General features: G+C 34.5%; 14 protein-coding genes across 19 annotated transcripts in view; 6 read left to right on the forward strand and 8 right to left on the reverse strand.

Moving 5' to 3' along the window:
* Positions 1 to 7375: 7375 nt before the first annotated feature.
* On the forward strand, positions 7376 to 23155 carry LOC144437166 (xaa-Pro dipeptidase-like). 2 transcript variants are annotated; one of them, XM_078126045.1, is made up of 15 exons: positions 7376 to 7440; positions 9953 to 10136; positions 11028 to 11155; positions 11993 to 12056; positions 14131 to 14178; positions 14849 to 14910; positions 15697 to 15741; positions 17071 to 17193; positions 17921 to 17989; positions 18670 to 18747; positions 19179 to 19327; positions 19718 to 19902; positions 20834 to 20941; positions 21248 to 21331; positions 21555 to 23155. In XM_078126045.1, the coding sequence occupies exons 1-15, from the start codon at positions 7421 to 7423 to the stop codon at positions 21687 to 21689; spliced, it is 1482 nt and encodes a 493-aa protein (XP_077982171.1). In that variant the 5' UTR covers positions 7376 to 7420; the 3' UTR covers positions 21690 to 23155. The 2 variants fall into 2 exon arrangements, with proteins under 2 accessions (XP_077982171.1, XP_077982170.1); XM_078126044.1 differs by lacking the exon at positions 17921 to 17989 and adding an exon at positions 18038 to 18106.
* Positions 23156 to 24645: 1490 nt separating this feature from the next.
* Positions 24646 to 35350, reverse strand: LOC144437698 (nibrin-like). Its single transcript, XM_078126703.1, has 15 exons — positions 35199 to 35350; positions 34268 to 34318; positions 33599 to 33681; positions 33114 to 33265; positions 32081 to 32240; positions 31787 to 31890; positions 31072 to 31386; positions 30651 to 30742; positions 29702 to 30095; positions 28596 to 29010; positions 28090 to 28209; positions 27675 to 27842; positions 26385 to 26498; positions 25934 to 26021; positions 24646 to 25005 (listed from the first exon to the last, which is right to left on the reverse strand). Exons 1-14 carry the CDS (start codon positions 35227 to 35229, stop codon positions 25938 to 25940), a joined length of 2283 nt encoding a protein of 760 aa, XP_077982829.1. The 5' UTR covers positions 35230 to 35350; the 3' UTR covers positions 24646 to 25005; positions 25934 to 25937.
* A 3136-nt stretch (positions 35351 to 38486) lies between these two features.
* LOC144437391 (borealin-like) lies at positions 38487 to 42882 on the reverse strand. Its single transcript, XM_078126319.1, has 7 exons — positions 42747 to 42882; positions 42255 to 42383; positions 41610 to 41860; positions 41229 to 41359; positions 39858 to 39968; positions 39302 to 39440; positions 38487 to 38630 (listed from the first exon to the last, which is right to left on the reverse strand). Exons 1-7 carry the CDS (start codon positions 42880 to 42882, stop codon positions 38487 to 38489), a joined length of 1041 nt encoding a protein of 346 aa, XP_077982445.1.
* Positions 42883 to 43760: 878 nt separating this feature from the next.
* Positions 43761 to 46243, forward strand: LOC144437446 (AFG2-interacting ribosome maturation factor-like). The gene is made up of 4 exons (XM_078126388.1): positions 43761 to 44146; positions 44846 to 45025; positions 45515 to 45624; positions 46114 to 46243. The coding sequence occupies exons 1-4, from the start codon at positions 43878 to 43880 to the stop codon at positions 46164 to 46166; spliced, it is 612 nt and encodes a 203-aa protein (XP_077982514.1). The 5' UTR covers positions 43761 to 43877; the 3' UTR covers positions 46167 to 46243.
* LOC144437445 (putative ATP-dependent RNA helicase DHX35) lies at positions 46234 to 57186 on the reverse strand. Its single transcript, XM_078126387.1, has 16 exons — positions 57079 to 57186; positions 56397 to 56530; positions 55649 to 55819; positions 53926 to 54092; positions 53097 to 53270; positions 52633 to 52701; positions 52238 to 52366; positions 51890 to 52068; positions 51191 to 51392; positions 50566 to 50792; positions 50152 to 50246; positions 49395 to 49472; positions 48869 to 48917; positions 48303 to 48537; positions 47148 to 47259; positions 46234 to 46659 (listed from the first exon to the last, which is right to left on the reverse strand). Exons 1-16 carry the CDS (start codon positions 57110 to 57112, stop codon positions 46621 to 46623), a joined length of 2094 nt encoding a protein of 697 aa, XP_077982513.1. The 5' UTR covers positions 57113 to 57186; the 3' UTR covers positions 46234 to 46620.
* A 192-nt stretch (positions 57187 to 57378) lies between these two features.
* LOC144437228 (syntaxin-16-like) lies at positions 57379 to 75978 on the forward strand. 2 transcript variants are annotated; one of them, XM_078126127.1, is made up of 9 exons: positions 57379 to 57598; positions 61586 to 61680; positions 64956 to 65008; positions 66423 to 66529; positions 67106 to 67268; positions 68089 to 68198; positions 69031 to 69174; positions 69542 to 69622; positions 70129 to 75978. In XM_078126127.1, exons 1-9 carry the CDS (start codon positions 57476 to 57478, stop codon positions 70228 to 70230), a joined length of 978 nt encoding a protein of 325 aa, XP_077982253.1. In that variant the 5' UTR covers positions 57379 to 57475; the 3' UTR covers positions 70231 to 75978. The 2 variants fall into 2 exon arrangements, with proteins under 2 accessions (XP_077982253.1, XP_077982254.1); XM_078126128.1 differs by having other exon boundaries at positions 57379 to 57556.
* A 1390-nt stretch (positions 75979 to 77368) lies between these two features.
* LOC144438192 (protein spire homolog 1-like) lies at positions 77369 to 124911 on the forward strand. Of its 2 annotated transcripts, none has more exons than XM_078127235.1 (15): positions 77369 to 77743; positions 77834 to 77868; positions 82357 to 82713; positions 113698 to 113823; positions 114540 to 114629; positions 115617 to 115775; positions 116123 to 116209; positions 116677 to 116788; positions 117035 to 117150; positions 117537 to 117702; positions 118173 to 118378; positions 119337 to 119474; positions 119784 to 119851; positions 120317 to 120478; positions 120874 to 124911. In XM_078127235.1, exons 1-15 carry the CDS (start codon positions 77491 to 77493, stop codon positions 121049 to 121051), a joined length of 2253 nt encoding a protein of 750 aa, XP_077983361.1. In that variant the 5' UTR covers positions 77369 to 77490; the 3' UTR covers positions 121052 to 124911. The 2 variants fall into 2 exon arrangements, with proteins under 2 accessions (XP_077983361.1, XP_077983362.1); XM_078127236.1 differs by having other exon boundaries at positions 118173 to 118261.
* Positions 124912 to 134931: 10020 nt separating this feature from the next.
* On the forward strand, positions 134932 to 155321 carry LOC144437534 (vesicle-associated membrane protein-associated protein A-like). Of its 2 annotated transcripts, none has more exons than XM_078126481.1 (6): positions 134932 to 135101; positions 137035 to 137187; positions 140952 to 141055; positions 147687 to 147767; positions 152808 to 153005; positions 154529 to 155321. In XM_078126481.1, exons 1-6 carry the CDS (start codon positions 135044 to 135046, stop codon positions 154691 to 154693), a joined length of 759 nt encoding a protein of 252 aa, XP_077982607.1. In that variant the 5' UTR covers positions 134932 to 135043; the 3' UTR covers positions 154694 to 155321. The 2 variants fall into 2 exon arrangements, with proteins under 2 accessions (XP_077982607.1, XP_077982608.1); XM_078126482.1 differs by having other exon boundaries at positions 152835 to 153005.
* Positions 155322 to 160099: 4778 nt separating this feature from the next.
* On the reverse strand, positions 160100 to 162255 carry LOC144437392 (uncharacterized). Its single transcript, XM_078126320.1, has 2 exons — positions 161055 to 162255; positions 160100 to 160140 (listed from the first exon to the last, which is right to left on the reverse strand). Exons 1-2 carry the CDS (start codon positions 162253 to 162255, stop codon positions 160100 to 160102), a joined length of 1242 nt encoding a protein of 413 aa, XP_077982446.1.
* A 5447-nt stretch (positions 162256 to 167702) lies between these two features.
* LOC144437393 (neuronal acetylcholine receptor subunit beta-4-like) lies at positions 167703 to 177617 on the reverse strand. Its single transcript, XM_078126322.1, has 8 exons — positions 177608 to 177617; positions 176728 to 176864; positions 174286 to 174330; positions 172184 to 172293; positions 170678 to 171113; positions 170415 to 170511; positions 169652 to 169847; positions 167703 to 168770 (listed from the first exon to the last, which is right to left on the reverse strand). The coding sequence occupies exons 1-8, from the start codon at positions 177615 to 177617 to the stop codon at positions 168407 to 168409; spliced, it is 1395 nt and encodes a 464-aa protein (XP_077982448.1). The 3' UTR covers positions 167703 to 168406.
* Positions 177618 to 188131: 10514 nt separating this feature from the next.
* On the reverse strand, positions 188132 to 203558 carry LOC144438276 (neuronal acetylcholine receptor subunit alpha-9-like). Its single transcript, XM_078127329.1, has 8 exons — positions 203316 to 203558; positions 194010 to 194155; positions 192963 to 193007; positions 192287 to 192396; positions 191069 to 191513; positions 190408 to 190492; positions 189848 to 190043; positions 188132 to 188736 (listed from the first exon to the last, which is right to left on the reverse strand). The coding sequence occupies exons 1-8, from the start codon at positions 203383 to 203385 to the stop codon at positions 188304 to 188306; spliced, it is 1530 nt and encodes a 509-aa protein (XP_077983455.1). The 5' UTR covers positions 203386 to 203558; the 3' UTR covers positions 188132 to 188303.
* Positions 203559 to 216652: 13094 nt separating this feature from the next.
* Positions 216653 to 243453, reverse strand: LOC144438232 (neuronal acetylcholine receptor subunit beta-3-like). Of its 2 annotated transcripts, none has more exons than XM_078127277.1 (9): positions 243376 to 243453; positions 225701 to 225792; positions 224427 to 224569; positions 221863 to 221907; positions 221352 to 221461; positions 220282 to 220714; positions 219344 to 219440; positions 218310 to 218492; positions 216653 to 217547 (listed from the first exon to the last, which is right to left on the reverse strand). In XM_078127277.1, exons 2-9 carry the CDS (start codon positions 225759 to 225761, stop codon positions 217153 to 217155), a joined length of 1467 nt encoding a protein of 488 aa, XP_077983403.1. In that variant the 5' UTR covers positions 225762 to 225792; positions 243376 to 243453; the 3' UTR covers positions 216653 to 217152. The 2 variants fall into 2 exon arrangements, with proteins under 2 accessions (XP_077983403.1, XP_077983402.1); XM_078127276.1 differs by lacking the exon at positions 243376 to 243453 and adding an exon at positions 233127 to 233154.
* Positions 243454 to 276281: 32828 nt separating this feature from the next.
* LOC144437612 (putative RNA polymerase II nuclear localization protein SLC7A6OS) lies at positions 276282 to 281134 on the reverse strand. The gene is made up of 4 exons (XM_078126589.1): positions 280976 to 281134; positions 279679 to 280098; positions 278714 to 279059; positions 276282 to 278432 (listed from the first exon to the last, which is right to left on the reverse strand). Exons 1-4 carry the CDS (start codon positions 281132 to 281134, stop codon positions 278233 to 278235), a joined length of 1125 nt encoding a protein of 374 aa, XP_077982715.1. The 3' UTR covers positions 276282 to 278232.
* Positions 281135 to 281388: 254 nt separating this feature from the next.
* The window catches only part of LOC144437397 (mitochondrial inner membrane protein OXA1L-like), a 7294-nt gene continuing 324 nt past the window's right edge, over positions 281389 to 288358 (forward strand). Inside the window, exons 1-9 of the mRNA XM_078126327.1 lie at positions 281389 to 281460; positions 282627 to 282818; positions 283457 to 283646; positions 284111 to 284254; positions 284671 to 284756; positions 285342 to 285506; positions 285826 to 285927; positions 286396 to 286561; positions 288207 to 288358. The exon at positions 288207 to 288358 is cut by the window's right edge and continues 324 nt beyond it. Of these exons, the coding sequence (XP_077982453.1) occupies positions 281389 to 281460; positions 282627 to 282818; positions 283457 to 283646; positions 284111 to 284254; positions 284671 to 284756; positions 285342 to 285506; positions 285826 to 285927; positions 286396 to 286561; positions 288207 to 288307 (1218 nt within the window). The 3' untranslated portion in view covers positions 288308 to 288358. The remainder of the gene's footprint in view (positions 281461 to 282626; positions 282819 to 283456; positions 283647 to 284110; positions 284255 to 284670; positions 284757 to 285341; positions 285507 to 285825; positions 285928 to 286395; positions 286562 to 288206) is intronic.

Raw genomic sequence — 288358 nt, forward strand, 5'->3', positions numbered from 1 at the left:
CCTAATCAGACCGCAAACCTTGCCACAGACTGTGTGACAGAGAACAGTGATAAAGATCTACAGACAGAACCACGAGTTCACAAGAAGCAAAGTAAAAACAAAGGATTTGACTACAGTTTAGTGGCATTCCGTTGCTGTCATTGTGGATTTGAAAGCATAGACAAATCTATGTTGACAGACCATCTAAAGACACATGATGGACACCCAGAAGTGATCGAAACAATCACACATGGGACCTCTCTGCCAGGACTCCTTCAGTCATCTCTACTGCATGAACAACAAACCCACAGGACTTATGTAGCAATGCAACCAGAGTCAGAACCACGGCATGGTGCACATGAACCTTGTGAAAGTGTTGATGCATTAACTACTTTAGAAACATTAGCAGATGGTGTGGCTAAGTGTTTAGAACCAGATGCTATACAAGTTGGCCACCAAGAAGAAGTCTTCACAGATAATTAAAGAGGAGATCATAAATGAAACAACAGTAGATAAATAAAACGTAAGCATATGGATTCAGGAAATACACAGTTCTATATGAATTCCAAGTAGTACAATTTGAGTCCATGCACAGTGACTTACATTATGATAATGTTTATATTGCACTAAGACGTGATGGAAACAATATGGCTACAAAATGTTGAAGAAATCCACAATGTAGTGGAAAAAATACATTTTTCAAGTGTTTAACTTGCCAAAGTGTCCAAGTTTGTAAATATTGTTGTAGAGTTCCACTCGTTTCCAAAATTGACCACTTGTTGCATGAATTGATGTCAAATTGCTGCATTTCTAATATGTCAAATTCTTATATCTGTAATAACTACTTACATAAAATATATACAAAGGAAAAGAAGTTGTTGATAAGTCTTCATCATGTGAGTTTTTATAGGGTTTGAATTTCCTTACATGGTCCCAGAGTTCCAATATAGCACTTTAAATTGCTATCTTAATAATACTTGTTTGATACTTAGTTTTAATTTAATACAAGACACACAAATTGATTTTGTGAAACTCTCTATTTTCTGCTTGGATTTGCCTTTGAATTGACTATTTTCAGAAGTAATACATGTACGAAGTTATGGTTACACTTGCATGTACATTTTGTATTTTAAATTTGTATCAAGAAATGCACAAATTCTCCAAGCTATGTAACACAAAGATAACAGTATGTTTGTCAATGTGTTATGTTGCTTCCTCCTCTACCTGTACCTGTACAACACTGTTATTTGACATGTGTCATTGTGCAACCAGTGGCAACATGCAATCATTGATGTCAGCCTCACCATGAATCATTGAATTCCAATTTTAAAAAAATGGTAAATTAGAGTTCAGACCTTTGCAAATCAGAGTAGCGTTGGGGTACTTATTTGTATGTTGTGGGGAATTTGAGTGCTGGAACACACGCCAAAAAGGGGGAAAAATCCACAAAATTCAATGAAACTAAAGTCTACCTGTAGTCTTCTAGATCCATATAGTGCTGCACCATATTTATTCTTGATACTTAGGCTCAGACTGATATTACTTTAGTAGAAATTCTAGGCATGGCTTCTTTCATATGTTAAACATTCTTACCTTTACTCTGGGAAAAAGTAAAATGAGTAACAGAGACTAGTTTAGCGACTTTCTCAGTCACTCAAGTTTTGTAAATATTTCAGAATTGAAACACTTTTTATCGATAAATTTCTCAGCAGACATGTTCAATAATTGGTACAATTTTCACTGATATGGTGGACTGTATTTGAACCATTTGTATATACATCCTATCACATGTATTGTCTTTTGTAACATTATTTTCCCCAAAGGAGGAATGCTATGTAAACATTGTAGTGGTATATTTATTAATTTTTTTATTTTTATTTTATTTATTCGTCACATACAAACTAAGGAATACACTTACATCACTAGAATGAAAGAAATTCATACATCATAAAAAGAAAATGGGAGAACAGACGCAAGTGAAGTTTTGAAATCTGTGTGACTGGGGCTGGCAAATAGCAAAAAGCTAAAACAGAGCTAATCAGTGGCCAGTCCAGGTTACATGTTAAATAGTCAATTGGAATTCATATCTACTTGTGGTGATGATCTTGAATGAGATAAATCACCGACTGTCTATGGTGAGTTAGTAACATACCTTCTAAGAGCATTAATTTGTTTTTACTATTGATGTGTAAGTTTGGCAGCTAGTTAAAATATACCAATAGCTGTACTCATTAGTGTATAAATTCAGAAAAAAATAATTAAAAAAAAAGATATCAGAATGAATTTGCTAATATACAACTTATTTTGATTCAAAGTTTTCAGAGAAATATACTGTGATATAATCTAAAAAATTCTATAACTTTCATATCTTTTCAATTTTTCCATTAATATTTGATATTTATCATATGTATGTATTTTTTACTTATTTATCCATTATTTTGATAGATGTGTGTGTATAGACAGGTTACTGATAGAATTGTCAATATTACTTGTGTTTTTAATTCTTTTAGTCTACAAAAATGAAGCAATTCCCCATCAGTTTAGTAGATGTCAAAGTTCATGTGTTAATTCAATACAAAACACTGTAAAATAAAACTCTGTGTTTTAGCAGCTAAGTATTACTGGTACTGTCAAAACTGTGTCACACATCTTTGATTGATACAACAATATATAAGGATAAACACTAACACTTCTAAAATCTAACACTTCAGACATGCTGTCTCTTGCCAAATGAAACAAAATGCAAGTTATTGAATAGGGAACTTGCAAACCCGCCATGTTGAATGTTGCATCATGGGAAATGATGATAATAAATACTCATCAAATACAAATGTAGTATTGTAAACAATAATGTTAATTGTTTTTAACCACAAATAATCAATTCATAGTTACCATGACCATTGTGGGAGGTTTGTTTTATCGGTAGCTCCAGATTAGGTATTATGGATAACAATAATGCCATAGTCCTTTGCGTTTCGGAGCATGCTCAGTCTGGATTGCAAGTTCCCTATTGTAACATATTGTTACCACTAAAGTTAGTGAAGTCCGGTATCAATGTAAATTTGATGCATGTATTTATACCACTATTCAGTGATTTCGATGGTAACCATGGTAACAATATGTTACATTGCTCACTACTAAGGGCTTTCAATATCTACCCATATTGTCGAGAAAAATGTGTGACACAGTTATGGTGGCATGTGATGAACTTGACTATATTCTAATAAATGGTGCAACCTCTAAGTTTAATGTTAATGTATCAATTTTGGCGCATGAAAAATTTGGCGGAAGAGCAGTTTAGGACATGTCGGGCACAATGCGAGGTGAAAGTAGACACTACTAATAGATATCTCATCATTTAGCCTGTTGTACCTCTACGAAAACAAGAGTGGTTTAAAAAGGAAGATATATAATGAAATTAATTCCATTTGCAGCTATTTTAATGCAAAATATATTGAGCAATATGTTTGCAGCTGAAACTATTGTAAAAGACAGTCAGCTTGCTTAGAGACATGCTGGCACCATTTCCTGTAATCAAATGTATCACTCCATCATTGTGTAATTGTTATTTAAATGAAGTAATTTGCATATCCATCCACATGTGACATTTCAATCTACAAAGTACTAGTACCCATCAAATCTTAAGTTGTTCGAGTTAAGTTGTGGTTTTATGTTAAAACCACTCCCCCAGCAGGTGACATTATACTTATATGCTCATTTAATGTATTTATTTTTTATAATTTTTCACTTTTGTAGAGCACTATCTTTTTGTGTAGTTGTAGATAATGAAATATCTCAACTAGGCTTCTATAAATAAAATTAAGAGCAGTGTTGGACTAGTGTTAGGTGTTGACAGAGCTGTAGATTGAAAGGATGTATCGTTGTACATACTCTTCCAGATTGCTGTCGATGTAAACAACAAACAATAGATAGCAGTGACCCCAATGTGGAGGGAAAATAATATCGACTCTTTCAGTCTGATAACAGAGCTATAATAAGAATTGGTCCTATTAATCCCTATGGCTCCACCGATATGAAAGCTGTTATACAAGAGAGTGGGATTCAAACATTTGGGTTTTAGCATCCGAGAGACACCACCGATCACTGTGACATAACTAAACTTTTGTGGATAAGTATGTCAATGTATACACAACCTAGTAGGTATACTGTGAGCATTACCAAGATGTCAGTGCCACAAATAAGAGAGAGGCAAAATGACTAAAATAAAGGTAACAAGAGATTTGGTATAAAAAGCTATGGAATACAGGTAAATATTACCTGCTTGCCACTCACTACTCATAGCTAAACCACTTGTATTTCTTTCTTTGATAAGCTAGTCTACCAAGTTGATAAAATGATACTCCATATGTAGTTGTTTGGTCATAGTGTTGTTTGTTGGTTTATTTGTTTCTGTATGATATCCATTGTTTGAATAAACAATATGCATGGAAATTGCATTATCTTTTGTAATTTGTTTTTGTGATGATATAATGTAAGTTTTCATAGCTTTGCTCAAAGTACTTTACAATTATTACCCCTGGTAAGGATCTATAGCGAGCCTTTAAACTTCCTCAACTCCAGGGGAGCATACAATCCATCGCAGCCTCTATAAGTGCATCGGATTAAAGCATTCACATTGCAATCTCTATCCTACCAGGTCCCTAATTATTGACTGGGTTACATTCACAAGATTCATGTTTCAAATCTTGCCAACATTCTGTATGGTTAAAACACAACTGAACTTACATTCAGTCATACTATAGGCATGGTAAACCATCCATCAATCTGTGTCTGTGTGTGTGTGTGTGTGCACATGTGCAATGGAGTTAAAGTGAAATACCAATGGACTGATTACCTTGATATCTGGTGATGTTATAGATGTGTATAAGTGGGGAAATTTGGGCAAATCAAAAGGATAACACCATAAGTGTGTAATTTTAGTTTAAAAACTCTAAGAACTACCAGGTAGATGGGAAGGAATGATTTGTCCGTGTTTTCCACATACTGTGTATGCATGTACTATGTGCACTATTTCTGAAATACCAAACATGCATGCAAATATACCTAGCAACAAGACTACGCCCACGGCAACAACAAAATGACCATGTACCGTATATATAGCACAGATAACATCAAGTGAATGAACATTCAAAAAATGTATGCAAATATGTCTAGCAACATGACAATGACCATAGCAACAGCCAAATGATCATGTGTATTGCAAAGATAAGAACAGGGCTGGATAGGCAACTGGATAATCATTCAGCAAATGAACAACTACACCTAGCATGGGTCAGAATGTGGATAAACATTTTAAAAACTGTACAGTTGAGTGCTACAATGCCATTGATGCTATTTTTGTTTCTGAAGTGTTGAGATAGTAGCTGAAGAGCTGTTATAGACCATAGGGGCATGTAATATTTCATAGATTGTTGTCAGGTTTTCCAGGTCTATAGACTAAATATAACAACCTTTTGACTATATATTCCTACCTGTAAGGAGAAAAGTGAGAAATATTTCTACATAGTATAGAGATTTATACATTTGTAGCAGCAAGATTTGTATGATATTTTCCTAAGAAAACGACAATCTAAGGAATAATACATGCCCCTGTGTTATAGACAGGTTGACATGACCAACCCTATAATTGGTATGCAAACTATATCATCCATATTATTTTGGATCAACAATTATAAGGCAGATTGGTTTTGAATCTTTCTCATAGAGATCGTCAACAGAACTAGAGGAAATGTTCAAAACTAGATGCGCCCCCCCCCCCCACGGCACACACATTGTGCTAAAGTAGATGATGGATTGTTAGAGAAAAAGATGACATTTAGATATGATAATATCAAATTAAAGAAAAAAGTTTGAATTCGATGATCTGGGTAGTTTTCCTGTATTGCATTGGGTGAGACAAAGTTATTGGGGTGCTTGGCGCCCTCAGTGGTAAAAGATTGAACCATTGAATCCATATATCCATCCATACAACAGTTTATAGTATAGTAGGTCATCATTGTTTTATTTTTTACATTCGACAATTTAGGATAGTATTGTGAATTATTTGGTTGTTTTATGGTCAACTTCACATCTTCTCGGGACACAACCAAAGATAATTTGTAATGTACAAAAAGTATATGTCATGATTTAAACCAAGGGTATTTATTTAGTGTAGTAAAGCACGATCTAGCGTGAATCAAGTCACGCTGTGATTTTTTGTTCAGTTGTTGAATCGTTTCTTGAGACGGTTTCTATGGTTACGATATATGCAAGTATCGTTCGGTTTTCAAATGCTGTTGAGCGCACTATTTTACATAATTTTATTATTATGATTTATGAAACGTCAGGGCCCTAATTTGAATTATGCAAATATATGCATATACACAGTGCAAATCCACGATAAACTTATACATTAATATCCTATGAATCGTGTATTCTTTCTAAATTTTTTAAAATATAACAAAAAGGATTTGGAACACAATGGAATCAAACAATGCAGTTTAATGTCGACCAAAACGATTCAAAATACATTTCGTGGTGTACATGCGAACCGTAGTAGGAGTTTCTTTGTGTTTTCTATTTATTTCCGCGTACCCTTTAAATCGGCACACAGACAGACAGATTCATCGCTAATCTATATGTTTTTTAATAATTTAAACTGAATGCTTCCGTAAGGATAGTTTCTTACGAATTTTTGAAGGCTTCTTAGGAAGTCTAATACTAACAAAAAACAGAGGAGACTTCTTCTCTATCCATGCCGTGAAGTGTATTAGCCTATCAGATTTACGTAAAAACAAGACTCATATTGGCGACAATGACTAACCCGATCCAGAATAGATTGTGTATTTCCGAATTCCACTAAAAACAAACTCTGATTTATGTAAATAAAAATCACTTACATTTATTATAGCCATGCCACTTGAAATATTAACGGCGGCCATTGCCTCATTTTTGTCGGTAACGTCATCGCTAAATAGAAAACGTGTCAGTAGTTATGTGTTACTAGCTGCAATAATTGTAGCGTTTTGCTGTGGTTTTGAGGGTTTTTTCGTCTGTGTTGGTGACTTTTTAAGTTTTAGTGTTTTAACCCGCACCCAAGGTGCATGTATGCAACGACGCTAATATTACGCCATGTCGTGTTTCCTATTATAGTAAATGTTACGCTTTCTTTGGTATGATGATTTCAAGGATATGTCGTATATTTCTCTCTAGGTCGATATCATATACGCTTTTCCTCAAAATATACATTTTCGCAAACCAGAACAACAAAAATAAAAAAAACCAAGCAGCTGCAGGAATGCCACAAAACCTTGTGAAAACCTTAGGAATCGCCTGACATTTGCGCCCGCTATCGGACAGTGTTGATTCGGGGTCACAGGTCAAAAAGGACAATATAGCAGACGCCATCATCACGTGACGGTCATAATCATCTGAGATCGAGATGGCAGCTGGCTCCGCAAAGTAAGTTGGTTTGTCGCTGTTAAATTTGTTTTCATACTAATTGGTGTTTTATATGTTGGCTAATGTGCTTCACAGGACAATCCACCCATCTTGACTGACAATCGACAAGGTTGGCAAATAGAAAAGAACGCTGGGTCAGCTGGGTGCGACACAATTTAAGACTCTCCTAGTCATAAGAGTCGGGTCGTACCTCCGTTACGCCCTGCGGTTAACTTTAAGCCAAAGAATGTAACAAAATACAGAATGAAAGTGAAAATCCGGACCACGGTTTTTGTCTGGTTATAATTTATTATTAAACCACCTTCAGTGGTGTAACATGAAGTTTAACAGCTGACAGTGATAGAATGATTTTCATTCGTAACTAAACATCCAATAACTAACACTAGTAATAGCCTTGTAACCTAAATTTAGCATACATAATTTTATGGTAGATAATTCTAAATTTTGTATCTTTGGTCTTAAAAATACTTACAAGATATTAAAGGAGCTAGTATACCTTAAATCTATTACAGTTGCTAAATTTTGGTTACAAGACTGTTCAGTAATATAATCCCAGTACACAAGTGGCTGTGGATATGATATGAAGTTCTCATATAGCATACAAAAAGCCACATTTACTTGTGAGCTAATAATCTATTCAAGGATGGTGATGTTACAAAATAATGTCGTTTTTAGGTATTTATGAATATTTAAAAAAAAATACTGTAATCAGTGAATGCTCACAGAAACGTTTTTAGGAGCAAACACCAATAGTATTATTTGAATATTCATTCTTATTGCTGCCATTATTTTGTATACTATAGTTTTTAAAAAAAAATTAGCTCACAAGTGACTGTACACAGGCTTACCAGTCATAACGTCCCCGGGTCAAAACGTCCCCGGGTCAAAACGTCCCCGGGTATGACCAAAACGTCCCCGGGTCAAAAACGTCCCCGGGTCAAAACGTCCTCGGGTATGACCATATTTAACCAAGAGACTTGACTGTGTAACAGTTTCCGTTCCTTCCCTAAAACACGGTCAAGTATCGATGCCCATATTCCGAACCATTTTCTGTTCGTTTTAGTTTTCACCGACTTGCCAGTGCATACTACTTTCGTTCATCACGATTAACTATATTTGCATGATGTGCTAAATACATTGATCAATCGCAACATTCAAGTATTTGAAGCGTCGCCACGCGTGACTTCAAACCTTACCGCCCTCTTCATTTGTGTCGCTAATTAGCACTTGTGTTAGCCGATCCATGGGAGCCGCATAAACGTATTTTGGGCACCTGAGGTGGGTACGCAGTCACATTACTGTATTGTGATGTAAGAAATAGTAAGAAATAAGGATATAATGTAACACACACACTCACACACAAATAGTTTGGGTCGAGGAAAATGGAAAGACGGGGACGTTTTGACCTGGGGACGTTTTGTCCCGGGGACGTTTTGACCCGGGGACGTTTTGACTTATGGAAACCGGGGACGTTTTGACCCGGGGACGTTTTGACTGGATACCGTACACAGACCCCCCTCAAAACGTTAGGTTTATGCTAATGAGTTGATTCCTAAACGCTAACCCCTCCCTATGCTATGTCTAAGACTATCACATTTGACTATTTATAAATTAATTCTTTTCCAGTAACATGTGCCCCTTACCAATATTTGATGTGTCACTCTACTTTACTTGACATTCTAAGTGTCTGTAGCCTTTACAATGTACTTTCTCACAGTAATGCAATGTAATGAAGGCCACCAGTCTTTTACAGTGAACTTTATGACAAAATGGGTGTCATGGTCAAAGTAGTGATTTTATGCAAATGTGTTTACAAAATTATTATGCCAAGTCCAGCACAAGACAGTCTAGGAAAGGATATTAACAACTGAGAATGTGCACAATATCAAGTACTTCATTGTCAGATCATGTGACTTGAAATGTCCTCGGTATCTTGATAGTTGTTTTGCATACCAATCATGGAGTAGTTCAGTGTTCTTGCTTAGGTGGAAGAACCCCAGTAACAGAGGGGAATTTAGGTAGATTTTACCTGCATACCACCCTTAACAAAAATGCTATAGTCATGCCATGTGGACATACAAGTACATATATCTGGTGAAATGTATGGAGGTGATATCATCATAAACCTAGATTCCATATCATCTTAGCTATATCAGCTATAGCTATCTTATCTCTAGGAGTAGTCCCTGGATGTGGTGATGGGAACCAACAGTTGTTTTGATATATCATGGATATCGAAATAGAAATATTTAACAAATAATTACATCAATGTTCTACAGTGCATATTATCTGTGTAATAATTTGTATTGAATACTAAGGTATATATACAATGTGAAGTGTGCCAGGTCACTGACTTATTATTGAAAAATATAATTTCTCTTTTATCACCCTGTTGTAGTATGTCGTTGTTTCTTCTTTATCCATATAACTTTTACAATTTCAAGACAACTGTAGTTTTGAAGGGGTAAATCAAACTGCAAACTTGATTGTGATACTGTTTCTTCCTTTGTAGTATTGCATTTTGTCTTGGTGATCACACCCTGAGTGTGTCAACGGATCTGTTTGCCACTAACAGAAGACGACTATGTGAGAAACTACGTGCAAAGGAAGGTGTCCCAAAAGGTGCAATAGTGTTATTGCAGGGTGGAGAACAGAAACAAAGATACTGTTCAGATACAGATGATGTCTTTAGGCAGGTTAGTCTCTCCGTACATTTGTGATGATGATTTTTAAAGGCCCAGTTTGAATTAGGATTAAAAACAGTTGTCCGGTAGAGAGCTAGAAAAACAAGTTGGTGCTGAACAATATAATGATTCCATTTAATTCTTATAGAGCTACTGATAAGATAACAATATGCAAGTACCTTGGATTCAATAATCAACATGATAATGGGCCTTCACTGAAAGAGAAATTTTCTTTCCTAGTGAGGAAGTGTTTCAAAGTGAACAGTGAAAGTTTTATTGGTAAGACCTAAAATGTGCTTTCACCCCAGATAACTAAGGATAGATTGAGGAATGAATCAGAAACTGAATTGAATTTGATTAGTTTCCAGTGTTTATCCTTGAAAAAATACCAGAGTGAACAAATCATTTTGTAAACTAGTGGTCCCCGGATCAGTGCTTTAAAAAATCCAGTGTTCCTGCTGAAAGAATTAGTGGTCCCAGGTCCCGCTAACGTGAAACATTAAATCTTGCCTCTGAATCTGTATATTAGGACGATTTTCTAACGTAGTTATTAACAGTAAGGTACTGGTCCAACGGACCAGACAAGGTAAAATTTGTGTGGTCCGCCCCCAAAAAATGCTAGTCCTGGACCCAGGACCAGTGGATTTGTTCATCCCTGAATACTGACTTAAAATTTTACAAACTTATAAAACAAATATATACATTGTAAATGTAAAACACAACTTTGGAAGCCATGAAAAATATCTCAATGATCATTGCATTAGAGTTCTGAATTTTTATGAAGAGTAAAAATTCATACTGAAAGTACATTATCAAATGCAGTGTAAATTGCTAACTATATAAGTACATATTGTTTTACTGGTTGTCGACTTCTTCACTCTAAAATAAGTTCTGTCATTGCAGGAGTCGTACTTCCATTGGACATTTGGAGTGACAGAATCTGAATTCTATGGCGCTATAGATGTAGACAGTGGTAAAGCTGTAGTGTTCCCGCCTAAACTACCTGATTCCTATGCAGTATGGATGGGAAAGTAAGTAGACATAGTAATTATATCTTTCTTTAGGAGTCTTTGCCATCCTGCATAAACCCTATGTAACAAACCTATTTGACAGAGAAGGAAAGAAACCATGTCAGAGTTGAGTCTCAACTCTAAAACTCAGTTGGACTGGTATGATACTTGAAAGTTTTCATTATCATGTGTATTTGGTTGGGAGTCAGTTTGTACAGCACAACTGTGGCACCAGGAGAGGTCAAATGTCAAGTAAACTGTTTACTATTTCCAAAGTAGGTTAGTTTGTATGTTAGTCTAAGATTTAGGTCATTTTGTGAGTCACTGATAAGATAGGATGGATTGGTAGATGGACTCTTCCAAGCTTTTGTGATCTACTTGTTGGATTATGTAACATAGATGTCTATCATATTGTGTAGTTTTTATGTTTATTTATCAACAATAGCAAAAGAAGCACTCTGCTACAAAGTTTTGCATTGTGCAGATATAGCAATTTTTTTAATTTAACTGCTCCCAAGTATTTATATAATTTTTTGATGAAATTGTGTTCATGTGATCACTTTGAAATCAAAATTCTTACTCAAATGATTGAATTTTTTCAACTTCAGTCTAAAATCAAACTGAGATAACCCAAGATGTTTCAGAAAAACAAGAAATTTGCTCACCCTGTTTTGGCGGGGAAATTTGAATTGAGCTGACTACATCCAATTTTCTATTCCTACAAAAATTTGCAATGACTTAAACTCTCTGAACCAAGACATGGTAATTTAAACAGAATCTGTTAATATAGATACATGTTGTTTGAAGTGAATACTGGTAGAACTTGGTACTAAAGTATTGATTTGTTGTTATTTTCAGATTACATCCAGAAAATCATTTCAAGGAGAAGTATGGAGTTGATGAGTCTTATTGGTCTTGTGATGTGAGTACATGTAGTTTTACATAGTGTAAATGTAAATCTTTTGGCTCTAAAGGTAGTTTAGCTTATTTTGTTGAAACAATGTTTGTCCCACTATGAATCTTTGGAATCATTTTCATCTGTAAATTCTCAGTATTATGAGTTTAATCAGCATTTTTACTAAGGTCTGTCACCCTGGTAAGAAAGGAGGGAAATCTGGTAAAATTTGCAAAACTTTCCATACCATTTACCATAACTTTGGTGAGGGAACACCGGTAAATTGCCTGGGGAACTCAGGTAGATTTTACCTGCTTACCGCCCTTAAAAAAACCCTGTTAAGTGTATACCCTGGAATGAACTCACATACGGTAAGTCAAGTGTATTTTGTCAGGTTTGAAAGCAGTACATTAATTCTCAAAAGTGACGCAGCTATAAATACGAATTATGCACAAGTTGTTTGGATACATGACTTATATCAGATTCTGTCAATATTGATATAAATTGGCAGATATGTTGCTTTTCTGTCAAAGTTAAAAAAAAGGAGACTTACACTCACAATTTGACAGTTTTCTTTAAATATGAGGGATAGGGAAGGACATATTGTTTACTTTTACTGGTAACAACTACAATCAACCCCAATACTTTGTTGTGGTACTGTCAACAGGAATATAACTCATTCTGTATTTCTACCACATTGTTACTTTGGACTGTATTTACACTAGCTTGAAGTAGAGTTAATTTTGAACAGTTATAAATCACATAATATAACTATAACTATGCATTGTATGTAAATTTGCCTGTCAAGGTCGATCCTCATAATTATAGCCACTTTCCTTTGTGTGGAAAGAAATATGTTAGCAAAGGAAACCAACCAGTCTTGGGACAGGAAATAGTACTCCAAGCATAGACCCACCACCTCTGGAGAGTCTATGCTCCAAGAACCAAGAATAAGGAGATCTGTCCTAACCCCAGGGTTCAATGAACTTTAAACATAAGAAATCTGTCAGCCAGAAGTTTAGGTATTAAAGTCTCAAAGTTTCCATAGATCCCACACTGACTGTCTTAATGAATGTACTCACAAATTTGTGTCTCAACCCAGAAAGATCTGATTTTGAGAGTTTCTGTGATCTGCTGTATATTTGATGTTGTCTTTTTAATAAACTTATTTAAATTCATATCTTCCCTAATTGATAACGGTGACATTTTAAATCATGCTAGTGATACACAAAACTTTAGTACTATAGATTTAAGAGCAAACAAAGTTGAAGGAAAGGTTCTCATCATACCTGTACTCTTGTCTACCTATTCATCATGAGCAGTGTGCCCTCTAAGCTAATTTGAAGCACCACTAGCACACATAATTACTGGTGACACAACAAAATTTGGCGTTCCCCTATCTCTTACTATGTGGTGACTCACAAGAAATAGCAGTTTTTCTCATTTTGACTCACAACAACAAAATTTGGCTATCATTAGAGGGCACATTTGTCCGATCCTAAAGATGGGTCATCATACCTTAGTTGCATAGAATTGTACAACCTATGAGTCCCAGCAATACTGTGACATCAGTGACCAGTACAGTGTTATCTTTGCCACATGTACAGTTGTCACTTTATCTTAGTCCGTCACCTAAATTATGAGAATTTTGATGTCTGTTTATAGGTAGCTGTGATAACCTGCTAACTTTGTAGATCTAGGAAAGACTAACAATACTAATGTGTTACTGTTTTCTCCTTGTTATTTGGAGAGAATGTATGTCATACTGTAGATAATATCTAGTTTAAAATAAAGTATTCTTGAAGGATGATTAAATAAATCAATTTTTGCTGAAAATTAATTTTTTTTTTGAAAATTTTACCAAGCCAAGGTTTATGCAAAGATTAAGAAGTTTATTGTTTGTACTTTTGAAAGTATGTAGAAAATCACTAATTTATTGTACATATAAATATTCAAAAACTTACTCAGTCAATTAAAATTTCAAGTAGGTATCCTCACATTTTATGGGAACCTACTAATATTTCTCCTGTAGAGGTGCATTTTGAAAACAGATTTGTACAATAAGTTTTAAGTTTTTTATAATCATTTGATCTGTTTTCAGATAAAAGAAATATTGAAAGAAAAGAATCCATCTGTTCTGCTGTTGTTGGTAAGTATTGATGGTGATCAAGTTGTTGTACGATGGAAAGTGTGATAACTCAGAAAATAATCTCAGATTTCAGTGAATATTTCTTATTTGTATGAACACAATAATTTCTCAAAAACAGCCTTTTTTACATGTTATGGTTTCCTTCCCAATTTCTTTAGACTCAGTACAAACTTCCTGTCTTCTTGTTATATTTGCATTCTGTCTGTAAAATGCAAACTAGTCACAGGTGTTGTCATTCTCACATACATGCAATTACCTGTACAGAAATGGAACTCAATAGCCTTCTGGTTCCATCATTAGTATTATGACCTCACCTTTGAACTTTAACCCATGAACTTTTCCAGTGAGTGTTATGTCAGTGCAATTTTGCTAAATTTGTAGTGATACATATGAATAATTCAGTTTGTTTTTGTTGGAACATGCAAACTAAGTTGATTGTTATGATTATAAACTTTGCTGAAATTATGACAATAAAAACCAAACAAACAAGAAAAGAAACACATGACATGGTGCTGAACAACGATTTTATTACAAATTTCTTATATATATGGAGTAGTAGTTAGAAAACTTGTCAAAATAGATGAAAGTGTCAAGATCTGGCAACTTTGAGAAATGATATTGAGAATCCACAATTTTCATCACAGTTCTTTGATGTTGTTTTTCATACCAGAAAGGAGTAAATACTGACAGTGGTCACACCTCCAGAGCTGCAGCATTTGATGGCATCCATGAGTGAGTTATTTATAAATATTCTACTTCAACATATTATACTAGGTCACAGGTACAATATAATTCTGAATAAAATACAAGCACCAGACTTTAACAATTTATATATATATATATATATATATATATATATATATATATATATATATATATATATATATATATATATATATATATATATATATATATATATATATATATATATATATATATATATATATATATATATATATATATATATATATATATATATATATATATATATATATATATATATATATATATATATATATATAGATAGATAGATAGATAGATAGATAGATAGATAGATAGATAGATAGATAGATAGATAGATAGATAGATAGATAGATAGATAGATAGATAGATAGATAGATAGATAGATAGATAGATAGATAGATAGATAGATAGATAGAGAGTTTTTACTTAATAAGTACTCACACTTTTAATAATAGTGTGGGAAAGTATAATAAATAGATGCTAAGTTGAACTACTGGTGTCTAATAACTTTGTGATTTATATGGTCTACCATAGACAGTAGACTTCACTCTCTATGGATAAACCATAGACAGTGGACTTCACTCTCTATGGATCTACTACGCTGATTAATATGTTTTATCACATCATGCCATAATGTTTACAAAATTTGAAAGTCAACCCAGAAAGTGACAGAAAAATACAATGAAGCAAATGATTGATCAGAAGTATGTTTTATTGTAACCAAGTAGTTAAACTGAAGTAAGATTTCCAAACTTTTACTCTCTTTACTTTCAGATTCAAAACAGACTATGATTTGTTGCACCCTGAAATCATGGAATGGTAAGTTGATAATAGCGATTAGGTAGAGCTTATGAGAATGAGGAGACAACTAGAAATGGCTTCTTGTCGGCGTCTCATTCTGGTTATGGCAGAGGTGATTAAGCAACACTTTTGAGACACGATTTTGATAACTATTGTCAAGTGAGGAATCGGCAAATTTGGTATGGACTCAATTCACTATCATTAATTTCTTAATTTCCCTCTTCTAAACTATAACAAAGTAATCTAAACAGAGGGTAAAAGGCATGAATGATCAGCAGTCTCACTGCACACACTGTGTGACACTCGGGGGCAGAGCCTACTATAGGCTAGCCATCCCATAGTATGTATCTGCTGCTTGAATACGACAGCATCCTGTGTACATGTGTCCTACCTGATCTTGTTAGAATGTTAGAATGTTGTAATTTTGTGTTTACAAAAAATATATATTTTTAAATTGAAAGCAATCTGTGAAATCATGAAAAATGCGACTTCAACTTCAAGGTTGATTAGGAACACTGTCTGATGCGATGTGGAATGTTGACATGGTCAGAGACTATTGTAGCTTGATATTCTATCTGCTATACCACATGTTTTTCAAATGTAGAATTTTAGAAGGTCCTAGTGGAATCATCCCGGGGAATCATATAAATTAGCTAAAGTATATTTTAAATTAATTCTTGCTGAATTTGATGGCAAACAGAGATAATTGCATCAAAGTATTCACTTGCAAGAAATTTGTTGGTTTCTCATCAAAAAAAGGCTCACTGATGAGAATTGAATGTTTTACATATTTTTGATGACACGTGGCACAAAATTATGATGATACTGTTGTCGTCTCATAAGCACTGCTTAATCTCTATAATATAAAGTTTTATCTTTTTTTTTAATGTAATATCTCAATGACAATGAAATTTGGCTTTATCCTTTTCTGTATGCAAATTGTCCTGAAATGACATTAGTTTGAAAATTATACTGCCAAAATGCCAGGATGTTGTAAACCAAGGTCATACTGAGGTCATGGGGTCATGAGAATGGCCATTGTAGTACATGTACCTTGTAAATTATTATTATTATTATTTATTTGTAAACTGCAATGCCTTCATTATATGGGTTTTCATACAATTTCAATGTTATAATTGTTATACATTTCTTATATACATCATTTAGTTCTCTTAGTAATGCTTGCCTGCAACTGTCAGACTTAAACTCTGGACCGATGGATCAGGTGAATTTCAATACCCCCTCATGAATCCATACCTGTTTAGAAGTATGCACTTTTTACTAAAATGACTCACTGGCATGAGTTCAAACCATTTATCATTGTTTGCTATTATCTGTGTTGTACAGCCGTGTTATCAAGACACCACAGGAACTGGAAGTGATGAGATATGTTAACAAGATAAGCAGTGACGCTCACAAAGAAATCATGAGGAAAATTAAACCCGGAGTTAAGGAGTACCAAATGGAAAGGTAGGCATGCCAGCTAGGGAGTGGAAACTACAGACAAACAAAGTATTAGTCCATTGTTTTGTGTTCTTTGACTTCACTTCCCTACTATGAATGACAAGAAGTCCTTAATTCTTGAATGATCAAGGTCAGATCACTGCACATAACACGACTTTGTAAAACTTAAAAATCATACAAGAGGAACTGTATTTCATACGTTTGTGTATTATTTCGTAGTATACATGAGAAAGAGTACCACAAGTAGTGCTGTTTCAGTTATTCCAATAATTAAATGTCTACAGATGATTTTTTGTATCAGTAGGCTTTGTGTAATGTCTACATCACTGTCAACTGATTGTTGTGTCATTAAACCCCCCCCCCCCCCATCTAGTATTTGTTCATATTGCGGAACTGTGATCTCAAGCATCCATTTGTTTCAAATCCAGTCTCTGCCAGTACTACATGTGCACTATATAATCATTGTTTGATTACTCATTTATACCCACCCACTGTACCCCTACATCCCAGCAGTCTATTTGTACCCACCCACTGTACCCCTACATCCCAGCAGTCTATTTGTACCCACCCACTGTACCCCTACATCCCAGCAGTCTATTCATACCCACCCACTGTACTCCTACATCCCAACAGTCTATTCACATTCACCCACTGTACCCCTACATCCCAGCAGTCTATTCATACTGAAGTCACTGTAATATCTTAGTGTGTTTATCATTTGTTTTATATCCAGTCTATTCCAACACTATTCCTATGTACATGGTGGCTGTAGGCATACATCCTATACATGTGTTTGTGGCAGGTCAGTACATTCATCAATTATTTACTAGTATTTCTTTTTATTTCTTAGTCTGTTTCAGCACTATTGTTACTCCAATGGTGGCTGTAGACATGTTTCCTATACATGTATCTGTGGAAGGTCAGTATTTCCTAAAAATAAGAATGACACTAGCTGTGCTTACAAGTAGGTATGCTGTCTAGGGCACCCCTGATTTTACCTCGTGTTGAAAGGCATTGTCTTTATAGGAGTTGAGGAAGTATAAAGGGCTATTGTGCCACTATAGATCTGTACCACAGGTAATAATTGTAAAACACTTTGAGCACAGAGTGGGAAAATGTAAAAACATAAAACATAAAATCCAACATTATTAATATTATGATTATGCAAAGAATTGACAATAATGGCATAACACAAAAGTGGGGTTGGGTTATAACCTATCATCCCAAAATTTATTTGTGAAATGATAAGAAAGAAATTGATGTATTCAAGTTTTAAAACCAGTTTTCAAGCTATGTCTTTGACTTCTCAAGGTTGACTATTAGTTTATACACACATCACTTTACAACAAGCCAGTGAAAGTCATTTCGGAAATGAGGGAACTTCAAGGCTAATGCCAAGGCTATGTCAATTACTGTCAGAATCTAATTAGCTATTGTTGTTTTTCATTTATTTGTGATATGATAATTTTGTTTGTATTTTAGTGGTGAAAACAGTGCTATCCTTCACTATGGACATGCTGGTGCTCCTAATGATAAGACTATCAATGATGGAGATATGTGGTATGTAAGATAGAGCCATGTTTTAGTTATCATATACCCAGTATAGCTTCTGATGTAATTCAATGGAGAGAGTGTGCATTGAACCTGTGGAATAATTTTACGTATCATGCCATGGCACACTTTGCCTAAATGTGGCAAGTGGTGTGGTTGTTGATATCTCTCGCTTAGTGATCTAGCTTTATCTTCTATCTTTACATTTTTGTGCATAAAATAATGTTTCACTATCAATTTTATGTGTTGAAGTAATTCAAATGATATTTCTGTGCCAGTATGAAGCGTCAAAGTAAAGGGTGTATGATTAAATATTTACAGCCCTCCCCTGATATCATATAGATAAAATACTTGAGATGTCAATAACAATTGAATATCCCATAATATATCCTATATTTGTGTAACTCTGAGTCTATATTTCTGTGTTACCATGGTGACAGTTTATTTGACATGGGAGCTGAGTACTACTGCTACACTTCCGACATCACATGTTCATTTCCTGTGAATGGTAAATTTACACCAGAACAGAAAGTTATCTATGAAGCTGTGTTGAAGTCCAGTAGAGCTGTAATGGCAGCAGTCAAACCAGGTGAGCATCAGTAAACTGTAAAATGTTGACTTAATGACGCTGTTATTATGGTGAGGTGAACATCAATTATTGTAACATGCTGACTTGATGGTGACATCAATGAAAATGAATGAAGAAGTGTTGTTTCAAAATGAGGGAATGAGGATATTAAACCCCTTTACGAATTAACACCCTTCAAAATATGGAAATGATCTCATATGAGTACCCACATTATTCTTTTGATTGAACAAAACCGTGATATTTTTCTGTTGACCCGTAGAGGTAGTACTTAGCCTTGTAGATAATTATTCAGAATCAAATAATCCAATCAGAATGATTGTTATAAAAACACTGGACATCCATCCATATTGTCATATGACCATTTATGTTCCACTTGCTGATTGGTTATAGGGATTTCCTGGCCTGACATGCATAGGTTGTCAGAGAAAGTGTTGTTAGAGGAGCTAAAGAAACATGGACTGTTGAATGGTGATGTAGATGAAATGGTGGCAGCTCGTCTTGGTGCTGTGTTTATGCCACATGGTTTAGGTCACTTTATGGGATGTGATGTACATGATGTTGGTGGTTACCCAGAGGTAGGATTAACTTTGTATATTGTAGATGTCTGTAGAGATTGTCATGGAATATGACAGAAACAAGAATGCATGTTGCATGTGAGAATCAATAAACTGTAACGTACTGACTTGAAAATGTTGTTGTATGTTAGCATGATACAGATTCTCAGTCAATGGACATTTGATATGCATTACCAATTCTGGTACCTGAAATAGAACATTACTGCCAAGGCATGTCATAAAAATAATGAACATTCAATTTCTTGGTCAACATTATAACTTCCACTCCACTCTCTTCACATGCATTACTATAGGCATGCGTGAGAATAAGTTGACCTTCTTGTTCTATTTTGACCCTCTAGCATGATGTAAGAAGTTATTGCAGGTACCGAGAATTTGAAAGTCTCTTTGTTTTAAGGTGTATACATGTAATGGACATTTGGAATACATTTAACCAACCAACCAACCAACCAACCAACCAACCAACCAACCATCATGATCTCATTATCTCAAGTTTATTTCTGAAAAAAATTATTTCACTTAGCATAGTATAGATGTCCTTAGAGCTTGTTAGATTATAACAGAACAAGGATAGTAATTTTACCAAGTTCCTTCTATTTTGAGATATCTAATGACTATTAGCTATACAATTAACTCACAATCATTATCTCATATCTCAAATGTTATTTCTAAGGGAAATACTTCAGTGAGGCTCTTCATGACTTAACCATGAATGTTCAATAAACATTTCATACATTATCGGTATATGTAACCACACACAAATATTTTGATCATGAAAGGAAACATCATTGAATGTACATATGTACCAGAGGGCTGGTGTAAAAGTTCCAAAAAAGGGTTTTGGACCTGTGGTAGAATGTTAATAGTGATAGTGTCAAAAATTTCAAAACTTAAAATGTTGTTGTTGGTAATAGTTGTGGTGTACTTTCAGGGTGTTGAACGTAGCAGTGAACCTGGTCTACGCAGTCTGAGAACAGCAAGGTCATTACAAGAGGGAATGGTACTAACAATTGAACCTGGTTGTTATTTCATTGCTCCAGTAAGTTTATGTCATTACTAAATGCAAGGGGATTGTTTCAAAGGTTGTGACTGTTCACATGAGTTAAATTGACTTTGACAACAATGGGTCAAAAAGTGGCACAAAAAATTGATTATTTTGCCCAAAATAAATCTAGACACTTTTGATATGAGGCATGAAAAATTTTAATGAAGACAGGAAACAAATTTCAGCATAGTAATCTAAAATTGAAATAATTTATAACAATGTGAATATGTAAAATATATAATAGTGATATTCATTAGATTCTATGATTCTGAAAACTTTCCTTAATTTCTGTCTCTGTAGGTATTAGAGGCAGCGTATGAGAACCCAGAACTTTCTAGATTTTTGTGTAGAGAGGCTATCACAAGATACATGAATTCTGGAGGGGTAAGTATTCATACTTTGAGACTTACTTATTTTGTTTTTTTCATATCTGTAGTGACGAAAGTAGAAATAAAAAAATTCCAGTACTGTAGAGCCAAAATGTTGCAAGAGAAAATGGAAGACAAAAATGATGCCGTCATATTTGTGTAGTGCATTAATCGACACATTATAAACCCTTGCAAATGATATATTTTGACTGAAATGTTGAACCTCCTATTTATTGCAGGTACGTATAGAAGATGACATAGCTATCACATCAGATGGCATGGAGTTAATGACCTGTGTACCTCGTACTGTGGATGAAATTGAAGCTTTCATGGCCAAAGCCAGACAGCCTCAGTCAGAAACTACCAAACTGTAATTCCAAATTACACTGGAAGGAAGGATGTCGTTCTTAAACACGACAGGATTCCAGCATTCCACAACTTGAAGTTTTCAGAGATTTGCTTTGCTAAAATCAAATGCTGCATAATATTTTAGATTATACGCAAGAAAATAATTTTTGAAATCTAATGAAAGTCTAGTACTGGGAGTATAAATAGCTGTTTCTACAGAAGCTATTTCAAAATGGCTCCCTAAAAAATTTAAGCAAAAGAAACAAGATCTAAGACAGTACTTTTTGTTTAATATGTGATTTATAGCATTTAAACAATCATTTCAGAATGTCTCATATTGTTTGGTTATGTCATTTTATGTGTTATCCGATGTTGGAATATGTTTATTTTTTTTGTTTCTGAGAGATCAACTAAAATATGTTATGAACTATTACAAAGAATAATTGTACAGTGGTGATGGCAAAAAATATTTGGTCTTCCACTTTACACTGAAAGAGTTTGAAATTTGGCTGAATCTTTTGGGTTTTTTTTCCCAATGAGAAGAGTACCGTGGAAAACAGGGAATAAAGAAAACAAAGCATTATAGGTAGTCTCAGAATAATATAACCTTCAAATCTTTAACAGAAAAGAGAAGAATGCTCAAGGTAGTCTAAAACTAACATAGCCTGCAAATTTATCAAAACCTTTATTTTTCTGTAATATTACTTCTACATGCATGAAATGTATACCATGTAGTGGCCATATACATGCATGAAATGTACACCATGTAGTGGGGCCATATACATGCATGAAATGTACACCATGTAGTGGCCATATACATGCATGAAATGTACACCATGTAGTGGCCATATACATGCATGAAATGTACACCATGTAGTGGGGCCATATACATGCATGAAATGTACACCATGTAGTGGCCATATACATGCATGATATGTACACCATGTAGTGGCCATATACATGCATGATATGTACACCATGTTGTGGCCATATACATGCATGATATGTACACCATGTTGTGGCCATATACATGCATGAAATGTACACCATGTAGTGGGGCCATATACATGCATGAAATGTACACCATGTAGTGGCCATATACATGCATGATATGTACACCATGTAGTGGGGCCATATACATGCATGAAATGTACACCATGTAGTGGGGCCATATACATGCATGAAATGTACACCATGTAGTGGCCATATACATGCATGATATGTACACCATGTAGTGGCCATATTTCTTGTACTTGTAGATAAAGTATATAAGCATATCAATTCAAACATTTTGAAAATTTGGGATTTTTGAAAAATGACGTTTGGAAACTTAATCATTGCTTGTAGGCTGGTAGACACTGAATGTAAGTGGCAAGAAATGAAAACTACACAATTCAGAGTATAGGTGAGCTTCCTTTGCAGTCCACTAGTATATGGCCTCTATTCATCTACAACTCCTTTCTCTTTACATAAACAATAAATCTCAGTGAAAAATCTACAGTAGTGTCGTATGTTTTGTGTATGTGAATGAACTTTATGTACAAGATTATTTTATTGCTGTTTTACATTAGCTGAGGTGTGTATTCTTGATTGATATTGGACTTATTGCATTTTTTGGTGAATGAAAAAAAAATTGGTGGAATGGTATTTTAGATGTCAAGCCATATATGTTAGAGAGGTCTCCGTCTATGGTCAAGTGCACTTCATTTTGGCAGCAGACAGTGCAAGGGGAAATTAGACGCTTGACAGTAAAATGTTGATTATTCAAATTATTTGGTCATCCAAACTCATCTCTTGTCCACTGAAGTTTCCAGAATTCAGTCCATGTTAGTTATATTTTTGTATGATATGGCGATGCATGCAATAGATCTTGTACCCTGGCTAGTTGCTCCCTGCAGTGATGTCCTTCCCAGGGAGAACTTCATGCATGTCTTGCGATGTATGGTGACTCAAAGGTTTGAGTTTCAGTAAGAAACTGTCCATTGACAAAGCATGGAGTGACTCGTGTCTGATTTTGTGGGCCTTCAAAGGGAGTGGAAGGTGCACAATTAACAAGTCATTGAGAATGACATAGTCCCCCACTATGATTGGGTTTTAAGGAACTGGCAGTTTATGTTGTCATTTTCAAACCTGGTTAATGTTGTTTGGCCTCATATGGTTGTTTTTGATATCACTACACTGTTCAAGCATGTCTGAGTTTATGGCTTTGGACATGAAAACTGTGCCAACAAAATGGCTGCCAGGCAGCCATATCGGATTGTATCAAGACGAAAATGGATATGCACATGTATGTCATAGAACAATGTCCTAATACCAACTTTGAATGAGATCTGTTCAAGCATGTCGGCGGGGACTAATTACAAAGGACTTGGGTGTTTTCATGTTGAAATGGACTAGAGTACATTAGATAACAAAATAGATACCAAGACGGAATATTTATTTGGATCTCTGTAAATGTGATGTACTGCATGTAATCCATTTATGGAGGACGAGTAATAGTATCGGAAACAAAGTAAGCAAGACAGTCAATTTGTTTTTGAAAAGAAATTTATTATGAAAACTTGTGATTTCTAATTATAATATTTACAGATGGAAGAATTGAAAAACAATCTTTGTTCTGTAAAACACACAGCACAAGCCAAAGCAAGTCTTGGACATCGCATTGTTTATTTTACTTCAGCTGTGTATTCAACATCTGGATATATCTTTACATGAAAGTACTGTACTTAGTACATTTGTAATGTAGCCTTTAGACTGTCAACAGTCGCTCACGCCTTTTTTTCCTACGTTTTATCTAAACTTAAGTCGTCGCCGCGCTCCGATCCGGCACAACACTACTATAATTGCATACTGATATCGAGGGCCGAAGGCCTGAGCCCTTTGGCCCTCGATATCAGTATGCGATTATAGTAGTATTGCGCCAGATCGGAGCACTGCAACGACTTAAGTTCAGATAAAACATAGGGAAAAAAAGGCGCGAGGGACTGTCGACAGTCTATGTAGCCTTCAATGTTAGTCAATCTTGTATTGTCTACATTGGAATCGTCCTCAATAGCCATCAAGGATTCTCTACATTCGATTCAACTTGTATTTACAATATACATGTACACTTAGTTTTGAAAGACAGTTCTGTTCTTTTTTACACACATCCTTGCAATGTCAATATATTACGTCCCTCAGTCTAAACCCATGTGCATAGCTAATAAATCATACTACATGAATTCTTCTCTCCATTGTTTGGTTAATATCTGGCAGCCAAGAGTTTTGTTCATCTATCAACTCAATGACCAGGCAGCAGCAGTGTAAGCAGCACTATCTACATCAAACTTTCACATATTCGATCTGAGGGGGCAAGGACAAATAAAGAAGTTACCAGTCAAAACAGTTTAAATTACACCAAAATTAGAGTATGATAAAGCGTGTCATGTTGTATATTTTTCATTTTCATTTTCACAACAGGATCAACCATATCATATTTTTGAATGATTTTTAGTTCTTTTTTGACTGACCTAAGTGTGCTTACTCTTACTGACACACCATTCTTTTGATCTGTTGTCAAGTTGTCTCCAATATCACGGTTTACACTAAGAACATTTTCTCTAGAATACATGGAAAACTTCAACTGAAAAATGTCGTGCTTTATGAAATGTCTGTGTGACAACTAAACAGGAATGTAACAGTCATCTTTTCAAGGATGGATAGTTTACGACAATAGAGAGAGAAAGGTTTCAGCTTGAAAACTTGGGATCACCGTACTCGCCACGGCAACCATAGCTATCATTCACCCTAACATACACACACTCATTCACACTGTGTAGGTCAACACCCAAATGATACAACGTAACTCTACATTGTATCCATTCCCACATTGACCTCATACTAATTTATGCTCACTGTTACAGGAAAACAGGTTATCTCTTGCTGTTGCCCATAACAACAGTGTAGCGTTTTGGTATAACCATGGTTGCCATAACGATATTAGTACTCAGCCCTTTTACCTAGCTCATCATTAACCTTTCTCTCAAAAATTTCCCCTATGGATTGGTAACCATGGAGATAAAGTGACCATGTTCGTGCCAGTTATACAAATCTCCCCTATAGACTAGGCAAGACATGAATTTCAGTGAAACTGACCATGTTAGTGGCAGTTATAGAAATTTCCCCTATAGACTAGACGAGACATGACTTTCAGTGAAACTGACCATGTTAGTGGCAGTTATACAAATTTCCCCTATAGACTAGACGAGACATGAATTTCAGTGAAACTGACCATGTTAACGTCGCCTTCCTTTCTTCTTTGGTTCCCAATTGAAAAGATCATTAGCCATGGAGTTTTCTTCCTCTTCTTTGCCATCAACCTTAAAAATAAATATTAATAAAACACTGACATATTATTAAACTAAAAAGAAAGCCTTCTAAGATGTGAAACTAGATTGAAATTCAGGCTAGATTACTTTCAAATTATCAATAAAACCTTGATATTGTGCCAATTTTTAAATGTTTACAGTATAGATCTATCATTCCAATTGTTTTATTTATGTCAATTTGGATTTTATTTAACTATGTATGATTTCCATATATATAATGTGACACTTTTTACTTGTACTTGACTATGTGCGATTTCCATATTAGAAGACAGGGAACTTTTTACCTGTACTTGACCATGTGTGATTTCCATATACATATACAAATGTAGATGACATGGGGTCTACTATTTTTACCTGTACTTGTTCTTGAAACCACTCCTCAACCTCACGATGTGGTCGGTTATTGTGAACTTCTAAGTCATTACCTCCAATGATGCGAGGTAAACTGTTGATGCCAGGATAGGATGCCTATTAACAGTGTAAGAAACACAAAATTGACTAGTCATGGTAGTATTTTTAACAACAATGTCAGCTGTAGTTGAGAAACTAATGGCACTGTAGCAAACTAGTATTTCTTCATAATTTTCTTTATACAGTACTTTTGCTGTGGTTTTTGAACACTGTTCAGACAGAAATGTGACAAACTTCTACTTTTGTAGACATGTGGTTTCGTCTATTTGCATTACAGGAATTGTAGCATTTGATTCGGGTTAAACATCAGAACAAAAAAATGCACAAAAACAGGCGAAAAAGCCCTCAAAATCACAGTAAACGCTATAATCATTGCAGCTAGCATCAGGGTAGCGTTTACTTGTGAGAAGTCTTCTGAAAATCACACTCAAAGACAAAGAACTTCCCCAACTTCATGAAATTAAACCACAAAAAAAAAAAAAAAAAAAAAAAAAAAAAAAAAAAAAAAAAAATCAAGATGGCTGCCAGAACTTGGGATAAATGTGTACAGCAGAGTGAAACATTTGACTGCAGTTTAGGTACATTGTCATGAAACATTATTTTCATTGCCAAGGCTCCAGCAATATTTCTTGTTACTTACTTGACCACAAATAGCTCACAACATTTAGAGAGTTCAAACTCATCGAAAAAGAACAATATTGAACTTGAAGTAGATTGCATTTTCAGAGATGTTACTTCTCCAGAACCCATGAGACTAAATGACCCAGTATGAAAAAAGCATGCGGCAACTTGCAACATCCAGGTGTATCAGTTTATATGCAAATACTCAAGAGCCAAACTTTGCATACATTTCCATATAGTACAAAAGGTTGAGTAGACTAATAGTTTACCTTGCATTGGTATAATATAGTAGGATGAAAGAATTACTACCCATCAATAAGGAAATTTTACATAAATTTTCATATAATGAACAAGTTAACTTGGACCAATCTGAATTTGCATACATTTGCATACAAATAAAACAGATGGAACAAGGGTCTATGATGGAACAGACCAATAATTAAATCTCTGTCTACCAGAAGGTATTTGATTGTACACTAAAAACTACAGGTTGAGCAAAACAGGATTAACCCTCTTTGTAAGATATTGTCAGTGTATAGTATGAAATTCAATCAGACTAGGGATTTTTTCAAAACATTTTTTTTTTTTAAATTGAATGAATTGAAATCTCACCTTTTTGAATTTTTTGAAGTTCTTGACAGTGTCACCTGTAGCTATAGTACTTGTAATTCTGGGTTTTGGTCTTCGGACTACTAAACTTTTCTCTTTAGTCACAACAAGGCTACTGGGTAGATTTTCTTCTGCCTTGTACTCCATGTTGATATTGACATCTATTTGTTCCTGGTAGAGATAATATATGCAAAGAAAAGAACCTGTGAACACATTGGTTTTTGTACAGTAAGCCATTTGAAGATATCTTACAGCAGACAGTAACTGGTAGCCAGTATACTGTAGCCTTGCAATGACATGTGAGATTTCTTTACAGAATTACTTTTCCCGTTTATCTTGGGAGTGTAACTAACATTGTGCATCTGGTCAATTCACTACAAGAACACCTGAGTTTTGTATTGTCATGTATTAATCATACCTCTATAGGTCTTGTAGTGGTGATATAACCAGCTGGGATTTCTCCACTTCTAGGTTTAGATCTTGTCTCTGTGTACACTGGTATTTCTAGACTTTGACTTGCCTGGTTGCCGTCACCTGTCTGTAAAGCATAATGTTAATGGCACTAACAACTTAGGAAGATTCTACTATATAAATAAACATTCTTATGTCAAAATATGTAAATTGTACCAAAATATATCACTTTATATGCTAAGTTATGTTTCCTTGATTGTTTCACCTGGATGATATCAGCAGGAAATAGTAATGTGGGTAAAAAATAGACAAATTCTAGAGTTCTTAATGTCACATGTTTACATTTGGATGGAAGACAGTCACGGTACTTACGATTGAATGAAAACTTGATTGGGTTTGTGTAATATACAGCAAACATGTGAGAATACTAAATACTTTAATGACTCTAGCTACACATGACAAGTTTTTGATAAATGACAGATTTTAACATCTCTCAAATCACACTGTACCAACCTGTCTCACATTCTTCTTTTTACTCCACTGGCTTTCTTCTTCTTCTTCACTTTCCTCACAAACATCCTGTCGTTTTCTCTTCACTTTTACAGAGACTTTGTCCCTACTATCATTAGGTTGTTTAGTTATCTTTGCATCAACTGGCGAGGGCGCTCTATTCCTGATTTCAAGTTTCTCTTTCTTTGTGTCATTGGTCTTGTTCAATGGTTGAATGTTCGTTTCCCTATAGTCATCAGTTTCAGTTTGTAGTTCCTCTCTTGGTGACACCACTTCCTGTTTTATTTTCTTGGATTGCATTCTGGGACTTCTCTGTTCTTGTTGAGTGTTTTGTGATTGGAATTCATAAGTATCATGTCTCATCAGCTTTGTCTTGCTTTCTTTGGTAGAGGTATCTTCTTCATCTTCCTGTCTCACTCTGAATTATGATAGAGAACGTCATATGTCATTACAATTTGGTATTAGTGTATTTGGTACCTTCAGGGAGGTAGATTAGGACCAACAACCAGAAAAAAACAAATACCTACTTCTTCATTTTTCAACATTTTACCATTTACTTTATGTATGGCAATTCTGTATTGCCTTGTACCAGTCTATCACAATTCAACGTACTCTTCATAATCTCTACATACTCCACACATTTAGCCACACCCATATAGTGACATTAGTATGCAATAGGGGTTGTTGTTGGCTAAGCAGTTAGTTTGTATGCCTCTTACCACTGCCATTGGGTTTGAACCCACTCAGCGCCAGCTGGGTTTGGACCCACTCAGCGCCAGCTGGGTTTGGACCCACTCAGTACCAGCTGGGTTTGGACCCACTCAGTGCCAGCTGGCTTTGATTAAATACTGAAATCATCTGAAGAAAACAGAAATGTTGGGGGATAACCTCAAAATAATAGTTTGGGTAAAATATGGCAGCTAAGACGTCACATGGTTGGACATCGGTGGGATATGGGGAAGAGGATAATTCCAGGGTAAGTAAAAAACTCACTAAATGATATAAGAATTGATACATGTTGTGTGATGCATGATATATATTTTGATCAGCAATATTTGATATTTGAGAGCACCCAAACAAATCTTCCTCAGTTTTCTACATGAAGTTACCTTTTCTTTGATGCTGCACCAAAGTAACTTGTGATCATTCCTTTTCCTGGAGACGTTTTCACCTTCAAGCTGTCTGAGTTGTCTTTACTAGATAATACAGTTTCTGAGATTTTAGACACATTAGAAGTGGTACCAGCAATGCCAAAACTCTCACTGTATCTATCCTTAGATAGTCCCTGATTTCCTGAAACTCTTTCCTGTTTGATTTTAGCTCTCTTTTGAGATCTGTCCTGAAGTCTACCACTGGTGACGCTCTCACTAGTGGAAGGAATGGCAAAATCTTTCTGTCTGCTTTGTGTCTGGAAATGTGACTGTGAAGGCTCTGTCTCTGTTGCTAAGATTTGTTGTGATTCTAAGGTTTGTGATGGTAGAGGTTGAAGAAGATTCACTCCAGCTGGAATCAAAATAAACACAATAAACTATTCAGTTGTACGTGTTAACAACTGTACATCAAGATCAGTATATAGACATGAAAAAGTTCCTATAGACCAAGTTAATTTGTAACTGATACATATTTTATTATGATATCATCTACATGTACTTTAATTTATGTACATTCTGAGGACCATTAGCCAAACTGATTCCTAATGTGCAATTGTAGTGGAGTCATGATGATGGTTGGAGTGGCCTGCTTGGAATCTGCAGGTTGCAGGTTCGAGCCCCATCACTGTCGTTTGTTTCTGAGTGGTGGCAAGATTTTGAACCACGACTGTGCCTCAGTCAACCCAGCTGTATAATTGGGGACCTGGTAGGATAGAGGTTGCAATGTGAAGGCTCCAATCCTATGCGCTTATAAAGGCTGCAATATATATCCGAGCCAGGGGTAATAATTGTAAAGCACATTAAGCACAGAGTGGGAAAGCGCTATATAAAAAGTAACATTATTATTATCATTATTAATTGTATTGATTCAGTATGTCAGCAAAACAGGAGTAGAAGTAGTTCTTACCTTGTGAGATAGTTGGATTGCAGTGTAATTCACATGAACAGTGCAGGACAGCCAAACCTAGTTCAGAGTCTTGAATTGGTCTCAAATTATTACTGTAAGATCAATATTTTGTAGAATTTCATTTTAATGCTATTCTTAAAAGAATGTAACTTTAGTTATTTTTATCAACAATGCAATTTACATATTGGTCAGTAAAAAAGATAGCAAACTCATTTACATAAATCTGGGCATAACAGATGAATGTCTGAATGTTACTTTGTAGACCTGAAACATTATGGCATATTATAAGTGTTTTCAAGGCGACTGTTTCAAGCATTGTATTAATAAAAAGATAATGGACAACACATTTATCTATCAAGAAAAAAGTCTGGGAACCTAGGTGTGCCCAATAAACTCCCCCAGGTGTGCCCAGTAAACTCACCTCTTGAGGTGAGTCTTGACATGTGATATCCATTCCTTGCCATTCTGAGAGTAGTTCTGTGTATTATCCTGTGGATCAGCATACATGACACATGTCCCTGGTTGTACCAACACATCATCATTATCATCATCACTACCTTCTTCCATCAGTATTGCCTTACCATCACCAAAACTAACTGTTTGATTCAATCTCTTGAACTGTTTGGGTGATAGAAAGATGAATGTCATATCTTGGAAAATTGTCTTCCGTCTTTCATCCACTGTAAAGGAAACACTGTCCTTCTTGATGGCCATGTCAGTCAGTGGTGGTATATACCTATAGAGATGAACACAATTTGTATTCATACTTACAATCAGTGTCAGTGCTGAGGTTTCATTCACATTGGAATAGGCGGAAAGCAAGTGAACAGAGAGAAACACATTTTGAAATTGAAAATTCTCTCAAAGTTTTAAATCAGCTGTATCCTTGCTTATCTCTTCCTAATGTCAAAGGACAATAGTTACTATCAGAGCTTTTGTTTAAAAAGGTAAGTACCAAATATGTACAAGCTAACTGTGTTCTACCCAGGTTTTCTACAATGCTTTGTGGTAGTATCAATGATTTCAGGAAATGGTCAGCACAGCATTTCGATTTTCTAATAAAAACATTTCATTGGTGAGTCACTTCAAACATTCTAAATAATAAAAATCATTCTTAGATTTTTGAATGAACTCACTCTTTGACATCAGGCAGGTCAGAATTTTGTTCAGCAGCTTCTAAAACTTTATGAAAATATTCTGGTTTCACCATGGGATGACAGGTTATCAAAGCTGATATCACCTACAATGGGGTTGAAAAGTTGGTGACAGTTAGGATTGGGAACCAACACAATAAAACTGAACTATTTTACAATCTTAAATATTTCATACCTGGCATTTTAATTAAGCTACAACATGACCATATCTTCAATTTAACTTCGTTGTGAAGACTTACTGAGGTAAGGTGCACAAACTCTATGGTCACTACATACCTTGACTGTGACATTGAGTTTACTCATTGCTAGAAGTGTACAGTCTTTAGTCCATTCACCAAGTAGATGAGCACCCAACTTTACTAATACTGCTTTCAGAGATTTCTTATCCTGGCTGTCCAAGCAGGAACTACACACAACCATGGGTTCATAACAAACTCTGCAAGGAAGGATCCGTAATATAAACTTGACAGCTCTTTCTGTGTATTTCTAAATTGCCTTGAGTTTTAAACTAGTCAAAACATAGTCTAGTAACTCAACAGTCAATGTCATTGGAACATGACACTAAGTCTACACAAAAGTACTACAAAAGGTTAAGTAAAAAATTCCAAAACATGCTTGTCTTTCTTGTTTTATCGCTGTATGTGTTTTACCTGTACTATTCAGCACTAAGACCACCTAGTAGTAGTAAGAGATATCCTGAGAGTAATCATAACTTATTTTGTATATAAACTTTATTCGTCCAAATAAATTTGGAAATTTGTTGAATGGTCGCCACAAGAGCAGCGCCCTAGTGTTGAAGAAGCAGGAGGAAACCGGAGTGCCCGGGGAAAACCTGCGTTGTTTGGCAGGATCAAACTGAGCATCACCCGTCTTACATGCAGACCTGGTTAAATTTTTTTAATCAAACCCAGCCGACACCAGGCAGGTTCGAACCCAGACTGCAGAGGTAAGAGGCATACGAGCTAACCGCTCGGCCACCGACAACCCCATATACATGTGTGCGGCTCCCTGTCACATACAGTTCTACATATACATACAAACTTATTTTATTTGAGATAGGAAAATCTCATACCAAGAACTCTGAACTATTTGTTAATAAGTGTAGAGTTATTCCAGAGCTTCCAAAGAGATATGATTTCTTAAAGATAGTATGAGCCAATTTACATTATTAATAGCATATCATTTTATAATACAATACAATACATTTCATTACTCTCACAGGGAGAAACTGAAATGTCTGCTATTATGTAAATTTATCTTATGACTCCACTACCAGTTTCTGGGGAAAACATTAAAGACCTGTACTTACTTCCATTCATTTGTCTTGAGAGAACCAAAGACCACAGTATCACCGTCCTTCAATGATGTTGTAGATCCACTCTCTACTTTCTTACCATTGATAAATGTACCATACTTGGATGAATCCTTTAGTTCCAGTGTTGACAGTCTCTGTACACTAGACTGAATGTATGCAAACATAGGTGTCAAATATAAACTACTTTTTAAGTACACAGGCTACCTCTAGCTCTCCCCCCTCTCCCCAGTACACTTCAGAATTTTGAGTATTACGGAAATACTAGTATCTGATGATGTAATGGTGAAGTTGTATTTTAACAAAGATAAAGATCATTACTAATGAAAAATTAATACTGTTGTTTTTTGTCTCAATTTGTAGGACAAAACATTGAAATTTTATTTATGTCTGAGTGTTGATTGTACAGATTGAAGTTACAACGTAACATAATGTTACTAATTTTGATGATCTAGTACACTTTGTCTAGTTTGACAACTTACCACGTTGGCTTCTGAATGAGATACAGTAAGAACAGAGTGTTTTCTACTGATAGACTGGTCATTCAAAATCAGTATTCTTGTTTCTGAAATAAAAATTACAGTACATGTACATTTATAAAAAAATCACAGGATTGTGAATTGTTCTACAAGTCAATATCACTTCTATATATGTAAGCTGCAGAAGAATCAGATACATCATATGAAAGCAATACAAGAATTGTGACATCATAAAACACCAGCATACTTCTAGTACTTGTACTAATTATTACTATGACTAAACATATACCAGTACACAACAGTTAGAGACTGTAACATGCATAACTGGAACTCTCTCATAAATGATTTTATGTACTGTAAGTAATGTAATGTTTTAAACCAATGAAAATTGTAATTTTGTGTTTGTGGAATACACTTCTGAAATTAGTTTTTTTTTTTGGCAGACTACACATTCTGGGACTCAGGAGCTTAGCTGTCTTGATGTTTCATTTACATATATGGTGCTCATTTACATATCTAGTGTAATGGATTCATTTGCATATATAGTGTAATGGTGCTTCATTGCATAATAACTACTACATCCTTCTCTCCTTATGATTTTTGGTGCTTCATTAGCATATAATTTGTATATGACTCTTGTTAATGTGCTGTTGTAAACAAATTGAGGCTCACCTTTCCTTCCTACAATTGTATCTCTACCAACAACCAAGTAATACTTTTGTCCTGCAAAAATGAAGTGTTTGGAAGAAAGGGTGATATACAACCCACAACACCAAAGTTTTCTGTATGGACTGCATTTGTTTATACTATTATAGCATCCATATCAAGTGCAAAAGTATACTGTTTCATTTGCTAATTGACTACATTAGAAAGGCCACATGCTTGGCTTGCAAATAAACCAATTCAAACAGTATATTTCTACACTTGATATGAATGCTATAAAGGAGTGTAGCACATAGAGAAAGTGGTTTACTTCAGTGTACTCGTTGTACAAAGGTTACCTTAAATTACTTTATATACAGCAATGATTTGATTCAATTATTCCTCCGTGGATCTCTTTATGGAAGTTCTTGGGCAACTATCATGATGTAACAACAATATCCTCATTCAATCAATCAACCAATCAATCAATCTTTTACTCAAGCAGAGGGAGGGAGGGACAAGCACACATGGTAAATTTGATTTGGTATATGCTACAGGGGAATATATATTAATCATGCTTGTTTTCAAAATAAAAGTACATTTGAAGAACACAAAAACAGATAAGACATTCATGTAGAGCTAACCACAATAACTTTATATTATAACTTAAAATGTAGCGAGCAAGATCTTTTTGACACAGCCATTGCTGTACGTGATGAAAGCAAAGCTTGTGACCTTTAACCCCGTTAGCATTATCGTCCGCCTAGGAAAGATAAAAAACGGATACTTTTTCTTCTACTGCTAACTGATGGAATAATTCAAATCCGAACATTGCGATAAACAATACAAAGACAACAAAATGTGACGATAATTACACTGTTGAGGCAGTGTGGCCGCCATGTTTAAATTTGGCGCGATCGACTGGTGTCCAAACTCGAATTCCAGTATAATGCGTACTTACCGGGTTCCTTGATGCTTTTGAGTACCCACATTATATTTCTTTGGTGTGAGAAACTGTTGGTGAACAGAAGAAGGTGTCGCTTCTTATGTAACACAATGATTATAGCATTTTCAGGCCACACGACGCATCCACCTCATCCATTCTTGGTGTCCCCCTCATGGTCTTTAGTTTCTTAGGATCTGTCACTTGGGGGCGCACGACGTGATCGAGGTCATTTGGTCGACGTTGCTCATGTTTATGAACAAAATGAAAGATAACTTTTTGTCTCAAACTTTATACCGGTAATCTTATCAAAGAATGAGGAAGAGCTCACTTTTCATTTCCCCACTTATTTAGGCCTCCCAAAAAATAAAAATTCAATAAAAGAACATACTACATAAAGATGTGGGAAAGTGAAGGTTTCTTACAAACCATGGACATGGTAAAGGACAGGACAAGCACAAACTGCCAAGAACATATCAAACATTTTATTTTTTAAAATTGTTTATATATTTTAATTGTAATAAAACATTTAGGCTGAGTGATCATAATTTAGAAACTGAGTTGGAGAGAACAATAAAAAAATGTGCTACATTTAAATCTAAGATTTTGAAAGAGATGCACTCTAGGTTATAGAGCTGGTGACTATATGAGATTGGGGCATACTAAATGTTAGTATATCACGCACAAGAAATTGCTGTGTCATGGTGCCTCAAACTGACTTTAGAAGGCACACTTTTTCCACTTTATGTACACAGAAACACAGATTTTTACAAAGAATTTCTAGATCTAAATACTTGTGTGTAGAGTAGGGCTCCACTTCTTGGAACCAACTCAGCTAGTAGACAATGTTGCAAACAGGGGCTAATGAATGAATCATAATAACCACTCCTTATAATAGAGATTTGTATTTTAATCACATTTATCACCCAATAAACATCAAGAAAAACAATAGTACATAGTACATAATATAAACATCCTCTCTCATCAATTTTGGCTCACAAAAAGTATATTGATTAGTTTCAAGTGCAATGACTGAAGATATTGTAAAAGGAGGGATCTCCTGAATGTAGAGGATTTTGTTTTGTCAGTGAACGACCTATGCAAAGTAACTAAATTTGAAAATTGACCAAGACTGTACTGGAGACAATGGAGAGTTTGATCCTTGAAGTGATTGCAGATGGATGTGGATTTGCATCATGCTATACAGAAACCATAAAGTATCACTTGTTCACTTCATATTTTGATTAGGTACAAGCAGTGATTATTACTTTTAGAATTTCTGTCTTGTAAAGTGACTTATTATTGTTCTTCTACTCTGTACACAAGTTTACCACACATTGCATGGTCTATGGTTTGATATTCATAACTGCAACTTGCACAAATTGAACTTGTAAAGACCAAAATTGCTATATACAAAAAATAGAATGCAGGGAAAATCATAGTTAGAATTACTCACCATGGGCAATATGCCATGTAAACCGTATTAGGTTTTTGAACTGATGCAAATTTGAGAGTCTTAGGATACAAAATCATGGCATTAAATCATTGGCTTGAAATGGTGAGTGTATTGTATGTGAAAGTATTCTCCAAAAACTGTGAGAGATACATGAAAGTAGATTAACATAATTTACTAAGTAAGAGGACACTTTTATAAAAACTAACATACAAACAACAAAATATTTACAGGTATTGTCAGGACATAGTGACCTTTGACTTAAAAGACTAGAGACAATATAAATTCCAACATATGTACTTGGATATAATATCTACACAGGACTGAAATAAAACATATTTCATTTGGCAGTGACAAAGAAAATTATCCATGTACACAACAACACAGACTCATGTATTTTGTCTACACTAATGATGATGTCTTGTTAATTGCCATATTAAAGGCAAGTATTGAATAGCTACAGAAAAGACAAGAATTTAAAAACAAATACAATATTACATTACACTAATATTTGAAATGGGGACATACTAGTATCTCCTTGACTATGGGCATGATATTTCCAGAGTCTATGGCACACCCTTGTAGTTCTCCCATTCTGGTCATTTCTGAGAGTCTCTTGGACACCTTTGTAATACAGTACTCCCATTCTGGTCAGCTCCGAGAGTCAATGGGACACCCTTGTAATACAGTACTGACATTCTGGTCATCTCTGAGTCTATGGGTCACCCTTGTAATACAGTACTCCCATTCTGGTCATCTCTGAGAGTCTACGGGACACCCTTTTGATACTCCCATTCTGGTCATCTCTTCGGATAATATATTTATTTTGTACTAAAAAATGTTTACTAACAAAATGGACATTGGAAAATAAAAGGTACAACAAATGAACAGATATTAAAGTAAAATAAATGGGTAAAGTATGGATTAGTCTATAAGATACAACATGTCATGCAATGCTTACAATGTATCAGCTAGCACTCACTGAGAGGTGTTGGCTGATGCACAAGGGCACCCTGTCACTACATATCTTACAGAATAGGTTTGTGAGTGACAATATTTCAGGGTGAAAGTTGTCCAGAGTTCCTATGCTTGATGTCATGGTAGGAATCTAAAGTGGATCTTGATGTACAGACATATTCTGTGTAATTTTGACAAAAGAGTTTAGTAATAGGGTAGAATATATTTTCAGCATCGTACAGGACATTATTTCATTGTTTATAAAACTCATTGACTGAGAAACTCTAAGCTGTTTTGATGCCCCATATAAATATTTAGCTAACTAAAATAGACACACTCTATAACTATTGTTGCAATGTACTGATATTAGCTACTGAAAAAATGGATGTTGATTTAATTGTACTTGCAGTGTAATGGTGTTTCTAATGATTTCAATAAACTTGCCGTGTACAATTTTGGGGATTTCTAGTGTTTACACTATCTTGATTACAGCAGGGTGATTATAAAACACAACAAAAGCACTGCTATCACCCACTTGTATATCTAACCATATCAGACAATAGTTTTATTTTGTGTCTATCTTCAATACATAGCTGAAAGCTCAGTTTCCACAGCAGTGATTTGTCTACATAACGTGAAAGATGAAATATGCCCATCCCTTCTCAGACTGAGTTCTTTCACTGTAGAGGCACAAACAGTATCCAAGAGGAAATTTTCTTTCATTGATGCTATACACCTATTTAATTTTTTGTAACCCATACACCACTCTCTTTCATACAGGCTAAATGTGTGCATTCCATGGGATGTTGGAATCAAGGCAATGAAAACACATATAAGTAGAATATCTTTTCAAAAACAAAATATAGCTATATAGTTGGTCATCCTGTAAATCGTTATCATTGATTCTGTGATGTTGTCTGTTTCTGCTGTAAAATCTTGGCAATCTTTGCTTGTAAAAGGAGTAAGTTTTTCCGTGTTGTTTCATCAACTTGTGAAATATTTATATCATTCACATCTTGATTGGCTGACAGCTGAATGGCCTGAAATGAATGAACACAGAAATGGTTGAGTTATGAATTAGGACTACACATCTTTAAACAACCAGGCATATATTCTACAATACTGATCCTAATTAATTGAGAACAGTGTCGAATGAAGACAGGTGAAATGTAGTACCCATGCGCTATTCAAGTTGTATACCGAAATATTACTTTGACATGCAAATGGCATATAATTTTAATCTCACACCAGCATTTCCCATCTACAAACAGCTGAATTGTGGACAGGACATCACAAAAAATACAACGCATGTACAAGTGTACTACAGTGACTGCCATATATCTGTGTCTGTATACTTCTTGATGTAATAAGTTGCAATCATCCTAACTTGTTGCTATGCTATGTTTAATGCAATCAATCATATTCAGATTTACTCCATGCAAGATAAGTGAGTTCGTTCTGATGTGGGCCAGGGACAATGGATCATTTCTCAAGTTGTCAAATATGATGAGGTAAAAGTTGTATGATCTATATCTTGAGATCTAAATAACAATTCACCATTGTGACAGGTACACGGAGTACGATATCATATGGTACCAGTTATTTGATATATTTATATATCTCTGGTACAATTGACCTATACATTCTCAGTCTGTATAACTAGACTATAGTATTAACACATGTCATGTGACAGTGACACCAAATGACTTACCTGTCCATCTGACAATGGTATATATGCCTCTGGTACAGCTGCACCTTTGTGTGATGCATTACTGAGTGGACTGCCAGCTAGGGACATAATCCTCTCCCCAGCTTTGGGTTCTCGTAGTACTGCTGGTGTCACTGGTAGTCTAGGGAAATACAAAGGAGAAATACAGCAGTGTTATCTATAGGAATAAAACAATATGTGATAAGGATGGCAACACAGATTGGATACTTCCTGAGCAGTTCAGGAAGTATGAGAGTTGTGTTATTACAGGATTATGATAGGCATCAGCAGTTATAATTGTAAAGCACTTTAACTTATCAAAAAACATGTTGAAGGAGGTTGAAAATGACACTGAAAAACTATTGCTTACAGTATATGCTGATCACAGTATACATAATATTGTCAGTCTCTATAGTGAACACTGAGGTTTCTGAATTCATTATTTGGTGGTACATGACTAAATAGTCAAGACACACATAATGTTTTCATTCAAAAGCAAGACATTATTGTACGCTGAAATCCCATTCTATGTTGCTAAAGTGAGACATGACATCCTTACCTGGGGTCAAATTTTGGTGTTATGGCTGGTGTGTCCCAACCTGCTGTGATTGCATTATGTCGGCCAGTATGGACAGCTGGAGTGATAAATGAATGATTTAAAGCTGCTTTCCTGTAAACAAATCAAAGAAACATTACTAATGTTGTTAACTTAATGATAACAAGCATAGTTACAGTGACAGTCTTGGTAAGCAAAAAGACTTTATTGTATAACAATTTGATGAAATCTATAGCATGATGTGAAAAATTCTGAACAATAAAACATAGAAAAATATTCTGTACAGTACATCAGTATATAGGTAAACTTCCATCTTCCTTTATATTCAGTGTTCTTGTTAAGAATTTAGAACCTGGCTAATACAGAAAGGTAGTTGTAAGTGTTTTGCTGAAGTTTTAGTGCTTATGGCAGTGTAAATGAGGCAGAAATCTACTGTTGTTTCACACATATACTGTGCCAGTATAGTGGAGCAAACTTGAAGGGTAAAATTTCTGGACAACTTCAAGTAGTTTGTACCTTCTTGTTATCTATTAATGAAATCACTACTAAAGCTACGTTATATTTCCAAAGGGACTAGTAATGTGCAATTGTTGGCCATGGTCACCGTTATAATTACAACAGCATGGTTTGGCAACATATTACCAATAGTCCATTATCAAGTATAGCATGCGTTACAATGAAAGTAAATTAACAAACTTAGTCTAAGATGCAGTGAATATATAAAAAGAGAATTTTAGTTCCTATAGTGGTAACTGGCACTGAAATTTACTATTGATACACTTGTCCTCAGATTCAGAGTTATAATCAGCTGGCTGCCATTGAACAATGTTCTGTAAGTGTTCTAGGAACAGAGTAATTCAACAAATTAGCCAGTGATGACATGAGAAGAAATACTCCACCCAAACCAACTCTGTACTAACTGTTGCATACTCCTCACAGTGACAATGTCTTGACAAGTTCAGCCCAAATGCCTTGAAAATGCACATCATTGGACAGCGATAACTTTATGAGTAATTAAAGCGGAATGCCACTCCAGAAAAATAAAGGTATTTTCATTAACTGTGGGTCCTGGAGAATCATTTCATGATTTCACATCACATAAGTTTAGCTCAATTACGAAAAACACCAAATTGAAACTCTTTTCACCTCTTAGAGTGATGCATAATTGAAGCTGCCTAATACTAGGTCTTAGCAGATATGGATATTTATTAGATGCACACTGGTTATAAGAATTGTTTGTATTGAAATATAAATGAAAATTAAGGAAGGAGATCCCTGCTTTGAAGTCAAGTAAGAATTAGCTCAACACAACAGGTTCATTCCTGTATACTGACTAACTGTATCTTTCCCTTTTCTGGGAGCTAAAAATCCTACCTTGCTGATCTTCTGACTGTAGTTGGTGCCTGAGGAGGCGGCATACTCATACTATCTTGTTCATCCACTGTACTTGTATTTTGTGTTTTTCTACTTGTTCTACCTTTTCCTACTGTGGTCTTTTTAGTCCTCTGGAAAGAAAGAAACATAGATATCATAATGATTTGTAATAAAAGTTGAGATTGTTCTCAAGAATGTTACAGTTATACTTTACGTGTAACAAGTTGCATGTTATGAAGCCTTTGCCCACCCGGGCCAAAAATATAGCACAGAATAACCATAAAGTCAGCAATACATGTAGGTGTTATAACCATTGTCTTGATAATGACCAATAAAACAATTAATTATTATGATCACCAAGACACAGTGATTTTTCCATACCTTCCGTTTAGTGCCTGTCTGTGATGACTGTGTTGATAGCGTATCTGACAATTCATCTGTTGAAGGCAGGCGTTCTTCTTTGATCTTGATATCCATACTAGGGGGTTCAGTCGATTTGATATTGCCTACATTTCCTAGTGGTACTCTATTACTTGTAGATTTTGTGAGTGTACTCCCTAACTGCCCTGCCATGGAGTCTACAGTCTTGGAGGCTTCTTCCAATGCAACAGCACTGATACTGCCTCCTTTAGCTGGTGGTAACAAACAACATTTTAAAAGCTGGTTATTTAGTTACTATGCATTCAATCGTCCTGTGAATTGTACACTTTTACGTAAAGTACTGTTTGTTTCTCCTCTGGTAATGCATATTTCCTCCACACGCTATCACCATATCAAAGTATTTGATTACTATCTATGTATGGGAAATATTCTAAACCTACCTTGGATGACTCTATTTGCATGTATGTATAAAACTGAGTTACTGATTTATAAACACACAACTGTCTTGATATGAAAAAATTGAGGACCACACTATATGTTCTTGTGTAATAAAGAAAAAGACATACATTTTACAACTGTTATTTTAGAAACGATGCTATATTTATATCAGCATAACCTTCATCAGAGATGAAGACATTAACTCACCTACAAATTCAGATCTTGTCATATTTTTCATACTTTTAGGGAGTTTGAACACTTCCATTTTGTACGATGAACTGATTAGTGAACACATTTTTTCTGCTTCTTTTCTCATGCTTTCTATCCTGGTTTCAACTGTGAAGGAAAAAGAAAGAAATGGAAGTGAAAAAATTTCATCAACCTACATTATAGTTAGTTAATCTTTCTCCCAACTTGTACTTAGTTGTGTACAAACAAATACCAGGGTAATATGGAATTGACAAAAAGGTTCAGGTATCCATGATACATCATACAATCATGTCACATTTTTACTAGTACTGTTTATTATTTTATTATTAACTATTACTTACATAGTTCACTTAGGTATAAGTAAAGTAAGTACAAAGAACAACAAATTCAAATTGGTTATTTTTTTTCTGCTAGCACTGACTGATGTCATTTTCTGTGTGGCATCACAACTTCAGTAGAAAATAAAATACATTAAACATGTATACTTACCTTCTAAATCAAAATCTTGTAAAAATAATTCCAACTTTTCTCTACGTTCATTCTCTGATAAATCAGTTGAGTCATCGCCAGTTGGTAGTTTGGGTTTGGTTCTTTTGGTTAACTTTGTCTTCCTTTTCCTTGGCATCTTCTGTAATTAATTTGAGCATACAAGTTTTCAGTCTACTGTAATACATGTACAACTATCTGATAATAATATGCAGAAATGTCTATTTCATAATAACTTGGAGCATAGACACTCCACGTGGAGGGTCTATGCTTTGAGCCAACACCACTGACATAATAAAGGATACTATTACTATAGTATTTCATTTACAATTCGGATTCCAGAACATGATCAGCGTCAGGCTGGAATTGTAAAACGCCGAGTGTATCTCAAAAGTTGAGACTGGTGAAATGTGAAGTGGCTAGATAACCCACTCTAGCTCGTCCTAACTTTTCAGGCCAAACTCACAGTGAACTGCCTTCAAATTCAATGTGATTGTTTTGTGTAGTGTATTACTATTACCAGACTGGCACCAAAATACAAATTTGTCTTCCGACGTTCCGTTACAAAGTTTTATCCAAAAGTTCGATGACATGACTTAAATCTACACATTCTATACTCATTATGCATACAGGTAAAAGGGGTGCATATCGGAAACCATTTCGTGATCAGACAATTAAACCCCAAGATTGGTCATATGACCTATCCCAATGCAATGTTTGCAATCATTCAACTTCAAGACATTGTACATGTATCGCGCATCAGGCTCGGAAAAACATCCCGTTTCCGAGAAGTTGTATTAAAATATCATCATAGTATTTATCTTTACGATCGATTAAAGTTATACACGATACACTACTTGCCTTTGATCACGAAATAACAGCAAAATGGCTTCAATTTATACTGTGTGTAAAAACTAAAGTACAATCCGTGATGGTCCGCCACTATTTCAAACGTTTTCTGAATGGCCAATCAAATCGCGTAATGATATCACGTGCCCCATAAAGCGTGCGCCCCCTGGTGGTGACCTTTACAGCACAAAAACGAAAGGTTGTGCCAGGAATGTCTCTCGATCTCGTGGAAGTGTTCACTATTTTGCATTTTACATGTAAAACAGAATATTTAGAGACTTGTTCATGATTATGGAGATAGAGAACAAAGTTCGCAAAGAATTATTCAAAGCACTCCGAAGTATGGAGCAAGAAGATAGGAAATGGAAAGAAACAGTAGATTCTTCGACTGAACATTTGAGTTCTGTATGTAACCTCTGTGAACAGCTGAGGTGTTGTGGTAAGGTGAACCTGGAGATGACACCCCTTCGAAACTTTACTGACTTAAAGGAACGATTGCAATACAAAATCATTTATTCGTTGGAAGTCATTATGGCAAAATTGCGAGATAATTTGTAAGTTATGAATAACCTATTGGTGTGTTTATCATAAATTTCATTCATTTATTTTATTTATTCATTCATTCATTCATTCTGAACATAGGCACTTGATTGAATCAAGTGTGTGTATAAAATACTACTTGTACTACCATAATAAAATATTATTTTCTTTATACACAGATTGATTCAAGTGCATGTGATTATGAACATATACATTCAATAATTGTGCATTGTTTTCAAGAGCTTTTACCACATTCAGCAACAAGCATGTGATTGATATTTTTTCTGGTGGAATAAAACTGAATTTTCTGTTTCTCACTTTCTTTCCCTGTCTCATTGAATAAGTAAAAAGTAACTTCTTCTAGTTTTTTCTTTCGACTGAATATTAAATCTTTTTATCTTTGAAAGTTTGAGCAAGATTTGATAATATATACAATTATATAAATGTGTATGTGTGAGCATATATAATGTATCATGTTATGTTATAAGATAGAGGATGTACATAACAAGTATTTCATAATAGAATTTCATTGTAGTTGACATTTCAGCATTAATTCCTCTCCCCCTTGTCTAGTGTATGAGTGTTAATGCAGTCATAATTATTTTAGGTGGGGTGGGGGTGGGGGCAACACCATACAATGCACTACAATAAGTAAGTTGTATAAATTCATTATCATATTTTGTTTTTCACTTTCTTTCTTTTGCAAATTGTAGGAAGATATTGCAAGAAATACAGAAGAGAACCAACAGAAATTATGTGCAATGTATGGAAGTTTATCACAGTGTTGCTGATAAACTTGGTATAGATAAAACACTAGAGAGACCAGCTACAGAGCCTTCCATTGCTGACATATTGGAATGGTTGTATGATGTAGACAGAGTTGTCACTCAGGAGTATCCTTGATTATGTTGATATAACTGCCACTTTGCAGAATAAAAGGCACTGTTGAAAACTGATGTATTTACAGACAGTTAACAAATACCAAGACAAAATACAAGAACTAGTCTGTTTTTGATTCCCACATTTACAGTCGGCTAATACCTAACAAAAAGTAAAAGATAGAACAAAGCTAGTAGAATAATGGCTTCAACTCGTATTTTCTGAGAATTCAAATAACACACAGTGAGTCACATTCTCTAATACAAGACACTCACCCAAGTTTACTTGTACATCAATGATAGAAAAGAGACATGAAGCACAGCAATTCCATCCTCCGTCAGATTTTACTAAAGATGCTAATTATAAATCATGGTATGAAGCTACATGGAAAGTTGGAGATAATGAGTTTTGAGTATTCTCAATTCTTTGAACACGTTTGACTAATTCTGAATGTCTGGATAATTGAGCATATTTGGTTAGTTTTCCTTGACTAAAATTACTAGATATGCAAAGAGGAAACTGTTGCTAGATCTAGTACAGTATGATCAAGAGTATGTTGAGGACTTGTCAAGACAGTGGAAAGATTCTGGAAATATACATATATTAATTGGAAGTAAGTTATCACAGAGTTTCAGATTTTGATTTTAGTGGCAAAGGGGTTGCTTCTAGACATATTTGTAAAATTGTCTTACCAGCACTGCAAATTTCACTATACATCATCAACATGCTCTTGGTTATAACATGTGTGCAATGTCATTTTCTTGTTTGAATCTAATGCATTACAAAGTATAGACTCTGGGGGATGTTAGTATGATGGTGTATATTAGAGATGGGAGGAAAAAAATGACATAATTTGGAAACTCAAGCAGTGAGTGTGATGATTGTGTAATCTTGAGTGGAAGCTCAAGTTTGGTGTCAATATTCTACAGTCTAGTTTCCACATTGTGTTATATGTGTAAGGGTATGTGAAACTGTATATTATCAACTGTAATGCAGTAAAATGCTTTTCCATAAACAACATATACACACACATCCAATCCCTAAATTTTGGTATAGACATCAAATTTCAATCACTTTGTACTTCTCTCTCTCTACTTTCCAGATGTTTTGGCACACACCAGTTTTTTTATGGCAGAAGAAAATGAGAAAAGATAGCAGATGTATAATATATAAATATATATTTTATTTACTGTTGTATTTTCTTAAGAAATACAAGTCTTCAGAGAAAACACAGTCCCAGGGGACAAATAAACATAAATTGTAAAAATTGTATTGTGTTATGGCTGTTGTGAATGTAGTATCATAAACCCTACACATGTAGAGTCTATGGTAGTATACAGGGCTGTACAGTACTGTGGTTGTGTATTGGGATCCATGTGTTTGAATCACGGTATGTAGTATACAGGGCTGTACAGTACTGTGATTATGTATTGGGATCCATGCGTTTGGATCACGGTATGTAGTATTCAGGGCTGTACAGTACTATGGCCGTGTATGTGGATCCATGTATTCACATACCTGTAGCAGCCCTGTGACTGCTACCAAGGTATGAAGGTTTCAGCACATATAACATCTCTCATCACAAGTTGTCTTCCAGCTGATGTTAATTTCACTCCATTTTTGCCTTTTTAGCTGCAATTTCCCTTTCCTGTGGATGACAATGACCAGACAAATATTAACAAATGACTAGTGATGGTGCATTGGTGATAACCCCCCCCCCCCCCCATGCTAGATATTACCACGGTGTTTAATTTAAGTCACCGAGAAGTGATTGTGTGATTTGATGAAAAACTTGATGCTCTATGTTACAATATATCAAGTACGTATTTTCTGAGGTGGTGTCTGTAGTATTTTTCAGCAGTAGAATAAACTAGATGCCCTGTGTTACAAGATATCTTCGTCAACACATGATTGTCAGATAACTATATACCATTTCTTTAGTATTTTTTGAAGTAGTGTGTGTAATAACTTATCATCTATCATCTCATTTTAGTGCCCATTGGGCAACATTATACAAGTAAACATATCTAGCAAAGTGAAACACAACCACAACTCTGTATAATGCTTGTCAAGATGGTGTTAACAGTCATCACTCATATTGAGATATTACTCTCCCATGTCTTGTTGTATACTCACAGTGCCATACTGATAATAATGTGGGGCTAATTCATACAGCCAAGACGCATCAATCACTGTCACATCTCTCATGTAATCTTTATTAGTCTGCAGAATTTCATTAAATACCACCCTGAAAGAGATGAATCAGTCATGCGTATGTCAGAGATATGACTGTGATGTATAATGTTATGGCATAGAGTCTGGTTAGTACACAGTAATGTATCTATTGATATATGACAAGTATTGTAACAAGTGTCTTGTTGATTGGCAGAATAATTCACAGTAGCAACAAATAATGGAAACAGTACATTCAAATGTGTGAACTTAGTGTTGTGAAGAAGTAGGATAGTGTACATTGGAAATGGTGTAAAATTACCAGTTAGGTGTTTGTTCAGGATACAATACTGATGTAGGGTGGATATGCAGTGTATAGTGATTGGCATAACACTTACCATAGTGATTGGCATAACACTTACCATTTGGGTGGTTTTTCAGGATACAATACTGATGTAGGGTGGATATGCAGTGTATAGTGATTGGCATAACACTTACCATAGTGATTGGCATAATACTTACCATTTGGGTGGTTTTTCAGGATACAATACTGATATAGGGTGGATATGCAGTGTACAGTGATTGGCATAACACTTACCATAGTGATTGGCATAACACTTACCATTTGGGTGGTTTTTCAGGATACAATACTGATGTAGGGTGGATATGCAGTGTATAGTGATTGGCATAACACTTACCATAGTGATTGGCATAACACTTACCATTTGGGTGGTTTTTCAGGATACAATACTGATGTAGGGTGGATATGCAGTGTGTAGTGATTGGCATAACACTTACCATAGTGATTGGCATAACACTTACCATTTGGGTGGTTTTTCAGGATACAATACTGATGTAGGGTGGATATGCAGTGTATAGTGATTGGCATAACACTTACCATAGTGATTGGCATAACACCATTTGGGTGTTTGTTCAGGATACAATATTTGATGTAGGGTGGATATGCAGTGTACAATGATTGGCATAACACTTACCATAGTGATTGGCATAACACTTACCATTTGGGTGGTTTTTCAGGATACAATACTGATATAGGATGGATATGCAGTGTATAGTGATTGGCATAACACTTACCATAGTGATTGGCATAACACTTACCATTTGGGTGGTTTTTCAGGATACAATACTGATGTAGGGTGGATATGAAGTGTGTAGTCATCCCTAACAGTTCTATAGCTGCCACTAGGATGAAGTCTAGCTGCATTAGCAAAGAATCCACTAACAATGCATCTACATATTGGGTCTACATCTCCCTCACTTGATACCATCTTGATTTTAAATTTCTTGGCAATCTTCTTCAATTGTTCTCGTATTGATGTGGCTCTAGTTAGACCTACAGGGTATTAAAGTTTACAAGTTTCAATAGATCACTTCACATTTCTTGACATTTTCTTCAGTTGTTCTCATACTGATGTGGCTCTAGACAGGCCTATAACTGAGATATCAAATTATGTAACTCCATTCACAGATAACTTGGATTCTCTTTGCAGATATGTTGTCATTTTAGCCTAAACTATTTTGAATTATTTGTCAAAATACTGCTTGCCTCTATTATGTGATCCTCTGCCAATATTATGTTAGGGAAGCTGCCACTTTCTTTTATTTCAAGCTGTGTGTATTATGGGTTATCCACTCCAATCATTGAAGGAATTTATTTATCTTACCTCTATAGTTCAAATAATTTTCATGACACCACCTTGAGCTCTTGTTATGCTGTTACAGAGATGTGAAAAAAGAGTATGATTTATTACATGATCAGTTCAGTAAAACCAAATGAAACAAATTTACTTCATCAAAAAATAGTACTGTAATGTTATACTCTCATAATGTACTGTCAGATCTGTACTTTCTGCTTTTTACACAATGTACCTCGACAATGAGAGAGCAAAGATTTCATTGACACCTCACAGAGAAGTCCTTCATTTTACTCTTCATAACATCTTGGCAAATATTCAGGAATAACTACCAAACTCTAACACAAAATCATGCAAGTTCAATTGAAAATGACTCAATCTTTTAAACTGGTAAGAAATTGTAAATTGCTCTGGGTCTGGAACACTCATGTTTCCCCACTTTCTGACTAAGAACTTTGTACAGGTTTATTTTGTAATTTTTTTTGATACGTTAAGAATATTCATGTCTCCAAAAATCTGTCCTCAAGACAGTATAAATCACTACACATGTACTAACCTGAATAAATGCTTCATATACATTCAACAATGTTATGTGATCACCCTCTGCTACTGAAAAGTTCCTCTTGGCTTTCTCCTGAAAGTGGAAACAGAGTTGAATTACAACTTTGTAACTTCTGAACTTTGCAACTTCAGAAATCACCTAAATACTGCCACAAATGAGACTGTGTGATATAATTACATGTACTCAGTTTAAACATAATCAGAAATTTTGGATGAAATCTCAATCTTCTCAAATTTTGAGGTCACTACTACAAATGAGACTGAGTCAAATGATTAGTGTACATGGTATTGGTCTAAACAGAAATGTTGGATGGAGTCTCAAGTCTTTTAGAGTTCAGAGGTCAATATAAATAGTTGATGATCACTAACAGTATACGTCACATAGACATAATGTATAGAAAGTAAACATCAATGACGCACTTCTAAGTAGGTTTGTATATCATATCAACATTACAATGATAACAACAACATCAATATAAATAGATGATGCTCACTAACGGTATACATCACATCGACATAGTGTACAGGAAGTAAACATCAATGACTGCACTTCTGAGTAGGTTTGTATATCATATCAACATTACAATGATAACAACACTATCAATATGGTTTTTTATGAACTTTCAGTTTCCTCCAAAACTGATAACATTTTCTAGTCTATTTTAGTATACACATTGATGATAGAGTACATTATCCTGTGGTATGTCAGGCATGTAAGGAAGTGGATAAATAATCTAAAACTGACTACTTACAGCTGCCGCTTTCTGCTTGGAAGGTGACAGGAATATATTCTGTACTTGCAACATGGCAGTGATGGTAAGAATTTCATCAGAACAACCGAAGTCACCTAAAATGTCAAAAAATCATCATTTTGGGAAAAGAGAATGTTTAATTCTTACATAGTTGATATGAAAGCCTTTGAGTCATGAAACACACACTTTAAAAACAGATTTCAAGCAGCTGACAGGGATGGATTTAGCAGTGTATAAGAATTGCAGCACTGTATGAAAGACTCATAGAATGCACATATTTTGATAGCCTTATAGAACTGCCATTGTTTAGACTCCTTTACACGCTGTACAAAAGTAAAAGAGTGTGCACAAATTTTTTTTGTGTGTGCATATAATGAATAATGATATGACACCAGTTCAATGGTAGAAACTCACCTGACACTAGTACTATTTTAGCAAACATTGGATCTAATGGAAACTCTGCCATCCTGACACCCAAGGGTTCTGCTAGTTTAGCACTATCATTGATTGCACCCAAGGCATACAGTAATTCTAAACCACGTATCATAGCATTGGAGGATGGAGGGGATAGAAAGTTGAACCGAAGGACGTTATCTATCCCAAGACATTTCAGTTGTAATATGACTGTAGACAAGTTGGTCCTAAATAACAAAGATATAAAGAAACTTATGTAGTTATATTATTCAAACATTTGAAAACAATTTTTTGCATCTCTGATTTCTGTAATTGCACTACCTATCTCAATATCATGAATAAATATCACCAAAATCTAAAACCATTTACTATTCTTTTGAATATGACAAAAATAATGAATATTCAAATATTCTTTATATAATATCTATGAACTGTATTCATCAAAATAGATTTCGTAAGTTGAAGATCAGCATGGTTACTTTTGAAAAATCATGGGTCCTATCTTTCAAAGACATCTTTATAGAAATTACCTCTGTATTCTGGAACAGCATACTTTGGCAATTCATAGAAATCTTACCTCTGCATTTCTGGTACAGCAAACTTTGGTAATTTATAGAAATCTTACCTCTGCATTTCTGGTACAGCAGACTTTGGTAATTTATGAAAATCTTCTTCAGTGTAAAGTCTGTATGCTTTGCCTGACCTAACACGGCCACCTCTCCCTGATCTCTGTTCAGCTGAAGCTTGTGATACAGGTATAATGACCAAACCCTCTAAACCAGTCTGTGGGTTGTATGCCCTCAGTTTAACAAAACCACAGTCTATTACTAGCAGGATGAAAAAACACAAAATATATCAATATTAAGTTGACTGTTGTCAACAAGACAGAAAAACACTTGGCATGATGGAAAAACAAAAATAAAATCCCTGCATTTAGCAGGTTAAGTATCTTTTACTTCATTGCATCAAAATCTACGACAAAGAGTTTGGGGCAAGAGTAGAGCAGTTGACCACTGTTTAGTCAGTGGTACACATCAGTTCTAACCACATTAACCCTCACCCCAACCCCCTAGTTTGAATAAAACTGTTCATCCACTGTACATGCAGTCAACTTTCCTCCATTCTTGTCATAAGATGTATACATATATACATCCAAACAAAATAACAACAAGATGAATTATGTTGCACGGATAAAGACAGAATTTGGTACTTTTCAAACGACATTTCATGTAATTTTAATCGGTATACCAAACTTTTTTGATAAAAAATTGAAAAGACTGAGTAGAAGAAAAGATTTAATCTGACAAGTTTCATAGCAACTCACTGTACACAATCCCATTTATTGTGATGGATGCTTCGGCAATGTTTGTTGCTATGACAACTTTCCTAGTATTCTTCCCTGTCCTCTCAAAGACTCTCATTTGCTCTGATGAAGGTAAACCACCATACATGGGCAGAACTCTCATTTTCATGTGTTTGTCAGATAAATGCCTTGCTTGCTCTCTGAAATGAAGAAATGACAAAGAATATATCCAAAATATTTTTTCTACATACTTTCCATCTAGTACATATCAAAACGAAAATCTATATCTATCCATTCTCGCATGATTACTATTATAGTATAGAATGATATTTCTTACAAACTAGATGAAATTCAAATAAAAATGAGTACCTGACAGATGAAACAACATTCTCTACTTCTTCTTGGCCGGTCAGGAAAGCCAAAATATCCCCCGATGGTTCAGTTTTGTGTATCTTGAAGATGGTGTCAACGGTTTCTTTAATGTAGTCAGGTACTGGACTGAGAAAAAGGAAATCATAAATTACTTAAATAATTTTTAGTCAAATGCATTATGAAAACTATTTCCAATAGAAGTTATCATATTCATGTGTGTAACAGACCCTTTGTTGTGACTCATAAAGCTACTTTCCAAAGAACAGAATGCATAACTTTGTGATAATTCTCTATAATGTTGTTCATGCGAGACACACACAAAACTATTCAATATTCAAATATTGAGCTACAATGCTATATTAGAAACCAAGTGGTTGGTATGACATGCTTACCTTACTGCATAGAATATGTCCACTGGATAAGTTCTACCTTCTACTGTCAGAATTGTGGCAGTGTCTTTGCTATAATAGATACAAAAAAAACCAATGATGATCATACATGTACATGTAGTTCTATGGCAAATTCAAATATACTTCTTCCTGTTGCATCTGAGAAAAAACAATTAGGTGTTCACATGTAACAAATACATTTGAAAGACAAACTGCATCATGTAATTGTCTGTTTGATATGGTTGCTGAGAGTGTGACTGACAATTTGCTATCATATAAAATTATGGACACTGATATCTTGTGATTGTATGCAGAGGACATGGCAAGACTTTCATTAACAAATGTTGGCAATTATTTTGAATTTTTGCAGAAAGCATTCAATTGTTGTTATATACTATTTAGACTGAAGCAGGAAGTAAATGTCATTCCCAAATTGACAGATACACTAGTACCAAATATCTACTTACCTTGAATCATTGGTATCATTGTTGTTGAAGAAATCTCTGAAAGCCTCGGCATCCAGTGTAGCTGATGAGATAATTATTCTCAAGTCTTTCCTTTTCTTCTGTATCTTCTTCAACAACCCAACAATGATGTCTGTGTACAAGGTTCTCTCATGGGCTTCATCAATCATAATTACACTGTAAAGGGAATGTCACAGAAAGGTCAAAGTGCAAGGGTCAGTTTGCCCTCCAAGCCATGGCATTTGACATGTCATTGACACATAGCAATTTCTTGTGACCAACAATTTGAAGTTTCTCTATCTCTTGCTATGTGGTGACTCACAAAAAAACCTACTTGTTACCATTTAGACCCACTAAAAAATTGTCTTTCATCAGAAGTCACACTGGTAGGACTGATTTTAAGAACAGGGAGGTAAATCTAAAAGTTGAGGGACAAATGCAGATTTGGTAAAAATAGGGAGAGAATACAACTTCTAGAATGATAGTAAATTCAAATAATTGTGCAATGTTTCCCATTTAGCTTCCTGTTTCAATATATCACAAGAAAAAAAATAAAATCATATACTACTGAAATGAAGTAAATTGGTGTTGTATCAGCTATACAATGGTTTGAAACGAGATTTCAGAAAAATGGAAAGGTGTTTGAGTAAACTTTTTGGAATAAAGAATGAACTTGTAATACAAGCACTATTGCCCAAACAGTAATAATTCAACCTCTGCAGCATACAATATTGGTACTGTAGTGTCAACACTTTTTAAAGAAATGCAGTCACTAAGAATGCTATGACAACACCACTGTTACTTTCTGCACTGTTCCGTATTTCATAATTACCTGTACTTTCTTAGTAAAGGATCACTCATCATTTCCCTGACCAGTACACCATCAGTTAAAAACTTAATTCTTGTAGCACTAGGATCTGTACAGTCATCAAATCTGATTGCATAACCCACTTCATGTCCAAGTACTGCACCACGCTCTTCAGCTACTCTGTTGGCCACCTACAATAAATGCAATAATTTCTAGTGTGATGTGAGAACAGATCATTGGTATTCACTTTACTCTCCGGCAGTTTTCCCTCTAAACCTTGCACAAGTAGAGCGTAAATAAACCTTAGCGGGAACACTGCTCTCTGGGCCCATTTTCCAAACATTCAGTTTACATAGTCTCTTTTATGTCTCCTAAACTTTCAGCTTTATCGTTATATGTAATCTTAGACCATAAAACAAAATGTGATTAAATATTATGCTGTACAGCCAACATTAATAAGACAGAAGACTGACATATTTGTTAACCCAAGACTGTTTAGGAACTTTAATGAAATGAAGGAGAATCAGACTCTAGTATTATGGTAGGGCAAATTTTCTCCTGTGGATGGTATTTAAACTGGGCAAAATCTGTCTGGTTTCCTCAGGTTTTTTACTGAGGTCCAAACAAAAGTTTTGGTACACGATATGGAAGTTTATGAAAGTTTTACCATATTGACCCCTTTTATTTGTGGCTGTACAAAATCATAGAAGATAAGAGTGTTGTGTTACCACAATGTAGAATGCACTAACTAGTAGAATTGTAATACTGACAGTTATATCAATGCAGCCAGTAGACAATCTAAATATACAACATTGGGGTAGTTGCTGGTTCAGACTACTACAGTGCCAAAAGTTCAGTGGAGACCGGTGAATATTTACAGGTTGTGTCATATGAAAAAACACCTCCCGTTAATTCACTTGACTTTCACAAAAATTGACGAGAAATACACCACTCTGCTCTATACGAAGTACATAGTAAGTTGGGATAGCTTACTGTGTTTTTATTGTTTACAATTTAGAGTACACATTATTCTTTCCATACATTTATTATATTAATATCACTTTTGTGTAAATCAATTTTCCTCATTTTGACATATTATACTTTGTGTTTCTATTTCTGGAAATAATGCAATTTGAAGGCCTCTACACAGTGTGATCCTATGTGCTTATACTTATAGAGGCTGTAATGGGTTGTGCTCCCCATAGAGTCGAGGAAGTGTAAAGGCCATTGTGTTGCAATTGATCCATGCCAGGGGTAATAATTGTGAGCGCCTCAAACTCTCGGGAAGAAAGATGCATTATAAATACACATTATTATCATTATTATTAATTGAATTTGTCATGTGTGCAAGTGCTATCAGTATCTGCAATTTGTTCAACAAAAGTTGTTTTGAATGGGTCAAAAGAAATAGCTTTTTGGAACTGTAGCACAGGTGACATACAGTGGTTCACTAAATATGCGGTGGTTCATATTTTATCCCAGTGAAATCCATTAGTTCATTCAGTAATGACATGGATAGAATTTGTATATAATAGCTATGAGTATACATCATGGTCTGAGCAGATATCTACTATGTTTATCTACATTGCAAGCTCATAGGTAACTTCATCAACATAGACATTTAAAGTTTTGAGACACTACACACAATTGATAAGCTTCATCAACACCTGTGGACTTGTTCACCAGTCTGATGTTTTGATGAACACATTGAAAATGATAAAACTGAAAACATGTAACATATACATACTGTGACTGCAGCCACTCTTCTTGGCTGTGTAACTGCTACTACATATCCCTGTGCAGTCCATCCTGCTTCAGATAAGTATTGAGGCAGCTGAGTACTTTTACCACATCCAGTCTCACCTACTATCACCACTGTTTGATATTTTTCCACTAGGTATAGAATGTGATTGCGATGCTGTAGGAAAATATATACTAGAATTACAGAGTTGTCTGAAATTGTCAAATAAATCAAAAGTTTTGTTGCAGCTGTTACGTTATTTTAACATATAATCAAATTATCAATTCTATCTGCAATTTGTCCAAATATTGTTTCTGCCCTACAATTCTTCATCAGTAGATATTTTGTTCACTTGGTCAATGTTGTTACCATGCATGTAATTCAGAGAGAGAAAATATCTGTGTTTCATATTTGTGATATATCATATCACATTACATTTAATACTTATTGCCTGGGAATTAGGGCACTAGTAGATGTCAAGTATTACATCGAGGGCTGTTATACAGAAAGTAACAGAAAGTATTTCTAGTTAGTTGCTACATATACTCTTTCCTTAGTCAAAGCATATAAATCACTGATAGGTCACCCGTGCTACATGAATAGTGCCCTAGGGAAAATAGAAAACCAATAGTGCTTGCTGTATGCAAATTGAGGTCACAATGGGTCACTAGTGCATACCATGTGACGCGATCTAAGCCAATCAGTGAAGGCTGTATGAAAACAGTATGTTATTATTATTCGTATATTTGAATACCTTAAAGATGGGTAGTCTTTGTCTTTGTTGTTCAATAGATAATGAGACATGAGGATTGTAGATGACAGATTCACCACTGCCTTCACTTGTCTTCTCTCGTTCTTCATGAAGTCCAGAGCCAGGTGCATCAGTACCTTATAAATGTAAATAAATATGACTTACATTTTATACATTATGACTGAAAAATTCTTTAGACGAGAATATACTTGTATGTTTCTTTGTTATGCCCTCATTATTGTATTTTATGTTATCATGAAATTAATAGATAATTATATGTAATTCAATTCAATGTGGATTGTTTTATTAAGGAAATATTAGATAATTACATGTAATTCAATGTGCATTGTTTTATTAAGGAAATATAATACTTCGAATTCGTTGAGTGTTCTGTGAGTGACATTCTCTAAAATTTGACATGTAATCTACACTTTGTTTAGATTATTATTAACATTAAGATTAACACAGAAACGAACCATAACACTTCAGCCAAGATCAGAAATCCAATTATAATTTATATTAAATACATTTGCAGAAAAAAACTTTACAATCGACAATAATTTCATCTTCACTTAAAATCTTCCTAACAATATTTTCGCCTTCTGTTATTTCCGCTTCAGAATTAATTTGTACACAAATATGCAAGCACAGCACAAATTTATAATCGTTTGATTCTAAAACCTACCTGGTTTCCAGAATTTTGGAGTGAATGTTGACATCTTTGACCTGCGTCAGTCAATCAAGGATGATGAGCCCAGTCTGCGCATCATACAGAAGTTTGTTTAGTTCGTACAACTGGAAATAAAACTAATACACATACGTGTTGCATTCACTTTCTAATTTACGGTAAAGTAACAGATCACGGAAGTTTTTGTTCAAAGTTAGCGCTAGTGATGTACATCATGCACGTCAGGCACAAACTCTAGGGCTTCCTGTTGTTCGCACAGAATTCTGGGAGGTGACGTTCTCGTCGAAGATGGCGGTGTACGAAGAATGAAAGAGAGTGGACACGGAAAAATTGTCAATTTTGTGACCTTTGTCCAATCTTTTGTGTGAACGTCAATTCTTATCAAAACGACAAGATGGCCACCAGAAGTTTAACAGAAGTATTTATTCTTATGAGGAATAATGCCATGCAGAATCGGCATATATTCTCAGAGCAAGTGAGTACAGTATATAGGCCTACTACCACTACATTGGCTGCGGTGAGTACGGTTCTGAAATTTCGTCGGTTCCGTCTAATTATATCGACGTTCCTGCTCAGCATGGACGTTTTCACAAACATTAACGGCGCATGATTAACTTTGGTCGTACTCGTCATTTGGGGATTTCACTACATCGTAAATTTTGATGTCTAAAAAATCGTCTGCATGACTAGCATGCAACGCCCTCTATCACTCATTGCCATTGTCAATGTCAGAACTGTAACTTACAGCTGGGTAGGTAGCAGACACGTCTAGACTGTAGAGTACTCACCACCAATCTGTGGACTAACTTATGGCTGACATATCTCTATTACATTACTGCCTTTGTCTCTGAATTCTGATGCATCATATCAATTCATAGGAACTTCCTCTTGACTTGAGAAGTTGAGTCATACAAATCTCAGAGTCAGACCACTAAAAAAATTCTTTTAGTGGTGTGAGTACAAATAAAGAATTCAAGAAATCTTTCAGTGTGGGTCATCAATCCATCATTATTGTTGATCAACAAAACAAAGGTGTTAGTTTCTTAAATATAATCAATTATTGGTTGGATTATTAATTGATATATTACTTTCTGGCTAGCTCATTCACATTGGTTGTTCTACATCACTCTGTCCTCCAACTTACCAATTGTAGGATATGTTTTAGTTTACATTTAGGATGAAGAAAGTTTGAATGTTGCACACTTACACAAAGGACAAGTGAAGGATATTCATAGAGGGTTTGCACTTCTATTGAGGTGTCCCAAGTCCTGAAATATTTCAGACTGTGTACATTAACTTAACAACAACACTGGGTTTTTGCGATATAAAGATCAGACTAGAGGCATTATTGTAAGAGTATACCCTCAAACAGTTAACTTCTTAAAAAGGGGTCGAGGTGGTTACATCCATGTGCTACAGATATGTTGAGTAGCAAAGTTAAAACTCCTTAATTGAAAGGTAAAAACTGGCAATGATGCAATGAAATTTAAGATATAGAAATACCTCTTGGACTGTATAATATATCATCATCATAGTAGTTTAAGACCAAACTATTGTAGAGTTTCTAGTATTTTGAGGTCTGCTCTAAAGTCCAAGATTATGAGAAGCACAAAACCCATGCCATGGCTTTTACTTCAGTTGCTGTCAAGTCTTCCGAGTTCCAGAATGGTTACTGTTAATAGATACTACACAGATGTCTGATTACGTGGTAGTTAACTTTAGAAGTATGTTTAGTGTTCTGGAGCTATCAACATTTACAGTGATTTTATTAGAAGAGGCAAGTGGAGCAGGTAAAATAAGAAAATATTGTAGAATTATGGAAACAATGCCTTATCTCTATCATTACTATTTCTAGGATTCTAAACAATCATCAAAACATTGTTTTGTAAATGTAATGTTGCAGAAGTCTAACCTAAATCAGATCCATAGTTTGGACATATTATAAGGAAGGGTCAAGTATACAAGCTTAGTTATTGACTGTTTGATGCGATCAGATCATATCAATATGAACCCCTGGAATTTGTTGTGTGCTAGTGATAAGCAGTCAAACATGTTCAGAACTGTCATCTGTGATAGTATGCAGCTTTTGTAGGGGACTTCAGGTCAGGCAGCCACATGAAATGATAGGTTGTCTTTAGTATTAAATTTAACCTGGTGAATTGACTATCGACCCCCAAATTTAAAATTAAATGGCCCTGTATGTGTACTATACTACCCTGTAGGTTTTGTATATGACTTATCAATTTATAACTAGATATTCTAAAATAATATAATGGTCCATAGGTAATGCATGTTGTCCATGGTATTAACTTGTACCTTATTTTTCTCCCTTACTTGGATTATCTAGCAATAAATTTATTATACATTCCCTTTTATAATGCATGGCATGTAACACAAAAATAATATATTTAGAAAAAATATCAATATTTGCAGAATCAATGGATGGCAAATTGTATTCTGTAAAACAAGTTCTAAGATCAATAGTGAACTGGAAAACTATTGATATGTACTACTGTAACAGTATTTTTACAGTTAGAATTTTGGCACAGATCAACATAATATTATTGATGTCTAATACAACAGACATCATATTAATATGAGCATAATATCCGAATGTTACCATACTAATGTCATCTGCTATGACAAATTAGTTAATTGAAATTGAAATAGTATGTTTCAAGACCAATAAATTCGTGAAATAATTGTATATTCATTTTGAATGCTGAGATTTAAACACCCTACCACATAACACAAAGTGATACCCTTTGTTTTATATCTAGATGAAATTAACCCTTGTTGAACCTCTTCAAATGAGCTTGGGTATTGGCCATACCAGCAGATGTCAGAGTTTGAAAATGATATTCTTAATATGAGGCAAATTATTAATGAATGTTCTGTTAGACAACCAGTTCTTTCTAAGATGCTGGTATTCAGGGATATTAACGTTGATGTATTCAGAGTTCAGAGATTACAGACAGAGTTGATGAGTTAGCCAGATTTCTCTAACCAGTTTTACTACTAGTACTACCCAGCATGGTTTTTTGTTCATCTTCTTCACCTACATTTGCTGCATTCTATTTTTTTTTTATCTCTCTCTCTCTCCACTCTTCTGACTGCCTGTGGTGCTGGTGTGGATAAGGTATGACTAAAACTATTCATTTAATCTAATTTTCTAAAAAACCCACTGTTAGTCTCACTCTTTATTATATATTTATATACCACCGATTAAAAGTAACACTTTCCTGTTTTTTGCTTATGAATGATAATGTTTCTAAAATTAACGCTGAATTACATTATGTAATCATCTTTTGAATTGTATGTCTGGTTGTATTATTCATGGATGATGCAGTAGTCAGCTGTGATACAGTTATCTCTTGGTTACAGTAGCATTTGTGCTATCTTATCCCATCCTATTGGATCAGACACACCTCCAAGATAATTCTGATAGGAGAATGATAATCTCAACCAATTGACTAATGCGATAAATAAGGACTAAATAATGCCAATGTTTTATATAGTTGTTATATGCATGTAATATGTTTAGGGTATATGATACAACATTAGTATCTGCATGGTTCAACTGATTTCAGTATTCAAAATGCATATTTGAACTAAGGATAGTCATGTGTTAAATGTGTACAGGTAGCATATATGGTGATGTGCTCAAGGTGATTTAATGCATATATATGATATCCATGTATTCCTACTCGGCAGAGACTGAGTTTTGAATTATGCATGCAGCATGTTGTAAACATTTGACCTGTTTCTATTACTGTGTAGTGGATTAGTGATGATCAAGTCACATCATTTTGACCCATTTCTATTACTGTATGATGGATTGGAATTTAATATCAATTCACATCCTTTCCAAATAGAATGAATAAATGTACAAATATAAGATTGTAATGGAAATTATAGGTTTGATTGATTTGATAAAACATTGAAAAACATGCATGCTGTGCTTCATTTGTGCATGATTGGAAATTCTATGTTTGCATACCAGAATAGGTTATACAGTACATATAATGATTACAAATATTGAAATACACTGCTAACTTTGGATTTGTTGGCATTGGAGAGGATGGGTGTGGGGTTGGGGGGGGGGGGGGGTTGGAATGAAATATTTGCTGGTGAATAATCATACAAGGTAAAAGGGACTGTCAATAATTCATATGATCATAGAATTTAGCCGAAATGGTTTTGTTCCTCATATTCCATGGTAGATATTTTTTACCATTGTCGTTATAGTATCACAGTTGACTCTGCATCTGTTTGTAACTCTTTTTACTGCAACATGTCTACTGAAATAATTGTGAATCTTTGATTGATTTGATACATCTCATTTTTATGAATGTGATTATGAAATTATTGACATGTAATGGATATAATCCTCATATATGATTATTATCATGTTTGTACACTTTGACATGTTTAATTTTATATCATGTATTTTTTCTGATTTATTTATGGTAGTGTACTAAAATGATTTTTTTACACCATGTAGGTTGCTGATGATCGCATGGCATTAGTACAAAGTATCACTGCTGATCCTGAAGCAGGGATAGGTGTTACAAGAGGTTCAGGTCTCCCACCTGAATGGTAAGCAGTGTTCTCTTTATGTATTAATTAAAGCATAGACCCTACACATGTAGGTTCAATGATTAAAGATATCCTCTTTTCACCAGAGCAGTTTATATTTGCATTGGAGTCTATCTCATCAAGGGATTAGAAAGAACCCCTTTCCCCCTAGTCTAGTTCCTATATAATATCATTACTATTTATACCTTGTGGTTAGACCACAGTTAGCATCCAGACTACTCTCCCCACCTCCTAAAAGGCCCATGTTGATATAAAGAATTGTAAATGTGTCAGACTATTCAAGTTTTCTGTGAGAAATGCAGATTTAATTAAATTCTTTCTGTACTGAGGCAAATAAAGGAATTTCTGTCAAAATATCCCACTTTGATGTTTTCTACATGATTTGGGTTTAGTCTGCCACTTTTCATACATGCTTCTAATGCTGTGAACTATCAAAATGCGGTAGAAAGGAAATTAAAACATAATCAACCATAACGTACATAATATTTTCACCACAGTAATTTTCCCTTGATGCTCCAAGGCAAATAAAGTTATATAAGTGACAAGTAACATGAGTACATGTAATTCATAAATAACAATTTCTTTTGACATTTTCAGTTTAAAAATTGTTATATTTAATGTAACAACATATTAAGTTAAGCCTTTGATACTTATAAATATTTATAGTAAAGCTATATTCAAAAGCCCATTATGATAAAATAGGTTACTGTGTTATCACAGATGTGTTGATTCCACCATAGACTAAATAAATATGATTCTGTAATATTGTAGCCAGGAATTCATTCTGTCATGTTTCACAGTATATCGCATACTAGCTATTTGTTGGTTAATCTTTAGAATATGCACTGGCTTCACGGTGGCTTGTTTTGTAGCCTGGAAACCATGCAGGCTTGTATATATACAAGTGACATGGGGTTATATTTGTAACTTTGAATCCATTCTGCTATGATCTATAATAAAGTATAGCTGTTTGTAGCATGGAACCAGTTATGCATGCTGTCCTGTTTACAATAGTGTATGGTTATTTGTAGCTTCAGATCCATGCTGTCCTATTGTACAGTATAGTATGGCTATTTGTAGACTGGAATCCATGCCATCCTGTTTTACAATATAGCATAAGTGTTTGTAGCCTTGAATCCCTGCTGTCCTGTTCTTCAGTATGCCTATTATACATGCTGTCCTGTTCTACAGTGTAGCATGGCTGTTTGCATCTTGGAATCCATACTGTTAATTCATATAGCATAGGACACCATGGCTGTTAGGCTAGTAATCTTTTCATTTCATATGACTTTCCACCAAAGTACATCATGCACATTATGATTTAAGAGCTTCACATGATGGGTATTATAGCTAGGTACATAAGTGAACAATTCATCACATTCACTCTACTCTATATGCAGCAAGTGTTATACGCACTGTATTTATTTCTTGTCCATCTTATAACTGATAATGGTGTGTTGTATGTGGCACATAGACTGTCAAAGTGTGTTGTTTGTATTACAATATATTTACAATTAAATTCAGACTGTTTCTCTGTGTTGCGTAAGCCTTCAGAATAAGCTGTTTATAATATGACATTGACAAAATTAAAATTTGTTTTCTGTTGTGTATAAATTGTCAAAATTTATTGTTAATATTAAATTAGCAATGAATAATTTTGGGTCAGTTTGTGTGTGTTATATAAGCCTTTAGAATGGGATGTATGGTAATTTAAGGCCTGAAAAAAATAATCGTTTGGTTCCAGTTACCTGACCCCATCTACTTTTTTACTGCCGGCCCTCAACCTTTTTTTATGTATTCAAGAAAATGATAATAAAATTGCAAAAATTGTGAAATCTCATGAGAAATAGTGGATGTGGAAACTGACATCAACTTAAAAAGACAATATGAAACGGCTCTTCCAATCTGTAATGGCTGTATATCTGATAAGAAAAAATAAATAACACAGTCCATTTGGAAAACAATGGAAAACCTGAACTAGATACTCACACATGAAAAAAATATACAATAAAATAAAATAAAAAATCTACCTTCCCCCACCTACTCTAAAATTGAGCGTAATATAACATTGACAAAATATTTTTTTTTTACATGTTTTGTATGTCATATATAAACTGTCAAAAAATATTACCTTGATGAAATTAAAAATTTCAACTATAGCTATGTGTTGCATAAAATATTACATTGATGAAATTAAAAATTTCAACTATAGCTATGTGTTGCATAAAATATTACATTGATGAAATTAAAATTTTCAATTATGGCTATGTGTTGCATAAATTGTCAGAATGACTCTTAGTATAATATTGATAATACATGTATTAAAACATTCATTTTGTTCTCTGTGTTGCATAAGCCTTCCGAATGCTGTTCTTAAAATGAAGGGATTTCTGCATGTTGCATGAACTGTATTACAATGACAAAATTAAATTCAAGTATTGCTATATGTGTTGTAGACTGGCACCAGTCCCTTGGCTGATTTTTGTTTTTGTTTGTTATTCATTTCGAATTTTGTGAAGAGAAATGTGGTCAACTTTTTAAAATTAATTTTCCCAGTTACTATAGTAGGATGGCTATATGCGATCTCACCACTGTTTTGCAATCGCTTGCTCATTCGCTCGTTCACTCACTCACTCACTCACTCACTCACTCACTCACTCACTCACTCACTCACTCACTCACTCACATACATGACTTTCTTAGAACAGATTGCGTTTCATAATATTTCTTCAAATAAATATTGAATAAAGCAAAGCTGTCCGTGTTAATATTACATTTACAGTATTGTAAAATGTTTGTCTGGTTTAATAATAGTACATGTTGTTTTACTTTTAACCGTCACAATGTAATGTCTAAACAGTGACATTGGTATAAAAATGACATTTTCAAATTTTACCATTTGTCTGATAAACTGTCAGAATCACTCTGACAGGTGATAAAAATTCAATCAATCAATCAATCAATCAATCAATCAATCAATCAATCAATCAATCAAAAGAATTTGTATAGTGCCAAAATCCAATATGATGTAATGTTCTATGTCGCTGAACAGGAACAATAGTAGATTAATTAATTAATACCAACATTCAACTTCTATTTTGAACACCAATTTTTAGTTGTATTACTGCTGTTAATTTGATTTGATTTGATTTGATTAAAATGAATCATGTATAGCATAGAGATATATTAAATTAAGTTTTAGATGGCTGAGTTTTGTTGCATAATTATCTAATTTTTGTGGTTCAAATTCAAGTTCATGTAAACTTTAATTCCAGGACTGATATCCTAGAAGAAATACAATATGATTTGACCAGGATAAAACAGAAAAGTAAGTACACATCTTTTACTCTTTTCGGTTTGTAAAATGTGTTTGTTATGTTTTTTGTCTGGCGTGTAGCCATTTGTGCTGTTCTTTTTTTCTCGAAATGGATTTTAAAAAAAAAGAAGAAAAAAAAGTACACATATGGAAAAGTAGTTTCCAGATTGATAGTCTGTGTGCAATGATTTATATCATAAAACTGTATTTCTAGTGTTTTGAAAGGTTTTATGCAATCAGTCAACCACATCCAATATTAAAATCCCTTACTATTACCATATTCAATATACATTCAAGTAATGTTCTGTTGGTTTCATAGTCATCATATATGACAAGTTTATAATACCTGTCATGTATTTTGCATCTAGGAGTGCATGATTTGATTCATGTAATCTGCAGATTACAGCACTCCTTGTTACCAGACACACACTTGTGAATTCAAATAATGTCCATTGCTGGAGAAGGACTTATCACCTTTGCATGAATGCAGAATGATAAGATGTAGCATTGATATGCCAAGTAGGAAATAAAAGTAGTGATGTTATAAGACTGTCAAATTTAAACCTTCATGATTTGTTTTAGCAAACATCATCTACAATCAAATCAAAATTTCTACTCATAGAGTCAAACAATTTCTGAAAGTGAATCCCAAATTTTCCCCGACGTCTCATCAGTATTGTCACAAATGTTCAAATCTGACGAGACATCAGTTAAAATTTGTGGATTTGCTTGCAGAAAATTGTTTGACTGGGAGTAGAAATTTTCAGTTGATTCTATGAACGCAGAGTCTCAGAACATTCATTCTTGTGTCATAGGGAATCTGAATATTTGATGACAACTCAGAGAATTTCAAATTTGATTAAAACTGTAATATTTGATTACACCAAATTCTATGAAAAAACTGGGAAGAGCTAACAGCCATCATGATTATCTTTACAAACTATTTGGTTAATAGAAAATTAAATTATCATCTAAATATACGCCTCTCAGTACTATTTCATTAATGTTCCAAGGGGATAAACAACTTTACATCATTCACCTGGCTTTTTGACTATAATCAATGAATTGCTGTATGTGATGAGGAATGTTGGTCTCATGGGGATGGGTGGATGGGAGGGAAGGGAAGGGAAGGTTGATAGGTGTATGGACATTGACAGTGATGTTGGAAGTGGGATATTTGATATGTTGATGGAAGGGAAGGGAAGGGAATAGGATGGAACATTGACAGTGATGTTGGAAGTGGGATATTTGATATGTTGATGGAAGGGAAGGGAAGGGAAGGGAAGGGGATAGGTGTATGGACATTGACAGTGATGTTGGAAGTGGGATATTTGATATGTTGATGGAAGGTAAGGGAAGGGAAGGGAAGGGGATAGGTGTATGGACATTGACAGTGACTATAACATACAATGTTTTGTTTTAACAGTGAAGGAATTATCCAGTCTACATGATAAGCATCTGAATAGACCAACCCTAGATGATAATGTAGATGAAGAACATGCAATAGAAATCAGTACTCAGGAAATTACACAGGTACATTTAAAGTCTTTGCAGTGAATATCATGAATATCACCCTGTAGTCTAGTCTCCAGGAAAGCACACGGGTACATTTAAAGTCTTTGCAGTGAATATCATGTTTATCACCTAGTAGTCTAGTCCCCAGGAAAGCACACGGGTACATTTAAAGTCTTTGCAGTGAATTTGTTTCTAATCTCATAAAAGTTACATGCATCATCTTAATAGAGAGAAATCTTGTTTTAGAATGAATTAAAAACCGACATAGCTGAAACCACCAAGATACAACATTGTTAATTCATGACACTATTACTGTGATTGTGAGAAACCCCTTACATTGTAATTAATATATCAAACCGTGATAGCTTTGACATGGTCTTGAATTCTTGAATCATTGACAAACTAATTCAATTCTTGATGCATGTAACTTTTTTTTGCATGTTATAGTTTTCATCTTCCACTTGATTCATGGTATTAAAAATATTTGGTTTATTAATTTAAATACAGAATATGTTAGAGCTGGTCTTTCTGTCAGGAATACATGCAGCTTGGTGTCTAGAGATAATTGTTAAATTAATGTCTTTGCCTTTCTAGATGTTCCATCGATGTCAGAGGAATATACAACAGATAGGAAACAAGAGTCGATCAGCAAGCACACAAGAAAAAAGAGTTACTAAAAATATTATGTCATCTTTAGCTACTAGTTTACAAGACTTGTCAATTAATTTCAGGAGAGGACAGTCAGCTTATTTAAAAAGTAAGAAATCACTTTACGCTATAACTCTTTGTGAAGTGATCATGATAAACAGCGCCCTCTATCATACAGTGAACAAGACTGACAGTTTGCAGTTGAAGCCTATTAGCTTATTAAATTATGTTGTGTGTATTGGTTAAAATTTTAGTACTCAGTTTACTCTATGTTTCACTTAACAATGGATTTTTAAAATGATCTCGCTAGCTGTCACATATGGCAATTAGTTTGAGGTTTGATGTAATAGTGTTTCATTACATCACATTGTCAGCCAATTTGATTCTATTTACATTGATTGAATAGATGGTTTGCTGTCAAAATTGTTATGATGGAGTTTTAGACTGTCAAATTTGAAACAAATTGTGTTCAAAACCCATTTGAAAAATAGTAGTCAATGCTGTTGTAGTCAGTGCCCTTGTTTGAGAAATTGAGGAAAGAAAATTCTGCAGAATTTCAACCTGTAACACCATGAATAGGCATATGAAATTGTGATATGGCATTGCTGTAAGAAATATTCACTCTTTATAGACATTTATCATTATACATATTTTGAATAGAGAAAGTGAAACTATGTCCATGAATGTTAGTGAAGTATATAGCCACCAAGGCAGGTTTCATTACCAATGTACTGATCATGTGTGTTTGTTTGTTGACAGGTTTACTCACCAATGTTCATATTATGTATGTTTGTTTGTTGATATGTTTCCACACCAATGTACGTATCATGTATGATTGTTTGTTGACAGGTTTACTCACCAATGTACGTATCATGTATGATTGTTTGTTGACAGGCTTCATTACCAATATGTATGTTTGTTGATTACAGGGTTAAAAAGTAGGGAAGAAAGGGCAAAGCAGTTTTTCGATACAGGGATGTCTCCTGGAAGTTCACTTATGGCTGAAGAAAATATGCTTGATGATGATTTGTATGACAGGGTAAGATTCAAATGACAAAGTTACAAGATGTATAGTTAGTTAACTGCCCAATATTTGTCTTTGTTCAGCCAAGGAAAATATGTGTGTTGTAATGGGTCTTGTTACTATGAGTCACTAGACAAAATCCTAATGTCATGAGTATTTTGTGACTGAATTAAGTAAAATATATGGAAATAATGTAATTATAGCATATCATATGAAAAATTGGAAAATTACTGGTGATTTGGAACATTTTTGACTCGCATTTTGATTACTGGAGAACACATGACATAGACACAGGTTGTTGAGATGTAGTACAGTCAGAATATATAATCCATATTTTCTGTTCAAAGACAATAACTTGGCTTGTGCATGGTATAGTATATCTTATACATATGACATTTATCTTGTGTGATTTTACTAAATTTAAAAACGACATCAAATGCCGACACTCTCAAGACAATGTCAACACTCTCAAGATGTCATTATTTGTTTATTCAGTCATACTTAGTATGACAATAAAAAAAGGCAAATTTCAAAATTTCAATGCATAAAGTCTAATTGTCAGAACCTCAAAATGTTTGAATGCACACACGCACACGCGCACACACACACACACACACACACACACACACATATACATATACACACATATACATACACACACATGGATGCACAGGACACATGTGTGCATGCACACACACATGCAGGCACAGACACAGACACACACACACAGACACACACACACACACACACACACACACACACACACACACACACACACACACACACACACACAACCCAAGTCAACATTAACCATGATAGTACTCAAGACCACTTTGTCTTTTTACAGGGTTTTACAGATGCACAGATGCAAATGGTTGCTGAGAACACTGCCATTGTTGAAGAACGTGATAAGGAAATCCAACACATTGTACAGTCAATATCTGATCTCAATGAAATTTTTAGAGATTTAGCTACCATGGTTGTTGAACAGGTAAATAGACCATTTTTTCAGGTTTACCAAATCAACAGAAACCGGTTGTACATTCTAAGAAGTAGACACCGTTGATAAATAACTTGCTTTCAGTACAATTGTTTCCTCCTGGATATTAAATGAAGCAAGTTGTACTTCATTCTTATATGTAGTTGAACTTCAAATGTAAAACTTAATTTTTGCCATTATTTATTCTAAAACAATCGCTGTAACCAGTTCCTTTAATTGTTTTCAGTCAAAAGGTGCAACATGAAATTGTTTAAACTTTAAACTGAACAGAATGTTTTCTTACTTAAAGGCATATACTGTTGCTAGAAAATGTGAAATTCAAATCAGAAAATGAAATTGGTGATTATTTACTTTTCAGGGCTCAATTTTAGACAGAATAGATTATAACATAGAGAAGACTGCCACCACAGTTCAACAGGGTCTCAAGCAACTCCAAAAGGTGAGAGAATCGAATCCTCAAAGACCTCTATGAATAGTTCTGTACCTGTAATGTTCATGTCTGTGAATAGTTCTGTACCTGTAATGTTCATGTCTGTGGAATTAACATATCATTGTTAGCTGCTAAGAATACAGACAGTACAGTAGTAAGAATAATGGATAGTTGAGTTGCAAGATATTACTTTTATGCACAATTAGTCCAACTTTAGGAGAAACGTTGTAAAATGCCACACCATTTATCTGCCAATGTTAGTGGTCCTCCTTATATGGACTGCTTACTTGTTTGCTCGTATTCACCACAAGGGGGCAGTATAAGCACAACCAGTTTGAGATGTAAGGTAGTTCATGCCCCCCCATCCCTGTTGACTTTTGAATTTGCACACTTAAGTAATTAAAATAGCAGACAATTGTTATGTTTGGAATTTCTTATTTGATGCCATGTTCTGAGTCCAATAAACTTGACACTATTCCCACTGGTACTGACTATTCACTTGTTTTTGTTTTCAGGCTGAAAAATACCAAAAGAAGAACAGAAAGATGTTGATAATTATGGTCTTAGCTGTAGTATTAATAGTTCTTATTGTAATTCTTATAGCAGTCAAGAGTTAATAGCACACCTTATAGTTAATGTATATAGTAGTAGATATAGACCATGTGTACAGATATTTGTATATATATTATGGTACCGGAAATAACAAGTGTAATTTACTTTGAACAAACATTTGGAAACATAATGATGATGTATTATGAATGAAGCACCATAAATTGATTCCTTATACACCCATTTTCATTGAAAACTTGGTACAGCCCCCATTAATTCATGTAGAGGATTGGTCCACTTTGACAAGATTAAGGGGGATTTAGTTAGTTATTGGTCAAATCATTTCTATCAATGCAAAGGTTTTGCCATTGAGGGCAGGGTTTTTCTTCTCATGGAGCAGTGTAGAGCAAAGCTGTTCAGATTCCTTACTTTTCAAGAACATGTGAGAAGGAATGAAGTGTCAATATATTTATTTTCCATTCCATACTTTTTTTAGATTTATTATTTACAATAGTATTAGTACAACTTACAAGTCTATATATAACTGGTCATATGAATACTTCAAGAGGGTTCTGTGAACAGTTCTTCTTTGATACAATAATGCATGCACTCTATTGAAATTTGATTTCAACTTCCCAAAAACTGTCATTTTAAGTCAGAAACAGGACATTATTTATCTACTGATCTGTTCCACATGTCATACTCATACCCACAAATGCAACAGGGGGAACTGTGAACAGCGCCCTCTTTAGGTCAAAGTATCAACTACAACATGGCTCCTCGTATTCAGTTCTTTTTCATCTCCACATTAGTATTACATGTGCCACATAACTTGTCTGTATCAACCAGTGAAAGATTTTGAATAATGTATGAAGGACAGGCCTAATTCAATCCAAAGAGATATCAAAGTAGTATATATTGTTTTTATATAAGGGAGATTTGAAATGTAAATTGTTTTATGTCATTTTTAAGTTGTAATTTCCAATATAGCTGAGACAAAAAAGTGTGTCAGCAGTTATATACAGAGTGCTATATACAGTGAAAAAAAACTGACACTGCAGGTGATTTAATGTTTTATCACATTTTGTGCCCCGAAAAAAATGAAAGTATATGTATTATAGCAAGGTATGATTGGTTTGGTAGTCAGTCAATATTGCAGATATTTTAGTAGTTAAGTCCCAACCTTATATATTTTCATCACAAAAAGTTATTCTTTTAAATGTTGAAATTAGTGCTATCATACAGGTGCCTTTCAACATAATATTCAAATTATTGTAAAAGCACAACTTCTAATTACTAAAACTTAGCTATCTACATATATGTGTCATTACTATGGTATAGTCATGTGGTTGTTTTTATCCAATCAGTGTAGAGAGATCCCCATGCTACAGTGTTTTTATCCAATCAGTGTAGAGAGACCCCCTGGTAAAGTGTTTTTATCCAGTCAGTGTAGAGAAACCCCCACTACATTGTTTTTTATCCAATCAGTGTAGAGAGACCACCTGGTAAAGTGTTTTTATTAAATCAGTGTAGAGAGACCCCTCGTTCAGTATTTTCTTGTTTTGTTATAAAATGTTGAAAGGTTTAATGAAATGTTTTAACATATTGAAAGAGCACATAAAAGAAATTTAATAGTAGTAGTGTTGGAATATTTGAATTAAATCAAACCAGTAACATCTTATAAAACTTTATTCAAAGCCAAAAAAATAAGTTATTGAACTAGGCGTATTTTCTGCTTGACAGTAATCTGTATACATAGCAGGTACAAACTGTCACTTTACATATTTGTTGTGTAAGACTCCTGTGTCAAGGATTTGCAGCTAATATATTACTATCCTCTGTGTAGTTGTACAACATACTTTCTCTGAATAGGAAAAACAGCATGTCTTCTTACCAGTACAGCCATATATAATCCTTGAATGCCACTTGTAAGAGACACTGGTGTGTAGTATCTGATAGAAAGTTAGTTAAAAGAGATTTGTTAGTAAAGGGAAAGATAGATTTGAGTATCCACTTTTAGATAAATATAGATATTAGTAAATGCTGCATGTTTAGTCTTACGACTTATGACCCATAAATAACAAGAGAGCAAGCAAACTATCCAGCTATACACATTGGCCTGATATTTGAATTTAAAATGACATCATCATAATGCCAATGTATAGGTCTAGTCTAGGTCCTGACAAAGGACTGTATTACCTACTATAATCCCAGTCATCAATCCCCTTGGTCAGAACTTGAACTCCACCAGACATGATTGTATAATATATCCAGGATTAAAGATGATTGTATATATTGCCAGAAAGGATGACAGTGTTTTTTGGGGTGGGTTCATCTTTTGACCACAAGAGGGTAGGCTTAGATATCTGGTACAGTGGTAGGAGTAGAAACAGACTTACCATTTCTGTCAAGATGGGATGGGTCATGAATGTGGTATATCGTTGTATATTTCCATCCCGTTGTTTAGACACAAAAGGTCAAATACAGTGTGTTTGTTGTTCAGTTAAACATGCATGAGAAACCATATTGGACTTTAAATAAGGTAGATAGAGCAGGGTCATTAAATCCATCAGATTAGTTTTAGTTGTGCATGTCAGTTTCTAAGCCATGTATTTCAGTTTCTCAGGAACTTTATTTTCTACCAGGAACATGCATGTTGTTTAGGTGTCAAGTGTTATGTACTCTTGTTTCTAAGTTTCACCAAAATAATAGAACTGAGTGGTATTGTAACCTAAAGTTATGTTCTTTGCTGGAATTACTGTATTTCAGTATAAATGTATGCATTCAAATGCCATAACTATGCATGAATTGTTGTAACTATTATTGAACTATTTAGAACAAAGATGAATTTGTATTTCCAGTCTGTAAAGTATGTATTATCAACTGATAATAAACTTGACCATCACAAAGATTTAGTATGAATTTGTCGACACTAGACATGAAACTAGATGAAACAATTCATGGTTAGTCTGTAGCCTAGAAATACCAGTAGTTTAGTATTACCACACTGTGAGTACATTGCTTGGTAAAACCAGTATGATTGATACATTTCTAGTGAGAATGGATTTTTACATATGCAAATACTGTTCAGACTTTCCTTAAACACATTCATCAGGTCGGTATAACATAGTAATACTACGTTCTTGTACCACAACAATACCTTGTCCAAGTAGCATGCAAATAATCCTTAGCGGGAACACTGCTTACGAGTAACGTTGAACAGTGAACACAGATGAGGGGGCATAGCACATACTAATTACATCATCTTTACGATCACGTCATCACCTTTACGCCACCCAGCAGAAATGGACAGTTTGACAGATCCTGTCGACCTGATCTAATTACTGAAAGGAGAACCCTATCGTGGTACAAGAAAGTATTATTACTGTACATTATTACTGTACAGACTTTGTCTTTCAATAACTATAAAGTGTATACATATTGTCAGACTTGGCATATAGTTTTTGCCAGAACATTATACTGTAAGGGATACAAGAACCGTACTCCTTCTGTTGATAAAGAAATGTTGTTTTAATATTACCTTGATACTTGTGATACTCTCTGATCTCTTGTAACTTTTGTCGATATCAATCATGAAAATACCTTTCATCTTCACATCCATCATAGACTGCAATATTTGTTGTTGTTTCCTCCGTAGTAGAGTGGTGATTAGATAGGTGAAAACAGTGATGAATCTTTCAGTCTATATCTATTATTGATCCAAGTCTTAAGTCCAGACATACAGTCATGTGTAAACTACAACCATTGCCATGCTAGTGGTAACTTGTTACAAACAGGGAAGGTAAACAAATGAATTGGATAAATAAAACGTGATACATTGTGTTGGCAGTATAGAGACATGATATTAATACTTTATGACTTCTTTATGAACAGATAATGTGTACATCAAATGCCATCCAAACTTGAACTTTGTGAACTCAAGATATATTGTGTAAAGAGGCCATAAAACGTTTTATCAAAAGGTGTAATGTAATACAGGCCTCTTACTTCCAAGATGTTGTGCCAAGTGTTATTAAGCCAATTCATTTGTTAACTTTCTAGGTTTGTAAGTAGTTCTCCTGGTTACCTTACCGCTAACATGGCAATGGTTGTACCAATGGCAATAACAAAGTATGCAACTTTATTGTATATGCTCTGTAGTGCAGTAGACATTTATGAGGTGGAGAAATTGATCACAAGAAAAGTAGAAGTGTATTACACAATATGTTGTATCTGATCAAACATAAGGCAATTGGGAAACACTTACATATGCAACAACTAATCTTGTCAAGTTTTCATGAACTGAGATCTATGGAATAGTTTTTTATCTGAATTATTAGAAATGCTGTTTTGATTGCAACATTGAAGTTAAGAAGATCTACTAAACCTTTCATCCAGCACTGCCAGCTTTGTAAGTTTATTTTCTACGAATTACTTGCCGTCCTAAATTTGTAGTAGAAGAGACCTGTATACAGTTCCACTAAACCTGATACAAGTATCCACATTAGTAAAATTAGCATATACCAGTACTTATCAAGCTTGTCAACAGGTATCATGGCTGATAATATATAACAGGAGGTTCTTTCATTTCACCGAGAGACTGAAGGGAGACCGTTCTCAGTAGCCATAAAACCTGTAGACTGGCTAGTACTTAATATGTAATAAGGATCTACTCAACTTCAGTGTTGCTTTCAAAAACTCGAAGAAAACAAGTTCAAACTTAAAAAAAATACATGTACCATAATACCAATGGATAGTTATTTCAGCTGGAATTACTCGTATTGCATGCTGTACAGATCACGGTGTAGTGGCCAGATAAAAGTGAATCTAAATATAAAGAGTTTGCAGTTATCATACTAGAATTTCATGTTAAGTGACGTAGGTTTACAGTAGGGGTAGTTGATGTCACATGTAAAATAAAGTGGTAATAATTGTGTGTATCGTTGGTTTATTTTGTGTATAATTATAATGATTTAATGTGACGTAGTGGGGTTGAGGTTGTGCAATAAAGTGTTAAGGTAGTGGCTTAATTGAAACATTGGATACATCATTCTGCTGTTATGACTGAGTGAAATTTTGTAGAGTTTGAAAGTCAGTTGTAACTCTTACAGCTTATAGTGCCAATTGATACTTGTTCAGAAATTATACGATATTCCCACCTTTTTAATGTACAAAGTGTCTCTTTTGAAAAGACTAAAGGGTCTCATGGACAAATGGTTTATTTTGAGAAGCCTAAAGGGTCCCATGGACAAAGGGTTTATTTTGTTAAGCCTAAAGGGTATCATGTGAAGGAAGGGTATATTTTGACAAGAATTAATGATCTGATCATAGAAGTATCCATGATCTGATGTACTAGAGTATGTTGTGAAATGACAAGACTATTGAAAGGGTCTGATCTACAAAAGTTTTATTTTGACAAAACTAAAGGATCTGATGTACTAAGGGTATATTTTGACAAGACTAAAATGTCTGATGGATGAAGGGTATATTTTGGCAAGGCTAAAGGGGCCTGATGTCCATATCTAGAAGTTGTGCAAGTATGTCACTATTTTCAGTGTACCAATGACAATATGAAAATATGACAGAAATGTTGGTTTCTGTTGTTGTAAAGAACTGAATGAATGGATGGCATTGTAATTTTGACATTGAAAAATGATACAAATAGTAAATGATTGTTATTTTAGTGTAGACATAAATTTGGCTGTCACAGTAAAGTTTGTACATGTATTAAACTTATACTCAATGTAGATAACATTTACCAGTATAGATACATTGTATGTTCCTGTGATATGTTGTCTGATGAAATGTTTGTCTTACAAGCAGAAAATAGATTGTATTCAATCAAAGAATAAACAAATATGAAACTTTACCAATTTTTGTGTTCTCTTTGTTTCTGTCTGTATCAAGCCCTGCTATATTATGTGCTATCACCTACAAACCTGAATATCCCAAAAGTACACGTCTGTTTGTCTAATTACTGCACTGTGTAAACATTCACCTGGAGAGGCAATGGAGTTTATACCTACTATGTACACTTAAACTTTATTAGAAATCAAATGCAACACTCATTGGCCTTGTAGAAGGGAGACCTCTAGTGTCAGGTTTGATTTTCTGCACTTGTCCTTGTTCATCCCATAATACACAAACGTAACAACTCTTGTCTACACCATTTAATAGCGAGGACAGTCAAGGTCCTATATCCTAGGAGAGTGGGACATTCAACAACTTACATTTATACACTTCTCAATGCCATATAGTCTGAAATGAAACATTGCTAATGATGGAGATTTAATACTGCAGTATGAATCTGAGAACTGGAAGGTTGTTAGAACTTGACAAATATTGTTGGAAAATGTTAAACAAGTTGAGATTGTATGGAATCTTTGTTGTGTTTTAGTATTGCAAAAAACAAATTAAATAAATAAACAAAAAATGGAGATTGTCTATTATTTTAACACTTTCCTAGTCAACATATAACTGCTGAATAATAATCAATGTTGGTACATAAGCAAATTAAGCTAGTAGTTTTGTGGGACAGGGAGATTAGAGCTTAAATCACACTGAAATAAAATTTTAATATTGTGATGTATGGTAGATGTTTCATTACATGTAAAAGTATCTTTGTAAATTGTAGTCTGTTATTCCATTGGGAATTTATTTTCACGATTTTTATCTGCTGTGTCTGATATTTTGCTCAAAAACAGTTATTCTTATCAAAAATTGTATCACCAGGTATCTGCAATTGTATTTAAAATGAAATTCGAAATTTATTTAAGAGGTTTTCCACTTGTGTTGATTGTAATTTATTTGTGATTTTCCTAATTTTTACATATAATTTTTACTAACAGAATATTTGGTATTTAAAAAAAATATGTTGTCGTGTTTGAAATTGCAATACGGGTGGTATTTTCGTCGATTTCGAGCAAGAGCGCTGCCAACTGTTACAAGTTTGAGCATAGTTTCCCCTCTGGCTATCATTGATGATTCAGACAAATGACGCATGGTAACGCGAGTCCGCCCTCTGTAGTTTATTCACGGGCCTTCACCTCGTTGACCTTGAAATAAAAACGTTAAACGACTGCTTCATTCATTCGAGATTGAATTACTATAACGTTAGCATCTCAAGCATTTCTTCGTGGTGCTACGTCTGATTGGAAATTACACGTCATTTTATCGGTGGATTAATGCCTCGAGCGTTCACAGCATTTTCTTCTCGGTTCTCGTCTCAGGACTAGGAGCTCTGCGAATTATTTATCCAATGATGTAATAGTTATTTCCATAACAAAACACAGGAGAGATTGCGAGATAGCGCATTTCACTTTTGAAAAATGGCGGAGGGGCCGCCGGTAAAAGTCGACATGGAAAACCGACAGTCCGTCTCGCTGTTAGAAATTCTTGAAGCCTTTAGTGCTCCTTTGAATGAAGAACAAACCTGGTCCTTGTGTTACCAGTCTTCGAAATTTCTACAGTCGTCTTTTAAAACGAGTAACGATAACTTTTCGGCTGTGACAGGTCCGGAGTGTTTGTTACTTCATAAAGACGGAAGCTGCTCAGTCGACACATTGAAAGGTTTTATAACAGGTAAGCCAGCGATTTCTTATTGTCAGTTGTAAATCCTACCCGAAATGCGAACTGTCAAGTTAACACATGTTTTTTTTTTTTTTTTTTCAGTCGCTGGCGACGAGGAAAATACGACAGAAGGACAGGTAAGATCTTGTACACATTTAAAACACCCACGTTGAAAACGTACGTCCAGGTGCTACGTAAATTGCCTACCTTCACATCTGAGAAGGAAAAAAAGTATTACCGGGTACGAAGTTTTGTAATGTAATTTGTACCCAAATATTTGCCATCATCAACACTTGAAATATTAAAAATTAAAGTCTCTCTACATGTTAAATATAAGCGGCCAATTTGCGAGAAAGAAAATCCGATGCAAATTGTCACTTGTGTGTTTTTTACCTGGCCAGGTTTGTTTTGATTGTTCAGAATAGAAAGTGTTGCTACCTTACACTTCAACTCTCGGACCATTAATCCATTGCCGTCTTTAGTTTGAAAACGCTGTTAAAGTCAAAATCTATCGACCCTTTAAAACAAATTTGTAATATTCATGAAGTAATTTGTGGTTTTTTAACTCCTCCGAAGACATTACAAGTAATAAGGCTGTTTTGTTTTTCTTTATTTATTCTCTTTTATTAAGCATGATTACACTTGCGTTCATCCCTTCATCATTGGTTTCACAGCTGGTTTGATATAAAATGTGACTTTTCTAAATAATATATATATATCATTTCGTGAGGCTCGCTCATTAAATCTGTGAAGGAAACAAGTTGAGATGTGTGAAAGCATGCATGTCGAAGACAACAAAGAAATCATCTCTGCCTTTTCCAAACAAAGCTCCTTTCTGTTTTATTTGCATATGAATTGAGGGTGGAATTTGTTGTAGTGATGAATCTTGCTGGGGTTGAGGTCACAGAAGGAGTAGCATAAATTGGGGTTTATTCTGTTTACTCTGTAATTATATTTCAACCTTTACATTTGTCATCAATATATCGGTACATTGCATTTTGGTATAACAAGGTAGTTTATATGCTGTTGAATATCATCACTGTGTGTCAGATTAGTAAGTTAAAATATACAGTAATAATGGGTGGAGGGATGCTACTTACAATGGGCAACACCTTTAATAGGGGAACATTTAGATGTAGATTGTGCGGTCTAATGAATCAAACATCATTGAGCCAAGCTAAACTAACAACAAAGACATAAAGAACTGATAAGCAAAATAAAACGAAATGGCTAGCTGTCTAGAAATTTCACAATTCAGACCGACATACGAATCAAAATGATTGTCGACTTTCATTATAAGGGTGAAATGTCTTTAATGTTTGTGATTAAAAGAACATTTTACAATCTGGTATTTCCTTTCAAGGCAGCATAATGCACAGGCAGACAACTGTGGCATTTTCTATTTACCAATACACTTGACAGGCACAATTGTCTGATGGGTAAGTCTGAGGGTGTGACACAGGTAACCATTGTTAACCTGTCTTGGCAAATTTATTATACAGGTGTGTGCTGGCCTTCAAATCTTTTAAGACAAACTGTCATGACAAATGTCCTTAAGGTCACTATTGTTGTCAATGAAACCTTTTAAAAGTCTTGAATGTGAACAGTACCAGAGAATCATTCCCACACAATTAGTGTGACGTACATAATCACTGACATACAAGTTAACTACCGTACAATTCCTTAGCTTCATCTTTTATAAACATTGCCTAGTTTAATACTTTTAGACATCCCTTCTAAGGTGATGCTTCAAAACTTCTATTCCAACTTCCATATTCAAATGAGAAGGGAAAAAGTATTAGTGGGTACAAAGTTTTGCATTGTACCCCTACATATGCCATTATCAACACTTGAAATATTAAAAATTAAAATCAAGCTACATACATGTAAATACAAACTATATTTTTTGAAAAGTGCCAATTTGTGAAAAAATCAAATGTAAATTTATATGTGGTCTTTACCTACTTTGGCCTGACTTATAGCTTTATCACTTGGCTAGGTGCTTTTCTGAATGGTCGTAAGTCAACAATTTGATCAAGGAAAGAGATCAAAAACAAACAAACAAGAATTGTCTTGCTAAAGTGTTCCTATACAGTGAGACTAACAAAATGTAGCTAACTCTTTACTAAGAAATGTATATACTTCTTTCTTTTCTTTTTAATTCCCAGTAGGGTAGGGAGAATGGCTGTTGACAATGTTATGAAAATAATTAGTTATCAGGAGATATCTATTTTATTTGTATTGATTCAAATTATTTTAAATACTCTGTATTCTTCCGATTGAAGTACTTAAAAGGTTCATGTGAAAGTGTTCAAAGTAAGATCTTGAGTCTGTGTTCTGAATTTAAAAAAAAGAGAATAGTAATTATATGCCCATGTATATATAAAGTTACTGGATATAAATAAATTAATGCTTGATTCTACATACTGTGACAGTTCTGTCCTGACTAGTCTGGATGTGAGTGGAGGTGTAAATGGTAACGGTACTGTATAGGAACTAGATTATGTCCTGACTGATGGAGACATAGTCTTATAAATTTCCAGACAATTATACAAACATTTATCCAATTCTGATTGGGGAATAATAAATAACAGGAAATTGTCTGTCCCCAAAGTACCTCTACTTCCAAATTATGCAATAAGTAAATAACCTAGGATTTTAAGTACACTTCAAAGCCAATATTGTTTGGGATTCTCCTTTGCACCTGCACATAAATTATCTGATAAACCAATTTGACTGTTTGCTTTTCTTCCTATGACATACCAATACATGTATATATATATATTAGTTAAATATAACACTGTACAATATTCAATATTGTCACCTTTAGGCTTGAATCGTGTATAAAAATATGCATTGAAAAAAAATTGATGATAGATTTTTATACAGATATTCAGTCTGACTTTATTATTTCTTTTGCATGTAAGATATTGGTATGTAAAATTCATGTATTAAAAACATGACATACATGTATTTCACACAAAAAATAGGGAAAAAATAACAAAATTTCATCACTGTAAAGTAAATTGGAGACAAATAATCCGATTATGAAATTAGTTACATATGCTATCAAATCAATACTAACAAAATTTGTGTAAATTTGAACTATAGAAATAACATTGGTTTTCAAAACAAATATACAAGCAGACTATGTCTGACAAATTTTCTAAGTATATAATTTTGACCGAATGGAATATAAACTATTGGAATAGAACAATTATTTTGTGCTGTATAAAATTATTGAAACTTTAAATGTATCCTTCTGTTGATCATGGAATTTGTTAGATTTATAAGAAATTCAGCCAATGTGAATTTATTATTATTATTATTTTATTTCTTGTAAGAAAACGTGCTACACATGCGTCTCTGCGCGTTGTACAGACTGAAGTTTAAAAAATTGCAGTAAAGTAAAGAAAATAACAGCACACAAAAAGGGACAAGTGTAAAACTGGCCGATTAAAATAATTCACAATGTATAAAAACCGACAAGTTAAAATCAATCACTTAAAACGTTGTCTAAAAAGATATGTCTTTAAACTACGTTTAAAAATGTCAACAGTCATTACATTTCTCATTTCAAATGGAAGTGAATTCCACAGAGAGGGTGAGCACACTGAAAAAGCCCTCTGGCCATAAGATCTATTGAAATTGCCACGTGGTTGGACTAAGAGTAGCTTTTCAGCGGAACGAAGATTTCAGAATTAATCTGTAGAGAGTTGTCACACATATAAAGACAACTCTTCGTAAGTTTTTATTGTCTGCATTCTAAAGTCCAAATGTAGAAAAATGACATTCTAATCTAACCTGTACAATGATTACAATAAAGACTCTGTTTTAAATTGACACAGAGGCATTAATATTTGACAGTATTTTAATTTTATGATGATGTCAAACTCACTGCTGGGTGCCCCTCATAAATAACTGTCTACAGTGTGTAACAAACAAGTGTTATGTGGGCACCAATCCTATCACCTAATGACAGTGTGTATGCTTACTAATAGTCCCAACAGATGTACATTATCACCAACATTGTACAGCTGACTAAGAAATCAACACTCTGACATAGAACAGATCACATTTTGAATAGGTCATGACTTGTTGTTAAAGCAAATGTAATCATTGTGATTGGCTTATATTTATCATGTGACAACAAAATTACTCAGGACATATCAATGATAAAAAATTCATTATTTCAAATCACTATAAATTAATAATCGATCAATCAATCAAACAATCAATTTTATACCAACTGTCACAATTGTGTAGATAAATAATTGTAAAAGTTGAATTTTTCAAGACAAAAATTGTTGATTGCTTGAAAGACCTTATTATTCCCTTGTTTGTTGATCATTAATTTTTTCTCTTAGAGGCTGCTTGGTTAGAATGTTTGAAACAGAACAGCAATTAGGGGAAGCACGTTTATAGGGGAAAAATATCTGGTAGTGAGTGAAATAACTAATGAGTTTTTACAGGCAATTTGAGATTTTGTGTTTGTAGGCAGTGAATTAGTTTGGCTTGATAGTAAAATTACTTGGCTCTAGAATAAAGAGAAACAACTAAAACCATAAAACATGAGTATGTTGTTTTTAACTTTTTATATTTTGTGTTATTTTATGTTTGTATAGACAGTGAATCAATTTGGCTTGATAGTTTACTCAGCTCTAGACTATGGAATTAAGGGAGACCAGGAGAGAGAACTCAGTGTTGATTTGGAACAACTTTTAGGACGTATGATAGGAGACCAAGAAGAGGAGAATAATAACTGTGATGCTGATGCCACGGATGATGAAGGAATCGAAGATACTCAAGATTTTGATGAGACAGAGGACAATGATAATAATAGTAGTGACAAAAATGGTTTACAAATTAATAGGACGTTAGATGGAAGTCATACTAATGGATCGGTTTCTAGTTGTACTGAAGAGGAAGTGTATAAAGACGATGGCATAAGTCCGTTTAAATCATTTACACAAATACTGCAGGTAAGTGACTCACAATGGCGTTGATTGCTGGTATTTGGGTGTACAAATGTAGTTGTCTATATTGTGGAGATAGCTATGTACAAAATATGCCATGTCAGACTCAGCTGTTATTTGAGCAGTACACTGGTGGCTACATGAATACCATTGTAATCTAGAAAGTGTCATTTGAGATGTCTAAATAGGTATGTATTAAAAGTCAATAGTAATCTAGTAAAGAAATATGCCCATGATTGCAAAGGTTTTTCTAGCTTCTGTTTATATAACTATCACTAACAGTGCAGTAGCCCAGCGACTGACAATGTCATAGCCCAGAGATTCGGCTATTCTTCTTGACAATTCATATATCCCAGATACTTTGCTAGCTCCCTTGACAATATCGGATCAGTATGTCGAGGTAGATATAAGCCAAGTCTCTCAAATGTTCACTACAACAGTAAGTCAGTTGAGGTTGTCATAATTATCTCAGAAAAGGTCATTATGCAGTGTGTCAATGTAAGATGTAGGTTGAAATATATATAAAGATTGTGGATGGGGAAATAATGAATTCAACCCCCCCCCCCCCCCCCCCCCCCCATTCATATGAATTCTAGGCTATACCTTCTCCAAAGATTATACTTTTCAACAGTGTCGAAAGTGTCATTTCTACACCAAATGTTTGCTTGAATAGATACGTCTTATGCTGCAGCTTGTGAAAATATCCAAACCTACAGTTTGTCTTACGTCCAATCCAGTACATGTAAAGTTAAAAACAACAACTTGTTGGCATATTTGATAAAAATGTACCAGAACAGCTGTATGGCTATACCGGTACATCATGCCTACTCTGAATGACTAGAAATCTGACAACCACTTTAAGTCACACGGTTTCACATGAATTTACAAGATATGATTGATATGTCTGTAACAATGTAATTATAAGTCGAGTCAAATGGCTGTCATTGTCTAAAGTTTTCCAATTTTTACAACCGAGTGATTTCCTTAATGGACCAAAGTATATTTGAAATGGTACAGATGATTCCTAAACCAAATTGATTACTTTTACTTTAAATGTACCGGAGATCAAAATCAAATGACAATATATATAAAAAAGTCCCTGGTGTGGATGTCTGGAATCAAACAAATAATTTCTTTTCACTTAAAATACACCATAAATCAAAATTTTGTGAAAGCTAGATTTATGCGATATACCTTGATGAAAATAAATGTTTTGTCCCTCGGGTCAAACTTATGACAGTGTGTCCGTCTCTTGTAGTAATAGTTTGAATAATCGTATATTTATTTACATGCAAATATTAGCACTCAGGTCCTTGACTAATGACAAGTGATATAATTGTAGACATAATTGCAGACATAAATTGAGATATTTTATGTGTTTGTAGTTCTGGTAGAGTATAAGAAGTCTTGAAAGCGTAACCAATTTGTGTAAATAACTCCGATGTCAAAAAATGATAGATGATTATAAGACAGGCTATGCACATATAATTTACAACCTACTCACAACAGTGCTTCAATTTTTGTATGGCAATAGTTCAGTAGAAGAGTAAAACAAAGTGTAAATGTTAAATTTTACCTGACAACCCATTATGTTTCTTAACATATCAATCATTGTCATAACAATCTACTGTGATTACCATAATTAATTAATTAAATAATATATGGTATGTCAGAGACAGAGGTACAAACCATAGAATCTGAAGTCTTAATGAATGAGGCATCTCTAAGGTATAGAGAAGTGTCTGAGATTAAATTGTTGACAACAAGTCTCATAAAAATAGAAGGACAATGAAGAATTGTAGTCTGACAAATTTCTTCTTGATGCTAAATCAAGTCATGGAAAGAAGTTTATTCGTGAAGACATTAATTAAACATGGTATTAATCAAAATCAAGAAATTATGAATATTGCTAGATCTAGAGTCAAATTTCAAATTGGTCATTTGGAGAATTGATATGAAACTTTACTGTAGTTGCATCTGTGTATCATAGTGGCTTGACAATAGTAAAGGGCATTTTCAGCAAGATAGCCATTGAAGTCTATCATAGTGGCTTGACAATAGTGAAGGGTATTTTCAGCCAGATAGCCATTGAAGTCTATCATAGTGGCTTGACAATAGTAAAGGGCATTTTCAGCAAGATAGCCATTGAAGTCTATCATAGTGGCTTGACAATAGTGAAGGGTATTTTCAGCCAGATAGCCAAGTCTATCATAGTGGCTTGACAATAGTCAAGGGCATTTTCAGTGAGATAGCCAAGTCTCATGTAGGTATCCCTATCAGGAATATATCAAGAACATACATTATATACCTAATACAGGATGTATGGATAATTTGTATACATTTCTGCAATTTGGGGATGATTAGAAACATTGGATGTATCACATTGTCTGTTGATGGTTGATACAGAAGCTTTGATAAATGAATCAAGAAGACGACACAATTCAACTGAATTTATTGAATGTATTATAGATATGCCTTGCATTCTGTAGCCTAGATGCTACACATGGTATAGAATCAAAGAGATATCTTGAGATTTGATGCCACTTATAGCATACATTCTGCACTATGTTTAAAAAAATAATGATTGGGTCTTTCAACATGGCAGTGAGCTGAGAATTAAAGTCTGGCCCTGAAAAAAGTGGAGATAAGAATGGAATTATATTTGAAAATAGAAACATGTCTTTTAATTCAGATTTAGAAAGATGACTAATTTGACAGGAATTTCTAATGACTCAAATGTTGGAAATAATGTTGGAAAGATAATGGCAGCTGTTTGATAACTACATAATTCTAAATCACTGAGATAAGGGAAGAAGGATAGCTAGGTTATGGTTACATTGTATGTATAGTGACTTGTGTATTCCATCAATTTGACTGCCTTGGATTTCCTAAAAACACGACAGATAAATCTCTGAAATAAATCCATCACTTTTCTAAGCTTGCAATGAGCCAGATATCTTTCCTGCAGACTAAAGGAACACCTCAATTTACTGAATATGAGTAAGGTTTTTGGCTAGATTCAGATAAATGCAAGTAGGCCAATTTGGATAATTTGTAAGTTAAATCTTGCTAAACACCACGGTATCCATCATTCACACACAACTGATTTATCGTAGATGTATTACAGTAAAACTTCTACAGTGCCTCAGGGTGTGTGAGGCATGTAATAATTGAAATTACCAGCTTGTGTGAGGAGGCATGGAAAAAATTGAAAATTATCGGGTTGTGTTAGGCGTGTGAACAATTAAATTACGTTGGTATAATTAGGGTGTAGAAAATGAATTTAAGTTGGAATTCACTGAGGAAGTAGTCCCTATCTCATCATTAAAGGAATACTACTAGTTTGAATAACTGTATTAGATAGAGGTTGAAATGAAAGGAAGATTGGCAGTCATTTCCTGTGAATCCCCATGAGAGTTTATTTACCATTCAGAGATTTAAAATCTTTCAATATCAAAAACATATGCCATATATTTAATTTTGTAATTTTTGAAATAAGTTATACAGGTGTAGAACTTGTGAGGTCATTGACTTGTTGTTGTCATCACTGTCCTGTTTCTGTGTTGTCAGAAACATATGTTATCCGTTGTTTGGCAAACAGTGTTTTTCTACAGGTACGAATTATGTAATCAAGCAAGGTTAGAGGTAGCAATGTCTTTCAATCTACATTTGTGCAATCACCATGGATTGCCACAGAAGTGAATAGGATTTACAATGGCATCAACAAAAGAAAGCATTTTGTTTTGTACACTGTAGATAGTACTGATGAGGCCTGGTCTTAGCTAGCTCAGTGGATGGTGGGTGTTACTACTATACTAGATGAGAAGTAACAACTTTTAAAGAATAAATATATTTATCTGAAAATTTCTAAATTTAAAAATCAATTTTACTTTTAAAAAAAGCTCTACTTGTAAGGGGCATCAAGTCATTGAGACTGTGACAGTGCATGTTGAAGTACAAACAGAGGTGTCTACTTCTCAGCAAGGTATCAGGTCTCGCTGAGAAAACATTTCTGCAGCCTTAGACATTATTATTAGGACTGTAGATATGTTCACCTAGTTGAATTGTTCATTACAAGTGACCAGATCAAAATAACTGGATGTCAAATTCTGTACTTGAATCCATAAGCTTAATGCATGATTCTGTTTACACATAAATGATGATGAATTTTGTGCAATGCATTTTCTCTCTGATATAACTTTATAAGGCATACATGTGTAAAGAATATCTGATGTTAAAAAGTTTATAATGCTTGGGATTTTTAATAGTTATATTATAATTAGGAGAAAAGGAGTACAAATTAGGAGGAAGATCTTAAAATTTCCCCCAAAATTTGATTTGTATAAAGTTTTTCTCTGTACTATTGGATCATAGAAACAATTAAAGTGGTGGGAACCAATCAAATTTTGAGTTTTGAATTTTGAATATTGAATTTTGAAGAACTGTGTCGACCATCGTAGGGATGTGACATCATTCAAACTACTTTAAATACATTTACTGCAGCCTTTTTACTCATCATGCATTCTTTGCAGACCTCAGCTTGCAGCTTACCATGGGATTTAAGATGGATATTTTTATAACCTTGGATCATAGACCAAGAGATTTACACTTTTATATATCTGTACCACTTTCATACATTAACCTATAGTTTAATAGAATTGTTCGATCTAAACTTCATCTAATCTAGTTTCCTTTACCACAAAATAGTTGCTTGAAATGGAGTTTAATTATATATACCATATCATATGTGCAGCTGATGAATTTTAATGAAAAGATTTCAAAATTATATAATTTTAAATCTTCATAGTCACATCACTCAGTATACATTTATGTATTTATCCAAATCTTGAGATTATCAAAATAAATAATATGCTATGCCATCACAAGTTAAAGACAAAATCATGGCCCCTTAGACTGTCAGTGGTCACTTGTGTTTTTTCATTGTATTTAGTAATACACAACAGTACCATAGACTTCATAATAGACACAAGATAAGTATAGCCTCACAACAATTTTGTAAGGTTTTATAATATAGCATGACATAGGCATAATTTTGATGGCTTACAGTGACTCACTCAGCACCACTCTCTATTTATGACTTACTACCAAAATAACCTCAAACAGCACTGACAGTCTACCCGTTCTTTGACGGATAGATAAACGACTACGTAATACAGAGGTAAGGTTATGAAAATATCTGTAAAGTCCACAATGCAGTGGCAATACATGGAGCAGACACTAAACGTAGTCACTGCCACTCAATAACCGTTCTGTGGTGCTGACAATAACACCTTGTACCATCCATTGATAGTCACATAGTGTACACAGTGTGCAGTGAAACTAAAAGAGAGTTTTATCACCAACACAACAATGGGATTGTTAAAAGTTCTGACAGTAGTTCAGTATAACATATGAACTTTTAACACTTTTGTATGAAGTTGAGAAGGGTTTGCTGAAGTGTCAACTGTCAGACCTACTGCACATATGTTTGGTTTGTGGATGGATTCATTGACTGAAACATTCCTTTCTAATCAGAGAGTATAGGAAGTCTTTAATGCCAGTCAGCCATGGTGCCAGCTGAGATAAATACTTAAAAGAGTAGTTGTTTTTGCTAAGTCATCCATAGTATTAATTGTATTTTCATTGACGCCAATACTTTTAGCAGTGAGTATATGCATTCAAGTTTGTTTGTGATCTCCACAAGCTTTTGCAGTAATTAGGTTTAGTTGGGTTGGGTCACACTGAGAAACTTCTGTTCTTTAAAAACAATGAAGCATGTAACATTGAAATCACAGGAGTGGTAACCCTCCACCCCATTTTCTTTTCAACAAATGGATTTGTTATCGTGAATTAAGTCCTGTCACTCAAAATGCAAACAACCCTATCTATCTAAACTTTCCTGAAAGGTCAACAGGTTGGAGATCTAAAGTTTAAAACCTAGTACATTTTGAAAAGATAAGTTCAGCTTTTAGCTCTTCAGCCTGTTGTCCTTTCATGAAAATTTAGCAGATGCATGTATGGTAGTATTAAAGAATCAGCAAGACCTGTTTTAGTTCCAAAAACTATATATCAGTATGATAATACCTGTTTTCAAGCAAATTTGTCATATCTGCCCCTTTGTAGTAGGTCATGTGATTAGGTAGTAGGTCATGTGATTAGGAAATGGAAAGTACAGTGATGATAACTATGTAAACAGAAACAGAGGACAAGTGCTCATTGACCGTGAAACTGAATTGGATAATGACATTCATAGTATTTGTACCGTAATTGTTGCATTCTTATTCATTATATGTGTAAGGTTATGTGAACTCATGTTACTCATTACTTGTAAGGTATTACAAATGTACATGTAGATGTTTGTTGACAAATACACATTGGGCAAGTGTGTTAAGAAACACTGATGAAAAGACCTAACAAACAAACAAACAAGATGAAGAAGGCAGTTGATTGGACGATTTCTATTCCCAATGGTCAGTATAAGTTCAAATAGATGTATCATCACATACATGTACAATGTCTGCGTTGCTTTGAGGGATTTTCACTTTGAATGATAATAATCTATAAGTTCTAGTCTCCCCACAAAGTGTACATTCTGTGTAGTTGGACTGATCTTCATTTATTCAACAAACTGATAATAAAACCATGTCAGCTGAGTGTGATCAGAATGTCAGTGATGAACAATTAAAAATGGTTTTGAAGGTGCTGACAAAATCTTCATCCTGTATGAATTAAATGGTGTATTTGACTCCCATATACTCACTTTCCATATACCAGGGGTGAAGAAATCCACTAGTCCTGGGTCCAGGACTAACAATTTTTTGGGTGGACCACACAAATTTTACCTTGTCTGGTCTATTGGACCAATACCTTACTGTTTAATAACTATGTTAAAAAGTCGTCTGAATATACAGATTCATAGGCAAGAAATAATGTTTCACATTAGCAGGACCTGGGACCACTAATTCTTTCAGCAGGACCACTGGATTTTTTAAGGCACTGGTCCGGGAACCACCAGTTCACAAAATGATTTGTTCATCCCTGCATATACTGAGTATTCACTTGTTGCCGTGTGACAGTTAGATTTAGTCCCTTCACACACTGTGTGTTTTGACCCCAAATTTGTTTCCATTGTACAAAAGAAATGTCCCATGACTTGCCTATAGTACCTGTTGACAAAAACATATGGTGATACCTTATATCATAAAAGTATGGCACTTTCACTTCTAATGGAATTATACTAGTACAGTGTATGTACCTGTATATTTAGATTTATGTAGGACCATTTAATTATATAAGTGTTATTTAAATTTTACCAAAATTACCTGCATTGTTGATAAAATATTCAGTGTTTTTTATGCTGATTTCCTTGTTTTATATATACATGTATGCATCTGTTGATTATGCATTGAAAATAAACTGGTGTAGTAGATGACAGAATTGAAGGACAATATAAACTATTATAGTATTAACCTCCAACTGTTTTCCATGTCATCATAGTTATTGTTTATGTGCCAAATATGTTGGTATTTAATTTGTCATTATAGATGAGTCATACATCCATATATATATAAATGGGAGATGACAAGGCAACAATTAATGTTTGACCCGCAAAGTGTGCACATATTGTCAATTATTTGCATATTATTATGATGAGTAATGGTCTGTGTACTACTATACTAGTATTCTGTTAGATATGACATTCATACCACACTATCAGATAATGAGTAGCCCGATGGGGCTGAACAACATGTATCTTAACAGGTGGGGGGGGGGGGGGGGGGGCTACGTCCTTTATTTGAGTATAGGTATATGTGCTGCCCTTTGGGGTGCATTTTCTAGCCCTTTGGTCTAAAATGGTGTGTGTATTTTCGAGCTAAAGAGTCTAAAACATGGGCCACTCTGCATTATTTTTTATTTTGCTTGGTTTAACATCTGGTCCATTGTCCTTTACCAATTCATACTTGAACTGCCATTTATATAATCGTCCCAAAATGTTGCCTCCGAGGGAAAATGTATCAGGTATAAACTTTCATCTTTTAAAAAACCTGTAATGTTCTCAAATGGGGTATTGATTTTTGGTCAAAGCGGGTCTAAAATGGGGCTTGGGGTTAATAGCACTGGCCACACACCCCTAGCAGAGCTGGCCACTAGTACTGAAAAGTAAACACTAACCAGGGAGCTGTGTACCTATATAGTGATCATGGATCTGTAAGTCTGTTTGCAAAAAATCCCAGAAAAAAGTCCTGCATTTACTTGCATTTTAATAGCGGGTACATATAGTCTGGAATCTATATTCTGCTCATGGTATGGGAGTACCTAGACGGCACGGATGACAGCCATGTTGTCAGTTGCTGTCAACACCATCAATATAATTATACTTTAAAATACCTTGGAGGTTTGTTTGATTTAAATTTTGTCATATCTATTATAGAATTTTAGTTTTATTAAAATATTTCTACTGTATAGCAAATTTAACTTATTAGATGTTTTGGCTAAATGCCAAATTTGTCAAGAGATTTAAAAGTCAGAAGTCCTACCAGCTATTTGGACATTACCGTATATTATATTCATTAAAAAATGCAGCATGACTGGCTGTATTAATTAAAATATGCGTGATTAGAAGATTCTGAGGGTCATGGAATATTTAAATATTATTTCTTTACACAAGACAACCTTTCAAGTGATTTTGTATGGTTCATTTATTGATTGATTGATTGATTCAGGTAGATTGTTAGAAGAAAGCTGAAAGGAAATAGAAATGGAATTAATTAATTAATTAATGGTGATAAATTAAGACAGATAGTCTGATGTGTGTATGCATTGTTTCATAGAATGGAGAACTGAATGATGTCATTTTGAAAGATTAATTAAAAGTCAGTCAGGTATTGTGAACAGTATCCACCGTTTTGTTCTGATTCTAGTCTATAGATTATCCTTGCTAAGGAGTACAGAAAGTGAAACTGTTTATAGACATTGATCAGATCTTGTAGGTGAACAGAGTTTTCTGTAAAACTAAAGTATTATACACTAAAACTATAGCCTTGTTCTCACCATTGATTCAAAACTAATTCAAACTGAATTGATTCAGTTAATTAAATTGGTTTCTATCCCCATGAGAAAACTCAGAGATTTAGATTTGAATTAATTCACTTCTTCTTTTGTGTCAGTTTCAAGACAATTTACTTTGAATCAGTTCAAAACAACCTCTTAAGGTGATTTTAGACTGATTCAACTAAATCAGTTGAAACCGTTAGTGCATATGGACAAGAACAAACTTTGAATCAATTTTGATCTGATTCAAATTCAATATGGGGACAGGTTTTATGTCTGGTATACATCACTATCCAGACTGTGAGAAATATTGCACGTTTTTTACACTCTGCATTCAAAATCGATAAATGAATAGTATACCATGTTAGATAACTTATTACCATCACACTGATATGTTACTTTTCTGTCTTGATATGTTCTTTCTTTGGTGTCCTCTTTACTGTATCTTTACACATTTGTACTCAAGGACAGTGGCCAAAGTACTGAATAAACTATATACATTATTACAAGTGAATAGTGTATACATGTAGGTATTTACAAGTGTGTACAAGTCTTGCCTCATATTGGTGATGTGTTTGACATTGTGAAGATGAGTCAATATTTATTAGATGAACTGTGGAGGCCATATTGTTTGTATTTGGTAACGGTATCTACATGATCTGTTACAGGTAATTCAGAGTTTGCCTTCACTGGCATAACTTTGTGTATACAGCAATGGTGCAGTGTAACCATAGACAGTGGACACTGTCTATGGTGTAACAGACATGTAAAGTGAATCCTCCAATGGGTTTACATTGCTGTACAAAAATATACACGTAACAATACTTGCTGGTTGAGGTTTTTCTTCTTTTAGCGTTATTTCATACTTTTATTTTTTGGGGGTTGGCTGGATTGGATAGAGATGGTGTGGAAGATAGTATACATATACCCTTTGATGACACTTTATCAGTATCATTCTGTAAGTTTGATCTGAAAAAAAATAAGAAAAGAAAAATCAGTTTAATGGCTGTAAATTTGTTTCAGAGCAGAATTGCACTATCCTGGCCTACCATAATGAAGTGTTTGTTTCTTAGATGTCTCTGAAGAGTGTTTTCAGGATAGTTACAAATACCGATACATAAAAACTAGGGTTATGGTATCACAATAATTTGTTTGTAAGGTATATGTATTTCATTGTCACCTATGCACCGTATCTCTCCAGATTTCCAGTAAATATTCAGATTTCATATCCTTCTTAAAAAGTCAAGACAATTTTGACAAATCACAAACTAGCTGTATTTTAAAACAAAATTGAAATCTCTTCAAAATTAAAATGAAATTCTGCCAGAATTTTTCACATGTAAAATTGTTTTAAAAAAGCAATTCTCCAAGCTCAATTCGGATGGTAATTTTCGCTGAGGTTGCACATTTTATTACTGAAATTCAACCTACAGAGGTTCTTGTTACATGTAATGTATGTAGCTGCATTACAGACATATTCAGACAGTGAAGAATACCAATCTTATGTTAGATAACTCAGTGTTCTGCTGAGTCAGCAAATTTCCACATGGGATTCTTTTAATATCTTGTCAGTAAATTGAAACCATAACAGATTAATTTTATTAGACGCTTTACAAATTGACAGTTATATTTAAAGAGCTTTTGTGTCACAGAGGACTATTTCATCATAAAATGTAGTTTTCACAGGAGTCTGTTTAGTAACACTGACATAAAGTTCATGTTTTACTGTGCTAGTAAATAAATAAGTAAGGTACAACTCTTTTATTACTATGTTTTATGTCCTAATTAACGACAGACTGATGCTAAAAAGTACCATAATGACCCTGTATTAGATGTGATGCTCTCATAAGAAAGTTACATGTAGTCACCCTGTGAAATACTATGAAGGTGTTGGAGTGTGGGAAAGTTTGCATGGTTTAACCATAGTCCCTTAGGATTACCCATGATGCATGGCCACGAGAGAGTTACATGTAGTCCCCCTGTGAAATACCATGTAGGTGTTGGAGTGTGGGAAACTGTGCATGGTTTAACCACAGTCCCTTAGGATTACCCACGATGCATGGCCATGCGATATTCTACATCTACACATCTGGCACTTTCTTTCCATTTAATAGCTTCTGTGACAATATCCACATTTTATCATGCAAGCACAATTAAGTTTCCCATAGCAGGTTTTCAACCATGCATACATGTTACGTACTCCTGTGCTAATTGCACTGACATTGTAACAAAGTGGATAGTTCTACAATTCATCAAATGCATTTTTACTTGATGTGTCCATTTAAAGTGTTTTCACTGTTTGCACTTGTAATGCATCCACAAGAAACGATAAAGTAAGAAGTGGAGTTTCCTGTCGGCTGCATTCAGGAAGGTCAAAGGTCATTTGAACCATTTCTGAGATTCACATTATATCAGTGATTCTTGCTTTGAATCGATTGCTTCCAAAGAGAGTTTTCTGATCCAGTGGCTTTGTATACATGTATTCAGTGACCCAGATATGCCAACCTTCATTTCAAATATTACATCCGTGTATTAAAATGATCTATTTTGTGCTTCCACTGAGATTATGTGCTGTTAACTTTGCTCTTCCCACTTTTCGAAGTAAATCCTCTGGAAGTGCAGGAAATATTAGTGAAAATGATTTCCATTCTGGAGATATATATACTAGTATCCAATATGCTTTTTTTTTATAATTCATCAATTTTAAGATTATCATATGTTTATATTAATTATTAGGGTTGAAGCTGACCTATATTATCAATATAATTCTTAATTTTTGTACCATTTTCAAAGTTTCACAACAGGATGATAGTTGTCATGGTAACAGTGGCACTGTGCTGTCAAAATGTACCATGTCTTGTGATATACTCAACATGTTCAAAATCTTGTCTTAAATACAGCCACTTAATAATTTAGCACTCAAAAGATTTGACAGTATTTCATAATTCAAATTTTCCTACTCAAAGATCTATAATATTCTCATTTCAAAAATTAATAAGTTTCAGTTTCAGTTACATAGTTGTAGATAATGCCTCAAGGTTTGATTTACAATTAGATATTATTCCCCCTTTATCTTCTTACTTCAGCTGAAGGAAATACAAGTGACCTAAGGGGCCTTTTCACTACATCTGAAAAGACGACTAATGACAAAACTCTTGGCTCAAGTATTTTCTGGCTGAATGAAGAAAAAGATTGGAGAATAATATAATTATTTCTACCATGATTTGAATGTTGTGACATATATTTAGAACCAAACTTATGATGTAGACTCATGCTGTCATGGTGTAGAACAACCAGGGTATAAATTCCTTATATTTTGTTTGAATACGGTCAACTTGCCTTGTGTGAGGTAGACATTGTTTAGTTATTTCAACGTTAATGACTTCCACATTGTGGCCTACGTGTATTGATCACCCAATTACCAAACCATGGCTATATAGATGTTAATTGTCTGAAATTGATGTTGTCACGACTATAGTTACATTTTAAAAAACCCTCTGACAGGATTTGTTAATACCCTAAATGGGTCCCTATATTGATTTATGTATCTTATTTAGAAGTAACACAAACTAAAGTCTCCAGTTATTTTGTAATCAACACTCAATCATGTCAAGCTAAATTTTCAGTCTCAGAATGAAATGAAAAATAACACCTTCAGAGTAGCTGTATTCTTTGGTTCATCATATATGTGATATAAACCTTGAATGTATTCAGTACATACACAGAGATTGGAAAATAAAGTGACCAGTTTGGATTTATTGGCTTAAATTATTGATTGGTGGTTACAGACCATCTGTTTTATTGAAGACATCAATCACAACATTATTTTACCAGTTTTGGTTCCTTCAACATATGCTGATTCTGATTCTGAACACACCTTTATAGAGTTGGTTTATAAATTACACGTTAATAGCATGATCTTACATGTACACATGTAGGTCTCACTCAATAATGTTGAAGGTTGAAATATTCCTGGATTTGATTTTGACTAGAAATATAATTTAGCACTTTTTACAAATTCATTTCTTGCATAACATTACAGATGTTTAGAAATCTGTAATTTTATATCAACTGGGGTATTTACTTTCACTAAAAAAAAAGACCCAAGTGAAAGATCGCAAAATAGATTCCACACAAAAATAGCGTAGTGGTTTAATTAATCAGGTATACAGAAACAACCTATAATTATATATATTTACAAAAAAATGCAGACCCTTTTCATAGAAAATTATCTACACTGTAACACGTAAAAGATCTTGTCAAAACGTTATGTCTTTTTCTTGTGCATCATTTAATTGAAGACACACATAGATATCTTTCATGATATAGATCTATTACCATGGGTGTGAAGTCGACAGCCAACTTTCATGATTTCCAATTATATCTGGCTATAAATGAATAACTAACATTCATCGCTAGAAGCTATTGCACCAATTTTTATGGCAATTACTGGATGAATGTAGTCCATGGAGAAACAATAAATCACTTCCGGATGTGAAGAAGAGCTTTATGCCAGCATGGATGTTGTGGTGAAATAATTCATATATACACCTGGTTGCCATCAGTGCAGTATTTGGGTCAATTATCCTGCTGATTCTCTGTGGTAGTGAAATAAGAGATACTTTCATTGTAACTGTTGCTATAAATCCATGCTGTGCTGGGGCCTTGGAGTTTAAAATTAGCCTCAGATTCAGACACAATGGAGACACAGATCCTGCCAAATTTGGGAATTAATTCAGAAACATCCAGGGAAACATCTTAGCCTGTCTACTGGTTTGATCTATCACTGCAGCAGTCAAGTTTTGGATGAAGAGAGGCATTGTGGTGTTATAAATCCTACCAGTAGACTAAACTCAACAGAAGAAACACCTGGTTACTATCAGTATTTGATAGGTTGATTACCATGGTGATTCCTTTCTATACTCAAGAGACACAACTGAAATGTCTCAGCATATTTACTATTCCCAGTTTTATCCAGGTGGTTGTATTCCGGATCCATGGGAATTGACCATGGCAGAGAGTTCTCACTCATTAAAGTTGACATGAAGTTTAAACAAATGGGATGAAAGGCTTGTATACAGTACTCTTTGAGTTCAATGTGTATATTGTTACATTTTGTAGTTTATGAGCTGAATCTTAGGGACTGTTTGTCATTTAAGAAGAGAAGTTATTTATCTACTGGGTATAATATATGTGAGATATACCTTCCTGTAGGCTGTAGGTTGTAGCCACTGTTGTAGAGCAATGTGCTCAATATTCAAATTGAAACTTAAACATGTACCACAGAGATAACAATTACTGAGAAGGCCAAGAAAAACTTGTTTGGTTCCAGTTACCCGACCCCACCTAGTTTTTCATTGTCAACCCTAAACTTGTTTTTTTTACATAAATTACTGACATTTAATATAAAATATTAAGTAGGTGAATGAGTTTTGATTCTTGATTCATGTTAAACATTATTATTCCAATACTCCCAACTCAAAAAATAATTGGGAATATATTAAATACCAAAGCGTTAAGTAAACCCCTGACTGTAAGGCATCAGCAAACTTTTGGGCCTACTCTCAATATTCTGGCTCCCAATCTGCAATGTAAGTCACAATATTTCTATGTTCATTGGGCTACTATTCAAATATACAGTAAAAGTGTTCAAAAATGTCTAGACATTATATGTAATTAAAATGAAAACACTTCATATTTGCTCAAGGCTGTTTGATATTAGAAGCTTGTTTCAGTGTATGACCTCAGGTCAATAGGTCATGGGAGGTCAGACATACAGTAGTGAGGCAATTAAAGTAACAACTTAACTCTGCCTAAGTGAGCTTCTACAGAGTTACTAACAATCCAAGCCTTCAAAGTGATATGAAAAGCAATTTAGAACGATGTATTATAAATAGCATGCATATATGATGCTAGAAGTATTTGCTTTTGATAATAACTTTATCAAGTATCGAGTGTGACAGGATTGGCAGTTCATTCTTGAAAGAAATTAGAAACAGAGAAATTTGGAAGACACAGTAATGGAATATTGAATATTTATTGAAATATAGGATATGGAATTATGTAAATATTGTAACACTATTGTAATGCTGGAATTACAGTAAAATATGAATTATATTAATTTTTGTAATTAATTAACTATATTTTACAAATTCATATCTGTACATACAGTGAATACACACTTTGTCCAGTGACTTGTATCAATTCTGACACAAGACATTGGCATGTTTGCCATACATGTACAATACTGACTATGGACAGATAGCCAGACTTCTATGCAGTGCAGTGTAGCATAGTGTGGTGAAGTGGCTTCAAAATTAATACTAAATGTTGCTTAGATACTAAGTTATGCACTGTCAAGTATTATCAAGATTTACAGTGGTCTGGTCAATATTTTCCAATAATTAGCCAAAACAGTAATCTAACAATGTATAAACCAGCTAGTGAAGAGGGAGACATGAATGTTGTCATGGCAACCACCTGTAAGATCAGTGGATATCATTGGATTCATTTTGTGAATTTCATTGAATGACAGCCTGGAATGGTATGGGTTTTCATCTCTTGCTGTTGTTATCTGAGATATGACCTGGGTTGTAATCTATAACACTGATGAGTAGACCCCTGACTTCATGTCATGTACTGATAGGACGGGAAGGACACCAAGCTATCACCAAACTATCATTTATGAAAACTTCTTCTCTCTTAAATCCAACTCATAAAACACTGGATACTTGTGTCCAATACTAGCAATAACTATGTATAATTCAGTGGAATATTTTTTTAGAGCAAATAAATGATGTCATCGAGTTGGTCATACATTTCTATAAAAGATCAGGAAAGAAAGTGCCTGAAGCCTCAAGTAGTGAAACTTGTCAGGATAATATAAACGTAAGACACCTTTATAAAATATATTGACCTATAGAAACTAGTAAAATTGTGGATAATGTGATTTTAGTATCAATGTTGTTATTTTAGACTTGTAAAAAAGTGGAAGCTTTATTTGTGAAATATGGTTTGGGTTGTAGCCTATAACCTGGATGCCTTAGGGACTTGACTTCATCATGTACTGATGGGACGGGAAGGACGCCAAATTATCACCATACGTGTCAGGAAGTTTGACACCAATTAATTTATAAAGAGAGTGACATTGTAGCAGTATTTATTACCTCATTGGAAGAGACATTAATTTTGATTGCCTACTTGTGGTAGAGCGTTAAATTATTGAGGTGTACACAAAAAGGAAGAATTTAATACCAGCAAGAATAGAAAGAATGCAATGACAAAGTCGTCATTTGTTGATACACTGGTAGTAATACAAGACAAAGAAAGATGGTGACCTTTGAAAAGTTACTTTTATCGGTATTTGTGATTGTTTTTAAGGTGTGGGAAAATGCAAGGCATGCTGTTCTTTGAGTTGAAATATTTTGTTCTTTGTCAAATACTTATTGCAAGTCTAAATCAACAAAGAACTCCGTAAAGCCACAAGAGCTGTCTCCAATGTACACTCTAATAAAAGATTCAATTGGGTATCGTGGTTCAAAATTGTACAAACTGTGTTTTCTTCTCCTCACTTCGTATCTCAGAATAGGGGAACAACAAAGTTAATTACAGTATTTTAAAGAAGATTGCTGATTTGCCTTGTATCCACAAACAAAGTTTTTGGTACAGAACAGTATGCCCTCTAAGCCAATTTGACGCGCCACTGACGCACACAATTTCTAGTGATGCACCAAAATTTGGTGTTCTCCTATCTCTTACTATGTGGTGAGTCACAAGAAATCCAGTTTTTCTCATTTTGACTCACAACAACAAAATTTTGGCTATCATTTCAGGGCACACTGGTGCAGAAGTGAGTGCATCACAAGAATTTTCTGTATGTCAATGGTGTCTCAAATTGGCCTTGGGGGCACATCGGGTGTAACTTTTAGCAGGTTACATTTATTTTCAGTGTTTCTTTTCTATAGTTCATTCAGGACAGTTCTAATTCTGCTTGCTACATACATGTACACTGTCCTTGTAGTTGGGTTCTTGTTTACAGTTCTCTCTTTGGTCTATTTCCAAAATACTATATTTCCAGTAGTCAGGCTCTGTACAGTATAGTTTGTAACCTTCAATCTTACCACAGATATTATTTTGATGTGAAAATAGTTATAGGCTCATGACCTTAATTTGAATTTCAGGAAATTTGTTCTATAAAAAAGACGACATAAAATAAATTATTATTTAATTATTTTAATTGTCAGGGAAGTAAGGAAGAACTGATTAACTGTAATCTCTGAATGAATAGCAAAAAAGATTGCCATCCATCCATCAGTCAGCATGTAGTGTGTCAGAGAAGGACATGCTTCAATGGCTGTCTACACATACACATTTACCATATCTTTTCTCAATGCTTTTGCAAAGGTTTGGGATCTACTGATAAACAGCAGTGGAAATCTGGCAAAACTTCACAATGTACATTTTGTACCTGTCCATAAGTTTGGTGAGGAATTCTAGTTAAATGACCAAGGAACTTAATTTACTGACAGGGAGAGTGTACTTGCATCCACAACACACTAATCTCAACATGACAATGTAATATTGATATGATATATAAATTGTATTGATAGATTCAAAATGACAATGTTAGATTTGATACAATTCACAGAATGTCATTCCTTGATATATAGTGTTAGCAAGTCATTACAGTACATTAATTTGATTTACTATAGAAATCTGATGATGGTTTGACTCAATCAATGGAACATAAAGTCTAATTACTGTAGAGGCCAAGTGGGAAATCTATGGTCAAGGTAATAGTTCACATCATGGAATGCTAAAGTAGAATCGTTCATGCGAAGGTTACAAATTTTTCGCTTTTCTGAGTAAATTTTGGCAAAAGGAATCAGATTTCTTGTTCATTAATGCTACCCATACATAGTAAGATGAGGTTGCAAGGAATTTACTATTTTTCGTTTTAGAAATTGTTAATTTTTTTGAAAATTTTGAAGAAAAAGATTGTATATATATACGGGTATGGTTTGAACAATATTCAAGTACATTGTATACAGCTTATTCTTCTTTCATGTCAAAGTAGTTTTTGCCAGAGTTGCTTAATAATTAATGCTTTGGAATGTTGTGCCTAGAGACATTTGAACAGCGATGTATGGATCATTAAGTTGACTGTTGACCTATTGTTGCTATGGCAACTGCATTGCAACTTGGCTTTACGGTTGTAAGTGTCTCAGGTGTTCTTGTCATCAGTTGATATGCTGCCATATCAAGAAATAAAAAGAAACTAGCAATTTATCTATACCATTATATTTGAAGTACGGTACAATCTATGATCGATCAATAAATTGATCAATCAATAATTCAAAGTTGGTAATTCTATCAGATGAATGCAATGTATGTTTGTTACTATTAATAGAACATTGATTTTATAGTCATCAATAAATAATGCACCAATAGTTGTCTTTCTAGAATTACATGTATTGGCAAGAACATCTTGTTGAGAAGAATTTATTGTAAGAATATTTCAAACCAAGATTGGAGCATATTGGGTGTTTTAACATCTGACAAGGAGAAGTACTTGATATGTTGTACCTGCTATATTGTGCATCTCTACTCTTTTCATCCTTTGCATCATCATTTAAAGATTTCACAAATTCCTTTTAATATATTTTTCAGATTTTAATCTATGATTTGTTCAAGATTTCTATTTCTACTACTAAATCATCAAGACTGAGATTCAGGTTGTCATATTTTATTTTCTGATAAGAGAATTGTAAAGAGATATTTGATGTACAAATGTTTGGAGTCTGTAGATGATTTGTATACACAATATACTTATACATGTAGTATGCACAAGTCAAGTTATTGTCTTTTGAACAGAAAATATGGATTCCCCCTAGTATATAGTCTGGTCATGACAACTCTTGTCTATTTTACCCTGGATGTCACCGGTTGTGCAAAGCTTGAAATATGAGTCAAAATATTCCACATTGCCATTATTTTTACCATTTTTTTATCAGTTATGCTTCAGGAGTTACAAAATGTATAATTATGTAAAGAATTTATCATTTCCCAATATTTGTCTTCATTCAACCAGAAAATACTTGAACGTTTTGTCACTATTCGTCTGGTGACTCATAATGACAAGGGCCCCTAGGTCACTCATTTTTTGCTTGGCTGAATGCAGAAAAGTATTGGGGAATAATATAATATTAATACAGAGCAAGAAACACAAAGTCACAATATCAGGATAGCACTACCTAGGTTAACATTGGTAGTAAGTTGGTGATTGATTTACATACATTTGTATAAAATGTATTTAGCTGATATGATTTCACTTTGAAGTATAGATCATGATAGTGAAACATCGGAGAGTTGACAAAATGTCATCTGAAATGTAACACTACCTTTGAAATTGACAATATTGTAGATAAGGTCTGACATACATGTATTCCAGTTACATGCCATTATATACTCTATTTATAGTAAAAGGTGAATGAATTATGCAGTGAGAGATCAATATTAGCTGTTTTACTTTTGATAAATTGAATTAAAGAGTGATGCATAATTAATGAATATTGTGCATGCATGTTTTAATTTCCATATATTTGCAAATTTCACTTAGCTGTGTATTAATGTATTATTATGTATTTATAGATTTTGACCAAAAATGTTCATCAGCTTCATAGATCACATGACTTACAGAGATTATGACACACAAGTAGTTCAAACTTTTTAGCATTGGGCTTTTGATCTGTCTTGATCGTCAATAATCAGCAATTTTGTAAATTTTGTATATAAGGTCAATCATTTGGGTTAAAAACACCATACTTACGATAGAATATTGTATATTGGAGGGAGGGGGCATGATTTTCAGGGTAATATTTGGTCAGATTTTGCCAATATTTTAAAAATCTTGTAAAAAAATAGACAGAAAAAATGAACTGTAGCTCAACACATGCTTTCTGTCCCAGGAAAAGACTGAAACTCAAACATGAAAAAGATATATTGACTAATATTCCCAGTGTTGTAATTGATATGTTCAGGTAAAGTGAAAATCCTGAGATCAGTACTCTAAATATACACTAGGGGGCGATGTGTGTGTGTGTGTTAATGGGGCAGGGTTATGAACCTACCACAGGATATTGATTTTAAGTACATGTCTATACAGTAATAGATCTATGCTGTAGGTAACGTGATGTGGGTGAAAGTAAGTCAAACAATAGAAATCAAACCTGGAACATGTATATCACATTAGCCTTGTTGTTTTTCTTTGTCAAGTAACAGAGAGTAATAGCTTAACATGGAGTTCTGAACCAACAATTCACAGAGTTTCATTGAAGTGTAACACCTACCTCCATATCTAGCACTTTTTAAAGCCAGTGCTATAGTCTGGAACCATGTTAATAACATTATGTTAAAGTGTGGGTAGGTCCTTGTAATTCTCAACCAACAATGCAAAGATTACAACAAGTTTAATGGCCATACATAAATCTTGCCTTTTGTGGAATGTTTTCCGAATTGTTGACATTATTTATGAAATGGTTTACACTTCTCAAAGTTCTTACATTTTCTGTCAGTTTCTGAATCAACACTTCAAAAGCTTTCCTCACATGAAGCGATATGGCCATATGGTATTATTGGTACAATCACATGATCTAAGTACCTTCATTTGTTGTCACTGTGAAACCTGGAATTGCTAACATGTAGTGTGGTTTGTACAACTGTGTAAACTAAGAGTTATGGCTAAATTTCCATCTACTTCAAACTCAAAAGACTTCATCAAGTGTATGATGGCGAACATATCAAATTTCTGTAAAATTTCATCATTTGTCAGCAATATTGCTTTAATTCATCTTCACTGTCATTATCCGGTGGTTTATGCAACTCAAAATTATGGCTTTAGATTTACTGGGTGATTTAGAATGAGTCAAACATTTCAAAAGATTTTAATAATCAAGTGTAATAACATATAGCCATTGGTAAATATATTGCAATTTGTAGATGTGAATTATAACATAGTTGATACACCTAAGACTTCTAGCTTTATATCTACTTCTAAATCAACAATTCAAAAGATTTGAAATTTAACATAGCTATAGGTAGTCTTTCTTAAATTTCTAACCAATTTAGCCAATCATTCATGACGATATTACAGTCACAGAATATCATTAAAGATTTATACAAGTGAGAGTTATTAGTTTTCCACCCACTTACGAATAAATTTCAAATGATCAAATGTAACAACAATGGTTTTAATACAACTAATAATCATATGTTTCTCCTAAAAATACCCAGTGATTTATGCAACTATTATCAAAGTTAATTCAAAATCAACGTTTCAAAAGATTTTGTTGCATGTAACAATTTAGCCAAAGGTATTAATACTAATAGTGTTATCTATAAATTGCTACCACTTTTCCAAGAATTCATCTACAGTGGAGTTATGACTCGCCATTATTGCTTCCAATATTGTTCTGGAAATAAAGGAAAGTATTAGGAATATTTCAATATTGACTATTATGTGCCAGTCTCTTTTAGTGTTTAACCATTCTGGAATTGAAAGGAATATACCATAAGCAGCATAAACAGGCTATCCAGTGTTCAATTATTTCTCAAACGATTTTATCAAGCAAGTGCCAGGTACTGAAGGCATGGCATGTAACTTGATATTAGCAGTTGCCTGCTAACCTAAGATGCAAAGAAAACACTTGAACAATAAGAATTGAAAACAACTCATGTTGAGTCTACTGATGTGACTAGTTTTATGAATTATTCATACCAATTAATTTGAATAGAGACGATACTTTCAGTTGTCTCTGTCAATTTGAAACTTTATAGGGCTGATATTATCTAACACTTCAAACACTTAACATCTCTTCACATTGGCTCCATTTGCTTAGGAAGCAGAATACCTTTAGCTAAGAGACTGTGATGGCAAGATTTGTGTTTGATCATTAAAAGCAAGTCTTTTGTTTTAGTTTCGGTAACTGCAGATCACAGAGTATTCAGCCATGGTTGGAATGCTATCTTGTTTTGTCACTGAAATTTTACTGTCACTAACTTTAATGGTTGAATTCTATTAGCCATGGTAATTAACAATAATATGGTTATTTTACGATTACTGTGTCTGCTAGCAGCCTTTGAATGACATCTTTCCAGAATCCAGATTATGGAACATCAATATTATTGTGTTCATTAAATTATCCTACATTGTCGGTGCATTCTTCTGTAAAACGACGATTGTTTATATTCTGCAGTCACTATACTTTGGTTAGTTTCAGTGAATACCGTTGTATTGTCTCCGGTTATGAAGTAAATCCTTGGAATGATACATGTGATTGTTGTTCGATCATTCCAGCATTGGCCTGCAAACAGTCATGTGAACACCTAATTGACAATTATACAAATTCTGTTACTTTAAGTACACATTTGGCAACACTGTGTCAAGATTACCCACTACTGTGTATTCATGGGTGGCATGGCATGGCAAGCAAAGTTAAACTTTCCCAGGAACTTTCATGACACCAAGAATTCATCGGCTAAAGTCCTCAAAGAATGTCATGTATTGTTCGCTGTCAGTTTACCATAACAATGACTGATATTAGATGGTTAAATAGAAGTGGGTTTTAGGGCTGAAGTTACAGTCAACAGGTGGTTTTCAACCCCCATTGAGATACATGATATTGTCTATGTACTATAATCACCTCTACATGTGTTCCATTTGTTAGAATCAACATTGATACATTGAGATAAGATGATGTGTGTATTTTTCATTGATGATTGTACACAAGTCAAAACTGCACCCTCTAGTTGTCTGAGCTCCATCCCAGGATTTGGCTATCTGGCTTGAAAATGTTGTTAACTGCCAATATGTTAAACCAGATAGTCGGAAGTCTCATGGCTATGTGGGCTCATAACTGGCCTGGTTCTGTTGCTTGACAATGGTTGACAAATTTTAGCTACCCCAGATGTCTTGGCACGTAACTGGCCTGGTTTTGCCACTTGACAAGGGTCTACAAAGTTACCCGAGATGTCTTGGCACGCGATGTCTTGGTACGTACCTGGCCTGGTTCTGTCATTTGACCCCTGGTTTACAAAGTTACCCCAGATGTCTTAATTGGCACGTAACTGGCCTGGTTCTGTTATTTGACCAGGGTCTACAATGTTACCCCAGTTGTCTTGGCACATAACCGGCCTGGCTCTGTCATTTGACCCCTGGTTTACAAAGTTACCTCGTTGTCTTGGCATGTAACTGCCATGGCCTGGTTCTGTCTTCCCATTGGGGTTCAAGGAACTTTTGATGTTAATCTAGCCTGTCTGGATAGGCATTGAGATGAGTTAAGTTTTTATTTGTCTATTCACAGAAAGGTGAAATTCAAGAAAATGTTTATGCATACAGTGTATTGATTTCATCATTCTTTCTTTTATGAATAAATAAAGTATGAAATATAATTATTCACAATTTATTGATTTGAATGTTATGGAAAAAGAAACAACAATTTATACATAATTTTTAATGAAGGATAAATGAATCCAAATACTGTATGTATGATGATGTGCGACTGAAAGCACATGAACATTAACCAGTGGCCTGTATGTAGTAGTCAATGACTTCAATGTGTTAGTTGGTATAATGTGTGATCTAAACATATGATATGATTAGTAAAATGTATGGGACTTACATGGTCATACACACTCAGACTGCAGTACGTCATTCTGTCTGTTTTCCCAAAGAGGATTTACTGATTAGTTACTTTGACAGTCGCAATGTCTTAATAGTTAAGAGGGGTGCAAATCTTAGAGGCAAGGTTGTCAACAGGATTTAAAGAAATTGAAGTACGTACATTTACTGCACACAGTGTAATGGCTTAAAGTTAATTCAACATCAATGGAGCCGTTAATCTTTACATTTGATACATCAAATAATTACTGCACCTGGAGTAATATGAACAATGTTTTTGTATAACAATCATGTATTTTTGTAAACAATATCTACGAATCAAATACATTTGTAAGTGGTGGATCTAGGCCTGTAGCTGACAACCTGATGATGGCTATTGTAGAACAAAGAATGTACCCTGTGTCCAATAATATCAGAGATTTACCTAATTTTTGGAACTGTTGAAGACTAAATGTAGTCTGACTCATTTCTGAAAGTACATTGTAGTCGGTAAAATGGTGCAAAACAAAGAAATGAAATGGCTGTTTTGTCAGTTATGATTCTTATTCACATATGCTAGTCAATGGAGAATTACTAAGTGCAAAAGTTGAGGTATGTGCATGGTTGTTTTCATTGCCTGTGATTCAACGTAGCTACACCCCTCATTGTCTCTTTTCTAGGTGTGACTTTTTTTGTAGGTTGACTCCCTGCCAACATCCCTGCCTAGCCATTGCTGTAAAGCCACCCCATACCATACAGTGTAATTGTCAGTTTATGCCCCTTTTGTTGAGGGACACAGAATGGAAATCATATAATTTGTTTTGGGTTGCCTAAGGATTAGGAACGGGTCAATGAACTGTATTATCTGAAGTAAAGTGTTGTACCTTGGAACTAGAGATTATACTTTCACATCTCTGTATGTACGTCATCCAGTGTTTGTCTGCAGTGAAGAGGATGTAATTACATTTGAATTCACATTTCATTGTGTACATGTTGAAAACCAATGACATGCTTAGACTTTCAAGTGTATAAGCTAGGAGTCCTTCAAAAGTTTACTTTTCAAGGGAAAATTTAAGAATACGTACATCATGGTCACACTAGATAATTCATATTATTTTGTACATATGTAAACCACATGAAATAGCCATTTAAATTTACTAATTTGTCATTTTGTTGACTCTTTCTGTAAACAGGCTGAATTTTATTAAGTGGATCGATTATGCAAATGTAATATTAGTAAACAAACATAGTTTATCATAACTGACAAATTAGATATTGGTAAAAGTTTCTAGTTCTGTAAAAAGAAAAAAAGGACAAATTCATTTTGTGAAAATGTGATCTATATAAATGTATTGCTTTCAGGTAAGGATGCTGAACATATTACCATGTCCTTATTATTGGATACCAAGCAATATCTGATGGCATATAAATCTATTAGCAGTGAAGTTTTTGAAGGATTTTTAATTGATTTTATCATTAGTAAATTTGCAATGGAGGCTTTTAAAGGTACCGTTAAAGTCGTATTATAAGCCGCGGCTTATATTACAATGTTGCAAAATAAAGAACCAATTTTATTTCTTGAACTAGGGGTGCGACTTATAATAAAGACTTTTCAATTTTTCAAAATGTGGATGTGGTAGAAATTCACCCGAACTCTCGGTTATGGAAAAATGGACGTCTGTAACACAATATGAAAACTTTATTATGAAGTTTCAAAGTGTAAGAATGAAATGATAAGTGTGGCTGGAGGAGATCGGTAAGGCTGCCCGGAATGACAGCAACATCGACGTTACGGTCACGCTACTCATCTTTCACTCGTTCCGTAAGATGTACCCTACAGGAATCCCAAACAAGTACGGTAGACGCCGCCGATCTTCAGTCAGTCTTGGGAACGTTCTCCTGATATACTCAATGCAGCCTGTGGAATGGTAGAAACACAACGATGTCAGATATTTTGAAACGATCGTGTTTGGAAAAAATATAGGTTGAAAGTAGACTGAAAGATTTGGCGGTATAAATCAAATTGACATCGATTCTCTCATTCTAAGTTGAAAGGTCAACTGCGTTCATGAACTCGTAAACAAATGTAAATGATCGTCGAATGACTATTGGCCGTTACGCATACGACGTCATGAAACGTCACGAAACATTAGCATATATGATGGCCCACTGAGAACACGTCGATGTAAACAACTCCATGCTTTGCTAGCGTGATCACAGCTATGGTACATGAAACATGTGTTATAAAACTCAACTTTTGCTATCGTGATCACAGCTGAACAGAATGGTACATGAAACACGTTATAAATTAAAACTCACCTTTTTCATCAATATATCCTTTCTCTTGAACTCGAACTCCAACACGTGTGAACAAGTACGAAGCGGCTTCTTGTACTCGAGGTGTGATCGGCAGCCATACAACTTTATCGGTACGATAGGTGTAAATGTCCCGATCCCTGCCGAAAGGATTGCGACACCCTTCTTTTGATATACAGTGCGTAACTTTATCGGTACGATAGGTGTAAATGTCCCGCTCCCTGCCGAAAGGAAGGGATTGCGACACCCTTCTTTTGATATACAGTGCGTAACTTTATTAGTACGATAGGTGTAAATGTCCCGCTCCCTGCCGAAAGGAAGGGATTGCAACACCCTTCTTTTGATATCCCAGTACGTGTGAAGAGGTGGTACATAAAGTGATACTTTGTATTCAAATTTTAAACAAAAAGTATTACACTTGAATGCGTCGTTACTATTGTTTTGGTGCAAATACGAGGTGAAGCTAGCTGTGAAGTAGGGGTGCGACTTATAATACATACTTTCTATTATTCACAAATTGTTTGATGTACCCTCAAAGCCAGCGCCTCCAAGTAGGGGTGCGACTTATAATATGTATGCGGCTTATAATACGACTTTAAGGGTAGTTCTAAAATTAATGTAGATATCAAGCAGAAATATAAAACAAACTGCAGACCTTTTGTTAGTCTTAGTCTGGCAATATGGTCTCTATTAAGAGAGATCTGAAAGATTTGATGAAGGACAGGACGAGACTAACAATTTTATGTGAACATTGTGATCAGTGAAGCCTTTGTGGAAAGTGGAAGCTTTGAAAGTGTGTATTTTGAAATACACATTGGCTGTTGTTAATTTTAGAAAGCTGTTGAAGTGTATATACTTTTATTGAATATACACGGTGGATGCCTTTAGTTTGTACTTCAATATGTGTACTTGTGTATTGCTTGTCTGTGTATATTTAATCCAAGTGATTAGTTCATACATGTATGTATGCTGTTAACAGTTCTTAGTAGAGAACATCATGATGTCACAGTGCATTTAGATAGTATCTCCAAATCGTCTTTTTCTTGTTTGGCCAAGGAAAATATGAGTGACCAAAGGGGCCTTGTTACTATGAGTCATGAGATGAATTGTGATCAACCCTTAGGTCATGGGTATTTTACAGCTTAATAAAGCAAACAATATTGGGGAATAATATACATAATACCTCCTCAAGTTTATAATTTATGAAAAATGGGGAATAATAACGGTGATTTGGAACATTTTGACTTGTGTTTAGAGTATCACAAAACTAATGATGTAGATGTCAGTTGTCATGATATAGAATGATCAGGATATAAAATCCACATTTTTGTTTGAAAACGTTCAACATTTATCCCTGTGTGGGATACCATAATCTAAATTGTGATATAATCGATAGTAGAGTAGAAGTCATAGTTGATAGCGTTTATAGTAATGGCATTGCTGTTTTCAGATATGGCAGCCTTTACGTACTATTACAGTAAGTACACATTTATAAGAAAATAACATGAAACCAAATAACGACAGAATTACAGAAAGTGGCAACATCGAGTACTTTTTGAGAATACTACAACTAATTGCCTGTCAAATTTCCATTGCGATGACGGCGATTTAAAGTCATTCATTGTACTCATTCATAGTATTGGCATTTCATATTCACCTTTCTGCTATTTATTCACTGCAATCTAATATACCTTTGCAGTACTTTTACTTGTCAGACAAACAGACTCCAATTTCTGAGAGATCTCTATTTCTTTGGTTCAGTCACGATTTGCTGTATTTGTAGTATTATCAACTAGATAGTTGAATTCATGTGTCGACTCAAGTATTGGTAGCTGACCATCAGAAGTCAACCCTTCTGACATTTTGAATTGTTTGTTTACTACATTCCGCTAGCTATCAGAATATATTGGAATTAGATTTGCTGTATAATTTTCAAGTCATTATGAAGCAATTTCTACATTATAACCAAACATACAATATTTCATCCAGTGACATAGTTGTCACATCAAATTTTTCAGTGGTTTCATTTTTTTGTCTGCTTCATAAGGTGTTATACCTAGCTAGTAAGCTTCTATACTCAATTGTCAAGGAAAATTCTACAGACTCATTTGGGAAATATATAAATTAAGAGGAAGGAAGGAGAAACTAATATTGTTATTCAGGAACAAGCAAGGGAATGAAGAAATATCATTGAAATAACTGATACAGGCAAATTAAGTAACTATTAAGTATATAACTACAATGTGTTGCCAAGACAACAGTAACCAGGGGCTGTAATATCAGAAATCTTTGAATGGAGATTTACCATTCAGTGTTCTTGATTAATTCTTGATATTATCGGTATTATTACTATAAGATGACAGGATGTGACTGCCTGCATATGAGGTACAGAAGGTGTTGAGTTGTCTGGTAGTGCAGTGGTTAGGTAGAGGAAATGAGATATCCAATCTGTTATTTCACTTTGCTCCCTGCTTGTACAACTGATAGCAAGACAGCAGCCATATCTCGTGTTTGAAATAGTTGTCATTGCTGTCCTGATGTGTTAGCCTTCAGGTCACTCACCCAACTGAATTCAGGGAAAGATATTTTCATTTAGTCATGATTTGGTTAATTCATTATACATACATGTATATCGTAATCACATGACACATACAATGACAGAATAGATTCACACCACATTGCATAGCATCACATCACATCACATCACATAGTGCATCACATATATTATCCTACATCACATCACAATGATGAGGTCACATCACATCACATCAGAGTATACTGGCATACTAATTGGTACAATATTACATCACATCACATCACTTCGCATCACATCATCACATCACATCACATCACATCACTTCGCATCACGTCATCACATCACCATCACATCTCATCTCATATCATCAGAATATATTCAACATGTAATCTCATCATTTGCTTTGTACAAATATTACGTCGTAAATTACAGTTTGTCAAAATACATGACAGCACATCGTCACATACATAAAATCACATTTCATAGAGAACATTACAGATATCGATATTTTACATTGAATGACATCATTAGATGGGAAATTGAAACTAAACTTACATTTTTTTGTGCCATAGTTGTTATACTTAAATATTTTATTTTCAAACTTCAAAGCCTTCATTCCTTTCCTCCTAAACTCCTCCGTAATCTGAAATTTAACAAATGTTTCTTTTTATTGAAATTAAAAGTTCTGCACACATCATATCTAGACACATAAAGTGTAGACAGTAAGTCATAAATGTCCACTTTTTCATTAATATGTGGTGATACTGAAATGAATAGTGTAGTAGAAAGAGAGTGTCAGAATATATACAGGTAGTTGTAGTTGTTGTAACTTGTAGTAACATGAAATATGATAAATTGTAACATTAATAATTTCTAAACAATAAATATATAAGGTGAATGACCTAATAGAAAGGAAATGACATGCAGAGATACTGTGAACTATAAACTATTCTCACAGTATCAGAAAGATAACAATATCACCAGCATTACTGAGTCAAAACGTGAACAATGATGTCAACAAAACATTGATTAGTGTTAGTGTTACTGTACAGTTAGTCATTGTCTGATATTTCAATGACATACCATTGTTTACTTGGCACGTAAATAAAACTTTATGTTTCCATTTTTGTCTGACTTTTTGATGTATGTGTAACTTGTGTTGTGTTGATATATGGACCATCATGGTACATACATACTTTGAGAGTAAAAATGGAAGATTTTGATTTGAAATATTTGGGGTATGTTGTGAATTCAAGAATGACAAATATGAGTTAACATTTAGGTAGAGTTACATTAGCACAATGTTTTATACACGTAGACAGGGGTTGGTGTTAAACACTGTCTCGGTATGACTAAGGAAATGTTACATTAGCTCTGTTTTACACAGAAATCCTATATTTTATTCCTAACAGTTAATTGTTACGAATCTCATGAATTTGTCACTTTATCACACTTTCACAGAATAACCCAAATGATAGACCTGTGCCCAATTTGACCTTTTTGCAGACTAAAATATCTGATATCTAGATCTAAAGAACTGACATGATCAGCTGATCTTATAGATAGTATTATGGGATATAAATGATTTCCTACATTGAAATCTATTAATGAGAGAGATGAATTATTATTACGTCAATGTTTAATGACTAGCTATTTGAATATTCGTTGTAATGTCTGGTTTAATCAATATTTTTTGTTATGCAAATTATTGTACAGTTATAAAAGAAATAGGATAGGTTTGACCTAAAATAAAGTCATGAAAATTTGAGATAATATGGAAATTCAATCTGGAAATAATGTTTTCTTTCACAGTGTACATGACGGATTAACCAAACACATTGGAATTTTTATTCAATGTGTTTTCAGTTTACACAATAGGAGGTGTATGTAATGGAGAGAAAAGATTGTAAAAATGTAGTCAAAAATAATGTTTAAAATTTGTCCCAATTATCAAGTGCAGTTGTTAAACAAAATTATAAGTAGCAATGACAAATAAATTCAAATTGAATATTTTAGAGAGTGTCAACACAAAACCTCTCATTAAATTTTATTGAACACATGTATGAAAGCTGTGCTTCTCAAAGTATTATGAGATGATATTTCAGAAGCCAATATCAAATATAAAACACTTTGTCGGCTTTGTTTGTCGGCAGTGGTTGTACAGATGTTTTCCTCAATATTTGAAAATTCCACCTCTCATATTACATGTAGTGAAACTCTCGAGTTCACATAGCTATTCTTGAATTAATTCTTTTCATTTCAAAATAAATTGATTTTAATTCATAAATGTTAACTGTTGTCTCAAATGTATTATTATTTTAATCATCTGTGATTATCGAGTCTGCAGTGAAAGTTTCAATTGTAACATTTTTGCTGATTTTACGGTTCAAAAATTGGTATTTGATGTATTTGTATTGTTATATTTCCCTAGGTATGTGCTGATCATCTACCACATCCATCACAAGCAGCCAGTCATTACCAAGCTGTGATCAGAGCCCTGGTGGCAGAAGTACAAGAACTCACCACATTCTTAGAGAAGATTTCAACAGGTAGCAAGGTAAGTTTGGATGTCGTGTCATAATTTGTATGACAAACAACTCTTTCCAGCATCTATGAGACCATTCTCTCCAAAGTCTATGAGACCACTGAGACTCTACAACATCTATGAGACTACTCTCTCCGACGTCTATAGACAGAAAGAATATACTCTGCAGAATACATCGTTGTTGGTATTTCTGTAACGAGTGATTAAGGAGTGCGTACAGTGGTGAATCTTTTGGTGTAAAAGGTATGTAGTCTTATAGTGAAAAGAATACATGCCTGTTAGACTCTTACTAAGACTTGTGGGATCTGAACTCAAGGTTTCGACCAAAAGATGAGGATGAGCACCTCTGGTGCAAACCCTCAACACTATCTTAGGTGCTATGTGACATGTAGTTGCTTTTAAAGTTAGCAGAGTTGGCTTAGTCTAGCAGTTAGACTAACGTGGATATGGTGACAAAAATGCTCAAAATTAGTTCTTGACCTTATCTCAGAAAATGGAACTTTAACATTATGTTCATTTTAACAGATTATATGTACAATGTTTATACTGTGAATTGTGGATTGGTTGATGGGGCTAAGCTTTGGGAAATGACTTTTTGTTGTTGGGATTCCTAAGGTCAAAGCATTGCATACACAACATGACTCAATCATAAATACTTTATATTCACAGTGTATAAATTTATTGATTATACAATCACACATTCTCAACACTTTTATTTTGTTGCATAGAATTTACAGAGGCTGGCAACAGATAAACTTGAAGATGAAGAAGTTGATGGATCTACTACAGATTTACAGGAACTTGGCATCCATGAATGGGTAGGTACAATTTATAAATACTGAATTGTTAGCTTGTCAGTGGCTATATGTTTTAACTTAATTACTTTTTAATATCAGGTATGCAATGAAAGTCATCTGAGTACCAACATGATATGTTTGCTGTAAAGCAAAGAAGATCATCGGATTAAGTTTAACTTTGCTGAACAAGTATTTTACAGTAGTTTCTTTCTGTATCATCCCAGAATGTTATCTGCAAATCTTGACAGTTGATAATGGAAGGTTTAATGTAAATGTGATTTGAGTAATCTATACATATTAGTATCAACCAAGTAGTACCAATAATAGGGAACTTGCAATCCAGACTGAGCATGCTCAGATGCAAAGGACTATGGGATTATCTGTGGTTATCATAATACGTAATCTGGAGCTACTGATAAAATAAACCTCCCACAAATATCAGGGTCACTATGAATTGATCATTTGTAGTTATAAACAATGTATCAACATTGTTTACAATACTAATTGATTAGTATTTATTATCACTTTTCCCATGATGCAACATTCAACATGGCAGGTTTGCAAGTTCCCTATTCCAATATCTCTTTGTTCAGCCAAGGAAAATTTGAGTGACTAAAGGAGTGATATCACTTTGAATTGAAAACAAGAAGTGACAAAAGCCTTAGGTCACAAATATTTTCTGGCCAAATGAAGAAAAATCTAAGAGAATAATATATTTTTAGATTATATTTTGTATAATCATACCTGCATATGCTTAAATTTATGAAAGATCAGAAAGATAAATGAAGGGTCTGATTTTTAAACTCATATTTAGAACACAGTAAGACGAATTAGATTGATGAGCATTGTTATGACACAGAATGACCAGGGTATAAAAAATCTAACTTTTATGTTCGAACACATTCAACTTGGCTTGTGTGTGTTATAATACTTCTGACACCTCCATTTTCTGTATACATGTACTGTTAAATATTTTGGTTCTAATTGTTTGTTTCTGTTTGTATACAGGCAAGGCTATGGATGCAAGTTATCAAGTCATTACGTCAAGGTGTACAACTCAAAAAAATTGGTGCTGTCAGACATGCCCCTATTGAATATGAACTAACACCCTATGAAATGGTCCTAGATGATATTAGATCTAGACGATATGTCCTCAAACAGGTTATGGTAAGTCAAATCTAATATCCTTTGTATTAACTTATCAAGTGTTGTGATCATTCCATTAATCTTCTACTACACTGACCAAGCTGAACCCAACAATTGATAAATAACAAACATGATGCAACTTCTTGTTTGGGTATTCATTGTTGACAAATTTTCTTTTTTGAGACTTTAATATACTGTTATGATGAAAATGGAAATGGTAATACTAATGGCGGAAACCAGTAACATTGATTTGTTGCTCTTGAATTTAAATTACAATGGCAGAAGAGAAAATACCTTAGTTTGTATATTAAATGTAAAGTGTGTGTCTATATTATTGATAGTATGGATAAGTTTGTGTTTGTGTTCAGGTTGATGGAGATATACCACACAGAGTAAAGAAGGAAGCACATGACATCATACTGGACTTCATCAGATCAAGACCTCCTCTTAAACCTGTAAGTTCCGCTGTTGTCAAGTTTACATACAATAGAACGAAGGAAATAACATTTGTGGCTTGGATATGTGGCACCATGGTAACAGAAATGGGGGACTTCTGGTGAAATGTACAGTTAGTTATCAACACAAATATTCATTAGCTTGGTAGATTAAATGAATTTAAACTAAGTAAAGAGAATTGAGTGTTGCCGCAGTTGGTCTGTTGTTGATGACTCTCAACTAATGACTAATTCTGCAGTTATGCAGTTAGGGAAGTCCACTGAAAGTGAAAGAAGTCAGGTAGATTTTGCTGTCTTGCTACTCTTAGAAGAATTCATGGATATTGCTGTAAAATGTTGCTTTTACAGCAGGAATAGATCGGAATAGATCAGAATAGACAAGGCATTGTGGCATAGTTGTGTTTTATATATGTAATGCAATGAATTAGCTAGCATCCATGACATTCATTCTGTTCTCTGTGTATCAGGTGGCTGATAGGAAGGTTGCACCAATGACTCCCAAGAGGCAAAGTACCTTTGAAAGGATGCTTGACGAGATCAAATCAGTACCAAGGTTAAAACCTGCACCAAGGGCACCAGGTACACCAATTTTGATTGGCTGTTTCTATTTTTTACTATGACTCCCATGCAAACTTCAGATTGTTCTGTAACAACTAAATAAAAGATACTTCTATGGTAACCCATTTATAACTTTAATGAACACCATGGAAAACTCATTTGATTTCTATGGTATCACATAAAATTAGGAATCAATCTTACTACTCAAGATCATTAAATGTGAATTTCAGAAGAAAAAAAATCAACTGCTGTGCTGTTATTTTTCAGAGAGTAAACCCAACCTGTGTGTTGAAAGTTGTACAACACAAGACCCATCTAAATCTCCATCAGTGAAAAAGAAAATAACCATTGCAGATCTCAACATTCTGGATTGGGATGAACTTGTAAGTTACTTACTTTTGTTTACATGTAATATATATGAATGTACTTTTGTGTATACTTCTACAAACAAATTTGAAAATTATGATGAATTCAAAATTGTAGTGTCCTGGACAGTTTCTCAAATTGGTCATTATAATGTAAATACAAAGTAATGACAAAGATTGAAAATTATCAATTAATGTACAAAAACTAGAGTAGTCAAATTGTGTAAGTACTGTCAAACAGTTTCAAAATATGTAAAGGAGACAATTTAATATTAAATTAGGGACAATAATTGATATTTGAAAGCAGCATATGAAAGATGCTAATAGTAGCAATATCTATAAAATAGTCATTATCGTTTGTCACTTATATTTCTCACAATTTTTATGAAAACTTTGAATTATAGGACAGTGATGAAGATGAAGATGAAGAACCACAAGTGACAGAGAAAGATAATAATGTTACAGAGAGAGACCAAGGCCATGAGGAGATACACATACATGGTACAATAGACACAGACCATGTATACCAAGATATTACATGTGTTACACCAACTAAATCATTCTGTAAAGGTTCGTGTGTCCTAGCTGTCTTTTTTAACAGAGATTGATAAAAGTGGAGTTTTCTATCAAAGTTGTAGTTATTTTTTGCCATGACACCTATGTGATGCCTGAAAATGTCTTTCCAACAGGAAGGAATCAACAGCAGGGAGATGTAACATTTCAAATTTTTTAACTGTATGTTAAGAGTAATGATATAATTTGGTTTGTCATCCTGCACTGCAGCTTCTCAGCATGACAGATGGGCTTAGCCATTGGCAGTAGCCCTTGACAAGTACAGCATATTGGGGCTACTGTAATAGGCACTGTCTGTCTCTGTCTGTCTGTCTGTCTGCCTGTCTGTCTGTTCCTCTGGCTAGTTGGCTTTCTAGCCTTCTGTGTCTGTTAAATTTATATAATAGTTTGTTATCATGGTGCTTTACTGTCATAATGAAATTAGTTTTTGAGGATTTCTAATAAGTGAAATTATTTTTTGTCAACAGCCAACTTTGATAGTTCTCCATTGGAAGGGCCAATAGTTGGAACACCGAGAAGGAACACTATCTCTGTATGTGAAACTAAACATAGCATGGTCAGTACGAATTGTCTACCTTCAACAACTACATCATACAGATGTAGAACCAATCACGGCAGGTGTCTTTATCCGCTTACGGAAGATGAAGTTAATGTACAAAACCATCAACGTGTGGTAAAATTAGTTTTCTTTTGGTTTTGCATGGTTTTTTGCAAACTATAACAAAATCCACCATGCATGCTTGTTTTCGTTGAAAATGAGTGCACACTCTTAAAAATGAAGAACCCGCCTTTACTTACTTTTTTACTCAGTCCCACTATGATGCATGGGGAAGGATCAGTCCATTTTTAGACAAATGGAGTGAAACACATTAAGCATGCTGAAACACTAAACAAATTAACTTCAGCTTCACATGGTGGACCTGTAGAGATGCCTGCCTTTGGCTAATGTGGTATTGATTTGAAATACTGCCCTCTATCAGCAAGTACTGGTAATGTTTGCTGTTAGTTTGATTTTAACCTACAGAGGGGGCTGTTTCCAATCCTCTGCACTTACATATGTATGCATCTGAATAATGCAATGTAAACTAAACTGCCCTGAGCAAATGTTATTCTTTAGATAGTCAGTTTGTGTATGCAGCTTCATTATGAGTGATGTGATAACAGTTGAAATATTGTTGAATAAATTGTTCTGTAAAAAGATTTAATAGTATTACAAAATCATATGTACTCAATAGACAGTATCATTATGATAGTATCTTACCAATGTAATACAGGATTTCATATATTTTGCATTAATATGGACTCCCAGAGTGGTTTTACAAAAATAAAATCATCTAGTGTGTGTGGAAATCATTGTCTAGTTTTATGAGTCACATATCCCTGGTTGAAATCCATCCTCTCTATAAGCTATGCTGTGCGGGGAAAATCAGAAGCATGCAGTCTTGGTTCAAAAATTTGAAGTAACTGCAAATGAAATGCCATAAACTGCACCCATTCAACATTCCAATAAGAATGTCTTTGATACTTTTTACCATGGTTACACACCAATAGTCTGTTCTATATTTATCAAATCCTGTCACAAGTATGTATTCATAATTTCTAGTACTTATTTGATTATTTTTGGAATTCAGGGAGGATTTGGAGACCCAGTAGAATACCTCTCATTAACAGTGGATGAAGTTAAACATATTAGAAGTGTTCTGTGCAAAGCAGAGTTGGAAAACTTACAGAGTAACAAAAGAATTTACTTAGATGTCCTAAATGGAAAGGTAAGTAAATGGTAGTGTAACAAAAAATTTTATTTGTGTGTCCTTGAGTGAAATGACATTATTTGGAAAACTTACAAAGTAACAGAAAAATTTACCTGGATGTCCTGAACAGAAAGTAAGTATATGGAGTAACAGGATATTTTATCTGTGTGTCCTCAATGAATAAATAAATGTAAATTATATAAGGTAACTTAAGATTTACTTGGTATGTCAATAATAGAATAGTACTCAGTGACAGGTGAATTCATAAAAAATTTGTACTTATTTTTTCTTCATGAAAATTATTCATACAAGTTGCTTTTCTTACAGGTCTGTTTCAACTGCAAGAAAAGATTTGCTTTATTTAACAGAAAGTACAAATGTAAACTTTGCAAAAGGTAAGTCATTGAGTTCAAAGGTCATTTAGGTCAAAGGTTACAAACTGGCTAGGCCATTGTGTTCAAACATTTAATGTGAAAAAACCAGGAGACAAGAATCTTTAATCATTAAATAACAAGCATATACCAATAGCATTATTTACTAGTATAACAGTAGTCCAGACCTACAAATGGACACTTGCAGATTTGTTCTTCATACAGAAAATTCCAAAAAAAGATTTTCTGTAACATTTCCTTAAATATTGTTTTATTTGATTTGGAAATTTTTATCTCTTGTTATTGTATTTTACATGCTATTAAATCTGTGCAAACATGTCTCAACACAGCCAACTAAAATGTTATTTTACTGAATGTAAAACACCCTAAATAGTCAAAAGAATACTTTTTGTATAGTTATTTCTGGATTTTGCCTTCCATTGATATGAAAATAGATGTAAAGAAAAGCTTCACTTTTTTATCCTTCAGGATTGTGTGCTTACGGTGTTGTCGTAGAATGAAAATTCCATCCGAACACTTCCTTCACATACCAGTACATGCACTTTCACCAAGTAGCTCTCCCACTAAATGTCCTCGAGCTCGTTCTAGCTTTGACTTTGATTTCGACCTCGAAGAACAGGGCCTCAGAAGGTGAGAATTAGCAAAAACTATTGTCTGTGAAATTTTATGTACAATATTGTGTAGTAAAAAAGTCCATGTAACCCCATAAAGTAATGAAAGCATTGGTGGTTTAAAAGGGGTGAAGGAGGACAAATATTTGAAAAGAGGAGAGCCCCACACCCTTCAAATTTGGTAACGTCAGTGCCACATGTTAATTTATTTATAAAACAATTGTTTCTTCAAAAGGTTAAGGCTCAACTCATCAGTTTAATCAATGTTAAAAGTATGGGAATGAAAGTGACAAAAAAAATCATAAATATTGACTTGACAAACTTTTGACCTTTGTCTTCAGGTCAGCAAGATGTGCCCTAATGTGTAATTCTTGGCTTAAGTTCACTTCTTTTAATTGTGTTTTTATTTTGCAGTGAATCAGCACCAGCAACTCCTTCCTGTTCACCAACCATGGGTCGGAGGTCAATCTGGGGTCGTAGTAAGAGCAGTGCTATGAAGGATGTGTGTACAGAATGTAAAACTTTCATGGTTGAAGTTCTGCGGACTAACAGACATGCGACACCCAGGAGATTTGGCCAACAACTTAAATGAGAGTTACATTTGTAAAATCAGAGAGAAAGAACTCAAAAAGTGTGTGTGCATTTAAAGCACTTTGCACCATGAAAGTGAGAGACTTCAGAATTTGTTGATAATTTTCACAAAAACTTTGAACCACCCTCTCTCCAAATCACTAAATGGGATTCATTCATTCAAACTTTTAGAGAAGAAAAATTGAATATGAATTGATATATTTTGATGCAAAATGGCCACCAGAATTTGTTATAAGGGAACATAACTACCATGAGAACACTCCCACCCTCATTCTTGTTTTACAAAGAACTATGCAGAACCTTCATATTGCAACTTGTTCAAAAGAGAAGACTTTAAAGTGATTTCAGTAGAAAGTATTGTTCTCTAAGATGCATTATTCCTAAGAAATGTCTAAATCAAAACAGACTGTGATAATTTCTTCTACATAGTAGTCAGAAAACCTATACTTACTACCAATTTGTTCAACCAATAAAGAGAGATGATGCCAATTTCATGCTTATTAAAAACTCACTGTTCATGCAAGCTAACATTTGATTGGTCAGTGATGCAGTGAAATATGCAAATTATTCAGTCACCCTGGTTTTATACGAGTGGAAGCTAACAGTCTGTTTTTGAGTGTAAAATGTAGGATAGTATTCTCCATAAATGTTGATACATGAAAGCAATACTATAACTATATGTTATCCCTGGAGTATATTGTGGTCAGGCCGTAGAATTTGAGTTTATCTGTGCTTTAAACTCTTGTAGAACTTATACCAACTTATACAGTCTATTGCATGTATAGTATTTTTGAAATATGATTTTGATCATTTCAAATGATCTGTTATCCAATCTTGACATGCATTACTGAATGTCAAATATCTTAACACAGCTATTGTAGTATGCATTAGAGACAGCCATGAGGCTAGAAATGTTGGAGACAGTGGTCTAGTATATCATATTTATTAATAACATATTAACATTTATGGAGAATCTTATGAAGTCCGATTGTACTGCGTACAGCTGGTCTGTATCTAAGTACGTCACATATTTGTATTTTGACAATGATATTTAGGCGTGTTTAATTCTAATTTATGGAAGCAATTGTAAATACAAAACTTAACACAAAATTTGTTAGCATCAGCAAATCTAGCCATGTACGTTAGCAATAATAATTACCAAATTAGCACAGTACTTTAAAAATAATATTCTGTAGACACAATGTACATTACCAAACAAGAAGTCTTTGCTTTCAGAGCTAGATCCTAGATGACTATTTTTGTATTCATTTTGGTAGACTGCCCTCAGTGGCGGACTTCATTTTGGTAGACTGCCCTCAGTGGTGAACTTTACTGAATTGTTCATATGTTTTATTAACTGCTTGTTATTGTAATCAGGATGACATGAAGGTTTCATGTTCATGATAGTCTGTTGCAAAAACCTGAAAAAATTGTATATTGCAGTCATAAACAGATAGTTTCTAAGTTTTCAATAGCCATAAATCCCAGATGTGAAATTAACATATTACATGATACAAAGTTAGCCAATGACAGCAGTAGCCAATGAGAATGTAGTCTTCCAACCAAACTCTTACCAAATTCTTCAATGTTATTGTATATCTACATTCAGTAAACCATAGTGCTTGATACACAGTCCAATATGTACATGAATTTATACAATTTATTAGTCTAATTATCATTAATTAAAGTAATGTTTATTATGTATAGATGAGTGGATGACATGGAATTTTATGATGAATTACTGTTTGTATGTATACACCATAGCTATGTAGACACGTAGTACATCATGTTGTCACAGACCTATGTTACGTGACAGGGCTGAAGATACAGTGAAAAGACTGACATAACATTTGTCAAGGAGGTAGTCTTGGTTACCCAGACTCTCGCAGCTGGGGGCTCTGCCTACGAGACCACCCCAAGTGAGAATCTGGGTAACAGAGACTATCAAGGAAGCAATCATTGAAGGATCTATTTACACATGGGAATGGGTACATTTTACACCTGGGAAGAGTCTACATACACACACACACTCAATAAGCATCAGTGTACACTTGACAATGAGATGTACATTAGTTAAGAAAAACCTGAACAGTTCAGTGTACCTCTTGTAAATGGAGATGACAACGTATTAGCATACACCATCTGTCGTGGGGTAATATGCAAATAAGCTAACTACTACATTCATTAAGACGAGCACAGAAATTCTGAGCCAATCAACATAACCAAACTTTTGACCATAAACCAATAAATATGAGTCTAGTAACCTCAAAGTAATATTGAATCCTTTGAAGGGCGGCCCTTTTTCATTGCTATATTTCTCATCACTACATCATAAATATTGAATATGCTACCAGTATGTCGGTCAGTCAGTTGAAAAAGGAAGAAAGAAAGTTTATGTTATGTTTTCAATTCATAATTGTACATTTAAATGACAATTAAAGTCAGAAGTTATGAACCATTTTTATTTATGAACATGAGAGTCTCAAAATTTCAGCGATAAATGACAATTTTCACCCAGAAATGCACTTTTGTTTTCACAATCTTGCCGTCGCTGATATAATTTTTTTCAGGACCGGCCGTCGGTCTAGTAAGGGCATCCGTTCTTTGCATTATTTTTGAGTCAGTTAGGTGATGAGAGACATAGAAATAAAAAGTGTCACCTTGATACACAGATATGTATTGTTTTACACGATATTATGGTGCTCTTTCATGTGTAGTTCAATTTTAATGTCAATGTTTACTTCTCATAATAGTTACGATGTGCTTCCAATATTTCAGTAGTTTACAGTGTCACTTTCAACATAACAATGCTCCATGTGTTTAATTTTTTTGAGTGTAGTTGTTTATTTATGTGTTTTTAAGTGTTTGCAAGTTTGTTTGAATTCCACACATAGTAAAGTGCTTTCAAACAAGCCAGAGCACATTTCTAATGATGCTACAAAATTTGGCCGTGAAGAGGCAAGTGTTTTACGACAATGTATAAAGTATAGACTAAAAGATCTGTTGTTGTTTCTGTTTATGTAATCACAAGTGTTCAGCAAGTGACTATATATTAAAGCACAAAAAGATGACCTTTCAGTCTATAGGGTGATGCAAAAGAGCAATAATTCAAGAACATTGGCTCTTCCCGATTAGTGCGCCCTCTACACCAAAGAAAATGATACTTTTGTTTTTTTAGCTGACATCCCTGATTTGTGTGCTGTTTATTTCAGAACTTGTGGTTGCTATTGTGTGCTTGTTTTGAAAAGTTGACTGCATTTATCTGGAGGACCATTTGTGTGATAATGTTAATTTAGATAGAAATGTTTGACTTATTGTCACATGTAACCTTATTTCTGTTTCAGTCACATCACAATGCCGAAAAAGTCATAATTCTTTTTACATTGCGGACTGTATTTTGAAATGTTACCAAAACTTTCCGTTTTCACAGCATTCGCTTGTTGTTAGCAGTAAAGTGTCACCACCACAAGAGATGTAAGAGAATTTATTTGAAATGTAATGCTTAATTTGTTGTGTCTCTAGAATGAGAGGCATACCCTAGAAACATAGTCTACCTATATTTTGCTTGCTAGAGTTGCATGTAAAAATAATCTATTTCACATAACTTTGCAAGTTTACTTTGAATGGAGACCATATAAGCTTGACAGAATAAAATATGAAAAGGATAAAAAATGAATAAAAAAAATTATTTTATTGAAGTCAGTTGAATGTATGTTACGTAAGTATCGTAATTTTATGCATTCACAGATACAAAACAATACACATAATTTCTTATATTAAGTTTGGAGTGTTTTGTTATATTTGTACGTTTTGTTTTTGTTAACATTAAATCGTTGTTTCTGCTGCCATTTTATTTTTCGTTTAAAGTCTGTATATATGTATTGATATTTTGTTTTGTAAAGCGTTTTTTTATGTTCTTACCTAAATACTTTGAAATTTATTTTAAATAATGTATTTTAGGGTATTGGTGTATATATATATATATTAAAATCATAATTATCTGCACAAAGGTGTGATTCTTTTTATCAAAAGCCCCATGACACAAAGTATGCCCTCTATACTACTTTTGTACACATCCTTTGTTTTTAATTATCTGTTGCACTTTCTGGGGGGTCTATCACCCACTCTGGGAATAACTTCATCACCCATGTTTTTCTTCAAACAGAGTCAGTTATTGACTGAAAAATTGCCCATTTTTCAGCCAAAACACATTTTGTACCTTTATATTAGGTTGGCATTCATTCACATATGCTGTATACAAGTTTGGGACATTGACTTTCATGGGATCTAGTGTTTGAAGTACAAATGCCGAGATCTGGTGATTATTTGTTTTACCAGACCTGCTTGCTCACATAAAAGGAAAATGGTTTTGAAATTTTGGCATCTATCAATTCATATTTCGGTGAGTGATCCTAACATTGATTCTAGTGATGTCTTTATAGAAATATAGAGAGAATAGGGGACTGAAAGGCTAGGGGGGGGGGGGGGGTACTAAGAAGACAATACTAAATCAATCTCATTCATTGGTATTTCATTGTAGTTTATTTTATGAAGCAATAGAAAGCACACAGATGACAGAATACTACTGGTAGTCTACCCTAGCTACAGTGATTTCAGTATGCCGTCCCTAAAATGTATGATTTCCTTATAACATCAATGTCTTTCTAAGTCTAGAAACTATACAGTGGGCTCGTTTTCTGCAACCTCTATCTCCACCATACATTAATTTAATGCACAATTTCTCCAGATGTTAAGAAACTAGTACTGTGATATCATGATTGCTATGGACCCACCACCCCAATCCCCAATCTAAATCTGGTAAGATGTTTTACTTCTGTACTGTGTGATCCTTTTAATTACAAAATGCCAAGCAAAATAGAAGGGATATACACTGTCGGTAGATAAGACATTTAGTTATAAGGAACACATACATTCTTTGCCTTATTAGAGAAAATTACAACTTTGACATTTCAATTCAAGTTTCTAAGTGTTCACATACATCTTCATACAGACTTCATATGAATCACCTCAGAAAACCATTAAATGATAAAATTAAAAACATGATTTACTTTACAAGATTTACAGTCATGATTAACTGATTCCTTTCTACAAATATGTTGCACATTGACTTCGTACTTTACCTATAAACAAAAACAACAATGTAGGACACTTCAAATTGTTTTGTCAACATCACACAAGTGTATTCATCATTAAATTCCACGAGAAGGGTGCAACTTTTGTGGCCTGCATAAAGTTTTGTGCCATTTATTTAAAATAAGTAGTTTGTCATATCCTGGTAAAAATCATCAATCCGGACATGTACATATAGTGGAAAAGATAGAGAGGACAGGGAAAGGAACGAAAAGAGGACAGTAAAGAACTAGAACAGAATTCTCTCACAAGAAAGACAAAAGAATGTGAGAACTAAACAAAAGATAAACTATAATGTACAAAAAAAAGATTTTGAAGTTTTACCAGCATGTGTAGTATGTTGTAGGGGGCAATTATAAGCAATCATTTCTTGCATACAAATGCTTTACCAAGCTTTCCCACCATCATATTAGTATAAGTGAATTGTTTAAAGAACCATTCAAATTGTCCAACTCTTTGTTAACCTGGTTACAAAAACGTTGGTAAAACATCTGTATGTCCATTATGTCATATGAAATTAGGTGGGCATACACGTCATAAGAAGTCAACATCTAAAGTGCTACAGATATACATTTGCGCATGAAACATACTAGTAGTTGATGGACTTAAGAATTGAAAATACATGGTGTCAGTGGTGGAACCATGCAACCAAATACACTGTATATAAGTCATATGTTTGATCTGAAGAATTACGAGTCTAAACAGACCACTATGGCCACCACATATAATATATTTTAATGTTTAGTAGATGAATATGAGGCAGTTTATCATTTAGATTAAACTTTACACTGCTTAGAATAAATCCAAGCCTTCAACCTGAGTTCCCAGGTCTGTGAAATCAAGTTATTTACATATGCATGATTTCAAAATATTATCCAAGACAGGTGGTAAATTTTGAAATTCTATCCATTTCACGAACATCCGTACAGGACGTGTTGTCCAAACCTTGGTAAACAGGATCACATACTTTCCCAGGTGGACTGGGGTCTTTGAGATTTACAGACAGTTGTCTGAGAGTACTTGGCGGTTTGAAATGAAGCTGGATCCATAGGATCTATGCATGCTGGAGGTTTTCAGAATAATTAGTACTAATATAGTGTGTAATTATGCGTGTGCCTTCACTATTTGTGCTGGTTGTAGTGGCATCGATCTTCTCTTTAGTGGCATATTTTACAGCCCGTGATGGATAACCACAGCAGTGAAGAGCCACGTTTACGAATTCTCTCTGATATCCTCTGGGTCTGTAACTATGCTATCAGCCGTATGATGTAAAGTTGTTACCACACCTAGCTTCTGATCAAGAGGGTGATTAGATGCTAATTCAAATACTGATCTGTTGGGATACTTTTGCGGTAAACCTGGGTTTTGATTTGTCCGTCTTCTTTCCTGATGGCGAGTGTCTGTCCAAAAATGGTAAAACAGAGACTGGGACTATTCATTTTACCACCTGTCTGGAACAATATTTTGAAATCAGGCAGGTATGTATAAACATCCTGACTTCACATACGAAGACCAGCTGGGGCCTCAGCTTGTAAACTAAAATTGTCCAAACATTTTAATGCTGTAAAAAGTTTTTTAAATAGTTTATTATTTGAAATCAGTGATATTTTTTTCTGCTACTTAGACTGTTGACAGTCGTCGCCACGCTCCGATCCGTCGCAACACTACTATAATCGCATACTGATATCGAGGGCTGATATCAGTATGCGATTATAGTAGTATTGCACTGAATCAGAGCGCTGCAACGACTTAAGTTTAGATAAAACGTAGGGGAAAAAAGGCACAAGCGACTGTCGACAGTCTATCTGCTACTGTGTTTATCACTATTATCTAGGTATAATAGAAGCACGAATCTAAAGTCACATCTAGAGTAAGCAATACATTATTCATTGGAAGTAATCTAATTTTCAGTCATCATCATTGACAAACATGGAATAATCATTAACTTTTATTACAATCAAAATTTAGATAAGATAAGTTGGCTCTATAATTTCCAATGGTATAAAATATTTTAAATTTTCATCGGTAAAAAATAAAAGTTCTTTAATTTAAAATCACTTTCCATGTATGCCAACAATAGAGACTGAATACATCAATTAACGTTATAGGGTTCCTTCTACGTAATAGCTTTCATTAAGAATCATTCAATTTGCTTGAAATTATGGGTTTGTAGGTCATTTGCATTTGTGGTAGATGTAGTCACTGAGGTATCACTGTCTGTAGAACTTAATGTAGACATGTTTTCCCCTTTGTATGGAAGAATCAGTCTGTTTGAAATGTCTGAATATGATAAGGTTTTGAAGAATTCCATTAATCTAAGATATGTCAGATTGTAACAGGATTTCAAGTAAGATCTCAAGTGATGAATATTCACATTCAAAATTATTTTTCTGAATATTACCCATAATTCCAAGCAGACGTCAGTTCTAAAGTGAGTATATTGTGTTCCTTCATCTTCAGAAGTGTTCACTAGTCACTTTTTTAGATCATAGTGCATCATCTTTACCTGCAGGAATAAACATAAAATACAAACATCACAGTAAATGAATCTGGTATATAAAAAGTTGACTCTTTCATATGGCCTGCTTTCATGTATCATAAGGCAATACATATACACACAGACACAGACACAGACACAGACACAGACACAGACACACAGACAACTACCGTAGTGTCACAGATAGCAATCATATGTGACCAACAAATAGACAATAAATATTTTGTTTTTTGGTATATAATGCTATAGACTAACCCTTTAGTCATTCTTTGATAGGATGTTTGGCATTTTATTTTTGCTGTCATCAGGATCCAACTCAGTGTCAGACCACATTTCTTCAGTTGTAGATGATGATTCTTGCATTTGACAGCTGTCCGATAACGGCTCATCCTGGACATCAGGGACAACATCCTTGTCACCCCCATCTTGTTAATTAAAACAAAGACAGATACACACAGTTGAAACTACTTTAAATGTATTTCATAATTGTCACCATATTAATTTACACCAAATTGAGGAAAATACCGATACATATTTTACATACAGCCCCATATAACTTTTAGCTCTTTGGTGGTATAAGATTTTAAACTTTCATTTTTTACTGCAAAGGTTTCAGATAGTGTAGGAAATCATCAAAAAGATGTCTAAAAAAGTGTGTTTCTGTTCAACTTACCTTGCTGTACTTGCATATTATTATCATCTCCCACTTGAATACTAGTATTCCTACAATTGGAGAAATTGAAATTCACTTGTAACAGTGGTCTTCGATATCCTATATGTGAACAAAATAATGAACCAAATTTTGTTACAATGTCCAGGTTAATACAAGCTATCTAACTAAATCAATGGCTCTCCAAACAATTTTGATGAATTATTGTTTTCATACTACTATCACTAATATCACTTATAATTAGTAATAGAAAAATCACCAATACTGCAAAACAGGCTGTTAATTTTTTTCCCCAAAAGACTGAAACTTGTACGACACATATACAGGCATATTAGTGGACCTCTGTGACCCATGCTTTATAACATGTGCATGTGTTGTTGAATGTAAACTGTAGTAACAATAGACTGAGAGATGCATCACTATGAGCACACACTTGTAACACAGATTTTTCCAAAAAAGAAAAAGACCACTTGGGGAGTTGAGGAAGACTAAAGGGCTGTTGTGCCATTCTGATCGGAGCCAGGGGTAATAATTGTAAAGCGCTTTGAGCACGGAGTGGGAAAGCGTTATATAAGAAACCAACATTATTATTATTATTATTATTATTATACATACACACATACATACATACATACATACATACATACATACATACATACATACATACATACATACATACATACATACATACATACATACATACATACCTGGCTACCTAGCTACCTACATACATACATATCTACCTACATACATACATACATAATGTCATACATACATACACACACACACATACATACATACATACATACATACATACATACATACATACATACATACATACATACCTGACTACCTACCTACCTACCTACATACCTACCTACCTACCTACCTACATACATACGTCATACATACATACACACACACACATACATACATACATACATACATACATACATACATACATACATACATACACACACACACATACATACATACATACATACATACATACATACATACAGACAGACAGACAGACAGACACACACACACACACACACACACGCGCACACACACACACACACACACACACACACACACACACACACACACACACACACACACACACACACACACACACACACACACGCATTTAAAGGCAAAGAAGGAATGCCACAGTCATTTTTCTCTCACTGGTAAGAGTATAACAATACCATTTTCGCTTCTGAAATTGTTGCCTGGTCCGGAACCTCGACCTTTTCTCTTTGCAGATTCCACTCGAGAAATTATTAACGAGGAGAGTTGAAACTTAATTTGACACTGTTTATTTATGTATATAATTTATTCTGGGGTGTGTACTTTGTGCATGGTTACTATATACTCAATTAACTATATAGTGCATGATAGAAAGAACCCTTGCTTTGAATTGGGTAAGATTTAACCCATTCATTTTCCATGTAATCATTAACACCGCCTTTGGCTACTTCATGCAGACATTGTAATCAAATATGAACATTGATCGAAATGGTATGATGACGTGTCAAAATAAATGAAATCCATTGTATCATAATATAACATTTACCCGAGTATGATATAATGTATCGTTTTTTTATCAGAATTAACTGATTTGTATGGTTCCCTAGATTAATGAGCTGTCGACTTATCTACAATCTTACAGAATTGTTTGAATGCCTACGGTGCCCACCACTGGTATTTAGAAGTAAACTGTTGTCAAGATCGATGCAACCGCTAATTAAGTTCTGCAATGGATCTTATATCAATATGAATTAAACGATGTGGAAGTTATATTTTCGAGAAGTTCGATGTAACACGTAACTTAACTCACCATTGTCTGCCATCTTAGATCCAGGGTTACATGAGGATATGATATTTAAATTTCGCGGGTAAGGAGTCATATGACAGGTATTGACATTACCTGTGTTCATCTATCATTTCCACATATCCCTATAACAAGCCGAAGTTTGTATAAATCCCGAATCACTTCGTTGATATTGACTGATGACACAATATATTGTCAACACTGCGCATGCTACTTTCTCTTTGTGCCCACAAAAATGTGCTTTCAAAAATTCATACCGGTACTATGATATACAGGAAGGTCTTATTTTCCGTCCATATCAGGTGCAATGAGATGTGAAAACTCAATTTTGAAAATACCTATTAACTTAGCAAACATGGCAAGTTCTTTAAACGATTTATGCAGAGTTTCGGGGATTATCATGAAAGTGTGATTAATATTTAGTGAAAACGTTCACATCCTCTCTCTTTTCTATCGTAACGGGGCGCTATATACATTACGCCCGTCATATTTCGATAGTAAACAATATTCATAATGTTTGCAAATAAAGGTATTCTCTTTATGTTTTGTTCTTAATGCACAATGTTTTCAGTAACATTGCCCGTTCATGTGGTCTAGTTACGGCGAACACATACAATGTGAAACGTTTTTATAACGATTGGTCCATATTCAAATTAGCAAATATCAAACCGTAGTGAAAGTTTTCAAAATCTAACCCTCTATCACTTTTGCTTACCTTTATTACTGATATCAAAATATATTATAATAAGCTTTTTGAAATGTGATCACAAGATACAGGCGGAGTAGTGGTTAAAGTTGACGACTTTTAAGTCTAACATTGTAATTGTGTGCTCAAGATCGATTCCCACAATGGATCAATTTTTTTTACTGAGATCTCTTTATTTGAAAGAGATATATGGTTAATATAACATAGGTAATCACAAGCTCAGTATAATAGAGTAGTGGTTAAAGTTCTATACGTCAAAGATTAAGGTTTCTGGTTCTATTCCTAGAGTAGAGTAGAGTAGAGTAGAGTAGAGTAGAGTAGAGTAGAGTAGAGTAGAGTAGAGTAGAGTAGAGTAGAGTAGAGTAGAGTAGAGTAGAGTAGAGTAGAGTAGAGTAGAGTAGAGTAGAGTAGAGTAGAGTAGAGTAGAGTAGAGTAGAGTAGAGTAGAGTAGAGTAGAGTAGAGTAGAGTAGAGTAGAGTAGAGTAGAGTAGAGTAGAGTAGAGTAGAGTAGAGTAGAGTAGAGTAGAGTAGAGTAGAGTACAAAATTTATAGATATTTCAGTGTTCACACTAGTCTTGCTGCTAGACGTTCGGGCTTTCTTTCTATACTATAAGCGAACTACAGGCATTTGTTTCCCGAGTTATGTCTCAGAATAGAATAAAACCAACTATATACGAAAGGGGTAAAATTACATTTGTTTCTGTGATCGCGCAGGTTCACTCATTGCGAAAGAATACAATGTAATTTTACCCCTTTCATATATAGTTGGTTAAGTACGTCAATATTAACGATATTATCGACATTTTATTCTATTCTGATAGAAATATTCTGAGACATAACTCGGGAAACAAATGCCTGTGCTGGGCTTGCCCGAACACTCGATAGCGAAGTTCGGTCGTGTGTCGTATTTTATCGGAAGTACATCCGAGGTCTAGCAGATAGACTATGTTCACACCTTTCCTGCATGTAAAACTGTGTGTTGGGTATTGTGCATTAAAGTTCGTTGAACTTTGTATTTGTCACTGCACAGAAAATGGAATATTGGAGCGCCACCAACGACTACTCTATTGTTGTCACAACTTGAAAGTGACCACGCGTGTATATGACGATGATTTCATACATGGAAATATGATGTCATGGCAATGTAATAACAATATATCATAACTTAAAGACAATAAAAGGAAAATGTCTCACTCTTAACAGGAAAGTCAAAATTTTGCAAATCCAAAAATGTTTAATGATAGCGGTGATAAAATTGAAAATGTCTTCGGTGACCATGGCGCTTAGATACAATCTTGTCTTCACACCGTAAGCAATGACCAGCAAATCGCAATCATAGGTTTCGGAATTGTTCACTAAAAATATAATATAAATATTTACCCACATGCTGATCCATATATCACTATCCAGCATATTTGCTGAATGATTATGCAGTTGTCTATCCAACCCTGTTGTTATCTATGCAATATATGCGATCATTTGGCCGTTGCTGTAGGCGTCGTCATGTTGCTAAACATATTTGCATACAAGTGTGGGTCATCTAGAATTGTGGGGCCAGGTCAAAAAAATGTGTGTCAAATGACCCAATAACCCCCTCTGGCTGGAACACTGTAAAACATGCAGTGTAATCTTTCTAACACAATGTAACAAATTTAATAAATATCAAAAATTTGAAGGTTGGTAACTTAAAAATTCAACATTTAACTTTCTGAACTCTCGCACACACACACACACACACACACACACACACACACACACACACACACACACACACACACACATACCTCACCATGCTTGCCGTTTAAGAACAGGCTATTATTAGTATTAAAATGCAGATTGGTAATTAAAGAATGGGGGGGGGAACAAATCATAGTATTTAGGGAACAAGCGTAATTGAAAGTTTCTGACAGGGGCCCAAAGCTGGTCAAACAAATTTCGCAGTCCCCCCCCCCCCCCCCCCAGCACTGTCAAAACATTTTTTGCAAATGTAATTGACTTCGGACTAGGTAAACCACTGTTCCTCGGAATGCCGATGCTTAAGTCACAGTTCAAATATAGAAGGCCCTTTCTTTCAGACCATCAGAATTTTCAAGGCCCCACCTGCACATTCGCATCGCCATTTCGTCACTCCCCACCATCATGACTTTCTGTTCGTGAAAAAAGATTTCACAATTTTTCTTCAAGTAGGAAATAATTACTCATGCACTAGCAAGAAATAATAATAATAATAATAATTGTTTATTATAGTGACATGAGGTTTACCTGAAAAGTTTACATTGACAGAAAAAAAGAACAATAAGTAATAACACCTCCCAGCCCAACGAGTGGACTTATTAGTCACCTCAACGGTAATTTACAGAACAAAAGGTAATATAGTCAAACAGCTAAGCACAGAAAATCAAATAACAAGTCAACTTAACCTGTATAAACAGTTTTTTGCGTTTAAGAAATTCCGCTTCAATAAATTTGGCCGTAGGCTTTCACATTATCCTGAAGTAATACTATATAGCTTAAACTTATCACCAATAGGAAGAACATTGAAGGTCGCTACGTCAATGAAATCAAAATACAAAGCTCGAAGATCTGAATAAAATTTACAGTGAAAGAGGAAATGACTTTCATCTTCTACAGTATCTGTATCATCACAAAGCTCGCACACTCTCCTGTCAACCGGTTCATGACGAAACCTACCAGTTTCGATACGGAGAGGCAATACACCGGAGCGAAATTGTGCCATTATTGGCATTAATGAACGTTCACTCCGTGACAGATTTAACAACACATATTTTTTCAGTTTTATACTCTCCTTTAAACTGTTGAAAGAAATAACTATCGACTCTGAGTCCAGTGGTTTTAAATATGGCATAGGAAAGCTGGAAAGAGGCGGGGTGGTGACGAGTCCCCACGAGACCCACTTGTCTGGCGTACGCACATAGTCGGACTTACACTCCGCACTCGCACTCAGTACCTGAATTGAAATTACCCATCAGTCACTGCGTTATGCTACGTCACCAATTTGGTGAGCCTCGAATTCGATCGTGGCTACGATATTCGTGTGACCGGGTGGTGGAACCCGCAAATTAATTGCATGTTATTCACTTTTCTCGGGTTCTGCTGTCTTAGATTTTAGATATGTCGAAAACTGAACAAGTACTGGTATTAGAACCTAGTTCAGAACTTAGGTTTAGAGGTAAGTACAAAAAATAACACACTGAATATTGCACGGATATAAACAGTAGACTGATGTGTCCGCCATATTTGAGTAGATCGTGATTCGTGATCAATTTTGTACAGACACTTGCGTAGATGGATTTTTACGAATCTAGTGTAATTATGTAGATGCCCCTTTTATTGATTTTAGACTCATTAACATTCAGTGGTTCCTACATATTCACATCTGCATTAATATCGTTTAACTACACATGTACATGGCGTAGGCCCTAGTGAAGCTGCTTTCTTATGCAGAACTATTTTTTGCACAACTAAAATAGATCATTAAAATGATAAGATGTGAGGGTTGTCCATCAATGGCATCATCATGAAATGTGCAAGCGTGTGTTATATGTCCTAACTGTCAATTTTGACATTTCGTTCTGAAGAACAAACCCTTTTTACCCTGTACATGTATGAAATAACTAGGATGCCATAATATTATAATTTTTATATGAATTGTAATTTTGGTGTTTCTCTAATGTACATATTGTAAAATTCACCAATATCGTCACCCCATTTTAATTTTTTGAAATGATATTCATCTGTTTCTGTATTCAGGCCATTTTTACAAAGTATGGTGCCCTGTTAAATGAACATGTAACATGTTGTCAATATAACAAGGAAATGGAGGCTAAAGCTGCTAATTTATAGACCAACAAAAAATCCAACAATATTATTTCCATATATTTTGACTAGATAATTTTTGAACAATATAACAATAATAATAGAAAATGATCAGCACAAAGGTTATAATTTAAATTGTGCTCTTTTACCTAAGGTCAAAGTCTGCATACAGTATATCGCACCATGAACTCATAACCAGATTTTGAATACCAAAGCCCCAGATAAAAAATATCCCCTTGTGTGTTTTGTTTTTAAAGCCCCCTAAAATGAACTCCATTCAGTATCCATTGTGATAGTGTAAGATGTTATGTGAGGGGATTGACAAACTTACATGTAAAGATGTATTTGGGAATGTGTAAATGAAAAGCTGTTTTTCACAGATAATTAGTCATTATTGAATGATATATTCATGATATTTTATTGCTTTTGTATGTTGAAAAATACATGTAATAATGACTATATATATATAAATTACTAGCACAATTACTTGTTAATTTGTGATAACATATTCATCATAATGTTTTGATTGCTAGATCAGGGCTCAAAGCTCATCCAAAGGTAGATGAGCAGTACATGTACATGTTGAAAACAACAACATCATCATGATCACAGTCTAAATATTTTTCCTTTTTTCAAAATTATTCAAATGACAGACATGATCAAAATGTTCATATACTTGTGTACACAAAATGACTTAAGTATTTTGTCAATCACAATTCAAAACAAAGTTACAAGGTAAACTTGATATGTAAAAGTTCATTGCCCTCCCAAATTGTACATTGTGACTCAACCTACATTGTACCTACAGTTGACTACCAAGGTTCAACATTCATGTAGTCTCTAGCTCTAAATATAGCAACAGGAATATTTGTATAAACATGCCTTATTCAAAATGTGATTATTTTACCCTCTTGATGTACAGTGAAAATGATCTAACTGTAGGTGTGTAGTACACAGCAGAATAGTGTACAGTGGCTCTGGTAGTAAACAGATCTTACAATGATATCTTGCATATTTGTTGATGGCAGGGAAAATATGCCAGTCATGTCAAGTGGTATAGAGAACACTAGGAAAACTGTTCTATTTATGTTTATAGCAGATTTACAGATATCTGCAGCGTTATAGATTCTACATGATTGCTAGTTGGGGACTGAAAAAAGTTTTCCTAGGCTTTGGAGCAGCTCCCATTTTGTAGAATTAGATACAACTTAGTCACTGGGAGACAGGGTCTTTCAGTTTGAAACTACTGGTACATGTATAACAAATATTGACTTTTGCTTCATCAGGCCCGTTTACAGATGTTGTCTCGTCAAGTCTCAAATTAACCAATCCCACAGAAAAAAGAGTATGTTTCAAAATCAAGACAACAGCACCTAGGAGATACTGTGTTAGGCCCAACAGTGGCATTGTTGAAGGCAATTCATTTGTAAATGTTTCTGGTAAGTATACATATGTGTTTAATTTACGTTTGACTTGATTATATATCCTTCAGTCAGAAGCTCTTTTGTCATCTGTTAAAATCAGTTGTTTGGTTTATTCTGACAGCTTGTATATACATTTGGTTCTTTGAAGATATGCCACTTTTAATTGAAATAAGCAAACATGTACAGGAAATCCATAGTGTCATAGTGTTTTATAACACCAAAAAAATAATGTCAAATACAACTAGGTCCTCACCATCCTGGAAGTGTCAGCATACTACTAGTAGTATATGATATCTCATGTGTGCTACAGCATAAAATGTACTTGCTCTTAGCTGTGTCCTACGGAAGGAGTCACAGGTCATACAAAAAATTGTATTGTGTGATTTTAAGCTAACTTGTGTCTACCTCTAGATAGAGCCCATATGTATTTACTATAAATGTACCCCTTAAGTTAACCATCTTTTCTTAGAGCAGATACTGTGTGGTGGCAAGAGTTTTGTACAATCTCTTACTTAGACCATATAAATGGAAAAATACCATAACATTGCCAGCACAATGTAGTCGGTACAACAAACTTACAGCCTAGCAGCTATTTGTTAATGACAATTTTAAAATCTGTAAACCAGTGATCAGGTGTTATATCTCCATTCCTTGTCATTCTGTGACACATTTGGAATCTATTTGTATAGTTGACAATATTCAATTTAGTAAATGTACATTCAGCTGTACTTGTCCACACTGGGTAGAGTAAACAAGAACATTGAATTGAATATATAAATGTCACATTTTTCAGTCTGTGCAGGTAAAGCTTAGAATTCGCTGACTTCGGTTATGTTGCCTTTATACAAGTTAACCTTGATGAGTTCAAAGCCATAACACTCCCCAGTTGCCTAGAATCCAGTTGCAATGTGTGAGATTTTGTTCTCGCCTTTCCCCTATCACGTCTAACATTTTGCTAGCAGCCATTTATTCAAACTTAAAATTAGATTTCAATTTAGTGCAGCACTGAAAATGGTAATGATATGAATAATTTGTATAGGTCAACCCTCCAAGTTTGTGCCAATCATGTGGTAACACTATTGACCGTGCCTCACAGTGGGAAAAATTTAAAACCGAATAAAAATTTGCGCCTGATTTCAGGTCAAATTTTCATTAAATTAGACAGCAACCCCTGCATGGTAGGGTAAAACAAGAGCAAAATCCCCTCATGACTGGATTCTAGACAAACTCCCCAGTCCTTGTAGCAACATCATCAGAACTTGGAAATGGATTAAAAATGTAAGAGTCTATTCTTCAGTATGTGTATGAACAATATGTACAGTACATTGTCAACTTGTGTCCCAAGGTTACTGTACATGGACATGTATTCTGTACATTCTGTGATTTCTTGAAAACAGATAAATGTCATTTATTCTGTTGTCATGGACAATTCTGTGGTTTCCTATGAAGAAATAGTGTGCTACTCTATTTCTACATTGATAGCAGAATTGCTATAACAAAGATTTTAATCAGTCATGGTTATTGTATACATAACACATTATTATATAATGAAAACAGTAGCATTGGAAGTACAGTGTGCTGATATTCAGTATGATTTAAGATACAGATTTAGACATGATATGTAGTTTAGTGTTGACTGAGGGGAGGGGAGGGGGTGGCACCATACAGACCATTCCTATATGGTTATGATACCAAATCTTATGAATCAAGAATCACTTATAAATAACGATCATATGAACATGCTGAAAGGAAACCATTTGTGTGGTAGACATCACTAAAATTGACAAAATTATCATGAAGGACAATACTAGTATGGCATTTTGAACTATGGCCAAAGAACTGAATAGTAATATTTATGTGCCAACTGTTATGTAATCAGTGCCTTTATGACATGAAGAGGTGGAATATGATGATAATTGATGAAAAATTGGACATACAACTTACATTATATATACATCATTCATATATTGATTCAGTACAGACATACATATACTGTATTTTATATCTCAATTACACAGTATATAATCAAAGTTGTTGATTGTAAACAAGATGTAATGGAACATTTCTGTCCAGTCATTATCTGTCATATCATCATATCATATCCTTGCCATTAGTTGTGTACAAATTATATGTGACACTTAAATTCATGAGACCATCATTTATCTGTGATGGAGAGGGTGTTATAATAGATAGATCGATGAATTTGTATGTCATGACATTATTACCAGGCGTCACTCTATTACTGGTAGGCACCTGTTGTCCCATATGCATTCTATTATATTAGTAGTGATAGTTTGCAGTTCTTCAAAATTAGAGACTCACCTGAAAGCAACTATAAGCTTACAAGGAGTTAAATTTGAAAAAAGATACAAGTACATAATATTGAAAAGTGTGATCAACAGTGTGCCCTCTAATGATAGCCAAATTTTGTTGAGTCAAAATGATAAAAACTGGCGTTTCTTTTGAGTCACCTCATAGTAAGACCTCTTAAGAGATAGGGGAACACCAAATTTTGGTGCGTCACTAGAAATTGTGTGTGTCAGTGACACGTCAAATTGGCTTAGAGGGCACACTGATGATTGAGAATACAAAACAAATGAACAAGAATATGGAGATGTAGGTTTTGCACAGCTGTCAAGTTTGCCATCCCTAGGGCCATGCAAAATAAGAAATGGGATGTAAGGTTACTGCCAATTGCCAATTGACTAGTAGAGTAAGCAATATGATCCACATTTTGATTATTAGAATACTGGGGTAAACAAAAGATATAGAGACCATGAGCAGGGTTGTTTGTGATGGTTAGGATAAATGCATGTCATTGTGGGGAGGCTGTCATACATTTGTACACACATTGTGATCTGATCTAGGTATTCATAACAGTAGAAATAAACCAAAATTTGCAAGTATAGTATTTGTTAAATATTGTTAATTAAATTGCCCCAAAAACCCTTACATCAACATCAAGAAATCTAGTTTGTCAACAGTTATTGCTGTCTTGAGGAATGACATGACAAATGACAGATGAAGGATCACGTGAGTCTGATTGTCATGATTACTCATCACAACCAGACTGAGACATAAACATTGAGAAATAAAGGTCACCTACCCCAGAGATCAATGTTTCAAAATTGAGAAGATGTGTTCTCAGTCCATGAGTTTATGTCCTAACATTATTTGTTTATTTTATGTAGTCTTGAAGGACTCTTGAGTAAGATTTCAAAACAAAGCATGTTGGCTTTAAGAGAGGGACATCTCATTTGTCATTCTACATCATACTTTCATGTGGAATGTTTAATCTTTTGAAGCATATCTCATAAAATTGATAAGGACAGTAGATTCTTAGGGACTTTCTAATCTAAAGGCTTATAACAACTTCACATGGTAATGGAAGGTTTTACTTTGTAAATAAAATGTATTAAATATAGTATATTGAGATGTATTGTAATTACAGTATTGACATTTGTGCTCTGCTTTGTTTTCTAGAACGCGGTGATTGATATGTTTATAAGTACAATTTTTAGACACCTAGTGTATATTAGATTGTAATGCAGTATACTCTAATATAATACAATACATTACAATATAATATAATACAATATAATATAATATATAATGTAATGTAATGTAATGTAATGTAATGTAATGTAATGTAATGTAATGTAATGTATGTAATGTAATGTAATGTAATGTAATGTAATGTAATGTAATGTAATGTAATGTAATGTATGTAATGTAATGTATGTAATATGATATAAAGTGTGTTGTTTGTTTTATTTCAGTAATGTTACAGCCTTTTGAATATGATCCCAATGAGAAGAATAAACACAAATTCATGGTACAGACTATGTTTGCACCTCCTGGAGATATTGATCAAGATTCAATTGTAAGTTCATTATATATATTTTCATTTTAGCATTACATGGGTCAGCTGTTCATGACACCTTATTTCTTGCATATTAAATGATAGTATACCATGGTACAAAAAATGTAAGGCTGTACTGTACATTTGTATATAAATGGACCCCAGTGTACCCTCTAACGATAGCCAAATTTTGTTGTTGTGGGTCAAAATGATAAAAACTGGCATTTCTTTTGAGTCACCACATTATAGTAAGAGATAGGGGAACTCCAAATTTTGGTGCGTCACTTGAAATTGTGTGTCAGTGGCACATCAAATTGGCTTAGAGGGCACACTGATGGATCCTATGTTTAATGTAAAAGTGCAGGTGTGCAAATGAGTAATGTATTCATTTTCAAGTGCTTTGCCAATGTTGCCAAACATATTATTTAATTAATCATTCTTTTGTGGTGATACAAAACTGAAGAGTCATTTTAACAAAGTGTATTTTGTAGCCAAACCATTCAGTACCACTGCACAGAACAATGCTTCTGATATTGGTGTGTTATAAATTGGATTGATTGGTTGGTTGTTTAATCAATTAATCAGTTCTTTATAGCAGTCAGGAATTTAGAAATCACGACTTGTTAAGTTCACATATATAAAATGCAAATCCAGTACAAATGCCTACTTTGTTACGAGTGAGATATCACTTAACATACTGTAGACAACAGCCTACTCAACACACAGAATATTTTAATGCATTCAAAATAAAAATCCAATTTTCTTATGAAGTCTAATAAATAATTGTTAAATGTAGTTTCCACTAAGACTGCATGTTGATAACTTTGTTAGTGGTAAATTTTCTTGCACAATATGATCTGTCTCTGTTAATTTGTAACTTTCATGATGTAATACTTCTTCATATCCAAGGTACAGATAAGAGGCGATATATTGAAATTAACGGAGTTAGAGGATTGTTTTTCATTGGAAATAGACAGACTGACAAACAGATTTACACACACACACACACACACACACACACACACACACACACACACACACACACACACACACTCACACACACACACTCACACATACACACACACACACACATACATACACACACACACACACACACACACACACGTCCATGATACTTCAGTTGCAGCATAATTTTACAACATAATTGATTATGATAAAATGCCCATTACATGTACTTGTCTGTAATAATATACATTTGTAGTCAGAACACTTGGTGATTTAGCGAGATCTCAATAATAAAATAAATCATGGGATTAAATGATATTAAATCCTTGCATGTATGAATATTTCTAAATTGTGCATAGCCCATTATACATTTCTCTCACTGAGAAGGCAGATTTTGGTTGGTTTTACATTTGTACATTATTATGTACTGTACTTGGATTTTGCTGTTTAAATCAATCATGTATTTAAAGTGGTTGAATATAAATTATGTACAGTACAGAGTGAATATAATACAGCTGCAGCTATTGCATACATCAACACACCAGTAGTCAGTGTATGGGTGAATATAATACAGCTGCAGTTATTGCATACATCAACACACAGGCACAGTCAATGTATGGATATATGTACAGTGAATATAATGCTGCAGCTATTGCATACATCAACACACAGACACAGTCAATGTATGGGTGAATATAATATAGCTGCAGTTATTGCGTACAACACACAGGCACAGTCAATGTATGGATATATGTACAGTGAATATAATACAGCTGCAGTTATTGCGTACAACACACAGGCACAGTCAATGTATGGATATATGTACAGTGAATATAATACAGCTGCAGTTATTGCATGCAACACACAGGCAGTCAATGTATGGATATATGTACAGTGAATATAATACTGCTGCAGCTATTGCATACATCAACACACAGACACAGTCAATGTATGGGTGAATATAATACAGCTGCAGTTATTGCATACATCAACACAAAGACACAGTCAATGTATGGATATATGTACAGTGAATATAATACAGCTGCAGTTATTGCATGCAACACACAGGCAGTCAATGTATGGATATATGTACAGTGAATATAATACTGCTGCAGCTATTGCATACATCAACACACAGGCACAGTCAATGTATGGATATATGTACAGTGAATATAATACTGCTGCAGTTATTGCATGCTACACACACAGGCACAGTCAATGTATGGATATACAAGCAGTGTAGAGTGAATATAATACAGCTGCAGTTATTGCATGCAACACACAGGCAGTCAATGTATGGATATATGTACAGTGAATGTAATACAGCTGCAGTTATTGCATACAACACACAGGCACAGTCAATGTATGGATATATGTACAGTGAATATAATACAGCTGCAGTTATTGCGTACAACACACAGACACTGTCAATGTATGGATATACAAGCAGTGTAGAGTTGTATGGATATACAAGCAGTGTAGAGTGAATATAATACAGCTGCAGTTATTGCATATATCAACAAACAGGCACAGTCAGTGTATGGATTTGAAAAACAACATCCTGCCTGATGACTATTATTATTGGCAAAATTCCAATGTTGGATATTCTACTGTTCTGAGAACAGTAACACTAACAGCGGGTTTGGATTTGGTACTGTATACAGGTACATGTAGCATTTAACTAAGTCCTTTCAATCCTAACCTTAAGGCTTTTGAAAAGAAGGGGATTTAACCCTGTGATTTCTGGAAAGTGTGCCTCACCTATATTTCAATTAGCATGTTCAATTGTTATGCAAATTTACCATACACCTATAGAAGTAGTTTTTCCTGGAAGAGAACACCTACATACATACATACATGATGATGTCAGCATGAACGCCCATCATAATCTCTACATTGAATCATTTAAAAAGAATCTTTGAAGTAAACATTTATCTAACCAATAATATATGATAGGCACAGATGTGTTAATTTTGATGTTGTAGTAGAAAATATTTTACTGAAAATATGAAAATATTTAGGTAAGAGGAAATAGTTGTGATTTATAAATACATCCTGTCGATGTGTTTTCATACAGAGACAGAGTATTCAACACTATAGTTGATATGTCTAGTGCCATGGTCTGATCAATAATGTGCAATGTATAATCCAGATGCACTAAGGATGACTTGTTTTATTAATTATATCTATCACCTGCAGCTTTTTTACTGTGTCAACGTCAAAGTGCAAGGTTAATCTTCAAAGAAAGGAAACCTGCTGATTTGTGCTGTTTTACTTCAGGGCAGTCAGTCATTAATTGCAACCTGATTAATACAAATGTGTATGTGAATATAATATTTTGGTACACTTAAAATGTATGTATATTTGCAAAAGTTCTATTAATTTATGAATATCACAGGTATTCTTCAGATGCATGTTGAGATACATGTACATGTACACTTAGAAAGTATTAACATTTATAATTTATTCTGAGACAGTATCAGTAAATGTGTACATGTAACTGATGAACTGAGGAAATAATGCAATTTTCAGAGTCATTATATTAAGAGAGAATATTGATAGACATTCTTACCAGTATTCAATAAACAATAGTGTATAGTTAAGAAAGTCAACCCAAATTTTTTACTTGCCATCAGTAATGGTCAGTGAATGTATAACCAATACTACTAAGTTTTGCTATATATTGTATATCTTCCTTTCTTGTCTCTATAAGCCAAGACATGACTTAGGGAGGGCAATGAGAGGTCAATGTTTAGATTGATGGTGTTGTGTATATTTAGATGTATGGCTTCATTATGTTTGTATCACTATCAAGCACATTATTCATACATTTTGATGTAATTAGGTGTAATAAATATTCTTGTATGCTTATGTATATTTCAATTATTTGTGTAATTTGGAAATATTTTGAAAATTAAAAACCTTTCTCTGTGGATTAGAACAGTGTGTAATGCTGTGGTAAAACATTTGGACATGCATTCAATTGCTAATCATTAAAAGAATTGACCAGACATGTCTACAATGAACATGTATTTACGACAAAGAATGAACACAGCCTTGAACTTTACAGCTAGAAATTTATCATGTAGATGTAGATGAAGGTTCATAACATTAAATGCTAGTATAGTAGTCCATTGCATGGTTGTGTAGAATACTGATGTCGTGTGGACTGAAGAGAGGGCAGACAAGACTGGAATGTTACATGTATTATGTTTACACTACATGTCTGGATGAGTTCATCTTGATCTCTCTACAGTACTGAATTCAGCTGGCATTCAGTTTGTCCTGTAATGAAAGATGAAATGTTTTGTTGTGGTTCAGAAATATAAGAAATGGAGAGAAAAAAATACTTCCTTACCATATAGTAAGGGGTAGGAGAAAGCTAAATTTGATGTGGCATAACATGTCAGTAGTGGTTCAAAGTTGTGTAGAGGACACTCTAATTATAGATTAGGTTGCCATGTTTAAATATTACAATCATTATGTTTTTGCATATGATTGCTGATATCAAACTTTGGTCATTGCCCTGACAATAGTTTGCTGAAGATACTATACAAACAGATGGCAGACATCAGTAACAAGAACTACATATATGTAGAAAAGATTATGTACAATGTATATATATGTAAATGTACTTGAATAGAAAGTTATGTATTTACTTTGGTGTAAATATTGAGTACTAAATGTATATCAGTCTTGGTCAGCTCATTTACATGTACATGTAAGAGTAGATTGTAGAGCTCATAGACTTAAAAGATCTCCCCATAAAAGGGGGATTTTGTTGTAATTTTAAAATTCTTGTATTAACAAAGAATGTAGGGCGGATTCTAGGACCACTGTAGAGGCAGATTTTATGCATGTACTGCTTCAGTAACAAAACATTGCATTTGTTGGGAAGTGAAAACAAGAGTGGGTAGCACTTGTTTATCAGGTTTCATGCATGAAAGTGTATCCTGTTGTAAGAAACCACAAACACTGTATTGATGTTAACATGACCTTGTAAAAGTGACTTAAAAGAAGTACATGATAAACTACAATCAGGCCTTGTATAATAAACGATTGTGGCTGTATAGCTTTCGTTCCTATGTAACTGAATAGAACATATTACTAGTATTTATGGATCATGTCAACTTGATATGAATACTGGATCAACCACAACAGAATATTACATGTATATTGCAATTACTATAATAATAACCAAATGAAGAATGTCAATAAACAACAACAGGATGTTATTAGCTATTGACAATATAAATCCAGGGTCTCCACATGTCATAACACAGTTATAGTTTGTGTAGATTTATAGAATACATGTACGTGACAGATGTATTCTTTAATACTTCAAGGCATGTAGATTCACAGTGACAAATGGTGACCAACTGAAAATTAGAGGGGGGTGTTGAATACTGCATCACCAGTACATGTGTGTGTATTGATTTATACTATACCAGTCAATATTATAGTATATACTATATCATTATGGTGATGAGTTGGAGGTGCCCAGAAATCTAGGGTTGTAGCAAGCACTGACTACCATGATGTTTATCATTTTATTTATACAACATAGGTGGAAGGTGACAAGTACACACATACTGTACACACTTTCCCCTTGTGTTCTTTAATATTAATATACTAATGTACTCTTTGATACTTCTATTTTTGAGTTCAGCTGTTTCAGGTCACATTTCTAACACCAAGGGTATACATTACCATTCACAGTTATTAGGACTTAATGAGCTAATGAATTGTCTTAGCTCACTGCCATCCTCTTTACATGTATCTTCAACAAATTTATTTACATTTTTGACATGCATAGGTGCATTGTTGTATACATACATGTAATTACATATTGTACATTACCATCATAGCAATTGCTTTGTTTCATTGAAAAGTATTTCAGAAATGCTGTGTGATAATTGTATCTACATGTTCATATATGCCATAACTTCTCACACATTTTTTTTATTAATTTGGTACTGTGCATATTGTACCATTTTTATTTCAGCTTTGTAGCCACACAGTTGGCAAGTCTTGACAGAGTCAAAAGTGTCAGAAAAATATACATGTAGAATTTTCCATTGACATGTTCAGTTCCTAATATTTGCCATTGATATGTTCATGTATATTTTCTTTACGCTCTGAAAAAGGGATGTGGTAGCATAATCACCATATCTTATGTGTTAATATTTATACTTTATATTTTAAGCAGTACTGTATAAATTGTCTTATGCCTATATATATTACTTCAAATACCAATATTTAGTTCTGAATACATTTTTACCTCAGAACTTGTAAACATTCACATATATACATGCATAGTAGACGTACATGTATACATTTTCAGGTCCATGTACATGTATATGAAACATACAGAAACAGTGTATGTTAGAAAAAGCTGGAAATGTTGCATGTTTGCAGAATTGGTGACTTGTAAAGCAGAATTTCCTGACTGTTGTAAAAACTGTAAAAGGATATGTTTCTGCTGCTGAATGTTGTAGACAACAATTCATGCTTGACTGTTGTAGAAGTACATGTAGATTATACAAAATGTATGTGGAATCAACCCTAAAGCAGAACTTTGCTAGTTACATGTAAATGGTAGATCTCCTGATTGCTGTCTTGATCCCAAGACCCACTGTAGTGTCCTAATCTCACTGTAGTGTCCTGCTGTTATTGTTCTCTGTAGTGGAAAGAAGCCAGTGGTACAGATTTGATGGATTCGAAGCTGAAGTGTGTATTTGAACTGCCAGTGGATTCACAACAACAGGTAGGCTTTGCAACACTGCATGTAAATCATGTACTGTATGTACTGTCCACTCTACTAACTTTGCATGTTGTGTGACTCTCTCTCTTTTATGGCCCTGGTAAATGCATGGACTGTTGTTCCAATCTCTCAGCTCCCTGTGGATCTTTATCAACATTTTGCACACACATGATGCATATACATACCGGTACATGCTTGGTTTACAGGATATTGGTGAAATAACATCCAAGGAGGATGCTGTGAAGTACTCAGCATAAACATATTTCTTTTTCTTTTTTAAGGGAAGGTTTTGTAATTTAAATGTTATTTAAATAGAATTTATTGATTTTAAAAATATTCAACAAACCCAAATCATTACAATATTTTTTCTGAATGAGAAGACATAGTTATATTCCACAGGTTACACTTTATGAAACATATCAATATTCAAATTTGGAATATTGCAAAAAAGTCTAAGTAATTCAAATAACTCATACATGAAATACTTGAATATTTTGCCTACATCAAAATGAAAGATGATCTTGAAGTATACAGCAATATCTATCATCATCTACAACTGTTAAAATAAAAGTGAACTATTTATATCATGAGTGATATTAGTTTCATGAACAACATCCATAGGTATGCTCAATGATATTTTCCTTGGACACGATTCTTAATTAATTAATTTTACCGTGATTGTTTTTATCAAATTTGTGGAAACAAAATATGTATATTTTTGGACGAATATAAATTTATATATAACCCTGACCTTTCTTATTGCTAGGGAATAATTTTCCTTCATGTCCCAAGGAATATTGTGTTTCTTATAGCCCTTCATCTGAAATGTATCTTAAAATAATAAATACACTCTCTACATATAGCATCAGAGTGATTTAAGAGAAAAATATTCAGCAACATATTGAAACCTTCCCATGTATGATATCGTATGACTCGTTTCACGACTATATGAGACGCAGAAAATGGTGTCTTTCTTTATCAAATTATCGATTGCAAAGAATGTCTGGTACAAAGTAGATTTATATACTGTATTGCAAGATTTATACAATGAGTTCAACGAACTTTTCAAAGCAGCAATCAATGATTCAATACGTTCTTTTCATTTCATTATACATGTACGTCACACCAGTTCTTTTCATTTAGTACTGATACTTGATTTAAACCTGAATATGCTAAAGTAACCATGACATTGATCTTATTATCAGTACAGATGTCGCTAACAATCAAATAGAATCTACTGATACAAATTTGAAGAAATTATAATAATTAAGATATTTTAGAGAATTATGGCAGGGTCAGAGTATTTTGAATGACTTGATGTATGATTGATGATAATTGAAATTGTTGCCATACAGATGATTAATTTTGATATCTGTTGTTGTATATGTCAATTTATCGCCATACATGTACTGATGATTCCATAATACATAATATATGTACATAATACATTATATATTTTGAGTCATACTGAGTACCTTGCTGTGAATTTCTGTATATAAATATGTGAGGGGACAGGCCCAGACTAGCTGTAAGCTATTACCTGACTCCCCCATTTACCCACTGTTATATTTATTTGGGGTAAATAAACAGATTATAATTCCCTGTATCATGAGGCACTTATGTTGACCTGACATAGTTACATCAGTATGGCTTCCGAGTAGCAGCTTGTCTCAGCTCTCTTTCTATAACAGAATATTAAACCTTGGAATTTTCTTAATCTATTTTGAAAGGTATTGTAAGTGACATGGTTGTATAAATATTAATAAGTCCAATCTTTGTGTTCAAATGTTAGCATTCATATTTATTGGGAAATTGTAACAAATTTATATAGTTATTACAATGTATTAGAAGTATGGAGAAGGGGGAAGGGGCTGAAGTCTCTTCTGGGATGATAATTTATCAATAATAATGATAAATTTAATTCATTATGAGTCAGTTCTTTGTGAGATGGAGTTCTCGGCACAGAGTGATTAGATGGAAATAATTCTTTCTAATTCTAAACTACCATACAAGTGATTTGTCACTGCTGGATAGATGTGATTTGTCATGAAGTCAAGCACATAATTGATGCATTCAGTTCCTCTCAACAGCTGTAGATAGTTTAACAAAACATTATTATCTGTGTGCAACTCAGCTAAGTGACACAGAGTTAGGGCAAAATATTTGTACATGTCTGTGCATGTATGATGAATATGAAAAATAACTGATAAATCTATATGGTTAATTACTATATATGTCATTGAGTTTGTGTTTTCATATATGTATACACACAGACACACACACACACACAGACACACACACACACACACACACACACACACACACACATAAAGAAGGAAATCATGGATTCTAACTTGTTAAAATTTTGATATATTAGGGAGGATATCAAAGTTCCATCGAAGGGAAATTTGAGTTATAGCAAGCACTGATACTGTGGTGGTCAATCAAGTTATTTTGGGTCAGAAGAATTCTTTATCGTGTTATGAATACATCTATTTATACAGGATATATTTAGATCTGTCAGCTATAGGTGCTGACCTAAAATTTACACTTAGACTAATTATCTTGATGTTATTTTTGTTCTTTTACAAAACCAGTAACATAAGTCAGTGATCTCAGTGTATCTTTTCATAAGAAGCAATCATTACAAATTACCTTTCGTTTTCACAATTCATATATTTTTAGTTATAGTCAATGATAATTAATCACTTTGAAAATATGGAGTATAATTTGAAATATGATATAATCAGTCACCTTTAACCTCTGACATTGTCATAGGAATAGTACAAAATTCACATCAGTGTACACATATATGGTGATTAAATGCTGCTAGAACTGTACTAAGGTGTATGAAAATGTATGTAAAATAGTCCTCTAAGATGGAAAGTTCGCCTAACGGTTTTAGCAATAACTGTTAATCAAAAAACGGAGGTTAATTAAGGTAACAACTGACTCATTTAGCTGCATGATCTTAACCTCTGTTTTTGATAAAGAGTTATTGCTCGAAACGTTACGCAAACTTTACATCTTAGAGGACTGTTTAACATACATTTTTATGTGGTGCATATTCTATCCTAGCTCACACATTTTCTGGAAAAATAATACATAAAATATACATTTAATCGTGAAATGAAAAAGAGAAAACTCGGCTAACATTAAAAATGAAAATTGTTATTTTATTTTATAATATATGTTTCTGATTGTGATTAGCATTATCATATTGATCAGACTTCTTACAGCATCAAGATTTGTTGTCACTTGAAAGATACATGCTATTATTAGTATTAGAAAAAAGACACGTTTAATAGCATTCAATTTGTAAAATAAATATTTGAAGGAAGTGATATTTTGCTACAGCAAATACATGCTAAGTGAAAGAGTTATTGATAGTTGAGTGGATGCCACTCTGATAGAGTTTTCATCAGAGTAAGACTAAAAATAGTCCATGTTATCAAAACACTAGATCTGTTGTGTATCAGTAGGATATTGGAATGGCTCTTTGCGTTTTAACTCCTGTAGTGCATAAAGAATAGGAAAAGATCTTTTTCAAAAATGACTTCTTACATGAGATGTAATATTTTTTTTTAAACTTGCTTAATATAGTGCATGAAGAATGGGAAGGGAGTTTTAAAATGATGACTCACAACAGACACAATTATTGTAAAATGTAGTGATTAGATGTTGCATAGATCCTGTTGTCATATCGCTCCATCTATATTACATAGATTCTATCAAAACAATGTAAATTTAAAACTAAGAAAATGTAGGGTTATGCTGTATGCAAATGTACTATGAATACATCAAACCATGTGTAAATATAAAAGCAGGAGAATATATGGGTATACTGTGTGCAAAGTTATTATGAATACAGAAATGCATCATAGAAATAGATGTTGATTGTCTATTTTGAAATTATCCTGCTTACTTTTTTTTTCCAAAGATAATCAAAAGAGAAAGTGAAAATAAAACCCTAAATATGAAAATGTATAATAGGTTATTAGATACAAAAAAAAAATGTGATGCGAATAGCATTGGCTTTAAATTTAATCAGAAAAACTATACACTTGTGGTAGTATCGGGGTAATCATGATATATATCCGATATACATGGTAATGTTAGGGGATTGTATTTTATTCATTCAATATAATTAAAATGAGATAGTTACAGTGCCAATTCTTCTCATTGTGCCAATGGTTCACCTTTCATCTCATCTCATCCATGAAAGCACTTATTTTAATGAAGGAAACCAAAGGATGTCCACTGATACTGATTAAAACTAAAAATCAGCTTTGTCGATATCTTTCTGTGCTTAAATGTAGACTATTTCAGTTGTCAATGGCTTTAAATGTTCACCAATACAGAAGATGGATTTATTGAGAGATTATACAAGTTGTCTTTGTAGTCAAGGGAAATTACTATAAAGTATAAGTTCATTCAGTCTAGTAATGTTATCGATGCAACAACACTCACTTTTCCTTTGAATTACACAACATCAGGATAAATATTATATATCATACTGGCTATGGTTTTGTAATATTTTCATTGAAAATGCGTGCATGTACATTTGTAATTTTGCAGATTTTGCTTGATGTTTGTGATTCAGTTATTGGGAGATGTGCCAAGTCATATTAGTTTAAAACTCTTGGTTTCATAACTTCAAACTTAAAATAGAAATTGCTGAATGTTTTGCATTGCAAAGTGTGTCTGTGGAAAACATTTTGTCACTTCTTACTCTTTTTTTCAGCGAATGTGTTGTGCTGTTTATGGCTATTGAAGACAGTTTGTCACTTCTTATTCCAGTAACAGTAATTTATTACAGATACAGTACGAGACCTTTACCTTGTTCATTCATATTTAACTATTAATGTACATTGTCAATGGTTACCACACTTTTAGCATGTTACATAAATTTGGTATATAGTTTATATCTGGTGTCAGTTATAAGTTTAGGTTGCTTTGTCCTATCACCTCCTAAGTCCTCTGTCCTCTTATCTTCCCTTCAATATTGGTTAATGGGGTGTGTTAACTTACTGTGTCTGACAGAATGATCTGGATTCTAACAAATATCAGGGTGGAAAGGACATGCAGACGAAGCCAAACATCAAGTCACCCGAAGCACGGGGTCAGAGTTCACCTAAAGCCACCAATGTTTCAGATCAAGACTTTCGAAGAGCAGTAGAGGACAATAAGCGACTTCAGTCAGAAATCAACCATCTCAAGCAAGAAAATACTGTTCTAAGGGTAAGTCAACATCTTGTGCAAAGACATTATGTTGTTCGATTGTCAAAATTTTTGCAGAGAATGATGGGTTTTCTAAGTTTTTGGAGACATTAACATCATTGCTTGATCAAGGTCTGTAGTAGAAATATGGAAGTGTTTTAAAGTTACCATTCCAGACTGACTATATTTCACTGTCTGATAATAGTTATATTTGCCAAAGTTTAAATGTCAAAATTTTATCATACAGAAAGAGAAGTAAGCATTATCTACATGCACTATTGCATGAATTAGTGGTAAACATGGATCTCAGCTGTATACATACATACATACATACATACATACATACATACACACACACACACACACACACACACACACACACACACACACACACACACACGCATGCATGCATGCATGCATGCATACATACATACATACATACATACATACATACATACATACATACACACACGACATGCATATATACGTGCATACATTACATACGTACACAGCAAGACAGACAGACAGACAGACATACCCATCACAGTATACATGTACATATTGTCTTTGTCACACACACACTGAAGCATTAGATAGTCATGCTTTGAAAGGACCAGGTTAGAGTAGGATTAATGACGTCTAGCCAAGCAACAGAATTGGTCCAGGCAGAAAAGAGAACAATGCAGTGACTGTGTAATCCTTATGGGTCCATTGATAAGAGGCTATGCAAGAACCTGGGATGGACATTTTGGCCGTATCATATTTATTAGATCTTTTTAACCATAGCTTCTTTTAAATTTATCTAGATCCATGCACATTTAATTGTGTCACTTGTTTGTGCCATTTAATTTGTTTTGTGGCATTTAGTGCTGTAGACAAATAATTCAATGAATTACAATTTTTACTTAAATTACAAATATATCGTAAATTATACCACATGCAAGCCAAATCGAATGTATTCAAACAGAAAATATGGATTTTGCATCCTTGTCCTTCTATGTCATGACAGCACACTATGTCATTGGTTCTGCAAGCCAAGTTGAATGTATTCAAACAAAAAATATGGAATTTGCATCCTTGTCCTTCTATGTCATGACAGCACACTGGTTCTGTAGTACTCAAAAATAAGTCAAAACATTCAAATTAGTATTGTTGTTTGTCCCTATTTCTCCTAAATTATACTTGCCAAGGTATGATTATATTGTTCCCAATATATTTGTTTGTTCAGCCTGAAAATACTCATGACTCAAGGGGTTGTAACTAACTGTCTTTTGTCTCATAGTGACAAGGCCCCTTTCATATACTAAGGTTACTTGTATTTTCCTTGGCTAAATGAAGAACACTATTGTAATGTGCTTTATTCATAGTAAATTAATACATACCAAAGCATGTTTCAGTGCTGAAGGCGTGGATATTATAGGCTGATCATTATGCAAATCACTGTTATTGATATGTAAATTATTATGTAAAATAACAGCCATCCTTGCAATCTATGCTGGGGAGAACTACTATATCTAATTCGTTCTACTTGTCTTTGTCTACAGGAGGATGGAGTCCGTCAGCGCAGAACAGGTGCCTCAGAAGATGACGACACCTTCAATCCCCATGTAGTCAAACAGCAGCAACAACAAGCATCAGGCTTCCCCCCAGTCCTCTATCTAGTTTTAGCTGTATTCTTTGGTATTGTTCTTGGCAAATTCGTTCTGTAAACAAAATCCTGCATCTGTCGTAAAATTCTAAATATGCAAATAGTTGAGTTGAAATAAGGTAAACTGTATCACCACTTCCCAAATTGCATGGAAACATACCCAAAAAAATTAAAACTTTCAGAGATAGATTACCTGTATTGCTTCCAAACATAGAACTTCTTGCGCTTACACTCCAAGAAAATATAGGAAATAAAAAATGGTATATCCAAGTAAGTGTCCAGAACTTAAATTTTGAACACCGCAGCTGTAAAATGAGGAATAAAGATCTCTTTTCTAGGTATCCTCAATATGTGTGTGGCACTATGTTTCTGGTACAGTTGCAAGTTGATGTAGCAATGTCATATAAAAGTAAACAAAACATGAAAAAAAAACACCACATCTTAAGATCTGTGTCGTCTTTACATCTTTATAATAATATTATTATTATCAACAGTTAGTCTTTCCTTAATATTGATTGACAGGAGAGTAACTGTAAATGCATTATATACAAATATTTTTCAGTAGACTTAGCACCATCAGAATTTTTTTTTTTGAAAAATGTAAGTAAGCTTTATGATTTTGACATTCAAGATGAAAATGAATCCTCAACCCCTTTGTATGTGTATGTATATGTATGTATGTATGTATGTGTGTGTGTGTGTGTGTGTGTGCGTGTGCGTGCATGCATGCATATGTATGTATGTATGTATGTATGTATGTATGTATGTATGTATGTATGTATGTATGCATGCATGCATGCATGCATGTATGTATGTATGAATGTATGAATGTATGTATGTATGTATGTATGAATGTATGTTTGTATGTTTGTATGACCATGTATGATTTCAATGGGGAACTGGGTCGATAGGGAGTACGGCTTTGCAGGGTGATATGGTTGGTGATAAAATATATAGAAGAGTTTCTGAAAAGACAGACTAGATTGTTTGCATCATAATGATAGTGTAGTGCATTTAGGGGCCATTCTATTTGATTTTAAAATGGCAAATCAAAATTTGAATTAGAAGCAAAGTTACAGAAACAGGGATTAACTTTAAAGGAAACACAACATTTACCTATTATTTAAAATATATGTTCTTTGAAATAAAAACGTTGCAATTGATTGTAGTTAGTGTGTTGTATTGGGCTGTTTGAAAACTTCCATGTACTGTATAAGGATAGCTATGCTGGCTAAAATTTCCATAGTATTGAATTTATTGACTGAGAGACAGTTGAGAGACAGTTGCATGGAACAACAATGAACATACTGGTGATGTACACAATTTATTTAATGCAGTGAATTTTCACCGTTTTTGAAGGAAAACAATTTATCTTAAAAAGCATTAACCTTTGCAGTACATAGATGTTAAGATAAGGCCAAGGATATGCAAGTTATCCATAGCATTATGTTACGTTGTATACTGTATTTAATGTTGCCATGGTTAGTATAAAGTGTTTGCAGGGTTTATAGCCTCTGGTGCTGTGAAGTGTACAGATATAGTTAGTGTGGCCTCGTGATTTGATTGCAGCCCAAACATGGAAGAGAGCCCTTTTCGTACAGGTTGAGCCAGCTGATTGTAAACAAAAGAATATACAAGATGGACCTCCAGAGGGTGTCAAATCAGCTCAGCAACGTTCATTTGTAGTTTGATATGATGTTCCATAGTAAATACGATAGTTTTCCCAAGTTTTATTTTATTTTCTGAAAGTGTTCGTTCTCACTTGACACAGCACACATCAGGGTAGACAAAACAGTACATCTGTAGTGACTAGTACACTTGGAAGGTTTGACCTTCAATTGGACAACATAATTATGGATAAAACACCATATAATATAGAGTAGTTGAGTCATTAGATGTGGGTTTATGGCAGCAAGTTACAGCGTTTCACACACATTTTAATCGGCTATTTGAAATAGCTTTTTGAGTATTTTAAACTTTTTAACTTCTGATGGAAGGACTTTATTTGAAAGCTTATTAAAAACTTTCTGTTAATTGAATACCTTAGTAGCTGTGATTTGTTGGTTTCAAAAACTTGTATGATACATTTACTGCACTACTTTGAGCTGTCTCCATGAAATGTGAAATATGAACTTATTGGAAGTTCCCCAAAATGTGAAGTGATAGGTGAAACCTCAAAGATTTATATTCAAAGGGTTTCAATATATGGACAGGGTAATGAGGTGTACTAGATTATAGCACTTCTTGGTATTATTTACTGATCATGGAATGTTGACTCCACCGTGTCAGTACTTCACTGAATGACAACCAGACCATGGTCATGACATGTTAACCCTATCTTGGTCATTACATCACCAAATACTAAATTGATTATGGTCATTACATTACAGAATGCTATTACCCTTTCATTTCATTACAATGCAAACTCAACTCATGGTACATGGTCATTACATTGCTAAATGCCAATCTTACCATGGTCATTACCGGTACATCACTAAATGTCAACCCTACCATGGTCATTACATGCATGGCCATTACACCACTAAATGCCAATCCTACCATAGTCATTACACCACTATTAAAATGCCAATCCTACCATGGTCATTACATCACTGTATGTCAACCCTACCATGGTCATTACACCACTGTATGCCAATCCTACCATGGTCATTACATCACTGAATGCCAATCCTACCGTGGTCATTTCATCACTGAATGCCAATCCTACCATGGTCATTACATCACTGAATGCCAATATCCTACCATGCTCATTACATCACTGAATGCCAATCCTACCATGGTCATTACATCACTGAATGCCAATCGTACCATGGTCATGTAACATCACTGAATGCCAATCGTACCATGGTCATGTAACATCACTGAATGCCAATCCTACCATGGTCATTACATCACTGAATGCCAATCCTACCATGGTCATTACATCACTGAATGCCAATATCCTACCATGCTCATTACATCACTGAATGCCAATCCTACCATGGTCATTACACCACTAAATGCCAATCCTACCATGGTCATTACATCACTGAATGCCAATCGTACCATGGTCATGTAACATCACTGAATGCCAATCGTACCATGGTCATTACATCACCTAATGCCAATCCTACCATGGTCATTCCATCACTATGTCAATCCTACCATGGTCATTACATGTGTGCCAACACCATCATGATCACTACATCTGTGGATTTTAGACTCCCTAGGATAATGTTACCAGTGCCACCATTGTTACGATATACTCGTCCTTGGAGTCAGTTGTAAAATCTGAAACCAAAATTTGAATGGTAATATGGGGGGGTTGGGGGGGGGGGGGGGGGGTTGGACCAACAACAAACTTTTTTTCAACCACAATGACAGCAAATTTTTTTTTGAGACCAACTAGACAGCAAATTTTTTTTTTGGCCAAGTAGAGGTACAGCTAGATAGATGACTATGAGGCAATGATTCTAAAGTTGGTTGATTGATACACTGTAGCAGTGGCACAAATGAAATCTGAAGCTGCACCTTTGAATTTGTAAAGTTGAAGATATTTGTGCTAAACTATGGACATTAAAACTGAAGGTAAGTTATTAATAAAATGCATACAGGCCTGTATGTGTGACTGACCAGCAAGTTCAGTCATTTGATGGTTTATGAACATTACCATACATTGGTATAATGAAACCCTTGGGCCTAATAAAAAAAAGTTGTTTGGTTCCGGTTACCCGACCCCACCTAGTTTTTCACTGCCAACCCTAAGTGTCTTTTACATATTTGAGAAAAAATAAATAAAATCATGAAAATTGTGAAGTCTCACAAGAAATGGTGGATGTGGCAACTGATATCAACTTAAAAAAGATAAACATAAAATTGTTCTTTCAATCTGTAATGGCTGTACATCTGATCGGAAGAAACCAATAACACAGAGACCATATGGAAAACATAACTACCTGAACTAGACACTCCCACATGAAAAAAAAAATAAAATAAAATATCTACCTACCCCACCTATTCTAAAATTGAGCATAATCGGAACCACTCACCTTTTTTGTTAGGCCTTAGAAGAACCTGCATGTTTTCAGTTTCATTCATTAATAAACAAGGGGAAAGTACAGCTTTCATAAGTTTATTTGTTATAATTTATAGAAAATTACAAAACTAAAGTTGCCATCTAAAATATTGTCATCAGCACATGCACACACCATTCATTTTCTCTGTTGAAGAAGGTACACCTTGCAGAATTCCAGTATGGCAATCTACGCAGTTATATACCGGTATGAATAGTTGTGCAAGTAACATGACCTCTCTAAAAAAAAGTGTTTGCTGTGCACTCAGACTAGGAAATTTGCTGTGCACTCAGACTAGGAATTATGGGAAATTTGCTGTGCACTCAGACTAGGCATTATGGGAAATTTGCTGTGCACTCAGACTAGGCATTATGGGAAATTTGCTGTGCACTCAGACTAGGAATTATGGGAAATTTGCTGTGCATCAGACTAGGAATTATGGGAAATTTGCTGTGCACACAGACTAGGCATTATGGGAAATTTGCTGTGCACTCAGACTAGGAATTATGGGAAATAAACAATGTTCTGATCTTACTCTTTGTTCTCTCAGCTGGCCTCAGTGTTGTGTGGGATTATTTCAAGTGGTGTGAAGCAGCTGCTAACTTTGTAATTTGCAGTCCATACTCAAAATAATTGTACAAAACATTACCAATTGGATTCAGTTTGACCCTGCAGTTTCCTTTAAAAGAAAGCCCTAAAACTTGTTAGAATTCAAGCCTCAATCAGATAAAATAATGTTTTGCAGCATTTCATATTGTTTCAATCCAACAAAATATTCATAGTCTCTATGCTGATGGCACCATTGAGGGCGCCCTTTGGATGTGGTCTGGAAATAAGGAGTTTATTCAACATAGTGTCTTTGTTTTGCCATAGGCTGTGGTCTGTGGTTTTACTTAGGATCAGTTAGATTTCACTTAGAACCTGTATCAAAGGGTGTATGGATCAAAGTATTAACAATTTAAATTCTTGCAATGCAGAGAAGATAGGCAGAGATTTTCTGCTCATATGGTTGGTGTCAATGACTTTGATTTCCCATGAAATGGCCTATGTTTTAAATTGGTTCTCTATTAGGAAATCACATTCATCATACAACTTTTTGTTGATTTTAATACTTTACAATGCACAAGCATTTCAAAGTTTTTAGCATTGAGCTTTGATCTGTCTTGGTTGACAATCCCCATCAGAATGACAAATTCCAACAATTTTTTGTTGTTTACAACATTGAATATTATTCCAGTATGTATATTATGTGTACAACTTTGTATGGTTTTGTCATCTGATGACTTATGTTACACTGATTTCCTATCTAAATTCCACTCGTCCAGAGGCAATAGCAGGCACTTTCTGTCTGTGAATAGTGAAGTGATGTGATTTGTTTGCTTTTCACTCATCTGTCACAGTTCTTGTCTTGCTTTAATACCAGCCATCAAATAATCTGGAAAGTAATAAAAACAAGAATAGAAATGAATAGTTGTTATTTAATGCTGCACTAGCTGTAATTTGCATATTAATTTTCAATCAGACAACTAACAATACATTTGCTGAAAAGTGGTTTTAAAAAAAAACAATTGGACATTGTATTTATTATTTGGAGATCTACTTTATCCATGATTGTCTAGTTTAGTATGCAGACCCAAAGACAAATTTGATTGGATTTATTGTACTGTATTTTGTGTACAGCTAAAAATCATTTATATGATGAGTAAATCAAATAGACTACCAAAATGGTTTTAAAAAATGTTCCTGTTGCAGCTAGTGCAGCTTAAGATGTATTACATTAAAAGTATTATGTATATATCAAACTTTGTCAACACTGCAGTTTTGATGAAACGTTTGATTTAGGAATTAAACACGATAAATTATTGTACATCAGGAAACATGCAAGCAGCATGCTGAGCACCTTTTGTTGTGAAATCTACCTACACAGGGAATATGAAGATGTACAGTGTATGGTGGGTGCATCTGGGTATTTTGAGCCCTGCAAATTTACCATCCTTGTACAGTGTATGGTGGGTGCATCTGGGTATTTTGAGCCTTGCAAATTTACCATCCTTGTACAGTGCATGGTGGGTGCATCTGGGTATTTTGAGCCCTGCAAATTTACCATCTTTGTACAGTTTGGCCTCCAACAATTTTGTTTTGTATCCTAGTTGTGAAAGTTTAATGATATTTTTCTTCTTTCCTGTATTCCAAAGTTTTGTAATGTCCTTGTCTGCTTGACTTCTATTTGATTGCCATACTGACACAAGGATGTGATGCAGTCATTTTTAGAGAACTTATCTACACCTTTGTTATTGCAGCTGATACACAATTATTTACTTTAATTTGTAACATAATAAATGGTTTTACCTTTTGTAATGTTTTCATCAAAATCACTACTCTGGAAATAATCATGTAGATGTGGACCATAAAATTCAACAACCCTTTGCACAAAATATTTTAATTTGGAATCACTGATGAGAACTGCAACTGAAGTGAACCGATTTATCAAATCATAGATCTCTTGTGGGAAAGTCTCCAACTTCATTGCTTCCTCATAGAAAGTGACTGTTTTCTCTACAGCTGCTTTCCATGGTAATGGTCTCCATGACACAAAGTCTTTGATCTTGGAGTTATCTACAGCTCCTCTTTTTACGGATGGAAAGAGGTGTAATTTATTTCCTAAATCAGCGCTGTCAAATAAAACATTTTTTATTCCCATGGCTGTAGCCATGTCTTTGAGTACGTGTACTAAGGTAGGTGTTTCATCAAAGGCAATATTGAATGCTTCATCATATACTTTATCTCCTGCCTGAGCGATTTCTAAAACCACCTTGGCGACGTCTTCAACATGAACGAAACACAGTGGCAAGTCACTCAGTTGTCCAGGAACATGAAGAGGTGTACCAATTGCATCAAACGTTCGAATCCACAATTGGTAGAACCACCATCTATGTGTCGAATCCCTTGGACCAACGACGTCAGGAAGTCGAAGAAACACATACGGGAAACCACCTGTTTCTCGATACTGACGGAGAACCTCTTCCCCACTTAACTTTTCATGTCCATAGTTATCCTGCTGGTTAAGGGTGGTTTGTCGAATAGACGAAGATGGACGGACAGCGTCGGTTTCTTTGGTCTTGCCTTTGTGTTTTTTCGTTGTGCAAACTTCATAGACGGAATCTGTACTAATGTAGATATATAACCCAACTTTTCCTGCCAGAGCTCGCACGGCAGATTCCATTTGATAGCCGTTGTAAGCGCTGAAGTCGACAACGAAATCAAAATGTCCGACCTCCTTGATTAAAGTAGTCAATGGATCACACCGAAGTAAGTCAATATTTCGATCACACATGACATGAGTTACAAATGGTTTTACCCTTGTCTCTGAATCCCAATACCAGTTACCACGGTTCACTATTGCTACTGTATAACCTTCTGATATTAGCGCGACCACGGTTTCAGCTCCAATGAAGCCATTTCCACCAAAGACCAAAACATGTGAGTTCCTGTGCAACTTCCGGGTTTCTTCCGTTACTATTTCTGCTTCTTCTCTTGTAGCATTGACCATACCTAAAACTAGTAAACATACTAATATACCAATACAAACGTAAATTGTTTTGGTACTCTTCCGTGTGAGGTCACGCGATATCATCCAAACAGCTTTCATGATGTCGAATCAATCTACGTGGCAAGACGTCTGATCAGAGTTGTTCTGATCAGCTGTTATCTGCGCAGGCGCAGCTGTACTGTCACCAAATGACCTTAAAGTTAAAGGTCGTGTAGCAGACGACAAGATAACGAAAGCAAAGAAGGCGAAACACGTAAAAAATGAGAGTTTAAGGAATTGTAAGAAAGGTGGCGGTTACAAGGTAAGTTCACCTTACCTTCATGAGGAGTTTAAAGTCTTCTTTTGACTGACACGTGGTGTGGGATGTGACCAGAACTCGAGTAGGCATACATCACAGGCACTTTCAATTTCAAGAACCGATACTCTACGAAAAGATAATGCACGAGTCAATGTCAACCCCCACCCTCCCCACCTCGGGTCATATAGTGGGGGATTTGGAAATTAGTCGTATAAAATTTGTCAAATGTCCCACCCCCTGGGGCAAGACATTCTGGAAAATCCCCACCTAAAACAAGTAAAACTCCCAACATTTCCCACACCCCAATGGGTGGGGCATTCAGAAATTTTGACTGACACATAACCACTCTTTTACGTCCGTGAAAATGACTAGGGAGGTCAATATGAGGCAATTGCCCCACCCCCTCGGGCATTGTTTCATGGCAAACACGGTCTAATCCCCCACATTTGTCCCGTATTGCCCGAGGTGGGGTCCCTCGGGCATTACATTGACTCGTGCATAAATAAGACATCCCTATTGTGTCAGTGTCTATCTTTGAATCCATACACTAGTAGATACTATCAACATATTCAATATATATGCTCTTATGTTACATTCAAAGATAGGCACTGACACAAGTTGTGTGTCTGGGCCATTGGATTAAGACTAGTTCCACTGAACTATTTCCATGGCCCTCACCAGGGAGGGTGACCATGCAATACTAAATTATATTTTTTGTCATGTACATTTTCCCAGTCTAAGTTCTGTCATTCTTTTTGGTGAAAATAAAAAAAAAAAAAATGAGTAATGAGTTACAATAGAGGTGTATACATATTTATTTTATTCATATTTTCATAGACATCGGTTCAAGTGCCTGTGGCCAAGTTTGGCGAGGGTACTCTTTTTGCCCTTTCGTTTTCATCCACATGGCACATACAGACTATTGTGGTTGCAATCACAGACCAGGAACATTGTCTGTGTTGAAATATAGCGTTAAATTTGTTCATATTTAAGGGGAGCTTACTCAGTACTGGTGGAATTTTGTTTTTATTTGTTGACAATGTTACCTATTCATATGAAGTGCTCAAAACATGTTTCACTTTTACCATAGCATCCTTGTAACCATGGTAATGAACAGTCCAAAGTTGCCTTACTTTATGGTTTTATGCAGACATTCTATGTACAAAACCCCATGCAATATGGCTGGTAGCATCCGGGATAGAGAGTACTTTACATAGTGAGGTATATAAATGATTGAAACAAAAATAACGCATTTAGTAATTGAGCTGAAATTAATTTCCTTTCCCTGTATGTTAATGCATAGGGCATATAGACACACTTGTTGACCCCATCAAAAATTAACATTTATTTTGATTGTTGACAATATGCATGTCATTCTTATTACCTATTGATATGAGGTGCTCAAAACAGGTTTGACTTTTAGTCATGATAGCATCCTTGTAACCATGCTAATGAACAGCTCAAAGTTGCCTTAAATTATGGCATAGGGTTAGGGTTAGGTACATAATATCGGCCCATATCGCCAAATCGCTGCTGATAATCATATAGTGAAATAATTGATGTGATGTTAGGAGAACAGTTGGGTAAGGTATTAGGTCGTATGGTAAGATTGTAGAAATGTTGACCTCGGTCCCAACAATGTTGGGAGTGTGCCCATCTAGTGTTTGGAAGTTAACTTCTGGCCTTTAGCTGAACCAATGAGATTCAAAAACAGGTACTGATTAATGCAGTGTCTCACACAAATTTACTGTGGTGGTAGTTGGGAAATAACCAATGCCTATAAAACATGCAATGTGGTGGCAGCAGTGGGTTTAAGTTCAGTGACTGGTCTCCTTTTCCATGTCCAACAGCATTTAAACTATGTTTTTGAAATATTTTAACAGGGATTCATCTCAACACTCATTCAGGATAAAACATACAGTGCTACCGAGATGATGGAATGAAATAACATTATATTTATAGATAACATTACAGTACTGTTACTCGACAATCAGTGTCTACTTTACTTTTGACTAGTAACTCTTATACACTAATAACACAGCCAATTCTATACATGGCTTCAGGATCAATCAAACGTTAAGATCAACTCTAAGACTTGTTAAGCCAAAGTTACTTCCCAGAAGTCGAGCTCAGATCTTAGACTGGTTTTCAATAGTTCCAATCTAGTTCCAGTCAGGCTAAGCCCAGTTCAAATCTAGTTCCTAAATCCACTCCAGTCCGACTTCTAGTTCTTCCTTACAGTTTATTACAAATGCCATATTATAATAGTTTTACATATCTCAGTATATAATTATTAAATGAAATCCTACAATACGTATATGAGAGAGGAGCCACTCAAAAAATACAAAGCTAAAAGGAGTTACTCAAATACAAAGTGCAATGCTGCCTTTCCCTAAAAAGTCAAGACTGAAGGTAATAATAATATATATATATATATATATATATATATATATATATATATATATATATATATATATATATATATATATATATATATATATATATATATATATATATATATATATATATATATATATATATATACATACACTTAAAATTTCTGTGTAAAGAGGGGGAAGGGTTACTCAAATTTCTCCCAGTGAGGCGGGGGGGGGGGTCACAGCAATTCCTATTCTTCCCTTGACCCCCCTCCCTTTCCCTGCCGTAAATAATGACAGTACCTTAAGCCCTTTAAGAATGAAATATCGCTTAGCACTTGCACTTAACGGAGGGATATTTGTGATTTCCCGGGCAAGTCCATATGCAAGCGAATAGATCCGATTCTTACTTTCCTAATGAAAATTACCTGAAAATAGTCAAGTTATGATGCATGACTTAGACATTCTATACTACACTTGAGACATCCAAATATCGTATATCCAAGTACTTCTAGTTTATAAAACACAAATAGTCTACGACACAGGACAAAAAATAACAAGTGACGGGAATTCCTGCAATACCCACGGACAAAATGCCGACACTCTCTTAAACGAACAACTTACCACGTACATGTAAAAGAAATGAAAAGGATTCAATTGTTATTCTATCCAATGAAAAAAGAAACTGCTCTAGTCCTAGACTACTCGAGTTGTCTGACACCAGGTCGCCTCCAGACGGTAGTTGTAAAGAGTTGCATTGTTAAGGAATATGGTGACGTTATTGGAGAGTGTGATGGTACGTTACAACTGAAAGAAAGATGATAGCTAGATGTACTTACTATCGTTTTCTGTAACAATGGGCTACTAGAAATATACAACAAATCAGCCAATCATTCGCTAATGCCTGTATCGTCTTTCTCTAACCGTAAATTATGAAAGTCGTAATTCACACCTTAATTGCAATATATAGAACGATGCGTGTCATTCGGACTAGAAATTAAAATAAGAATTTCAATAATTTGGTCATCATCAAACACTTGTGTGTGAAAACAGACATGTCAATAGTTTCTTTTAACCACAGAAAGTGTGATGTTGTGAAGAACTGACGCTGAGAGCCGTGTCTATAACACAAAATAGAAGACTGCATAACATGTACACTGCATGATGACTTTTCTGAGGTCAACGGGTGTTGCTCTTGCAAAATTTGTAAATACGTGTAACCTTATCTACAATAATTATACTTCCTTCATAAAGAACACATAGATTACTTTATGTTTTTCTGGTGTTGAAAATTTTGAAACGTGTCTTAAAAAAACCGTCATTCATTTTATCCTATATGCTTTCAACCATGGTAGGCATTTCAAAGATAAAATCACTGTATATTGAAATATCATAAACATACAATCGCAACTAAATGTTCATGCTAACCTACGATTTATCACACAAGCAAACGCCTGTTATTGACAGACTTACCTATAGTTCCAATCACATATATTTGGAATTTCTTATTTACACAGAGCGAAAAAAAGAAACCCACTTATTTTAGCGCCATCCGGGCATGTTCCCCGAAAATGTCTATGAATTTCCTAACATTTTCTGATAAAAAACATACAAACACTGCTTCTATATTGGTCTGGTAAATAACTGCTGTCTTCAACCTAACCTGCAATGTACATTCTACTCACAATACTTTCTCAGTATCCGGTAATACATCAAACATGTTTAGAGAAATTAAACACGAGACAGTAACATTTCACTTTACTAGAACACAAGAGTAATGTTAAGACTGCAGAGTGAAGTCATTACACCACACATTCTTCAACTTACTACATATTACCGTTCACTTCTTCGTGGTAACAAAATACAATACACAACTTGTTTTGCTTTGCTAGACAGTTCGGGTTAATAGAATCAATCTGTGTACAGAGTCGCTCAATAACGACCTCCTCTCTTGATTTCAGAATAGACAGTGTGATATTTAGAGGAAAAATTAGGTAGAACAACCAGAGTTACAGTTGATACACAACAACTCACGAGAGATAGGCACAGCGTAAGGGAATTACCGACGTATTGTATTATATGTACAGTACAAGAATTGTCACACACACACACAAAAGGCAACTGTCTATGGGCAATGACGAGGACGAGGGATGTAGTTGAGGAGACGACAACACACACAAAGTACGTTACTTAGAAGAGACAGCAGATTGAGAGATAAAGAGAGGTGAGTACATTTATGCATGCAAGATATATCTGTAAAAGTTTCAAGAGAGGAACTCGGTGTACATCTTAATTCAATGTACCTATCAAACTGAACTGCCTTAACATGTGTAGCAATTTGCAGGACAGATGAGAAGTGTGATTGACAGATCTATTCACAGGAATTTCATTGCTTTCTCCTTTACTACAAATAGTGCTCCCCCATTTTTGATATTCCCAGCACAGAGTCATACACCGGTGGTCGAAAAATCGTTAGGAAACAACGATGTTATTGTAGAAATGAATGCACCACAATCACATAAGAGAGTTCCCCTTCTAATATCTCTTCCTAAGGGTCGACAGAGTCTGTAAGTTTATTTCTATATCTATGATTCCTAATATAAAATAAAACCGAGGGGTACCCAATAAACAAACACATTAGACTAGCTAACATCATTTACGCTTTGATAAGCTAGATATTGGATGATTCACTACTCAATCACTATCTAAGAGTTAGTGTATTTAATTTTTCAAATAAATAATTCAAATATTATTGAACAGTGACTATTTCGTGCCCAGTGAAAAGAAACTAAATATTGAAAGTTTACTTAGCATAACAATGTCAATGAATATTTTAGAGTATTTCGAATATAATCTCTAGTTGGCTAACAAATTTACAAAAGATGTACATTTATAAAACTTCCCACATCCAGCAAATGACATTGATCATCCAATTTTGTCAGACGATTTCAATCATTTAAAGTCTAAACATCAAATATAAAGCCACAACTTTTGATGTCAGTGCTCTACAAGTGTATTGTATGTAACCTACATCTCTTATTTATACTCAGCTCGCTCACCCTGTTGACATCAACAACCTTTCTGTTAACGAAATATCAAAACGTCGGGCATTCTAAATCGCTTTGTGTTTATCTTAACATTCAGTAATTTTTTATTTACAAAATGAAAGTAGTTTGTCGTAAAATGCAAACAGGGTTCAATAACCAGATAGAAATATGTATACCCTCTTTGAAATATCTAAATATCAACATACTCTATCTGTTAAAATGTGTTGTAGATTAATTTTAATTTTTTTGTTATTATGGCGTCAATAACATAATAACTTCATCAAGAATACATCATCTTACTTAGATGTAATATCTACCAGTAGCACGTATCAGTGTATTGGTAGTACTTTACGACGTTAAACTACACTATATGCAATAAATTTCGTCCCAAGAACCTATGCCAAGCTATGATATGAGGATTTTTATTTTCACCCATTTGTTTGAATTTCCTGTAGCATCTGTATGGCTAATGCCATAAACATTGCCAGTGAGAAAGCAATGAAAAACCACAAGAATAACCTGTCAATTACACATGCCACCTGTTTCCACTCAGTGCTGACGTCATTTTCATGATCCTCATTCTCACACCTTCGAACCAGAAAGTCAAGACTCCTCTGAATCTTTTTCAATTCATTGACAACGCTGGCGGTGTCATTGCTTGTTTGGGTATTCTGGTCTGATCTCGCTTGGGGTGGTGATAGTCTTTTGATGGCGTCGTTGTCCAGAGTGTACACGACTTTGTTGCCCAATGGATCCACCACCACAACGTTGCTTCGGACAACTGGTTCTTCACTGAGATCTTCTAGTTGCAGGCCTAATTACGTAAACGTGTAAAGGAGAAAATAACAAAGTTATGTCGTGTACTTTGTCATCACGCCAAGTGATAAGGTCACACTGGAATTTGTTCTAATCATCGGCGTTCTCTGTGAGGTTGACAAATTACAATGTAATGAGCTTTGGGATATGAATCACTTAGACATGAAATTTAAAAAAAAAAAAACATTTCTGCTGACTCCCATGAGGCAATGTGACCCACAGCAAAGATCCTCAAGTGGAGGACAAATTCACTTTAAGGTTTCTTTGAAATCGCTCGTAATGTAGGTGGTGTAATGTAGGTGGTGTAATGTAGGTGGCGTAATGTAGGTGGTGTAATGTAGGTGGTGTAATGTAGGTGGCGTAATGTAGGTGGTGTAAAACCATGACACGACTCTCAAGAACCCAAAGTTCATGAAAATGCCTGTATTGCATGGAGTGGCGTTTCCCTTTTCAAATACTATTACGTATTTATTTTCGATTTAATCATAGAACTTGTACTTGCAGTGTGCAAAACTTGTTAAAAATTCTCGTATGTAATTGTACACACGTTACTGTTAAAACTGATAAGCCAGAAGAAAGCGCAGGAGACCACACTAATAACAATGCACTATTTTGCGTCTTGCATGATCGTTTTTGAGGCTCATGATATACACCAACTGAAGACTCCTTCAGACTAACTAAACAGGTTTTTTTATTTTTTTTTATTTAAATTTTATTTAAAGAGGGTTAAAAATCATACAGATAACCTGGTTAGCTAAAAGCTAGTCTTCCCCAGGGCCCTCAAACAGTCACCGACATTTCACCTCAAACAGTCACCGACATTCATAACCCATGTGTTACTTGTAAACGAAATACACCTACCTGCAGGCTGCTCATGTTCTCCAAACTGCTCTTTCATACACAGAACATTCAACACATATTTGTTCATAGTTATCTTGCGTAGCCATGTTGGCACATCATTGTGGTCTGGACCATGATGCCAGAACTTCAAAACAATCACATTCATGCCCGTAGAAGTGGCCACAAGAACCATCGTGAAAATGAGGAATTGAGCTGAAAATTATAATAGTGGGGTTAGGTTCTGTCCTTCCTTGGTTTGTGGACAGTTTGATTTCCGTACTATTTAAACAAATACAGACCACGATAGTTTCACACACACACACACACACACACACACACACACACACACACACACACACACACACACACACACACACACACACACACAAATATATCTCTCTTTCTCATACTACATACCCACATTATGTCCTAAATGTGATTTCATAGGGGATGGAAGAAAGAAGAATTGAGTTTGCACATCGACACACAAATGTTTCACATCACAGTGACCATCCTAGCCCGATCTTGACGTTGCATGGATTAAAACTGGTCGGACGAAATTACCACTGAACAGTTTTGCATTCATAATAATCATCCTTAGACCCTGCAGCCTAAGACTAAGTTTAGATGGCGTATCCTCTATCCAATTGTGTTTGTCTGTCCTTTTCTCCTGCCGACACATATTTGCCTCACACACATTTAAAAGACTTGTTCTGTGCTTAGGATTATACTGTGAAGCAAAACTCGGAATCTTCAACGTTTGGTTGACTGTATACTTACATATAATGGGCACATCTTTCGCCGTTGGAGGCATCATATCACCCGACATGGTCAGAAAAACAGCCATCGATAAAAGGATTGTTATACTGAGACCAATCTAATACATAAATGTATTTGAAAAATGTGTGTTAGATCGCAATGTGTATAATTTATCAGGGAATTTCTATCTCTGCTTTAATACCTAGTGACACTACTACTAGCTGTCAAATAAGCTTACGAATCAAGAAGCCAATTACAAATGAATACAAAGGAAAACGACCCACCTTTTCTCCAGAATCACATGGTAGACTAAATCCTAGCAATGTCAATGCAAAGATGATGAGGCAGGGTATAATTAGATTGACTACATAGAACAGAGGTTGTCTTTTCAAGAGTATAGTCATAATTATCTTATCCATCGTTTGGTTGTGTTCTTTCCCCACGTTACTTGTTTTAATGTTATCTACTTTCCATTCTCCCGCCTGTGGGATGTCGTCTGCAATTTCGCCTTGGTCGTGGAATATGAAATTGATATAGTCATTGTTAGTACGCCATGGACCAAATTGGAAGTCACAATATTGTTCATCCATCGGGAATTTAAAGAACTCGATGGCACAAAAACTTTTCAGAATTACCATTGCATCGTATGTGACCATTCCGTGTGGCTCTAAGATAACTGTGGTCTGCGACATGAAATTACTCCCACTGTCACTGTCAGCACTGAAAGCCAAAACAGAAAGAGAGTTTATATTCAGATAATTAAATTGTTGGTTTAGTTGTTTACGTCTCACGTAAATCATATATGTTGGAGGAGGCCCATCCAAGATTTATCATGGCTCCATGATGAGTGAATGGTTAGCGTGGCCAGTTTGGAATTTGTAGATTCGAGCCCCATCGCTGCCGCTTGTTTCTGAATGGCTGAAGTCCTTGGGCACGAGAACCATGATTGTGCCTAGGTCATCCGAGCTGTATAATTGGGGACCTGGTAGGATAGAGGTTGCGATGTGAATGCTTTAATCATATGCGCTTATAGAGGCTGCAATGGATTGTATGCTCCCCAGGGAGTTGAGGAAGTTAAATGGCCGTTGTGCTGCCTTTGATGGTAATAATTGTCAGCGCCTTGAGCTCTCAGGAGGAAAGGCACATTACAAATTCTCATTATTATTATCTGTATGTAAATTCAAACTAATATCGTAAATTCATTCAACGACTGTCGAAGCTGTGTCTCTTCTTGACATCAGAAGGGCATCAGTGATCACAATTTTGCCCTGCATGAGTTTGGATGTCCATAGTAGCTTTGGAAGGGGTGATGGATTGTTGGGAGACTGAAAAAGTCCCGGACCCGCCTCGGTGACATATATCACCGCCACGGTGACATATATTATTGTGTTGTTGGTAGAGAAAGTCCCGGACCCGCCTCAGTGACAGATATCATTGTGTTCTTGGGAGAGAAAGTCCTGGACCCTCCTCAGTGACAGATATCATTGTGCTGTTGGGAGAGAAATTCCCGAACCCGCATCGGTGACAGATACAATATCAATGACTGTAAAAATTAAAGTCGAAGTTTTCTAAATCACTCCAAACTTGGCCATATGAAGCTTGATTATAGTTCTTTTGAAACAATTTAAAACTGGGGTTCATCATCTTTCTTCAATCTTCTCACAATATTCGGTTGTCATCCTGGATTCGTCTAAAATGGGCTCTATTTGAATCGTTGCACATGTGTTAACAAGCATCTTGATTGTATATTAAAATGGGCAATTGTTGTGACATGAAAAAGTACAACTTACTTATTCCACAATACCACATCTGGGAGCCAGACATCATCCGAATTTACCCATAGCTTTGTAACGTTATCGTACTCCTCAGGGTCCCATGTCAAATTCACATCTGTCCAGTTCTGACAATACGAAAGATAAAAAGGTTATAGTATATGATAGAGCAAGTGCTTTCCGACGAAGGCACTGCAACAAATAACGGAAGTGTCTTAATCCGTGGCAAGTTGCGTCCAACGCTTCTGCAACTATAACACTGCATATAAAGCCATAACCAATAACGCCGTTCCACCCCTTATTGCATTGTGTTTTTAACGAGGAAGGCGCCTTCCCTGTTAATGTATGAAAACAAGAGCAGCCAAATGTAATGCAACCCACATTTGATTATTGTATAGTTAAAACATCCAAAACCAAGTGTCACACACATACTCTTTCAGAGTGACCGATTATGTCATCCAAGCGTTACAAGCTTACACTCTTTCAGTGACCAATTATGTCATCCAAGTGTTACAAGCTTACACTCTTTCAGAGTGACCAATTATGTCATCCAATTGCAAGTGTTACAAGCTTGCACTCTTTCAGAGTGACCAATTATGTCACCCAAGTGTTACAAGCTTACACTCTTTCAGAGTGACCAATTATGTCACCCAAGTGTTACAAGCTTGCACTCTTTCAGAGTGACCAATTATGTCACCCTAGTGTTACAAGCTTGCACTCTTTCAGAGTGACCAATTATGTCACCCAAGTGTTACAAGCTTGCACTCTTTCAGAGTGACCAATTATGTCATCCAATTGCAAGTGTTACAGGCTTGCACTCTTTCAGAGTGACCAATTATGTCACCCAAGTGTTACAAGCTTACACTCTTTCAGAGTGACCAATTATGTCATCCAATTGCAAGTGTTACAGGCTTGCACTCTTTCAGAGTGACCAATTATGTCACCCAAGTGTTACAAGCTTGCACTCTTTCAGAGTGACCAATTATGTCACCCAAGTGTTACAAGCTTGCACTCTTTCAGAGTGACCAATTATGTCATCCAATTGCAAGTGTTACAGGCTTGCACTCTTTCAGAGTGACCAATTATGTCACCCAAGTGTTACAAGCTTGCACTCTTTCAGAGTGACCAATTATGTCACCCAAGTGTTACAAGCTTGCACTCTTTCAGAGTGACCAATTATGTCATCCAATTGCAAGTGTTACAGGCTTGCACTCTTTCAGAGTGACCAATTATGTCACCCAAGTGTTACAAGCTTGCACTCTTTCAGAGTGACCAATTATGTCATCCAATTGCAAGTGTTACAGGCTTGCACTCTTTCAGAGTGACCAATTATGTCACCCAAGTGTTACAAGCTTGCACTCTTTCAGAGTGACCAATTATGTCACCCAAGTGTTACAAGCTTGCACTCTTTCAGAGTGACCAATTATGTCACCCAAGTGTTACAAGCTTGCACTCTTTCAGAGTGACCAATTATGTCATCCAATTGCAAGTGTTACAGGCTTGCACTCTTTCAGAGTGACCAATTATGTCACCCAAGTGTTACAAGCTTGCACTCTTTCAGAGTGACCAATTATGTCACCCAAGTGTTACAAGCTTGCACTCTTTCAGAGTGACCAATTATGTCATCCAAGTGTTACAAGCTTGCACTCTTTCAGAGTGACCAATTATGTCACCCAAGTGTTACAAGCTTGCACTCTTTCAGAGTGACCAATTATGTCATCCAATTGCAAGTGTTACAGGCTTGCACTCTTTCAGAGTGACCAATTATGTCATCCAAGCGTTACAAGCTTACACTCTTTCAGTGACCAATTACATCCAAGCAATACTAACTGTTGCATTTGCATTTAATCACAGAAGCAATAATTGTTTCTCGAAAAATGTAATTACCCCCTCCACAAGTTTTTTCATAAGCCCTTCCAGGAAATGTTTCAAATGGCCGAACGCATACCAACTGCAGTAAAGCTTATTTACAAGGTTGTAAGGTTTTGTAGGTGCTATTTTATCACCCAAAATCACATGTAAGTTGATAGCAATACAGCAAAGACAGACTGAAACTGGACTTTTCCTGTCACATTATCGAGAATTAATTATTAAGTTCTACTTATTAGTGATAAACTTACCAATACAAGACCTGCTACTGTTGTCAGTGTTTGGTGTTTTTCGTCCTGGGAATGAAAAGACATAGAAAAGGCAAACAATCGACCGTCTTGTCGGAACGCCAAGTATATCAATTGATTGTTGAATATCCAAACAAATGAATAAGTAAATACATGTCTGTATAAAATTGATACGATTCCTATCTTGCCGATTTAGCTCAGCTACGATCGGTCATTGTAATAGGGAACTTGCAAACCGCCATGTTGAATATTGCATCATGGGAAATGTGATTATAAATACTGATCAATTAGTATATAATTATATATTAATAAATAAAATACAACAACATACAACAAGTATTGTTAACAATGTTGAGACATTATTTGTAACCACAAATAATCAATTCATAGTTACCCTGACAATTGTGGGAGGTTAATTTTATCAGTAGCCCCAGATTAGGTATTACGATAACCACAAATAGTCCCATAGTCCTTGCGTCTGAGCATGCTCAGTCTGGATTGCAAGTTCCGTATTCATTTTATCATCCATAAGGAGTGTAAAGTCAACTTTTGCACTATACTGATAGATTCTGAACCATGCCATTTAATAGCTGCCTCTAAAATCAGACCGTCGTCTATAAAAATGCGTTCTATGCTACTTAATAAATGTGTTCAGCGCTATTTGATGTCTAAAGTGGTGGTTGGGAGTTGATGTCAAATTTGTGGGGTAATTGCTCCTATAGACTATCAAGTCGCAGCTCTAAAGACTGAGGGTAGTTTATGAAAACAGTCTGATAACATATTGTATCATATTTATTAATTTTGTATGCTTATCAGTGTAACCACAGTGCTAGTATTTCACACATTTGTATATTTTCATCTACAATCTGATAAATTACCCAAACAATAACTAAAGCTTTCGTATATTATTCACAAGCAATCCAGTTTATCAGGCCATTAAGATAACTAGTTGTGGTTATCATGTAATGGGCGGTCTACTATTTATTTCTGCAAGAATTACGTTGCGATTGTTTCATTTCAGAAATATGCAAGGCTAATTAGTTGAATTTGATATTTGACTTACACGGACCGTACGATACCATCTGAATTGTACATGTCAACAATATACTACCAAACCAGTGAGACAACAGACTTTCTTTTAGGCTGCATGATGTATTTTACATCGAACACAATGGTTTTGTTTCCAATGACACAAAAAAATTACAAACACCATAGCGCACGCACACGGTCAAAGTGTTACATTTTATGTTTGAATTGTCCTTGTTTCATCTGACAGTGATGTTGATTTGTGTTCACAGTGAGAATTTTTTTTATCATATTATATGTTTGCGTTCTATCAGTGCGTTCATTTAGTTTTGTGTAATTTGTAACATAAAACATTGTGCATGACGTAAAAATCACCGTGCCGCGTAATATACATGATATAGTCTAGTCACTCTGGTTTGGTAGTAGATCAGGACATCATATATATAGTACGTTCAACCAAGCCAACAATAATGGACGATGAGTAATGCGGTTTACAACTCTGTCACACAATACTTTTGATGTAGGCCTACCACCAAAGTACTCCCATGGAAACCAATTTTCAGATCAAATTAAATATGCTATACCGCAACGAATAAATTGCACTTAATCAAACGTTTTGGCGGTTTGCTATTTAGGATCGATGGTCTGACTGCATTTTATCATTTATGTACTGGCTTGATTTTCCAAGGTGAAATGTTGGCTTTTTACCTTTTTGGGACCTTTGCAGAGTTTAGTCTGTAGTTTGAATCCACTAGGATACATCTCTACACATCTCCTGGCAAGTACTACCCCGACCCCCGCCAAGTACTACCCGACCCCCCTCAAGTCCACATTATAATGGGGGGGGGGGGATTTCTCTGCATAGCATGTATGCATGCCATATATACACACAATGTTTGTACTTTAACTCATCTACCAATATTCATAATGAAAAATGTTCAAAAAATCCATGATGGTTATTTTCAATGCATGTCAAACTGAATATAGTATCTCATAAACCAATAACTGAATAAAGAATTCCATTAATCTCAGACAACCAAGACCGAAGTCTGAATGCTTATCAAATGGTTCTACACGAAGTTTATCATGTTACACATTCATGTTGTTTGTCTGATGTGAACTACGGATACGCGGATGCTTGTTAAGTTTGTCGAAAACTGTCCTAAATATTCAAGATTTCTGTGTATACTACTACTGATTTGTTTATTCAGATAGGTGTGATTTGATTAGATATGTAACAGCCGAAATGATGACCACATGCACAAACTTGGCGGTTTTTTTTGTTGTAAATTACAATGTGAAAGCTGTGATCTGAGGTTAAAGTTGAAAGAAAACAAAGCGTGCATTGAGAGAAAAAAATCAGTCTATTAAATTAGTCTAACCCATTCAAAACATCCCCATAAACTTGAAATAACTTACCACATTTACTATCCTCATGAGATAGTAGACGAACTCTACCACAACGACGTCTGTTGCATTCTTTACAGGACGAGCAGTTTTCGAATAATTCGCATTAAACAACTTTTCTATTAAATCTTTATCTGTTTTCCCGCTCACTGATAATTGATGAAAGGAAAGACATGTTAGCTTTATAAATATTATAAGACTGGATCATTTTTATTGTATTTTGCTAACATAATACCTACAAATTATTCATGAGTGGAGAGTCTGACTCAGATAGATCGATTATTTAAAACATACATATTTATTTTCACGAAACAATTAACTATGTACATTCAATTAATGATAGTTGTATGTTGAAAGGGATGGTATTTAGTATATTTCGATAATGTTGTCAAAGAGAACAGCTTACAGTGTTTCATGACACAAACTGCCCTAGTGAAATTTTTCATTCTCCCTTACGAAATACTTTTTCCGCTTTTGAATTTAGATAAGGTACACTTCTCGATGCGTACGGTGGGGGAATTAAATGAAATGAAAAAGCCATTGCCCGAATGTTATTTGCATGGTCGAGTTCTAGTACGGTCTTGTACCGCTAGTTGAACCAACGGCACCAGTGTCCCCTGGCACTCATGATAATGTCAAATGATAAAAGACTTTGAAGGAGTTGTTAATGATAAAAGCGTATTCGTTTACATTTTGGAAATATTATTCTTTTATATTATTAAAAGAATAAGCTTATATTCAGGATTTTGATAACCACACCATGCCACTTATCAATTTTATTTTAGCTCAAGACTAACATAGACTAACATATTAAAGACACCTTTGAAAGTGTATTACTATCTTATTGCAAATGTGAAACATGAACAAACTGTCCCGAGATATGTAGATTTACAATGGCCCATCTTCACCGTTTCCCCGAATGTTCGGGGAAGACTAAGAAGTCGTCTCCCGTTTATGCGGTGACAAATTGCGAAAGATGTTTGTGAATATGATGACCATAACTTGTTAAGTAAACCATAAAAGTATAAAACTACATAATGAGAGATTGACAATACCCAATACGTATCAGAGAAATATTACGATGGGGAGACCCAAATACCCAACTATCAAGTATAGAAAAATGAATGAATACTATCACAATTTCTTTTCGATTTTAGCGTGAACTTCCAGGAAATGCTTTATGATTAACAAAGATCTCGTTATAATCTTTAACCAGCACCAATTTATGTAAGGTCTGTAAATCAGCGAAGAATGGTGTGCAAAGCAGTTCTTTAAACTTTGAAACCTTGTTGATATGACTCATATGTATTAAATTGAACCGCAAGTTATTTGTGCGTCATAACAATTCAACGATGTAGTTGAAATTGCAATACCTATATAAACATCATCTTCCGAAAGTTGAAACTTATAGAGGTAACTTCTCATCGATTTATCTATCAGTGGTAGTGAAAAGTCTGCAACAAAGGCTTTTCAAATCTTAAATAACCCTACTATAAATATCTAAAGTATGCTCATAAAATATAAATGTAATATAAATGCCTCCCTTATGTCGCTTCAAGGACTTTTTAATTATATTTTCCGTCTTTATCTTGGTGAATGTTACCGCTGACAGAGACAATCAGCCATAAAACTAAGGCGAAAAATAATATATTTAGTTGTGATGTAACTAGATATACTTACCAAACCAGAACAGGCTCAATGATATAAAAAATAAAAGGTATTTCATCTCGCCGCTTAATATTTCGACTTTGAAATGTAGACCATATTTAGTGCATACCTAAAACGAAGCAAATGATTCTAATCAAGCAAACGTGACTAATATATCAACACGATACAAAGTTATTCCCACGAGTAACTAGTCAATTCTGTACTTCATTTTATTGTAACTGTCACAGGCCGGAAATAGTTTTCTCCAACCTGCAAAATATATCTTGCTAACCATTTGGAATCTAAACAATTTCATCTTTATAAAGTTTCCTATTAGTGAATAAACGAGGATAGCGAGACTTTGTAGTTGTCATATACAAAGAATTCTGGTCTAAAATTGTTTAAAATTTGTTTATAATTATGTAAAATTGAATGCGTGCGATTATTATACAATGACTTTGCCGCCATTGGTTTAGAATTTAATCAAGATACAATGATTGTAAACGTTTTAAATATATTAAACATTATCCGAGATTCATACGTCTACCGAGCCCGAGTATTTTTACGATAGTCCTACTCTTTATATTTTGACAGTAAGTTGTCTTTCACGACACGATCGACACACACACACCCTTGTCAAATGGCATAATTTATATATGGAGAATGCTGATCGGAAATCTACCTAATTATAAAGATAGAAGCTCGACCCTTAAAACATGAGGAGTTTCAGAGAAAGGAAATTATATTTTATACTCACTCATATTTTTGTTGCGTCTGTACTATCGGAAACAATTTCTTCATCTACAACATTACTACAACGGCTTATACATTTGTGTAATTAGTTTTGCACACGACTCCTGTCATGTCTTAACCAATCTATGTATGAATATCAGAATATGAATGCGCAGTTCTCGAATGTTGTGGGGAATCTTTATGTCAAATTGAATCTATTGAGTGGGATATTCAATGAGGCGTGATTTATAGCATTTATCAATATTTTATCAAGTTTTAATTAACTTACTGTCCTTCATATGACAAGTTATTTTGATTCGATGATGGAAATGTAGAGGGGGTGGCGAAAATGAATTTGTGTTGATAGATGTCTTTTGTTATTGCTGTACAATTAAGTGTAATTGGTGGAAATTATCAAATATGAACTCACAGTTCTAAGGTTAATTCATTCGCTCACTCACTCTTGAAGATTAAAAGAATAATAACAACAACAACAACAACAACAACAACAACAATAACATACTCATTTATTTTCTCCCTCACTCCCTCATTCATTCATTCATTCATTCATTCATTCGGTGAATAAAGAAAATTTAAAATGTTTAGTGAATTTCGTATTCCGTCACATTCTAACTTAAATTTATAAGCAATACTATTTTTGACAAAGTATCGGATATCATAGTAAGAGTTTGCCTCACTGTCATTGATCTTGTGTTGTAAACCTTGTGTTTTGAAATGACAGTCTTCATGTACAACAACATTACCAACTTATACTATTTGACATATATTTATATTATTAGTCGGGGGGGGGGGGGGCTATTACAATATGCTCCTTCCGTGCGTTCGTGCGTCCGTCCATCATACGTCATTTCTCAGACATGCATTGTCCGATTTCTTTCAAATCCGTTTGAAATTATACCCCCTCAAGCAAAATTTATGAAAAATCTGGAATTTTATATTCCGTGCACCGTAAAACAAGTGACGAGTGACGTAGACACAGATTGTCGTGATGTAGAACGACCAGGGTATATAATTTTCTGTTGAAAGGCAATAACCTGGCTCGAGGATCGTGTAATAATGCATATTATATTGATGTTTGTAACGTCATATAGACTCACCTGCTTCAAAATGGAAAATGATAATGATATAATTCACTCTCGTGCCTGATTGATACACATTAAAGACTGGCAATTCTCTATTTAGATGAGTGGACTATATTTTCAAACACATTGCTCAACGTGGCCCCGGAGTCATAATACATTATCACTTTATGTACGCAAGTTAGTACGTAATACGTTTTAAATAAAACTATCCCATAATTAGGAAATTTCATTATTCGTGTTTGTGATCTATGCAGTTTATCAACAAACAAACAAACAAACAAACAAACAAACAAACAAACAAAGAAATAAACGAATAATTAAAAAACAAACAAACTATTATTAGAAATGCGTAGGACAAGAACAGTAAATTATTGTAAGTACTATAGCAACTAATAATACATAGCAGTCCCATGTGTCAAATACGACTGCGTTATCTCCATGCCGTACTGCATTCAACATTCCCCCTCTTGGGTATTTAATCTCAAATTTATCTATGTCAAGACGGTGACAGAATTTAGAGACGTATTCTTTAGATACACTCAAACTTGTCTGTCCTTTGTTAACCACTGCCGGTCGCCACGTTTCGTAATCTTATAATTAAAAAATCATCTCAATCGGCTGTATTCTGTACCTTTCTTGGTTTTAGCGTACCAAACGAGAAAATTATCATATTGGCCGCATTTCAGTGCCAGTACATTTTCTAGCCTTGTTACCTAATCAAACATTTAATATGCACGGCCTCGTCAATTGTATGTTTTGTTTCGAATCACCAGTCAATTACTAATTTCAGACTGTTATGTGATGTCAGGCTTTCATTTCGAGAAAAAAACCAGTTGATGTCAACAAGTCTTGATTGTAGTGTACAATTTCGACTTATCGTTCTACAAGACAACTATTTCACAGCTCACAACCATAAAATGTTAGGCCCTGTTAAAATTTGTTTTCAATATTAGCTAGGAACAGTCAGACACATCCAGTGTCAAGATTCAGGTCAGTGATACTTATAAAACTTTGCTTGTAGACCTAACGTGTTTATCTGTTTTATGAATAGATGTGTCCTGCCTATTCTACATACATTTTGTGCGTAATATCTCTTGAGGGACATTACAGATCTTCCGATTAATACAAACGATCTTGTTTTCATTAGCTCGTCTTGTTTATAGCCTAACTGTATTCTTGTGGGACGACTGGCGTTATGTCAGTGATCATAACTGACATTTTTAATTCTTCATGTTGTCATCTTTGGAATTGTTTTATGCCTGGATTCTCCTAGCTACCAACGCTCTACATTTCTTGTACAGTACATGTAACGCCACAAAATTGTGAGAATTTTAATAAAATCTGTCATATTATCGTTATCTCTCATATCGTCTTAATTTAATCTACGTGGTAGATCAATGCCAGCAGCAATGAAAAAAATGTTAATTTAAGTTATGACGCAATGTTTTAATAGTATTGGATATAACTTTTCCCTGGACTCATGAATATATATAGGCTATTTATCATGTTATAAAAGTCACATCCTCTTTTTACTTGTTTCCAACTAGTCTTTCACTTTGCTTGACTAAGCCGCTGTTTAAACCACATACAAGGATTGTCTGTGATTCAAAAACAAGATTTACAATGTATGATGGGAATGTGGCTGAAACCTTTAGATCATAGTGTAACGAATAAATTACTGAAAACGTGTTAGTTTTTCTGGCTAGTCTTAACGTAAGATCTAGATTTTGACAATGTAACGTTCATGGTATCACAATACGTGCTGCACAGTTCTGTGCATTATGACCTGTGCATTGTACTGAAATTGTTCTGTTTGGTGAAATTTATCTGTTGAGTAATTTGCCAGCAGCGTTGATTTACTTACGTTATAGACAGAACATCACATTCATGCTAACATAATCATAAATATTGAAATCTCAACGTTTGCATTATTCACAGATTTTGCAATATGAACAACAAACAAACCCATGGTTTTCTTTTTATGGGTACAACTGCGTATGACTGGTAACTATAACAACTAGTCAATATACCAGCTAGTGATGTTTGTTTTCCAAACACCAATGACCTATACAAATATACACGTTTTGAAATGAAAGTATCACCAACATGTACGCATACACATATTTTTTTCTTACTTTTAAAATATTTCAACCGACCGACCGATCCATCATTTTAAGGTGTTACGAAACAGAAACAGATAACTGGCGAAGTGCATGTTGCCAACAGTGGAGTTCTTTTATTATTATGTGTCATCGGCCGAGGCCGTAACACTTGAAATAAACAGACCACATTATAGGTTAACAATGGGATGATATAGACCAAGTCCATGTTTGTAACTCGATAAATTGCGAAAAACGTAAGGAAAGTGTAAATAAAAAAAAGTATTATTGTACATATTTGAAGTTTGATTTGTAAATAAACTAAGTAAACACGAGTAACCACTTGTAATCACAAGTACACACAATTACAGTGTAATCAGTCTATTAACACATGGTGACATTTCACCATGTGTTAATAGATATAGACTGGAGTTGACATTGCATTCAGATATAGACTGGAGTTGACATTGCAGTTACTTGTGTTTACCTATTTCATTATAATTTACGAGTCACAAAAACGGACTTGTTCTTTGTTATTTCACTTTGTTGTTTTCAACTAGAAAAACATCTCATAAAATTATGACATCTAAAAATAAATACACATTTTTCATCTATGTGGCCTCTTAAAAGTTATTGTTTATCCGCTGGATAAAATTGGATTTCTTTTATTGTATATATATATGTATGTGTGTGTGTGTGTGTGTGTGTGTGTATGTGTGTGTGTGTGTGTGTGTATGTGTGTGTGTATGTATGTATGTATGTGTGTGTGTGTATGTGTGTGTATGTGTGTGTGTGTGTATGTGTGTGTGTATGTATGTATGTGTATGTTTGTCTGTGTGTGTATGTGTGTGTGTGTATGTATGTATGTATGTGTATGTTTGTCTGTGTGTGTCTGTGTGTGTGTGTGTATGTATGTATGTGTATGTTTGTCTGTGTGTGTGTGTATGTGTGTGTGTATGTGTGTGTGTGTATGTGTGTGTATGTATGTATGTGTGTGTGTATGTGTGTGTGTGTGTGTGTGTATGTATGTATGTATGTATGTATGTATGTATGTATGTATGTATGTATGTATGTATGTATGTATGTATGTATGTATGTGTGTGTGTATAGGGTAAAATGTGGATAAGAGCCATATATGTACTGAGAATACAATTGGGGTATTAAAGACCCTAGTCGATTATTTTACTTTAATATAATATACTGTACTGTGCAATTGTACCTCGCCAGATTACAATTTCTGTTATAATCAACTGTATCTATACCTTACCTAGAAAGTTGTCCCTATGAATCTCTATGCTTCGCAGATTCATTTGTGATACTGAGCTGCTGTAGAGTATATGCTGTGAATGGTATGTTATAAAATTGTGGCATTTCATTTTAATTGCCCACATGATACATCACCGATGTTTGAATTCATAGTGCATAACCAAAATAGAGAGATGATTAAAAATGACGGTAGGACATCGACTCGGGCTTAAGTGTGGGTGACAAGTGTTTTTATTTTTATCAACTGTTTAATCCTATTTCTATTTCACAATCTAGTTTTCAGTATACTATCTCAGTCTATTATTTGATGATAAAGAAGTGAAGTGTAAGCGCAATGTAATTATTTTGCTAACATATTCAAATTAAACAATTAGGCCTCTCGATATGAAAAGTCGTGACGGTCTTTTGTTTAATATAAGCATTACAATGCTTAAATGAATATTTGAATTGTGCACACTTGTCCTTAATGATATCATGCAACACTGTACAACAGATTGTCCATAGGGTAAATCTTCGTTTCGGAGAGTAAGGTGTTTACAGGAAAATTGTCTTACCTTTGTCACGAATCCGTGTGTGCCGGAGATTCCATGTCCTGTTGTTCTCTTTAATTACATCAGTACTTCAGTGCAATCGATGTATTGCTATATTAATATCAAGGTTATGGCCACACTAATTGAAATTCTAGGTTCGCACAAGCAGACTTTTTTATTTTTCAGGAATCTTTTGGAATAAACCCACCAGTTTCTTTGGTATTAAAAAGGAGATTGTATAGGGGTATTCTAATTTATGCAATGTAAGCGCAAAGACGATACCAAACTGTCAACAAAGAGTTCAAATGAGCAAACCCAAACTGGATGATTACAGTTAATTTCATTGTTGTGACTACTTCAGAGCAACTGTTCGCCATATACTGAACTTCCTTTGCGATTTTGTTTTAATGTGAACAAATGTAACGATGTTTTCAAATGCATGTTTTGGGTATGTGTTGTATTTTGTAAGTTATGGTAAGTTTAACAGACGTTCAATGTCACTTTGTTTAGACTGGATTCAAGATGCATAAAATACCACACTGACTATAATGTTTTATTAGGAAGATCTTGCACCGTTGTTACAGGTCGAAGTAGTCGTATACAGGTTTTGTGGTGAGATAATTTATTGTCAAAACATATATTTCCGTTGATTCCATGTTGGGATATTCTCGCTTGATAAACTTATCGTGACGTACGCTCACTGTTGTGTGGTGGAATTGCACTCATCATGTATGCACACATTGATATCGTTATATGATCTTATATCTGCAGGCGAAATGTACAAATTGTCGGGAAATCGGCTAACTTTACAGCTAAGTCGGCGCCTGTCCCCTCACATATTTTTATACAGAAATTCACAGCAAGGTACTCAGTATGACTCAAAATATATATAATGTGTTATGTACACACCACAAATATACAGTTGATCAGCTGTACTGTACCAGTAGATGTTGCTTGGAGATTTGTTTGATTTAATGAGATAAATTTTATTTAACGAGATGAAGCAATCCAAACAAAATGAAAACAATAGTATCAATAATGATTAGCCTTCACACCTTAGATATGTGTAAGACTTCGATGATTTTTACTTTTTACCATCGAAACTAAACTGGACTGGACCGAATACGTAGATACTAACACCTTCTGGGGTTTTATTTTCTTACCAAATGTGATAAATTTTGCACCTTAATCTTCAAATTTTGGTTATTTCTGTCAAAATTTACACTTTACAAGTAAAAATACTGCAAAATAATAATTGGTATCCAGGTTAGGCTTGCATTTTTTATCATGTTTATAAGCAATAATCAAAGAGTCAAAATAAAAACCCAAAAGAGACCAAAAGGTGTTATTGTTTAAGGTGTTTATCACAACACGACATGTTATGATAAAATCCTTGAGTAATGATAACAATAATTATATACAGTTATCAATACTGCGTATACCGTATCAGTTATGTCACTTCTTTACGGAATATCAAGAAAATGTATGAGAAATAAGCGGTTGTTAGTGCTAGAAATACTTTCAGTATGGCCTTTAAACACAATCCAAGAGTTTTGTCTGTAGAAACGACGACTGATTTCACAGTGATATTGACATGTTAAACTGTCACACACATACATCAACACACAGACACACACATGCATATGCATAAAATATTAATATGTTAATAATGATAACCAATTTATGTGCCAGAAATCGAAATGTGAGGAAAATGAATTAGTTAAGTAAATACATTGGCAATGAAAAGTAGTTAAAAAAATAACTTTAAACCTCTGGCTGGACCACAAAAATAGTTTGTTCCCAAGGAAAACATATACAGTTACTGTAATACATACATATAGCATAAAACTAAATTTTGCATGCGTGCACACACACACACACAGAGACAAACATACATAAATAAACAAATCAATCAATCAATCAATAAACACAAACCAACAAACAAACACACACACACACACACACACACACACACACACACACACACACACACACACAATCTCACATAAATAGGTTTGTGGGTATTCACGAAACAAAATTACCCAAATCTTTATTTTTCATATTTTCCATTGACTGGTAAAGTCAGTGCATGATACACTAAATAAAGACATATAAGCTTGCTTGATCCCACAATACAGCAGCTGCACTTTTCATAGATTTCATTTGAGATCCAATTTTTATTTCCTGTTTTCTGACTAAAAATGTTGATCAGCTTGGTCGATCCTGTTCTCTTTCTGACTCATCCCTTTGATAGCATCAAATTAAGATATCACGTTCCAATAATTTGACTAACAATCTCTTGTATTTCCACCGTTCTCGTGAGACATACGTCATTCTATCTAGTGACCGGCTGTTGCTCACCAGTCTGTATGTCTGCAGTAGCATACCCACGTTCTCATTAAACAAACTAATAGTGTAATCACAAAACGATTTTTAGATTAAATACTTGTTTCATTGAAAATGTCTAAAATGTTGGTATCTTTACGCTTGGTTACTCATTTCAGTTACCAACCAATACAAGTCTAATCAATACGTTTTATCAATCTGTTATAGTCCCAAGTGTGTCAGGCTCTCACGATTGATAATAGCTGACAGTTTTTTATACAAATCCTGTCTATTTTCTAAGACCTCTTGGTAACTTTCTGTTGTGGGAAATATAGGAAAAATATTAATCCTGTAAATGTTTGAAATTTTCATTGGCATTTCTTTCTCATTATGGAACTAAGTCTTCCTCGGGATACATTGTATATCTTGCATGAGTATTAATCACTTTCGGATCAACGCTGTGAACTTAACTTAATAGCATGTGACCATTTGCTGTCCGTATCAAGAAACGTTCATGAATATCATTCACAAACTTGACTATGTTGACATGTTCAATTTATACTCATTTACAATCACTACATATGATTAAATTATTGTTGTATTCAACTCACGAAGCCGTTGATGACGTTCAACGAGACGTGTCTTATCTGTTACTAGTGCTGCCCACACACTCGAACATCCAATCACAACTTGATATGATAGTTATACCAAGTAACCAAAAACAAAAAAGAAATTGAGTTTTCTTGTTTCATGACTAGATATCAATTAGCAAGCTATGTACTAGACATCTAAAAGGCCCAGTTCGGGTTAGGTATGAACAATATTTGTCTGGCTGTCAAAAAGTTGGTCTGGAACAAAAGAGTGGCCAGTATACTCCTTGTGACTCTACTGATAAGAACACTAATGCAAGAATCTTGGATTGAATATCGTGATCAGACGAGGCTAAGATACTTGCTCCGTATACTAGTTTGAGGTTGCTTTTACGAAAAAAGCTCATTTACAAGGAAAGTTACCCAATCACCTTTCCTTGATGTGAACAGTCATTACTTTCTTTCATGCTCTACATCTTTTAAATGCATTTTAGCCACTTGGTATGTAAGCATTATGACGTTACACAATTTCATTGAATAAAATTTGCAATGAAAACAGTAATAATAATAATGATAATAATAACAAATGAAAATCACGAAACCTCAAACAAAACGTCCTCAGGCTGGACAATAATCTTACTAACACTACTACATTTTATCATCTGGCTACAAAATCTTACTAACACTACTACATTTTATCATCTGGCTACAAAATCTTACTAACACTACTACATTTTGTCGTCTGGCTACAAAACCTTACTAACACTACTACATTTTGTCGTCTGGCTACAAAATCTTACTAATACTACTACATTTTGTCGCCTGGCTACAAAATCTTACAAACACTACTACATTTTGTCGTCTGGCTACAGAATCTTACTAACATTGGTACATTTCATTGTCTTGCTCGACAAATGTCTGTGTTGAACATGTTGGTATAATTTTTGTTGAGCCAGACGATGAAATGTAGCAGCGTTGGTAAGATTTTTGTGGTGCCAGACGACGAAATGTAGCAGTGTTAGTAAGAGTTTTGTCAAGCGAGACGACGTTTTGTTTCAGATATGGTGATTTTCGTATGTTCTAACATAGTAACAAGGAGATTATAGTGTTACTGTACAGTAGTTGTTTGACTGCATATAATGCAGTCACTGAGGTCAGGTAATCTTATAAGTTATTCTGCCACCATTTATAGGTTAATAGTGTTTTGACACGGATTGTGTACGGCTCTAGATATATTTATAAGTTAAGGGATACAGTTAGTTATGTTTTTTTTCTATTTCCCCATACAATCCATGTTTAGTCCTCTAAATTTCGGAATGCAGCTAGTTCTACGAATAAATACAGAAGCTCAATAACACAAAGAAGGATGTATGCACAAAGAAAGAAACGGTTTAAAACCATTGCCACCTTTTTCCACTCCTTTCCTTTCTTATCATCTTTTTCATCATCCACTGACCGTTCCACCAAATATTGTAAGTTTTCACTGATTTCCCTTAATCTCTTTTCACATATGGCCGTGCTTAACTCATTTTTGCCAGTTTCCCTCAACTCCGGAATGGATTTGCTGTCTCTATCGACAGACAATTTCCAAAAGGCGCTCTTTTGAAGTTCAAATGTTTCGTTTTCCAGTAGATGTTCACAATTGTCTTCATTTGGGGCTGTCGTTGAACTTCTTCTTTGGAACCCAGATTTGCCTACAAATAACCCAAAACCAGCAATAAATGTCTCACTAAATATGAAAATATACAGGAAATTATCACCGAACTGATTTTGGGACAAGATTTGCAAGTCTTTGCTGTACCAAATCATTTACTGATGTCTTCTAGGACCCTGCACTTTGTGTTACCTTTCTGAAATCTGCTTGCTTTGCCTTTCTTTGATTCTAGAAAAAGCCAGTACCACTGTAGATCCTGATAGACCAAACAACTTGTAAAATGTGTTTTACGAATGTATGCTAAACCTATAACAGAAATATTTTAGTTTTAATATATCCTCTTCCTCAAAGGTTCAATGGTGGCCCAGTCAATTAAACCTACCATTTTGTGTAATATAAAAGAAGTGCTTAGATTATCATAATTATTTGGGAAATCAATTCCACACAATACAGTAACTTGATTTAGGGAGGGGGGGGGGGGGTACGCTCAAAAGTTTCAGAGTTGGTGTGCGGCCCAAGTTCAAAACTACGTATCCATGTGTAACATCTCAAAAATAGTGCCGATGGCGTTGTAAGCATAACTGTACGATTTGATGTCTTAATATTCGTCAATGTTCATCTACATGCAGAGACATCCCTGTTGTTATCTATCTGTGCAATATATACCATACTTTCACTGTTGCTATGGACGTGGTCTTGTTACTAGGCTCATATGAGCTGTTCTTTTTTATCCACATGCCTACCACCCCTCATAGTATCTTTTTACCACCATTTGACTGTTGGTGTGGGTTTGGTCTTGTTGCTAGGCACCTTTGCACAAGTTACATCCATTCAACCTCAGTTCAGATGTAACAGTGCTAAACAGAACCATTGTTAGGGTTATCGTCACCATCATCCAGTCAATTACATTATTCTGATGATGTGGGGATATTTCAAAAACATGAAATGAAGATGTTTCCCATGCATGTTATCGACCCATTATTTTCAGATGAATAGTCGACCCACGTGTAGGGACTTTTTTCGTGAAACTTTTGAGCGTACCCCCCCCCCTCCCTAAATCAAGTTACTGTACCCATATACATTGTTGACTGACCTTTCTATGGGAGTCTCTCTTTCTCCCCCTCCCCCCAAATATCTCTAAAGCTATGTTATTCGTATATATTTCACTCTGTACCAACCAACCAACCAACCTTTCTTTAATATCGAAATCTCTTGCGGTTCTCTTCGCATACATAACAATTTTGCCATATGGTGGAGAACTACTCTTTTCATCCAGTTAGGTACTCCAGGACCTTCCACTCCACGGTGCCAATACCTTAATACTATGACATTCATACCAGTAAAGGCAGCCACTAATACCATAGTCAAAATGTTCACCAATGCTGAAAATTCAATGTGAAAGGTTACACAACCAACACTTTATAGTCTAGGGTGATAGGTAAACTAGAAATATCTTTTAATTATTTATTGCATGTATTTCTGTGATTAATTGTGATAGTAGTACTTGATGTAATGTTAACCATTCTGTATAATGTATTCGTACATTATTAAACACAAAGCGCACGCATAAACACGAGGGATCTATCCGAAAGGCCACATTTATGTTCCTTTCACACATTCGGCATGATAGCGCCATCTAGCGACGACTATAGATGTTTGATACACACATCCATTATCGGTTGTAACAAGAATTACACTTAAATAGTATGAGCACACGTCTTTGGAAAAGATTGATGTTTTACTTACCTATCATGGAGACACCCGATGCTGCTTCTGGCATCATGAAAGTCATCGCATTACAAAGTAGTATGATTGTAACACTAAGACCAACCTATCAATAGAAGAATTCAAAAGGAGTACTGTTTAGGGGAAAACACTTCAATCAAAAGGATGAAGGATTTTGACAATTTTCCAATTTGTCTGTTAATAAACATCGGTGATTACTTTACCAACTGACCGAGGGTTACAATACTCCGGGTGATATTCATCCATCAACATCATTCAATCCCTCACAACACATAGCTACTTAATTAAGTAATTAGAAAAATTAACCTAGGTCGTTTATTTTTGTCCACATTTTTATTTCTCTGTCAGCAAAATCTAACTGGATGGAAAATAGTCAATGGTGTACTTGCTCAAGATTATATTTGTATTGCAAGCACGTCTAAAAACCCTACGTTGTGTTTATTTTACTAATTCAAAGCGTTCTGTTTTGTTTTTGTTTTGAATTGTTCGTAGTTATGTACTTGTCTTGGCCTCTGTTTTGTTTTTGTTTTGTTTTGTTTTGTTTTGTGTTTTTTTTTTGTTTTTTTTTTTGTTTTTTTTTTTTGTTGTTTTGTTTTGTTTTGTTTTGTTTTGTTTTGTTTTGTTTCGAGACAAGTAGTGCAACCAACAACTATACGCTTACCTTTTCACCGGAGTCAGGCGGAAGGAGAAATCCAAATAGCGTTAACAAGAAGATGAGTGCACATGGAATAGCGAAATTCATCATATAGAAGAACGATTTCCTATAAATTTGTAATTCACCAACAACAATAAACTCCGGTCCGAAAAAGTTGACTTCTTCTTGAAGGAATGAACGCATCCTTGTCAGCCCCCAATCACGAGAATCAAAGCTGTCCACATTAGGTATACTTTGTTGCTCATCTACTTGTAAAGTCAAGTATTCCATTCCTACAATTCCTGCTGGGACGTTCAAGCCAAATCTCTGAGTACATGTTTGTTTGTCAACAGGGAAGAAGAAGAAATCTAGACCACAGAAAGTGTTGAGTGTTACTGTGGTATACCATAACACACTACCATCATTGAAGACAGATACTATGGTATCCACCATAAAGTGACCTTTGTCGGCACTGTATGGAACAAGGAAATAAGAAAGAATTACTGACTATATTTGAAAATAGTTACCCATTGAAGAATTTTCCTGAACTTATTAAAATGCATAGAAAAAGTGAATCACTTAGTCCCTAAGCAAATCTGTGAAAACATTAAATAAGCGTAACGAATTCAGAATTCAAGTTTTGTACCTGTCAATTTAACTATTGAATGTTATTATCACTTTTTTAGTTTTATTTTCAAAGGATTCTTCTTATTTTAGAGTAAGAAGAGAAGTTAACCTTTTAAATAGAAAAAAACATTACATCATAAGCCACAATGAAAAGAAAAGAGCGATAATGTTAAAGTTCAAATTTTGTAAATATCAAAATTTGTTCGTCATTCTCTAATAACAACACAAATTACGTCTACTGATTCTATCTGTGTGATGTAAACAATATGGCCGATGGCCAAATATTTCTTAATTACAATTGTTATAGTAGTAGTGTATTTCAAATGCTAAGGCCTCAGCCCATCGCACAAAACATTTTACATTACAGTAGAGAAGAAAAAGAACAAAGAACTGAATATCATTCTACTAATAATTAACGGAAAAATAATTAAAGGTAAAAATATGATAGGGGAGAACATATACATCTATATTTGCTGAACAAAACTAGTACGAGTGTTGAAAGCTTTATGAACAAAAACTAATAGTTTGTATTGTATTTCTTAATTACGACATCTAGGAATATGACAGAACACTTCAAAAACATATCTTCTGAAAAAATATATATTACTTATATTATACCTATTTAAAAGAACTATAGGAGGTGTCCATATCTTCTTGCTTGGCAGTCTCAGTATGTAGATATCCTCAAATTCAGATGTGTTCCATTGCAAGTACTCATCGCGCCACGTCTGGCAATGAAAATTACAATATTTGATTGGCCAATAATCATAGTATCAAGCGATGACATGAATTGCAATGAAAAAGTAAACTTGAAAATCAAATGTAACGTGGACATATTCAAAGCAATAGCCAAGTATTATGAGCATCTAGTCCTCCATGTACAATAATGACCACTTTCACTTAGATATGCACAAATACGTAATCACACAACACCTAAACTGCAAATACTTTTTAATCCCTACCATGTGATGTCCATCAACCATGAAAAGAGGCATATTGAAGGGTTTTTCATTTATCCACAGGACAAAGAGTAAATTGTTCACTCCAGGGTTCAATGATTTTTCACGTAGATCATGGATTCAATCAGGTATGCATTTAATAGTATTATTTTATCACTTGGTCCAAAAGGATTACATTGAATCATTTTGTCCATACCCACTTTTTTCTATTAATATCTCTACCAGACAATTGTTTCTGATACCTCTATTTTCATCCTTATACGAATGATCAGGCCTTAAGTTTAGCTTATCAGATATATAATATATAGAATATATGAATTATAAATATAGCTTACAATATGCAAAGCTGCCGCCGTTGTCAGTACTTGATGTATTTCATCCTGGAGAAACAAACACAACGATTCTATGATGTAATGTATTTCCATTCATACTCAATAGTTGTTGCATAACTCAATTAGGTTAATTAAAATTGCTGTAATTAAATGTATTGGTAACCCTTCTATACCTTATTCAATCAATCAATATTGAACTTCATTCATGTAGTAATCTTGAAATGAGAAACGTTATTGTTAGTTTGTTATCAATATCATAAGAGTAGCACACTGAATAGAATCAAGTTTGTATAGATAGCTTTCAATTTGACATTATCAGAAGGACTGAACGAATGGATTTCTGTAGTATAAAATCTAGACATTTGAATCTCTGCTCTGCAGATCTCAACTTACTATAAGGTACAGAAGTGTCCTGATTATACTAATTGTGACAATAAAGTATATAGTTCACTGGAGGACTTGCTTAAAATATCTCCGTTTTAAGCTCAAATATTTGCCACATGATGCATTGCGACAGACACATTCATCAAGGCCATAATTTTCATACAACGATATTATTATAGTAGAGACTCACAGACAACGGAAATAAATAAAGAACCATTTGAAGTTTCTGAAAGTGTTACTCATATTATCCCATAAAGCAATATCAACTGATAAAATTCCTGCCGTGCAACACTCCTAAGTGCTATACCAGCGTTGAAGTTGATAAGAAGTGCGAAGTACTTGATGTAAAACTGTATAAACAGGAATTTACTCGAAATGAAATTTAATTGCCATCTGATCTTCCACTAAGTTATTTCCATATTGTATGAATCAGCGGAAAACTAAATGCGCTTGTCATTCAATTTTTACCGCATCTAGCAAGCTTATACAAACAGTACACACAGAAATAGTGATATTTCTGATATAGTAGTCAATATTTTATGTCACCCTGTAGCTAAAAACATTCCATGGCATTTTTATCAGCACTGATGCCAAATTGTGAAACAAAATGCCTTGAAAGAGATCTGCATTGTAAACTGTAATCGAAACAAACATCAGCCAACTCACCAGTCCAACGATCTGCTCTGGTGAGTATACCATAGTCACCACAATAGGATCAGTTTCATTTATTACAGGGCGAAACGAACTATGATAACGCCCCTCAAATAATTTGTCCAGAAGAGCCTTCTTCGTTTCCATTGACGACCTTTTTCCTACGGAAAATGAAACAAAGTGGCATGTTGAACGTTTTCTGAACATTAGGTAGTTAAACTATTATGACTAACCTCTTGGTTCACAACAAAATATGTAGATATAAATCTCACTTTCTTTGGATCTTCTTTTCTGCTTTGAACCCCGGCATATTTTGAATAAATGGAAACGGATAGAAACGTTCTCCTAGTTTATACTAAAAACACATCAGGGGTGGGTCTAACCAAGTGTGTATGATTGTACTCCCGCGACCCGACCAGACAACAGTCAACATTGAATTGACTCGCGGAAGCACAGTAGAGTTAGGGCAGTACAACTTCATAATGATTACACCAAAGTGAGTGTGAATATTTGTTAATATTAAATAAACTAAGTCAAAATAGTAAACGTTTAATCTAGCATGCAGAAATAATCAGATATTGTTTATCAACTGTCATTACAAAAACTGAAAGATTGATGACCTCAGCACAATTAAATCTAAATATATTATTTAGTAACATGTGTTTTTGACAGATGAATTGACCTTTGATATAATTCGTGTTCATTATTACATTACCATGTTGAATCAAAAGGAACAAGATTATAAAAAAAGACATTATATATTATTGAAAAATTCTGGTTTCGTGCGTGTATATGTGTAATGTTGGTATACATGAATAGGAGATTCGTACTATATAATGAAGTTTTGCCAGTAGCTGGAAGACCTTTACCCTACCTACTAAGAATAAAAACATCTGTTAAAGATTAATCTTCATCGTACATAATTTACAATGTGATAACACAGTGTTTAACTCCAATTGACTCATACTATCAGTAGGCTAGGCAGTAAAAAGTTAGCAGTACGTGACATCATTCATATCCCAACACAAAAAACATTTATATATCAATTGTGATGAAGTGTGAAATAATTCATTATTATTATTATTTATATATATATATATATATATATATATATATATATATATATATATATATATATATATATATATATATATATATATATATATATATATATATATATATATATATACATATACATATATATAAATAATAATAATGAATTATTTCACCAAAGATAAACTGATCGTTATCAACAAGAATTGAATGATCCCCAAGACTCAGGTTTTATATTTACAAAGTATCCATATATCCAGGTATAAAATAGCATTAGCAAAATTCTTTGCTCAAGCCATACTTTAGCTATTAAAACTGGAAGGCATGTCGGTAAAACTGTCTTGGACACAAAATGTATTTTTGTGTGAAAATGAATGTCTTAATGTTCTTGAAGGTGAACCATTATATCTGAACACACATCTGTGTAAGTTACAAAATTAGTTTCATATTTCTAATTTTTTTACACTAATCTAGAATGATTTAGAATGATGAATGATTGAGCGATACTGTTCCGTTATATTGAATAGCGTCTTAATCTTCTTTCTACTAGGGGTATTTGTACACTAAAAACTACAAGTTGGGAAAGCCGGATTCAATCGGCATGTTCGCGTTGGCATTTCACATTCATTATCATGCGATGAACAACCATTTTCAGTTTACAGCAAACCATAGGCGACCAAGTGTGAAGTGTACTTGACGGTAAATATGCGAATGTCATCACCAATAGTAAATGAACGATGCTCAGTTGTTGGGGTGGGGATGGGGGTATTCATACGTGAGATTGCTTTCCCAAAAGATGCACTACCCGATTACCCCCCTCTGACTGTCATGTCCTGTGTACTGTACATATTTAAAATGGTAATTGCATGTTTATTCTGTGAAAAGCATGATGATGGGTCGATTTATAATATAGAAAAACAAATGTGTTATTCTGGGTAAACACAACATTAAAAGCTTGTTCCCTTGTAAAGAGAAAGTAAACAGAGTTTCCTGATTACATAGGAGAACACACTGCGATTTGAAGAAATTCCTCTGGCACCGCTTTATTTTCATGTCGTTTGAGGTAATGACCATTCCTGTTATGTATTCAGTTGCAATATTGTACACCGGATGAATGAAGAAAAACATCACCATTTGAATTATAATTGCATTTTGTGTTTGTTTAAACATGGTATACATAAAACTGACTGGTTGGCATTTATGTGAAATTGCCACTTGTAGCATTAAATCCGAGGGTATAATAGTTAGCATTCTTAAGAGTGACAACCGGTAATCTACACGTGAGGGCCTGTCGCGAGACTTTTTGAGATGTTGCAATATGATAATTGAATACTCAGTATACAATGTATAATCAATGAATGAAAAACACTTCCAACGCTTAATTTTAAGTAAAAGTTTCAAGTTTCTACCTATATCATCAGATGCAAATTTTCTCTTCAAGACCTTGAACGTTGACGTTTAACGTTTGACCTGACCTTGATCTCTGGGTGCAGGGTGCCTTCATTATTTACGACCGGGGAGTCGGAGGAATTGCTTCGAAAATCCACAAAATTTGAGTGACCCCCCTACCTGGCTTGAAATTTTTTCGTAACCCCCCCCCCCCTCCTTGACACAAATATTTTTCATAACCCCCCTCCAACCCCCCTCACCATTTTACCGTCATCATAACTCATTAACTGTTAATGGTGCTAGAAACATTATACAAATTGAGGTTGAGTGTTCCATTGAAATCACGTTGGTGATTGTATCACGTGCTCTGAATGACAGCCATAATTGGCATGAAAACCTACGATTGTAGCGGAATTGATCACCTACCTCTAAAGTGAAATTAAAATCGTGTCTGTAATTTCACACATCACCACATTTCGAATTCTCCTAGTGAAGTGGGTCAGTCGAAACCCCCAGCAACAACAAAACAACAAAATACATATGCTTTCGTTAGAAAGAGGACTGTAAATCTACATTTCCAGAAGTTGTTGAATCTTTTAAACAAATCCATACGGTCTTTTTCCTGATAGTTATCTTCTAATGAGAACGAAGAATTCCGGACATTCCGAAATACAGATGGGTCAAGGTGTTTGGTTCAAGGACACATGTCGCCAAAAGAAATGTATGTAAAGTCTAATGTATAACAAGTTGAATTCGTTTAGACGCAACGGTGGTGAAGTAACTATAAATGAGCTTTTGAATGCCAAGAGAGTGTTCGGAGAGATTAGCCGAAGTGAAAAACGAAAATTGCAAGATTTACTGAAGAATCTAAATAATATCGTGATCTTGCCCATGGGAAATGATGTCAAGCTGTTTATATTCATGAGTGGTACGTTCATGCAACTCTTTCGATCAAGAAATCGCAAATGATCCTCAGGCCGTACAACGCAAGACAACAAAATACAAGATATAAGCCAATCATGAATTTGAACAAGCTATGATTCAGAATTGTATCAGGTCCGGATCCATACGATTTGACATAATTTTTTAATTCTTGGGTGTGTACGACATTTTGTTTTTAGAATGTGCTTGAGTCCGAAAAATTCCCAATTGTATCATTGGAATGATAATTCCCCTCTTGACTAAATATATAGATTTTGAATATCTTAACCATCATTTTAATCCTGGGCTTAAGTAAGGAATTGTAGAAATTGTCAGGAGTTAACGAAATTTTATGAGATATCGTATGGTGCACAACATAGTAAAATCGATCATGTATTTATCTTACATGCACATGTCGATAAAACTATCTCGGCGGACTCGGAAGAGAAATTTCGACACGGTAAATCATTCTTGATTACTGTGTAATAGTAAACTAAAGTTATTTGGAAAAGGTATAAGTGTTATATTGTATGCTGTTTATAGGAATGTTAAGTCTTGTGTAAATTCTAATTCAGAAATGTTACGTTAATCAGTAGAGATGAGACAGACTTTAAAATGCAGACTCTAAGAGAGAAATTGTTGTGAAAGTAGTACTGTTATCGACCAGAAATGTATCAATTTTATCAAACTCATCAATTTTGAACTACCGACACTACAGTCTTGAAAGATCTCTGTGTACGGTGTTTTTCAAACCAGTATTACTAAGGAAACTTGTAAGGATAATGTTTGACAAAAATAGTTGCCAGTATTTTATGTATTATGTTATTCACCTCCTTTGTCTTGCAGCACCTGTATTAGAGCCGGACGCAGTGAACTAAAAATAAAAGTCTTCTCTCACATACAATCATCCGAGCATGAACTAAATCTCCGCATATGTTATAAGCTGTGACGTGATTATTCATGCAATATATACACACATGTTTCTAACAGATTGATATGACACAGTAGTAGCGCTTTGTATGACCGATGCTATTTTCGACGACACAAATAACTCGCAATAAGCCAACCAGCACTCATCAGCAAAATGGCAGATGACAGGTAAACACACGACAGAGAAATGTCCCTGATAGAATCGTGAATGATTAGTTTGAAATATGACTACAGGTTAGATATCGAACTTAGGAAAAGAAACTGCGATTGCTGGCATGCTTATGTCCATCTTAATGCCCGTTTCCCCAGATTTATGTATATGTCCATTTCATTTAATTGAAAAATACTTTACGGATATGCCAGAAAAGTATTGTTCTGATGAAATGAAAAGGCATCAACTTGTTTTCAATCCAACCCTTTGTGTTCCCGCTGCTAAGTCGAAACTTTCATGTCCAGATTATACAAGTAAATCACTATTTACTTATGGATTCCTATACGATTGAAAAGGACCGTGCATATATATAACAGGTGTTAATGGTAGTTATATTATTCTCAAGGCAGAATTCATATGCTGATATCATAGTCTTTAAATAAACATATTTTTTCTCTATGAGTATGACTGATTATGTATTTACACATCAGTAAGAAATTTGAAGGTTGTAAATGTACATATGCACAACTGAATAAAAAGGAAGAAAGACTTTAAACTATCCCTAAAGATTTCATGCCATGCTAATCAATCAGTAATACTGACTAATCGTTCTCTGTCCAATCTTGATAATGTCATTAGAAGGACTGGGCTTCTTACCATTGAGGTGCTTTGAGTTTGCATTTTTATGGCTGTGTAAATCAAACATTTTAATTGACTTCTCTTGAACTATTCCTCTTAGATTGATTAAATTGTTGACACTGCCTGCTCCACTTGAATTAAAACAATCGACCAGGCTAATCTAAACGTACTGGTGATAAGCAATGTGGCTAATGCACATTATTCATCTTACCCATCTACATTAAGTATATGCATACAATGTCTTTTAACTGGACCTAAGCACCGCATCCAATTAAACAGTAATCTTTCTTGCAAAGCGTTTAAACTGCCTCATTATTGTACATGGGCAATTAGTAGAGTGGAATATTTAGTGTGATTGAAATGTATTTAAAAACCTACAAAGTTTTCCTTGAATTTTAGACATGTAAATTAATGCAGAATTTTAGACATGTAAATTAATGAAGTTCCTTGTGTTTGAATCAGTGACTTCTGTCTATCTGTAAGACATAGATAATAGAGGAACCGTTGACCTCAGATGCTTTGGTTTTCATTGGGTGAACAGGTTACCATTTACCATTTAAATTGTCATTACACATATCTCCTAAATGTGATGTGTTTTCACCAGAACTTTTTGCAAATCAAAAATAGAACTCCTTTACGTATTAACTACAGGTGAATATGTAAATTTCACCCATATCAGTGAGTAGCAATGTGTGTGTAATACAATTTGTACAAGTAGAGTCACATCCTTTAACTAATTTTAAAAGTGTGTAGATTTCCCCTTTGAGAAGGAAAAAACGGTCTTTGTTTGCATAGAACGTATCTGCTTAACTAATTCATTTCTCGAGCATCGCAATGTTATACTTTACAAACATAATCGTATCAAACTCGTTACTTTAAACGTATTTTTAGTTTGGAATATTACACTCTGAACAGAAATCGTTATCAAGTCAGTAAGTTGCATTCAGCGTTAGCGCAAACGGCATCAACCAAACTGCAATGTATTTGAATATATTAGAAACGCAACAAGAATTGTGATTTTTGTAAAACAATGATGCTTAAGCAGCATTGTCTTTGGCTTAATTTGTCATTAGAAATACATGTGACAATCTAGCCTGTAATCTTTGATATTATAGTTAGAGGTTAGTACAGTAAAATCCACTAATTTTCAGCTGCCCTTTACCACGTTTGACTGATATTATATGGTGGCACGTCAACTAAAAACATTTTTGAGACTGATCACTCTATCACGTGACACAAGATGCAAGCTGCACGTCAGTACCTATATGACAAATGTTATGCCTACGTCCGATTACATTTAATCATGGAGTTAAAGGTGATAACATGAATTCTCGCGGGGATATGATGTAGTCATTTTGTATGAATATCAAATTATATGAGAATGGCTTTTAAAGCTTCACAATCGTGATGTGATTTATATACCGCATTTCATCCGACATGTATACTGTGATTTCTTACCCTAAGTGTAATATTTTGAGGATCACTTGTTCGATTCATTGTGACAAGTGACAAGGATGATTTATCAGGATGTAAACGAAAAAAGTATCTGTCCACTTTATTCCAGTTGGTATTTCGTAGAGTCACGAATTTACGTGCATTTACATATGTTCCACCCTTTTTTACAATTCTTTTTTGTAATTTAAGCACCGACTTTTGTTAATATTCTAAATTTACATTATTTTCCAAAAAATGATCACGACTTGTTTATCATCATCTTAATCATGTATATCAAAACTAACTTCATAAATTCAACACATGGTGCGACAATTGCAGCTCCCTAAAAAAGAATGTTCTGAATTTGTTGTTTTAATTGGCAGAAAAAGCGCCACTGTCTTTATTTGCGACCACATCAACAATGTACGTTAATACGAACTTTTATAGGATTAACGATGCTAAGCTACAAGTATAGCACATACTGTACAGTTATGTTGTATTTTATTTCAGTCAGAAAATATGGCTTTGCAATTGCACAATTTCATATGAACAACCACGATGGAGGTATTTGAAAACTATAAACTGTGTTCAAATATGCAGCTACGTAAATCGTTAACTTGTCAAATCGTTTAAGCATTTCTAGATAGAGTAGTGTAGACTTTAACACAGCAAGATGTTACTTTATAACCGTACAGCGATAATAACTGAAGATATGTCGATCAATCTTTCACAGTGAAATACAATCATTTATTAGTGACATTTTGGGTGCATCTATGAATAATTATGAAGTAGCTGCCTCGCTCGTAGCAACTCTATATATCAATCATTTTGTAAATACTACCACGTATACATTAGATAATACTGATATAATATGATATCACATTTACTGTGCATGGTCATCATTCCGTACAACGTTATTCATTTGTCTTTGGAGTGCTTGACAGTATTTTCATTAACAACATAATTTGCTGACTTTGATTTCATTTTGATGGTATACATTCAGTGTATGATTAAGAACGGGTCATTTTTCATGTACGAGTATGCATTCGAAATTGCATGTCGATGCACATGAACTTTTTTTTACCAATCCTCGCAAAGGTATAGGGAATGGTTTTTACGACTTCGTCTTTTTACGACTTCAGCGATCAGAACAAGCATGCGTTTATTTAAATCTACTTTAGTTGTAATAGGAATGCATGGCAGAAAAGTTCAGTTGTCAGAGCATGTCTACTGACTTTGTAATTTTACCTGAATTAACTGAAATGTGAATGAGAGCCGTCAAATCGTAAAACATTATATACGCTTTTATTAGAAGGCCGTACCTATTGAATGATGATTGTTCTACAATCGCATCCTGACTACTGACCGTTAGCCGGTAAAATGAAAAAGAAACATGAGATAGAATGTAAACCGGTAGGATAAATCAGACTTTTAATGAATATCCCAATTCCGGAAATTAAACTAGTGAAAATTAAAGTAACTTAAAGCTACGATGAAACTTTACTATTGCAAACGAGGTTCAGAGGATACAAACCTTAGTGAAAAGATGAACGAGCGTTAATTAAGTCCCAGTTGATCTATAGTTTTAACATTAGTCTTAAATGTGTAACACGATTATTGATCATTGTCCAGAGATAGAACAAACGTAAATTTCAATAGTATGTGATGTACACCTGAAGTGAATCTATCTCCAGTGTACCCAACTCCCAAATCATCTCATCCTTGCTCAATTCATCTCACTTCATATGAGTTAACTAAGAACAACACAGACTACAGTATACATTGCTGAAACCAGGCTGAGTAAAGATAAACTCTGCAAATCAATATCTCAAGTAACTCAACTTAATGAAACGTGGCTGCCATAAAGAGTGGAAAACGTCTGTGCATTAAGTCAGCGCTAAATCAATTTTGCAGCCGAACTTAGTTTACATTAGACTTTACTAAATGAACTTCAACTGAAGTCTATAAATAACTAACAAAGCGCTACATATTCCACCATCACATAGTGGAAGGATGTTGTGCAGTCAGTAATTACGTACATCACTATCAAATATGATTGCATATGGTGGTGAAATATTAGACGATTAAGATAATCGTGAATATGAGAATTTTTATCATAACTAATAAATTCCATTTAATCTTTCACCGAGTTTGCTATAAATAACGGCATTGTTGACGTTGCTTGGCGCCTATAACATTTATATACGTTGTTTAGAAATTTACCATCATAACGCTTTATTCTCCTGTCCACTAGTGAAATAATAGATTCAATGGCCGTAAACAGAATCATCCAGCACAATATGAACATAAACCAAACTCTTACGGTGGGGTTATCAGACACATCACAAATCATATTCTAACAGGCTAGTTTCCCCGTAACAAGGATTTCCTTCGTTGCTTGCAAAATTAACCATTGGAAAAGGGAAATGGGAGATTATGCATTTTCGACCGCTTTTTGTGTACCTATGTCTGTTTTTTCTTTTTATGTAGAAAAATGGGAATAGACACTCATTTTTTAAGCATACATTGTAAAGGCTATCAATATGTTTTAAATCATGTACATGTAACAGCTGGAAATAATATAAAGTAATTCTTAAAATATCTGTTACATATCATTTATAGACTTGACGAACAATGCCTTTAAATGCAACATATTTCTTACCTTGTATCTTCACTTTAAAAATAACTTACTAACTTATTTGCCCTTTGAAACCACAAACTTGCGTTGTATCTTACTGCTAATACGAATGATTTAATTTCAGGAGACATTGAACATATCGTAACAGAAAACGTTTTACACTTACCTTCTGCACGAACCGAGATGTGGCTCGACCAAATATACAGACATAAATATGCCATGTGTAAAATGTCCATGTTTTAGAAGTCAGACGAGTTGATGAACGTATTACCACTGTCCAGTCATTGAAGTAAAGCGATAATTTTGTGGCTTGCAATACATTAACACTGAGAGTGTAGGTGTGTAAACCTGCCTTTTCCGATCGACTTATGATCAAAAGCGTGCAAAATCATGTGTATGCTCTCGCATACGTATGTTATCAAATAAATACCTCTTGTTTAAACTCGCCAAAATACTAAGACTGTATATAGCAGTCATGAATATGTAAAATATGTAGATTAGTAGATATTTATTTGACGCCCTGGTGATTCGTTGTAGCCTCTAACAATGTATTTGATGAATATTGCTCTCTAGTATTCCTACTCATTCAACCAATGGGATGACGTATTTGGATACTCTGTGAACGCGGATGTTGTTGACCAGTATGAAATAAAACACTGTTATTCTGAAGTTAATTTACAATTTGTAATTGGACATGTTTCACGTTATGGTGTGTTCAAGTGTCGGTCAAACATATACATAGATTATACAGAACAATTAGTGGTCATGAATAGATGTATACAGAAGAGACAGTGCGTTAGTGGTGAGAGATTACATTGACAAATGTACAGATTGTCTTTGTATATGGTGTACTAGTATATCGTAGTTCTAAACAAAATGCCTGTGCATATGGTTTGTCTTCATTTATATAGTTCTGCACAAGATGCCTCTCATGTGATATATATATTAAATATTGAGAGAGAGAGAGAGAGAGAGAGAGAGAGAGAGAGAGAGAGAGAGAGAGAGAGAGAGAGAGAGAGAGAGAGAGAGAGAGGGGGGGGGGTAGTCGATAGATAGAGACGGTAAGATATTTTGTAATTGCACTCGGTAAACGACTGCTTCTGGTGTTGAAATTGGTTCAAATCATGAACAAAACATTTTGTGGTCACCTTTCAGACCACCCCATTTTTGCCGTGCCCCCATATTTTCTCTTCAGGCCCACTCTGCCATAAATCCTGCTCTTTCTTTTATCTGAGGGGTTTGCAAATGGTAACAAAACTAACGAGCAATCTGATCCAGTTGTTACTGAGCTTTAGATCTTCATGTGCAAGCTTGAATTCTAAATTTGTAAATCCTTTCAGAGTTGGTTTTTTAAGTTTGATTTACTTGTATGGTATGTCAGCAGAGGAGAAATAATTTTGTTTCAATAGATTTAAAATACAATCATTCACATAAATCAAATCATATCAAGTCTTGGTTTGACGTTTTGGCGTTGTCGATTGTTCCTTCGAAGATTGATGCAGAAAGATTAAGTCGAAACATATTAAGATGAAGTTAAAGTGTGAAAACCTTGCTGAAGAAATATTGTTGACTTCAATCTAGTTAATTAGAAACAGGAAACATAAATTGAAAATGTAATGTATATACTCAACGCTTTCAGCCTTTCTGTATTGATAGATCACAAACATGTCTGTCAGTTAGTATTAGATTAGTTCTTCTGAGTAACATAACTGCAAATAGTGATAACAGCAAGTATAAATGCATAAGACATATAAAACAAAAACAGGAGTTGTGGCAATAAGATGACTTGTGTAAATGTCCAGAAAATACAAATAGAGATAAGAAATGAAACATAGTCAGTAAGTTAAATGTCCTAGAGAGTAACTGCAAATAAAGCAGTATTTCAAAAGTTTTCCACTGAGACAGTTATTGCATCGACCTTTTGACCGTACGCCATCTTTAATCTCAGAAAATGTGGCCAAATAACTCCCCTTCTAATGCCATTTTATTTTTTCAAATGGACGCAGGTAGTCAGAAACATAACCAATTTCTCTAAATTCTGTACTTAGCTTAATTTTTGCTATTTGCGGTATCTCAAATAACATATAGCCATCCATAAAATCACTGATTCTGAAGTTCTTTTCAGCCAATCAGGCACGAGATAAATTGTATGCAAATCACGCACAGGTAGAGCTAATTCGATCGATCATGTCTATTTCGGGACTGGTATAGAATGTTTACGTGAATCGAAGTCACTGAACAAGAACGAACTAAAGCCAAAGACATATAATGTAATGTAATGATTTTAAAAATGTAAAACAGACATTTAAATAACATATTTCCCGACTTGATATCAGACTACTAAATCTTAGCTTGCAAAATGTTGAAAAATGAAGTAGAAATGAAATGGTTACTGTTTGACATTCATTTCTCATTTCTTCCTTTGCAAATCCATATAAACGAGTCTATTATATCTTGACCTCATATCCACGATTCGAAGGTTTTGCAAGCACATTGCAGTCAACATCTGTTGCACTGAATGGGGCAAATAGCAGTTTTCCATAAACGTACAATAGCTCTGAAAGTTGCAGCTGCTCGGCTACCATACATGTCATGTGCGTACAAATTAGACAGCGAAAATCAATATTTTAAATTCATGGATTTTGAACTGATAAGGTTTAACATGTGATTGAAATTTAAGGCTCAAGTTAGGCATCACGGCCAATGTGCCATCAACTCACAAATCAGTGTTAATTTAAATATTTTAATACCAATCAAGACAAACTTCACTGATAATGACAGCAAGGATCAGGTTTAGCCCGCTAATTGCATAAAGCAAGGCAACATAAACACAACACAACGTATGTAAAGAATGAGAATGATTCGAATACATATGAGGAAGAGTTTTCAGGACAACATAACAAAGGAACAGTAGTCTATTTTCAAATGGCTTTATTTGTATATATTTAATGAACGTGTTTATTTCTCTGACGAGATTAAAAATGATATAATACGCCAACTTATTTCAACATGATCGCAAAATCAAATAATGAATCTACCTGTCTGGGATATCATGGTGCCATACTATCATAAAAATTGTGATTTCATTCTGTTGATACTTGCCATAGTAACATATGATAACATAGCTTCGGAAATCTGAAAGTGATACTTTAAATATAGCTACAATTTTTAATCTCTGCAAATTATGAATACGCATACACATCATCAAAATCATATCCTTCGGACAATGCGTACATACAGCGTATTATTAAATTTTCCATTGTTATCTCAAGGCACGTCCTTCTGGAAGCAAAACCTTAGTACAGTAATCCTGGATGTCATGTCATGTTGATTAATTTTACTTAGATGATGTATAAGCCTTATTGTGTAAAGGTTGTAGCGTACTATGATAGGTCCAATATATCATCAACCACTTAAAAACGACAAAGAGATTTGCGCCATTTACTTAGATAAATGTTGTATTGATTTATTACGTTTAAGTTGCACTTTGATGACAGTATGATAGGTTATAAATTTGGCCGTCAGTTTTCATTGCTGCATGCAACACCTACTCATTTAAAACAGTCCTTACATGACGACTTTCGGTAATCCGTTGAATTGCAAGGGTTTAATGCAATCTGAATTTCAGGAGACACAAAGCAATATGGTTAAGAATAAGCTGAATATCAAACTGAACATCAGAAAATGTTCACAGCAAGTCTTCGAAGTCATTATTAGTCACAGCAGGGTAGAGGATCGAGTAAACGTTTTATTTTGCGTGATTTTAGGCAAGTAAACTCATTTCCTACCTCCTTCAAATCAATTTTATGATTTGCTAGGAGCAATCGATTGCACAATTCTGTAGCATCTTCGTAGAAACTCAACCACACATTGTTTGAGTTAGAATGTACACGTACGTGATATTTGACTTGCTTGTCGCCTTCGTGTCCTTTCTGTTTGATAATAATTAATTCAAAAGATAAAAAGAATAAACGTGACTGAATGAGCGTGTTTGTACTTGATAATACGTCGCCGGCTTTCGAATTTTATATTTACTTTATTATACATCTTTGGTAGCTCAGTAATATTCCCTAAACCCACCCTCCTTGTACTGTACTAGTATCATGCACCGAATAAGGAAATGTAGGAAAATAATCACCAATTTTTGCGTTCAACATCTATTGCTTTAAATAGTCGTAGGGATATTACATATGCAAAATCTTTCTCTTCGGTTCATAACATCATCACATTCCAATCTAATAAAGTACAGAAAGGTTTCCTGAAACATTTATACGTTAACTTTGAAAACTCTCAGACTGTCAAATATTTTGTCATTCGGTGTATTATTGCATACGTTCAATATCACAATCAGTATCTTATGACATCTATAATGGCTAGTAGAAGATTTGTTTGCCTGGAGGGATATGCATTATGAGTTGGCACTTCGAAGCTGGTTTTCTTCAACAGCACACATTTAGCGAGGTCTTTCGTATGAGTATTTTAGTGATGTGCCAGACATTCTTACAAAGACATGACAATAACTAAGACATCACTTTATCGAATTCTTGTCTGGCTCAAAAGAGATTGTGGATAATCGCTTACAGTCTCGATCTTGTTATAGTCTAACGAGCTATTTCATTTCCCAATAGTCCTTTCCGGTTGGTTTGAACTACTGTGTTCTACCATTATGGGCTATAGTGCAGCAGCTCAAAATAACAGACATCCGAGTTTGTCTGATCCTCGTCTGATTCCAAACAAGTCCCTGATAATTACGCGATAGCATCGTACGCGTTCCTTACTCTAACGAGGTTTTTCTTTTATCCAGGGTTGTTTTCGGGAAATCACCAAGAGGGAAAACTAAGCTTCATTTGACGCAACAGGGCAATTTGTCATGACAGGGTCGTGAAAAGACCATTAATACGACTCCGTGTTGTAATCACGGTTTTCACAGAAGCGTGAAGCATTTAGTTCTATCTATTCAGAACTGGTTTTGAGTCCTATGAAACGTATAGGATGAAAACATCAATGGCGGCACGTTTTCGAAAATTACACCATTTTCAGAAAATTCATACAAATGAGTTGAACACTGACTTAAATTAATTTGCTGATCAAAAAATACAAAAAGATGACGACACGGTGTATTCAGACGAAACACTATCGGCTGTTTTGATGTTAACTTTCCTTTCTAAAATTCGAAATCTATAAAATTATTCCTCGAAGATGTTTCATTAATAATTTGCTTGGTTATAAAGCAACATATATGGAACACATCATACTATAATACACATCAGCACATAATACTTAAATTTGTACCTAGCTAGAATGGGAAATGTTTTATCAGTACCCGATTGACATGTTTGTCCTAGAGTGGGAAATGTTTATCAGTACCCGATTGCATGTTTGTCCCATGCATGTCACAATTTTGTCAAGCAGGTGTTCGAGTTACTTTTTATTGCAACTATTTATTGTTACCGCAGGTGTAAATGTTTTGTATATGTGTGGATTGGGCTGCGGACACGATACCTAAAACATTATTATTACAATTCTGATATCGATGAAACTTGATAATACTTACTTAATATTTTTTTTATGGGAATCACAAGAACTGATTACATTTTAATAACATCCTATATGTAGTGATTAGTTATTTGCATAAAGAATGATTTTTTGTTTGTAGGCTATATCTTAAGAAAGTAAGCTTCAAATTTCATATAATGTAATATATGCATTGTTGACGCAAATTAGTTATTTGTATAAATACTGACGTTTACCAATTGGACGTCACATCATGTAATATTGGAATTTAACTAACATGGAGTACATATTGAAGAAAATGAAACATGTCGTACAAATATAATTGGTGTGCCATGCATATGTCAAACGTATTTGCATAATTTAGTGATATTTACAAATTTGAGGATATATTTCATGATTGGTAACTTCAAATTTCATCACACCTGGTGTATACATTAGATATGTTGACGATATCGTGACACATATGTCCTTTACATATGATGGGCAGGACTTGTTTATGACTAGCTAATTTACATATACTGGCATTTACTGGTTAATCATTAATGGTACACCTTAGAATTTAATTAAACTTTGTTGAAATATTTATGATGGTATGGAACATATTGTTGATTGGTATGATTAGTGTAAAGTGAATAGTACATGATTACTATGAATGCTTAATCATATTATTTATTAAGGTATACGTATCGTATATATTGTTGCTCAGAAATTCTTCCACCGAATGATATACTTAATATCCTTGAATAGAAATTGCAGGGATAATGCCATTTCACATATGACGAGGTCGGCATATCATACCATGAATATAATACGAGTGGCATAATTTTCTTTGGATCTTCAATTCTATATTCATTGTGAGAGATATGCTGTCAGGTATATGAAGAGAAGAAAGTGTGTTAATTCATTCCTTCATACTTCAGTGCACTTTGCAATTTCATGTGCACGCCATGCATGAAGGAACAACAATCAAAAGTCTTATGGAAGGCATTCAGTTTATAAATGGTACCTACATACAGATGTGTAAGTTCCATCATTACTCAATATTATTGACTGATGATGACAATGCTAGTTACATTTTGACGACTTGTTGTTCATTATTACCTGCCACCCAAACCCTTTATTAGACAGAGTTAACCATGTGAATACTCTTTGGGATATTCATATCGAGCAGTTTTAATAGTAAGTAATTTGTTCACTAATGATGAAAAGTCCCCAAGTCCCATGAGTTGCTTTTGTTGTACAAGTAAATTAACCTACAGTTTGCACACAAGATGGCAGATGCATCGTACATTGTTATTAGAAGTTTGTATTTACTAGTGAAATTAGGTCTAAGGGTTCTAGAAAGGATTGTTAAATCAAGTGATGAAATTTGTAAATGTTTGCCTTTTTTACAAACTGGTATGTGAAATTCATGAAGTAAGAGCTTGCTACTTGATTCTCTTGTCTAGTCAGCCTATCCACTGGAGATATGCACTAGCATACTATATCTGTAGGGTAAACTGCCTCATTTGATGTTCTCTCATAGTCCACAGTGGCTCAAATCAACAGTATTGGCACGGAAACCAATTTTACCGGAAATAATGAAGAGCTGTCGGTTTATGTGATAAAGCTACACCACTGTGACAAAACCTGACGACTACTTGATGGCTATTACAGATTTAATTCCTGCAAACCCTGTGGTCATTTAACGAGAGTTAATACTTGTCTTGTTTCACCACCTGATGTCCTTTATTTCTGTACATTTCATACAGTTCATCGCAAACTAATATTGACAAGGTTATATTATATCGTGATAGATCAATACTGTTTTTAACACAGTTGAACACCATTCTTGAACCATTTTGATATATTTTAGTAATGTCCAATTCCAGTTTCCCAGGTGTGAAAATATTACCCCTCTCACGCTTGACAGCTTCAAAATTTGTCACATTCGTGATTGTCCCGCAGGCCTAGTATTCTGCAACATTGTCATTTCACACCCAAGTAGATGAGTTGAAACACTGTGAATACTAATTTGGCTTAGCAAAAGTCTTCGATATTTGGTTATTGTGTAATATGTATATATTCTTAATTTACCTGGATGAAATATTTTGAATTCATAAATTTATTTTTGAATATTTATATTAATATGTTAATTTATCTGAATGAAATATATTGAATTCATAAATGCACATTGTTTGCCTATCTTATAATCCTAAACAGTAGAACAGATATCTGGTTGTATTTCAAAATGGTCGCTTGTTGCAGAAGAAGTTTGCTTTTAAGTCTAAAATGACACCTTTTTGACACAAAAAAACATACATACATACATACATACATACATACATACATACATACATACATACATACATACATACATACATGCACACATACATACATACATACACACACATACACACACACATACATACATACATACATACATACATACATACATACATACATACATACATACATACATACATACATACATACATACATACATACATACATACATACAAACAAACACATACATACATACATACATACATACATACATACATACATACATACATACATACATACATACATACATACATACAAACAAACACATACATACATACATACATACATACATACATACATACATACATACGTACGTAGGTACGTACATACATACATACATACATACGTACATACATACATACATACATACATACATACACACACATACATACATACATACATACATACATACATACATACATACACAGGTACGTACATACATACATACATACATACATACGTACATACATACCTAGACACACACACTGTCCTTGTTTATTAGGCATGTATTTTGTATCATGCCACGCTCTTGTTGATAACAATCATACAGTTAATCTTTGGTGAATTATAAATATATAATAAATATACAAATAATTCAAAAATTCAAATTTTGTTCCGAACACAAAATTGAAAATTATTACCTGAACTTTTCAATGTTAATATGTTTGCAACAAACGTTTACTTCCATACAATGCATTGCCAACACAGATGACTTATCATTTGAAGAAAATAGAATAAATTATTTGATTTGATTAATATAGCCTAATCACACAGAAAGCTATAAAGCGGCTACTGTAGTATATTTGAGTCTAGAGTGCTATCCTTTCTCTATTTTCACGTAAGTCCAACTTGTTAGATCAACGTTTACACTGTGTTTAATGCATTAGCAGTGATATCTTTCCCGTACGTACCTACAAATAAATAAATGTACACAACTCCCTGACTTACATATCAATCCGCGTATAATTGAGAATTTCATCGTTAATTTTAAAATACCTAGATATGTTCTTAATCAAGCCGGAACTATTTTTTTGCAGGTCAAGGGTCAGATATCTTGACTCTTCAATATATCGTATTTCTGGAAGACATCCTAACAGCTGTCTAACATGTATTATAAATCGATGCCTGTCTCTATATTAAACTGTCAGATTCGAATGAAATGATGTATCCACTTCCCGCTGAGTGTTAGATCGAGTGCCGTCCCGCTTTGATTGTTATTGCATAACATGTATCGTCGCTGTGGTACCTGCTGCGTTACCGTAGACGTCGTAAATAATATCAAGCTCAGGAAATCTTGCCTTGTAGGTACAAATGTTCAATCCAAAGGAGATGATAATCTTCTCATACATTTAATAAATGTCTTCCTTCATGTAGGCAAGGATAGAGTAATCTCTCGTGTCACAACAGACTATTTTGAATGCGTTTTTTTTCAAAAGATTGAAGAGTACATTTATATTGTTGCAATGCCGCAGTTACTGTATTGCAAGCATGAATACAACTGAAGAATTAGTTATCAGTATTTAAACTTGAGCTTCAATAACAAAAACTAGTAACTTGTCACTGTTTTCAAAAAAATGTATTGTCAGGTGTGTATTTTTGAAAATAGAATGCAGTTATCTAATTAGTTGATCTGTCATGATAGGATGAAACGGTACACCCTGACAAATAGACCTATTGTATCGGAGATATTAAATAGATGTCATAATCCTGACATGTAATGATACAGTGTCTTTCATGTTCCTTTGTTTTCTTGAGTGATATGCTAGATAGACTATTAGTTGATCGCATGGAGAATCAAAGCCTGGTGAGAATAGCTGACGTTGAAGCTGTCAATTTTTATATTGTGTTACCATACGAATAGTTTCAATCATAGACAATATAGGTTTCCCCTCCAGTGTCTAATATGATTCAACTATGTCTTTCATTGTAAGGGCAAATAACGGGAATTAGTTTTGATAAAACCCAGGAATACTGCCACTGATGAAAACATCTTTCTTTCTTCTTTTTTTTTTTTTTTTTTTTTGGGGGGGGGGGGGGCTCAGTGGCGTTGGAGTTTGGGTCTAGGATTTGAAAACCAAGCACAATCTACTAGTGCATTATTCTGTTTTGCATAGAGAGGAAGCTAAAAGTATACACGTCAATATGTGCATGACTTAAGCAAACTCTTTTCATTGGCAGAATAAACTAATATGTGTTTTTCTTAGTCTGTTATTTGTCAGTACTTACCGGAATGTCATATATTAGGCGTATCGTTGGAACATATCATTAAAATGGGTATCCAAAATATACACAAGGGCAATAAAGTCCAATACCTCCTTGGATAGACATTTGAGAAAAATGACTCAAACATCCGTCAAAATTGCTTTATCCCATTTGACCAGCTTCGAAAACTTGTATTTCCATCCATACTCTTGATTTCGTCTCGAGATGCATGTGGATATCCGGGGCTGTGTTGAGTATACTATGTGCATTATTGGTATGCCTTACGTGTTGTAGTAGGAAATGATTGTCTATAAATTCATCCTGTATTAGGTTCCTGATTATGTAGTATTAATCGCGGACGATTGGCGTGTTAACCGGATTAAAGCATTGCTTTGTGCATCACTGAGCATGTCATTTGAAAGTGGTGATGATTTCCAATCCCAAATGGCCTTGGAGAAACAAAGTGTTGCTATTTATAGTTATCTTTAATAGCAAGTGGTATATTTTCGTTTCAGTGGAACGGGATGGTTGGGTTGCACATGTTGGTCTTGACTTAAATACTAGGAGCGTTATCAATTCATTCGTGACCGTCACAGTCTGTAAGGTACATCGTGACGGGGCGCCCTCAAACATCGGCCAACCCCTAGAGAGGAGGCCGGTGAGGGCGAAACGTCACGACGTATCTTACAGCAATTGACGGTCATTGATCAGTGCTGAAGCAGTTGGGTGTTACGTTACGTTCTCTGGTGAGCACTTTGAATTCTTTTGTTTACAAGTATCCGCCCCCGATTGTAAAACAGTCGCTAAATGTGAACAAAAACGAGACTGTCAGACCTGGCTTCATTTGTTATGCTCAAAAAGCCATAAAAACTCATTTTCACCGACCCTACTACATACAACCTCTCTGAAATACAGCTATAAAACTTTGTTTTTTAGTAGATCTTGAATCCTTTTCCAAACAATATTGAGGCCAATCCAACTGTGTGGTTCCTAATCATTGTTTACTTACCCATAATGATTTGCCACAGTCTACAGCAAGTCTCTTATATGACAGATTGTAACTCTATTTTAGAGAGGTCGTGTGTTGCAGGGTTGGTAAACACGCATTGGCTTTAATGAGTTTCGCAAGGACAAACCAACTCCACTTTTTTACCTTTTTGATACTTCGATTGTTGGTGTTTAATACTTTAGCCGGTCTCTTGGTGCACAAAAAGGTGTGTTGAGTTCAGTCAGGATAAAGAATACAGTCAGTTTAAACATTTACTTTGTGAACTAAATGTCTACAAAAGAGAAACCTTTAAGTGGAGTTTACATTTCGAATGTGCCCATCTAAAACTTAACAGTGTACATGTATATGAAGGGGAGGGTGAACGAAAGGAAAAAATGGAGGAAAGGGAAAAAACTTGATAACAATGGATAACTTTATTTGACATGATTACTGCAGCAACGAATGTCAAAACCAAACGCACATATACAGAGATTTAGTCAGAGTAAACATAACGAAAAAACAACATATATTTTATTGCCATCTATCACCGAAATATCTAAATAATTTACCCATCATGCAGCAAAAACCTCCATTTTATACACATACACATATCTATATGTTTGTGCGTCATCATAATACAAAACTACATTATTAACACTTTTAAGTATTTGCTGTGCATATCGTTGATATTTAACCAAAGACAGGGGAGTCTTCTCCACTATCTATGATTTAACTTTACTGAGTGTGTTATCACTGCATATGAAATTAAAGGTCATTTTATTTTTCTCAGACAATATTTACACAACAAGTACATGACTCACTGGCTTGCCTTGACGTCCTGATGACAGCTACATATATATGTACTCATCGAACCAAACTGTAAAACAGGTACACTGTACTGACGAACACAGTGACATGATACTCGCAGTACTAACGACATACGTATTCAATCTAACAAAGGTCCGAGGAGTCCCTAAGGCGTCTATCCAACAAGCTTCTTTGTGCCAAATTTATGATTATATTTCAACATAGTAATTTAGCTGTTGAAAAGCATATACAGTACTAAAATGACAAAAAAGGCTGACTGAAGACGAGCGATGGCCCGTACTCAAACATACAGTTGACAATAACATTGAAAATAATCGTTACATGCCTTCAAAAACGAAAGAATTGAGAATCTGAACCAAACTGATGACACAATAGCTTGCACAAAACCGACTACTAAGACATAGCACGATAACTATTAACAGTATGTTTAACAAAAGTTAACTCCATCAATCTAAAGTGTACTAAAACTACCAGATACTTCCAATATTTCGATAACTGAAATCCATCTTCATCTGGGAATTAAGCAATGACTCAAAAGCATTGGAACATACCATTATTTTAAAAAAAGTCTCAACAGTGTAAACAGTGTTGATTTGTTAGTGTAATGGAAATACTTTAATGATTATGAAATAAAAATTTTATAAAATTTTGTGTTACAAATATTGACTACGTAATCAGGCGAAACTCGAGTATTGTTGACGTGAATAGTTTGTTATAAAGAAAAGCGCCAGCTATCGACAGTTAATGAAAAGTAAAAATTAAGATAATATCATATGTGAATCGCATTACCATCAACATATTTTGTTAGTTTTCCATATTACATGACTATAATAACATTATTGAATTGCAGCTTTATATTTCATAAACAGAAATAGTTTACACGTTCTGATGTTTTATGATATGAATCATCTTAAAAAATCTCATGTTGCTGTGATGCAAGCTTTATCACATCTTGATGTAACAATTTAATGCAGTACATACAATACAAATAAACACAAACTCTCGTCTACACTACGAATTCATAAAATGTGTAAAAGTAAACCTTTTAGATTTATAGCGACAGCAATAAGATTGTAGCGTTTGCTATTTGTTTAGAAGATAAACCTCTTTTGAAGCAAGTCCGTAATTTAGGGTATTATGCATTTGATGTCAACCCAGAGCATACATCAAACTATAACTTTCACAACTTAGATCATTCGTGGAACAAACTTGACCATATAATATGTCAGTATCATATTTAGCCACCAAGAAAAGCATTTACCATGCAACAGTTCAGGTCATGAATTACTTGGAAAGGTACAGATTACATCATCCGAGCCATGAAAGCTTCAACCCGCAACTAGCGAAAAAATACCGGTGCGATTACTTGCTCGCTTGTGGTAAGCAGCAAGTTTCATGCAAAGACATAAAAATTAATGTATTTAGTGCCGGTAACTCATCAAAGCATAAATACCACAGGAGCTTGGAACCCATAACTCTGTTTACTGATAGATCATTACGTATTATAACACTGGGTACGACATGTTACTGTTACATTTTTAACTTCCACAGATACAAATAAATTGATAAAAGCATATCGTGGACCCACTACAAAAGCACCCGCACTTGTTTTTGTATAAGTTGTATGTTTTTACCTACTTTGTCTTTGTGTGAAGTCCTTCCCTGGCTCACTTCATTCAAGCAAACACACTGCTGGGTTTTTGTTGCGGGTGTTATCAACTACAATCATGATGAAAGTCATTAATACAAAAGAGTGCCAGTTGCAATTAACAATAATCAACTGTTTTTTGTACAGAGCTAAAATTTATATCGTGAAATTTCCATTCCTTCTAACAATGGTTCTGTTTTTGATATTTTTAAAAATCAAAGCTACCGCATTGTGTTTTGATCTTTCAAAAGCTGATCTTAGTTAAGACTCAACCGTTGACGGCGTTTAGTACTTTCAGCGGAAAAAAACTCAGTTTATTTCATTATTCCTATATTCTGATTTATGCTAATATAGTGGTAACATTTCTAGTGTTCAAAATATTTATCCTTTATTTTATGTTATCTAGAATATGATGTTACTCAAAAGGGCCATTATTATAAAGTCTCTATATTATTATTATTTACACGCCTAAATACTTTTCTGTCCTATCAGTGTTGTTCACCACTCGTGGATAGTTGTTCGTGCAATGTATGCCACGAAGAAATATGCCGCTGTTGTCACTGTCAAAATTACATACACCCAGAGGAAAAGTCTATTGGTCACTATGGCGACCTGTTTCCATTCCTTACTCACATCATCTTCGTGCTCTTCTTCCATCTTTTGTTCAACTAGGCGTTTCATACTTGATGAAATGTTTTTCAGTTCTTTGAGTAGGAGATGGGTTCCTTGATCTACCTGGTTATGACGCCACACCTGGTCTTCATTGTGTTCCCTCTCTCCAGAACCGACCCTTTTCATTTCATATTTTTGATTTTCATATAGTGAGCCGTTTCTAGGTTGGGTCTTCTTTATTGTTGCATAGCCAGATGACTGAGTATAAGTCTTGCAGTCACCTAAATGTCAGGAAAACGTGGAAAGTCGAAGTAAACAAGATGAAACAGTTGCAATTGTTTTAAACACTTAGGGGCTTGGCATAATAATGTGATTAAAATAGTACATTTCATTTAATAAGTAGCATTAGTATTTGATAACATATTCTCCTAGGAATTCTACTTTATGATTTCAATAGTAGATTAACCTTTTACATAATACATCCGGGAGATTTATTATCATTATAATGTTAAAGTGGAAGTCGTTAAAAAAACTTATGAAACTGCAATTGCATACTTCTATAAATATCGATAGAAATAAAGATAGATTATGTGTTGTCGAATCATGAATGTCGAATGAGGGTGTTCATGTCACATATTGTTCTGGAACGTGATGGATGATTGTTAATTGTTATTAGGTGAATTGGTGTTGTTACTTCATTAAGTGCCCACTTTTAATTTACCAGTTGTATAGTTAACGACATGCTGCTAATTTGGTTGCTGTAAGCGCTATTGAAATAACTAGGTTTTGCAGTGTTCAAATCAAACACTAGTGGGATGTAGATATGCAATGAAATTAAGAATTTTATAGAAATGTATTATATATAAACTTTGATTGAAGAAATTGATGAAACAAACATCACGTAATCTATACTAATATATAACAACTGTCGCAAAGAAAAATAATATGGAAATACAAAATGAAATTACGTTTTGAAATACCATAATTAATAACCCTGTATACGTTCAAATATAAAATTGTCCTGCAATATGCGTAATCCGTACCTGGGATAACATGTACAAATCTGCCTTCCATACACAGTACTTTGACTAGGTAACCAAGAATCCATTTTCTGATCCATGCTGGTACCTCTTTATGACCTGGTCCAATATGCCAGATACGTAGCACATATATTGTCATAATTGTTGAAACTGTGACGAGTACCATTGAAAATATGTTGTACTGTGCTGTTAACAAAATTACAATGTAGCTGATTAGAGCAACCACAGTGAATGTGTTATATGTCTTGTGTATTGACATTTTGTGTTGTGTTGTGCTGTGATGTGATGTGATGTGATATGTTAACAGTGTTGTGCTGTGTTGTGTTGTGTTGTGTTGTGTTGTGTTGTGTTGTGTTGTGTTGTGTTGTGATGTGATGTGATGTGATGTGATGTGATGTGATGTGCTGTGCTGTGATGTTATGTGATATATTAACAGTGTTGTGTTGTGATGTGATGTGATGTGATGTGTTAACAGTGTTGTGTTGTGTTGTGTTGTGTTGTGTTGCATTGTGATGTGATGTGATGTGATGTGATGCTATGTGATGTGTTAACAGTGTTGTGTTGTGTTGTGTTGTGTTGTGTTGTGATGTGATGTGATGTGATGTGATGTGATGTGTTGTGATGTGTTGTGATGTGCGCTGTGATGTGATGTGATTTGTTGTGTTAACAGTGTTGTGTTGTGTTGTGTTGTGTTGTGTTGTGTTACGTTACGTTGCGTTGCGTTGCGTTGCGTTGCGTTGCGTTTTGCTGTGCAGTGATATTAATGTAACATATTTCTTCATGAAGAATTTAATGAAACAAGTCTATCTTACATATGTATGACAGGGTTCAAACTGAGAGTCGGTCAACTCAAATGTATGTGGCATGTACCATCTGGTCAAAATATTCATCATGGCTTGGCAGATCGATCAATTGAATTACAAAAGTATAACGTACAAGCTTAGTAGATCTTATATGATTTACAGAGACAATAACGACAAGCAATATTGGACCTCTGCCTTTAACTGAAAGTGTATGGAAATTAAAATTAAGCTCACCAATTAAGGGAACCTTGGAAGACGTTGGGGGCATCAGAGAACTTGATAACCCAAGAAACAAAGACATTGACAGAAGAATTGTCACATTAAGGCTGACCTGTAACAAAACAGTGATGGTAAAATTATATTAAATTCATCAGTCATATTCTGAAGGTCTATTAAAATTGCCTTCTATAGCCTACACGCATCAAAAAAACTCGTATTCTATATTTTAGACAATGATCATTTGTGAGCACAAAATGCAAAAAAACAGACATTGTAACTAGCAATATACTTAGTTAGAAGAGGTGTTGAATTTGATGCATTAGACACCATGTATTGTTTCCTTATTCCCATATTTACCAGTACAACTGATAAGTATATGCTGGTAAGTACTGGAATACAAGTGTTGTAGATTATTCAGCCATATAACCTTTCTCCTCCCATGTTTCTTTGATTTCAATTTCCTATAAATCGTTGTCTGTTTTTCCACAACCCTACTATCATATTATATAGTCAATAGAGTCTGTTTTTTTCTTTCAAATATGAGTAAAATAGACAAATGAGACAAAAACGAAAAAAAAAACATTTTATCGAATTATCACTATTTTGAATCGAAGTAAAGACTAAAACTAAAAGTTCATTTCATCCAAATCAAGATTGAAAGAAAGTAACTCCAACCCACAAACAACAACAACAAATTAAATCTTTTGTCAACAAGTAAACACGCTGTAGATTTAAAGTTATTCTAATGTAATCATATCATTATTGTAGAGTATGATACCGTGATAAATGTGTGAACATTGCCACGTCTCTATTATTTGTTAATCATCCTTGTCGCCACGTGTAGTTACAGGGAACATCAGAACATCGCTCGCTATCGCAATCATCATTGCAATCTGCGTATGTGCATTTCGGAAATTAAAAGAATTAAATGCCAAGAAGAGTATATTAAGTACCTTCTCTCCCGAGTCTGGTGGTAAAATGAATCCAAATAAAGTGATAGAAAATATGATCAAACACGGAATGATCATATTGAGGATATAATACAGTGGTTGCCTCCATAAATGCATTTTGACGACAATAACTGTGAATTCGCCGGCTTCAAAGTCATTTGCTTTCCTCTCCAGAGTAACATTCTCCACAATAAATTCTCCTACATTAATATCAGGATTCAAATGGATTTTTTCTTCGATCATCACGTGCATATTGATATATTCTGAAGACATAATCCAGGGGCCAAACTCCATAGTGCACTCCTGTTCATCCCAGGGGAAGAAGAAAAAGTCTATTTTGCAGAAGCTTTGGAGAACAACCAGAGCATCCCAATAAACCTTTCCTTCAGAATGGATACTGACCGTTGTGTCTACCATGAAAGATTCAGAGCCAGCACTGGAATGATAATGAAAAAAACACTACTTAGACTAGTCGGGAAATGTAGGAAAATATTTCATCAATGTAAGCGTACTTCAAGGAAACAGTTCAGTGATTTCACCCTCTCAATATAGAAACTTTCGCTTACATAGGATTATATGAAAGGCGGCTATGGATGGCAGCTGTCATTAGCGAGTTTTTGCTGTGACAGATTTTGTAAACGTTTCACTAAACGAATCCGGGTGGTGGGTAGCCCACACAAAATTGTTAGATTATTAAAGATCACAAGAAAGAGTTGCATTGTGATTACAAACAAACAAACAAACGGCTTTTACAGAATTCGGTCATGAAGGTCAGGGGCTTCAAGCAAAATGAACGTGTTACAAGGGCCAAAATCCGACCCAAATAACAATGCAACATCGGCTAGACTATACACTGATCTGTATTCTCGTACGTAGGAAAATTGAACAAAAAACACAACACGAATAAAGGTATCACTGGTGTTACTGTCCAAAGTTTGTAATAAAACGACTCAAAATTCACTAGAGTGTTACATCTGTATGCAATATATGACGTCCATCTCACTTCACTGTTAGTTAAAAAAATAAAAACATAACACTAACTGTGACTTGTAGACGTGGAAGTAAACACTTACTTGTTCCACAATTCTAAAGTGGGAGTCCAAACACGTTGAGATGAAACCCAAAGCGTTTTGATGCTATCGTGTTCATCTGGATTCCAAACAAAGTGTTCATCAGTCCAAAACTGTAATGCATAACGAAGATATCAACGTGACGGGCACGGTTCACATGAGATGATGTAATGAGTTTCAAGAGAAACATACTGCTAAATGCGAAATTTACACATCGAGAAATTAACGAAAGCAAATAATCCGTCAGACTAATTAATTATAATCTACTAGACAAATTCAATTGATAGCTTTGATTACATTCATGATAATATAATGACGAAAGTACATCTTCGAAAATAGCGATTGATTAAACCACTTGGTGTTTAGAAGTGAAGGATCCAAATTATTTAAGATCATTAAGGTGGACTATTCCTCGGGGGACAAATTGCTCTGAAGCTAAATATTCTTCAATTCTCTCCAAACTTTGTAAAGTATTACTTGAATGTTTGCTTAGTGCAGACAGGACGAGACTTACCATTTTGATACCAGCAGCAGTCGTCAAAATCTGTTTTCTCTCATCCTGTGGTGATAAAATACACACATGTATATGTAATGTTGAAGTGACGCTATAATTGATAGAAAACGTTGCATTTTTTGCCATCATAATATTACATATATAAATGAGACGAACCTGTAAGATAAAGTTGTATAGTCCCGCCCTCACCGGTCGGAGGTAATAGCTGGTACGGAGACACAACGTATTGTATCGCATGTACTACTATTAGACTGGCTATATTTCATTTGGCAATTCAAGCTAGGACTTTGTATTCATTATCTGCAGGTCAGGTTGCTTTGCATCGCTAATGTCACAGATGGCAGAAGAGCAGAAGTCAATTTTGCCATATTCATAACTGTTGGAAAAGATATCGTTTCAGGGATAATTTTAATATTAACACCTTATCCATTTTGGGTTTTTATTTTCTAATATTTTTTGATATTTTGCTGATATCCAAATCCAACAATTCCAAAACCTTGGATAACAGTTATCGTTTTGCTGTATTTTCACTTGTAAAGTGTTTGAAAAGAGATAACCAAAGCTTGAAGATTATTATGTAAAACTTAAGCACATTTGGTAAGAAAATAAAACTCAAAATAGACCAGAAGGTGTTTATACACCATTTCGGATTCCATTACAATTTAGCCATGACATGAACTCTAATTTTTAAAGAAGGTTAAAAATGCCAGTTTAGAACTAATTATAGACCGGATGGAAGGACAATTTCGTGGTCACATTTCTGATATGTCATTAACATTCCACCATTTATCAACATCATTGATATTTGCATCGCACAACGTTATTTAGGGCACTTATTATATTTCACCTATACGTTTAATATTTTTATCAACGATTCATATTTATCTATAATGTGTAATAAATTGATATAATGAATATCATATTGATACATTAGATGATGTACGTGAAATAACTTTACTATTGATTGACAAACAACACGCATGCGTAATATGGTCGACTGAATGTTTTACCTACAAATGCATCTGAATGTTCCATATGATGAAATAATAATATGATGCAAAAGGAGGTAAAATTTATTTACAATTTGCAGATACCATGACGGGTTCTCATTAATCTAAATGTCCACAAACTCCTACATTATATACCATCTAGCTGCATTTGTACTTGATTTACGAATATTGGCTAATTTCGGTATGTTTATATATTTAACAATTATTGAGATAATGATAACGTTTGACAGTCTTGTCTTGAAAACATACTACTGGTTAAAGTTTCCTAAATACATTGACTCATTATATGGTAATTGCAAGGTAAGCATTTATATTTATATTTGGTTAGAATTATACAGGCAAACATTACCATCTATTGATATGTTGATAACCTACCTAGTTTAATAACTATGTAAATGGAACATATGCAAATTAGAACGTGAAATTTGAACTGTGGTGGCCTATAAGTACTAGCTGACCTTCGCAGTCTGTTATTGACAGCGTTATTATTACACTAGCAATTTATAATTGTAAAGCGCTTAAGCAATCTTGCCCATTAGCGTTTTTAAGTCAAATCGTAAAACATACCTTTTTATTTGAATGACTGTTTTATTACTGGCAGATTCCTCCATTGTGTTTACGTCTTTTTTATTGCCCTTTTTGTCGTAGCATTGTAAGGTGCTTTGAGATGTTTTTATATGGAAAGCGTTCACTTTTTAAGAAATAAATATTATTATTATTATTATTATTATTATTATTATTATTATGGAAACGCTATATAAAATTACGTACAAACTGACATTATTAGTATATATCTGATGGTTACCGTTTTGCACTTACATCACACAGCCATGTTTAATTCAGTTCATGCTTAGGTGTGTGTCTTTTTCTCATCAACCGTATTTAAATGTAAAATGTTGCATTTTATTATAACGCATTACTATTACTATAGAAAATAAATGATCAACTATGATGGACATCCTATTACGATTTTATTATCTTCATTCTCGGTAGGCGTTTCACTTAGGAAATTTCCTTGAAAGATTACAGATAACGAAAATACCATAACATATTGATAAATAGCTGGATAATTCATGTTGTTATATTGGCTTAGAACGATGATTAACCATATCCCCAGGTGTTTGATAATGTATTAAGTGTTCCTCATATAGGATTAATAACAATAATAGTAATATTTATCGTAGTAATAATGTGACTTCTTGTATAGCACTTGTCAACACATTTCTCAGAGCGCTTTACAATTAGTATCCCTGGTGTAGACCACAACGGTCTGTTTTAATGTCTTTAACTTCCTGGGGAGCATACAATCCTACAGCTGCAACCATTAAGGCGAATGATATTTAAAGTCCTCTGAGGTCCCTAATTATACAGCTGGCCATGGGTTGACTTATTATTCAAATCTTGCCCAATACAACAGCCATTCAGAAACAAATGGCAGCAGCGAGGCTCGAACCTTCAACCTGCAGATATAATGTTTTCTATGATATATCTACATGTACCGAATGTATTGACATCCGTCAACAGCCGTCGGATAAACTAAACTGATCTACTCACCAAGTCTATTAATTGTTTTAACCAAAATGCAAAATAAACATCAGTTGCAGACGACACATTCTTGACCGGCCTAATACTTTCATCATAATCTGGTCCAAGGGTAACATTCAGCAACTTTTTCTGCGTCTGCAGCCCACCAGCTTCTAAAATTAAGAAATACATGTATGTAATATATTATTAAGTGCAAATCTGCAGATAGTTATATGATGGGTACATGCCCAATTGATAGATTTGACCGGACACGTTTGCGGTAAACGTCTGTCATTTTGACCAAGACATAGCCCGGGACAACTGATGCTAACCCTAAAAGTATCAAGTTAAATCAATTACATGGGGAAAGGAACCATACTGTAACAATATTATACTTTGAATTCGACAATTTTTTAGGTTTGCCCCAGAAGATCGCTATTATTATCTACATGATTGTCTGTTACATAAGATGTACACTATCTTTACACACTTTTACTGTAGAACAGGTGCCCACTAATACAAAGTCCTGAGCATGCTGTGTGTGTTTATGAGTTGACTGACAGTGGCATCGCAAAGGTTAATCCTACCACCTTTGTATATAAACAAATATCCACCTGGTAGAATGTGGATTAACAAGATTGCTGACATTTTCATTGAAATGTTTAAAACTGCTGATGGTTACATTTATGTTTAAAGAGCTTGCAAACAGTTTCATAGTGTAAGTACTGTCCTAGATCCTGTATTAGGAAACTGCTGATGGTTAGATTTATGTTTAAAGGGCTTGCGGACAGTTTCATTGTGTAAATACTATCCTGTTAACTAGAAAGTGTCCCGTTAAATGGCTGAAAATATGGGGATGAGGCGGAGAATTTCACTGTACATAATACATTTTGCGCCATTTTTGTATCTGATACATTGTACAGCTTTAAACAGAACTCTTTAGCAATATATAAGGGATTATAAGTCATGTAGTGAACCTATTGCCACTTCAAACGTATAATTTACTTTTTCTTCTTTCCTTCCATTATTAGATATCGTTAACTGAAATTAGACAATCAAGTCATATGTACTAATAAAAGTTTTGGACGTCTAGATGTGAAACTAGTCAGACATACGTCCACCGTTTTTGTACTGAATAAGTATATACAGTTTGGGGTTATAGTTTTTGGATGTGTTGTGGGGGTTAGTTTTATTGCTATAGCTACGTAATTACCTGTCAAAACAACTGCAATATATTATAGTGAAGGTGTTTTCAACTAAAAACGAGGTAATGACTGTACGAAAGCAGGCGTCAATGTACTTACTGTCTAACAAGGCTCCAACGGTCAGAAACGTCGTTAGTAGAATAACACTCATTGCAGTCATTCTGAATATGCTTGGTGTCGACAACAAAAATCTAGAAACAACAATTGGAAAAAGAAAAGTATTTATCCAAATCTTTCTGATATACGGTTATAAATTTTCAATTGCACTAGTAGACCTGTAATTATATAAAACACCACACGTACACGAAATGAGATGGATGAATAAAAAGGTAACAAATGTACCACAACCTACTTATATATTCATAGTCAGAGGAGTCGATGGCAAGTCTTTCAAGGTGTAACACACTTAAATAATACAATATCCCAGCTTTCTTTATCCTTTAGGAACAACGACTCTAGTATACGTGGTATATTATTTGTACATAATTTTACATGAAATGTTTAACCAGACGAATGTAGTTATCTGGTATAATTAACTTTCTACACTCCTCTAGACTCAATTGTGTACTACTATTCAAAATAGAGGAACCGACTGTACTTAGATTTTACTTGTTTGAACAATTGTACATAACAATTTTGTTAGCTTCGCTGAGCGGAGCCTAATTTAATAACGCTCAGTCCTACCCGCAATTCCGATACCTTTCCCTTCTACCTTTACCCACTCAGCTGACATACAAGTTTTGCCCACTGAAATACTGGCTGTTTCCCCCATTATAACCACTACATTATCAACACCTACGAACATACTTTTTTTTAAATTGCCAGATATCCCTGTCCATTGTAGGTGTAAGCCAGAGTTGTACACTTTAATTTTGAATTCCATGATTTCAATTTCAAAAAAAAATGTTTTGATACTACGAAAACAAAAATCAAGTCAATCAATCTGCAACACAAGTAGGACGCCTACGCTAAAAATTCTTTTATTACTATGTAAGTATAAATTCATAAATTGATGCAACAAACTAGTAAGCAACTAAATTATCATTTCAGTAAGGTATAATGAAAAAAATTGCTTGGATTCCGGTTTCCTGACCCCACCTAGTTTTTCGCGCCAACCCTAAACTTTTTTTTACGTATTCGAGAAAAATATAAACTCGCGAAAATTGTGAAGTCTCACTAGTGGATGTGTAAACTGACACCAACTTAAAAAGACAATATAAAACTGTTCTTCCAATCTATAATGTCTGTACATCTGATTAGAAGAAACCAATAACACAGAAACCATACGGAAAACAGCGGAAAACTTAACTACACCTGTACTAGACACTCGCACATGAAAAATATATATATATAAAGATAAAATAAAAAATCTACCCACCTATTCTAAAATTGATCGTAATCGGAACCATACAATTCATTTTGTTGGGCCTTATTGATGCAAAAAAGTGTTTTAACGGTAAGACACATCACCTACCTTCAAGCAAAGAATTGGCCGATATGACAAATCTAAGGTCATCCAAACATAAATGCTGAACCTATGATTGGGAGATCTTTAACGTGTACACCCTATCAATGAACAAGACTTTCTAAAGCCTACCCATGGTAAATTACATCTAGTTGAGTTAACTTATAGTCCAGTCATTTTATTGTACATACTGGCAGCAGCTTGGAAAACTGCACACCAGCTTGCAAAAAAAAGTGATTTCTTGTTTGTGACAAATTTGCAATAGGATGACCTGTTATGTGAAAAGACAAACTGTGACGGAAACATAGTCATAGCAATTATAAGATATTTGGTGAAAGCACCACCCAGTCACCATGGTTCACTAATCAACAACAGTGAGGGTGATAAGCCTTAATTACAATAGTTGTAAAATATGTTACTGAATATCAATATACAAAATAAAGTATGTTCATAAACAGATGATGCTGATAATTGCATCCTCTGTGACGACGTTAGTCATCATTTAGTGTATCAGATGGAGCAGTAATTGGTTCTTTCACATCGTCTATCATTGCTTTAACATCCTTCAATCATCATATCCCATTCCATGATTCGTCAACACGCCTAGCCTACTTTGCGATATTATCCAGCGTCTCACCACATTGTTCCTTCTTTCCTGTGAAACCAACTCCTCTCTTGACATATATCAAAATGTTAATTGATTCATTGCATAGTTTAGTTTCCAGCTGTGATTTGATTGATGTTATGATACAACGGTGGCAGTAGTGGGAGTGGCAATGATGTGATGCCAAAATCACAATACAAAGCAACGCTGTATTATAAATGCATCAAAGTAAAATGTGACCCTCCCTGCATTTTATTTGTCAAAATGTGGCCCTCCTCCAAGAACGCAAATGTAAAATCTGACCCACCCCTTAATTCATCCGGCCCTCTTCCACCTTTAATTACTGGAGACTCCCTTATGTCAATCAAGGTCAAAGAAGTAAAGCTAATAAAACTTAGTTCTGCCTATCGAATAATAAACAGTTTTTGACAAAGACGGCGCAAATAAACATGTGTCATCTGTACCACTTACAAGCTGTTACCGAAGGGAAAATGTGTTATTATATCAAAGATGTCAGATGGGAAGAAATATGATATACAACACATTTATGTTCAACCTTTCAATGTACAAATCTGTTGTAAAGAGTATGATAGTAAGTAAACGAAACAATAAGACATGTAGATACAGCAGATATTCTTTGATCTCTCCCTTTCGTCAGGCTGCTCTTTGTAAATAACATAACAATAAATCACAGTCCCCAAAGTACCATATTGTATGTACCTATGTAACAAATTACTAGCTACAATTCTAACAAGTCGTATGTCACCTAAGCGAGCATTGCAGGGATAAGGGCTGATTCTTTTATACAAGTAAACTTACATTTGTGCAAAGACATCAGCTTAGATTATGACCCTCTAATTTCTTGGATTAAGTCTATGCTCCGCTACTATATTTTGCATTGAGTGCTGTTCTCCTCAGTGATATACTATATATATAGTTTTGGTGGTTCTGGAACAACCAAGAAAGAGTTCCAGAACCACCAAAACTATTGCGCTCTACCCTGCGGTATAGAGCACTGTCTTAGCAGATTGATACTCACCGAGTTACACACACACACACACACACACACACACACACACACACACACACATACACACACACACACATCGTATCGAGCACTGTGCTACGGATAAAACTTACCACTGACTTCATATATATATATATATATATATATATACTTATTAGATCCTTATTTTTTTTGATTAAGTCTAAATATATATATGGCCTACAGTACGGAATAAAATTATTATTATTATTATTATTATTATTATTATTATTATTATTATTATTATTATATATATTTTAGCAGATTGATACTCACCGAGTTATATATATATATATATATATATATATATATATATATATATATATATATATATATATATATATGAAGTCAGTGGTAAGTTTTATCCGTAGCACAGTGCTCGATACGTCTGCACGCAGAGCGGAGTATATGTTGAGGGTAGAAGAAAATCAAGTAGGGTTGTTCGTCTCTACAAGCCTGTTTCGTGAGTAAATCACTCGTCAGGAGATGCTGACGAGTGATTTACTCACGAAACAGGCTTGTAGAGACGAACAACCCTACTTGATTTTCTTCTACCCTCAATATATATATATATTATTATTATTATTATTATTATTATTATTATATATATTCTGCCTCTGCCCAATATTATCATAAGGTAACCTTTCTGATAAGATACTCATGACCTAACCGTTCCTGGTCAAGGCCAGTTTACTACATATTTTGAAGTTCTGCACATATGGACATAATTCAAGTAGAGTACATTTGATGATGACCTTTCTTTTTATAAACTGACCTTGATTATCGCTCTTTAATTTTCTATGTAAAATTGAAAGGTTTGTATTTTTCTATTGAGACACTATTTAAATACATGTAAACATCCCTATTATCAGATACATGTTGCCTAGTCATACCCTGGTCAGTTTAGCCTATAGCCTTGTTTTATTACAATATCTTTTTTTAGACTATGTATAGTAACAACAGGAGAAAAATGAACATGTACTATTTGTGTATTTCGGTCAATGCACACAACAATATGTTAGGAGTAGTCATTGCTATATTATGAACATACAAACTTACAACTGAATTGTGGGACTAGACTTTAGACACTCATTTAACTGTAGGTTAGTGCTTGGCTCTGTACTTTCGAACATAGTAGACTTGTTTTACATTACATGGTTTTCTCTACAGCCAGTTTCAAGTTACCGTTTACTGGCTCTGTTTGATAACGACACAGAAACCAATAAGAAACTGCATATTCTACACTGAGATACCAAGATTACAGTTTTTGGCATATTTTGTGTATATAATGAAATATAGAACCATTAATTTTCTACTTACTACTTTGACGTCTGCATTTGATGTCTGCATCGTGGTTTAATTCATTTCATTCAGACAAAATATAGCAAGAAAGTATTCAGTCAATCTTGCCATCTTAAAGTGTAGCATGTAAAGTTTCTTATTGGTTTCTGTGTGGTTAACTTTGTATCAAATGGTAACTTGTTCCTTGCAAAGCAGGGCAGATGATGACAGATTAGCTTAGAATAGCTAAGTCTCCCGTCTCGTTAAATTTTAATTCCCGGACTGTTTCGTATACTTATTGTTATCATTACCATCCCATCCCAACTCACCCCATCCCACCCTACCCCACCTCACCCCATCCCATTTCATCCCATCCCATCCCATCCCACCCCATCCCACCCCACCCCACCCCACCAACACCATCCCATCCCATTTCATCCCACCCCACCCTATCCCACCTCTCCCCACCAATCCCATCCCATCCCCTCCCATCCCATCCCACCTCACCTCACCGAATCCCATCTCACCCCACTTCACCCCATCCCACCCCATTGCCATGATTGTACGCGAAAACAATGTCTCTTTATTTCGATCGCCGAACTTTAATACCCAAAACAATCGATTACCAGGCTGGGCAACCGACTAATCGATTGATCGATCTATCAGTTTACGCATCAGTTATACAAGTGTATAATCATCCATAAACTGATGTAATTAATATTTGCAATGTAGTGTGTATCTGTAAGCCTACATTGTAGCTTGATACCGCCACAAACATACTCAAAACAACTACCACTTATGTATTATATATTCGCTAAATTGAACATATTATTAAAAATACGACTCAGCAGAGTGCATAAGGATGGTTCACTTGCATATATTAGTAAAAAGCTAAGTTTCAACACAGGGTGCAGCGAGCATGTAATTGATTGATTGATTGGTTGATTGATTGATTGATTGATTGATTGATTGATTGATTGATTGATTGATTGATTGATTGATTGATTGATTGATTGACATTATTCCCCTGGTTACTTTTCTCTCTTTCATCTGTATAATTCTCTCGTTATTGACTAAATAAAGACATCTTGTTAATTCTTCTGTTATCTAAATCTCAGGGATAAGTTACCACCAATTTTGCTTTATCTCTTATCTACAGGGTGATTATCACACCGGACAAACACTCAAAGATGCACTAACAAGGAAGAAAGAGAGATGGTTTGTCTCGTTTATACTAGTTAATGCACGTTTATACTAGTTAATGCATGAATGAGTGTGATAATTTCTCAAAAGATAAGAGATAAAGCAAGTGTCACGTTAATGTAACAATCTCTTGGCGTGGCAATTATAAGATTTTAATTTAGATAAGAGGAGAAGAATTTATTTCGTCAATAAAGAGAGAATTTTATACAGCTGAAAGCGAGAAAAGTAGCCAGGGAAAGGAGAAAAACGGTTTTAAATCACCACAAAAATCAATGAGACAATTGATCAATATCACATGCAAAATAAGTTTCATTTCACCACAAAAATTAATTATTCAATCGATCAATCATTCAACCAAATAATCAATCAATCGATCAATCAATCAATCAATCAATCAATCAATTTCATGCTCGCTGCACCCTGTGGTTACAATACGGGCTCGATGCATTAAGCGGGTATTCTTATATGTAAATGACTTGACTGTACGACTACAGTTAAAATTCACATTGTCGTTTTCAACATAATTATTTACTTAAATACTGACATAACCCCATGAGATGCTGAATGTAATGCTTCGTTTCTTCTTACTTCCTACAACAACATCGTGTCTTTCGAAGATCTCCCTAACTTCGTGTCAAAATGGTTCGATCAAATTTTGTATTTGTTGACCTTCTATTTTTAGTATAATACCCTCCCCTGGTGACGTAATATCACGAGTGTTCATTAAGTGAACATCCTGTGAACGTACACATGTTTTATAATTATCAAATTTGGACACGCTTTGCTTAATTTGTTCTCTTTACAACAAGTATGTTTGCCTCACCTGGATTCACTGGTGTTATATATGTAGAACACTGATTCGGCAGACAAGGGAAAGTAGCGAGAAACATAAAGCAATACTTTGTTTTATATGTTATGTTAGTTGAACTCTTTGTGTGTAATTCCATACTCTGTATATCATTCGTTGTTGTTATAGGTACAGTCTTTGTGCAATTCCAGTTATCTACAACAATATCAAACTTAAAACTTGTAGTTTTATCGCTAGCAGCCATGGCTATAGCTTCCAGTCTTTCTATAATTTATAACAATAAGTAGAAACTTGACTCAAGATGCAGCAAACCCAAACGAATACACGGCTTTATCATGATTTTTCGGTACTTGCGAATTGCATTCTAGTAGAAATCCGTCTATGCCGTCTGAAATACGTCAGATATTATGTTTGTCTCTAATCAATTTGAGCAAATAGGCGCAGGCATACATACATACATACATACATACATACATACATACATACATACATACACACACACATACATACATACATACATACATACATACATACATACATACATACATACATACATACATACATACATACATACATACATACATACATACATACATACATACATACATACATACATACATACATACATACATACATACATACATACATACATACATACATACATACATACATACATACATACATACATACATACATACATACATACATACATACATACATACATACATACATACATACATACATACATCCATACATACATACATGCATGCATACATACATACATACATACATACATACATACATACATACATACATACATACATACACACACACATACACACATACACACATACATACATACATACATAGACACAATACCAGCAATGACGTCGACTATTTTCGCACACTTGTCCTTCAGTCTCAATGACTATTTTCGCACACTTGTCCTTCAGTCTTCAGAGGCATTAATAGACGTTGCATTCAGTCTATATCATATACACAACATGGTACTTATGAGCCACAGCACTCTGCCGTTAGTGCTAACATTTATACAGTAAACAATGTGAGATCCAGACCAAACTTCGTAACCATATTAATTGGTGTTCAAAAAAGTCATACCTGCTATCCATTCTGAGAGAAAATGAAGAATATTCCATAAAGTGTATTAGCTTCGAAGCCTGATGTAATCAGATAGTCCAGACCACTTACAAAAGAGCGTACTTTTTACGAAAGTATTGTTTAATCGCTGCTACTTCAAACTACCCGTAAAATTGATTGCAATTTTTAGACACACTCATTTACATTTGGTGGCGTATGTTAGACACTTGCTTCATAATGAAACAGTAACTCATTTTTAGCACAACTGAACTGATATTGTTCCGTCGTGATATATGTGTGGTGCGGTGTCTGTCTGTCTGTCTGTCTGTCTGTCTGTCTGTCTGTCTGTCTGTCTGTCTGTCTATCTGTCTGAGTGTGTGTGTGAGTGTGTGTGTGTGTGTGTGTGTGTGTTATTACCGTGGGTTATTTCCATATGTGACCATTGGGGGGGGGGGGGGGGGGCAGTGTTTGGTTGTTCGTTGGTTTGTTGTCGTTTACTCATGTATGTATCTACTCATTTGTCAGGTTATTTTGTTTGTTTGTTTACTTGTTTATTTATTTGTTTGTTTGTTTGTTTTGTTTGTTTGTTTGTTTGTTTTTTTTGTTTTTTGTTTACTTGTATGTTTATTTTATTTTGTTTATATTTGTAAACAGAACTAAATGAGTCTGAGCACCCTGTGGTATAATGTATGCACACAAAAGACTATTCATGACATGGTGATCCAATCGGAGATATGCAAATGAGGTGATTATTTGGTAAAAAATCATTAATTCCAAAAGTACTTGGCAGATTTGGCTGAAATTTCCACAGAATGTTTCTGGCAGATCAAGTGATGTTGATTAGGTGATGATCCCATTAGTAATATGCAAATTAGGGCTAAGAAAATGTGATGTTTTGGTGAAATGTTTCTGAGGAATATTTAGGCCAATAGAAGTGTACAGAAATTATTGTTTTATTTATCTCATTAAACCGTTAAAAGTTTGTGAGGTACTTATCATAATGTTACAAGTGTATGTCAGTGGCACTGCAATTATCCCTCCTCAAGGTTGCTATGAAACATTCTCTAACTAATTGGTTCGAGATAAAATGTCAGTCTGTCTGTCTGTCTGCACGTCTGTCTGTCTGTCTGTCTGTCTGTCTTGTAGATAATGCAAGTGATTTTGGTATCGAACTTTACCTCTCAATTGCTGGGGATGAAATTTGCTAATGATTCTTAATTGAAGTGTTCGTCTGAAAACAGCGAATGTTTCATACTTACGTAGCTGACCCTAGCAGCCATGACCACACCCTTAGCAAAAGTTAAACGATAGGGTTTATTGCAAATATAACAACTGGAATGAGTAGCCAATTGTACAAACATTATTTTAGAATATGCAAATGTACTTAGCAACAAGACCACGCTCATAGCAACAGGTAAACGATGACATAATGCCAATATAACACCATTGAAGGGACGGCAAATGAATAAACTTTGGCATTTCAAAAAATGTATGAAAAACAACAAGAACACATAATCATAATAAGTTTAATTTCATCAGTTGTGCTACAACACCATTGGCTCTTTTATTTCTCTGGTTATGTAACACGCCTTGTCGATGGATACAACGAATCCATTCTGATCCTGGTTGAAATTCATTTCCTATTCTTAAACTAGGACAAATTAACATGTGTTTGTCAAGATCTGTTAATTTATTATAAATGGTTTGGTTGAAGATTGTATTTCTACAACTAATGGTTATTCCAAATTAATGATCTAGGTCCCTCAATGGGCCACGTCCTCCTCTTTTCGTGACCCCAGTGTGACATCCGGGTATGCTGGAGTATGAGTAAATTCAAATACTGGTTCTCCAATACTACCTATGTGAAGTCCAAGTGGAAACCAACTAAAGTCATATTCCGAACAAATATTAAGTAGTCGTTTATTTGCCTTGGGATGTAAACAAAAACAAGTGGGCGGGAAAGATCTCAAAGTACCCCTAACTTTTTCTGACTTGATTTCCCTCGAAAAGTTGTGGAAATCATATACATGGCCCAGTGGAGAGTATTTGGTGTGAGCTGGCATTATTCTATTGGTGCGTTTGAAACCATTACGTAACACCGATGGTAAATCACTGGCAGACATTATTAGTAATAATCTGTAAAATATACTTTGTTCTCTTGGTAGTGTTCTTTCAAGGAACGACGCTTTTTTATCTCTCAAGACACGGATGTTTTACTCTTAATATGTACGTTATATGTCGTTTCCTTGGAATGAAACGTGTGGCTTTATCCTGATTTATGCCTCCATTACTCTTATTTAAACAAAATATTAATGTAAGGCATACCAGCTAGGGCAATGACATTAATAATTGTGTGCCCTTTAGTTGGTTGTTATTGCCAGAATTGTAATGATGTTCGAGCCGAAATGAAGTAGATTACAGGATTATATTGGGGCAGGCAATAAATTGTGGTATTGTCCTGGGGCATGTGTGATTATTTTTATTACACTGTCCACATATTCTGTTATTCGTGACGAGCAATACCATCATCAAAACAATGTATTATTATCAAAAACCGATGCGTCATTGTTTAAAATCCAATATTGGACAATGAGATGAGTTAGTAAATATTAAACTGTAACCATAGACGTCGGAGAGAATTTTTTTCTCTCCAACGTCTATGCTGTAACTAGTCTGGAGGCCAACGACACCGTGGTCTCTAACTAAACCACGTCTAGTCAAAGTCCCTCAATCAACACAAAAGGTTGTTCATCCAATCAGTGAACTCCAACTGTTATAGTGATGTAAACAGTGTATAAGTAGCATCCCGGGCTGACAAATATACCATGTTTGCAATAAACACTAACTTTATGCGGAACTGTGTTATTGGTTAGAATTTGTGATTAATTAACAAAGACATGATGTTAATGACTGTGTGGGTGGCTGTGGATGCCTTTTAAATTGCATCTCATGCATCTCAGGGTGGGCTTCTAGAGTAATGACTTTGACCATACTGGGAATGGAAGTGTAAATCTTTAGATACCGCATAGGAACTAGACTATGCTGTAACAGGATAGGGAGTTGGAACTTGAAATAACAAAGCTCAATATTCTAACAGTGCCATATAAAACACACACATTTCTATTTCCATCTGCAATGACATTTGATGCTATTGCAAAAAAAAGATACTTTGAATAATTGGAAAACCCTGGACACTACCGATAACTGTATATAATTAACGACACAGACGTGTATTACAACCAAGGGGGAAATAGCTAATTGATATAACATTTCTACAAAGTTTCGTTGAGTGACGGTCGACCCAAAGCTGTAATCATTCATATCATATCATTACAATTCACCAGTGAACCTTCCCATGTTGTATAACATCCTCGTAGGTGTAATACGGACAGAATTACCCATGTCATAGATTCGGTATTCGCTTGTAAATTGTTACACTTCATATTGTTATGTCTTGCATTATCGCAGGTGTAGTACGGATAGAACTACCCATGGATTTAATATTCACCAGTGAACTGTTCCACTTCAGTAGTATTAGCATATGAAACTCCGGGGATTAAAATTGTTACGAGGTAGAGCCGAGTTAAATTTCAATCCTTAAACTGTTTCATATTTAGCATTCACATTCAACTAGACATTGTCTCCATATGATAACATTCGCCCTGAGCTACTAGCTAGACCCTACTATCTACTTGACCTTGACCTGCTCTAACCTTTGTTTGCTGTAATTTCCTTATCTCAGGTTCATGTATTTTATTTTTCATTCACATCTGTTGGACTTGCAGAAATATTTTCATAAATACTCACTGTTTCACACCTCTAAAGTTCTTTCATGAGTCTATGACATGTATATGCAGTGACAGTTGTCTCTGTTTCATGACTGTTACCAACTGCTATGTTTTCCTTGTTGGTTGATTCATGGATCTATTATCTCAATAATAGATCCATAGTTGGTCGACCCTGTGGGTATCACTCCAGACATACTGCTAATCTCTCACACCTGCTATTTCCTTTGTCTACATTTCTTGTTAATCAAACGTCACTGGCAGGAGATCTAATCACAGGGGCTTGAAATTGGCCATATTTGTTTACAGATAGTTGTTTTTGTTTATTTTTACGTTCTTTCTTTCTTTCTTTAAACAAATTTGTTTTTTGTTTGTTTACTTTTTTTGGCTCTTTAAAAAATATCTTTTCCCTACAAGGTGCCATGTAATAAAGTGATGATTTGAAAATCTGGTGGGTTTTTTTCTAAATCGATTTCAACTTGTTCTTTTGTTTGTTTAACAATCCACCTTGACTGTCCGATGACTGACGACCTTATTAATTATTTATGAGTTAGTTCTACTGAGCGCTTTCAACCGTTGACCCTTCCTTGTCCCCACTCACCAATAAAATAAAATACAATGGTGCGTGGGACGAGGAAGAGTCAAAGGCTATGGGCGCTCAGTAGAACAAACTCATAAATAATTAATAAGGTAGTCAGCCGGTACAGTAAAGATCAGAGGACTATAGCTGTCTGAGAGTAAAGGTGGTTCATTAAAACTAACAAAAGAACAAGTTAAAATTAAAAGAAACATCATTTATTACACGGCACCTTGTAGGAAAAATATATTTTTTAAAGTGCAAAAACAGTTTTAAAAAACCCTCATTTTTGTAAGGAAAGAACGTAAACAATGAACAAAAACAACAATTTAAACAAATGTGACCAATTTCAACCCCCTATTATCTAATCCTCAAAGTTCCATTATCATACCCCCATATTTGTGTTGATGATGTACAAACGTTTTTCCGACTGCTTACTGATAGGTCATTGTCAGTGTTAATATGTCTTGCATTATCGCATGTGTAGTAAGAATAGAACTACCCATGGATTTGGTATTTAATTCAGCAAAGCAGAACTCAATAGACTCTCCACTAATTTATATATGAATTCTTATATATTGTTTCTTACCATTAAAGAAATACGTTAAGTCCTGATGTCGCGAGAAACAGTGTTGCCTACCGTGGGGGGGGGGGTACCGTATGTGATTTTATATATCTAACGTTCAATGTAGTTTTCAAGCTGACCATAGTTGTCAAACTTCTTATTAGTCGGATAAAACTCGTGTAAGTTTTGAATGGAGAGTAATGTCTGTTTATAATAACTAGAACCATAGGGAAACAGTTATATATTATAATTATCTATATGACTTACCGGTTATTTCGTTACCCATGGTGGGATACAGTGTCACAATGGTCATGTGTATTTTACATGTAAATATATTCAATTCTAAAGTACTTGTATATTATTTCTGAACGAGAACTCACTTCTGTAATTCACTTTCAGTTGTAAATGTGCAGAGGCGTTACGTTTTGATATGTCATAGAACTTGAAGACTTGGTTTTCTCACACCGGTCCCACCCACGACAATATTCTACTTTAGTAGAAATAAGTCTGTGTCCAGTGTACATTTTCAAGAGTTTAAAAGAATCTTCTTCTTTTTTGGTTTGGGGAAAAATCTTGTCTGTGTATGCAACATTTGAATAAAGGGAAAGGTTCGAATGTAATAGAAGTGGCATTGGTGGTACGTCATCTCTCGATACTTGACGAATCACTTATACTTCTACATTCACTAAAACTCTACGACTATACTTTTAAAATGATGACGTATCTACTGTACAATCATTTTAAATAACATCTTTCAAGGAAAATGTCATCATATAGTAACAATTTCATGATATTTAAGATTTCAAGAGCATAGTCTGCAAATAAAAATTGACAAGTTTTTGTAAGATTCTTAAACCATGACAAATTGTCGTCTGCTCTAGCCGTTACCTAGCAATGCCATTTTAGTGTAATTTTTCGTAATGTCAAGTATTAATAGACCCTGTAGCGACACTTAGGGCTGTGTCTGCGACGAAATAAAAACAATTAGGTAGGCTGGGGGAAATTGAATTCATTCGATAATTTGTCATAATATTATTTTATTTTGTTGACCTTGTCCCGTATGTATTCTACAAGGCAAGTTATACCGTTTTGTAAGTAACTAATATCCCAATTTAGTAGCAAGTAATATGTTGAATGCAAATTACCAGCCATGGATTAAAGCCGTACCCGCCTTTCTACAACTAACCCCAGGCTATTATATATTAACAGTATGTATGTATGTATGGTTGGTTTAGTGCAACAAACATCTCAATTTAGCATGAATTATGGCCAAAACATACCTTCATTTCTACCACACGCCAAAAATAGGAAAGTTGTGGAAAGCCTTAATGTAGTAACCATCAATTTCGCTTTCTATGCGTACATATATTTAAGGTGGATGATAAACTGGCTTTAGCTTTCGGACAATTCATAAAATGTCCTTTGAGCAAACAAGTATCACAACACCAGTAATGAACGACCTTTTGACAGTTTAATAATAGCATTTTACTTTATCACTTATAAGGACATTGGATTTTCAATATTTAGGGTATTAAGGGAGCCTTCAGTAATTACTAGGGAAGAGGGCAGGGGGAAACCAGGTCCAGTCTATTGCTTCAAAAGAGACCCTCCCCCGATTCCGTCGTGCTAAAAGTGATCCTCCCTCAATTTCCTTTCTCTAAAATATAACGCTCTCCCGTTCAATTATTTTGAAAACATGGGTTAAAATGCTGTCAGACGTGGAAATGGACACAAATCCCAAATCACTGTTAAGAACATGGTCCCACCCAAAGACATAAAGATGGGAACTCTCCCGACATTGTCGGTACCGAGGTCAACAACTCCAATTCACAACATTACCTCCAAGGTCTTACCCAACTATTTCACTCCTGTGAGACCCACTCCTCTCCTCACACCACAACTGACAATTGATTAACCGCATTGCTGTCAGCGATTTGATTTATATATTCTGATATTACGATACCCCTAACGTAAACCCTAATCCTAACCAATGTGGCAACAGCTGTGGGGTGCCAAAATCGCCACATAATACTTTACAATAAATCAAACTAAAATGTGACTCTCACCTAATTCCATTTTCTAAAATGTGTCCCTCCCCAAGAACTAATTTGTAAAAAGTGATACACACACCCATCCCCCGATTACCCGGTCTTCCCCCTTTCAATTACAGAACTGTGTTTGCAATGGCCCAGGCGTGATAATTACCAATTTGCAATGGCGGTAGATGTCATGATGTCTGGTTTCGCAGTAGCAAACCAAAGTGTGGTCTCGGGATTTTGGGTAGGTTGCTCAAGGTGGGGTGTTTTTGTGCTTTCAGAATATAAAAAGGTATGTTTTCAACAAGAACGATTTTGACTAAAAGGCTGGGTAAAATGCCTCTTACAAATTCACCTAAACCAAATCAAGCCTCAAACGACAATAAAAAATCGAAGTAATTTTTTTATCTCTGAATATACACAGATTGAGTCAACTTCTTCTTGTTATACAATTTCAATGAGTACCTGTATTCATCACAATATCAGCATTACAAGTAAATTATGCCTTGTAGAACAATTGGTATGAGAAAGGGTCTAACGTTTGACAGTTGCTATGACAACACAACAGTGTTGGCATGGGGATCTGTGACGAACCCTTCTCCTGTCAGAGTAATGCCCCCCTTCGTATCAATTCAGAGTTACCGCTCCCTCCCCCAAGTGTGATATTTTAATTTGATGCTACATGATACACTATGCAGTTTTATTTTTCGTATATTTGTCACAGCTGTAACCCAAAAAATATCACAACTGAAATTGATATTTAACTTCAAATATTAACTTATGTGTTTGATAGTGTACATGTTGATAGTTGTCAAAATAAGAGGTTATGCCTATAAATCATATCAGACAGTATTGATATTTCATGTAAGTATGTTTTTGACAATATCGTCATGAAACAATTTGATACAATCTGCCAACCCTAAGAATGTTATCATGTTTAACTCCACATCACCTAACGCTTGTAAAACCTTAGATTAGGAAGTGTTTGGGTTGAATTAAGTCATTAAACTGCCTTAAATTGGTCGATAAAACTCGCCCATTACTAATAAATATTTTACAGGATGTATACAAACCTCCCCTGAGTTCCAGTTAATATTTTCTGCTTTTCAGTTCTCAGTTTTGGGCATAAACTGTTCGAGTAATAAGTAGTCATTTGTGTGTGAAAACAGTGCCAATTGAATGGGATGTTGCTAAATTATTTACGACGATTTAAAATAATACTGCGTTGTTTCTACTCTGATATTTTCGTCATAGACTGACTGTACATGTCTGTAATGCTAAAATACAGTTCAGAACAATTGACTCAAACTGTTCATTTTATTACGCACGCGATGTAAAATTGTCATAGTCCGTTGTGTTCTTCTACATATTAAACATTATTTCTGAATGAAAGCTCCATCAGGGAAGGGTTTAATATGACAACAATACTTATTGTCTGTGTACGTCGTTTGAATCATGTATACATTATGTTTATCTCTGCGAAGTTAAAAAAATATATATAATTATATGCACAATCATGTATATACACAAACAGAGATCGAGAAATGTGTCCGTTAAAATTCTATTTTAATTCACCTTTATCGATTTGTCAACCACAAGACAAAAATATTTCCATGGTAACAAGAATATCAGTTTTCAACTTTTGAGTGTATCATATGAGAGCACTTAAAATCCTGTTTAAGTCTCAATAATGGTCCTATAAATAAGGTGTGATAATATTCCATGTACAACCTTTGAATGGGGCTAACAACGAGCTATATCTATCTGCAACAGTGGACGTTTTGTTTTGTTTTTAAAATATTCATTTCATTTTGCCAGATTTTAAGTTATGAGTGCTTGGTTTACACTAATAAATAATTCAGTGCAGCAACAACCCCTCTCTGTCATCAAAAGATCTATCTGCACTCTGCTAGACAGATACTGCGTCTGTATTTTTAAATTAAGGATACCAGGGTAAGCTTATCAATCCAGCATTATAAATGGCTTGTATCTCTCAAAAACAAAAATAGTATGTAGACATACAAAATTGCAATCATGACTCATCTCATTCAAAGTGGTGTAGTTTTGATATATTCTCTCATTTAGTTATTACCATGTGTGCAGACAACGATAATAATCGTATGTTATCATTTGTTTATTAATTATTACATGGTAATTACTATTCATGTGTATAATAATCGATAGATTAGTTGATCTAGAATGAAATATCAACTAAAGTAATTTAATGGCCAGGCTGTGAAACGATATGGTGATTTACTTGTTTTCATTTCAAAAATATATAAAACCTTAAATAGGATTTCTTATAATGAAGAAATTAATTAATTTATGATATGTCACAGACTATTTTTTAAGCATAGAAAGAAATAAAACGTCAATTTCCTTTGTTTTCAGAAGAAAAAAAATCATTAAAGACAATCAGACGCTGTTATGCATAGTTGTATGATTGCCAAAGTCAACAAAAGTACTGACTGTACTGTGCTAACCAAGCTCCGAAAATATCCAACGCTATTATATTATCTGTCGTACCTGGGATCCAAATATTTATGTTTAAATGAAAGGCTATACATAGATCCAAGGTTATTCTGTAGATATCATTTTACACTACATGTACCAGCAGGGACATGCCAGCATAACTGATATCAGACCTAAGCCATTGAACATACAGAACTCTAACTCCATCAATCGTTTTAGTGTACACGTGACTTAAAGCAACGACACAATTTGGCACCACAATGAATAAGTATAGAAAAAATACACTTATATTTCTAAATGGTTGAGGTTAAGTTTCCAACGATCAGTAAAGAATAGAAATGATAGTGACGTCATACATGGTGGATAAAACAGCATTTCACGACGCGCTCGTGCTACTAATTGCACCTGTCGAAATGTAATGCTCAAAGGAAAGTGAGGATGTTGTTTTATATATCATAATAATATCGTAAGTCTGATGAGATATGTGTTGTTTTCAAAATCAAATTTAGGTAATAGCAAAATAAAGTGAAAAGTGAAGTTAGTGTCCTGTCTATGGTATTAACCAGTGCAAAGGTATTCTTTGCATTTTCCTCGTGTACGATGCAACAAAGCATAAGCTTATCTTTCAATATTCAGGTATTCGCAGACAAGCCTTCTTTACCACCACCACCACCACCACCACCACCACCACCACCACCACCACCCCTCCGTCCCCATGGTGTTTTTACACAAGAAAGTATCCCTATAGTTTAATGCTTTTCAAATACACAAAGTAGTCAATTATAAACAAGTTATATACATATATATATATATAGATAGATAGATCTGTTCTTACCGTTGTCAAGTTCAACTCGTTTGTGTTGCTGATCATGAATTTTCCAATCGATATTCCCTATCACATACAGAGAAATCCTTAACTTTCAATATGAATTTTGAAGCACAAACGCTGACACAATAGCTATAGTATAAAAGAGGCTGGTAATCGTCCTTCCGCAAAGTGCCTTGCCCCCGAAAGCTTTAAAATCCCCACTTGTAAATGACTCTATGTCACGTGATCTACATGAAGTCACGCATCAATGAACACTAAACATGAACGGTTACATTCTAGCAAAATATGAACATTCCCTAAAGTGCAAACATGGTGGGGAGTTCAGATGGTGTTTTTTAAAAACATTTCTACACAAACATTATTTCCATATTGTTAATTATGTAAGTACATCATATTGACAAAGCCTGTCAAAGGGAGCAAATTGATGAATTTCACCATCCTTATCAAAAAGTAGGGGGCTTTAACAACATCTGGCATGTCTTATTCCTACAAGCCCTATTTATATTTTAGTCGTAAATGAGAATTGGATAGTTTCATCAAAACTCAACCCAAATGGTTTCCAAATGTTGTGACTAGCTTTGGCCCTCAGGCTGTTGACAGACCATTACCAGGACAGTAAAATCCTACTTGTGTCGGATGTAATCATCAACACTCGTTTTCATTTCAATATTAGCACGCTATTGCAGGGAGGTGTGTTTCTCTCACCTATCATTCTATTTTGAGGATACATTTGTAACAATCCTTAGACTTTCTAAATTTACCCAACATACACAGGCTTATTCACAAAGTGGGCGAATAAAATCGCTTTTAAGTGGGATTGATATGGGTAATTACCTTGCATTACATTATACTGCTACATGTATTACATATGCACTATATTGATAACGTGTAATTAACTATGAGACTTTGGGAATTCAGCCGGCAACTGATAAATTATGGGATGTTAAATTATATTTGAGTATATGACGTGCAGGCCTAATATCCAATTTCATTCAAAGATGGGACATATCCTGGAAAAGGGAGGGGGGGGGGGTATGCATATCACTGTATTTTGCGACATGTTATGAATCATTTATTAGTTCGTGCACAGGGAGCTCAGGCTCAGTTAGTTTTGTTTACAAATACAAACAAACAAAATACAAACAGGTAAACAAAACAAATAAACAAACAAACAAACAAACAAACAAACAAAAACTAACAAACAAAATAAACCGACAAATGAGTAGATACATACATGAGTAAACGACAACAAACCAACGAACAAACAAACACTACACCCCCCCCCCAATGGCCACATCTGATTTCCAGATGTGACCATTGCGGGGGGGGGTAGTGTTTGTTCGTTGGTTTGTTGTCGTTTACTTATGTATGTATCTACTCATTTGTCGGGTTATTTTGTTTGTTTGTTTGTTTACTTATTTATTTATTTATTCATTTATTCGTTTATTTGTTTGTTTGTTTGTTTGTTTACTTGTTTGTTTGTATTTGTAAACAAAACTAACTGAGCCTGAGCTCCCTGTGGTTCGTGTACGTACAATGCACTCAGGTTATCCAAGGAAACGGGACTCCCGAGACAAAATGAAGGGTATAGAAAAATTACCATAAATAAACACTGTCCGTGTATGTGCTTTATGACTGACCCCGTCACATGTACGGCACAGTACCATTTATACGTAGATTTACCTAACGTACGTATAGTCCCTGTTCTATGATCCCAACTCAGGAATGGGTATCATGGCGTAATAAAGCTTTTCATAATATAATATTCTGTACATCGAATCGTTTACCTTCAAAAATGAAAATCACGTCAAAGATAATGATGGAACGAACATGCACAACGACGCCACCGATGGAAATCAATAGAACTGTATGACTGTCGTTTTCATCTACCATATGTATTCAATGTTACCCTATGTCCTATGGACACGTACGTCTCCCATAAGTAAAGTTTCTCTAAAATAAAGCTATCCTAACAGAACAAATCAGAACATCAAAGATACTGCGTTTAAATAGTTTTAAAGTGACCTATGATATTTATCATGATAATTTCTTTTGTTTCCGATTATTTAAGCTCAATTGATTGTCACAATTTAAAGATAAATTATTTGATCTGTCAAAAAGCAATGAGTCTAAACTGCTTTCTTGCCATTGTAACCAAGAAATCATATTAAGTGTAATCAAAGTTACAGGTTATCTTGATTGAAATGACAGTTATGACGTCAGATCAACTAAGTTCGAGCTGACACATACACAAACTATAACTAGTACTTTGATCAAGGACAATGCACATAAGGACAACATCTCTGATAGCAAGTGCACATGGTTCTCAAGCGACACATATTCAACTTCATCTTGATTTCAGGGTGATCATATTCACATAACCAAGACACCGCTATCGGTTACGTTTGTAATCTACCACATTCAGTAATTACTGCTATCACCCACTTTTGAAATATAGCACACTTAACAATAATTATGGAGTCATTATGGTCGAATGGTTAGCGCGGGCGGCTTAAAAGCTGCAGGTTGCAGGTTCAAACCCAAGTATAAAGGGCCGCTGTGCCGCTATAGAGCCGTGCCATGGGGTAATAATTGTAAAGCGCTTGGTGCACAAAATACACCAAACAACGTAGTTATACTAGTTTTGTGTCTTTCCATAGTAACAACAAAGCCACTTTTAAGCTGTCGATAGTAGGATTATTAGTGAGTTATCTGTGCTTTCTCACCAAGAAAACAAACAAATTGTGTAACTGCCTTTCGAAAATACAACATGGACATTAGTTGATTAATCAATTGACCAAGGCAACGAATTGATTGAGTATGCATATATTGATCCATTCATGCATATATTCATGTATCTAGTACATACAAGAAATCAGGGTTTGCATTGGCATTAATCGTTTGCTTGTCAAGAAGTACATTTGCTTGAAACATTTAGTACATGTAGTTACTGATGCATTGCGTTTGCAGTAATTTAAACTATAACTAGACAAGTCATCGCTTCAGTCATGTAACTGTAGTTACACATTTTCATATTCTATATTTCCAGTCGTCGGTTGCCCGAAATAAATCAGCAACATTGTGCAATAAAAATGATAACTGGTTTCTATAATCTTATAAGTATCTCATCTCATCTACTATTTTTAAACATGAAATATCAACGTTACAAGAAACTTTGCTCGATTAACCAAACTGTTACAAATTGTTCTTATATATAATATGCAAATCTTGAAGAATATGTTGGCATTACAGTTTTGAATGCTTGGTATATGACGTCATCGTGGTCAAAGATAGAACCTAGTCCACATTTAGGGTTTGAACAATTTAGAATCACTTACCACCAGTATTATATTGAGTTCATTCACGGTTTCAACCCTTGCTGTAAGCTGTATTGTAACTAGCTCGACTGTGTTTAGCTGTCCTCAGATAAGGTTGAATATTCTGATAATACTGACACTGTCGCACGCAATCTTAGCTTAAATACTGCAGTCATAACTTAGAATTCTGTTCATTTACATCTTTGATTGATATCGAGGAGACGTCGCTTTGTGTGATATGTCATACGTGTCTGAATAGGGTTGGACTCTCATTAACGTTCTTTAGTAGCGTAAACTTAATTGAAATCCAGTCGTCAGGGGAATATGTCAGGTAGACATTCTGTTAATAAAAACCCATCGTCCTTCAAAAAAGAAATTCGTAATAAACTTTCCAAGAAGCCCATCGTGATCATAGGAAACAAAGCAGAAATCCTATTTTTTATCAGAAGTAGGGAATTACAAATCTAATATATGTTTCTTAGGTCACATGTTGATATATTCCAATTTCATCGCATAGTCTGATTTTGATGTATGTTAGTGGTTTCTACTCGACAAACATTCTTTGAATTTAGAGGTTGAAACTTTTCTATGGGTTATGAATTACGGTCGTTTTGACGTCAAACTTTATTTTGGCGCCAAAGCTTGCAGATTGGTAATAAAATTATTTGATTTGAATTAATAAGACACCATGGCAGGAATTAAGGCAGAGAAACTACTGTACAAGCAGCGATTTAATCACAAGTTAAGGTGGGGTACGGAGGGGAGGGGATCTAATTAGAGTGGGTTTCATTCATCCTTGGAGAGTTGGGCCCGTTCGAGGGTGAAAGTCGTCTAGCTTTATTCACTCCATTAACAAGTATCTCTTTTCTTTTTCCGCCAATTTGAAAGTGCATATTTTCTTCAGCACCCTATAAGCCATTCAACGTTATACAATATTCAATTGGTACTCACGGAGTCAAATAATGATTTCTGGGATGTACTATCATGGGTTGGCGAGATACTATAATAATTTTACTATGAGATACTATAATAATTTTCTGACTGTACGTAGCAATATGTGATGTTTGCATAAGATGTGTCCAAATTCATTCTCCCATACTGAAATGTCTTTTTTTGTAACCGCCAGTAATTTTACTTTCAGAAACGTTTCACTACAAGAAAGCTATTGATACAATTTTCAATAGTGAAATACATTTGGTGGATTTAAGCGAAGACAAAAAAAATTGTTTCTGCTGGTCATCGCGCGCATCACTGTGACTTTAGCCTCCCCCCCCCCCCCCCCCGCGCGTTGGTCATCTTTTTTAAAGTGTTTGTCCAGCCCATGCAGTCTGCAGATTCGGGCGAAACACAAAAATAACCCTCCCTACATTAATTGCTGCTTCAGTGAAGACAACAGCAGAGCTAATCACGAACAAGCAAATGACATCTGCCCCACATACACATCACTTGCTCTAAAGTAGTAAATAAAAGAACAGTAACTACCATAAAAAGTAGATTGGATGATAGGTTTGACAATTAAAAAAATCGCATCGTGACACGACTTCAGACAAAACGTCCTGAACAGAAACAATTCTCTTTTTTTTGCCCTATAGTCTTCTTCCGACACCCCTACACCTATCCGTAGCCCTCGTCTTTGAGGATAAACAACGAACAATCAAAACTCGTGTAAAATATTCAATCATAAATATTTCGTCTCTTTTTTATAATTGAGGTATTTAGTTTATTCTACTAATTTTTCACCGCCACTTTTCAGTCCCTTGGGACACATATTTCAATTAAATGATTACGTCATTGCAGTTGAAGGCTAGTCACACGTCATAAAAGTACCACAATTGATGAAACTATACATGTATGGAGCACGTGTATGCGAACATGTGAACCTTTTGGAATTAATTAAATTCAGTTGATTTGTATACCTGTCATACTGATTCTATATGTAATCACGCTCAAGACGAAAATTGATTGAATTTAACACTTTGCTAACTTCCTTCTGGTGTGATCCGTTTATCCTTCATTTGGAAATCAATCCCAGCAAATTTCAATGATTGATACTTCGAAGTAATGAAAAAAATTGGGAAAATTGGAAAAAGTGAAAAAAAAAACTGGCGTTGAGTCTAACATTCCAAGAATGGCCGTTATACTTAATTCTATTTTATTTACAATGTCAAAGGTCATGCTCATAATATTATACATTCTATTCGACCATAACTTTCAATATTATATTGAACGGTGTATTATATCAAAATATGACAAGTGTGATGTATGTGAAGTGATATCAATATTATATTGAACGGTGTATTATATCAAAATATGACAAGTGTGATGTATGTGAAGTGATATCAAAACTAATTTAGATATTAATCCTAAACTTTGAAATTAGATTATTAAGTTGAAAGTCTATTAATCATATGTTCTATTACTTTCAATGCGAATAATCGTTTTAAATACACCATGGGGCGAAATAAACAATGTGAATAATGTCGTCTCGATCTCTTACTTGTAATCATTCATTTACAAATGTAATAGTATACACTTACCAGAGATGTTAAAGCGAAGTACGGTTACATTCCACACAACACGTAGGCCGTTGTCGAAGCTATCGAATAATTCCAAATATAATAATGAGCTGACACTTTTATTTGGCCATTATCACAGACAAGCCTGTGCCATCATACACTAGCTATATCGTATCTCTTTGGGATTGTTTTGAACCTTGGCACGCATGGCTATTACTTGTGACTCTTTCTTAAATATTATCAATACGTAGCAAAATCATTGATCGCTGCACATGAATTCTTTGGTCGCTGAATACAAAGTTCGATGAGAAAGTGAAATCATCGAGAATGTAGGGTACGACGCCGATAGTTCTAAACGTGAAGAAAGTATCAACAGAGTCTGAAGGAAATGTTGAATTATTGTAGATAAAGCTTTGTGACATAAATAAAAACTTAAACATTTTGAGTGATAATAAAATGTAAGATGTTTGTTACCACATAGTGGGTGATGTGGGTGGGTAGTGTGTGAATCTGAGCAGAATACAATTACAACTAGATGACATTTTAAAATCTTAACACATTGACAAGGTAATAACAAGTCATTAATTACGATAACTATTAACATATTTGCAAGGTTAGCAAGAGTCATCACTCAACTACAAATATGTTCCCCGTGATTAGAATTAACACCGTAAGTATAAACACGCGTTTGTAATATTTCATGAAATGAAACAACAAATTTGATCGAATAATATATAAATTGGATGTACTTTGTGACTTGAAAATAATTAACATCGAAGAAAGAAAATTTAAAGCGACAAGGATCTCGCAGAAAGCCTTTAATATGCATGGTACATAGAATGTATGCGATGTTTCAGCTGATTTTGCTGTCCACAGAATATTTGTATGTCAGAGAAAAACTTCCAAAAGGTGAGGATAGTCTTTTTAATAGGAGATACTACAGTGGCCATGACAACCTGAAAATCAAGAGTATAATGTCCACCAGTGATGATTTATATATAATGATTAAAAAAAAAATAAAACACATTCTAGTACTGCATGGTTATGGATTATGTTTGTACAATAACATAATACGTTGGTAGAAAAGAAATTAATACTTGATCAGGTGACCTCCTATCATTACGCTGATGGCATACGAGAGATTCAGCTGAAAGCTACGTAGTCGCTTTAAAACTAGATTCTAAATAGTTGACTTTACTGTAACTCACTATGTTTGTCATTTGAGTGTATGTAAGTCCAAAAAGGTGTCTTTTCTTCATACTTGAAAATCTATCTTGAAAATCCACAAAAAATAAAAGAAGCGTATCAGAAACCTTGATATATCAACCACACAGTTCAAAAAAAGTATTTATTTGGTTCCGCTTACCCGACCGCACCTAGCTTTTCACTGCCGACCCTAAACTTTTTTTTACGTATTCGAGAAAAAAAATCGCAAAAATTGTGACGTCTCACGAGAAATAGTGGATACGGTAACAAACATCAACTTAAAAAGACAATATAAAACTATTCTCCAATCTGTAATGGCTGTATATCTGATACGAAGAAATAACACAGAATCGGAACCACACATTTTTTATTAGGCTTTATAGTAAAATTATTTACTATATAATAATAAAGTGCGTTGATTTAAGAGGAAATATTACATCAAAGTAACCGTCCTCTTTACACTTAATGGCTGGTTCAATCCGCTATTGAACGGCCTGGTAAACTTTATCATCGCATCGATTACTGTCTGCACCTCTTCACATGATTACGAAGTCCCTGTATTAATGTGTTAACGTATTAAAATTATCTTTACGCTTGACTGGTGAGTAGCTGTCTTTCGCGATCATATGTTTACATGTAATTTAATACCGCAAGAAATTTATGAGCTTCCACATATTCCTTTTTGAATCTGTTCGTGTGATTTTCCGTTATCCGGGTTGTTATGTTGACTGGCCAGGTCTGGACACAATCTAATGACGTCAGATTGACGTCTCTTGATTTCCCGGGGCCTTTCCTATCGTATGACGTAACGTAGAAGGTCGTATGTCACTCTCTTAGAGATGAAATCAACAAGTTAAAGAGTGTCAACAAATGATAACCCATAAAGATGAAATGTTTAGACTCGAAACGTCAACTTTTATGAAGACTTTCGGACACTATACATTCTCAATAATTTTCTTCGTTCAACCAAGGAAAATATAAATGACCTAAGGGGGCTTGCTAGACGAGTAGTGATAAACCCAAAGATCATGAGTATTTTCTGGCTGAATGAAGAAAGATATTGGGGAATAATATGATCCGTACGTCCTCAAGCTTTAAGTATAATGTTTGAAAAATCTGGTAAAATGGTGAATTGGAACATTCTGACACATTTTAAGCACTGCAGAACCAGTGAAACACGGGTTGTTAGGACGACCAGGGACCGGGTATATAATCCATATTTCCTGTTTACTGAAAATATATTAGCTTGCGCATGGTATAATTTCCTGAACGCATGTGTGTACATTTGCCTCTACACTTCCTGGCAGCAGTCCTAACAGTGTTAACGTAATTGAACCTTTGTCATCGTGCATGGAACTGATTTTAAGAGTTCCGGGTATCACAATTGTGCTTTGTCCATTTTCACCTCAGTTTTACCGCTTTTTCCACATTACATTTTACTTTTAGAATGAACACCGCCAAATCATATGCTCTTTAACAGTTTTCAATTTAAACGGTGGAGAGTTAATAATGTCATTTTATGTCGTTTTTTTTCTAGTTGTTGATAGTGTCAATCTCTTGGGCTATTATTCTACCACATTAGACACCATTTAATCAGACATTTGATAACTTTCCAACGAAACCTGAGAAGTTGGGAAAGTTTACTTGTTAATTGTAGATGTATATATAAATTCAAACTCAAACACAAAATAAAACCGCGGTCAGTTGTTCAGCAGAGTAAGTAAATACAACACACCTACAACCTACGTTTGTTCTCTCACTTTCGTTGTTCGTTATAACACTTTTTGCAAAAGGCCTTTCAATAAAATAATCTGCATGTGATGTCCAGGTTTCCATATCATTGTGTGCTCGAAATCATTTTACGATGGATTCTCAACAAAAGTGTAATAAGGATGAAATGATTATAACAGGCCCTATTTTACAGGGTTATGAATGACAACTCAGATAACTTGATTGTCAGTAAGTACATTTGGGCAAGCTTCTGCTGTGCCAACAATTAGTCCAATTAAGTTTAATCGCACACACGCGCTCGCGCGCTCGCACACACACCCACACGCACACGCACATACACATACACATACACAAGGGACAATCGCACAATGTGGCCCAAGCTCAATGAACGAACTGCTTTCGTTTAGGACAGACCTCCTCCCCCCTAAATGAACCGACACATTTATATATGATGTAAACCATGGTGACAATTGTAGTGGTCACACCATTACGATCGATGATAAACACATCAAAATATTATCGGAAACCCAGCACCATATCTCACATTAGAAGTAAATACAGAAATTAGGTCATAAACCGTAAATCGGTAAAAAGGCGTGATACTCCGAGTTACGGCTTATGACCTCCTAATTTAATGGATTTATATACTAGTATATATAGCTTATTGTAAAATCAGGCCTCCTTGATGCTCATGATCGACAAATAACATACTAATATCTAGGTCAAAAATAAGTCAACTATGTCGCATTCAACGTCAGATGATCATTCACTGTCCGTTTAACGATTTATAGTTCATTTTAATGATTTCAACTCTAAGAGAGTGACCTCTGACCTTCTACGTGGCGTCATCATTTTAATTGTGAGTGTTGCAACAACGTTTAATTATTAACTTGACTTGATTAACTGAGCTTTGTAAATTGAAAGTTAAGACATCCCACAGTGAGTCTGTTTAATTTAATATCATGCATACAAATGTGAAAATTAAGACATCCCACAGTGATGCTATGTATTAAATTTAATATCATGTATGAAAGTCGTTTTGTTTGCCAACAGCCTTGAAGGTCAGTTTGATAACTAGTGGTAATATAGATCAGACGATTATAACAAATGGAAATCACCGGTAAAAGATTGTAACAGATGTTCGTGATTTGAGTAAAGATAAACCATACACAGTGTTAACAAACCAAGTATACTCATTAAATTAACGACTTTCATACTAATCAATACAATGTTTAATTATTTACAAAGTGTCATAACAAAATCTTCTTCATTCCATTGGCCTAGGTGGGGAGTATACGCCTTCGAATACAAATGCCGTGTAAACGCGATAGGTGGTGGGCAAAGTGCATAACACCAGAGTAAGTGAAACAGAAGGCATGCTAAAATGTCTAACTTGTTCATTTAACCACAGGGAACAGGACAAATAATCAGTGTTGTTCTCGCGATTTCCATATTTCTAATATTATTTTCTGTATATTTCAAATAAAGTTTTAAATACTGTTTCCTCTCACTGTTTTTTCTTTCTATTTCCTACCTGATATCAATGTCTTATCTGAGTTTATCAGCTTTGCATTTATTAGTAGCTTACTAATTCAAGAACAAACTCACTACTTATTTGCCCAATTAACGCATTAAGCCGTGAGTGTAAACATCCACTGATCCGACTAATGGAGGTAACACGGATTACCTTTATTTGAAATATACAGAAAATAATATTAGAAATCCGGAAAATCGCGAGAACAAAACTGATTATTTGTCCTGTTCCCTGTGATTTAACATGTAGTTTCACCTATGGTAAAATATTTCTATTACGGAAAACGACTCCGCACATAGTAAAAACTCACTGTTGGTTCAGTACATTGTAAAAACGTATACGTTGGCAGGACATCGTAAAAACCTATGTGTTGGGCAGTACATAGTAAAGACGTATGTTGAGCAGTACCCAATAAAACGTAGGTGTCAGGCAGTACCTTGTAAAAGCCTGTACGTTCGGCCTTACATTGTAAAATCACACGTGTTGTATGTTGGCTCGGTAAAATGTTTTGTAATCCGTTCAATATTAACCGAATTAACTTTTTTTAAATGGAGGAACATTCTCTTACTTTAAGCTTTACTTTAATGCAATGATTGCCTCACCTAAATATTATGTTCCTTGTAAACTTGTAATGGTTATCGATCATTTTGAAAATCAACTTATTATCACAATCGGCTTGGAAAATATAGCGAATGCCCTTGTCTCGTGATTAAAACTAGTTAGATCAGAACTTGTTTCATAGGAATTCGCTTTGACATTGATACATCGGTACATTAATGATTAATTTCACGCTCATTTGTTCTTAGCTGAAAACGATAATGTAATGAAATGGATTTCCCAGAAGAAAATACTCGAATTTCTGGGAAGTGTGTTCCCTTTATATATAAAATGCTGCAATTTGAGACAAAATTTCTCTTTTTGTTAAAGAACTTGATCTGAAGTTATATTCTGTAGTGGGATAGTGGGAGAGACGAGATGGAATTGATATATTACTTGACACTGGATTATATACTTAACTTTATACACAATACACAATATAGAATACAGCGAATAGAGGTAAATACAGCAGACGAAAGTAAGCTGTGCAGGAACAAAAGTCAGAACAGATACAATTGTTGCATGTGTCAATATCTGTCTCTTGCAGAGGGTGATTTATATACATTGTAATACAACTGTTGCATTATCTGTCTCTTGCAGAGGGTGATTAAATACATTGTAATACAACTGTTGCATTATCTGTCTCTTGCAGAGGGTGATTAAATACATTGTAATACAACTGTTGCATATGTCTGTCTCTTGCAGAGGGTGATTAAATACATTGTAATACAACTGTTGCATTATCTGTCTCTTGCAGAGAGTGATTTATATACATTGTAATACAATTGTTGCATTATATGTCTCTTGCAGAGGGTGATTTATATACATTGTAATACAATTGTTGCATTATCTGTCTCTTGCAGAGGGTGATTAAATACATTGTAATACAACTGTTGCATTATCTGTCTCTTGCAGAGAGTGATTTATATACATTGTAATACAATTGTTGCATTATCTGTCTCTTGCAGAGAGTGATTTATATACATTGTAATACAATTGTTGCATTATCTGTCTCTTGCAGAGGGTGATTTATATACATTGTAATACAACTGTTGCATTATCTGTCTCTTGCAGAGGGTGATTTATATACATTGTAATACAATTGTTGCATTATCTGTCTCTTGCAGAGAGTGATTTATATACATTGTAATACAATTGTTGCATTATCTGTCTCTTGCAGAGAGTGATTTATATACATTGTAATACAACTGTTGCATTATCTGTCTCTTGCAGAGGGTGATTTACTAAACAAAGACTACATGAAAGACAGCGAGTGCAAGCGACAGACAAAAGTAACAATTGTATCCGTTCTGACTTTTGCTCGTGCACAGCTTACTGTCGTCAGCTGTATCAACGAAATAAGCAAATAAAAACCTATACGTTTACCATTGTATAAACATCGTGATTGTGGAGGCAAATGTCTAAATGTCTATATTTAGGACTTTTCACTTCAAAACCGACGCATGACTCGATAATTTGGTACATATCCTGAGTTGGCAAAATTATATAAGATTCGAAAATGTAAATGATACTAAATGTTAACCTGTCTAGCACATGTTAAGTTTGTAGTTTTCCTGCCTCGTTTTAACCACGTTACACACGTCATTGTTAACTATCATTTCTGTATACCTTCTAACAGTGTTGCTTGGACAGTTCAGTTGATTGGTAAAAGCTTTCGTCCGTATGAAAACTATATGCAACTGAAATGCATAGCACACAATATTTAATCACACGCAGAATCTTAATTTCGAAATATTCCATCCACAATGGCTTACCACTTTCGACGAAATAGAGAAGTTATTTTTGTATGGTTTATAACATCAATGTCTCAAGGTTGAAATAACATTGTTTAGACGTCTGAAATGTATTTTATTGATTTCTTTAATTCGCTTATTTATTTATTTATTTATTTATTTATTTATTTATTTACATATTTCTAATGATAATTATTATATAATGTTTATTCTTGAGACATTTCCTTGATTAAATGTATACACCTATAATTATGGTCTTGCCATTAGATGGATCTTTCTAAAAGAGATAGCTTTGCCATTATATTTAAAGTACGTCACTAGAGTTTATGCTCTAACTATAGACTAGACATTTAGAACATTAAGACACTACTGCCTTATCGATAGGTGTTGTACGTATTGTAGTGGTTAATTACTGTATTTTTTATATTTCTGAAAGCATTCATACTCATCTGTGTTGTTCAGGGACCCTCTGATCTGACTATCATTGAATAAGTTTAAAGAGACTAGAGTCAACTTGAAACACTTGTTTTATCTAAATGTTATATAATATACGTAAAACCCATCTAACATTTTATCATGCAATTTATCATGTCTTGAAATTATGATCAAGTCACTCTGTACTGATAGTGAGTGTATTCATGTGTGAATCATTCCTTTAATAGTTGGTTTGCGTAGCTGTTTTGCAAGAGATCTCATCGCTACGAGTGGTAGCTCATTTTATCATTTAGCAGCCGCTATGGTAACTATGTTAATTTACTATACATTACTCAATTTTAACCGATAAAGCAATGCTCAAAAGCAACATTGGCATCGTAACATTTAATGACAAATAACCGGAAACTAAGTCATTCGCGGACAGTAAGTTACATGTAATATAAACAATATAACCCCATTTCTTTAAGCTTAATGTCCGTAATTCTGTATCAAGTTACAGCATACCTTTAAATATTCAAAACCATTCTGCCTCAAGGATGTGGTCGAAATTCAATGCATTCTTAAAGTGTGATATAGGTTTCTTGTTGATTCTTAAAATAGAAATCCATGCAGGCATTGAGACAGACAAAACTCATTGACTGTGTGACTGTGTGACATTCGTAAGACTCTCAGATTGGCGTAACATGTCCGTTATCGGAGATTTCCTAAGGATTTTTACACAGAATTTGTATTTAGTATGTAGATGCCGTGCTATATGACTGATATTATCATAAAGTCGTTAACCTCTTTTCCTAAGGACTCTTATACCTATTTGTATTTAGTATGTAGATGTCATGCTATATGACTGATATTATCATAAAGTCATTAACCTTTTTTCTAACATGGATATTTAGTTAGTAGAAGAAAACATCAGAAATGTTATGAGCTATAGCCCCGATAGCTATTAACTATGAGTTGACGGTTGCTTTGGAATACAATACACCATATTGACTGATGACTGACCGCGTTAGCTCTTGGCAGTACAACAAGGATTTTGATAGGAAGCATGCAACATAGCCTTTACAGGTAGTCCAAACCTGAATTGAACTGTGTAGAAGGGAATTGGTAGGTTTACATGTCTTTGTGTGTATCATAAAAAAATCTTAGACCACCGTAGAAAATATAGTTGGGTGAGAAACAAAAAATTTATTGTGGGAATTTGCTCCATAAAAAGGCTATAATATATATATACTTACCCTTTCATGACTTTATCTTAGCTGTCTGATCTTAAAGTCGTGATATATATTGGAGAACTTTGAAATCTTCTCTAGGATTGTAGGAAGACAAGTACTCTGCTGTGCACTGTGGTGGAAAGAACTATGGTTAGCGATTGTAGCTTTCCTTGAGTCAATCCTTTTATCCAGATCACGTGGTCAAAATCGCGTGGGATACTTCGGCACGATTGGCCCAAAAAATCTCCCAAGGGATTGGTGCCATTGTAATTCAAATACCAAAAACCTTGCTCGTTACTTCGTCTTCAGTGTATTAGATTTCATATCGGTAGTGATTTCAATTCATTTAATGTCACCAAAGTGATATTCCGTGATGTAGTGTATTCGATGTTTTCATTTTGTAAATATTATTGCGAAATAGAAATATCGACCAGGAATGTTAACTTTGCGAGTATTCATCAATAAAGTAAGAAGGTCAACCTTTCGACTCAAATAGTTAAACATCCTGATAATAATTTTTTTGCAATCGATGATATAGCAATTATGTAATGATACATAGTTGTATGTATGTATGTATGTATGTATGTATGTATGTATGTATGTATGTATGTATGTATGTATGTATGTATGTATGTATGTGTGTGTATGTATGTATGTATGTATGTATTTATGTATGTATGTATGTATGTATGTATGTATGTATGTATGTATGTATGTATGTATGTGTGTGTGTGTGTGTGTGTGTATGTGTGTATGTATGTACAAAAAAATAGAGGTAGGTAGGTAGGTCGGTGGGTTGGTGGGTGGGTGGGTGGGTGGGTTGGTGGGGTAGGTAGGTATTAAGGTAGGTAGATTGGTGGGTGGGTAAATAGGTGGGTAGGTAGGCAGGTATAACCTATAGTGAACTACTATCTATCTATGTACACTAATCAAGATGTAAGTACCATTCTTCCATCACAGAAGGTTGTAATTACTTTAACACTTCTGCTGGCTATCTTTTTTATCATTTATCACACTGGACATTAAAGGTGATGTGAATCACCGAACTTTGGTCTCTAGTGTATTTTGCTATCACCAGAGCTGCTTAGTCACTTTATATTGGATATTACATTACTTTGTCTTCAAACACAGGACTAAAGTAACTGTTTTCAAATTCGTTGTAACATTGTTTCCTCTTTGGGCCTGTGGCCTTATTGTTCTGAAATAAACTGATTGGTTGGTTGGTTGGTTGGTTGGTTGGTTGGTTGGTTGGTTGGTTGGTTGGTTGGTTGGTTGGTTGGTTGGTTGGTTGGTTGGTTGGTTGGTTGGTTGGTTGGTTGGTTGGTTGGTTGGTTGGTTGGTTGGTTGGTTGGTTGGTTGGTTGGTTGGTTGGTTGGTTGGTTGGTTGGTTGGTTGGTTGGTTGGTTGGTTGGTTGGTTGGTTGGTTGGTTGGTTGGTTGGTTGGTTGGTTGGTTGGTTGGTTGGTTGGTTGGTTGGTTGGTTGCTTGCTTGCTTGATTGATTGATTGATTGATTGATTGATTGCTTGCTTGCTTGCTTGCTTGCTTGCTTGCTTGCTTGATTGATTGATTGATTGATTGATTGATTGATTGATTGATTGATTGATTGATTGATTGATTGATTGATTGATTGATTGATTGATTGATTGATTGATTGATTGATTGATTGATTGATTGATTGATTGATTGATTGATTGATTGATCGATCGATCGATCGATCGATCGATCGATCGATCGATCGATCGATCGATCGATCGGTCGGTCGGTCGGTCGGTCGGTCGATCGGTCGGTCGGTCGGTCGGTCGATCGATCGGTCGGTCGGTCGGTCGGTCGGTCGATCGATCGATCGATCGGTCGGTCGGTCGGTCATCACACACACACACACACACACACACACATACATACATACATACATACATACATACATACATACATACATACATACATACATACATACATACATACATACATACATACATACATACATACATACATACATACATATAACTTTGTACCAAAACAATAGCTGCACAGAATTGACTACCAAACATATTTTATAGCAATAGATATTGAAACTATAAAATTATTTTGATATCAATTGACATGAAACAGAGTAATTTTCATTGGTTGGTTTGAGAAACCACTATTTGGATGTGCAATTCCAGTTATGAAGGTTTTAAAAGATAAATGTGGTATCATTTCATTTAGAAGAAAAGAGTATTCAAAAGTATGTTCATGCAATATGACGGTCACATCTATCATTCACAATATTTTATTGACTTTTAGCATTTTGATAACTTAATTGATACTTTTCAGATATCTTTATTTTTATTTCACAAGCGAGATTGGGCTGTCCATATAATATGTAATTTCCATGTAGGGAATGTCGTCTGCTGATGAAGTGTTGCCAGACGTGGTGCCTGTTTAATATCTACATGGCGAAGCCTATAATCAAATGACAATACCTACAACACATGACGAACAAAGTACAAATGTACAAATTAAAGTAGTTATCATACAAGAAACACTTTTTCACTCAATGTTGATTGACATTATTGAAAGTAAACCGATATTGTACAATGGAAATGTTTACCCCAGTCCATCAGGTAGTCTTAGTCTACGTAAAAATCTCTATTACTTCTAGATCTGTTACATTATTAGTGTATTGTCAGATTTGAAAGCCCCTTTAATGCTCCTTTCTAATGTAATCTACCCAACTCTCTGTGCATTTGTCAAAGTAATAAATGTAACATTCTAAAATCAATTAAAACTGCTTATCTTCATTCACTTTATGTTTCACTTCAATGCCGTGTTGCTTCGATTCAGACAGAAATATCGTTTGTACGTGATGTTTATGATGAGATACTTTCTTCAGAGAGCTCATAAGCTTAGGCAGTCTCAGTCTAAAGGTTCCTTTTAAGAAATCAGTCTAAAATAATGTACGTTATGTCACAAATATTTTGCGACCAATGAAATTGATTTTTCTATATTACTTCTTTCTTATGTAATATTACCATCTCTTTGCCAATTGTCTATTTGCCAATTTAATGAATATAATATTCTAAAATCAATTCCAAGTGCTTATTTTCATTATCATTTTATGTTTCACTTCAATTCCGTGTTGCTTTGATTCAGACAGGAATATCGTATGTACATGACGTGTATAATGAGATATTTTCTTCATGAGGTGTGGATTGTCAATATCTAGGTAATCACCTGTCGTTACAATTATTAAGTTCTACAACAATGGCTATTGCAATATGCTTCGGATTTACTTATACAAAGAATGAACATTTTCATTTATATTCACGTGTGACTCTTGAAATATGTGAACGTTTACAATCTCCGACAACTTAGTTTTTCTAAACGGGTTGGGTTTAGCCATATATGGTATTAGAAATTCGACGAGCGAAGCGTTGTTAGGAGCTACGTAACATTAAAGCGAATATAACATGATCTGAGCTTGGTTAATACTTCGTTTGTGTTAAACGTTTGAGCTAAATTAAATTGATACCTCTTGACAGGCAAATTAAAAAAAAAATATAAGGGTTGGATCACAGATTTGTTTTCCTCGGGAAACTTTTAATATACGTTTTGAATTATGCAACTTTTTTTTGCAACAGTTATAAAATGAATTAATGGCTAAAAGGTCAGTCTCTCGCCTATAGCTACAAGGCCCCTGGTTCGAATCCTAGCCGGGGAAGGGTGAGTAATTTGTAGACAAATTTACACGGTTCAAGACGTGGGAAGGTTGAAAGTTATGTGGAAGGTGTGTGAGCAAGCCGCGCGTGAAGGAGTGCGAAAGTGGTTATAAAATGAATTAATGGCTAAAAGGTCAGTCTCTCGCCTATAGTTACAAGGCCCCTGGTTCGAATCCTAGCCGGGGAAGGGTGAGTAATTTGTAAAGAAATTTACACGGTTCAAGACGTGGGAAGGTTGAAAGTTATGTGGAAGGTGTGTGAGCAAGCGTGAAGGAGTGCGAAAGTGGTGCTGAGGTTAAAAGCTGGGTGAAAGATGTGTGAGCAAGCGTGAAGGAGTGCGAAATGTATCATTTGATATGCTTGCACGTGAATCAGTGTCTTAATTTTTCAATGTCATTTGTAACAAAAAACTTTGTGTGGGACGAAAAACACCGTGCCGCATAATTGAAACTCTGTAGTCACTCTGGTTTGGTTGTAACTACTAGTTTTAAGTTTAATTTTAGAAATTAGAACCTAACTTATCTCTTATTTTAAAAATTGACGACGATACTGAATGTAGCGATGATGCAATGTGTAGTATATGAACGTAATCAGAAATGTGTGACTCTATAAAATGATGTCGAGTATGATTAAACCACAGCACCCTGCTCGAGTATGTTAGAGCGTGACAAAAATGAATATTCAAAGTTGATAATATTTCAAAATTAACCGTACACCAGCTGCTCTCATCTAAAGTTTTCTTCGCATGAAATAAACGAGAGATAAATATTTCTTGTATAAATGAGAAGTATATATTACAAAACACCGAACTCTTCGACTTCACAAACAACAGCATGAAATTCCCACACTTTCATCATGAAATGTTTAACGGAAATTCAGTCTCATTTCAAGCTAGAGCCAAGAAGGATACTTTGGCTATGTGTGAACGGGGTTCGTGGTTTTGGCTCCGTCTAGGCTATAGGGTCTCCAATGAGCCAAAATCGTTCACATCCTTACGTTTCATAGGATGACACCCGTCATTAATTCACTATAGCTATAGCACACATTAGTCTGAGTAGACAAACCTCATCACGTTTTCATTAGTACGATTGTCTCGAATTCTGCAGTCCGTTATTTATCGACTTCCGGTGGAAACATTTATTTGATTGTCAAAATTATCAGCATGTTAATTAAACATCTAGACAGAAACCTTTAGTTGACTTTATTACATTGATTACATGCCTAATAATCTAACGGTGATATGATACACCATGATTGGTTTACATTTTAGTCGATTTCAGAAACTAATATTAATGGTTTTATTTTACTTAATTGTCGTATATATTATATGTATAGGGTTAAATAACCACAAGCTTAATTAAAACTTCGTGTCGATTACTTGAGTGACAACCTGTCACTTTCCATGGGTTACAATATCGCTTTTCGATAAGACTACATCATACACAGAGAGAACATAAAGACATATTATATTCTAATTATATATACAGCAGATCTGAACTCTACATAGTAGTGGAAACTGGTGCTTTATAAATTCACTGATTGATTGATTGATTGATTGATTGATTGATTGATTGAGTGAGTGAGTGAGTGAGTGAGTGAGTGAGTGAGTGAGTGAGTGAGTGAGTGAGTGAGTGAGTGAGTGAGTGAGTGAGTGAGTGAGTGAGTGAGTGAGTGAGTGAGTGAGTGAGTGAGTGAGTGAGTGAGTGAGTGAGTGAGTGAGTGAGTGAGTGAGTGAGTGAGTGAGTGAGTGAGTGAGTGAGTGATGGATTGAAGCTTTGTCGTGTAATTTTACACAAGGCAAAACAGTTCTGTGTTTAAATCTTCCTTGGGTCATATTACAGTGATGTTTATTTGTGTTCACAGTGAGATAAAATGTAACATTTCATGTGCGTGCTTTCTATCAGTGCCTGTATTTTGTTTGTGTAATTCCTAATAACAAAAACAGTGTGCGAGATATATATAAAAAATCATGCCGCCTAATTGAAACACTATAGTCTCTCTGGTTTGGTAGTACCGTTGTTTTTTTCTCAACTGTACAGCCCCGAGTTCTAAATGTAATGTCGCCGTCACTGTCACTTTGTTTCATTTCGTAGGTTAATTTAAAGTGGAATTTCCTGTGTTTGAATCTTATGATAATTTTGATGCTGTGTACACAGTTGTCTGTCGTAAGAAAAAACCAAAATGCCCCATTGGAGCATTTTTTTTATTGGAAGATTTGTCACATTTGCCATGTCACGATGGATGTAAGGCCAACGGATCACAAATAAGCACTTATAGTGACAAGGGGAAAACCATGTCTTTTACCTGTTGTAATTTGTAATGTAGCCATATGGTAGTGATATATGTGTAGAACTGTGTCAGCAATTACACTCAATGATTTGTAAGTTAAAGATTTAGTTTGCAGTGTCAGTTAAAAGGTTTTGTAAACGGGTGAAAAGTAGGTCTGTAAATTTAGTTACCATAACTTTATGTCATCATTGTGGTGATGGATCAGCACACAGCTCTTAATAATGTTCATTTATTTAAAGGAAACATTAAACAACATTAAAGGGTAGTCATTCATTTGGCAGGCTATTTGTCAGGCTATTTGTCTTCGAGTAGACGTTCACAAATAAATCAAATTAACCAGACGGCACCTTCTAAGGAGACTGTAGTCTAGCTTTATTTTTTAACATATTGTAACATTTATTTAACTTCTAAAGAGCTTCTTCTATTTTTTTTTAAATGTTCTAAATATTCAAAAGCATTGTACAATAGGATAATAGAGATTTTATAAACGCGTACAAAAGAAAATTTAAAAAATAGAAGAGTAAAATTTGCAAACAATTTCTAAAGAATTTATAAAACAGCAATAAAAACCATAAATGGATTTTAACTGCTACAGGTTATAATAATGTACATCTTCAACTCTTAGCTTTTTTTAACTGTTCCACTTTATCTAAACATTTCAACTCTTCTAGGGTGGAATTCCACAGTTTCATCTTGTACGAACTCTTGCCTATCTAGCAATAATTTTGGAGGAAAACTATGCACTTTTCCGGATATCAAACGGTTTATCCCTAAATGCGATTAGTGTTAATGTTACAAAAGCAGCGAATTGAGGGCTGTTTTCAAAGAACGTTTACCTTGTTGGTTTATGTAACAATATTAAAACTAGTTACTGTTTTCATATCGTGTTTGTCTTCCTTGGACACAGTTATAGTACCATTAAATATGAAGTGTAATTTACATCATTTTTTCTACCGCTATGTAATATGAAACTTAAACTGTTTGACAACAGGAAATTATATTTCAAAGATATATTTGATTAAGATAAATATACTCGCTAATAATATTACGTTATTTTATAATGATGAAAGTAAAGAATTTTAAAGTAAACAAGTTGACAATTAGAACTGTGGCAAACTTCACAAGTTAATGTCAACCACTGACTGAAAAAATGAGATTTAATTGATATATATCTTGATGTCATTAGGTACGTAAGGGATGATCGCAATGGTGTACCAGCTTAACGAACATCGTTCGTTTAGGTCAAAACCTCCCCCCACCCAAACGAACGCTCACAAGTGCGACATCAAACGTTTATATATTATGTAAACTATGACGAAAACTGTAGCGGTCACAAGACTACGTCCGATCTAAGGTAAACACATGATTGTAAACACACTAAAATACTACTAGAAATACAGCACCATGTCTCACATTAAAAGTAAATTTTTATCAACATACAAACATCTCAGTAGTAAATACAAAAGTTATTATCATTGAAGGAGTGAAATTTTTCTGTAGAAATTTGGTAGGAAGTGCGAAAATGAAGTTCAGCAATCGCATTGAAGCCAGACCCCAACCCCCACCCCTAAACGAACGAAGTTCGCTTATTGAGCTTGTGTGACATTGTGCGATCGTCCCTAAGGAGCTGGAGTTAAACGAAAATATCAAATAAACACTCTTTTGGTATTAATGACACAACACTTCTCATATTGTATAATAAATATTTCTCAGTAGACTTGTATCGAAATGTACCAAAAATTTCATAGTTGAGTTTTCATCTTAAAACTTTACCTCTAAAATTGGTATTGACTTTTGTCAGGAACTGATTAGATTTTGGACGAGATTCATGTCAAAATTTAGCCTCCAATGTTATGTGTGCCGAAATGTGTCGAGTCATCAATTATGCACAATTCTGTCCATTGTCCGAGGCCATGATTTGTCCAAGTTAAATCCACCTCAACACTCGTCACTAATTAGACTTTCATGAGTAAAAGGCTTGAAGTGGAAAGTTTGCGGTCAACGACCTTTCTCTGTAAATTCTGGACAAAATATATCACAATTAATTACGGTTCACCAGTCAATATTTATATTTGTTATATCTCTTGTTCAGAAAAAATATTTCTCAATTTCTCAGGGCGTCACCTTGTTTTGTTTTAGTACCTTTGAGTGGAAATACGCTATATTTTGCTAACATTGATTAAGGAAGGAGTTATCAGCAGACAAGGAGAATAAATAGCTTTTGATATTTAAAAAACATCATAGCTGCCGCCGTGTGCAATAATCAATAGTTCACGCTTATCTCTTTATCCGTTGATCAGATAATTGTTTTGTACATCTTAATACACGTACAGTGTAATTATAGGTACAGCAAAGCATGATTTTGTGGACGAACTGGTGTTTAACTACTAGTAGAAGAAGTCATCTAGCTACAAACAATTTACATAGTCACTAGAGGAAACCTGGTTCGCTACTTTGTCAACAAAATTAAAACCAGTCCTTAAGAGAGGCATTCAGCTTGTATCTGGTCTAGATTTATAATGGTATACACACTGTCATTCTGTATGCAGTCATCTTAATTACCAAACGAAATAAACCTCACTAATATACATGTATCGTCAGTGTTACGTCATGACATCTTCATCAGATCTCGATTCTTAGAAAAAGTAGTCAGGTAGTATCTTTAAGAACGAGATCAGAATTATTCATTGCTCTCTTATCTAAAAAGAGAAATGTACAAGGTTTGGTTACTTAATATTATTATATGTAGTAGGTTGGGTGAAGAACATGGCAGTGTTGCTATAATTCAACATGATTCTTTCCCATAGCTGTACTCATATTGCGTAGTAGTGAACTTAATTACCATTCCAACAACAATGAATACATGACAATGTACAGTAAGACAATTTCACACCTTTAATATGCATAACCTCAAAACAAACAAAACCCGATTCAAAAGGTTTCCAAACAATTCTGACTAGCTTTGACCAGAGTATTAAGTCGGCATAACCTCAAAATATACAATTCGCCTCATATGTATATATTTTTATAGGCCACTGTATCAGCTATTGCAGTCATGTAGTGACATATTTCATACATTAACAAACATACATGGGTAGAAGTCTGAAGTACTTTATGGTAATATGAAATGTCAAAGACATTGATATAGTTGTTTTCGCAATATTCATATAAGTATACAAATACTTAAAATTAACAGTGATTCTATATGAGGCGAATAATATATATATATATATATATATACATCGGTGAGTATCAATCTGCTAAGACAGTGTTCTATACCGTAGTGGCAGAGCGCAATAGTTTTGATAGTTCTGGAACTCTTTCTTGGTTGTAACTCTGAGTTTCACGCATAGTGCGATCATCAGACAACTCCATCAACAAGAAGATATATATATATATATATATATATATATATATATATATATATATATATATATATATATATATATATATATATATATGACATAAGACTACCCATAATAATATAATGATATGATATACAGTGTAATGTTACAGTAACATGAATTTGTGTGATAAAAAAGTACCTTCAGTGAATACTGTCGAAAAAGCTCACCTCATTCAATCGGTAAATTTGAAAACAGTATTTACTGAACTCTCTGTGTCGTAGAAAAACTTGACACAAGTGATCAAGTCGGGTTATTGACATCTCAGTGCATTGTTAGTCAGATTATCATGTCATCGTCTACAACTCCTAAAGGCTATATATTGTGTTCATAAATCACTTGGGCATGGGTAAGCAGCATGCCACGGCAAATCTAAATTAATTTCCAATAAAATAATGACAAAATGCGCGATACGCTTTCATATTGATTCATTTTTATTTTTAGAATTCAGGGGTTTTTTTTCACTGTAGACGCATTGCCTTGACAAGCTATGATGACAATGGTTGACAGAGGATGATGTATGTATGGATGGATGGATGGATGGATGGATGGATGGGTGGAGGGATGACGGACGGACGGACGGACGGATATATAGATACATACATACATACATACATACATACATACATACATACATACATACATACATGCATGCATGCATGCATGCATGCATGCATACATACATACACACACACACACGCATACATACATACATACATACATACATACATACATACATACATACATACATACATACTAGAATTTAGTGGGGTTTTTTACCATCTTCTGACCATTTTATTTATACAAGCGCTAGTTTAGAGGATGTTTCCGCTCTTCCTTTCTTTCTCAATTTTGTTTTAATCATAATCATAATCTTTATAATCACCTGGAAATGTTTGCCCCAGTTTACAAAGAAATTTTGCCAGAATGTTTTTATCATTCCATAGTTACAAAATAAGTAAAGAATAGTTTCTCCAAACCACAAAATATACAGGCTGCAGAGGCCACTCTTGATGGAAACATTTTGCACAACTTGGTATTTGTCATAAGAATATTGTGTGAAAGTTTCCATTGAAAATTTCTTAGTTTTGTGTCCAGTGTGAGTCTAAAGGGTAAGTGGTAAATCGCTTCCGAAGCAACAACATTAGCCTCAAGAGCTAAATTAAAATAAATCTGTGAACTAGGTGGAATGAAGTAATTAGATATGAGCTTTGGAGTGATAATTTTGGTTTTACACTGGTATAGGCTGTAAGAGGCATCCGAGAATTTAATATTAATGGTGTGCTCCTCTTGGTCTAAAGCAATAAATTGTGACATGTCAGTATTTTCCTTCTACTTTTTTGGAAGGGACAGAATGATACCCCACCATTTAATGAATGCATGGTGAGGTACAATATTTGTAACATGCTTATCCCAATCTAAATGTTTCCCTCTTCTATCCAAGTGTTGACCAATATAAGAGAAACCCAGCTGCATCATAAAAATCTTTGTAAAATACACTTTTACCTCCAACAACCACATTGTAATTATTCCATATACTCTGATTCAAAAAATGTTTAACAGGACTTTTATCTAGTGTCACCTTTTTCCAGGTGTCTAGCATACTTAATTCAAAGTCTGATAAAGACATAGGCAGGCATCTAATATTATAATCACTCTTAAGTAAAACTTTAAGACCTCCCACAACCTTCAGCTTTTTTTGTGAAAAACATTTTCCATGGATGTATCACTTCCTCGGCTAATAAGCAAGAGAGCCAATTTATTCTCTGCGCTTTGTATATAGCATGTATATCTGGCATACCCAAACCAATATCTCTTATACTGCCAATAACAGTTTTCCGTGCAACCTTGTCGGGACCTTTCCACAAAGAGGAAAAAAGTAATCTATTGATTTTTTTTGAGGTGGTCAATATGAGGCTCAGTGAGATTTAGCACATAAAGGAAACGAGAGAGATACCTAGAATTGAGCTATAATTTACTTTTCAGGGACTATGGATTCTGTATAGCATTTTATATAGACTATACCTTAAAAGTTCATGGGTCATATTTCATTATTCAAATTGATGGATACATGATTACTTTGCTTAGTAATTAATTTTGAATCTATCATCGCAAACTTTGATTAAATTTATTTATTTTCAATCGTGTAATTTTCAAGGACTGATTAATTTTCCATAAGCATAATTTATTTATCAAATTGAATCTTGTATGAAAGATTGACAGCTGAATGCGTACTAGGCACAGTTAGGCTGTTTAATTAGTTTTTACTTCTCTTAGGGAAAGATAATATAACGAAGATGTGTGTGTGTGTGTCTGTCTGTCTGTCTGTGTGTGTGTGTCTGTGTATGTATGTATGTATGTATGTATGTATGTATGTATGTATGTATGTATGTATGTATGTATGTATGTATGTATGTGTGTGTGTCTGTGTGTGTGTCTGTCTGTGTGTATGTGTATGTGTATGTGTGTGTCTGTGTGTGTGTCTGTCTGTATGTGTGTGTGTCTGTGTCTGTCTGTGTGTTTGTTTGTTTGTTTGTTTGTTTGCGTGTGTGTGTGTGTGTGTGTGTGCAAACATATATTTGATGTATGCATTTATAATTCAACAAAACAGCAACTAGATGTTGAGTATCTAGATCTGATAACCCCCACTCCCACCCCATTTATGATTTATCTGCATATATCTTTCTTATGCATACATTTAGAGCCAGTTTAATTAAGAAAATTCTTAACTATTTATAAGATAAAGACATTGATTGATATAATGAATTGTAGTCATTTTTATTATTTGGATTGCTTCAAAATTTTAGAAGATAGTTGCACACACCTATCCAGGCCTCGGGGACATTAACAATGTCATGTTATATAACAGTCATTCATTTAGTTTTTAGAATTTAGTTTTCTTGTTTAAGAAAATGATGCAGTGAAAGATATCATCTTATGTGAATAGTTTTAAACTGTAGCAGAGTCACAGATCTAGCAAGTAGACAGGCGAGTCAAGTAGCTATATGTATGTTTGACACAAACACACGATCTTATCGCTCACATTATATACAATATACAATACAATACAATAACAGTTTATTGATCCTTCTCAGGAAATTATAGTGTCTGCCATAAAAACAAAAAACAAATCAAACGAGTTCATAAAGAAAATAAAACGAGTACATAAAAACAAGACTTTCACAATCAAAACACGTACATAACCAGGATAAAAGAACGACATTATGTGTATACTACTTTTAAAAAATACCTTGCAAATTAGCTTGCTATGAATATAAGTTTCCCTGTGTGCCTATTTATTTAACCCAACAAAGGGCCAATTATATTTCCATTATACATGGAAAATCCAGTTTAAAGAAGATTGATTTTATGACAGTAATTGTTCAAATTCTTAATTGTGTGTCTTTACAAAACTTGGTTATCATTGCTGCCACTACGTATACTTGGCCGATTGTTCTTAAGGTGCATTTGGTATCGTGTATCTTACACGGCATTGAACACAGTTGGCTTAATATTGAGTACAAAACTATTCAATAAAGTACATACCAGAAAGTAAACAAGTAGACAACACTGAATACTGAATACAGCAACAACAAATTTGCTCTTCTCCAAATAATGTCTATCTATCTTCAGAATCATTTACAAAGTGTGCCAACAAGCAACATGCAAATTTGCTTTTTCTCCGAATAATAGCGGACCCTCACTGAAATATTTGATGACAAGACAGAGTCTGGAATCTAACAGCAGTTACATTTATGGACATGTTAAAGGCCCATTTCCCATTAGAATTAAAATCTAGGGGTACTAATTTCATGTTGATGCTCCAGATACAGGTACATGTTGCTTTAAAAAAAGTCAAATTTCACCTAAGAATTTGATTTTTGACAGGGATCTTCACCTTGAAGGTCAAAAAGCAAACCTTGGACTGTGCGGTCGTACATTGTCGTGTCACAGTAACTGAAATTTTCACTTAAGGAATGCTGTTTATCAAAATATTAAACGATATCCAGTTCGGTAATTGTTCTGAATTGCTTCGAGTAGGAGTATGCTATTAAAAAAATATATTTGAATGAATCTTTATTTCACCAAAGTTAAACAATAACGAAAGAAAAGACAAAAGTGTGAATACAAAAGAATATTGAGAAATTTGAGTCACGTACGTTGAATACATATACTCTTTTCCTATCTCAAAAACAGGGAATTTATGACTGACGACATTCGTCGAAATTATCAATTCTTTAATGTTAGGGGAGGATAACTATCAGAGAATATATCTACATCAGCACGTCTAAAGTTCCTTTTACGAAAAAGACATTTATGCAGAGATCCTCCAACCAGTCAACCGCAGAATTTTTATGTGATAATAAACATCTACGAAGCGTAGCCTTCTTGATTTACTGACGACTTTTAATTGACATTAATAAAGTATACGTAGTTTGTAGTAGTTTGTCATCGGAACAGAAAAACAACGTTAGTTGTGATACAACCATGTATATGCCAGGTCTGTATAGAGGCTAAAGGGTAACAAAAAGGACCTACAACAATGTAGTGGCTTTCGTCCATACGTGCGCATAACATGAATCCTTACGATAGAGAGACGTTGCAATTCATCTGGTAATGCAACAGATTTTAAAAAGGCCATATGGATGAGGATTGGATATTTATTTTTGGATTTTGGATTTATAAAACTATTTTTCAGGGCTTCCTACTTGAAAAATCAATGTGGAAAAACATATGCTAAGTCCTTGTTTAAGTCTGTAACTCAATACATTGCAAAATTATAATACATATCTAAAATGTTTGTTATTGTACGTACAATAACAAACATTTTATACATTTATTTTGGTTTTTGGCAATGTATATGTATTGAGTTACAAACACAGACTTAATCAATGTTGTTTCATATTCAGTGATTTTTGAAGTAAGAAGCCATGATAAAATTGTTTTATAAATTAAAAAAAAATTCAAACCAAATCCTCATCCATATGACCACTTTAAAACACATTTCCTTAGCTCGAAGTCATTTGAAGTATTGTTCTTCTGTTTATTAGTCGCCTCAATATGATTAACATGCAGAACGTATTGATTGAATTCAAAAGTCTTCACGTTATTTGTCTTTCAAGTGTCAACGTGACTACGTGCTACTTCAGTTGTCAGCTACTTCACAATATAAGCGATAGATGTTTTCTAATGTTCTTGAAGACACCAATTGAGATACCGAAATCAAATTTCAGACTAATAAGTCCTAAAGTGTTAGAGTTTAGAATCACATACTTTGAAGGAAATTTGATTTCAAGCCTAAAACGTTTACAACACAGGGGGTACCAACAAAGTGCCAAATCATGTATGATTCTATGAATGAACATGACTTCCTAATACATTGCCGTAGTGAGATTGTCAGATCAATCATAGAATTGCATGTTAAATGTTAGTTAGAACATGTTAGTAAACTCATGTACCGTTCTGTTGTATTGCATGAATTTTTATTAGTGTATCCCATAGATAATATTTGGTTCAAGGTACCTCTAGAGGTTAATTGACTACATATTGGAAAAACAAGCATCCAATGGACGGCAATCAATGACAATCCCCAAAACGAATAACTTTAAACAAATAATTTGATTTAGTCTGTGTACAAACAGTACTGATGTATATATAGATCTATGCATAGTGTCTAAATCACAACGCTGTGTGGAGTCGTTATAATTATAGCAGGTGTGCATTGGATATACTACTACGAGAATCTAGACGATATGACGTACAAATTATATACAAATCCAAACAAAGAATGTTTGGCATCATGATTCTATCAACTCGGATGGGTCCTTCACCAAAAGATCTAATCATACCAATCTCATAAATCAGTTACTGTATCTCCGACATTTGAAAAAATGTTATTCATGGTTCCAAGAATCAAATAGACAGAATGAGTCTGGCTACTTCTTTATGTACATTGCAATGTACACAATTATTTTGCACTGTGGTACATTTCTACTAATAATTCATATTTCAAAATTCTTCACATATTTTCTGTTGCTTTCGGACGTACCATCGTATTTATTATTCAAAATCGCCTCAATTGATTTTTAAAAAAAAAAGTATGTAGAAACACATTACCTTTAATCCTTGGTCGAAAGCTGTGTGTTGTTGACAATGGAAATCGACTCAGTGTTAAACAGCGGGACAATGACGTTGAAACATCTTCTGGACTTAATGGTGACTATAAACAGTATCATACACTGTCATCGCCACGAGTAGCAAGCAGTACGTGATGATACATGGTGATCAGCATGAAGCTAATACAAAAAAACCCGACAGTTAATCAGTTTGATAGGCTTACAAGTCATACAGTTTCAAGATTTATAACGTCAACTTGGATGATTTAAATTCAGTCCACAACTGCACAAACTGCTTTATACAGTGCTGTATATGAATTTCATAATAAATGACATGCATGTACATTCTTATGACAGAACAGTTTTGATACATGTAACTTATTTATTTATGATTAAGGTGATATTATATTTTCACAACGCTGTCCTCTTTTGAAAAATCTATTATTTAATTGTATTTGTTTTTACTATACTTTCTACTAAAGACTACATACATGTACATACATGTGGGAATCAACTCCGTAAACAAAGTTACAGATATACCTTCTGTCCTTTAAAATACATAAAACATCACATGGGATTGACAGGACTATGTGTGTTGCATGTTAGTTAGGTAGTTTTAGGTAGTTAGGTAGGTAGAACTGTAGAACTGTAGGTAGGTAGGTAGGTAATGTCAACAGAAAATGTATCAACTACTGTGGTAAGTACCATTCTAAGTAATATAACTATGTGTGTATTGTAACTTATCATGCTAAATTGACCTATTTGGTCACAAATGTATGGATTTATGATTGTAACTTATGTGTCAACAACTGTATTGTTGGGTGTAAACAAGAAACAAGCACTTACTAATAACAGTAAACATACAGCAATGTCAAAGATGTTTTATTTTCTTATAAAAGTGTACATTAATAGTGTTCTTTCTTAGGCTTACTCATGTTGTAGCAGCAGTCATCTTTTGCACCAAATCTTGTTATTTGAGCAAAATACTGTGTATCATTTTACTTATTAAAGAATGTAAGACTTGACTATGATACTAGCTGATTGAATACAGGTGGCTGTGGTGTCTCCATCTAGCCATCAGTGACATAGTTTTTTCTTTTAAGTCCTGCCACAGAGGGCATGTATCTTTGCATCAGTGCAAAAAATAGGATCCGGATGTGAGGTCATGAGAAACATATGAAAAATGGCCACCCTTGCCATAGTCTACATCAAAACCTAAACTTATCCCATAAGCATACATGTGGTTCTAGTACTTTGTCAGCACCAAATACAACTGCTGACATCAGACCATGGACAAATGGAAGCTGTTAAAACTGGGAAGGTAAACAACTGAATTGGATTAATAACAATTGGTTCAGCATGTTGGAAGTACAAAAACAAAAACATTCCATCATTTGATGAGAACAGTTTTATGGTCACTTTACATAATAGTTCACATTCACAAACTTCCAGTTCCATGAATTTGTTCTTATCACACCATGGTGTGTAATACAAGTCTCTGCTGTTCCAACATACTGTGCAAAGTGTAATTAATCCAATTCATTTGTTTACTTTCTCTGTTTGTAACAGGTTCCATTTGTCTATGGTCTTGTGTCTGCAGTTGTATTAATTTCTCAAAGCCCTAGAAGGAACACAGTTAGTACTATAAAAGATGAAATGTATTAATGGAAATTCAAATACATTACAAGAAAAAGTTCACTACAGATGTATTACAAAAGATTAAGATATTCAAAGATATGAATTTGTAAACTAGGTAGAACAAGGCTTCATATAAGACACAGTCCCCCACCAAATGTGACTGAATGTTGTTGTTGTTGTTGTTGTTGTTGTTGTTGTTGGGTTCTTATATAGTGCTTTCCCACACAAACAGCAGGCAGCAACAGGGCTCGAACCTGCAACCTGTAGATTCCAAGCCAGTCAAGCTAACCATTCACCCATCATGACTCCACAATGAATGAATGGAGACATCATGATTTAAAGAAATTGGTGGCAACAAATAAATACTACAAAGCGTCTGTGATAATGAAAGGAATTGCTGAATTTCAGTAACTGAACCTGAAGATGCAGATCTAGGTCAAAGGTCAATACCTAAAAAGAAAGTTTGGCAATATGAGTTAATTGGTAAATCATGATTGTTCACTACAAATATGGCTGCCATTGGGTAAAATGTGATATGAGCACCAAAAATAATGCATGTGTATGTTTATCTGGTTCTGCATTATCTATAGACATGATCTAAAAGACATTAGCCACACATAATTGCTACACAGTGTCTGCAATATGTAAGTAATAGCTTACTTTTGATGGTCTATGAATAGAGTCTATGATTAAAGTTGTTTAGTTAACTTATGCAGTATCAAATATAGCGATTGTTACCAAAAATAATACTTGTGTATAGTTCCTTTCTTCAATATTACTTGTAAAAATGATTTAAACGAAATTGGCAATATGTAAACACTACAATGTGTATGTGATAGCCAGGAATTGGCTTGATTTTGATAATTGACCTTGAAGGTTAAGGTCAAAGGTCAAGGTCTCTAATGTGGCTTGCATCTGATAATATGGGGTAGACGCTTGAATAGACAGTGTCTGTGTATTACAGTTTTTGAGTAATGCAGTAAATATTGATTTTTTTAACTACAAATATGGCCACCATTCAGTCAAATTTGCATATATATCAAAAGACGCATTGATGTGCTTATGTCCCACTTGATATGTCACCTTTGTGTCAGGTTTGAAAGAAATCAGATACTGTATGTCTGAGAAACTACATATTACGGACAGATGGACAGACGGATGAAGCCCATTGTAATGGCACACCCTGGGGGGGGGGGGGGGCTAAAAAAGACAAATGAAAGTTATAGGTACAATTTACAAATTGTCATCAATTCCCATAAAACTGAATAAAGGAACACTTTTGTGAATGTCAGTTATTGTTTATACCTTTCATACTCATATGTCTGCAAAAACTACAAAAACTGTGACTTTATTAAAGTGGCACAAGCTGAGATTTCATAGTTTTTTATCCTAACTGAAAACTCTTACTACATAAGACCTTGATTAAAGTATGTAGTAATGCCTTTAGCATATAAAAGTGTCTTCTGGTATTATTTTAAATGGACAACTAAGAGTCATAATAGAGGTTTCTCAGTATTCTAGTATACATATCAATATATATAGTAGTGCATAAGGAATAAGTGATACAGTCCCAATCAATAAATGCAATCTGATGTTTCGAATCAAAATTCTTTATCAAGGATATCAAGGCACGACATATAGTAGATCACTACCTAACTATATATCTAAATGTTATGGAATAGAATGAGAACCGTTTCTGTTTCTGTACTGAAAACTTTAATCAAATCTTATATTAAGGAAATATGTGTTGTACTCAAAGACAAAATTATGAAAATGAAAGAATTTTTCTTATAAAATTTAAAAAATGAATGGAACTTTTAGTCTAATTTTAGATAATAATTACCTGAAAATTTTATGGCACTGTATTTCAAAACATGCACAATTAAAAAAGGTATCCCCACATTGGTTTACACAAAGTAAAGGTTTCTAAAGTTTTATTCCTCATGCAGAAAGTACAATAATGGGATGCCCTGTTTCAAGCTGACATTGGCGAAAATTATGTGCCATCTCAAAAGTATTGCAAATGCTTTGAGTGATCTATTAATAGTGTTTATACACAGCTGGAAATCCACAGGCAGATTACAGGACATGCCTGTAACAAGCCCAGTCTGTGGGCCCAGTCCAGATCTTATAAAAGGGTATGTGCAACTAGTGCTGCTACAGGGATTGTACATTTAATGAGATTTCATAATAGTATTCACAGACATGTAACAGGTCAGTTGGCACAGGTACGTATACAGGTGTGTAACTTCAGACTATACACTTCTGTGATCACATGACTGAAACAAGGATATACACACACGTGTATCCAAAGATGTGTGTACAAGTTCTGTTATAGAGTCTGTAAATTTGGTTGGATTCCAGGACTGTACTCAGACATGTAACAGGTCTGTTGGTACAGGTATGTGTACAGGTGTGTAATTCCTGAGAGTATTTCACAAATGGTTTATTGTAATATTCTAATTGTATGTACAAATATATGAAATTAGGATTAAATTATAGTTTTGACATACATGTGTATACTTCTATGTATGCAATGGTACAGTCAAGTAAACACATGTGCTGTCAAGTGTAAAAACAAGACAGGCCCTGCGACATCAGGCCTGTATACACATCAAAGAATCAGCAGTGTACCTACAGCAATGTACACAATAATATAGCCACACCTGGTCCTCTGTTGACAGGTCTGTGGCTACAGCTCTCTTACAACCCTGTGCCACAGGAAAGTTGAAGGGTCTCCATAGGATCTGTTCCAGGGTAGTCTAGCTGCGTAGTCTAGCTGCTAGACCCCTCGGGCTATTCTGCTTTAAAAGCAACCAAAGGTCACTATAAAAGAGGGTGCTAGCACCCTCAGTAGTGACCTTTGGTTGCCTTCACAATCAGCAGAATAGCCCGAAGGATCAGCAGCAAGACTAGTTCCTGGGATGAAATTTTATATGGTGTGTATATCATTGGCTACAGAGTGAATATAGTTCCATGCTTTTTCAACAAGTTACTGCATACAGGTAGATTACGAGTAAAACTTTGATTTATTTTCAAATATTCTTCTTTGCTAGTTGTCAAGATGCTACACTGTGAATGCAAGAACTATCTTTTAATTTTCTGACTGATCAGTGGTAACTTCAAGTAGCCATTTTGGTTTCAAATGGATGTTGAGCAAAGCATCCTTATTCCTAACAATAAAGTGTTGATATATTTTACAAAGTTAATACTGAATTCACACATGATTGAAGTACTCATTATGAAATGTATTTTTCATGTTAAAATATGTTCTATAAAGGTGACAGAACATTTTGAGAAAACTTTATGAGAAAGCACCATTTCATGATAGTCAGCTTCAAAAATATCTTTGACAATAAATAGTACATGTATATTAATAAATAAATGCACAAATTTATAACTCCAAGTTGTGTTTATCAGACAATGAAGCCATCATGTCGATCATCATCCTCATCCTCATCATCATCATCATCATAATCACGATCATTGTAATCCTGGACTTCATATTCATAATCCATATTTCTGTATCGATACTCAGAATTATGATTACAATATTCATCATCTGATTCTTCTTCATCACTAGAAAGGTCATCATCACCATGGCAACGGTGTCCATCTGAAACAAAGGCAAATGGGACAATACTTGATGTTATATCACAAGTTATTACCGGGACTTCAGTATGTAATATATTAGGAAATACATAAATTACTTGACATTACACTAATGATTAGTACTCTCTGTTAATATCAGAACTAAACCAAGAGTTTAAAATTTCAAAGTAATCAAAAATCACATCAGACTACAGCATTTTGTATGAACTGTTGCCATGACAACTTAATAATCTTCTTCTTTTGTTTATTCTTTTTATAATCATTAATTATTTTTAATCTCCTCACCTTCCTCAAAATAGTTGGGATCTTCATCAGGATAATCATTTCTCCAATTACTTTCATCATTACTGTCATCATCTTCATCGTCATACTCATTTCCTCGGACGTCATCATCGTCATTATTTGCAAACAGAAAATCTTCATTACTATAACCCATTATAGCAGTGATACTCTCCAAGGCCTTTATATCAAGTGTTGCCGGATCGGCATAATATAGATCATATACATATTCAGTCTCTTTAGGTTTGGGTTTTGTTTCATCCTCAATGGTGAGTTTTTCACGAATCATCTGTATGTTATTACACATAAGGACATCAGGATTTGGTGATTTTGTCCTGCTGCCTGGACTTTTCTGAAATAAATGGAAATCAGATATAAGATACAACCAAAACTACGGTCACTTGCTTTGGAGTCATATCTTGTAGTAGTTCCAAACTCAAAGTGTTAATAATTTACCTAGGATATTTCAGCTGAATCACCCAGCCTTCTTCCACTGTTATTGTATATACATGTGTAATGTACAACATAAGATTATAGTTATAATATTATATATAACGGTTTGAAAGAAAGTTGGGTTATCATGTTTTGGTTGCTTTCTTGTATGAAGTTACAATTTCAAGCTTTTTAAACATGGTAAACAAAAATTTTTTGAACTGATAAAGTTACATTCTAACACTATCTGGCCTAAAATGACATCATATACAATAGGATAGTAATTTTATTTTTGCTGATCATTGGGTTACATTCTGACCTATTAAGTGACCCCCACATATAAAATCATAGTGGTTTTAAAGAGTAATCACCCTTTTCTAATCTCAAATAATCTGATTTACTCAATCTAGTGTATAAAACATGGTGAATACTGAGATTGAAGACCACTCCTTATATTAAAGGGTCTATGATTAATGAGATTCAAATGTAACCTATGACCTTCTTTGATGTTGATAAAGTAAATTATGATGTAATCCCACCTTTCTCACTTCATGCTGTGCTTCTTGTTCTTCTTGTACAATATCATAAAGGCAATAAAGTCTACTGGCTTCAATCTCTGTAGTATCTTCAGCTGCACATGCTCCATCACCTCTGACCTCTTTCAAGTTTTGTGAGCTATTTTCCTTATCATCACAAATGGATTTCAACTTGTTAGAGCCACTGGTATCCCTTGTTTGTTTCTTCTCACATTCTCCTTTAGATGGTTTCTCATCATCATTACTTTCAGTGTTTACATTTCTATGCTTAGAAACAACTTTATATCTACTTGATTGTGATACTGTCTTTCGTAATTCTCTGCTCTTTAAATTTATCTGTTCAAGAATTTTGCTGGGTCCACTTCTTTTTAATTTTTGTTTGGCACTGTCAATGGCACTCTGGATTTGGTCAATGGGTTCATCCTGTAAAGAAATTCAAGAAAGAAGAAAGAAACTCATTTAGAATATAAATATATTTTTATACCACCCACAATGTGATAAAATGATATATATATATATATATATATATATATATATATATATATATATATATATATATATATATATATATATATATATATATATATAACTCGGTGAGTATCAATCTGCTAAGACAGTGCTCTATACCGCAGTGGCAGAGCGTAATAGTTTTGGTAGTACTGGAACTCTTTCTTGGGTGTAACTCGGAGTTTCACGCATATTGCGATCATCAGACACTCAGTGTCTGATGATGCGTGAAACTCCGAGTTACACCCAAGAAAGAGTTCCAGTACTACCAAAACTATATATATATATATATATATATATATATAATTAAATGATACAGATCTATACAAATCTATAAACAGAAATGGCAAAAGAAAAAATTAAAAGGTATTCAACGTTGGTTAAAATTTGAAATGTGAAGTGATGGAATTCTGGGTGTCAAAAATGGCATATTTTTGTTTCAACAACATCACGTATTTTTTTTACTCTGACGTGTTACTGACAAGTGATATTACGACGATCACGTGAGTTCAAGGACATTGCACAATCGAAGGTTGTTTACCATTACAGAAAGTAATTTAAACAGTTCCTCTGCTATCAAATGATTCTGATATTAAATTATACTTGGTAACTAATACTTGAAATAATACATAAAACTGATAGCTATTACAATCGTACAGTGATACACAAAATAAAGGTATCCTTCCGAATTTTTTTAATGCATTGTCAGCTGTATTATTATAATTTGTTATTACATGTACTTTCGTCCACCATGACGTGATTGAGTACATCATATTTGTTACATGATTCTTACCTTTCCTGCAATCGTTCCAGCGAATCTAAACACACTATCGATCTCACTAGAATCTGGTAGTTGCTCGCTGTCAGCTTGTTTGGATTTCTTACACGATAAAATGAGTGTATCGGCGGGATCAATCGTACGTTTACGTTTCACTCTGATCACCGCAGCCATCTTCAAAGAGTTTTGATTGGCCACATGGCCAAATGGGGGCGCACAACCAAATTGTCAGAACTGAAAAAAAAATTAGATACTATGTACAGCATTATCTATATCGTATTTTGATACGATATTTTTTATTTGATATTTTGATATTTTACTAACAAATTTATTAAGGTTATACATATTTTCTTTACAAAGTCAAAGCAATGTAAAATTACTGAATGTACAGACTACAAATCCACACTACGCTCAGCTTGAAAACAGCAATGGCTGCCTACATAAGTTTGCGTGGAGTCGGTAGTATAAGATGTACATTGACGCAAACAAGTAGAACAACAGTGAGTATATGTCACATTTAAATATAATCAATTATAAAGTGAATGCCAAAACAGAAAATCTACGTAGAATGTGAATCGGTCGACCATTTCATAATTTAAGGTGACTGGCGATGTGGTGAGCAGTGACGTTCGTCTGATTTCGCTTTGTTGCATGCGGTGCACACGTTTCGTCTCCGTCTGCAAGCAGGAATAATTAGTAATATCGCTTGTGCTATATCAGGGACACTGTGGCCAATCGGCTGTATGTATCATGTCATCATGACAGTGTGTAAAAGAATTTTTTTGTTAAGGCCAGAAAAAAAGCTGTTCAACGGGCCTGACTCATCTTTTTGGCATTTCATTTATTATTTGTGTGTGTGTGTGTGTGTGTGTGTGTGTGTGTGTGTGTGTGTGTGTGTGTGTGTGTGTGTGTGTGTGTGTGTGTGATAGACTAAATATCCTCATGCGGTCTTCACATGTCAGTAAAATGCACACTTTCGTTTCAAAATAAAGGAGATTTCTTTGTATTTTCTGAATGATACATGTAACAATATACATTTGAGTCAATTTCAAATTATGTAATATCTTATACAGTGGTTTACTTGGCTCATGCTCTAGACTGATGATGTATACAAGAGTGAACTGAGTAAGATGTTGCATATCCAACCTGCACTAAAAGGAATGAACAAAACTTTACAACATTAATGCATCATTATATCCACTGTAATGTACGTGACAGAAGGGGTGGCTAAAATAATTCTGGAGTTTCATTTGGCGGGTCTTAAAGTTCTTTAAGAGAAGAGGGTGTGAGGAGCTACAAAATTCGTTTAACCATAATATGTGTACATTTCCTAAGTGTACAACTGATGGAAATCGATTTCCATACAGACAAATTGCAAGAGATAAAATCAAAATGACTGTTGTATGTACTGTACATGTATACCCTGTTTACAGCGCAAATGGTACTTCATTAGTAGAAAACGAGATACCATAGACCATCCAAACAGAGTACTACTAGCTTCAATTTTCATATATGCACAGGTAAATTATATTGTAAAGATTTGGTGAGTTGAAAATGGGGAGAGTTGAAAATGGGATGAGTTGAAATGGGACAAGTTGAAATTGTGATCCGTCACCTCATTATGCTATTGGTATATGACATATTATGAATTTATTTTTGTCTTCAGGTATCAAGAAACATCTCATGTCAACCAAGATTGATATTACTACAGAAACCAAGTAATAGATGTCATATATGTACAAACTTTACTCCTGGACAATGGAGGACACTTGGACTTGGTGTAGGAATCAGATATAATAGTAATGACTGGTCCACGACAGCTGATCAGACAACTATTACAGATGTTACTTCACAGGCAGTAAGAATGATGTTGAAACACTTCATCCGAATACATTGCAATCTGTTTTTGATGTTGCAATGTATGCATACTAACACATTATAAACAACAGCAAACTTGAAGTAAACTCAGTATGGTGATATAGCAAAGAAGTACTCAAATCAGTACCATTGTTCAATAAGACTTCTATATCAGATGAAACAATAATACTGACAGATGCAGAATTGTTGGCACTCTTGTTAACCATTGGTTAAACCAAGTGATGAAAGGATGACTGCACAATAAGGAATCTTTCAATCTATTGAAACTTTGCCTAGAGAAAAGTAATCCTGATAATCCAGCATTTAGGTAGGAAGACATCATTCCTACTTCTAGGGTTGCTGTAACAGGCTTTCAGTTATGTTGATCTAGTCAACAATTTGCAATTTGAAACAGTTTTAATCTAGTGTTTAGAAAATGCAGAGACGTTTTGCAAAATTGTGAATCATTTTAATATAAGGATAAAGTCCATTTCCTTTTTGAAAGAAGGATAAAATATTTGATGCAGATCACAATGCTAAATACAGTAGTTTGTCATGATGTTTGAAATCGTGTGATAAACATTTACATTTGAAAAATGAAATATCAAAGGATGTGAAATTGTTTGGTTTATTTTCCAGATACATTCAACAGACCCATTATCACCTGTCAGTATAGCACCTGATGCAGCACAGATTATAGAGCAAGTAAAAGAAGTACCTATATCAGAACTGGGTCTTGGTGGTGCAACACCCATTGGTTTCATACAGTCTATATTGGAGGCAATACATATTGATTTTCATCTCCCGTGGTGGGGTGCAATAGCATTAGGTGAGGATCCAATCTCATATATTAAAGTACTGTTTTAAAATGAGCACATTTGCAATGTCTGAGGATGGACGATACTTATTTTTTTTATGTCGATGTTGTTAAAATTCTTCTCATGATACATAATTTGACTTGTAATGGAAAGGATATACAGTGAATGAAAGTCACAAACCTGTTTTGCATTTTTATCCTGATTGAAATTCAGGTATTTCATAAAAAGTTATTAAATGAAGGAAAATGTATGTGTCTTGTTTATTGGATTCTATTGCAGCAAGTGTTATAGTTGACAACTGATGTAGCCTGAAAGATCCAAGTGTTGTTTCTGCCTATAGAATACAAAGTGGTTACATAAGTGAACCAACAGCTGGATTTTTCAGACTACTACTAATTTTGACTAACAGATTTATGGTCAAAATGTTGGTTGTCCTCACTCTGGAAATAACTATGGAACTTATTGTAACTTTTAGGAACTGTTCTTGCAAGGATTCTAATATTCCCAGTTTATATCAAGGCTCAGAAGAATGCAATTCAACTGAACAATGTAATGCCCACTATGCAGAAAATGAGCAAGAGGATGTCCGATGCTAGGAAAAGTGGTAACGAAGAAGAAAGTATGTCAAATGAAAATGTATGACTGAATGGTTGTGTGAAGTACAGTTAGTAAAGTCTACCTGGGTTCCTAGTACTATATCCTTGATCTCTCATCAAAGTTATGGTTGAATGTTTTACATGTGTTACCTTTCCTATTGTAAGGGTTCTGAAACACTCACCACACACACAGGTGCAGGCACACACACACACACACACACACACACACACACACACACACACACACACACACACACATAGTAGCACACACATCACCAGCAAAAATTCCAACCTATATGTGTATACAGGTGACAAAATTAGAATGTACAACTATTCCAGTGAATTGTTGGTATAATTTGAAATGTGTAACATAATTCCCATATACTCCAAATTTCAGGAAGTCTCAGAGATCTTACCACCTTTTCTTTGTTGTTTTCAGTTGCCATGGCAGCACATGAACTGCAATTATTCATGAAACGTAATAATGTTAATCCATTGAAAAGTTTTTTAATTCCTTTGGCACAGGTAAGTATGTTTTAACGTACAGATCATACTATCTAACAACAACAACATTATTCCTTTATCTCTAACACATATCTATGCGAGTCTTCATCATCTGTATTTGACAAGGTAACACATATATATTTTAGGTTTTATAGCTGTAATTTGATTTCCTCATTGTATCATCTCTTCTGGACTATGTGAACTCATGATGATCAAATTCCTACAGTGACCGATTGGAATCTGCATGTTGCCAGTTCCAGCAGTGCCTCTGCCATTTGTTTCTGAATAGATATAGTCCTTTGGTATGGTTTAAACCAAGATTGTGCCCCATTCAACAAATGGGAACCCAGTAGCAAAAAAGTTATGTGAATAATTTATGCATGTACTTTAATACTGAGGCAGCAGGGATTGTATGCTGAAGATCTATACTTGGTATACAGAATATTTGTGCCACTGTCTGTGCAAGGTAATAATTATACAATGCTATTGTGGATGACTTTGTATATCTAATTCATTATTATCTCATACAGCAAAATGGCATGTATTTAAAGTACACTATTTCCTGTTTCCTTCCAAACAACTAATTTATATCTTTTTCATCAACAGGCACCTATATTTATTTCATTTTTTATTGGATTAAGAAGGATGGCAACCTTACCCGTAGAAAGTATGAAGACTGGTGGTTTATATTGGTTTACAGATTTAACAGTTGCAGATCCATATTATATTCTACCAGTTGTAGCTAGTTTAACAATGTTAGCGTCAATAGAGGTAGGTTTGTAGTGATTCACATAGTGTGTGTGTGCACACCCTTACCTCCTCATGGCAAGCAGATTACGATCTGATTCACACCCATATTTGGACAGTGATATATTCATGTAAAATTGTCACTTTTTATTGCAAAGTTACTGAAAAAAATCTTAGAAAGGTAGCTTGTAATACTTTTCAGTCATTGAGTTATGAGTATAGAGGACATTAGTTTAAGAACCTATGGCAGTGAGGGAAGTATCTGTGTCATGGTATTAAGGTCATAAGGTCACATGGTCACAAGGTCATAGTGATTTTGATAAACCTGTGTATCTGATTTCAGCTTGGTGGTGAAGGTGTTCAGAATCCACAGATGCAGCATGTAAAAATTATGATGAGGATAATGCCATTTGCCGTCCTACCAGTAATGGCATCTATGCCAACGGTATGTTCAAATCTTTCTCTCTAATGTCTCTGATTTCAGATTTTAATGTCTGGATAAAATTGTTTGACATCTTGTCTATCAGCTGCAATAAATACAAGCAAAGCAATTGATATTTTAATTACATCGTTAAATGTAATTGCAATATTTGTCAAATATTATAATGTTAAAATTCACTCTCATGTCACTTTCCAACTTGGTGATAATTTCTCAGTGAATTTTTATTTCGCTAACTTTCAAAATGTGTCTATATCTTTTGTCAAATTAATGATATAATACAGTTGAATTAGGTGATAACATTAAGTTGGTTGAAAATCAAATATAATTACATTTTAAACCTTTTTTCCTAATGTTGTATTTCATTTTAGTGATAGAAAGTCTGCTACATTGAATGTCAACTCTGACAGAAAGCCTGCCAAACTTTCTAAAACCCTTTCTGATGTCATATTTTCTGATATTTGTATGTTACAGGCTGTATTCACATATTGGTGTACATCAAATGCCTTTACATTGAGTCAGATAGCATTACTAAAGATACCCCAAGTCAGGACTTACTTTGATATTCCTGAGAGGATACAGCACCAACCAAAAGATTTGCAACCAGCAACTGGCGGTTTCTTCAAAAGCATGAAATCAGGTATGTTTACTTGTGAACCATATTTTCTGAAATAATTACATTTCATGAAGGCCATCAGACTGTGAAATGTTTGATGGTGAAGTCCCCAAGTGATTTTGCATGGTGACAGAATTCTATAGGGAGCAAACATATTGTTATAGAAATAAAGGGTTCTATAGAGAGCAAATATATTGTTAAAGAAATAATGGGTTCTATAGAGAGCAAATATATTGTTAAAGAAATAATGGGTTCTATAGAGAGCAAACATATTGTTATAGAAATAAAGGGTTCTATAGAGAGCAAATATATTGTTAAAGAAATAATGGGTTCTATAGAGAGCAAATATATTGTTATAGAAATAATGGGTTCTATAGAGAGCAAATATATTATAGAAATAATGGGTTCTATAGAGAGCAAATATATCATTATAGAAATAAAGGGTTTTCTTTTCAAAAACATTGTTACGTTAAAACTCTTCTTGAGCCGTAAATAGTCCAAAGTCTCAAACTCAAAAAGTATCTATATATCTTCAAGTGATACTTTTAATTTTTAGTTGATCATGGTAACATATTTTTACAAAAAGTAAGTGTGGTGGTGATACTATTAATTCATAATAATTTGTATGCTTTTAAAACCACATAAACCAAGTTTGTAGAAAAGCCCACTTCGCATTATACAGAATTGGCAAGATCCGTAAACTTCTCGATCAGGACACTACCGAGACATTGATCTACGCATTTGTAACAACTCAGTTAGATTATTGTAATAGTCTCTTGTATGGAATTAACAAAGATCAGCTTCACCGTTTGCAATCTCTTCAAAACGCTGCAGCACGTTTAGTTAGTCGTTCCCGTAAATTTGACCATATTACACCTGTATTAGTTGATTTACATTGGCTGCCAGTAGAAGCACGTATTAAGTTCAAGGTTATGTTAATTACTTTTAAAGTAATTAGAGGCTTTTCACCAGTGTATTTGACAGAGCTGATAGAGCAGTATGTTCCTTCTAGAGATCTCCGCTCTGCAGACAAGTTACGTCTGATTCCACCCCGCGGTACATTCAGTAAGACATACGGCCAGAGAGCCTTTTCAGTTTGCGCGCCATCACTGTGGAATAAGTTACCTGTAGAGATTCGTACTGCAAGGAATGTTGAGTCTTTTAAACGCGGTTTGAAAACCTATCTTTTTAATATGTATTATCAGTGATTCGTTTTTTGCTTTGCTGTACATTTATTTCACCTCAGGACTGTGTGTTCTTTACCCTACCACTTGCAATGTGTATTTTTAAATTTTGCATATTCTTTTTAGAGTTTCTGTACATCGCACTGTGACGTATGTGTAGTGCGTTTTCTAAGAAATTAAAATAAAAAAAAATAATTAAAAATAAATAATATGCTTTTAATAGTCTTGATGTGAAGTCAGAAAGGTACTGTCTACAATGTGATTAATAAAAGATTCAACATGTAAATTATAATTTTTTGTCCTGATATGTGTTGTATGATGTCATCATTTTGCTATATCAGTGTTATTGTCTTCTTGTGCTCCAGCCATAGATGGCGCTGTCTAAAAAAAATGTTTGGTGGATTAAATAATGTAGGTCAGTTGTCAAGCCACACTTCTGGTGAATAAAGTTTAAGCTTACTTTTCTATTCATGTTGTATTTGCAGGTTTTAAAAATGCAGAGAAAGCTTATGAAATACATGAACGTGAACAAGCACTGTCTGGAAAATATAGCAAATCTGGAAAGAAACCTGTGTCAAAGAGATGACACAATTTAGCCAGACAAAATACTAACCCAACCAGACAGTAGATGTCAACC

Source organism: Glandiceps talaboti, chromosome 7, assembly GCF_964340395.1.
Source record: "Glandiceps talaboti chromosome 7, keGlaTala1.1, whole genome shotgun sequence".
NCBI classification, from domain to species: Eukaryota; Metazoa; Hemichordata; class Enteropneusta; family Spengelidae; genus Glandiceps; species Glandiceps talaboti.

Excerpts from the sequence above, each read along its gene's own strand:
- LOC144437393 (XM_078126322.1), bottom strand. Across the intron at positions 170,512-170,677 it reads CATGTGATTCTGGAGAAAAG|ATTGGTCTCAGTATAACAAT; the intron begins GTGGGTCGTTTT and ends TTTATGTATTAG. Across the intron at positions 168,771-169,651 it reads CATGAGCAGCCTGCAGGTAG|TGAAGAACCAGTTGTCCGAA; the intron begins GTGTATTTCGTT and ends AGAAGATCTCAG.
- LOC144438276 (XM_078127329.1), bottom strand. The coding sequence starts at position 203,385 with ATGGACATTTTACACATGGCATATTTATGTCTGTATATTTGGTCGAGC. Across the intron at positions 193,008-194,009 it reads CAGAGCAGATCGTTGGACTG|GATGAAATACATCAAGTACT; the intron begins GTGAGTTGGCTG and ends TTGTTTCTCCAG. Across the intron at positions 188,737-189,847 it reads TCGATATTAAAGAAAGGTTG|TGAGACATTTATTGCTGGTT; the intron begins GTTGGTTGGTTG and ends TTTCATATTTAG.
- LOC144437446 (XM_078126388.1), top strand. The coding sequence starts at position 43,878 with ATGATTATGGAGATAGAGAACAAAGTTCGCAAAGAATTATTCAAAGCA. Across the intron at positions 44,147-44,845 it reads GCAAAATTGCGAGATAATTT|GAAGATATTGCAAGAAATAC; the intron begins GTAAGTTATGAA and ends TGCAAATTGTAG. Across the intron at positions 45,026-45,514 it reads GACAGAGTTGTCACTCAGGA|ATATGCAAAGAGGAAACTGT; the intron begins GTATCCTTGATT and ends TAAAATTACTAG.
- LOC144437228 (XM_078126127.1), top strand. The coding sequence starts at position 57,476 with ATGGCCACCAGAAGTTTAACAGAAGTATTTATTCTTATGAGGAATAAT. Across the intron at positions 66,530-67,105 it reads GTACTCAGGAAATTACACAG|ATGTTCCATCGATGTCAGAG; the intron begins GTACATTTAAAG and ends TTGCCTTTCTAG. Across the intron at positions 68,199-69,030 it reads ATGATGATTTGTATGACAGG|GGTTTTACAGATGCACAGAT; the intron begins GTAAGATTCAAA and ends GTCTTTTTACAG.
- LOC144437445 (XM_078126387.1), bottom strand. The coding sequence starts at position 57,112 with ATGTCAACATTCACTCCAAAATTCTGGAAACCAG. Across the intron at positions 49,473-50,151 it reads CCAAGCAGAAAGCGGCAGCT|GAGAAAGCCAAGAGGAACTT; the intron begins GTAAGTAGTCAG and ends TTCCACTTTCAG. Across the intron at positions 48,538-48,868 it reads AAATTATTTGAACTATAGAG|GTCTAACTAGAGCCACATCA; the intron begins GTAAGATAAATA and ends AATACCCTGTAG.
- LOC144438232 (XM_078127276.1), bottom strand. Across the intron at positions 224,570-225,700 it reads CGTTGGAGCCTTGTTAGACA|AAGCTGGTGGGCTGCAGACG; the intron begins GTAAGTACATTG and ends TCTTAATTTTAG. Across the intron at positions 221,908-224,426 it reads TAAAACAATTAATAGACTTG|GATGAGAGAAAACAGATTTT; the intron begins GTGAGTAGATCA and ends TTATCACCACAG.
- LOC144438192 (XM_078127235.1), top strand. The coding sequence starts at position 77,491 with ATGGCGGAGGGGCCGCCGGTAAAAGTCGACATGGAAAACCGACAGTCC. Across the intron at positions 77,744-77,833 it reads ATTGAAAGGTTTTATAACAG|TCGCTGGCGACGAGGAAAAT; the intron begins GTAAGCCAGCGA and ends TTTTTTTTTCAG. Across the intron at positions 115,776-116,122 it reads ATGTCCTCAAACAGGTTATG|GTTGATGGAGATATACCACA; the intron begins GTAAGTCAAATC and ends GTTTGTGTTCAG.
- LOC144437698 (XM_078126703.1), bottom strand. The coding sequence starts at position 35,229 with ATGTGGGTACTCAAAAGCATCAAGGAACCCG. Across the intron at positions 30,096-30,650 it reads CAATCCAACTATCTCACAAG|CTGGAGTGAATCTTCTTCAA; the intron begins GTAAGAACTACT and ends TTTTGATTCCAG. Across the intron at positions 27,843-28,089 it reads CCACTACAAGACCTATAGAG|GAACAAATAGATGTCAATAT; the intron begins GTATGATTAATA and ends TATCTCTACCAG.
- LOC144437612 (XM_078126589.1), bottom strand. The coding sequence starts at position 281,134 with ATGGCTGCGGTGATCAGAGTGAAACGTAAACGTACGATTGATCCCGCC. Across the intron at positions 279,060-279,678 it reads CACAGCATGAAGTGAGAAAG|AAAAGTCCAGGCAGCAGGAC; the intron begins GTGGGATTACAT and ends CATTTATTTCAG. Across the intron at positions 278,433-278,713 it reads TCCCAACTATTTTGAGGAAG|ATGGACACCGTTGCCATGGT; the intron begins GTGAGGAGATTA and ends CCTTTGTTTCAG.
- LOC144437391 (XM_078126319.1), bottom strand. The coding sequence starts at position 42,882 with ATGCCAAGGAAAAGGAAGACAAAGTTAACCAAAAGAACCAAACCCAAA. Across the intron at positions 42,384-42,746 it reads ACAAGATTTTGATTTAGAAG|TTGAAACCAGGATAGAAAGC; the intron begins GTAAGTATACAT and ends TTTCCTTCACAG. Across the intron at positions 39,441-39,857 it reads ACACCAAAATTTGACCCCAG|ACTACCAGTGACACCAGCAG; the intron begins GTAAGGATGTCA and ends GTATTTCCCTAG.
- LOC144437392 (XM_078126320.1), bottom strand. The coding sequence starts at position 162,255 with ATGGTCAATGCTACAAGAGAAGAAGCAGAAATAGTAACGGAAGAAACC. Across the intron at positions 160,141-161,054 it reads TGATGAAAACATTACAAAAG|ATTATTTGATGGCTGGTATT; the intron begins GTAAAACCATTT and ends ATTACTTTCCAG.
- LOC144437166 (XM_078126045.1), top strand. The coding sequence starts at position 7,421 with ATGGCAGCTGGCTCCGCAAA. Across the intron at positions 10,137-11,027 it reads CAGATGATGTCTTTAGGCAG|GAGTCGTACTTCCATTGGAC; the intron begins GTTAGTCTCTCC and ends CTGTCATTGCAG. Across the intron at positions 17,194-17,920 it reads AAGGAGTACCAAATGGAAAG|TCTATTCCAACACTATTCCT; the intron begins GTAGGCATGCCA and ends TTTTATATCCAG.
- LOC144437534 (XM_078126481.1), top strand. The coding sequence starts at position 135,044 with ATGTCGAAAACTGAACAAGTACTGGTATTAGAACCTAGTTCAGAACTT. Across the intron at positions 137,188-140,951 it reads TTCATTTGTAAATGTTTCTG|TAATGTTACAGCCTTTTGAA; the intron begins GTAAGTATACAT and ends GTTTTATTTCAG. Across the intron at positions 153,006-154,528 it reads AAGAAAATACTGTTCTAAGG|GAGGATGGAGTCCGTCAGCG; the intron begins GTAAGTCAACAT and ends CTTTGTCTACAG.